Here is a 288,358-nt window from a genome sequence, read left to right as displayed (position 1 = left end):
CACTGTGAAGTTAGCACATATCTCCAGCCAGTGAAGCACACAGACTGTCTATGCACATCCTATTTCGTCTGACTTTAGATCGTCAAGTTAGATATTCAGTCTATGTTAAATCTTTTCAATTGAAGTGGACTTTTGAAAGATATAATCTAATATGGCATATATCGCTGATACTTGATAATATTTATTCATTTTTTTAGCTAATGAAAGTTATGTTTGAAAGAGGCCCTTTTACTTTACCTTAAAAAGTTAGTTCAGATAGGGCACATTTAATTTAATTTTACATTCTATCCCCTATAAAAGACACTTTTTTACAATACTTAACAAGTCAATCAATGTAACTTCCTGTTGGTCTACACTTTGATTTTTTATGATGCCATGTTCATTTTGTTTTTATGTAAAGCTTTTATAAACTCCGTCTGTCTGTCTGTCTAGTACACATTTCGTTATTTCTCCCACTTCCCATTCAGGGATCATGTTGAAACTTTGCATTACAATTTATTGCCCCTTTTTACCTTTACCTATCCCTTAGTCTGTTGGACCGTTGGGGCACCACGCAAGACTCGTCGACCGTCTTTCTCCATTCCTCCCTGTACTTTTCCATTGTCGCCCAGGGTGCCCCGTGCCATACTCGATCGAAAGCTTTCTTGAAATCAATAAAGACATGGAAAGGATTCTCTTGGTGTTGGAGTCGGTTAAGTTCCCGTGTGAGCTCTTCAACTTTGTCTTCGTCTCTTGGTGATCTCACGTTCCATGTTCCTATCGTGATTTTATTTCTGGTATTTATTTTATTTTTGCATGGACCAAATACGTAACCAATTTTGTTTGATATACAAAAAGGGAAATATACCTTTTAGTATTGAGATATATATATATATATATATATATATATATATATATATATAGTGCTTTTTTTGTAAAGGAATAAGGGCCGGTACTCAGTAATGACTACTAATGAATTAACTCTTTCTCTCCTAACTGACGATACCAACGTTGATTCCACCAGAATGTGGTAAATAATTACGGAGAGAAAGAGTTAAAAATAAAGTTAAAATACAAGAAAAGTCATAATTTTCCCCATATTGAAAAAGGTGCCGGTGCCTATCGTCACAAAAAAGCACTGCATATATTTATTATATATATATGGTTCGTCCATCGTTGATTGATGGTGACCACTTTTGTCTGAGGACCTTGCACTGGGCTTTTGTGCCTACTCCTGTGGCTGGTGGTACTCGTGTGGGCCCGGAGTGTTTTGCAGGACAATGGTTACTGATACTTGATATCGAATGTTTATTCTTTCTTAGATTTTTTAGGATACCTCAGCTTTTTAGTACATTTGACACCAGTTGTCGAGCTATTCTTATCCTAGAAATCCCAAGGCCTTTGACTCTTTTCGGACTCCTCCTAATTTCAGAAATATTGACTTTTTTAAAGTTATAATTTGGAATGTAACATATGTGATCAATAACAAGATTTATAATAATTTTTATATAAATATTTTTTTTTCACGTTTTAAATTTGGTAAGTAAATCTTTCAATTATTTGATAAGTTTTGTTCGTTTACAACTCTAAATCCTTAATTTTATTTCACCTTCACTTTCACCTTTATTGTGCGGCTTAACGTTTTCTTTAGTCTGTTTAACCGCCGAGGCACCACACAGGATCTGTCGACAGTCACTCTCCATTCATCTCTGTCATTCGTTTTGAATGGAATCTCTTTCAATGGCATGCCAGTTCTTTATTTTATGTTGTCTTCCCATCGCTTTCTCCTTCTGCCTCCTCTTCTTTCTCCTGGGGCTGTTCCTTGAAGGAAGGACTTTTTTTTTTTAAATTGTTGAAATAGCCATTGACTATGATGGTTTACAAGGCTTCAAGCACAAGTGAAATATTTGGCTGCATTTTTTACAAACGACAAGCATAAATAGTCAAGCTTAGTATGACTATTATTTTCTTTTAAAAATTTTCTTTTGTATTTTTGAAAGTCTGTGCAGAACTGTCTAATCTGATCGCTGTTTTTCTTAGACATAAGAGACTAGTTAACTGGAGTTCTCTCACCGCGAAATTCGCAGCTGTTTTTTAAATCTAGGTTACTTAACCAAGCAGTTAGATAGTGATAGTGACCCCCCAGAACACCCTAATTAGATTGTGGTTTGTAATTTGTAGGTTATGTGGTTGTTACGTGCGCATCTTAGTGTGAATGTGAAATGGTGCGATTGCGTGTTGAAAGTAGGAAGAAGAACCGAAATGGAGGACTATGAACAAGAAAGTGTTTTCAGTGTTAATAAAGATTAAAGTATTTATAAACTGTGATTTGTCGTTTACATGTCTAAAGAGTCTCATCCAATATGAAAACGTAACAAGTGGCGCCCAACGCAAAGGTAAAACCTACGTAGTCCTTTATACAGAAGGGGGGTGTTACGTGCGCATCTTAGTGTGAATGTGAAATGGTGCGATTGCGTGTTGAAAATAGGAAGAAGAACCGAAATGGAGGACTATGAACAAGAAAGTGTTTACAGTGTTAATAAAGATTAAAGTATTTATAAACTGTGATTTGTCGTTTACATGTCTAAAGAGTCTCATCCAATATGAAAACGTAACAGTGGTCTTCTGTCTTCTGTCTTGAAGTATCTCAAATTTAGTGATCGCCAAGCTTATATCAACTCACTCTGTCTGTCTGTCTGTCCGGATGGAATCTTGTACACGTTTTTTTTCTCGGATCAAGTTGAAAATGCGGACAGTTATTCGTTACCCCGAACAAAACATAAATCAATCGATAATATTGACCAATTGTTTTATCAACTAGTCATAATGTAGTCCACCCAGCTCTAAATGGTACCTGACATTAGTCTGAAATAGTAAAGGTGGTTGGTCGTTGTGCAGGCCACATGACACCCTAGTTAACCGCGGGTCACAGAAACAGATGACCTTTACATCATCTGCGCAATAGATCTCAAGGTCTGAAAGGGGAAATATACTTTTTTTTATTATCTAGTTTATTTCCTTTTGTGTAGAGGCAGTACTAGCTAATGGGAGATAAGCTTTGTGTAGAGACAGTACTTGCTAATGTAGATAAGTTTTGTGTAGAGACAGTACTTGCTAATGTAGATAAGTTTTGTGTAGAGACAGTACTTGCTAATGGGAGATAAGCTTTGTGTAGAGACAGTACTGGCTAATGGGAGATAAGCTGTGAGTAGAGACAGTACTGGCTAATGGGAGATAAGCTGTGAGTAGAGACAGTACTGGCTAATGGGAGATAAGCTGTGAGTAGAGACAGTTCTGGCTAATGGGAGATAAGCTGTGAGTAGAGACAGTACCGGCTAATGGGAGATAAGCTGTGAGTAGAGACAGTACCGGCTAATGGGAGATAAGCTGTGAGTAGAGACAGTACCGGCTAATGGGAGATAAGCTGTGAGTAGAGACAGTACCGGCTAATGGGAGATAAGCTGTGAGTAGAGACAGTACTGGCTAATGGGAGATAAGCTGTGAGTAGAGACAGTACCGGCTAATGGGAGATAAGCTGTGAGTAGAGACAGTACCGGCTAATGGGAGATAAGCTGTGAGTAGAGACAGTACCGGCTAATGGGAGATAAGCTGTGAGTAGAGACAGTACCGGCTAATGGGAGATAAGATGTGAGTAAAGACAGTACAGGCTAATGGGAGATAAGCTTTGTGTAGAGACAGTACAGGCTAATGGGAGATAAGCTTTGTGTAGAGACAGTACCGGCTAATGGGAGATAAGCTGTGAGTAGAGACAGTACCGGCTAATGGGAGATAAGCTGTGAGTAGAGACAGTACCGGCTAATGGGAGATAAGCTGTGAGTAGAGACAGTACCGGCTAATGGGAGATAAGCTGTGAGTAGAGACAGTACCGGCTAATGGGAGATAAGCTGTGAGTAGAGACAGTACCGGCTAATGGGAGATAAGCTGTGAGTAGAGACAGTACCGGCTAATGGGAGATAAGCTGTGAGTAGAGACAGTACCGGCTAATGGGAGATAAGCTGTGAGTAGAGACAGTACTGGCTAATGGGAGATAAGCTGTGAGTAGAGACAGTACTGGCTAATGGGAGATAAGCTGTGAGTAGAGACAGTACTGGCTAATGGGAGATAAGCTGTGAGTAGAGACAGTACTGGCTAATGGGAGATAAGCTGTGAGTAGAGACAGTACTGGCTAATGGGAGATAAGCTGTGAGTAGAGACAGTACTGGCTAATGGGAGATAAGCTGTGAGTAGAGACAGTACCGGCTAATGGGAGATAAGCTGTGAGTAGAGACAGTACTGGCTAATGGGAGATAAGCTGTGAGTAGAGACAGTACCGGCTAATGGGAGATAAGCTGTGAGTAGAGACAGTACTGGCTAATGGGAGATAAGATGTGAGTAAAGACAGTACAGGCTAATGGGAGATAAGCTTTGTGTAGAGACAGTACCGGCTAATGGGAGATAAGCTGTGAGTAGAGACAGTACCGGCTAATGGGAGATAAGCTGTGAGTAGAGACAGTACCGGCTAATGGGAGATAAGCTGTGAGTAGAGACAGTACCGGCTAATGGGAGATAAGCTGTGAGTAGAGACAGTACCGGCTAATGGGAGATAAGCTGTGAGTAGAGACAGTACCGGCTAATGGGAGATAAGCTGTGAGTAGAGACAGTACCGGCTAATGGGAGATAAGATGTGAGTAAAGACAGTACAGGCTAATGGGAGATAAGCTTTGTGTAGAGACAGTACCGGCTAATGGGAGATAAGCTGTGAGTAGAGACAGTACCGGCTAATGGGAGATAAGCTGTGAGTAGAGACAGTACCGGCTAATGGGAGATAAGCTGTGAGTAGAGACAGTACCGGCTAATGGGAGATAAGCTGTGAGTAGAGACAGTACCGGCTAATGGGAGATAAGCTGTGAGTAGAGACAGTACCGGCTAATGGGAGATAAGCTGTGAGTAGAGACAGTACCGGCTAATGGGAGATAAGCTGTGAGTAGAGACAGTACCGGCTAATGGGAGATAAGATGTGAGTAAAGACAGTACAGGCTAATGGGAGATAAGCTTTGTGTAGAGACAGTACCGGCTAATGGGAGATAAGCTGTGAGTAGAGACAGTACCGGCTAATGGGAGATAAGCTGTGAGTAGAGACAGTACCGGCTAATGGGAGATAAGCTGTGAGTAGAGACAGTACCGGCTAATGGGAGATAAGCTGTGAGTAGAGACAGTACCGGCTAATGGGAGATAAGCTGTGAGTAGAGACAGTACCGGCTAATGGGAGATAAGCTGTGAGTAGAGACAGTACCGGCTAATGGGAGATACGTTTTTTTGTAGAGAATTAGTCTGTTGTCTAAACATTTTAAAGATTACTATAAAACGTTCTTTTTTCATAAGCACTTGACTATCTCACATGTGAAAGTCTAACCTTGAAATTCAAATTAAAATCGAATATTTTTTTGGGAGGGGGGGGGATAACTTTTAATAAGCCATCACGTAAACCTTCCCCCCCCCCCCACCAGCTAGTCCACACACGTGATTGGACGATTGAGCAAGTTAAAATCATGAAATAGCAAAACAAAAACAATGGATTAAAAACATTTCCAATCACACAGATTCATCATCGTCTCTCTAGATCTATTTCAAATAATTACATAATTGATTCAAAATAATTCATACAATAACTATTATACGCTTTGTTTAAGAATTTTTTTTATTTTTTTTTGTAAAGACATAGTTTATTAGTCTTTTGTCCTCTAAAATGTCTCAAATTTAGTAATTTTACTAAAGGTATTGTAATTATCAAATTTGAATATTCGTTTGTTATAAATCTGAAAGGCAAGCTCAAAATCTATGGCCATATTACAAGATCTTCGGGGCTCGCAAAGACCTTCCTTCAGGGAACAGTACCAGGAAAAAGAAGAAGAGGCAGACAGAGAAAGCGATGGGAGGACAACATAAAAGAATGGACGGGCCTGCCATTGAAAGAGGTTCTAAACAAGTCAAAAGACAGGGAGGAATGGAGAAAGACGGTCGACAAATCCTGCTTGGTGCCTCATCGGTCCAATAGACTAAGGGCTAGGTAAAGGTAAAAAAAAATGTTTGCTTGTAAAATGTTTTACATGTTTCGGATGTTCCTTCAGAGTTGAAGATAGTTTACTTCCTAGTCCAAACCTCCCGCAGGACGACGGGGGATGGAAGCGGGCAGGGTTTGAACCCGGGACCATCGATAAATCCAAACGACAGTCCAGCGCGCAAACCGCACGACCAGGCATATGACGGCATCTGTTCTAGTTTCTTTGTGTTTTCTTGAGTTGAGGGTTCCCAAACAGAGAAAACATATTCTAATATTGGTCTAACTAAGGTTAACTAGCATTTTAGTTTTAAATTCTTGTTTATTTGTAAACATTTCTTTAAAAATAACTTACAACTTATTTTATTGTACAACAGCATTTTCTAAAAATAACTTGAGGATTTAGTAAATGTTAAGGGGGTTGTGTAACACAGGGATTCTCAAAACTTTTTTTGACCCCTCTATATAGCCAAAACCACAGTTTGAAAACGACTGCTCTAGCGAACCCCCCTGGAGTCGGCGTACCACAGTTTGAGAACCACTAGTGTTTGAAGATGTCATGGATTGAGGGTAAAAATTGGAATGCCATTGTGTCTTGATTCTGCGGTGTAGGAAGTGAAACAACCTGCAGAAAGTTTGGGATCGAGTCACCAAGTTGAAGGAATAGAACTATGCCGCTGTATTCAAATTTTTTTATGTACAGAGACAAACAATTGTCAAAAGCTAAACACAAGATCCTGTCATTATAACCTGCAGAAAGTTTGGGATAGAGTCACCAACTTGAAGGAATAGAGCTATGCCGCTGTATTCAAATTTGTATGTACAGAGACAAACAATTGTCAAAAGCTAAACACAAGATCCTGTCATTATAACCTGCAGAAAGTTTGGGATAGAGTCACCAACTTGAAGGAATAGAGCTATGCCGCTGTATTCAAATTTGTATGTACAGAGACAAACAATTGTCAAAAGCTAAACACAAGATCCTGTCATTATAACCTGCAGAAAGTTTGGGATAGAGTCACCAACTTGAAGGAATAGAGCTATGCCGCTGTATTCAAATTTGTATGTACAGAGACAAACAATTGTCAAAAGCTAAACACAAGATCCTGTCATTATAACCTGCAGAAAGTTTGGGATAGAGTCACCAACTTGAAGGAATAGAGCTATGCCGCTGTATTCAAATTTGTATGTACAGAGACAAACAATTGTCAAAAGCTAAACACAAGATCCTGTCATTATAACCTGCAGAAAGTTTGGGATAGAGTCACCAACTTGAAGGAATAGAGCTATGCCGCTGTATTCAAATTTGTATGTACAGAGACAAACAATTGTCAAAAGCTAAAAACAAGATCCTGTCATTATAACCTGCAGAAAGTTTGGGATCGAGTCACCAACTTGAAGGAATAGAGCTATGCCGCTGTATTCAAATTTTGTATGTACAGAGACAAACAATTGTCAAAAGCTAAAAACAAGATCCTGTCATTATAACCTGCAGAAAGTTTGGGATCGAGTCACCAACTTGAAGGAATAGAGCTATGCCGCTGTATTCAAATTTGTATGTACAGAGACAAACAATTGTCAAAAGCTAAAAACAAGATCCTGTCATTTTAGTTGAACATAAATATTGAAGCGACGCGTAACCTAACCCCCAGGGGCTATTGGCAAGTGACAGTGAATGGCAAAAGGGGGTGAGGGGGAGCGGGTACATACAGGTAAACAATGAACACTATGTCTTAGCCTACCTGTGTTGATTGTTTTGTAAGTTTATTTTGTAAGACTTTTTTTTAAAGTACGTCACTCGGCTGAATAGTACAAGTGACAAATTTCATATTGAGATCCTGGAAGTGAGGAGAGATTGCTTCCCTTTTCAGATCGTCTGCATTTCCATGTCGGACTGGCCACGTAATGTTTCTGTGTCTGGACTGCGGTGGAACATGAATAGAAGTATAAGAATTACTTGCTAGATCGTGTAATAGTTGGATTGAGTGAATAGCGTGACTTTGTCTTTAAATTAAATACGCCTTTGATTATCTATCTTCAGTAAAGGAAAGTTCTTGTTTTGTGTCTTTTATTTGTGTATTCATTTACTATCTTCTATCATTCTCTCTATAACTCTCTCTATATTTCTTTTTTTCCTTTCTCTCTTTCTCTCTCTCTTTCTCTCTCGCTTTTGCTCTCTCTCTCTCTCTCACTCTCTATCTTTCTCTCTCTTTCTCCATCCTTCTATCTCTCTCTCTCTCTTTCTATCACCCCGTCTCTCTTGCTTCGGCAGTAGGTCAAGGCATTAATAATTCATAAAGGCCTAAGTGAAATCGCAATATAGGAGATGTGTACAGGTCTTGTACATTGACTGCGCAGTCAATTATATTCGTGTCTATATTTAACTGATGCCCATGCAGTCACGTCCCAGGCTAAACCCGTGACAAGAAGTCTGCATAACAGAATTCTGAAACGGTTCATTACACCAAACTGAATCAGAATAGAATGGGCATCTGTATTCACGCGAAGTGATAACTAGAATATAAGTAATACATTTTTTAATCCAATAAATACTTGTATGTTACTTGTGTTTATAAGCACATCATTGGCTTATATAGTTTAAATGTTATGAGCACAAGATAAAAGTTTATTTAAAATATTTCCTTAAGAATAACAACACAATATTGAGATAGTATAACATAGACTACAGGCTAGCATGCGTTGTTAGTACATTGAAAGTTAAAAGCCAAAGATACAACCTAGGATCTTTATAGTTGTACAGATTTAGCCGTTCAATTGGTTCAAAGCTGAGGATACGTTTGGGTTTCGAAGGCATTCTGGGAAGGATATATTGGACACAAATTCTGGTTTGTCTTCTTGACATCGTGAATTAAATTCTATGGCCCGGTGTTCCCGCAAATAGACAAAGTGGCCAGGTATTTTGTCAATCTTTAACCTTGATCAAATATTTCTATCAAGTCACAGCCTAATAACCCGTGATTAAAAAACAAAACAAGGAAAGGAAACCTGTCAATTCATTTCGATTGTAGTAAAACAAATCTGCTGATTCAAGTCAATTTATTGGATAAAAGGAGACAGTATAATCAGGGGAAGAAGCCATGGCCGGTGGTGATAGTTATAAGGAGTTTGATACAGCTTCAGTAATTCCATCAGAGGATTCTGTAGTGCTTCTTGGCAAATACAAATTCAGGTAAGATGATTTAAATAAATGATTTGTTCCTTAGTTCATCCAGGGTAAAGGTCTGTTCAATCAGTGGTTCTCAACCACTGTTGGGGGCGGAATAGGTTTTTTCTTTCGGTTCTCAATGTAATGAGGTTGCGATTTTTCTTTTTGCATTAGAGATTTCAATTTATGTCGGAATTCTATAAATAGTTAGCGTTTCTGTGTGTGTATGCGGTGTACAGAATAAAGAAAGCGTTAATAAGCTGTGTATCACGTGATAAGTCACGTACCCATTAGAGTTGGGTGGAGTCAGGGGCGCCATAGAAATCCCAAAGCTCAAAATCCCAGTCTTCACCGAGATTCGAGCCCAGTACCCCTCAGCCACCGCGCCCGCCACTCTGACAATGGCTGGTACAAAATGTTTTAAAACTCTACATTTTTATTTCGAATTTAATAATAAAATGTTTTGTCTGTTCGAACTGGAGCTACTGCTGCTGAGTGGTCAAGCCCTTGGCTTCCATACCTGGGGTCCTGGGTTTGAATCTTGGCGAAGACTTGGATTTTTTTAAATTCAGGGATTTTTAGGGCGCCCCTGAGTGCACCCAGCTCTAATGGGTACCTGACTTTAGTTGGGGAAAGTAATGGCGGTTGGTCGTTGTGCTGGCCACGTGACACCCTGCTCGTTAACTGACGGCCAAAAAAACGGATGACCTTTACATTTTGCCAAGAGAAACATGTTTTGCTTGTTTCAAACACAATGCATAAACATCTTGACCATTTCTATGTTAAACTCATCAATTAGTACATTGTAAACCCCTCTGAGTTGAACAACACGCAGCTGTTGATGGTGATGGCCCCACTCCCCTAGGGTGATTATAATACTAACAATTTAATTTAATAGAGCTCTGTTAACAAACAAAATGTAGGCTCAAGGCGCTGTGATAACATTACAAACATTATTACGAGAGCTAAAGTGACAAACTAATCTTAAAAAAGTTTTAAACAGATAGATCTTAATGTTCTTCTTGAAAGTAGTGTAGCATGTTGTCTGAGATCAATGGGGAGTGAGTTCTAAACCTTTGGTCCGTGTACTGGAAAAGCCCCGCAGACCGTAGCTTTTAAGGGAGAAACGTGGCACCATTAGAAGCAATACCCGCCAGTGAAATGAACAAAGCTCTTGAGTTTTGTTTTTCTCCCCAATCGACCTAGCGATCTCCTATAACGGCTATTTCCACCGTGGCACCCCTTTGTGGTTCGAAAGTTTAGCAACAGCATAGAGCCATCAGCCTAACTGCATGTAGCCACCAGCCTAACTGCACTTAGCCATCAGCCTAACTGCATGTAGCCACCAGTCTAACTCCAGCCTAACTGCATATAGCCATCAGCCTAACTGCATGTAGCCACCAGCCTAACTGCATGTACCCACCAGCCTAACTGCATGTACCCACCAGCCTAACTGCATGTACCCACCAGCCTAACTGCATATAACCACCAGCCTAACTGCATATACCCACCAGCCTAACTGCATGTACCCACCAGCCTAACTGCATGTACCCACCAGCCTAACTGCATGTACCCACCAGCCTAACTGCATGTACCCACCAGCCTAACTGCATTTAGAAACACAGTATGTAACGTAAAGCCGCGGCTGCATGCGTTCAATATCCCCTTCATTTTCAAACTTTGCATATATAAGAACAGTTACAAAAGGATGCCAATAAATAGGTTTGCAATCAATCGGCTGGATGGTATACCAAGGTCAAGGTAAAACTCAATACCCAGCCCTCGCTCGTCATATTAGAGATTTTCATGAATGGCAGAAAAAGCTTTAAATTGCTTGCTATTCTTGGTATTTCCGTTGTACGAAATTAAAGAAGTGCGGATAAGATGTTTGTCTTTAAAAGTATTTGATAATGTGAATGCAATATTTGACTTTGATCAATTAAAATCTCTAAGCGCTCGTGTTAGTAGCAGTGGCTCGGTGGCTGAGCGGTAAAACTCTTGGCTTCCGAAACTGGCGTCCCGGGTTTGAATCCTGTTGAAGACTAGGATTTTAAATTTTCGGGATCTTTGAGCACTTTTCAATCCTTCCAGTTCTAATGGGTACCTGAAATAGTTGGGGAAAAAGTAAAGTTGATCGTTGTGCTGGCCACATGACACCCTCGTTAACCGTGGGCAAGACACAGTTGACCTTTACATCATCTGCGCTATAGATCGCAAGGTCTGAAAGGGGAACTTTACTTTGTGTTAGTAGCAAAAAAAAACTCCAATATGAAGGAAACATGAGATTTTTATTCCATGACTTTCAAATTTTTAAAAAAACGAATGGGCGACTAACTAGCGGTAATAATGGAGACTCGAGATGAAGACCAACCACTAGTTACATTCTAGCTTAATTCTTTTTTCATTTAGTACGCAACAGTGACGTTGTATTGTTTCTACTTTGCATTTTTATAGTCTATTGTGAAAATCTCTTATAAAAATACATACTGCAATATTATTGGATACGTGACAGTGTTAAGTCAGATGTGGTGTAGGCAACAGACATGTTAAAGAGTTATGTACATAAGTATAATGCTTATTCATTTCCACCAAAATTTTAATTAGAATTTTCAATTTAATATCCATTAAAGGTATCATCTTTTTTAGTCTGAATTCCTTTGGATCCCGTTCTAACCACTCACTTATACTCCCAAATTTGCTAAGACCAATTTATAACCTGACGAGCCGAGTTGGGTATATTACAATGAATAGTGTAAATCATGGTCGTAGCCAGCGGGGTTCTTGGGGTTCAAACCCCCCGAAATGAAATGGGGGGGGGGATTTAATGACTGATTTTTTGCTTTGATTTTGTTTATTTTATGTGAGATTTTAATATTAAACCATTACTTGCCCCAGCGCAGCCAAAGGGGGGGGGTTGAGTTCCTCTTCCAGGGAGTTTCGCGGTTAAACCCCTCTCTTTTTAAAACAAAAATAAAATAATATAAACGACAATCCGCAAATTCTAGCAGCATCGCTAAGGGGGATTTTGATTTTAAAGCCCCCTCTGAAACTTTTTAACGATAAAAACCCCTCTTCATATTATTATTATAACTTTTATATAGCGCTACATTCATGCTTATAGCATGCTCAGAGCGCTTTGGTCCAATCTCATTTGTGGACCAGTTGGGGGGGGGGGTATCTAAGAGTTGGTTTTCCGTACTGCCTTTAGGCGCTAAGTAAACACAACTCTGCCCGAGTCGGGTGTCGCACCTCGAGCCAAGCCAAGCCAATTTCAAGCGCACTTGGCCTCTCGACCACGCTTCCCACATACAGAATACAGCACACATCAGTCACCAGATTCTATGAGCTTAGCCAAGAAGGGTTTTGAGTTTGAAACCCCCCTCCAGCGGGGTTTGAACCTAAAAACCACATCTTAAATATTAAAAAAAAAGCAAATTACACACTAAAATTCCTTTGAGCATAGCCAAGGGGTTTTTGAGTTTAAACCACCTCCAGTGGAGTTTGAAGCTAAAAACCACATCTTCAATTTTTTTAAAAGCCAATTACACACTCAAAATTCTATGAGGATAGCGAAGGGGGAGGGTTGAGTTTAAACCCCCTCCTGTGGGATTTGAAGCTAAAAACCACCTCTTCAATATAAATAAAAGCAAATTACACCTTCAAAATTCTATGAGCGTAGCCAAAAAGTGGGGGGGGTTGAGTTTAAAATCCCTCTACAGATAGTTTTGAGTTTGAGTTTGAAATCCCTCTACAGATAATTTTGAGGCTTAAAACCCCTCTTCAATATTATTCTTAAGCAAACTACAGTCAACAAATTCTATAGGCGTAGCTAAACGGGTTTTAATTTTGTTAAAAAAACAAAACAAAAAAAACTCCAATATTTTTTTTTTAAAACCCACCAGCAGATGGTTTTGGCGATAAAACGTCCCTTTTCGATTTAAATTCTAAAGCAAACTACAGTCACCAAATTCCAAGAGCGTAGCCAAGAGAGGTTACACATTTTTATCAGTCATTAATAAAGTGCAGTGAAAAGTATGTAAGCCATCTGCCGAAATAAAGTTTTTAAAAGCCTAAATGTTGCTCAACAAAGATGGCTAAGACGGATTTTAAGAGTCTCAATCAAGGAAATTCTATGCCGAACTGGGAGTCGACCACGGGGTATCTACAATTTTTCCACTAACTCCACGAAGAACCTATTCTAGGGTACAATAAACGTCTGCCGAAAGAATGAAGGTTCATAATGTAATTAAGATTAATTTTATACACACACACACACACACACACATATATATATATATATATATATATATATATATATATATATATATATATATATATATATATATATATATATATATATATATATATATATATCCTCCCCCTCCCCCCACGAAAAAAATCCTGGCTACGCCCATGGTGTAATGATCATGAACTATTAGAAAAACATGTGGGCACTGAGCTGCTGTGACTAAGTAACTCTTGTCTCCAGTGAGGTAGGAGATTGCAGACATTCAGTCAGAACGAGGGCAACGCCGGAAGTCTCTAGCGCACTGTTTGTTGACCTCAGTTGCCAGTATCAGCATCAAATCGTTACAGAAGGCCTAAACTTTGACCTGAAACATCACAACATGTGGGCGGTTTACGCCAATAGCTCGTTGGTATGTTCGACGTGGCAACGAGCTGTCGGACTAAACTAACCACAATTTGTGACGTTATAGGTCAATTTTGAGGCCTTTATTTACTAATGGTTTCGGTTTAACAGGTTTTTGTGGTGGCACCCATCTCCTTAACTGGACCAATTATTCCTTGTCGGTTTCTCCCTAAGTTGAACATTTCTTACTATTACTTAAACTATTTTCAATAAAAAATGCAAATTTAGAAAACTTAGAAAACATCTTCGCAACTATAAAAATTCTCGCATTTAGGCTATACTAAGGATTATACACTCTAGAAATAAACAGAGGTTTTATTTATTAGTTTTACAAACCTATTTTAGTTCAATGATCAGTAACATACATATGGAGAAATAATAAAGAATCTATTAGCTCAATTAGGATTTCTACTTATGCATTAGTATTTAGCCCACTAGTTAGTAGGTGTTAATTTTTAACATTTATAATCACTTTTTTGGTGACACGTTTACTATGTGTGGTCAACCGTGACACACGGTCAAGTGTTGGGTACCTGGGAGTTAAGGGACTTGCGGGAAGTGACGAGTGTGTTGTAAACAAGAAGGAGGAAGTCATCTAGTGGAGTTGTTCTGTAGATAATGTTAGCCTTGTATATATGTTATGTTGAAATGCTTCACAATTAAAAGGCACCTTATACTTAAGAGCCTTGTTTCTTCACACATTTATGTGTACACAGCAATTAGGTCTGATACCTACATCACAAATTCAATGATAATCCTTAAAACATTCTTTTTGATTGTTGTGACCCGAAGTCCGAATATTGTATTTTTAATTTCCGCTTCGCGCGCTCACGTCACCCAGGCTGCCAGAACTGCGTCGCAGAAGGAGTCTGTAATTTCAATAACACGCCATACTTTACATGACGAAAAAAAAAGTGCAGCAAGTTCAGGTCATCTTGACATGAGAGCAATCTTTGTATTTTCAAGTAAGGCCTTATAGGTGGTGTGTATATTGAAGTAAGGTCCTATACCTGGTCTGTTTAATCAAGTTAGGTCTTATACCTGGTCTGTATTTTGAAATAAGGTCTTGTATCTATCTCGTGGGTATATTGATTGGAGGTCCTATACCTGGTCTTTATTTTCTGAAGAAAAGCCGCATACCTGGTGTGTACATTGATGTAAGGTTTTATATCTGGTCTTTATTCTTTGACGTAAAGTCGCATATATGGTGTGTACATCGATGTAAGGTTTTATATCTGGTCTGTATTCCTTGAGGTAAAGTCGCATACCTGGTGTGTACATTGATTGAAGGGTATTATACCTGGCCTGTATTTACGTCAATGAGGTCTGTCTAAATCGTCTGCTACTATGGCATTGGAAATAAATCATCCATTTTTATAAGTACTTGATATATAGATCTACATTCTTAGGTGTTTGTATCGTTGTATGCTATCCTTTAGTCTGCTGGACTGTTGGGGCGCCACACAAGATTAGTCGATCTTTTTTCTCCATTTCTCTGTCTTTTGCCTTTGATATAACCTCTTTCAATGCCAGGCTTAAGTTTAGAATAAGCTCAGACATATTTCCGAATAACAAAAGGAAAGTTCCCATTTCAGACCTTGTGATCTCAGGGGCAGATGATGTCAATTTCATCTGTTTCTGTGGCCAACGGTTAACAAGTGTGTGGCCAGCACAACGAGCGATCCGCCTTTACTTTCCCCAAATTAGGTCAGGTACCCATTAGATGTGTGTGGACTAGATTATAACTAATTGAAAAAGAATTGGTCAATATTTCGATTGGTTCATGTTGTGTTTTGGGCAATGAATAATTGTGTAAAGTTTCAACTTGATCCGAGAACTGGAAGTGGGGGAAATAACGTGTACAAGATGACAGACAGACTGACAGAGTGAGTTGATATAAGCTAGTAAAAAAAATAATGTTCCCCTTTCAGACCTTGTGGTCTATAGAGCGATCACTAAATTTGAGACTTTTAAGGAGAGAAGACTAAAAACGTAAAGAAGCAGTAATACGTAACAAACGGAACTTTTACCTATCCCTTAGTCTGTTGGGCCGTTGAATCACGGAGGTCACGGTTGAATTCGGCCTTTTTTTTTGGCAGTGTTGTGGAGAAAATGAAAGGATTTCTACCAGGGTCAGAACTGAGATATTGTCTCTTCACTGACAAGATCACTTAGCAACATTCGCTTTGCCAGGTCACGACTCCATGAGCCACATCCGTTTCCCTCATAGTGTACGTAACAATATCGCCACATTTACCAAATAATAAATGGGAATGTCTTCGATTCCGAAGATTAAGGAAGATTAAGGATGAATGCGGTGTGTCACATGACTACGCAAACCCAGTTGCGACCTGCATATTTTTGCCGCGTTTAGTGCAGACAAAGCCGTTGTCCGCCAGAGGACTTTTTAAGTTTTCTTTCCGTCTTCTGCGCCTGTCTTCAATAATAGCTTTCCTTTGGGTCTCAAATATGTGTCTCGCGGCCTTCGTGAGAGCTCACCAACTGTATCTTTCAGAGACCATCTGCTGTTAGCTACTTTCCTGTATGCCAGTGAAGGGAAAATGTCGCCTGGGTTGATCTTTATTAGCGCTTACGGTGGGCACCTCTGTTACGGCGTGGACTATATAGGAGCACTAAATTGGTATAGCAGGCACTGTGAAAACAACAACAGCAGCACATGCGCTTAGAATCAGGCTAAAGTATAGGGTTATACTATTGCTATACTATTTTCAAGAGTATTTTTCACACGTGATAATTGGATCAGGCATTCTGTCTACGGTCCGCGGACCATATCCGGCTGGTGATGCGGTGCGAACAAGCCTCACGATACTTTAACAGAGGCTCAGTTGCACTGGACTCGATGCTGTTTTGCAGTGATGGACACCTTTTATTATTACAAAGCTTATCTCACCGCACTCTGTCTGTCTGTCTGTCTAGTTCAAATGTTGAACACGTTATTTCTTCTAATTCCCATTCTCTGATCAAGTAGAAACTGTCAATAATGGTTCAATATATGTATGGCTGTAAATGTGGGGCTCTTCCCCTTATATAATCTTTGTTTTTTATTTGCTATTAAGTACTTTTTTTTTAATTTTGCTTGTTTGTAAAATGTTTTGTTTTACATGTTTCGGATGTTCCTTCAGAGTTGAAGATAGTTTACTTCCTAGTCCAAACCTCCCGCAGGACGACGGGGGATGGGAGCGGGCAGGGTTTGAACCCTCGACCGTCGATAAATCCGAACAACAGTCCAGCGCACAAACCGCACGACCAGGCAGCCATCCGCTGTTTTCCTAGTTTGACTCAAAGATTTTTATGACCTAATTTTTCTTTTCTTTTTTATAAAACAGGAAAAGAGACTTGCTGTTTGGCGGTATTACTGCTTTGGCTCTTCTCACGTGCTTGATCCTGGCCATCGCTCTTGGCGTGGTTGCTAACCAGAGGCATGATGGCGCGGCGTCCGTGGCAGCTAGCAACGCACTCACTGGTGACAACTGCTCAGGTACGATCTAGATTTGAATGCTACATATAATGGTAATTTAGAGAACAAGATGTACAAAACATGGTGAAACATTCCACGGATATACATAGAGCAATCTTTTATAGATGGATTATTGTAGATGTTCATGTTTTTATAGTTGTAAATGTGGGTTAGGTTTTTCTGAGAAGTTTAGACAACTCTTTCTAAAATACTTGGCGTCTGAAAAAAACGTCTGGCATAACTGTAACTTAGATCGTTGATATATATATTATTTTTTCTTGAAATTTTTGCATTATCATTGTTGGACATAAGTAGATATGTGGGAAAGCCAAATTATCGTATATTATAGGTGTTGTGACACGGTTACTGTGTGTGGTCAACCGTGACACACGGTCAAGTGTTGGGTATCGGAGAGTTAGGGGACTTGCGGGAAGTGACGAGTGTGTAAACAAGAAGAGAGGAAGTCATCTAGTGGAGTTGTTCTGTATATAATGTTAAAGATGCAGAAGCAAGTCAGCTAGTGGAGTTGGTTATCTGTAGATAATGTTAGTCTTGTAAATATGTTAGGTTTGAAAGCCTCGCGATAAAAGGCAGTTTATACTTCAAAAGGACTTGTTTCTTCACAATAGGCAACCTACATATGGGGGCGAGGTATTCGAATAGTTAAGCGCTTGGCTTCCGAACCTGGGGTTCTGGGTTCGAATCTCGGTGAAGACAAGGATTTGAATTTCGGATTTTTAGGGCGCCCCTGAGTCCACCCAACACTAATGGGTACCTGACTTTAGTTGGGAAAAGTAAAGGCAGTTGATCGATGTGCTGGCCACATAAAACCCTGCTCGTTAACCAAAGAAACAGATGACCTTAACATCATCTGCCCACATAGATCGCAAGGTCTGAAAGGGGAAACTTTACTTACTTACTGTACTAATATAGATATTACCAACCTGCTAATTCCTTCCAAATTAATTCATAGAAATTGCAATAATTGCCATAAACTTTCATTAGATTATTACACTCAAAGACACAAAAAATGAGTTTTAAGCTTTTGATTTTATTGAACTGAACAAATACAAAAATGCATACAATAATTATTTAATAGAATAGAAAATTCTACAATTTTGACCACATTTACTTTTATAACTGGAGAGTTTGATAATCTTCTAAAAAACAAACATAGACTATGGTACCATATCCTTTGAAAAGTAAACACCAGTGATTTCCATTTTATTCATTCAACTGATGAATGTTTGTACTATTGTAGTCCTAATGGAATATGGTCCAATCTGTTATATGACTCGTAAAGGTGACAGAGTTCTTGCTACTTTTCCACCCTACATAATTACCTCCCCATCCTCAATGCCCCCTCCCCCTCTGAAAGCGAGTTTATCTGTGACCATATAAACTAACCAGTAATGCAAATAATAATCTAAATCATATTATGAATCATAACCCAAACCATATACAAATCATAATCTAAAACATTATTTAGACTAGTGATTCGTATAGTGGTCTATACAGGCCATCAAAAGTATCATAATATCACTTTCAATCACTTTTCGCTTTTCAACTCACTACAGATAGAAATTAGTTTAAATAAAATGTTGACGAATTTACAAAAATTTGCAAGTAAAGCAGGGGGTCTACTGAAAGCCAGAAAACATGGCAAGGGGTCTACGAGACAAAAAAGCTTGGGAACCACTGATCTAGACAGTATTTTTCCAAACTGATAGTAAGGGCAGAGTATACCACGTAATTAAAAGGCGAAAGTATACCAGGTATTTAAAACCAAACTCGAAATTTAATCGAACTGTTGGACAATAACCTAACCCTTATACAATTTAACTCCATTCAAATCTATTAGAGCATGGAATGGGTTGCCTGAGCTAGCCAGGAAAACCAGTGACTTGGCAGAGTTTAAGTCATTGGTTAATATGCATGACTAAATGCATGACGCGTATGACGTAATCATCTTCTTTTTTGAAGTAACGTCTGTATCATATAAGATGAGATAAGATATCTTGAACGTCGCAAAAAAATTTGACATAATGTTTTACTTAACACAATCGAGGACTGATGATGTTAAATGTGTTTCCGTGAAGAAAAAAAAAAGATAGGCTTAATTCCAACTTCACTTGTACATGTCTCCAGAGACAGCTGGGACATCGAGCCCCCAGGTTACACCAGCTCCTAGTACAGACAAAAGGACGCAGACGACCACTTCCAAACAGGAGCAGCCGACAACTGGCAGGCCTGCACAGCCGTGCACAACTTTGCCGCCCAAACCTGTCCAGCCGTGTACAAGTACGTTACCAGCAGAATTCTGCGAGACCGCCCCATGCCTCCAGGCCTCCACCTACGCCCTGACCAACATGAACGAATCTGTTGACCCCTGTGAGGATTTTTACTCCTTCGCCTGCGGCAAGTTCCATGAAGCCTCTCCACCAGTCATGTATACGGTAAATAGGAACTTCTCTCTGTACATAATCGTTTAATAATAATATCACTTTCGTTGGAGAGTTTCGCACTAAAGTTTATTCCCAATAATTGACTCTTTTGTTTTTTATCTGATTCTAGAGCAGCGGTTCTCAACCTTTTATGCTCGACGACCCCTTTTTACGATCCCCCACTCTACGGCGACACCCCCCTCCCACACACACACATACAACAATAGAAGAATAGACAATAACAATCCATATTTTGAGTGGTCTTAGGAGACCCCTGGAAAATCGTCAATCGACCCCCAAGGGGGGGGGGGGTCGCGATCCACAGGTTGAGAACCCCTGTTCTAGAGTGTCAACAAAAAGGGCACAAAATTATACGGTTTCCAAAAATGTCAAGTTTAGCAATATTTTCGTATTCTGTATGTTAAAACTAACCCCATGGTTGCTGTTTGTTATTTGTTTCCCCTTATTTGAAATTCTCTTATGTCTAAAAATCGATTTTTACGAGTATTTGTTAAAATGGTGGAAACATTTATTTCTAGAGTTATGATGTCCCAAACAAAATTGGGTAACTCTTTTAATATTGTTGTAACCCTATTGGCGGCGCGAAAGGGTTAACTGTAGGCTCACTTGACACACGTGAACTCAGGCGATGGACAAGGGACAGTACTACGATTAAATGCAAAAATGACCAATGTTATGGTCATGTGATCGAAAGCCTGCGTGGACTAGAGACACAGTGTGTAAGAAAGCGGCAGCTCAAGACCGAAGAGCGTTGACACCGGCACTGTTAGTCGGCCATGAAGTCAGTCCTGGTCGAGTCCTCAAGTGTCATGTCCAGGAAAAAATAGAGACAGTAGAGTTCAGTACGGTAATAGTAATTTATGGTGTTGCCAATTGTGTCGTATTGGCTGTTTTATTTGACCCATTGTTAAAGTACCAGATTATTTGGAGCCTTGTTGTCAAGTTCTTGATGCGTTAGATGTGCTCTGTTGTGTTTAGCAGTGTTTACAGAAGGCCTGATTAGGAGAGAGCGTAGCAATATAATAAAGAACAGGGAATACGATTATTTTTAAAAAATATCAGTTGACATTTTTATATATATATATATATATATATATATATATATATATATTTGTATCGTCCCAATTCTCATGTTATAGGGATCAGATTATAATCAGTTCAACACCTGGCAGGACCTAGTTGTACATATAGATGTTCTGAAAGAGTCTTGTAGAGTCTTATAACGAGCTTGAGAAATTAATTCTCCTAACACCTGCAATGGGAAGCGCTGTGGCTGAGCGGTAGAGCGTTTGGCTTCTAAGCCGCGGGTCCCGGGTTCAAATCCTGGTTAAGACTGGGTTTTTTTAATTTCGGGATCCTTGGGCGCCTGTGGGTACACCCAGGGTACCTGACATTAGTCTGGGAAAAGTAAAGGCGGTTGGACGTTGTGCTTGCCTCGTGACACCCTCATTAACCGTGGGCCACAGAAACAGGAGTAACCTGCCCTCGCAAGGTCTGAGAGTGGAACTTCACTTGTTTGACCACTATTCTATTCGTGTCTCTTTGAGCGATGTAGTCAGTATTCTCTGGTGAGTTTCTACAAGGACAGGCTTCCCTAGTTCAGATTGAATGTTCTGGAACATTTATTGTCTTATGATTTTTGGCATGTTAACAATATCACAGGTTGATCTTGTTGGGAAAATTTTTATAATAAGCGTAATATTTCCTAAACTTTGGTACACAAAGGTGCTTTTTTCGAATTATGTTACTCTATAATTTTTTTTATCCATTCCAGATAGAATGATATTTCTGTTTATTCTTTTTTTGTTGTTGTTATAAGACCGTTACGTCAGATTTATTCACTCTGTCTGGTACAAATTGTATTTCAGCTCACTCTGTCTGGTACAAATTTTATATCAGCTCACTCTGTCTGGTACGAATTTTATATCAGCTCACTCTGTCTGGTACAAATTGTATATCAGCTCACTCTGTCTGGTACAAATTTTATATCAGCTCACTCTGGTCCTGGTACACATTTTATATCAGCTCACTCTGCCTGGTACACATTTTATATCTGCTCACTCTGTCTGGTACGAATTGTATATCAGCTCACTCTGTCTGGTACACATTTTATATCAGCTTACTCTGGTACACATTTTATATCAGCTCACTCTGTCTGGTACACATTTTATATCAGCTCACTCTGTCTGGTACACATTTTATATCAGCTCACTCTGGTACACATTTTATATCAGCTCACTCTGGTACACATTTTATATCAGCTCACTCTGTCTGGTACACATTTTATATCAGCTCACTCTGTCTGGTACACATTTTATATCAGCTCACTCTGTCTGGTACACATTTTATATCAGCTCACTCTGTCTGGTACACATTTTATATCAGCCTTGGATAGAACCTCTTTTAATGGCAGGCCCGTTCATTCATTTTATGTTGTAGTCCCATCGCTTTCTTTGTCTGCCTCTTCTTCTTTTTCCTGGTACTGTTCCCTGAAGGAAGGTCTATGCGAGCCCCGAGACCTTGTAATGTGGCCATAGAATTTTAGTTAGCGTTGTTTTTTTTAAACAATAGTTAGCAGGTCATCGTGGGGTCCAATCGCTGCAGTAACCCTGTCTCTAATCTCTTCGTTTGTGATGCGGTCTTTAAATGACAACTTTCCAAAAATAATTCATCAAACACTCTAAGGGAAGTAAGTATCTAATTTGTATTGTGTTTGATACACAGAGTGATATTACTCCCAAGAACATCATCCATGACCAGAACGCCATTCGGCTTCTGAGGTCACTGTTGGAGTCCGTTGAAGAAGGCCACGAGCTCTCCTATGAGCGGAAACTGAAACAGTTCCTACAGTCCTGCACGGATCATTTTAACAAGGTAACAGTACATATTACAATGTAACAACATTTTAACAAGGTAAAAGTACATATTACAATGTTATAACATTTTAACAAGGTAAAAGTACATGTTACAATGTAACAACATTTTAACAAGGTAACAGTACATGTTACAATGTAACAACATTTTAACAAGGTAACAGTACATGTTACAATGTAACAAGCTAATTGTCCATTTTTTACAAGACACTGAAGACAGGTCTAATCTATTCTAACAAGACAGTCTTGCTAGTATATTCTTATCTTATCTTATATAGTACAGACGTTACTTCAAAGAAGAAGATGATTATGTCCTACGCGTCATGCATTTAGTCATGCATATTAACCAATGACTTAAATTCTGCCAAGTCACTGGTTTTCCTGGCTATCTCAGGTAACCCATTCCATGCTCTAATAGTACTAGGGAAGAAGGAGTATTTGTACAAATTTGTCCTAGCATATGGGACGAGAAATGTGCCTTTATCTTTGTGTCTCTCTGAGTATTTTATTAAATTTTGTTTCAAAGATATAGCGTGCTCCGTCATATTTAACCATAAAGTTAATACTGAATGATATATTTCCTTTGTTGTTATCCAACTAAACAATTAATAGCCAGTAATTAATTAACTGATTATTTGTTTAAATTGATTCCTGTATTGTCTACGCCGATGAATAATTGTGCAAATTTTCAACTTTATCCGAGAAAGGGTGTGTGAGAAATAACGAGTAAAACATTTTTACCAGACAAACAGAAAGACAGACAGAGTGAGTTGATATAATGAATGATATATTTCCTTTGTTGTTATCCAACAAAAAATTAATAACCAGTAATTAATTAATTGATTATTTGTTTTTTTTTTCGGGTCCTAATGCTTTTCTAGAGTGTGTCGTGCAGCACTTGGTCAATTAATATGTCAATTAATATAATTAATATGTCAATTAATATGTCAATTAATATGTCAATTAATATATGTCAATTAATATGTCAATTAATATGTCCATGAGTTTTTATTTGTGTGGCTTAAATTCAAACTCAAGTTGGGTGTGTTTTGTATCATGTGTTGATGTGTGTGTGTGTGTGTTGTCTTTTAATGCAGTTGGTCATGCCCTGTGTTCAACGAATTAGGCCCGCCAGTGTCATCACAATCACTGTGTCATATCAGTTTGAACTATTTTATGGCAGCGTTTCTCAAACTTATTCTTCTTCTTCTTGCCAGCTTTATTGCTGCTGAGCTGTGAGCTCTTTTGCAGACTGTGCCAAGGAAAAATTGTGTGCTGTTTTCTTCAGTTGTTCAGCACTGCCGTACATGGTGTTGGTTATGTGTTGGGCTGTAGTGGAAGTAGGGTCTGCATAAGGTGGATTAGGAAAGGGCATTCAAAGAGGATATGGTTTATGGTTTCATAAGGGTAGGCTCAAACGTATAAAAAGACCCACCTCTCTTTTAGGTAAAAAATAAAAGATGGGAGAGTCATTTATTTATTTTTTTCAACATCGGCTTGTTCCACCACGTTTTACTTAAATATTTGTTTGTTTGTTTGTTTGTTTGTTTGTTGTTGTTGTTTTTTTCGCCCTTGTAACTCTGAGAGAATGTGCCTTGTAGACTCCGGGAGAATTCATTCCTGAAGCTCGTTACGCAGGGAAAATTGTTTTGCTTTATTAGTAAAATGTTTGACATGTTTCGGATGTTCCTTCAGAGTTGAAGCTAATCTACTTCCTAGTCCAAACCTCCCGCAGGACGACGGGAGTGGTGGCGTGGAGGGTAAGAACACGACCGAACGACTGTCCAGCGCGCATGCCGCTCCACCAGGCAGCTTCTGAGAACCCGCTTCCGTTCAACTACGAATTCCAGTAATGATAGAAAAAAAAAAGATCTATTGTACAAAACACCCTAAAGCAGCGGTTCTCAACCTTTTATGCTCGACGACCCCCTTTTTTACAATCCCCCCACTCTGCCGCGACCCCTCCCCCCACACACACACATACAGCAATAGAAGAGTAGACAATTTTCGATGGTCTTAGGCGACCCTTGGCGAATCGTCATTCGACCCTCAAGGGGGTCGCGACCCACAGGTTGAGAGCCCCTGCCCTAAAGGTAAAAACTCCCATGAACCTTCATTACGTAAATGATCCCAAACATTGTAATTATTTATGCAGAGAACCTGTTAAAATGTCTTGATGTTTCTTTTCTTTTTACAAAGCTTATATCTCACTCTGTCTGTCTGTCTGTCTGTCTGTCTGGTATAAAGTATATACACGTTATTTCACCCACCCCTATTCTCTGATCAATCTGTAACCTTGAACAATTATTCTTTTACATAGACAAGACTCGAATCAATTAGAAAAAAAGTAACCAATTAGACAATTAATTACTGATGATTCATTATTTTTGTGCAATAGCAACAAGGGAAACTAATATTTCAGTATTCAGTATTTGTTAGGTTTAGTCCCCTTGAATAATTATTAACGCTATTTCTCCCTTCACGCATTCTCCGATCAAGTTGACACTTTAAACAATTATTCATTGTACCTAACAAAATATGAATCAATAAACAAAAATACTCAATTAGTCCATGAATTATTGGTAATTAATTATTTTCTTTGACAATGGAAATAAGGGACATAGCTTGCACAGTATTGGTAGATATAGTTTTAAGTCCGAGTTCTTCCCCTTTAGATAAGCCCTGTTTTTAAGGATTTTTAAATATTAAATTTTGCTTGGTCATCATAATGTTAAAAACTCTCCCACTGTGTGGCAGCTTACAGAACTATCCCGTCCAGGGGAGGTAAACGAAGATTTGTTTTCTGTCTTAGGAAGCGTTGCAGTCAAAGTTTTGAAAGACCATTGCTTTGGGGTTGATAGATTTCATGTTACCACAAGACTAAGTAGTCAGTGACTACGAATTATAAAATACTAAACTTAAGAATGCCTTTGTCTACAGGCTGAGCTTGATTGATAACGTTATTGTAGTCCTTAATCTCCCAGGCTCTAGAATACTTACACAACCAATCTTCCATGTTTTTTTTTTAATTCTTTTTCAAACTGAGACGTATGCAATGGGTCTATTTGTATGTACAACGCTATGTCAATGGATCGGTTGACAGCCAAAATTTTATTTGGCGAAACAAAAAAAAAAAGATTTGGCTGTCTGCCAACTCTGAGCTGTTCAGTTATTGGCTAACTAGGGGGCCAAAATGTGCCAAATGTTGCAGTGCTTACATCGGAGCTCGAACCCCCAAAAAAAAATTCATGGCAAGAATTAATTGCCAACTTTTCGGCAAAGTGTGAAAGATTTCGTTGCTTCCCCACCGCCCCCCCCCTCCTCCCCAAGGCAGTCATCGGGACTTACGTCGATCTTTATCTAGGGCCGACATCTTAAACCGGGTCTCTCTCTTGTCGTGACCTCTTCATTGAAACATCAAAGACAGTCAATTCTCTTCCCATCCACAGCTTGGGGCTAGAATAAAATAAGCGTTTTTCAGTTCAACAGTGGGTCCAAAACCTTTGGCGGTCTGGGAGGCCATAACGATTTCTGACGTCAAAACGTCTTCGAGACCAAAGGAGCCGAGACTCTGTGGCCTCTGCAAGTCCTTAGGAACTTTGGGCATAGGTATGGAGGGGGGGGGGGGTTTGGAGTGCTCCAAGTCACGTGACGGAGATGAAAAAAAAACAACAATTTTATTGCAATGACAAGACGTGTGTTACTATAGCTGGTTTCTCTTTTAAAGGCACGTCGTGGGGGAGGGGACGTATGTAGGAGAAGGTTTTCGTTCTGCTTGTAGGAGCTCGGGGAGGCGCGGTGGCTGAGCGGTACAGCGCTTGGCTTCCAAACCGGACGTCCCGGGTTTGAATGCTGGTGAAGACTGTGATTTTTAATTTCGGGATTTCTAGGCACCTCCGAGTCCACTCTGCTCTAATGGATACCTAACATTAGTTGGGGGAAAGTAAAGGAGGCTGTCACACATCCTTCACGCTTTAAACAAAAGGGAACCCCATTTAGAATTCGCCCAATATTGGGTTATATTTAGAAATAAACGTCATAGTTTTCTGTGTACTTTATGCCCCATGTTTGTGTTTCTAGATTCTTTAAAACACTTGTGTTGTAGTAGGGGAGAGAACCATTAATACGACCACACGCACACGCGCGCGCGCGCGCACACACACAACAAGGTTTCTCATTGTCTTGTTGATATGTCCTGGTCTATCAATGTACTTATAATATTTTGTTGTCTTAAGTTACATGTTCCGAACCATTGTCCAAGACATAGAGACAACAATAGCACAACACAGCGTCTCATGTTTCAGACTACCGAAAAACAGTGTCAGGTTTCGAACAGTAAAATATCAGGCTTCAGAGTCTTTTGAAAACAGACAAATTGTACTATTGCAGGGGTTCTGTACTTGTGTCTCGCGACCCCCTAGGGGGTCGATTGACGATTTTCCTGGGGTCTCCTAAGACCACTCAAAATATGGATTTTTTGTCTATTCTAACGTATAAGACTTGATACCAGGGGCGGACTGGAGGTCAAAATCAGCCCTGGCATTTCTTAACAATCCGGCCCATATATTGTATATCATAATGGGAAAGGCTTCGGGAGTCAACCCTGAGGAAAAATCAGGAGCTGGCGACCCTAAGTCAGATTGCAGCATTCAGTGCTACACTCTGGTAGAACCTGCGTCGCCGCTGACCCCAAACTGTATAGGCACTGCCATAGAATAAGTTAATATAGGATAGATCAACTGCCTTCACGTATCCCTCAACCAATGTCAGGTACCCATTAAAGCAAGGTGGATCCCGAAATTAAAAACCACAGGATCACTTCAATTAGTATTACACTGTCAAAGATTTTCTGAACACCAAGCTCAAAAATGACTTTATTATAAAACCTCGATTTAGTGAGTGTCATAATGACATCCTTGAGATTCTTTAGGTGCCCTACCGGCCCAATTGGGTACCGGCCCACCGAATGCCCATATAGCCAGTCCGCCCCTGCTTGATACTGTACAAAAGTTGCTGTTTTTTTCATTAGAAGCTGTTTTTTTTCTTGTGATTATAGGATCGATGTTTTGGACAACTAAAACAGAACGTTCTCAAACATTTTAATCGTCACAGTGTAACTATTTTAACAGTTTACATTACCGCAGCCTTACATTGTTTGTGGAATCATTGATATTATTTCAATGGTGACGTCGTGACGAAATTGAAAAGCAATTCCGTTTCAGTTAATAATACTCATTCGTTGACTAGTACATGTTATTGAAGGAAGCGTGGTCGAGAAGCTAAGTGCGCTTGAACTTGGCTTGGCTACCTAGAAGGGGGCTCGAGGTTCGACACCCGACTCGGGCAGAGTTGTGTTTACTGAGCGCCTAAAGGCAGCACGGAAAACCAACTCCTAGATACCCCCTCCCCGCCACTGGTCCACAAAATGAGATTGGACCAAAGTGCTATGAGCATGCTATAAGCATGAAAGTAGCGCTATTTAAAAGCTATATATATATATATATATATATATATATATATATATATATATATATAATGTTTGCGTTATGGGTCACTTCTTGACGAACTCGCACATAAGAATGTTAAGACAAGAAACTATAATGTCGATATGGTTAGACTTCAATAGTTCAAGCGGAAATTGAAAAAAAAAACCCAGTGCGTTATTTGTAATAAAGTTCTTTGTGCCGAATCTATGTAGCCGAAATAAATGCAAAGTCATTTTGATACTCAAAATTCGAGCTTTTTTCGACTAAATACCCAGTACTTCAAAGTAAAGATGTGTATTTAAAAAGATGGCGCTTTTAAAAACGAGTTTCTCTTTTGCAAACCACAAGGGAAAGGTTACAAAAGCATGTGATTTAAAAAAAATCTTTTTGAAAAATATTGAAATTCCAAACACAGATGGTTCTTCAAGTATCAAAGCATCTAGGTCTGCCTTTCAAAGTTTGGTACAGAATGAGTCCTCAAAAGTTATTGGGACTCACTGAGTGATTCATCGACAAAAATTAGTAATAAAGACACCGCCACAAGAATCGCAAGTAATTAAAAGCGTAACTGCATTAATCAAATGTAACATGGCTCGATTTGTCTGAAACACTCTGATCCTTCCAAATGAAAGTTTAAATTTGCAAAAACAAATAGATAAAAATAATGTTTACATGTTGCCAATCTTATCTGCTCACTATGACAGAAATGACAATGAACTTGATAAAATAATAATTTCTGTGAAAGAACATTTGCGCATGCTTAGGGAAGAAATTTCTTCCTACTTTCCATAATTTTTGCACTAGCCAGAAGTCAAACTTGAAGATGTTCCGGAGAGAGAGAGTTAATTGAACTCATTATTTTTATATGCGTGTGAGTCTTGGACGCTGACTGCAGAGCTAGAGAGGAGGATCCTAGCAATGGAATTGAGAAGCTACAGAAGGATCCTTGGTATCACATTCAAAGACCGCATCACAAACCAAGAGATTAGAGACAGGTTACTGCAGCGATTGGACCCCATGATGACCTACTAACTATAGTGAAAAAACGCAAGCTAAATCTATGGCCATATTACAAGATTTTCGGGGCTCGCAAAGACCTTCCTTCAGGGAACAGTACCAGGAAAAAGAAGAAGAGGCAGACAGAGAAAGCGATGGGAGGACAACATAAAAGAATGGACGGGCCTTCCATTGAAAGAGGTTCTAACTAAGGCAAAAGACAGGGAGGAATGGAGAAAGACGGTCGACGAGTCTTGCTTGGTGCCCCAACAGACTAATGGATAGGTAAAGGTAATAGAGATGTAGCTAAAAATGATTTCTCTTTAAAGTCAATTTCAATTTCTCTTTATCGCGATGTTTTCTCCATTTCCAAATAATAATTTTTTTTTACGAAATTTGATTTTTCAGCTTTTAAGTCATGAAGTCTAAATAAAGTAGACTTGATACAGAAGATGAGAGTAGTTGTGATCTTACCAAAATTGTCCCGAGAATCCCTAATCTGGTACAAAAAGAACAGACTCACAGTCGCAGTACTATTGTAGCGATATAGTTTGTTATAGACCCGATCACTGCCCGCGCTAAGCTTTTCATAGGAATATGTAACATGGATATGGCGAATAAGAAATAGAAAAGTAAATAAATGGAAGTAATCTAATATATAAAGCAGAAAGTAAGGCGTATGTATGTATGTATGTATGTATGTATGTATGTATGTATGTGTGTATGTGTGTATGTATGTATGTATGTATGTGTGTATGTGTGTACGTATGTGTGTATGTGTGTATGTATGTATGTATGTATGTGTGTATGTGTGTATGTATGTATGTGTGTACGTATGTGTGTATGTGTGTATGTATGTATGTATGTATGTGTGTATGTGTGTATGTATGTATGTATGTATGTATGTATGTATGTATGTATGTATGTGTGTATGTATGTATGTATGTATGTATGTATGTGTGTATGTATGTATGTATGTATGTGTGTATGTATGTGTGTATGTATGTATGTGTGTATGTATGTGTGTATGTGTGTATGTATGTATGTATGTATGTATGTATGTATGTCCCCGGATAGAAATCAAAACCGTTACTTATGTTTATGAACGAAAATAGTTTGGCGGTTGGGGGGGGGTATCTGCAGAGTGAGGTATTGTAAAATGGGGTCTCCGAGCTAAAAAAAAAAGGCTGAGAACCGCTGCACTATAGGATTCAAAAGGTCGGCGTCCTTCTTTATTTATTAATTATTTATTGTATTTTATTTTTTTATTTTCATGAACACACGTTATTCGTTATAGTCAGTTGAACTTCTTTGCACTCAGTACATCAAGTATGGCAGTACATGCTGTAATGGTACTTTTGAGTGCTATCATCGTCGAAATAGGTTTTTTTTTTTTTTTGTTGTTTTTATTTGTACGGAAAAGATAGAAAGGGGGACAATGGGGGGTAAATAATTCGAAGAATAGCATTTTTTATTTGTTTAATCAGGGGGACGCTGTGTCTGAGCTGTAAAGCGCTTGGCTTCCGAACTGAAGGTCCCTGGTTTGAATCCTGGTGAAGACTGGGATTTTTAATCTTGGCATCTTTGGCGCCTTTGAGTCCACCTAGCTCTAATGGGTACCTGACAATAGTTGGGGGAAAAGTAAAGGCTGTTGGTCGTTGTGCTGGCCACATGACATCCCTTGTTAACCCTGGGGCACAGAAGCAGATGACCTTTACATCATCTGCCCTATAGATAACATAGGGCCCCGCCATTGTTAGAGCCGGCCCTGGTGGTAAGCAAATATAAATATGATAGAAGAGTAATATCGTATTTTTTGTTGTTGTTTTCAGTTGGGAAGGCGGGGCTTGCCCTTCGTTGAGAGCATTGTGAAACCTCTGGGAGGATGGTACCTACTGGACACCTGGTCTGTCAGTGACTTCAACCTCCAGACCATACTGACCAAGGCCAACATCGACTTCATGGCCAACATCTTCTTTAGAGTCAGTGTGACCTACACGAGCCACAACTGGAATCAGCCCATTATAGAGGTAGGTCGTGTCTAGCTCTGAGTGGCCGAGTGGCAAAGCGCTTAGCTTCCTGACCGAGGATCTCGAGGTCGAATCCAAGTGAGGACTGAAATGTTGGGTATTTTAATTCTTCGGTGTCAAGAGCCTTAATAATATTATTCAATTTTATTTAGGACGTCTAAAGTTTGTCCCTTAAAAATGACTTTAAAAAAAAATAACGCAGTGTGACGCTATTTAGAGCAAGAGAATGTGAGAGAATTTGACTCTAAAGTATGATGATAAAGCTAAAACAGAATAGCGCAAATTCTGAGGTTTCCTTTAAAAAAAAAAAATTAAAAATAAAAAAAAAAATAAAAAAAAATAAAAAAATAAAAAATATTTGTGAAATGTGAAAACTTATAATAAAAAAAAAAGAAAAACGCCCAAAAAGAGGCATATAAAGCGCAAAAAAAGAGGCAAAGAAAAGGAGACCAAAGGCCCAAGGATTCCTATGATGACAAAGCTGAAATTGAATAGCGCAAATTTTGAGGTTTCCTTTAAAAAAAAATTGATTATTTGTTAATGATAGATTTTTGACATGATTATTTTTTACTGATTTTTATTCTTTTCTGTTTTTTTTCTCCAGTTGCATGAGTCATCGTCTAGATACACCTGGCTTTACTATCTTGTAAGTCATTGTGTATATACACATTTTATCCTAGAACTGTTAGGCCATATTACCAGCGATCTGCCACATAGAGCTTTACAAAAATAAAACACTTTCATGATAATCTTTTCATATTATCAGAAGTTTTACAGCAATAGCTATGTTAATTTTAAGCATCTTTCCTGTTCATGTTATTTACTGTAATACTTCTTATATAAAATGTATTGCAGGGAAAGCTGAATGAATACATAGGAGGTCTGTGCAGCCTTATCCAGAGGGACTCCAATCCCCCGGTCAACAATACCATAAGGTTGAATCAGGTTATCGATGACGTCGTAGAGGTTGGACTCAGGCTGGACATGGTAACAAGATGTCTATGTAGCACTGGGCTACCACACCTGACATATAGTTATTATATGTAACACTGGGCTACCACACCTGACATATAGTTATCATATGTAGCACTGGGCTACCACACCTGACATACAGTTATCATATGTAGCGCTGGGCTACCACACCTGACATATAGTTATCATATGTAGCACTGGGCTACCACACCTGACATACAGTTATCATATGTAGCGCTGGGCTACCACACCTGACATATAGTTATCATATGTAGCACTGGGCTACCACACCTGACATACAGTTATCATATGTAGCACTGGGCTACCACACCTGACATACAGTTATCATATGTAGCACTGGGCTACCACACCTGACATACAGTTATCATATGTAGTGCTGGGCTACCACACCTGACATACAGTTATCATATGTAGCGCTGGGCTACCACACCTGACATACAGTTATCATATGTAGCACTGGGCTACCACACCTGACATATAGTTTATCATCTGTAACACCGAGTGACATATAATAAATATATGTAGCACCGAGTTACTGTACCTGAAATATAGTTATCATAAGTAGCACTGGGCTACCACTCCTGACATACAGTTATCATCTGTAGCACCTAGTTACCGTACCTGCCAGAGTTACCATATCTAGCATAGAGCTAATATAGGTAAAAAAAAAATTTACCGTATTTGGTAAATATCTACTATATCTGAAAGAGTTACTGTATCTAGCGCAGAGCTAATGTACCTGACACATAGTTTTTCCGTGTCTAGCACAGAGTTACCTTGCCTGACAAGATCTACTATATCTAGCATATATCTACTAAGTTACTAAACAATGATAGAGTACCATAGCTCTTTGCATCTACTGTACCTTATAGAGAATTACTATATCATAAGTACCATATGTATGTATTGGGTGACCGGTCACTTCATCCCTGGTCACTTCATCCCCGGTCATTTCATCCCCGGTCACTTCATCCCCGGTCACTTCATCCCCGGTCACTTCATCCCCTGGTCATTTCATCCCCCGGTCACTTCATCCCCCGGCTCTCCAAGTGGTTCATATTGTCCCATGTCTTTCAGATCGCAACTTATATTCCGGAGAGTGAAGCCCATCTCCCTGAGAAACTATACACTCTGTCTCAGCTAAACAACAATGTCAGCAATAAGGTAAGGTACTATCAAAAAAAAGCAGAGATTTTTGATGTCATTAAATATACCCCGAGTTCCAACAAAACTCTTAAATAATTTATTCCCCCACCAACCCAGAGCAAACGTAACTTAAAAGACGAAGCAAGACGTAAAAATTTCTAAATAGAGAACAGGGGCTAGTGAGGTTTGCCTTTGGGGAGCATCACCACCTGAGAGTGAGATGAACTCCAATGGGTAACAAGGCAGGGAGACCTAGGTCTCCCGTAGTGCCCTGGTAAGGAACTCTGCTGTTTGGCGTAGTGCCTCATAGCTTCCATACAAACATAGTGAACCACTGGATACGTCTTCCCGCAGCTTGCGGAGCTGCGGACACTCTTGCAAGACGTGCGCCACCGTCTCTTCTGATTCCCCCACAGTGTCGGCAACGGGCATCAAAATTTGGCCGGAACCGGGCGAAGTACGCACCTATGGGGCAGTGTCCCGTACGCCACTGCGCTATTGTTGTTTGTTCCGACCTTTTTAGCCTCCACCACGGGTCCTCTCGATTTGGGCGGCGCATGTGCTGCCAGACTCCCCCCTGGAGCATCACCACAGAATGGCCGACTATGTCCTTCGATGCTGCATTCTCTATCCAGAGGTCCGAACAAGACTCTGGCCCTAAAGCACACTTAAGGGATGAAAAAAATATGATTTTTAGGACGCCCCTGAGTCCACCCAACTCTATTGGGTACCTGGTATCGGGAAAACAAATGTACATGACATCATTAATAACTGTCGGGCTTGGAAACAGATGAGCCTTTACCCGATCTGAAACATTATTTCATTTATTCAAGAAGATGGCCGGGCATTTGGTCTGTGCTCAGATAACTGGCACTTTATATGGCAAAAGAGAGGTAGATAAAAAGAAATACTATTGACAATGAGCCAAAGGGGAGAAAGAAAGGGTGAGAGAGGGAGAGAGAAAGAGGGGGGAGGGAGAGAGAGGGGGAGAGAAAGAGAGAGGTTGAGAGAGAGAGGGGGAGAGAGAGGGGAGAGAGAGGGGGGGAAAGAGAGAGGGGAGAGAGAGGGGAGAGAGGGGGAGAGAAAGAGGGTGAGAGAGAGAGAGAGGAGGGGAGAGAGAGAGGGTGAGAGAGAGAGAGAGAGGGGGGAGAGAGAGGGGGAGAGAGAAAGAGGGAGAGAGAGGGTGAGAGGGAGAGAGAGAGGGGGGGAGAAAGAGAGAGAGGAGGGGAGAGAGACGGGGAGAGAGGGGGGAGAGAGAGGGTGAGAGAGAGAGAGGGGGGTGAGAGAGAGAGAGTGTGAGAGAGAGAGAGAGAGGGTAAGAGAGAGAGAGAGAGGAGGGGAGAGAGGGTGGAATGAGAAAAGCGGAGGGGAGAGAGGGTGGAATGAGAAAAGCGGAGAATAAAAAAAAGAGAAAAAGAGAGAAATTAGGATAGACATGAGAGACAGACAGAAAGGCATAGTGAGAAATACAGAAAGAGAGCAAGTGAGAGAGAGATTGGAGAGAAATTAAGAAAGAAATAAGAGAGAAAGACAGAAAGAAATACAGAACGAGACTAAGAGAGACAGAGAGAGAAATAGAGAGAACAAAAGAGAGAAGAAAAAAAGAAGGGGGAGAGAGAGAGAACAAAAGAGAGAAAAAAAGAGAGAGAGAAAGGCAGAGAGATGAAAATACAATTTACTTTTTTTCTTCTCAATTTTCTTGCAGTTTGACTTCGTAGATTTCATGAACAAACTATTGAACGACTCTGGCCGTACTTTCACAGCAGATACAAAGATCGCTGTCATACACCCTGCCTACTTTTCCGAGCTGGGATCTTTCCTGTCTGATTTTTTGTCAAATGAACAAAATAAAAGGTGAACATGAACGCAATGACCAATCTATTAAGTCAATTATTATGTACATTCATTAACGACCGGACACAAGGACAGTGTTTAGATAATGTCCTAAGTCAGGGGTTCTCAACCCCTTGGGGGTCGATTGACCATTTGACAGGGGTCGCATAAGACCATGGAAACAATGGATTGTTATTGTCTATTCTTCTATTGCTGTATGTGTATGTGGGGGGGGGGGGGGGTCGCGGCAGAGTGGGGGATTGTAAAAAGGGGTCGCTGAGCTTAAAAGATTGAGAACCGCTGTCCTAAGTAATAGGAAATATGGGGACCCTAGTAATCAGCATAACCATTTTTTGTCCTTTCCTCTTCTTTCAAGATTAATAATAGTTCTAGAACTACTTTAGATATATATATGAAGCTAGTCTCAGTCAAAGCTTCTTCAACCTTTTTACTAACATAAATATTGTCACAGCAGTTCCCAATTTATTTGAATGAAAAAGAAATTTAGATAACCCATTTTCCTTGTATTTTTGTGACGTAAAGCTGAGTAGCTTCCCTTCGTAAACTATAATCACTTATTGTTATGTGACTAATTTAATTTCATTGTAACTTTAACAAATCTGACTTAGTGCCGATTTCTGATTCCAATTTCAAACAACTCTTAAGTCTATAGATGGTAAAAGATGTACACTCCGTGTTACAATGCGATAGGTCAAAGGTCTGAAAGGGAGACTTTACTTTTTACTTTTTTTTTAGTCAAACAGTCATTTCAGATCTAAGTCATAATGTGATCAAAGTCATTGTGATTTACTTTTGATTTGATCCAAGTCATGGTATGACCAAAGTCAAGGTGTGATCTAAGTCGTATTGTGTTCTAGGTCATTATGTGATCTAAGTCATCATGTGATCTATGTCAAGGTTTGATCTAAGTCAAATAGTGATCTAAGTCATCGTGTAATCTAAGTCATCACATGATATAAATCGTTATGTGATCTAAGTCATTATTTCATCTAACTCATACTGTGATCTAAGTAATGAAGTGATTAAAGTCATTATGTGATCTAAGTCATTATGTGATCTAAGTCATTATGTGATCTAAGTCATTATGTGATCTAAGTAATCATGTGATCTAAGTCATCATATGATCTAACTCGTATTGTGTGATCTAAGTCATCATGTGATCTAAGTCATTATGTGATCTAAGTCAGCATGTGATATAAATCATCATGTGATCTAAGTCATTATGTGATCTAAGTCATCATGTGATCTAAGTCATCATGTGATCTAAGTCATTATGTGATCTAAGTCATTATGTGATCTAAGTCATTGTGTGATCTAAGTCATTGTGTGATCTAAGTCATGTGATCTAAGTCATCATGTGATCAAAGTCATTATATGATCCAAGTCATTGTGTGATCTAAGTCATGATGTGATTAAAGTCATTATGTGATCTAACTCATCATGTGATCTAAGTCATTATGTGATCTAAGTCAGCATGTGATATAAATCATCATGTGATCTAAGTCATTATGTGATCTAAGTCAGCATGTGATATAAATCATCATGTGATCTAAGTCATTATGTGATCTAAGTCATTGTGTGATCTAAGTCATTGTGTGATCTAAGTCATGACGTGATTAAAGTCATTATGTGATCTAAGTCATCATGTGATCTAAGTCATTATGTGACCTAAGTCATCTTGCGATCTAAGTCATCTTGTGACCTAAGTCATCTTGCGATCTAACTCATCTTGTGATCTAAGCCACGATGTGCTCTGCTCCACAGAAAGCTCCACAACTATATCCTGTTCACCATCTTGGAAGTTTACCACAAGGAGCTGAGCTGGGAGTATGTAAAGGTCCTTGAACAGGTCATGTCGTTTGGCGATGACGACGAGTCGACCTCTTCACCAAACTCCAACTGCATGACTGTGGTGCGTAACAAAACTAACCTTTTAAAAGATTTAAAAATAAATAATAATGTAAAAGTAAGATAACATTTCGGTGACAAGAAACATCTAATATGAGCTGTAATGTTGTGTAGCACCTAATTTAGAATCTTCACCTCTTTAAAAGACAAACAAATTCATTCACGATAAACAAAACCTGACCTTGACATCACTCTCTTTTTTCTGCAACTTCTCGGACGTAATTTTTCTTTTGTTGATCATAGAAAATATTCACAACGTCCTAAACCATATTAACAACAGTAAATAAACATTAAGGGGCTCAAATCAGAGGCTGAAAATAATACAGTAAGCTATATATAGAAATTCACAAAACTTACACTGTTGCAAGCTCTCTACGAATCTCTAAGAATAAGGCGGCCCTATCTTTGATTTCATCTTCCTGTCTTCCCTTTTGTTTTCTTCAACGTCATCCAACTAGCAGTGGCGCAGCTAGAGAACAGGGGAGGAGGGTCCAAATTAAAAAAATGTCCCTGGCCCCCACGAGGAGGGCCCAAAATGAGTGTCCAAAATTTGCTGTTGCATTAAATATTATCGCCATTATCTCATTACATGATCCGAATATTTTTTTAAACTCACATTTAATGAATTTTGTTTTGTTTGAATGTTCCTTATGCTATCTGTACACAGCTGCAGCTCTACATGCAAGACGCTTTGAACGCTTTGTTTGTCAAAAAATTTGTCGACGTGAGAAACAAAAATGAAGTAAGTTCATATATATAGGTCAGTGTCCTTAATCTCAGCTAGTTGATTTAACATTATATATAGGCCAGTGTCCTTAATCTCAGCTAGTTGATTTAACATTATATATAGGTCAGTGTCCTTAATCTCAGCTAGTTGATTTAACATTATATATAGGTCAGTGTCCTTAATCTCAGCTAGTTGATTTAACATTATATATAGGTCAGTGTCCTTAATCTCAGCTAGTTACGAACAACATTCACTCACGAAACACATACACATTCACAACCAGCGCTTTATGAATTAGACTTCTATGAACTTCTCGATGTTGACAGATGATCTTGTAACACTGTGACCGATAGTGGGATGAAGGAGTTTTAAAATCTTTCTGTTTTAGTCCAAATTGAAAGGAGACGACCACGTCGTTCAGATCTGATGTAACAGTGGTTTAATGGGTGCAGGTTGTCTTTAAGAATCGTGAGTGTTTTGGAAAGACAAGGCTTCGTTAAATTTATGACAAACAAGGAGTCAGTACGCTACTATAACCCTGGATTCAGTAAATTTACCCAGGTATCGGTAAGTTGACAACAACCAAGGATTCAGTACGCTTACGACCATCAAGGAGTCCGTACGTTTTGAAGTCAACCAAGGATTCTGTAAGTCTTTGACAACCCAGGATTCAGACAGTACCATATTCTTCACTATTTTGCTATAGGCTGATTTAGAGTGTTGGAATTGGTTTTCATTATCGATGGTGTAGATGCAAGTTGCCTGTCTTTGGACATGTATTGTAGAAGCGTAATAGATATTGTTGAATGTGGTGTTTTCTTGAAAATGTAGATCTAGATATTGTATGTAAATCACTAAATGGAGTTCGATTCAAGCCACAAAACATATATTAAGGTCTATGAATAACTTGATAAGACTTTATAAACTTTATAGAAATATTATTTAATACACAATAATGGTGCAGAGTCCTAATGTCAATGTTCTAAAACAAAACTAACATCTTGCTTGCTAAAAGAGTGAGTTCGTTACTTAACCGTCATCTTCCCATAATTCTTTATTTTGTTAATATCCCATCATTCCCTAGTTCCGTCTAAGATAGTCTATTTATAGTCTCGTAACTCCAATGAAATTCCCGATCACCTTACCCGTCTTCTAAACCTATAATACTATAGAGATGACTGTCGATTTTTTTTTAAATTTAGGAATAGTTCAGCGTATATATAGAGCAACTGAAAGATAGGTTTACTTTTATTTCTATACATTTAAATGGTCAACGGTCACATGACCCACACGGGGAGTCAAGGTGCGTGCTGGGCTGCTGGCGAAATGCTACCGATCAGAGGGTTTTTTGGGGGGTAATCTCCATGGTCGAGTGGTTTATTCGTCTGGTACTGTGCTGCTGCTGGCTGGACTTGCCATTTTTGCTATATTTAATTTATTATGGATTAGCCTAGCTGCTGCCTTTATCTATGTAGGCCTTATATATATATGCAGATTTGTAGTTTTATTTTTGGTATGTCATTTATTTTAAATAATGACAGACAGAAGATTGATGTTGTTAGGAGGATGAATTTCATCCATGTTAATAACTTGATGATCATAGATTCAACAACACATTTAGTGGAACAAACAACTAAGAGTAGTTTAATAGTAAAACACTGCATTCAAGGCAGCCGCCATTTGGCATGGAATCAAAACGAACATAAAACTCAAGGGAGACTACTCCAACAAATACATAATATGTTTTAACTATTAGACTTAATGTTCTTAACCTAATAACAAATTCACTTTCTGAAACGTATATTTGTGTTCATTCTTTTAGGGAGACGCAATATCGACTAAAATTGTTGATCAGATGAAAGAAAGCTTAGACAAAGCCACGTGGCTGACACCGGAAGACAAACAGGCATCTAAAACGAAAGTAAGTTAATGTCATCCATTTTGATTGTATATTACAGCTATCGTTTGGATTTTGAAAAATTAGAATTAAGATCTAGTACAATGGCATTCTTTGCGTATTTTAATGAATTTAGGTTTTTTAAAAAATAAATGTTAAAATTACAGACCTATAAATATCTACACTGGACATCGAGATCTTTACTCCATAGCAGAAATTATTTTTATGTAGTTTGCTAATTTTTCATGCAAACTGTTTTTAAGTCATTAATTGTGAGGATGAAAGACAACTGAACCAATATCATAAGATGGAGCCAGAAATCTCACATGTTGGCCAGTTATAATACAGTACAGTACTTACGCAAAGTACTACTCTTTTGTAACAGTGATAAGGCCCCCAGCTTTAGAGATGGACGAGCCCACGCACCTGCGTATGACACTCGCACTGCCCCGCGTACCGCTAAGGCCGCCTCTGTGTGGTTGCACAGTCTGACACTGTCCTAAATCCGGACCTGATTTGAAAGCATACGTGTTATTGGTTGAACACCACAGATTTGCGCCCTAGTATTCAAACTTCGTTTTAAACAAAATTATCGCCACCACTAATGCCCCCTCTCTTCAATTATCAGTTTCTAAAGACGAGTTCAGAGATAACTGTTCAATAAAGGTTAATAATTTTATGTTTTTTGTTGTTTTTTTCTGAATAATAATAATAAATTAAATTAGATTCTTGTGTTTTTCTGTCCTCCTATAGATTGAGAACAGCCTATACAAGATAGGGTTTAGCAATCTGCTTCTGAATACGACCTACATTGAATCGATTTATGGCAAGGTATGAGAACACTAGTTGGCCAATTTTGTACTTTTTCATGTTTTCACACAGCGAAACAAATGACAACTATGGTATTCCATACATTGACTCCTATTTCAAGTTTCTTTGTTTGTTTTCAAAGGGATATAATTCTGGGGAAAAAAAGTTCAACGAGTTTGTCAGTTAAGGCTCAAGCCTCTTCCAAGGGGACTAAATCAACTTATACCACAACAGCTGTCAAGTTTGATTTCTTTCCCTTGTTCGATATCAAACACAATAATTAATGACCAATAGTTAATTAACTAGTTTATGGTTCTTGTGTTTGTCAGGTACATGAAATAATTGTTGAAAATGTCAGCTTGATCCGAGATTGGGTGTCAGAGAAATAATGTGTAAAACCTTTTTACCTGACAGACAGAGTGAGTTGATATAAGCTTTGTAAAAAAAAAATACCTCTATTCTGAGTAGTATCACGTGATTAGGTGTACTATGTTTGTGTCAGGTCAACATCACATGATTAGGTGTACTATGTTTGTGTCAGGTCAACATCACGTGATTAGGTGTACTATGTTTGTGTCAGGTCAACATCACGTGATTAGATGTACTATGTTTGTGTCAGGTCAACATCACATGATTAGATGTACTATGTTTGTGTCAGGTCAACATCACATGATTAGGTGTACTATGTTTGTCTCAGGTCAACATCACATGATTAGGTGTACTGTGTTTGTGTCAGGTCAACATCACATGATTAGGTGTACTATGTTTGTGTCAGGTCAACATCACATGATTAGGTGTACTATGTTTGTCTCAGGTCAACATCACATGATTAGGTGTACTATGTTTGTCTCAGGTCAACATAACATGATTAGGTGTACTATGTTTGTCTCAGGTCAACATCACATGATTAGGTGTACTGTGTTTGTGTCAGGTCAACATAACATGATTAGATGTACTATGTTTGTGTCAGGTCAACATCACATGATTAGATGTACTATGTTTGTCTCAGGTCAACATCACATGATTAGGTGTACTATGTTTGTGTCAGGTCAACATCACATGATTAGGTGTACTATGTTTGTGTCAGGTCAACATCACATGATTAGGTGTACTATGTTTGTCTCAGGTCAACATCACATGATTAGGTGTACTGTGTTTGTGTCAGGTCAACATAACATGATTAGGTGTACTATGTTTGTCTCAGGTCAACATCACATGATTAGGTGTACTGAGTTTGTCTCAGGTCAACATCACATGATTAGGTGTACTATGTTTGTCTCAGGTCAACATCACGTGATTAGGTGTACTGTGTTTGTCTCAGGTCAACATCACATGATTAGGTGTACTGAGTTTGTCTCAGGTCAACATCACATGATTAGGTGTACTATGTTTGTCTCAGGTCAACATCACGTGATTAGGTGTACTGTGTTTTTATCTCAGGTCAACATCACATGATTAGGTGTACTATGTTTGTGTCAGGTCAACATCACATGATTAGGTGTACTATGCCTTTGTCAGGTCAACATCACATGATTAGGTGTACTGTGTTTGTGTCAGGTCAACATCACGTGATTAGGTGTACTGTGTTTGTCTCAGGTCAACATCACATGATTAGGTGTACTGTGTTTGTCTCAGGTCAACATCACATGATTAGGTGTACTGTGTTTGTCTCAGGTCAACATCACCAGTAACCGTTACTTTGAAAACGTGATCAGTCTTCACGCAATAACCAGGAAATCAATGAGTGACCAGCTGAAGTTCCCAGGTGACCGATCTCTTTGGTTCTACAGCGTCTATTTCCCAGTAGTTGAGTACTACAACCCCTGGAGTGAGCTTATGGCTACAGCGGCTGTATTGCAGGTGAGTGTGTGAGTCTTTGTCCCAGTCACTAGCTTCCTTTGGTCACTATGTTCAAGTCTAATTCCGTAAGGCTAGCTTCCTTTGGTCACTATTTCCGTCTAATTCCGTAAGGCTAGCTTCCTTTGGTCACTATGTCCAAGTCTTATTCCATAAGGCTAGCTTCCATTGGTCACTATGTCCAAGTCTAATTCCGTAAGGCTAGCTTCCTTTGGTCACTATGTCCAAGTCTAATTCCGTAAGGCTAGCTTCCATTGGTCACTATATCCGAGTCTAATTCCGTAAGGCTAGCTTCCATTGCTCACTATGTCCAAGTCTAATTCCTTAAGATAGCTTCCATCGGTCACTATGTCCAAGTCTAATTCCGTAAGATAGCTTCCATTGGTCACTATGTCCAAGTCTAATTCCGTAAGGCTAGCTTCCATTGGTCACTATATCCGAGTCTAATTCCGTAAGGCTAGCTTCCATTGCTCACTATGTCCAAGTCTAATTCCTTAAGATAGCTTCCATCGGTCACTATGTCCAAGTCTAATTCCGTAAGATAGCTTCCATTGGTCACTATGTCCAAGTCTAATTCCTTAAGATAGCTTCCATCGGTCACTATGTCCAAGTCTAATTCCGTAAGATAGCTTCCATTGGTCACTATGTCCGAGTCTAATTCCGTAAGATAGCTTCCATCGGTCACTATGTCCAAGTCTAATATTAGAGTGCTAAATGGATTTGTGAATGGATCAAGTCCAAATGGTACAAAAGCTGGGACCTTTGTAGCACGGGACGGGAAGTCTGGAAAGTTCTCAAACGCCCAAACAGAAAAGACGAATGGTGGCAACTAGACAGAAAGGAGCAAGCAATCTTGGCACGATTCCGCACTGGACACTGTCCAATAGAAGCCTACTTCACCAAGTTCCGAGAGAAACACGATCCCAGATGTCGATACTGTCACGCTGAAGACGAGACCGAGGAACACATCCTCTACGACTGCTGGGTGGCCAGAAACACATTCAAGGATACGACGAGTCTTGAAACAGAACTGGTGCATGCGAGGATCTCGCTCTGTAGGGAGACAGAACTGGTGCATGCGGGGGTCTTGCTCTGTACGGAGATAGTACTGGTGCATGCGGGGGTCTTGCTCTGTAGGGAGACAGAACTGGTGCATGTGGGGATCTCGCTCTGTATTGAGACAGAACTGGTGCATGTGGGGATCTCGCTCTGTATTGAGACAGAACTGGTGCATGTGGGGGTCTCGCGAAGACAGAAAGACCCTACAGAACACTGTCAGAGACCTGGACCGTGCTGTAAGGGATTAATCCCAGTACGGAGTCTTAGTGCATGCAGGCTTACAAATTCGTAAGGCTAGCTTCCAATGGTCTGTATGTCCAAGTCTAATTCGTTAAGGCTAGTTTTTATTGGCCACTATGTCCAAGTCTATTTCAGTTAGGCTAGCTTTTATTGGCCACTATGTCCAAGTTTATTTCAGTTGGGCTAGCTTTAATTAGTTACTTCGCTCAGTTAGTTTTGATGCAATATGAGTTTTTTTTTTCTTTAGCCAACGGTTAACGAGCAGGGTGTTATGTGGCCAGCACGACGAACAGCCGCCTTTATTTTCCACAACTAAAGTCAGGTACCCATTAGAGTTGGGTGGACTCAGGGGCGCCCTAAAAAAATCTAAAATTCAAAATCCCAGTCTTCCCAGGAGCCCTGGTTTGGAAGCCAAGCGCTTAACCACTCAGCCACCGCGTTCCCGAGTTAGTTTTTAACACAATAATAATAATGATAACTATTCGACCCGCAGCGTAGCATACCCCGCTATTTTGCAGGGCCTGCCATAGTCCACTGCAACCTATGCGAACGCAGTGGGCCCCGCACTTTCACAGGACCCGCACTTTCATAGGACCCGCACTTTCATAGGACCCGCACTTTCATAGGACCCGCACTTTCATAGGACCCGCACTTTCATAGGATCCCACGCTAATCCTAGGTGTAAATTATTGAATTAAACCATTTTATTACTTATAAAAGATTTTTCGCGGTTCCTGATTTACGTAGAATAAAGAATGAATAAAATGCAAAAACGAATTTATAATACAAACTCTTAATTTTCACTTATAATCCGTATCCCTACCCAAACTGGTCCCTGCGCAATCAGTTTCGCATAGGGCGCCCCGCTATGGTTAAGTCCGGTCCTGCTATTTAGTGATGAATGAATACAGAGAAAATTACTTGTTATCCCCCCATCCCTTTTTTTTTTCCGCCGCAAAAGTTACGTGGGGTAACTCTAGCCCGACTTGCAGAAATAAAAGAGTTATCTTTCCATGACTTTTGGTGGTGTCAGGCATGGTTGGGCCATGAAGAGAATTATATATATACATAGATAATAATAATAATAATAATTGACTATGGAAGTTGACAGAAATTCAATATGATGAATATAACTTGTTGTTTATAATAATTTTGTCTCAAATTTTTTTTTTATTTCGATTGTATGCCCTTGATCCCCCACAGAGTCCTCTGTTTGACCATAAAGGCCCTGTATACTATAACTTTGGATCCCTTGGCACTATGCTTGCCTCAGAGCTGGTCAACGCAATTAACGAATATGGTAAGTCATTACATCAGGGGTTCTCAACCTGTGGTTCGCGACCCCTTTTGGGTCGATTGACGTTCTGCCAGGGGTCGCCTAAGACCATCGAAAAAAAAATGAATTGTTTTTGTCTATTGTTCTATTGCTGTATGTATGTGTACGGGGGGGGGGGGGGGGGGTAACGGCAGAGTGGGAGATTGTAAAAAGGGGTCGCCGAGCCTAAAATGTTGAGAACCGCTTACATGATAGAATTAAATTTAACCCTTAAAATGCGTGTGTTAGTTTAGCCTCTAAACATCAGAATTGTAATTCCATTTTGTATGCACTCATTCTAAAACAGCTCAGGACTTTAAGGGTTAAAGAGATGGCTAAGTCTGTATCTATATAGGCCTATCACGAGACTAGAATCTGTCTTTTAATGTTGTCTTAGTACGTGCAAAAGTAAACGCTCTAACAAAAACGTCATCAGCTTCGTATTGTGTTTCAAAAATTATTTTCCTTAAAAATTTTACTTGTTTAAAGTTGGCATCATTTTTCAAGCTTTATTCCAGTTCATTGTGTTCAATTACTTGTTCACTTCAGACATCAATCAATGCTGCCACACTGCCGTTTTTTTTTTAAACTTTGTTTTTGTTATTCTCACCCACATTAACATTCCTTAAAGTCTCTGAGCTATATTGCATTAGTTGAAACAAACGGAAATTGTGTGAAGACGCCCCGCCTGCGCCCACTCCGAGCTACACCCGACGTTGGGCGAGAGAGGACTCCGAGGCTCATAATGAGTCAGTCAGACACTATTAAGCCCGCCCAAGACTTAGCGGGATAAATGATTTCTATTTGGATCACCCTAGCTGGTTAGTTGGCAGAAGATTGACTTGGGGGACAGACTTTGGTTGGTTTATTTTATTTTTGTTTTCTTGTTTGGCACGACTTGGATGGCTGCCTGGTCGTGCGGTTTGCGTGCTGGACTGTCGTTCAGATTTATCGATGGTCCAGGGTTCAAACCCTGCCCGCTCCCATCCCCCGTCGTCCTGCGGGAGGTTTGGACTAGGAAGTAATTATCTTCAACTCTGAAGGAACATCCGAAACATGTAAAACAAACAAACAAACAAAAGTAGCCTATATGCCAAGTGACCAATTGTGACCAACAGGAATGTGTACCAAAAATGGATGCATTTATTTGACAAATAAGTGTGGACCCAAGATTAAGACGAAAACATAATAAAACATTCGAAATTAAGTTTTTCCTGGTTTTTTTTTTTTTTACTTAAGCATTTTTCTATTCTTTTCATATACCCCTGCATGACAAGTTTTTATAATTGGTATTCCCTGGGTATTTTTTTTCTGAGAAGAGTATGGAAGTATTCATCAAGCCCGCCACCAAAGATATTTAGGTCCCAGGTAACTGGGTACGTATGGGTCACGTTGCCCCCCCTCCCACACACACACATTCCAGAAACCTTAAGATACCTTATTTTAGAAGGTATGTTTTTTTTAATAAAGTATTTTAATTTTTTTTTTTTTTTTTTTATTTTCAAAATCTCTAATTGTCTTTTTCTTGTTAGTTTTTTTTTCTGAAACTTTAAACTTTAACCCCCTTCTTTTTTTTTTCTGGTCTAAATATCTGTTGATATTTAAACAGAGACTACACACATACATGGCCTCTGTATATTTTTATTTCCATTTTCCTTGTGTTTCTCTCGGTCTCACGCCGTCCTGCATGCTAACTTGCACCGCTCCATCAACATCTACAGCCCAAGAGATGACCAGCAATGGCGGCTAATAAAAGAGGCTCTGTAATTTTCTCGCGTTTCTTGACCAGATCCCCTCCAACTGAGATCAGCTGTCATTGAGTGATCATACTTGGACATGAGTGGGAAGTCGCCGAATATTTTTGTTTCGTTGTGTGGTATTCCAAATTTTATGTTAGAAAAGTTCGTCCATATTTTTCACTAACTCAAAATGTTGAGATTAAATCAAGCCTACACTAGAAGCATGTTACTTATCTTATCTTATATAATACAGACGTTACTTAAAAAAAAAAGGGAATAATAACGTCCTACGCGTCATGCATTCAGACATCATCATGGTGACAGATATTAATAATAAGGTTTGTCTTCAAGTCCGAAGATTAGTGAGGAATGCAGTATTTCCCGTGGCTGTGAAGCCCCAGCTGTGACCTACATATTTTGCCACATCCAGGGCATGCATAACCATTGTCTGCAGGTGGTCGATTCAGATTTTCTTTTCTCCATTTGCGTCTGTCCTCGGCAGCAGATTTTCTTTTGGTCTCAAATATGTATGGCTGCGGCCTTTGTAAGTGACCTCCAGCTGTCTCGTTCTGAGGCCGCATGCAACCAGGTGCTCTCTTCTATGTCAGCTAAGGAAGGTTGACGCCTAAGCTGGAATTGAAGCATTTCCGTGGGGCGCCTCTGTTACGTCGACCACCTTTTAGCTCTTATCTTATCTTATATAATACAGACGTTACTTCAAAAAAGATGATTACGTCCTACGCGTCATGCATTCAGTCATGCATGTTAACCAATGACTTAAATTCTGCCAAGTCACTGGTTTTTCTGGCTAGCTCAGGCAACCCATTCCATGCTCTAATAGCACTTGGGAAGAAGAAGTATTTGTAAAAATTTGTCCTAGCATATGGAACGAGAAAATTACTGTCATCTTGTGTCTTTCTGAGTATTTTATTAAACTTGGTTTTTGTATTTGAAGTTTATGGTTCAGTGTTTTATGTATAGTTGCTACTTTACTTTTTAGTCTTCTATCTTTAAGGCTTTCTAAATTTTGTGATTTTACTTAAAGAGTTACACTAGTCAAATGTGAATATTCGTTTGTTATGAATCTCACTGCTCCATTTTGTGTCTGTTCCAGTTTCTTAATGTTTTCTTGACTTGCGGAGTCCCAAACAGATGATGCATATTCTATTATTGGCCTAACTAAGTGTCACCGTGTTATTTTATATGTTATGAATGTGGCTGTGGCTATCCATGTAGGCGTGGTGGTGACATTGGGTTCTTGTTACAAATCACAGAATAATGAAATGACGCTGGGTGTAGCAGACACAATAAGTTTAATATAACACCACATAGTGAATACACCATACAATTCGACCCAGGAATGGTCAGTATTAATCCAACAGTAATATACGAATATCACAACTTAGTACTTATTCTATAACCAACTACTTTAAACATCTAACTCTACTGCTTATATATATTAAGTGACTCAATACAAGTGCTTGCTACAAGATCTCTATGTGGACTGACTGCCTTTAACTCTCTGGTTCACCTAAGGTCAAAAGTGTTCACCTTAGTGCAACATGGGTTGTGAATAAGATTCACAATATGGAATTAACATACACAATACAGAATTAGGGTTTCTACTCTATGGCACCAACTTTGAGGTGGTGACACTAAGGTTAAATAACATTTTAGTTTTTTGTTCTTCTTTGACTACTGTAATGACAGTATAGATTAAATTCATAAGCTACAATTTCAGACGCATTAACATGAGCCCCTGTAATGTGCGCTATTGACTAACAAAGTTGTGCTTATCAATGATTCAAAAAACATCAGGGATTGATTAAGAACAGAAAGTATTGAATAAGATAATCAAAGTGAACTGTAAGGAACACATCAGCAAAACAATCACAGGCTAAATTAGCATCTCTTAAGATAAGATAATTTTTATTGGTCCGATCAAATGGATATTCAGTTTGACTACATTTTCGACCACCGCAGCATAATTAATGTAACAATAACAATATAGATACAAATACGAACAATATTCACACCTGAAACACATACACACTCACAACCAGCGCTTTATGAATTGGACTTCTATGAACTTCTCGTTGAAAACAAATAAACATACAAGTCTGCCTCTCTGACAACCCAGACTTTATCAACCAACAAACCACAGTTCTACGTAAAATATAATCATCAGATATACACACAGCCTACTTTATTAAATATAAAATAGACATGATCAGCACATTTTATAAATGTTATTTTAAAATTTAATTTTGAATTCACGGTGTTTTCAATCAAACATAGCCAGCAACTAACTTACCCATGCCACGCTTTTTAAAGTGAGGATTACGGTGTTTTAAATCAAACATAGCCAGCAACTAACTTACCCATGCCACGCTTTTTAAAGAGAGGATTACGGTGTTTTAAATCAAACATAGCCAGCAACTAACTTACCCATGCCACATATGCGGCTGGCTTTTTAAAGCGATGATTGGACTTTGCAGCCATCTTCGAGTCCATAGGATTTGAGAAATGTGCTTATAACTTCGATCACGAAGGATGACCTATATAACATTTATAAACCTTCCATGAAATCTTTCTTGTAACAAAACTAAATTCTTGTCTCCATCTCGCAAGAAAAACTTCTAGTCTCTGTTTTAACTCTTTGAACACTGGTTCAACTTGCTTTGAATCTGGCCTCTGTTTTAACTCTTTGAACGCTGGTTCAACTTGCTTTGAATCTAGTCTCTGTTTTAACTCTTTGAACACTGGTTCAACTTGCTTTGAATCTGGTCTCTGTTTTAACTCTTTAAACGCTGGTTCAACTTGCTTTGAATTTGGCCTCTGCCTATCCTACGTCACGTGCAATTTGCAATTCAAGTCACAGCAAGTAATCGCTACTCTCATTAATTGAAATGCCCTTTTTTTTTTAAAGGTAACCAGTACAAACTGGACGGTAGCCACTACGGGAGCTGGTGGTCAAACGAAACCACACAGCGATACAACCAAATCAAGGACTGCGCTGATGAAGCCCAAAGGAATGAGATTTTAGGCCCATTTAACTTAGGAAATATCAGCCCTACGGTATGTAAAAATTATTAATAAAAATTTTAATAAAATTGACATACATTCTGTCAAGTTCTTCTTTTGGCTTATTAAGGGGTATAATAAAATTAATAATCTCCTATTAACCCTTAAAACGCGTGTGGTGGTTTAGCCTCTAAACATCAGAATTGTAATTCCATTTTGTATGCACTTTATTGTAAAACAGCTCAGCACTTTAAGGGTTAATGATCTCAAATTAGTTCTACCTCTGTAGATCGACAACGTGTGAACTTGTAAGTAATAATAGTTAAAATACTTCTCTTTATGACTATTTAGTAATAACTATGAAAATATACTTCAAAACAGCATCAGTTCCAAGAAAACAATAATTCTAATACCAGAAACAATCTCCGTAACTACAAAAAAACACTTGTTCAATCAAACACTCAGCAAAGCAGCTAGCCTATCATATTTTATGATTTGTTTATTCTAAATTCATGCTACGAGGCCTAAGGGAAATCTAAATACCACATCACAAACCTAGAGATTAGAGACAGGGTTACTGCAGCGATTGGACCCCATGATGACCTGCTAACTATCGTAAAAAAAACGCAAGATAAAAATCTATTGCCGTATTACAAAGTCTTCGGGGCTCGCAAAGACCTTCCTTCAGGGAACAGAACCAGAAAAAAGAAGAGGAGGCAGACAGAGAAAGCGATGGGAGGACAACATAAAAGAATGGACGGGACTGCCATTGAAAGAGGTTCTAACTAAGGCAAAAGACAGGGAGGAATGGAGAAAGACGGTCGACAAATCTTGCCTGGTACCCCAACGGTCCAACAGACTAAGGAATAGGTGAATGTAAAAAAATACCGATGACGAATAGAGACAAAAATATTATCTGCACTGATTTTGGCAAAATATTGAGGTCACAGATGGTGCATTGCAGCCACATGAAATACTGCACTCTACGTGGGGTCTAACGGAGGCAGCCTAGTAAGGATAGGTGTTTACTTGCAGAACATCACAAACATAGAACATAAGAATGTCTGCCTTAAGCAGTTTCTTCATAAGCTCCTAGACTTAGGCGGAACTCCTTTGCTTCTGTCTAATGTCCAACATTTCTTCTAGGTCTCTCTCTCTCTCAGTGCACAAGCTAGAGGGCGCCTCTGCACTAACTAGAATGGCGGAGTGCAAGACAGGTTTATACAAATAAAAAATAAAAAAAAGTTCCCCTTTCAGACCCTGTGATCTACAGGGCAGATAATGTAAACGGTTTCTGTGGCCAACGGTTAACGAGGGCGTCATGTGACTAACACAACGACCCACCTTTACTTTTCCCCAACTAATGTCAGGTACCCCTTAGAGTTGAATGGACTCAGAGGCGCTCAAAGATCCAGAAATTAGTAATCCCAGTCTTCAGCAGGATTCGAACCAGGGACCCCCGGTTCAGATTCAGAAGCCACCCCACCTCCATTAAATATTATGGAAATGAATTAATTTTCATTTTCTGGCTCTGCCAAGGTTGAGCTACGTTAAAAGGGAAACTAAATTCATTGTAGTCTCCCCTTAACAGAGTCCAGGGAGAGATTTTCTGAGGATTCAGCAGGTCTGCTAGGGCGGCGCCTTCGACGTCACGAAGGCCTTGGAGTTTCCCTACCCTCCCTTTTTTCTGTAACCTTTTTCTGTAACCTTTTTTCTGTAACCGTTAACAGTAACAGTTAACTTTACGATTTAGTGTTAAGACCAACTAACTGGTTGAATCTTTGTACCCCTAGGTCAACATAAGCAGATATTCAAAGTATTATGCTACCATACTATTGTCACGAGCTGCTGGTCTGAGGTTATCTTATTTGGTAAGTTGAATAGTGAAATATCATAACTGATAGCTGCTATTTCTTTGGATCAAATTGCCAAGAGAACCCAACTTATATACAGACGGGGAACAAAACAAAAAACAACAACAAATGAGACAAAAGGAAATAGGCTTTTTGTTACTGGTCGTAACCGGTGGGTGAAAGCAAACATTATCAATGTCTGGAGTTCGAGGCTCTATTCGTAAACATTGTAAAGCTTCTTTTATATTTGATTTATATTGACTTATGTTGACGTCTTATGTTGACGTCTTAGGTTGACTTGGCTTATGTTGAGTTGGCATATGTTGGCTTATGTAAACTTGACTTATGTAAACTTGACTTATGTTGACGACTTATGTTGACTTGGCTTATGTTGACTTATGTAAACTTGACTTAAGTAAACTTTACTTTTGTAAACTTGACTTATGTAAACTTGACTTGTGTAAACTTGACTTATGTAAACTTGTTTTATGTAAACTTGACTTATGTTGACTTGGCTTATGTTGACTTATGTAAACTTGACTTATGTAAACTTGACTTATGTAAACTTGTTTTATGTAAACTTGACTTATGTAAACTTGACTTATGTAAACTTGACTTATGTTGACTTGACTTATGTGGGTAAAATGAAAGGTTGTCTAGGTCCGTTCTTCACAACACCAGATAATGCGCCATCAGACTGATGCAATGGGTGTTAAGGTGTAAATGGGGAGCACCTCCCGCACCGTTGCACCGCTATCCAACTTAAGCCAGGCATCCAAACATTGGGTTGGACCCCCTAAACTTTACTAACACCATCCACATAGCCCTAACAATCGTAGACGGAGGAGGTCCCAGTTAGCCTCCGCTAGAGACGTTCCAGGCGTTACCATGACTCGCCAATATAAGCCACTACCATCTGTGAGCCACCTTGACTTATGTTGACAGCTTATGTTGACTTGACTTAAGTTGACTTGACTTAAGTTGACAGGACTCATGCTGACTTGAATCATTGAATCAAATTTAATCACTCCGATGCGATATGCTAAATGGCCAATACGACATGCCTGATGTCATGTATCCATTATGACATGCCTGATGTCATGTATCCATTATGACATGCCTGATGTCATGTATCCATTATGACATGCCTGATGTCATTTACCAATTATGGTATGTCCGATGTCATTTGTCTAATATGAGACGCATGATGTCATTTATCCAATATGAAATGTCTGATGTCATTCATCCAAAATTACATGGCAAATGTAATCTATCTAATGTGACAAGTGCCACTGAATGATAAAATTTGAATGTTATTCATAAAATCTAACATGTCAAATGTCACGATCTTTTGTGACATATCAATCCTGTCACTTTTGTGTCTACAGGCTTACAAGAAATACGAGAGCCTAGTGGGCAAGGAGAAGATGCCTGCTGGTATACACAGATACACCGCTGATCAGATGTTCTTTGTGGCTCACGCCCAGGTAAGTGTTATCTATTATAGCTCACTGTTCCGGATAACTGTTACAACTAAGTAGACTCCGTTCCGGTTCACTGTTACACCTCTGAAGACTCTGTTCCAGGTAAAAGTTACAATTCTTCAGTCTCCGTTACGGGTAACTGTTTCAATTATTCAGACTCCGATCCTGGTAAATGTTACTCTTCTACTAGGTAGGAAACCTTCAGAATATATTTGTGGAGCTCAAATGACTATATTTTCATTGAATTTATTAAATCTAAACACGTGCATGAAATATTCAATAGAAGTAATTCAATTCAATCCATGGTCTTATGATATAAAAATAACAGGTTTTCTTTAATGCCTGCCAGAGGCGGCTAATTGAGGGTGGCGAATAGTGGTGACCATCTAAAGGCCCGATTACTGCCACCTATGTACCTAAGTACCTTAGTGACGAACTACTTAGTAATGCTGTAGAGGCTCGGTGGCTGAGTGGTAAAGCGCTTAATTTCCTAATCGAGATTTCCGGGTTCGAATCCTGGTGAAGATTGAGATTCTGAATTTCGGAATTTTCTTGCTATTCTGAGTCTACCCTGCTCGATTGGGGATTTGACATAAGTTTGGGAAAAAGTAAGGGCGGTTGGTCGTTGTGCTGGCCCCATAACACCCTCGTTAACCGTCGGCCACAAAAACAGATGACCCTTACCTCATCTGCCCCATAGATCGCAAGTTCTGAAATGGTTTCCCTTTACTTTTTTTAAATAGTGCAGTGTTTCCCAAACTGTGTTCCACCAGGCCTAAATGAGTGTCCCACCAGGCCTGAATGAGTGTTCCACCAGGCCTAAAAGAGTGTCCCACCAGGCCTGAATGAGTGTTCCACCAGGCCTGAATGAGTGTTATTCCAGGCCTAAATGAGTGTCCCACCAGGCCTGAATGAGTGTTCCACCAGGCCTGAATGAGTGTTCCACCAGGCCTGAATGAGTGTTATTCCAGGCCTAAATGAGTGTTCCACCAGGCCTAAATGAGTGTCCCACCAGGCCTGAATGAGTGTTCCACCAGGCCTGAATGAGTGTTCCACCAGGCCTGAATGAGTGTTCCACCAGGCCTGAATGAGTGTTCCACCAGGCCTGAATGAGTGTCCCACCAGGCCTGAATGATTGTTCCACCAGGCCTGAATGAGTGTTCCACCAGGCCTGTATGAGTGTTCCACCAGGCCTGAATAAGTGCACCACCAGGCCTGAATAAGTGTTCCACCAGGCCTGTATGAGTGTTCCACCAGGCCTGAATAAGTGCACCACCAGGCCTGAATAAGTGTTCCACCAGGCCTGAATGAGTGTTCCACCAGGCCTGAATGAGTGTTCCACCAGGCCTGAATGAGTGTTCCACCAGGCCTGAATGAGTGTTCCACCAGGCCTGAATGAGTGTTCCACCAGGCCTGAATGAGTGTTCCACCAGGCCTGAATGAGTGTTCCACCAGGCCTGAATGATTGTTCCACCAGGCCTGAATGAGTGTTCCACCAGGCCTGTATGAGTGTTCCACCAGGCCTGAATAAGTGCACCACCAGGCCTGAATAAGTGTTCCACCAGGCCTGAATGAGTGTTCCACCAGGCCTGAATAAGTGTTCCACCAGGCCTGAATGAGTGTTCCACCAGGCCTGAATGAGTGTTCCACCAGGCCTGAATGAGTGTTCCACCAGGCCTGAATGAGTGTTCCACCAGGCCTGAATGAGTGTTCCACCAGGCCTGAATGAGTGTTCCACCAGGCCTGAATGAGTGTTCCACCAGGCCTGAATAAGTGTTCCACCAGACCTGAATGAGTGTTCCACCAGGCCTGAATGAGTGTTCCACCAGGCCTGAATGAGTGTTCCACCAGACCTGAATGAGTGTTCCACCAGGCCTGAATGAGTGTTCCACCAGGCCTGAATGAGTGTTCCACCAGGCCTGAATAAGTGTTCCACCAGGCCTGAATGAGTGTTCCACCAGGCCTGAATAAGTGTTCCACCAGGCCTGAATGAGTGTTCCACCAGGCCTGAATGAGTGTTCCACCAGACCTGAATGAGTGTTCCACCAGACCTGAATAAGTGTTCCACCAGGCCTGAATGAGTGTTCCACCAGACCTGAATGAGTGTTCCACCAGGCCTGAATGAGTGTTCCACCAGGCCTGAATAAGTGTTCCACCAGACCTGAATGAGTGTTCCACCAGGCCTGAATAAGTGTTCCACCAGGCCTGAATGAGTGTTCCTTGAGCTACTAGAATAATTAATTAGTAGGTCACCACGTGAATTAATCTCTATGAAAAAAAATAAGCAAAGTGTTCCGCTAAATACTCAGAACATTGCGGAGTGTTCCGTTAAAGAAAAAGTTTCGTAAACATTGTAATAGAGACTGCTCAACTAGTATTTATCAACTTTTCTACAGGCCAACTGTGAGGACAAGCCAGATCTATTAAAGTATATACATCTGCTGCGCGGACAGTACCCCAGTAAAAATAGGTAACGAAGCAAATTGTACCTCCTGTTCTGTCACAATATGTTTATTACAAGATTCTAATTAGGAAGATACGACAATTAAATAATAAAGTTCTGGCCATAGCTATAAATAAATATAGACTGGAAAAAGGAAATAACTTCATGTAACTTGAAAACATGTCTATCTATTGTTGTCGGATTTCCGAATTCTGAAAAGTTGCATGATCTTCAGTATTAGAGATTAAACAAAACTACACTGCTCATAAATGCTGTATAATTAAATACACAAAATTGCAAGTCAAAAATGTTCGCTTCATAAAACTCTTTTATCGGCCAGTCTATATTTATTTATGTCTATGGTTCCGGCATAATTTAATCTTAGATATTGGTTCAAAGAGAACAAACTCGCACGTACAATATGTTTAATTGATATAAAGTGTTAAATTTTTTTTAAATAAAATCAAGTGTATTAGGAAATGTATCAGTGATTCAAAATTGTGTTTTCCCTGAGAGAAATTGGACAATAATTGTCTTACGCAATATAAACAAAACTTTTTCGACATAAGGTTGTTATTTGCTGGAATCGGTAATGGGTGTAAGCATTCCGCTACATAGTCACTACATACAGAGGCGTAGTGAGGAAGGGGGTAAAGGGGGGGGGCACGATGCCCCGGGCGCTGCCCCCAGGTGCGTCAAAAAAAAAAAGATTTATTGTAGATATTTTAGTTAGGTAATACAATCTAAGGCTATTAGTATTGTATTATTTTTAATACTTTGTATTTATATTTTTTGTATGTGGTGTTTATGGAAAATGAAAGAGGGGGGGGGGGCGCCAATAAAGTTTTTTAGCCCCGGGCGAATGTTTCGCCCACTACGCTTCTGATTACATATAAAAATGCTTCCAACGGCTTGTTGTCTCACTTATGACAACCAGTTCAACTCCTGGCCTTCTTGTCTGGCATTGATATCGCTTCAGTGTAACAGTTAGGCAATAAAACTGGTACCTAAACCAATAACTTTCTGGAAGATGGGCTCGTGAGCCTTGGCTGGCTACCCACCTTGGAAAGGTTAAACTATGAATTCAAACCTCTGCTCTCCGTGTGGCTATACTAAAAAAAAACAAACAAGCAAAATACATGTATAAGTAATCTTTTTCCTTAGAACTATCAATAATGTACAACCCATTTCCCTTATTCGATATCAAACAAAATAATTCAATTACCAATAATTAATTGACGAATTGAGTATTTTTGTTTATGGATTCATGTTTTTTTTTAGGTACAATAAATAATTGTTTATCGTATCAACTTTAATGCGTGAGGGAGAAATAGCGTTCACAATTTTAAATTGCTAAATATCTCTTTTTTTGTCTTTCAGTGTCAACCTGGAGTTATCACAGCTTCCGGAATTTAGAAGAGCCTTTAACTGCCAGTTAGGACAACGCATGTTTGTTGAAAAAACTTGCTCACTCTTGTAAACCAGTTTCAAGTTTAATGACAGGACATCATGAGGATAAAGGGTATCAAGGCATTAGTATCGAGCCCCTATGCACTGAGAGGACATGTAAACAATGACAGAATAGACAAACAATGGCAGGACAGACAAACCATGAAAAGGACAATCAAAAGGACATCAAAACATTAACAGAAGAGCCAAAACACCAAAATATGACTAAAACTAAAAAAATGTGTAAAATGTTTTGAAATAAACAATTTGAAAAAGGGAAGATACAAATACAAACACTCGACTCATTGCTGAATTCTTCAATTACTTCCTATTTGTTTTCTTTTGCAAAGATTTAAATTAATTTCGAGTTTCATACATAACACATTTGTAAAAGCATCTGATACTGACGGGGGATATCTAATTTGATTAAGAAATACGAATGGCCCTTTGACTCTTTTAAGTCTATATTTTTTTAAAAATCCAGTGCCTGTACTTTGTAGATCTAGACCAGTTTTTTAATAATCCCATGACCATTTAAGTCTTTGGAATTGCGTGTTTACATGTGTTTGTGTGTGTGTGTGTGTGTGTGTGTGTGTGTGAACAGGGCCGGATTTACTACAGTGTAGATATTGCAGCTTCTAAGGCTCTCACTCTCTAAGAAAGGGGTGAGGGTCAAACTTTAAAAAAAACTTAGAAAATGTGCAAATTATATTTTTTTAAAAAGGAAGGGAAACTGATTAAATGTATTACTCAAACGATTTTCATTCCATCTCTGCCTGTGGTCTCCTCTGGGGCATGGGGCCACCGATCAGCTTTCTCCAGACGTCTAGGGTTCTGGGCGAGTCTCTCCAATTGCTTGTCTGCTTGACATCTGCTTCACAATCTCAGCACTATGTGTTTCTGCTACGTTCCTTCATAATGTGCAATTACCCTTGCATTAATTAAGTTCTTTTTCATCAGGCTGGGGGCCTCCATAACATGCCTCCCCTGCGCCTCCACTGACTTGAATTCGCCCCTGTGCCTCTATTGACTTGAATCCTCCCCAGAGCCTCCACTGACCCCCACCCCTGTGCCTCCACTGACATGATTCTGCCCCTGTGCTTCCACTGACTTGAATCTGCGCCTGTGCCCCCACTGACTTGAATCCGCCCCTGTGTGTGTGTTTATAGAAAAAATAAATGTATTAGCATATACGAGTTATTAAACTTCCATTCTACTTCGTATCAATTTTGACTGATTCAAGCGAAAATCTAAATCTAAAAGCTCTCAAGTCTAAAGCTAAATTAGCAAAGCACTAAGATCATGACACAACTGATACCAAGACGCCATCTCCATACCTTCATTCAGTCTTCATTAGAATCATGTTCACCAGAAATACGTTCTTATTGCACGTGTGTTGAGGTATTGTTCGTATTACACAATTACATTCACTGTGTCTTTTTTTGTGTGTAATATTTTAGCAGATCATTTACAGATTTCTTAGTAAATAATGTTTTTGCATTGAGTTTTTTTTATTTTTTAGCTTGTTCTTGTAATTAGTTAGGGTTTATATTTAGTGGCCCATTGCTGTTCATTTTATAAAGTATATTGTTGTATCCGTTACTTATCAGCTGTAGCAACTTTTAGAACTATTACAAAGCTTATATCAACCTACTCTGTCTGTCTTGTTAAAAGTTTGCACACGTTATTTCTCCCTGACGCATTCGCCGATCAAGTTGAAACTTTGCACAAATATTCATTGGCATAGACAAAAAATGACACAATACAAAAATTAATCAGTTAGTCAACCACTGGTTAAATAATTAATTTGTTTGATACCAAAAAGGGAAATTAATCCTTCAGTTATTCACAGACATGGCTAAATGTGTGGAGTTTTGTCCCCTTAGATAAATAAACTCGCTGTGTACTTATTCTCAGATCAAGTTCAAACTGTAAATAATTATTTATTGTACGTAACAAAACACGACTTAAGAACTTAACAAATTAGTCCATTATTATTGGTAATTAATTATTGTGTTAGATATCGAAACATTATTGATAGATGTAGCTGTAAGTGCGGAGTTCTTTCCCTTAGATAAGCTTTGTTTCATTTTTTTTGTAAGATTTTATTTTTCATATTTTGTTTCTTATAAACATTTTGTAAACAAACATTTTTTTATGTTCTAAAAACTCGTCTCCTCTGTAGAGGATGGAGACGAGTACTGTACTCTATTGCATGCTCATTCTTTTCTATATAAATATAAATGTATTTGTATAAATTATAAATAAATCTATGTATACGTATATATATATATATATACCGTGCTTTTTTGTTGTTGTTGTTGTTGTAAAAACAATAGCTGCCGGTACTCAGTGATGGATCGCCAAACTTTTAACTACTAAAAATTAATAATAAACGTCGTTAAAATGTAAGAAAAGTAATTTTTTCCCCAGATTAGAAAAAGGTGCCGGTACGCCGTACCGGTGTGTACCGTCACAAAAAAGCACTGTAAATATATATATATATATATATCACCGATAGCTAGCCAAATAAAAAAGAACAGATTACTTTGTTAATCTTATATCCATAATGCTACAATATTATTTTATATCCATTACATTTATAATCAGACTTGTTAACGCATAACTATGTTGTAGAATTGTATAATATATATTTTGTTTTTATAAATAAACTATGATATATATATATAACTGTAGTTGGTGATTTGTACCTACAAGAACCAAGTTCTTCTTACTTTTATATCAAATAGCTCATTGTCCACATGTAGACAATCAGGTTGTGTTCACGTTGCTCCTGTTCACACATTCGACATTTGGGTGTAAGCAGGACCAATAGCTAGGCCTCAACACAGACCTGTGACGTGGCAACCTGTGGGCAGTGGAGGCTGGTCGTTTCTGAGCTGATCTTCGAAACACATTTTTTATTTCAAACGGACCCTAATGAACTCTGAGTACGAAAATCAATACGCATGGGGGTAAACATACGAATACCGCTCTTTAAGAAGAATGTCAACAAAAAAAAGAGGGGGGGGGGGGGCGCAGGGCCGGTCTTAAGGCACTGCAACCTATGCGGTCGCAGTGGGCCCCGCGCCTTCATAGGCCCCGCGCTAATTGTAAGTGTAAATTATTAAATTAAACCATTATAACTTATATATAATAACAGGGTTTCCACGGCCTCCTAATTTTAAGGAAATCTCCTAAAAAGGCAAAATGTACGAAAAAGTCCTAAAAATCTCCAAAAATTATTAAAATCTCATGAAAAATGGACGCTATTGTCATTTTTGGGGTGCCAGTAAATAAAAACAGCATTGTGAGCTTTCATTTAATAAAAATTTATTGCAAAAACGAAAGTATTTTCTAACTAAAATAATCTTAAATTTGACATTATGCTTATCCCTACCCAGACTGGGCCCCGCGCAATCCGTTTCGCATAGGGCCCCGCAATTGCTAGGGCCGGCCCTGGGGGGGGGGGATTCGCACAGATTTATTTAAATGATACCTTACTGGTAAACCTTTGGACAAAGAAACAGGTGAACTTAACATCATCTGCCCTATACATCGCATGGTCTGAAAGGGGGACTTTTTTCTTTTTACTGGTCCTCTTTATGAAATGAAACAGTTTAATTCCTCGCGTAGATTTTATAAACAGATTGAACTCACGGCATAATAATAGTAAGGCTTCTCTTCGAGTCCGAAGATTGATGAAGAATGCAGTATTGCCCGTGACGACGCAGCCCCAGCTGTGACCTACATATCTTGCCACATCCAGCGCAAGCATAAACATTCTCCGCCGGTGGTCGATTTGGATTTTCTTTTCGCCGTCTACGTCTGGTCCTCGGCAGCGGATTTTCTTTTGGTCTCAAATGTGTATCCTGTGTATGGACACAGTGTATATCAAGCACTAATACACATTATAATCCAAATTCAACAAGAAGCTCACATTATTACAACAAAACATGAAGCCTGACTTTTGCAAATTGTACAGACTGATTTGTGAACCCAATTGAATAGGTAGTCTCCCTTATTTATAGATTTACAAAGCGAAACCTAATCCGTCACAGCTTTTGATTACTAATGAATCCCCTTTACATGTTTACTATTCTATGTAGAATCTCCAATCTTCGGGAAGGTCATGTGTAGATAAACATAATGTTTGCACTTCTCGAGAGACAAATAAGCGTTCATCACGTTTAATACTTTTTATACATCTGCATTGCTACCAAGATAAAAACCAATAAACATAAATATACATACTTTTGTTTTTTTTTTCTCATTTTGGAAATGCAGAAGATATAATTTATAACTCTGGATACTATTAAAAATATAGAACCGGTGGTATTAAAAAAAAAAATTCATAATGTCTGTGTTCGGCCACTAATGAACCTTAAGATAAGTTAAAATTTAATTTAAAAAAAATAATTCTGTATTACATTTATTGAGCATTTATTTTAATCTTAGTTCTCTCCCCTTCCACTTTTTAATAACTTTTACCAAGAGAAAAAAACATACAGCAGTTGTAGATCTTTGCTGTCGTATAGATGTAGTGAAGAGTTTCGGACTATCGCCACGTTTGTCACGGGTTCAAACCCTGCCACTTTTCATCCTCGGTCCTCATGCTGGACGTCATAATCTACATTTCTAATACCTATAAAACAAACAAAGCAGGTGGGTTGATTTAATTAATATATTAATATTAATATGCTTTTTATATAGCGCTACTTTCATGCTTATAGCATGCTCAGAGCGCTTTTGGTCCAATCTCATTTGTTTATACAGTTGGGGGGTGGGGGAGAGGGGGTATCTAGGAGTTGGTTTTCCGTGCTGTCTTTAGGCGCTGAGTAAACGCAACTCTGCCCGAGTCGGGTGTCGAACCTCGAGCCCTGTAGAATATTCGTGTTACACAAATAACAACCTAGTGTTTAAGAGGGAAGACATATTAGCAGGGCCGGTCTTAGGCCACTGCAACCTATGCGGCCGCAGTGGGCCCCGCGCTTTCATAAGCCCCGCGCGATGCTAATTCTAGGGGTAAATTATTATATTACACCATTTTAACTTAATATTAAAGGGTTCTTGGAATTCTCCTGAAACTATCAAATATAAGAAAAAGTCATGAAAATCTCCTGAAATTATTAAAATTTTCTGAAAACTGATGCAAATCTCCTTAAAACAGACAAAATTGTCATTTCGGGGTGTCATTCAATATGGAAAACGCCAGTCCTACACATGATTAAAAAAAACGGCATTGTCACCTTTCGTTTAATAAAAATGTAATAATAAGCCGAATTTTAACCAAAACAAGAAGTTCTAATACTTAATTTACTTTAATAGTCACTGGCATACAAATATAGATTTTTATCTATCTCGACCTCTTAGAAAAAAAAGCGATATTTTGTTAGTCGATAGTAAATCTAAAAGGCAGATCTGAATGTTTATCGGCTTTTTGTTGGAAAACTACTATCTACTGTTGATGGCTCGTAAAGTTAATTTTTGACAGTGATTTTGTACTTAGTAAAATAAAATGCAAAGACGAATTTATTTTCTAATACAAAGTCTTAATTTTCACTTATTTATCCTTATCACAACCCAAATTAGGCCCCGCAAAATCCGTTTCGCATAGGGCCCCGCAACCTGTAGGACCGGCCCTGCATATAAGGAACTCCATTTATTACGTAAACACAAGCGGTGTTGCACTGACGCGCTAGTGTGCAAATGTACATATAATACCAATATGTTACATCTCTCTTCTTTAATTCAGAAAATCTATTTATCAGAATAACTAACAAACTAGTCAACTAAAAAGTCAATTCACAAAAATCAAGTTCACAAATCAAGTCTCTTGGGTTTGTTAACTATTCTGCCTGAGCGTGTTACGTAAGGTTCATGTGGTCTAGATGTGTTAGAAGAAGCAGTGTGTAGTGGCGGCTCTATCTCTAGAGTAGTTTGTAATCTTGGACTCTCTAGACCTAGTGGTTCTGGCTGATCTGAGATGTTATCTGAAAGTCATAATTATTGTCAAATCTGTTTGCTTTCTCAGAAAACTTTCTGATGTGTTTCCTGCTTCTTCCGTAGACCTGATTTCCACTTTTGACATTATATGATCTAGGCTTACAATGTTTCGAAATCTATCCCCCGACGTCCTGCGGGAGGTTTGGGCTAGGGTGTCATTATCTTCAGCAATGGAGAAACATCCGAAACGTCTAAAATTTTTACAGGCATTTGAATCTTTGAATTTGTTTTGTGGTTAATTGATTTATGAGTGTGTGTCATAATTAGGATAAAGAATGCTTTCAAATGGATCATCACAACTGAATGGAGCAGTGGGAATAGACCCAACCAGATCAAATACAACTTGACAAACTAGTTCAAGTATGTTTAAAGAACTTTCTGTTTAAACTATGTTTAATGAACTATGATTGATGAGCTATCTGGTTAAACTTAACTCGCTTATATGGATATTTGTAAATATCCGTAAGTATTAAGAACCAAATCACGAATATCAACAAACAAAACGTGTGACTTTGTTACGTCAGAGGTCTAAACACATCCGATCATATAGTTCAACCCTTAAAGAACAAACCGGAAGTCAGGCAAGGAGGAAAACCGGAAGCATACGCCGGCATTTAACTGTGTAATTAGAACAGGGGGAAAAAAACTTTTAAGGACATGGTTCAACGCTTCGGATATCTCTTTCCATCTGGCTATGAACATTTGACGATCACGTGGGTGGAGCGATTGATACCGACTGTAAGAACTAGAGTCATAATATATCAGTGAGGCCTGGCTAGCAATAAATGGATAATAAAGGACCGGGGGGGGGAGGGGGGTCTCTTGTTGTCATTATTATAAGGGAAGGGGGGAGCGTATGATGACTCTGTACTATGCGCCCCTTGGTTCGTATCAGGTTGAATCGATAACTGGGTTCCATTTTTTTTTTCTCTATTTGATGCGGCCCCAGTCTTGGTAGCACGCCATGTATGATATTAAGATGGTGTCATTCAACTCGGACTTCGCTTGTAAACATGAAGGATAATGAGATCATTAGATACTTTCATCTTTCTATTTGACCTTTGACCCTCGCCCCCTCCCACACAAACACCAGCTCCTAGCCCAGGAACACAAGCCTTAAGTCTTCTGACTTCGCGTGTTTGACTTTTGTTTTCACAAGTTTCTTCCTATTTAGTTTGAGGAGTGGCAGGAGTGGATGTTGTTTTATAGCTTGTGGGATTTGCGCTTTAGACTGGCGTCCATCTTTACGTGTGGACCAGAATCTTCTGCTTTCCACTTGACATCACATAGATTACGTCATACTGAGCTTGTATCTATCTATCTATCTATCTATCTATCTATCTATCTATCTATCTATCTATCTATCTATCTATCTATCTATCTATCTATCTGTCAGTCTGTCTGTCTATCTATCTATCTATCTATCTATCTATCTATCTATCTATCTATCTATCTATCTATCTATCTATCTATCTATCTGTCAGTCTATCTATCTATCTATCTATCTATCTATCTATCTATCTATCTATCTATCTATATATCTATCTGTATGTCTATCTATCTATCTATCTATCTATCTATCTATCTATCTATCTATCTATCTATCTATCTATCTATCTATCTATCTATTTATCTATCTATCTATCTATCTATCTATCTATCTATCTATCTATCTATCTATCTATCTATATATCTATTTATCTATCTATCTATTTATCTATCTATCTATCTATCTATCTATCTATCTATCTATCCATATATCTATCCGTCTCTATATATCTCTCTGTTATTTTATCTATCTTTCTATTTCAAGGTTAAGTAAAAAAAAAGTAAAGTTCCCCTTTCAGACCTTGTGATCTATAGGGCAGAGGATGTAAAGGTCACAGTTTCTGTGACCTACGGTTAACAAGGGTGCCAGGTGGACAGCACAACGACTGAACGACCAACCGCCTTTTCCCCAACTAATGTCTGGTACCAATTAGAGCTGGGTGGACTCAGAGGCGCCTAAAGATCCCGGAATTAAAAATCCCAGTTTCACAAGGATTCGAACCCAGGATCCCCGATTCGGCAGCAAAGAGCTTTACAGCTCGGCCACCTCGCCTCAAGGCTTAAAGCAATGAAATCTTTCTGAAAGGACTAAAACTACGACAACTATTTGTACTTAAAGTCTAGGCTACAGAAATCAAGATTCTATATAAAACCATTGTACTTAACAATAAGGTTAACAAAATGAACATCATCACTTTGTCCTTCATATAAACTCAAATACTCCTTCTTCCCCAGTGCTATTAGAGCATGGAATGGGTCGCCTGAGCCAGCCAGGAAAACCAGCGACTTATCAGAATTTTAGTCATTAGTTAACATCCAGGACTAGATGCATGACGCGTAGGACGTAATCATCTTTTTTGAAGTAACGTCTGTAGACGATAAGAAGAAGAAGATACCAGTTTATTGAACATTGAAGTAACAAAGTGTACCTTGCGCCTCAAATGAAAGTGGCGCGTAACTTTGATTTCAACTGATCTGCATCTGACAAATTTATGTCTGCAAGAATATTGAAGATAAACGAATTAGCAAAAGAAGAAAAAATATTAAAAATCTTTAAACAAAATTAAGATTATATAAGGGTAAGAACTATGCACACCCACATATTTCTCTCAATAATGTAGCCGTTATTTCCCTTATTTGATGTCTATATATACTAATTGGTTAATTTTCAAGTTATTGATTCATGTTCTGTTAGGTACAGTAAATAATTATTTAAATTTTCAACTTGATTCCGAGAATGGGTGTGGGAGAAATAACGTGTACATTTATTTAAAGGGACCAAACCCTGCATATTTAACCATAACTGTGAATACTGAATGCTTAATTTCCATTGTTGGTATCAAAGAAAATAATTAATGCATTAATGTTTTTATTGATTCACGCCTTGTCTATGCCAATGAATATTAGTGCAAGGTTTCTGCTTGATACGAAAATGGGTGTGAGTTAGATAGGGTTTACACACGTTTAACCAGACAGAGTTGATATAAACTTTGTAATAATATTTTGTTTTTACATATATTACATTATTCAGTACTTTTTGTTTGTCAATGTATGAGCGATGCGTAGTTTGTAATGAAAATCTCGGATGAGCCTCAGAAGAACAGGAACGTTAATACAAACTGGGGAGGAGTTTGATGCCCCTTATCACTTGAAGCCCCCCCCCCCCTACGGCCCGCACCACCCGCGCATCGCTACGCCTCCGGTATGTTCTTAGCTTCATTTTTTTGTTTTACCTAGAGTAGAAAGAAAATAAGGATGTAAATAAAGATTATATTTGACCGCACCAGGTGACGATAACAACGAAGACGCCATTTCAGAAAAAAGGCGCCCTCAAATTTGATCTCTATTTTCCATAAACATGAAAAAAATTGAAACAATGGAGGGGGCGGGGGGGCATATATTTAATTTATTGGCTACGTCAATACACCCTCTTGCAAGAATCAACCAATCAGATCCAGGAATAGCTTTCTCGGCGTCATAACCTCCTGCCGTCATCACCCAATCAAAGACTATAAAACAGCTCAGCCGTTAGATTCATCGGCCTTTCTTAGTATTTATACATGTCAGGGATAAATAAAAAGTAGAATTCGGTTTTTTTGTTTAGAAAGAAAAGAAATTTAAACAGATCAAATCGTAATTTCGTTTCGTAAAATTAATTTAATAGTTCAATATACACAAAACAGTACCTTTTAAAAGAAATTTGAGATCAACATAGAACAAGAATGTTGCAGAGAGTTCTAGAAATGTGTTTGTGTTTAAGCGTCATCTTCATTGTGTCAGGTAGGATCTCACTCTGATAGATATTGGCAGACTACGGTTTGACACTTATATTAACTCTTTCTCTCCGTAATTATTTTACTTTAATGAATTCAAATCAGCGTTGGTATCGTACATTAGAAGAGAAAGAGTTAATGATTTGGTTTTGAATGTAATGTTTACATTGAGCAAAGTGGCTGGTTGGTCTAAGAGCTTGAGTTGAATTCTGGGATCTCGATTTCAAAGTTTGAAAATTATAGGAAGCCCATGAGTTGACCCGGTTGGTTGGATGTATTTGCAGTAGCAATAGTTGAGTGATAGGAGGTTGCTAGCCTTACGATAAGCCCTCCTCCTTTTCCCGGGCTTGGTACCGGCAAAATACCCATATAAGGTCTAAACAAGGGGAAGCTGAGTATACTGGAATGAAATTAAAGCTCAAAATGGTGTGCAGTAGGGAGGTGTGGTTGCAGCTCTAACCCTAACCCTTTCCTGGGGGGTTCACAGGATTAAGTCAAGTAAGTCAGTGAGTCAGCCAATTCTAGGAACCCGATATATAGTAGGGGGGGGGGGGGAGTTGCTGGCCACAAGACATGACCGTCGGTCATAAGCTTAGATGAGCTTTTTATCGTTTGCCCCACAGATAGCCAGATCTTGATGGAACTTTTTAATTTACACAATATGTTGGCCTACTTAATAATTTTCTCATCTGTAAATCTTCTTTGCCTAAGAACCCTGACAATGGCTTTCAGCCTCTATGTGATGCTCAGCCTCTATGTGGTGCTCAGCCTCTATGTGGTGCTCAGCCTCTATGTGGTGCTCAGGTGGAAACGGTCGTTAGAGAAGACAATCCGGCCAAGAGGGAAGCGAATAAGCAAAAGTTGATGGATCTGGAAGGATCAGACCTGAGGAACTATGTTCAAGAAAGGCTGATGAAGAGAAAGAGGCTACAAATAGACAGTAATATTAGCCATGGAAAGAGAAAAAGAAAAAGGGGAGATTAGCCATGGAAAGAGAAAAGGAAAAAGGGGAGATTATCCATCGAAAGAGCGGCTTATTTAAAAAAAAGAAATAAAATATAAAATACTTTTCTTTAAAAAAAAACTTAATTTAAATGAAATCATATCAGTTATTTTGAATTAATCATGAAATTAATTTTAATAGATCGGGGTGAGGGTAAGGGTGGACTATTAGTCTGTATAAGATTTCCGTACTGCCTTTTGAAAAGCTTATTAAATCTAATTTCAAACTTAATCCCCCATAATAAAAGACCAACGTATTAGCCACTGAGCACGTGCGTTATCATAGAAGAATTAACGAGGGTGTCATGTGGCCAGCACAACAACCAACCGCCTTTACCTTTCCCCAACTAATGTCAGGTACACATTAGAGCTGGGTGGACCCTGAGGTCCCCAAAGTTCCCGAAATTAAAAAAACCCAGTCTTCACCTAGATTCGAACCGGGAACCCCCCGGTTGGGAAGCCCAGCACCTAACCTCTCAGCCATCGCGCTTCCATAAATAATTATAATTATTAATAACGACTAATTGATCTACTATTTTGTTAATTTTTGATTGATTCATATGTTGTAATCAACAATGAATGATTGAGCCATGTTTCAACATGATTAGAGAGTGAATAGTGTAAAAAAAAATGCCGTGTACAATTACTATTTTAACTGTGAATAGACCATGCTTTTAATTATTTAACTGTATAGAAGTTAGCCCTTGTTATGTGAAGGGAAAGTGATCCTTAAAGGATTACGGGCACGACATGGCCTAAATTGTGCCGATGTGCCTAAACTCAAAACTCAAACTCAAACTCAAACCATTTCAATCTATAAACACAAGCCGACTCACAGAGTGTGTCAGTATAAGCTTTGTAAATACGATAAAAGGTAGACAAACTTTCAATAAAAATTTGGACTCAGGTTAGTTTGTAGAAAAAAAACAATTTAAATTTAAACATTGTATTTAATTATTTTTCTTTATATTTATTAATTTATTTATGACATTTATTAATGATAGCATTGTAAACTAATGCTTTGATTGGTTAAAAATATTGTATTGTCCAATAAAATAATATTCTATATTCAAATCTTTCAGTGACTATTCTAAAACTTGTTAACCTAAAGAAAACAGCTAACTATGTTATATAAAAATCAAAAATAATGGCCCTTTTAGTTCATCAAAAATTCTAGCCAATCATTACTATTATTACTGTCTTGTACGTTGCGAAAGCGATAACTTTGCAAACCTACTTAAATACTACAATACACTAGCGATCTTTTAACATTCTCGCCCAATCCTGGCCTATCAACGCTATATTTACCTCGAAATGTTTTTTGCAGTGTCATTGACCTGGGACTGCCTCCTTTTTAATTAAATATGCTTGACCTGCATTTAGCTCCATCTTACCCTATATACAATACCTCTACTCTAGCTTCACATTCGGAGTTGGGCCAAACCTGGTGCCTCATGGGTGGACTCTGCTCTCAAAAAAACGGCTTTAACGATTTTCCTAGAAATTCTATTTAAATCCGCAAAAGTAAAAATAAAAGGGAAATTACCCGTTCATACCTTGTGATATAAGGGGCAGACGATGTTAAGGTTATCGGTTTCATTGGCCAACCTTAAACGAGCAGGGTGTTATGTGGCCAGCACAACGACCATCCGTCTTTACTTTTCTCAACCCATTTAAAGCTGGGTGGATTCAGGGGCGCCCTCAAAATCTCGAATTTTGAATTCGCACTCTTTACCGAGATTCGTACCAAGGACCCCAGGTTCAGAAGCTTAGCGCTTAACCACTCAGCACCGCCCCCCCCCCCCAAAAAAAAAAAACCCACAAAATGGGATTGCATTATTTCTAAACTTTGAAGACTAAAGATCATTATTTTTTTTAAACAAAAAGAGTGATTTTCCTAGATACAAGGCGACTTCCCATACAGATTGAAAGAGAGTTACGTACAAAACGATCGGATAAGTTTCCGTTTTCCAATGTAGGTTTAATATATATATATATAGGTCTGTGAACTTAATGCTCAGGTACATATTGGGTCTCGATTATACAAATCTAGGTTTAATATATATATATATAGGTCTGTGAACTTAATGCTCAGGTACATATTGGGTCTCGATTATACAAATCTAGGTTTAATATATATATATATGTCTGTGAACTTAATGCTCAGGTACATATTGGGTCTCGATTATACAAATCTAGGTTTAATATATATATATAGGTCTGTGAACTTAATGCTCAGGTACATATTGGGTCTCGATTATACAAATCTAGGTTTAATATATATATATAGGTCTGTGAACTTAATGCTCAGGTACATATTGGGTCTCGATTATACAAATCTAGGTTTAATATATATATATAGGTCTGTGAACTTAATGCTCAGGTACATATTGGGTCTCGATTATACAAATCTAGGTTTAATATATATATATAGGTCTGTGAACTTAATGCTCAGGTACATATTGGGTCTCGATTATACAAATCTAGGTTTAATATATATATATAGGTCTGTGAACTTAATGCTCAGGTACATATTGGGTCTCGATTATACAAATCTAGGTTTAATATATATATAGGTCTGTGAACTTAATGCTCAGGTACATATTGGGTCTCGATTATACAAATCTAGGTTTAATATATATATAGGTCTGTGAAATTAATGCTCAGGTACATATTGGGTCTCGATTATACAAATCTAGGTTTAATATATATATAGGTCTGTGAACTTAATGCTCAGGTACATATTGGGTCTCGATTATACAAATCTAGGTTTAATATATATATATAGGTCTGTGAACTTAATGCTCAGGTACATATTGGGTCTCGATTATACAAATCTAGGTTTAATATATATATAGGTCTGTGAACTTAATGCTCAGGTACATATTGGGTCTCGATTATACAAATCTAGGTTTAATATATATATAGGTCTGTGAAATTAATGCTCAGGTACATATTGGGTCTCGATTATACAAATCTAGGTTTAATATATATATAGGTCTGTGAAATTAATGCTCAGGTACATATTGGGTCTCGATTATACAAAATCTAGGTTTAATATATATATAGGTCTGTGAAATTAATGCTCAGGTACATATTGGGTCTCGATTATACAAATCTAGGTTTAATATATATATAGGTCTGTGAACTTAATGCTCAGGTACATATTGGGTCTCGATTATACAAATCTAGGTTTAATATATATATATAGGTCTGTGAAATTAATGCTCAGGTACATATTGGGTCTCGATTATACAAATCTAGGTTTAATATATATATAGGTCTGTGAAATTAATGCTCAGGTACATATTGGGTCTCGATTATACAAATCTAGGTTTAATATATATATAGGTCTGTGAACTTAATGCTCAGGTACATATTGGGTCTCGATTATACAAATCTAGGTTTAATATATATAGGTCTGTGAACTTAATGCTCAGGTACATATTGCGCCCCGACTATAGATCTAAAGGCCTATCATTAGAATATTGTAAAGTCTAGTAGATTTGTACATCCACTAACCAGGATTTTTTTTCTCGTCGGGGCAGGGCCGGCCTTAGGTAATTGAAGGCCCTAGGCAAAGTGAATAAATACTGAGACAATATGAGCCAAATGAAATAGAAAAGCGCAATAAATTATAAACCATCCTCTATCTATATTTAAACAAAAGTCTTTAAACATATGTAGTCTAACAAATAGATCTAAACATTTGCGAATAAACCGTGAGTCTAGTAGAGACTTATAACTAGGCTAGAAGACATAGAGCCATAGATTTCTGTTATGTCTGTATTTTCTACCCTTGGCAGTTTACGTCTCGAGAGATCATATTCACCCTTTGCAAACTTCTTGTGTGACTAAAGAGGCCAATCCTTGATACACAGATGCGGTCACAGGTTGGGCATATGTAATCACCAGGCGCCGTTGCATTTTCACCCTTCTTTCTACTACTTTGATGTGTATGGTATTTTAAAAGACAAGATGTCTGAGATTGGATCCTTGTTTCGCAATTTTTTCTCTAAAAAAAATTCCCATACCAATCGGAGGCCCTAGGCGGCTGCCTAGTTTGACTATGCCTAAGTCCGGCCCTGGTATTGCCCGGGGGGGGGGGGAAGATAGGGCGAAGTAAAAAAAAAAGTTCCATTTCTTTTAAATTTAACACTCATTAGTAATTAAGAGCAAAATAATCGCTCTTAAGATGTATAAAATATTTCATTACAATAAAATTCGGTGTTTCCCGTTCAAACGTGTTATACCCCAGTCTATCTTTATGTTTTTTTTGTTTTTTGTTGGGGTTTTTTTGTCCATATACATTCTGGCTCTCTCGTGAGACCGGTCCTATTGTAGGGCCTCCATCAGTCGTAGAACGACTATGGTTCATCTCGAACACTTTTTCATGTGACTGTGGAGCTCTATTTTGGAGAGATACTCCCGTCCAGATATATTGCAGGTTCAGGTGGCCCTATAATGTCACATCAACAGGAATCAACACCTTGATCAAAACAGTTTTTTTTTTTTTTGCAGCAGGCATGCAGGACAATATTTTTTAATTGGCCTCGTCCTCGCGTGATATTAGTTGCGTGCGGCGGTGCAGGTGTTGTTTACCAGATGTAACCATGGGTTGTTTACACAATGGGGAAAAGGGTCACTAAAATGCGATCCGCGGGTCGGATGTTGCCCGAAAAATTAAATTGTATGAACTTCAGTACCAGTACAACGAGTGAACTTATATCGTGGTCTCGAATGAAGGAATTACTGTAAAAAGTGATTCTAATCTTATCTTATCTTTTTACAGACGTTACTTTAAAAAGAAGAAGTAATTCTAATCTTATCTTATCTTTTTACTGACGTTACTTTAAAAAGAAGAAGTGATTCTAATCTTATCTTATCTTTTTACAGATGTTACTTTAAAAAGAAGAAGATAATTACGTCCTACGCATTTCAAATGTCAATCTAGTCATCTTATCTAATTTTTAAAACATGTTTTTTTTTTTGCTGTTTTTATTTTAGCCGGGAAAGGAAGGGGGGGGGGCTGAACCTGAATGCCCATCTAGACTTCATTAGATTTTGACCTGAAAAAAAAATTTACGTACTACTCGGGGCACCACACAAGATCTGTCAACCGTCTTTCTCCTTTCCTCTCTGTCCTTTGCCTTGGATACAATTTCTTTTAATGACATGGCCTGTTTCATTCATTGATGTTGTCTTCTTATCGCTTCCTCTGTCATCCTTTTCCTGGTACTGTTCCCTGAAGGAAGGTCTTTGCGAGACCCGAAGAACTTGTAATATGGCCATGGAGTTTTTGTTCGCGTTTTTTTTTTACTCTGTCTTCCTCTTCTTCTTTTTCCTGGTACTGTTCCCTTAAGGAAGGTCAAGCCCCGAGGACCTTGTGATGTGGCTAGATAAAAAAAAAAGAAATTTTCTACTGTATATTTTATTTCATTAGAATTTTATTAGAGATGTTCACTAAACATTGTCAAGGCTACTACATTGAACTTTAAACGTGACAACGAAATGAAAGTTACAAACAGAAGAGGTGGAACAGAAGAGACTAAACACGAGAGGTTGAACAGAAGAGGTTGAACAGAAGAGGTTGAACAGAAGAGGTTGAACAGAAGAGGGTGAACAGAAGAGACTAAACACGAGAGGTTGAACACAAGAGGTTGAACACAAGAAGTTGAACACAAGAGATTGAACACAAGAGGTTGAACACAAGAGGTTGAACAGAAGAAACTAAACAGAAGAGGTTGAACAGAAGATACTAAACACGAGAGGTTGAACACAAGAGGTTGAACACAAGAGGTTGAACACAAGAGGTTGAACACAAGAGGTTGAACAGAAGAGACTAAACACTAGAGATTGAACACAAGAGGTTGAACACAAGAGGTTGAACACAAGAGGTTGAACACAAGAGGTTGAACACAAGAGGTTGAACAGAAGAAACTAAACAGAAGAGGTTGAACAGAAGAGACTAAACACGAGAGGTTGAACACAAGAGGTTGAACACAAGAGGTTGAACACAAGAGGTTGAACAGAAGAAACTAAACAGAAGAGGTTGAACAGAAGAGACTAAACACGAGAGGTTGAACACAAGAGACTAAACACGAGAGGTTGAACACAAGAGGTTGAACACAAGAGGCTGAACTCAAGAGGTTGAACAGAAGAGACTGAACAGAAGAGGTTGAACAGACGTGGTTGAACATTTCTGTCCTGCAGTGCTAAAAAGGCATACAGGATCAACATATCACTTTTTTAACAACACTTCAATTATCTTGGAATCTTGTGCACAGGAAATACCAAAACGCTTGCTATTTATAGAGTTTCTGCTTTCCGCCATGTATGAAAATCTTCACTAGGGCAACACTTAAAGTTCCTCTTTCAGACCTTGTGGTCTATAGGACAGATGATGTAAAGTTCATCTGTTTGTGGCCTACGGTTAACGAGGGTGTCGTGTGGCCAGCACTACGACCAACCGCCTTCACTTATCCCCAACTAATCTCAGGTACCCATTAGAGTTGGGTGGACTCAGAGGCGCCCAAATATCCAGAAGTTTAAAATCCCAGTCTTCACCAGGATTCGAACACGGGATTTCGGTTCGGAAGCCAAGCGCTTTACTGCTCAGCCACCACACCTCCTTTCTTTTACTAATTAATCAATAGAGTTTAGTTGACAGAAAGATTTGTATTCAATTATATATACTTTTTTTTTTGGTTAATTCTCAGGCCGGACAGCTGGTCAGACAGAGCCCTTTCTTGAAGATGACACAATAGACGATACCAACTTTATGGAGCTGAACAAGAGGGGGTGGGGCTTGCTTCGACTTGGGCGTGGTCTTCAGATGCTAAGGTTAGGCAAGCGGTGAGTTTCTCGCACAGTGGTTTTTATTTAAATCGAATTGGTATTTATTCGTCTAATGTATAAATCAAAATGTAAGGAGTATGTATGTTTGTATGTCATTGTATGTATGTATGTATGTTTGTTTGTTTGTACATTTGTATGTTTGTTAGTACGTATATATGTATGTATGCTACTTATAGAAAACAAAACCTTTTGGTCAATCTTGATAAAATTTGGCATAAATGTTCCTTAAATCACGGCAGAGACTGTATGTATGTTAAGCTGAGTTGTTTCCCATAGTTTGTAGTTTGAGATTTTAGTTTGCCACCTGACACCAATTGTATGTCGCTAGGATTTGTCCCAAAAAGCCCATGGAGTCTGGGAGCGCATGAGGCGCCCTGACCGCACTTCCCCGTGGTGGAGGCTGTCCAGGCCTGAGCAAGCTATTATAGCACAGTGCAGGACAGGCCATTTTCCTGTTGGCTCATATTTCTCACGGCTATGGCCAAATTTCGATTCACGGTGTCCCCGCTGCGGGGAAGAAGAGGAAACCGTGTCTCATATTCTGTTTGACTGCCCCAGACTTGCTGATCTCCGTCTCGACTGGTCTGGGAAACCCAAAATTCTCGACCTGTATGGCGACATTTATGCACTACTCAAGACAGCAGGGTTTCTGTCCAGGGCTTTTGCAAGAGAGGATTTGAGCCTATCAAGCCCTCACTCTAATGGAGTTTGATGTGGTGATGAGGAGGAGGAGGATTTGTTAGTGAATGCCTGGAGCTTGTCTGTAAAAGTTAGTTGTTACTCTAGACGTCACTAAAGCCATATACGTAAACTGCATTCACCACAGATTCAAAGTCAAACCACGTAAAATTGTCTCCCTTTTTTTCGCAGCACATTTTGAGTGATTGTCAAAGAGAGATAATAAAGAGATACTTTAGTAAGAGGCAATGCGTTAAGTTTTTTTAATAAACAAAGGCATAAAAACAATTTTTGAAAAAAAATCTACGCGGAATGTAAATATAAACCTATACTTATAAACATGGAGAGATTGTATGCTAATAATTGTACACTTTCAATTGTCTTCTCTTGAAATTGAGCTATGCCCTTAAATAGTTTGGCAGTAAATAGTCCTGTGTGCCCTAAATAAAACAAAAACTCACGTAGAATCAAACCTTTTCCCCTGCAGTGCTAACACCAGATTGCCAGCGGGCTTGAAGCTAGATCACATTCTAGGTGACCACGAGGAAGTAAAGCAGCTGACCTCAAGCCAAGTCAAAGATCTCGTCAACTACCTTTTCGACGACGATGACGCTCGGGATGACGTCAGGAGACAACCGCCACTCCCCAGATATGGCCGTGAAAGCAGGAGGTAGGTGCCCGCCATCTGCACAATTTAATTTCAGATCGAGGCCAAGAGACTCAATCAAATCGTTTCATATACATGCAAAAAACAGTAAAAGTAGTAGATCCTCAAAAATCAGATAGATAGATAGATAGATAGATAGATAGATAGATAGATAGATAGATAGATAGATAGATAGATAGATAGATTAGATAGATAGATAGATAGATAGATTAGATAGATAGATAGATAGATAGAAGATAGATAGATAGATAGATAGATAGATAGATAGATAGATAGATAGATAGATAGATAGATAGATAGATAGATAGATAGATAGATAGATAGATAGATAGATAGATAGATAGATAAACAGACAGACAGACAGATAGATAGATAGATAGATAGATAGATAGATAGATAGATAGATAGATAGATAGATAGATAGATGCACCTTCCCAAATCTGCTTTCAAGGCAATCTTCTTATTCTATTTGGTTAACGACTGGAAAGGGGGGGGGGGTCTAAAAATCCGACACCGCTCATCCCCTAACAATTCAGTGAGCATTTATAGTTTTATTTGTGGATACTTCTGATTTGTGATGGGGGGCGGGGGGGGGGGGGTCGTAACATTTGAATAAGTTCAATAAAACTATAAACAACTTACTATAATAATGAAATTATCAATGACATATTCAAATCAATTGTGTTACCTCCAAACGCAAGAAAAAAACGAAGTCCACCCTGAAGCGGTCGATCATCCAAGCAACCATTTCCTATATCTACCAATGACACAATTTAAAAGCTGCTTTTTTTTTTTAGTCGTTTAAAATGAATTTGATAATTAAAGATCTTTAGAAATGGTTCTTTTTTAACAGGATGCGTGGCTGCCAGGTCGTGCGGTATTCACACTGGACTGTCTTTCGGACTTTTCGGTGGTCCCTGGTTGATATCCTGCACTCTGCCATCCCCCCGAAACATGTAAAATAGTTTACAAACATTTGGCGCGTTTGCCAGTTAGGTGCCTACGGGTTGATCACTAGAGCACTAGTTAACCAGCTTAAAAAGTATCGCATGATAAATCAATAGGGTCGATACATTTGATATTACTCGGCAGCTAGAGTTGTAAAGGTCGGCGTTACTTCCATCACACGGGGTCCAGTGATAGAATCTTTCATTTTTCTTTCAGCATGATACAAACTCAGCGGAATAAGGGGGGAAAAATGGCGGGTGTGCTGCCAAAGTTGTCGTTTTTTTCCTACCACAAACAAAACTCTCGTACTCATGATGCAGCATGCCGGTGACCATCTTCGACTTTTTAGTGGCCTATTTTTATCCTATTTGAGACTTTAGAGCAGCGTTTCTCAAACTGTGGTACGCACTCTCGGGGGGGGGGGGGGGGGGGGGGGGGGGAGCGCGTTAAGTCCTATCAATGTGGCGCAACGAGCTGACAAAAAAAAAGGGGGTGGACGAAGCCGGCTAATATATTTTTAAGGAAAAAAATACCTTCATTTTAGATCTAAATCCATGTTAAAATATAAACTAACTAAAATAAAAAAAAAATGACAGGTTTTTCAACATTTAATAGTGGAAGTATAAGACGTGTCCCTCTTCCTACTTATTAAATGTAACAGCGTTTTCACGAAAGGTGCATGAAAATATTTTGGAACGTCATGTTGTTATGACGTCTTGCGAGACGAAAGAAAGGTCCGCGACAAGACGTGACAAGACGTGACAAGACGTGCTCACGCAGATAAATTTACGAAGATCACGCCAATTTACAAAAGTACATACGCTTTATGCGCCTCGCCTCATACTATTGGCCAGCCCTGCATCCTTCTTTATTAGACTTGATTTGACATGCGTTTCATTGTCTTCTTAAAACCCTCACGGACCACATTGTCTGAGCTTATTCCTAGTGCTTCACCAGACCACTAGTTGGCTATTTTTTTTTTTATTTTTTTTTTTCAATCTTTAGCTCTATAAAATTTAAATTTCTTAGCTCAATTTACAAAGCTTATATTAACTCACTCTGTCTGTCTGTCTGTCTGTCTAGGAAAAAAACGTCTACACGTTATGAAGACATAAATCAAAAAAAAAAAGTAACCAATTAGACAATCAATTAATTGCTGGTAGTTCATTATGTTGTTTAATAGCAACAAGGAAACTAATCCTTCGGTACTCACAAAGACGGCTAAATGTATAGAGTTTTGTCCCTTTGACTAGAATTTGCTAAATTTGTTGGGTTAAGTCCCCTTAAATAACTTTTAACGCTATTTCTCAATCACGCTTTCTCCGATCAAGCTGATATTTCAAACAATTATTTATAGTACCTAACGAAATATGAATTAATAAATTAAAATACTCAAGAAGTCAATTGGTAATCAATTATTTTAATTTGTTATGGAATTGAGGAAATAACTTATAAATTATTGTTAGATATAGATTTAAAGACAGAATTCTTCCCCCCTGAGAAAAACTTATTTTCTTTTAAGGATTTTTTAAAAATGTTGCTTGTTGTTGTGGCATAAAGTGCTATTCACCATTTAGATGGCGACAACAGCTCGGCACCGTTTACTTTGATTAGGCCTATTTATATCATACTATGGTCCATTTTTTCCCTTTTTATTTGTATTAATTTTTTTTAAGGCTACCATGTAATCCCACTACATTTTCCCACACCGCTAACCCTTCTTTCTTGAAACATTTCTGTATTTCATTACCTAGTAAATGTAATTTAAAAACAACTAAAAATACCCATTTTTAGACCTTGCAATCTAATAGTGCAGGTGATGTAAAAGTCATCTTTTTCTATGGTTGTTATACAGAGTGTCATGTGACCAGCCCAGTGGCATTTACTTTCCCCAAAGTAATTTCAGGGAAAGATTATTAAAATATAATAGTTTATTATTGAGTTGTTTTTTTGTTTTTTTTTAAATTTTCCTTTGCAGCCGAGCAGACGATTCAGCCGACCTTGAACTCTATCGTCAACTCTTAAGCAAGCTGCCCACGAGACAGATCAAGCCGACCCCACGAGGAGGCCGCTACAGAAGATCCCTGTCTGATGACTACTTACTGCCTCTCTGGGCGAACTACCGCCACCTGGGCAGCAACGAAGTGCAAGCTAAAGCTGCTCTCCTGTCTCGATTTGGACGACCCAAAGCAGACAAGAATGACGTCGCGGTGAACGACCAATCAAAAAATTCCGTAGTTTGAACATTTGAATTTAAGATTAATGAAGTACAGCAAATTTTTTTTTGTTTTATTAATAAATAAAGATAATTAACAAAACTATTGTTTGTTTTCAAATAACAAGAAATATATTTAAACAGTTTTTTTTTAAAGACGACTTCTCTGTTTCTAAGAAGATGACCTTTTGTAAGTACGATTAATTTGCTCTAACTAACTAATAAAATGACAGATTAAAACAGAAACGAAGGAATATTTATTCCGCTCCAATTACTCATTCCCTTCCCAATAAAACACACTGGTTAGGCGCATGTATAAATCTACTCAAAGACTCAAGAGTTTGGTGATACAGCTACAGAAGAGGTAACACAGAGGCGCGGCTAGTCATGTGCGGTGGTGCGGGCAGCATGAAACATTAAGTGGTGAGGGTAGAGGCGGCCTTAGCAGTGCGCGGGGCCCTGGGCGAGTGTCATTTATGGGGCCTTGAGCCGTAAGGGTATAGAATATACTGTTCCACATCACGCTAATGGGCTCGTCCGACCTAACGCTTATTTTCGTTACAAGCAAAGTGCCTAACATAAGTACTGTGTACTATTGGCCGATTGACTACATTGCTTACGCCTATTTTGTATATTGTAAATATTCTGCATGAAAGACTTGACCTTAAAGGTTAGTGAACGTAATTAATGATTCAGAAACGATTTGCATAAAGAGAATTCAACAAACTAGATACGAATAATTTCCCCCCAAACCCGCTGAAGTCGTAAAGTACCTGTAAATCACAAAGTAGAGCCATGACACTTGCAATAAAACTTTTATCAAGTTTAACAAATCCTAATTCATACGAACTAGTTGGTTTTCGAAGCTAATTGTGATAGGGAATCTCCTATCGCTGGGGCAGTTATCCCACTTGCCACCCTTTAAGGTCGCTAATGGGTGATGGGCATCAAACTAAAGATAAACTTTCTCAGGAAAGACAACATATTGTACATGCACGAACAATCACAGGCTGCTGTATTTGAAATATCTCCTATAAATGTAATTATTTTTCTCATTTGTTAATCTTCTTATGTTCTTTATTAAATTTAAGCTGAAGACCAGGGTAAATAAAATGTACTAGATTTGTTTTAAATTTATCAAGGCCACGCACACGCACACTTTCCTATGGGGCACGTGGTACACGTTGAGACCTGTTCAGTACGCTAGTTGTATCTAGCAGGGCCGGTCCTAGCAATTGCGGGGCCTTGTGCGAAACGGATTGCGCGGGGCCTAGTCTGTGTAGGGATAAGCATAATGTCAACATTAAGATTTTGTATTAGTAAATACATTAGTCTTTACAATTAATTTTTATTAAATGAAAGCAGACTTTTTTTTTTATCGCGCGTAGGATTGGCACCCCAAAATGACAATTTTGTCTATTTTTCAGGAGATTTGTATGAGTTTTCAGGAGATTTGTATGAGTTTTCAGGAGATTTGTATGAGTTTTCAGGAGATTTGTATGAGTTTTCAGGAGATTTGTATGAGTTTTCAGGAGATTTGTATGAGTTTTCAGGAGATTTGTATGAGTTTTCAGGAGATTTGTATGAGTTTTCAGGAGATTTGTATGAGTTTTCAGGAGATTTCCATAACTTTTTGGTATATTTTGAAATTAAGAGATTTCCAGTAGCCCTTGAATAATCAGGAAGCCGCGCAAAATCTGTTATCATATATAAGTTACAATGTTTAAATTTAATAATTTACACCTACAATTAGCGCATGGGCCTATGAAAGTGCGGGGCCCACTGCGACCGCATAGGCTGCAGTTTCCTAAGTCTGGGCCTGGTATCTAGATTCTAGACCTTATAAATATATGCAAACCTCTAGACTGTAAATCTAGTTAATGGTCGTACTTATTTTCATTTCACCATGATTCTTTTTAGTTTCATTTATTCTAAAAAGAATTCAATGCTTCTTGTAAATTGTAATGACCACTGACCAATGAAAGTGATATCAATATTTTTATTCAAATTATCTTTTGTGTGTGTGTGTGTTTTAGCACTCACTTGTTGATTGTAGTAATGTATTATGCCGTTGCTCAAAACTGAAAATTCCGGTTGACGCGCATAGTGCTAGCTTAGAAGGAGAAATTATCATCTCAGGTTGAAATGGTTGACAGCAGGAATCAAAGGGTCCAAAGGGTACCTGAAAAGAATCTTAGACATAATTTATTTCTTTTCTCTCAAAGCAGAATCTGACACTCAATGGGCATCGCGAACAAGAAAAATTGCCAAGACACAAACTAGGTCATGTTTATAAAGCTTAGATCAGCTCACTCCGTGTGTCTTCTGACCGTTCAAAAGTTTGTACACGATATTTCTCCCACACCCAAGCTCGGATAAGGAGGCGCTGTGGCTGGGCGGTACGGCGCTTGGCTTCTGAACCGGGGGTCCCGGGTTCGAATCCTGGTGAAGACTGGGATTTTTATTTCGGGATCGTTGGGCGCCTCTGAGTCCACCCAGCTCTAATGGGTACCTGACATTAGTTGGGCCACATGACACCCTCGTTAACCGTAGGCCGCAGAATCAGATGACATCATCTGCCCTATAGACCACAAGGTCTGAAAGTTTCAGGGGAACTTTACTTTACTACTTTTACAAGCTCGGATGAAGCTGAAATTATTGACAATTATTCCTTTTACCTGACAACACAAGGATCAGTACAAAATTAACCAATTAGTCAATAAACTATTGGTAATTGATTATTTTATTTGATATCTCGAACAAGAGAAAGAAGTTTGTACTTGACTGAAGTGGGGTGGTATAAACTGAATAATATAGGTCGTTGTCTGAGGCTTAGTGAACACAAACAATAGAGAACTATACAATCTTCCATGTTCATACGCTATTTGCTAGCATAGTGGTTACCGTTTTGGCTTGAGAGGCCCGAGAAGTCTTAAGCCCACGAGTTTAAATTTAGATCGTACACTTTTTTTTTATAAATACATTTAAAAAGCGATCACCCAGATGCCCCGTTATTTCTACCCCAACCGTTTCCAACAGGTCCAGACAAGTGATAGGATCATAGCATATTGAGACAAGTGATAGGATCATAGCGTATTGAGACAAGTGATAGGATCATAGCGTACTGAGACAAGTGATATGATCATAGCGTATTGAGACAAGTGATATGATCATAGCATATTGAGACAAGTGATAGGATCATAGCGTACTGAGACAAGTGATATGATCATAGCGTATTGAGACAAGTGATATGATCATAGCATATTGAGACAAGTGATAGGATCATAGCGTACTGAGACAAGTGATATGATCATAGCGTATTGAGACAAGTGATAGGATCATAGCATATTGAGACAAGTGATAGGATCATAGCATATTGAGACAAGTGATAGGATCATAGCATATTGAGACAAGTGATAGGATCATAGCATATTGAGACAAGTGATAGGATCATAGCATATTGAGACAAGTGATAGGATCATAGCATATTGAGACAAGTGATAGGATCATAGCATATTGAGACAAGTGATAGGATCATAGCATATTGAGACAAGTGATAGGATCATAGCGTACTGAGACAAGTGATAGGATCATAGCATATTGAGACAAGTGATAGGATCATAGCATATTGAGACAAGTGATAGGATCATAGCGTACTGAGACAAGTGATAGGATCATAGCATATTGAGACAAGTGATAGGATCATAGCATATTGAGACAAGTGATAGGATCATAGCATATTGAGACAAGTGATAGGATCATAGCGTAGTGAGACAAGTGATAGGATCATAGCGTTTTGAGAAAGTGATAGGATCATAGCGTATTGATGAAGCTAAAAGCATGAAATTACGCTAAACCAAAACAATTGGTAAAAATATTTTAATGGCACACATTTATAATTGTTAGTCTAGATCTATTACAAATTTAAATACATGACTAATCCAAACTAATTGAAACACATTAATATAAGCTTTGTTCTTTTCAAAAGTATTTTTGTTGGGTTTTTTTTTTTTTTTTGGTATTTTGTGTGTTTTGTGGCCATAGAGTTTTAGGGTTTATTTTTTTTTTAAAGTTAGCAGCTCGTTGTGGGGTCCAATTGCTGCAGTAACCCTGTCTCAAATCTCTTTGTTTGTGATGCGGTCTTTAAATGAGATGCGATACTGGGTAAACTCGTTCTGCCAAGATCTGCAGCCCATTCAGTATTACTCTGGCGTAAGCCTTCCCAACAATGCTTAGAAGTGAATTGCTCTATAACTGTTACAATCGGAGCGGTCGCCCTTATTTTTGTAAATTGTTACTATGTTGGCATCCTTTAATTCCTGTGGGACTATTCCTTGCTCCCAGCACAAACTAAGCAGCTCATGGAGTGGCTTGATTTTGAAAAAAAAAAAAAAACACAACAATGTATTGCCTTTAAAAAACGAAATTAGGATTACACTTAGTTCTTTGAAGACACTTTCCATACCAGGTCAATCGACACTATTCACCACTAGTTGTTCAGTCAATGGTCACGGTTGATTGAATCTTCAACCTCAGATCCTATGTCCATATGTCAACAATGTCCACCACTCCGCACCCAGGCTTGACCAAGTCCCTAGCGCTAAATAAACATTGACTCTGGTAAGCCACAATAAATCGCCGATAGATTGCTGATGTAAGTTTTCACTGACCGTGTCAATCCTGTGTCCGAGTCTGAGTCTTGTAACAACACACAATGTCAATACACAATATTCAGTCAATGGTCACGGTTGATTGAATCTTCAACCTCAGATCCTATGTCCATATGTCAACAATATCCACCACTCCGCACCCAGGCTTGACCAATTCTCTAGCGCTAAATAAACATTGACTCTGGTATGCCACAATAAATCGCCGATAGATTGCTGATGTAAGTTTTCACTGACGTGTCAATCCTGTGTCCGAGTCTTGTAACAACACACACTGAAAAAACTCTTAGAAGTAACACAGGTGACTCTAAGTGGGGCATGATAGATTTCTACCTGGTCTTATAAACGGAAAAGTTTAATTGAGCGTGCTACTTTTATTCAATGAATTAAACATTACATAAATCGTATTTCAAAATTTTTTAAACATCTGGAAATAATTGCAGCCAATTGATACAATTTTTGATACGAGGTTTTCATTAACAAAAATTACGAGAATGTTAATCATTGTAAAAGTCAGGTTTATTATATCAATCGATTGCTGACAACTTAACTATTAATTTGATTCTCAACATTTTCCTATCCCAGTTTTTGTGTTGACTTTGTGGCCTGGTTAAAAAATGTTTAATGTCACAGTTACAAAATAAAATGAAATTTAAGACATAAGAAATTCTCATAAAAAAAATTTATTAAACAAGAAATTCGATTTAAATGGCAAACAAAAAATAATGCAATCAATGATTTTTTAAAAATGGGGAAAAGTTAAAAAAAAAAAACAACAAAAGAGTAACAAGAGAATGGAGAAGAAGAGACACAGACAGAGACACAGACAGAAAATAAATCTAAGAGAAAAAACAGGAAATGAAGGTAAGAAATTTACAAGAAGAAAAATATGCAAACAGACAGAGAGAAAGTGGAGATGGGTTGGTTACTTCCTAATAAAGAGGCCCTAAAGAGACAGGTCTTAGAGTGGAACTCCAAGGGCACAAGACGTAGAGGAAGACCAAAAAGAACATGGCGACGCAGTAAACTAGATGAAGCTGAGAGGACCGGAAGGAGTTGGGAAGCCATTAAAAAAATAGCAAAGGACTGTGAAGAGTGACGTGCTTTTACTGAGGCCCTAAAAGTTAATTAAGAAACACAAAGAACAGTTGATGATGATGATCTAGCAGACAGCCGGAAGAAAGACAGACAAAAAATAAAATACATTGTGGAGGAAATTGACATAAAATGAAGTTACAGTTCCACATCGTTTATCTACAGACAAAAATTGGGAAAGAATATTTAAAAGTAATTAAAACAATGAAAGATTTTTAAAATGGCATTAAATTAACATAACTGAAACTGTTCTGTGACATCAAACATTTTGAGATTTTCTTTATTTTCATTTTTAAAACATATTAATATTACATTGGTTCATAACAAAAATTAATACATATTTTTTCTCTCTCTCTGATATTCTCTCTCTCTCTTTCTCCCTATTTCTTAGTCTCAAGTCCTTCTCACCCCTACTTTCTTTCATATCAACTCTCTTTCTCTCTCTGTCTATCATCACTGTTTGTTCCCCAATTATTAGCCTCAACTTACTGTCTTCCATCTTAGTTTAGTTCAGATTTCGGTAAGTAAACAGTTTCGTTCCAGTCAGCAATTTTTTTTTGGTCTTTAACTTTTTATTTTATATCCATGTAAACAACGGAAATGGCTTGAGAAGGCGCTGATGTAATAGATGAAGACTCTTGCGTGTTGCCCCTTCTGATGGAAATATCTGGTCCTTGGAGAATGTTGGTGAGTTTCTTTTGTTCTCGATTCAGTTTCACCATGAAATAAACAAGAAAGTCAATTTTTTAGAAATTTAAAAAGTTTAATTCAAAATTAAAATAATTTTATAAGACATAAATAAAATCAAACTAAAGTTATTTTCATGTTTAAATTATTAATAATGTAAACATTTTTTAATTAGTTTCTAAGTTTAAATTTTTTTTTTAATTCTATATATATAGTGTTATCAAAAAAAAAACAGAGTTCTTTCGTTTAAAAGATGAGACTTACATTACTGTAGTTCAGTGGATAAAACAAACTGGTTGATTTCATTTCTACTGGACCATAGACACAGTGGTCAAACGATGACGTCATGTGCCTACCTGTGGACTAAACTTAAATTCTTCTTTAGAAAACGAAATAATTTATCTTTATAATTCCATATTGTTTCATATTAAAATCACACAAAAAAATATCATTTTTCAGTTAACTAACTATACACCTTTATTTACATAATACCTGTGTTAAAATTTACATAGCATAATATTACTTTTCTTAGAAAACGAAAGTCAAAATGTATCTAAAAATAAAGCCCCCCCCCCCCTTTTCAGACCTTGCCGAGGTTCATCTGTTTCTTTCCAGATGGACATGTGCCCTTCACAGAGACCTAACTAAAATCAGTTACTTTTTACAGTTGGGTGGACTCAGGGGTGACCTAAAAAAATCCCGAAATTCAAAATTCGAATACAGGACTCTAGGTTGGGAATCCAAGCGCATAATCACAGCAATCGTGCTTTAGCGCTATATTGACTATGAATCAATATTTAACAGTTTGCATCAATTTTAAAGTAGACAATAAGATAAAGACTCTCAGAACTGTATTTTGACTTTTTAAAGTTAGTCTGTGAAGTTTCACCTTATGAGTCAATCCATTAAGATATTTACCATTTCACATAAACTCAAATTGCTTTGTTATAATCAAATTTTGTTTTGAAATTCAAAGTAAAGACACATTCACTACAAGACCGACCTTTTTAAGTCCTGTTTTAGGATTGCCTTACACTCCAATATCACCTGGATATGTGTCAGTTACATTTGTTCAATCATCTCCAGGACCTTGTTTGCGGTTGGTCTGCAGACTGGGTCTCTAACCAACAGAGAGGTCACCATTCTCCTAGTGAAAGAAAAAATGTAGACACTGTAAAGTGATACTGTACATGGTGAAAAAAACTGCTCTTATGTTATAAAGGAAAGTAACAATTGAATTGATTCACATCTCATGATAAATAGCTTACTTGTAAACAAATGGAACATTTAAGTCAGCATTAATGATATCTACAAAGTTAACTCTGGCAGGTCTCCTCTTTAACAATATAGACCAGCAAGTGATACCATAGGCATACATGTCAACCTAAAGTCAAATTATTACATTATATAGAGTCATAAGCACATGAAACTATCTAATAAAGCTATCATAGTACTTCTATGTGATAATATACCTTAAAAGGATTGACTCTTTCGTCAGAGTAGGTTTCTGGTGCTCGATACAGCAGAGTTCCAAAGTACTGAAAAATCTCTACATTCGGGTTGGGCAATGCCCGAGAAAGTCCAAAGTCTGAGAGAATCAAGTTAGAATCATCATTAAGAAGAATGTTACTCAGCTTTATGTCACAGTGGACAATACACTTCTGATGCAGATACTGGATTGCTTGGCACAACTAAAGACAAAACGTGAAATAAAGAAATTGAGCGATAGGATAAGAAATAATGAGAAATAAATTGTACATTTTAACTATGTCCTATAGATAATACTTAGTTTATAGACGCATTCAAAAATAATAATTCTCCAGCCCATAATTACTAAATTACAAAGCATGATAATAATTCGAGAATCAATTTGATAGTGAAGACATGAGAGACTTGTGTATCTATCAATACATCTGAAACAAGCATTGCACATTGTCAAAGTCTTCTATGTTAACTTTTAAGTTGTTTGAATTGATTGGCTAATTTAAGTTCGACCGCAAAAGATTTCTTAATAGTATATGTTTGGGTAAATTTTACATATTTAAAAAAAGCAATTTATTTATTTATTATAGTGTGAATTAAATAGTGTTACCTTAGAACAATATTAGGCTAATATTTTGCAAATATATGATTTAAATTGTAATATTTTTAGGGTTTACAAATTGTATGTAGACTACTTCGGTTAGTCATTTAACGTGATAATTTAAACAAATATAATAATATTCTTAATTTAGGCACATTTATAAAATCATCACAAAACAATGTAAAACATACCTGTTTAATGTATTTGTTCTGTTGGTCAAGAGATAAGTGTTTTATTGACTCCCTCAGATTTCCTCGACCACAGAGTGGCAAGAACAGTGCCAAGGTAGATGGTGTCTGAACAGCAGACAGAAGTGGCATGATGTTAGCATGTTTAAGTCGCTTCATCAGTTTTGTTTCTTTAATAAACATGTTGGTGGCCTCTTCGTTGCGTTTCTTTCCTTTTTCTCCTGCTTCAGGTCCATGCATGTAAAACATTTTGACCGCCATCTTAGCATTAGGTAACTCATTTGATGTAGCAAGAAGCACTTTTCCGTAGGTTCCAGTACCCAGTACCGGGCCTTCAGTCAAATGAAATTCGGTAAACACATCTGTGTGAATGACTTGATCAAAAACTGAATCTTGATTGCTAGCCATCGTAAAGATGTGAACGAAATCAATGAAATTGATATCAAGAAATTAAGAAATTGTACTACTCACAGATCCAGCTTAGAATTAAACACAAAAATGTCAACACTATTAATACTATCTAGAACAAATGTAAGTTAATTCAGAAAATATTAAACTCAAGTCCAACAGAAACTCGACACAGCAAGTGCAAGAGAAGTTTGACAACTGAGAAAGTTTCAGCAACTGGTAAGTATTTATAAGCACACTACACATAATGACGTCAAATAAAATGGACAATGGACACCCATGTCCGCGGTGAGTCTATAAAAACACGCGCCCATCCCTGGTCACTATTCAATACTGGTCACTATTCACTCGTCAGTCACGGCTGATTGAATCTCGGACCTCAGTTTCTGCGCCGATAGATAAACAATGCCCCCCTTCCCCACCCCACTCAATGTTGACCAAGTGTCTTTAGAGCCAAACAAAATATTGAAGTAAGTATAAAACAAACAAATCCCCGATGGATAAAGTTGTTGACACAAGTCTCAATGAACACGCCTATCTTATGTCCGAGTAGGAGTCTTGAGTTAGTGAACAAGGGAACTCTTTTAAGTAAGTAACTCGGCTCTAGAAATTGATTGAATTACACATTTAATTTTTTTTAAAGGCAATTTCTTCTTTATAAAGTTGATAAGGAATTAGTGATTAATAAAAAAAAATTCTTTACGCCGCTCCAATCCCCCCCAAAATAATTCTTGTTACGCCCATGTATTAATCTACTTAGATTTGTAACACTCTAGTCTAACGATACAGATGCAGACATGGCAACATTAAAGACAGTAGTCTAGAGCAGAATACTGGATCTAGATATATGATATAGAAGATTCTAATTTGGTGATAGGCATGTAGATCCAGATTTAGCGCGCCCAATTTTCCTTAAGTCTATTTATTTACTTAACTATGTATCTTATGTCCGAGTAGGAGTCTTGAGTTAGTGAACAAGGGAACTCTTTTAAGTAAGTAACTCGGCTCTAGAAATTGATTGAATTACACATTTAATTTTTTTTACAGGCAATTTCTTCTTTATAAAGTTGATAAGGAATTAATGATTAATTAAAAAAATCAATTCTTTACGCCGCTCCAATCCCCCCACACACACACACACAAATCCTTGTTACGCCCATGTATTAATCTACTTAGATTACGTAACACTCTAGTCTAACGATACAGATGCAGACATGGCAACATTAAAGACAGTAATCTAGAGTAAAATACTGCATCTAGATATTATGATATAGAAGATTTTGGTTTGGAGATAGGCATGTAGATCCAGATTTAGCACGCCCAATTTTCCCAAAGTCTATTTATTTACTTAACTATTTAATGAAAACACACTACACACTATAAAGAGTCAAGTTCCCCTTTTAAACCTTGTGATCTCTAGGGCAGATGATGTATGACTATGACGTCAAATAAAATGGACACCCAGGGTGAGTCCATAAAAACACGCGCCCATACCAGATTACTTTTCATGCTATTCACACATCGGTTGCGGTTAGGACTGCATTTTATTATTTTCATTTTGTATAAATTTATATAAAACAAATATTAGAAATCTAGATTATCTAACTGTATATAAAACATAAATAGTTGAGGTCAGTCATGTCCCTGTTGGATCCTAAAGTCGAGCCTCTTCTATATAATGTTGAAAGCCTGGACGTAGCGTTGAATTGTGTGGTCAAGACTTTTGTCGTCAGTTTTTTATTTATCCATCGGCAATTTATTGTTTAGTATTGGTTTGTTTGAATCGAGAAGGCAAATGTAGCAACTGATCAGACGTCATTTGATTGAGAAGGACGGGGCTTTAATTATTTAAAGAACCTAACCATAAATTCTAAACGGGAAAGTTTGTGCATATGTGCATTGAATATCAAAGTAAAGTAAAGTTCCTTTTTTCAGGTGGTCTATATGCCAAATGCTGTAAAGATCATCTGTTACTGTGGCCTACAGTTAACTAGGGTGTCATGTGGCCAGCACAACGACCAACCCATTAGAGCTGTGTGGACTCACGGCGCCCGAAGATCCCGAAAAATTAAAAATCAGTCTTCACCAGGATTCGAACCCCGGTCTCCGGTTCGGAAGCCAAGCGCTTTACCACTCAGCCACAGCACCTCCATTGAATATCAAGCATATTATTAATCCAATTATCTCAGTAATCAAACTTAATAGAACTATATAGGTCTTAACCAAGAAGTACTTGATGATTTTGAAACAAAATATTCAGATTTTCGGTAACACAGTAGTATTCGATTCCGATGGCTTAGCATGGGCAAGGTATTGAGAAGAATATAGAATCTCAGGGAAAAAAAACGTTATATCACTTGAAGAACATTTACAGTGACTTTGCTAATAATATTTCTATTGAAGTAAATGGAAAACATGTTTTTCATTGAAAACATTACAATGGGGTTGTTTGCACATTAAATGTAATTGCATGTTAAATCTTTTAAATTAAAGCTTTCCAATTTCTCCAGGCAAGCAAGCGAAAACAAGTTTTGTCATTTTCCTTTGCTGGTGAAAATATTCCTAGTGAAATGCTTGAAAAGGACAAGATTTATTTGAATTCTTTGATTGTGAATTTGAAAACAAATTTTAAATTTTAAAGCTGTATTTACACAAGTTCAAAAAATTTGCTGGTAAACGTTCACAATCAGGGGCGGACTGGATATCAAAATCGGCCCAGGCATTTCTAACAGTACAGCCCTATCTGTTCTCAAAATCACTGTTATTTTTATAATGTATTGATAACAGTATTCACGCTCTATATTTTTAAAATAAATATAAGCCTAATTTTGCTTTTTAATCGCTTTGTTTGTAGGCCCTAAAAGGATGAAGCCTACTAATATCACTGTCTATACGGGTGTAGGCTATTACATTATTTTTGAAAATGTGTTAGATTTAATTAGTATTACACTGTAGTCTGTAAAAGATGTTTTAGCATGACGCACATATAACCCCTTATATATAAGAATATCATAAGACCTTTAACGATTTAATACGTGCCACTCATGAGGCCCTTTTGGTCCATTTGAGTACCGGCCCACCGGGCATTTGCCCAAACGCCCATATAGCCAGTCTGCCCCTGTTCACAATATTTGCGTCCAAATACATCTGTAAACAGTTTTTTTAAATAAAAAAGATGATATTCTTACTGGCTGTAACTTGACACCAGCCACAATGTTGTTTGTTTGTTTTACAGTGATTCGGATGTTCCTTCAGAGTTGAAGATTACTTCCTAGTCTAAACCTCCCACAGGACGACAAGGGATGGTCACGGGCAGGCTTTGAACCCGGGACAATCGATAAGTCCGAACGACAGTCCTGCGCGCAAACCGACCAGGCAGCCATCCTGCTAACAACTAGTAAGCTAGTGGTGACCTGTTGCATGTAATTATCTAATGTAAAAAGACAATATCAAATTTTAAAATCTTTATTCGCAAAATTAGTTGTAGAAATTGTAAACTGTTGTCGTAATTCCTCAATTGAGAGTGTACACAAATGTGAAATTTAAATATACAATACAGTATAAATGTTAATTAAGAAGACATCATGCACAGCTAGCGTATTTTTCTAAGTTGTAAAGTACAAATTTTATATGTATATATATATATATATATATATACACACACAAATTCCAATTTTTTTTTTGTTAAATGCAGCCCTCGATAGAAAAAAAAAATTGCCCACCCCTGTTCTAGACTCTAGATTACATTCTTTTAAATTTGATAACTCTGAATCTGTATTATAAGACTACAATTTTATGTAACCTGAGTAGATTTCTACATGGGCGAAACTAGGATTTTTTTCCGGGGGGGGGGGGGGCAAATGGAAAGGGGAAGAAAAGATTCTTTTTTTTTTTAAATCATTTAGTCATTACTTATCAACTTGATAAAGGAGCAGTTGACTTTTTTTTTTTTTAAATCATAAAGTCCAATAGCCGCGTCTTACTTAGAGTTTCTTTGTTCTGTGTATGTGTTATCGCAAGACTCATACTCCGACATAGGATAGGCGTGTTCATTGAGACTTGTGTCAACAACTTTATCCATCGGGGATTTGTTTGTTTTTATACTTACTTCAATATTTTGTTTAGCTCTATGGACACTTGGTCAACATTGAGTGGGGTGGGGTGGGGGGCATTGTTTATCTATCGGCGCTGAGGTCCGAGATTCAATCAGCCGTGACTGACGAGTGAATAGTAAGTATTGAATAGTGACCAGGAATGGGCGCTTGTTTTTATGGACTCACCGCGGACATGGGTGTCCATTTTATTTGACGTGATAGTGTGTAGTGTGCTTATAAATACTTACCAGTTGCTGAAACTTTCTCAGTTGTCAAACTTCTCTTGCACTTGCTGTGTCGAGTTTCGGTTGGACTTGAGTTTAATAATTTCTGAGTTAACTTACATTTGCTCTAGATAGTATTAATAGTGTTGACATTTTTGTGTTTAATTCTAAGCTGGATCTGTGAGTAGTACAACTTCTTAATTTCTTGATATCAAATTCATTGATTTCGTTCACATCTTTACGATGGCTAGCAATCAAGATTCAGTTTTTGATCAAGTCATTCACACAGATGTGTTTACCGAATTTCATTTGACTGAAGGCCCGGTACTGGGTACTGGAACCTACGGGAAAGTGCTTCTTGCTACATCAAATGTGTACCCTAATGCTAAGATGGCGGTCAAAATGTTTTACATGCATGGACCTGAAGCAGGAGAAAAAGGAAAGAAACGCAACGAAGAGGCCACCAACATGTTTATTAAAGAAACAAAACTGATGAAGCGACTTAAACATGCTAACATCATGCCACTTCTGTCTGCTGTTCAGACACCATCTACCTTGGCACTGTTCTTGCCACTCTGTGGTCGAGGAAATCTGAGGGAGTCAATAAAACACTTAACTCTTGACCAACAGAACAAATACATTAAACAGGTATGTTTTACATTGTTTTATTAAACGTTTATAAATGTGTCTAAATTTATAACATTATTATATTTATTTACATTATCATATTAAATGACTAAACGAAGTAGTTTACATACAATTTGTAAACTCTAAAAATATTACAATTAAAATCATATATTTGCAAAATATTAGCCTAATATTGTTCTAAGGTAACACTATTTAATTCACACTATAATAAAATTAATAAATTGCTCTATTTAAATATGTAGAAGTTACCCAAACATATACTATTAAGAAATCTTTTATGGTCGCACTTAAATTAGCCTATTTCATGTCCAATCAATTCAAACAACTTAAAAGTTAACATGGGGAGACATTTGAAAATGTGCAATGTTTGTTTTAGATGTACTGATAGATACACAAGTCTCTCATGTCTTCACTATCTAATTGCTTCTCAAATTATCATGCTTTGTAATTTAGTAATTATGGGCTGGAGAATTATTATTTTTGAATATGTCTAAACTAAGTATTATCTATAGGACATAGTTAAAATGTTGTACAATTTATTTCTCACTATTTCTTATCCTATCGCTCAATGTCTTTATTTCACGTTTTGTCTTTAGTTGTGCCAAGCAATCCAGTATCTGCATCAGAAGTATATTGTCCACTGTGACATCAAGCTGAGTAACATTCTTCTTGATGATGCTTCTAACTTGATTCTCTCAGACTTTGGACTTTCTCGGGCATTGCCCAATCCGAATGTAGAGATTTTTCAGTACTTTGGAACTCTGCTGTATCGAGCACCAGAAACCTACTCTGATGAAAGAGTCAATCCATTTAAGGTATATTATCACATAGAAGTATTATGATAGCTTTATTAGATAGTTTAATGTGTTTATGACTCTATATAATGTCATAATTTGACTTTAGGTTGATATGTATGCCTATGGTATCACTTGCTGGTCTATATTGTTAAAGAGGAGACCTGCCAGAGTTAACTTTGTAGATATCATTAATGCTGACTTAAATGTTCCATTTGTTTACAAGTAAGCTATTTATCATGAGATGTGAATCTATTCTATTGTTACTTTCCTTTATAACAAGAGAGCAGTTTTTCACCATGTACAGTATCACTTTATAGTGTCTACATTTTTGCTTTCACTAGGAGAATGGTGACCTCTCTGTTGGTTAGAGACCCAGTCTGCAGACCAACCGCAAACAAGGTCCTGGAGATGATTGAACAAATGTAACTGACACATATCCAGGTGATATTGGAGTGTAAGACAATCCTAAAACAGGACTTAAAAAGGTCGGTCTGGTAGTGAATGTGCCTTTACTTTGAATTTTAAAACAAAACTTGATTATAACAAAGCAATTTTAGTTTATTTGAAATGGTAAATATCTTAATGGATTGACTCATAAGGTGAAACTTCACAGACTAACTTTATGGTCAAAGTCAAAATACAGTTCTGAGAGTCTTTATCTTAGTGTCTACTTTAAAATTGATGTAAACTGTTAAATATTGATTCATAGTCGCTATAGCGCTAAAGCACGATTGCTGTGGTTAAGCGCTTGGATTCCAAACCTAGAGTCCTGTGTTCGAATCTTAGTGGAGACTTTGATTTCGAATTTTGGGATTTTTAGGTCACCCCTGAGTCCACCCAACTCTAAAAAGTAACTGAATTTAGTTTGGTCTCTGTGTTGGGTACATGTCAATCTGGAAAGAAACAGATGAACCTCGGCAAGGTCTGAAAGGGGGGCTTTATTTTTAGATACATTTTTACTTTCGTTTTCTAAGAAAACTAATATTATGCCATGCAAATTTTAACACAGGTATTATGTAAATAAAGTTGTATAGTTAGTTAACTGAAAAATGATAATTTTTTTGTGATTTTAATATGAAACAACATGGAATGGTTTAGATAAAGATAAATTATTTCATTTTTCTAAATAAGGTTTTAAGTTTAGTCCACAGGTAGGCATATGACGTCATCGTTTGACCACTGACAGGAAAGGAAGAAAATGTACTGTGTCTATGGTCCAGTAGAAATGAAATCAACCAGTTTCTTTATATCGACTGAACTACAGTAATGTAAGTCTCGTCTTTTAAAGGAAAGAACTCTGATTTTTGTAATAACACTAGAGTGACTAAATAGAAGTCAAGAACTTTTTAAACTTAGAAATGAATAAAAAAATTAATTTACATTATTAATAATTTAAACATGAAAATAACTTTAGTTTGATTTCATTTATGGGACGCGTGGTCGAGAGGCCAAGTGCGCTTGAACTTGGCTTGGCTTGGCTACCTAGAAGGGGGCTCGAGGTTCGTGTTTACTGAGCTGTCTAAAGGCAGCACGGAAAACCAACTCCTAGATACTGGTCCACAAATGAGATTGGACCAAAAGCGCTCTGAGCATGCTATAAGCATGAAAGTAGCGCTATATAAAAGTTATAATAATAATAATAATAATATCTTTAAAAATATTTTAATTTTGAATTAATCTTTTTAAATTTCTTGTTTATTTCATGGTGAAACTGAATCGAGAACAAAAGAACCTCACCAACATTCTCCATGGACCAGGTATTTCCGTCAGAAGGGGCAACACGCAAGAGTCTTCATCTATTACATCAGCGCCTTCTCAAGCCATTTCTTTGGTTTACATGGATATAAAAAAAAGTTAAAGACAAAAAAAAATTGCTGACTGGAAAGAAAATGTTTACTTACTGAAATCTTAAATAAACTAAAATGGAAGACTATGTTGAGGCTAATAATTGGGGAACAAACAGTGATGATAGACAGAGAGAGAGAGAGAGAGTTGATATGAAAGAAAGTAGGGTCGAGAAAGGACTTGAGACTAAGAAATAGGGAGGAAGAGAGAGAATATCAGAGAGAGAAAAAATATGTATTAATTTTTCTTATGAACCAATGTAATATTAATATGTTTTTAAAAATGAAAATAAAGAAAATATTAAAATGTTTGATGTCACAGAACAGTTTCAGTTATGTTAATTTAATGCCATTTTTTAAATCTTTCATCGTTTTAATTACTTGTAAATATTCTTTCCCAATTTTTGTCTGTAGATAAACTATGTGGAACTGTAACGTCATTTTATGTCAATTTCCTCAACGATGTATTTTATTTTTTGTCTGTCTTTCTTCCGGCTGTCTGCTAGATCATCATCATCAACTGTTCTTTGTGTTTCTTAATTAACTTTTAGGGCCTCAGTAGAAGCACGTCACTCTTCACAGTCCCTTGCTATTTTTTTAATGGCTTCCCAGCTCTTTCCTGTCCTCTCAGCTTCATCTAGTACACTGCGTCGCCATGTTCTTTTTGGTCTTCCTCTACGTCTTGCGCCCTTGGAGTTCAACTCTAAGACCTGTCTTGCTCTCTTCAGGAACTCTTTAGTAAAAAGAGACCAATCAATCTCCACTTCCTCTCTGTCTGTTTGTGTATTTTTCTTCTTATAAATTTATTACCTTCATTTCCTGTTTTTTTCTTTTTTTTTTTTTTTGTTTATTTTTCTTCTTATAAATTTATTACCTTCATTTCCTGTTTTTTCTTTTTTTTTTGTGTATTTTTCTTCTTGTAAATTTATTACCTTCATTTCCTGTTTTTTCTTTTTTTTTTTTTGTGTATTTTTCTTCTTGTAAATTTATTACCTTCATTTCCTGTTTTTTTTCTTTTTTTTTTGTTTATTTTTCTTCTTGTAAATTTATTACCTTCATTTCCTGTTTTTTCTTTTTTTTTTTTTTGTATTTTTCTTCTTGTAAATGTATTACCTTCATTTCCTGTTTTTTCACTAAGATTTATTTTCTGTCTCTGTCTGTGTCTCTTCTTCTCCATTCTCTTGCTACCCTTTTTTTTTTTTTGTTTCTTAAAACTTTTCCCCCATTTTTAAAAAATCATTGATTGCATTATTTTTGCTTTCCATTTTTATTGAATTTCTTGTTTAATAAATTTTTTATGAAAATTTTTTATGTCTTAAATTTTATTTTATTTTGTAACTGTGGCATTAAACTTTTTTTAACCAGGCCACAAAGTCAACACAAAAACTTTGTGACGGTCTCAAGCCCGTGCAAACTGGGAGAGGACAATGTTGAGAATCAAATTAATAGTTAAGTTGTCAGCCATCGATTGATATAATAAACCTGACTTTTATAATGATTAACATTCTCGAAATTTTTAAAATGAAAAGCTTGCATCAAAAATTGTATCAATTGGCTGCAATTATTTCCAGATGTTTAAAAAATCTTGAAATACGAATTATGTAATGTTTAATTCATTGAGTAAAAGTAGCACTCTCAATTAAACTTTTCCGTTTATAAGACCAGGTAGAAATCTATCATGCCCCAATTAGAGTCACCTGTGTCACTTCTAAGAGTTTTGTCAGTGTGTGTTGTTACAAGACTCGGACACAGGATTGACATGGTCAGTGAAAACTTACATCAGCAATCTATCGGCGATTTATTGTTTCATACAAGAGTCAATGTTTATTTAGCGCTAGGGACTTGGTCAAGCCTGGGTGCGGAGTGGTGGATATTGTTGACATATGGACATAGGATCTGAGGAAGATTCAATCAACCGTGACCATTGACTGAACTACCAGTGATGAAAAGTGTCGATTGACCTGGTATGGAAAGTGTCTTCAAAGAACTAAGTGCAATCCTAATTTCGTTTTTTTTAAAGGCAATACATTGTTGTGTTGTTGTTTTTTTTCAAAATCAAGCCACTCCATGAACTGCTTAGCTTGTGCTGGGAGCAAGGAATAGTCCCCCAGGAACAATTTACAAAAATAATGGGGAACGCTCCGATTGTAACAGTTATAGAGGCGTTTCACATCTTAGCATATACATATATCATTTCATTTCTCAAAAAGTATGAAGATAGCGGGGGGGGGGGGCACTATATTAACATGCCAAAATATAAAAAACGCATTCTAAATAAACATATATTTAGGCCTATAGATCTATATTACATTAAATGAGGGTTTAAAGACACGTTTTAACAAGACAAGTACTCAACAACAAAGAAAAAATAATTAGGGATGATAAAAGTGACCTATCACCCTCAAATCAAAGACGGCCTTAGGCCGATTGCTCCAAACTGGGCCCCGCGATTGGCTCGGGCCCCCCGTAGTTTACATGTAACATATCACTATCAGCCATAACTCTTGTCACATGCTTTTAAAGATGTAGGACTCACAAGCATACATTAATTAAATTGGCTCCACAATTTTTTAAGTCGGCCCTGACTCAAATAACCAAATCAAATGACACAGGTGCAAGGCCAACAATGCAGAAAATACTCCACGCTGATGAACGAGGTCAAATCATGTGTTTCAGACGAAAGAATGAAACTGTCGAATGTCGCTAAGTTAAAAACTCAAACCTTTGATGAAACAAATAACGTTTCGCGCCAAATTCCAAACTGTGTCCTAACAATTTAATACTTAGGGTTATTGTGCAATGTGTAGAGCTGTTGAGATGAAAGTTCAATTCACTAAGATAGAAAGATTAGAGATAGACAGAAGGTTAGGTTAAGAGAACATTCAAAACTTCTGTGAAGGGGCGAACATTTTCTGGGTATTACTGTAGCATTTTACGTTTAAGTTAAGAGACGATCATTTCCCTTTGCAATTTTGAACTGGACTGAACCCAACCATCAGGGCCGGCCTTTTAGGCATAGGCAAACAAAGCAGCTGCCTTGGGCCTCTGATTGGCGGGGACCTTGCAATGGACTCTATAAACATTTTTTTAGAGAAAAAAAATAGCGAAACTTGCGTTCATTGTTATTGTTGAAGTACACTATATGTTTTAAATTAATTGCATAATTTTATTTTTTTTGCTGTTTTTTTTTTGTGCTATTATTCTATTTCATTTGGGGCAATTAAATTCACTATATCAGGGCCTCCAGCTTTCTAAGGCCGGCCCTGCAACCACCCCCATTGCTGGGGAAAGTTTGAGCCGTAAATTTGTACCTGGCAGCTCAAATTCACTCACCTCTTTTTCATACTGATCAGATCCGAAGGAATGGACACCATTGCAATTAAGGCCCTAAGGTAGATGGAGAATTTAGCCAGAGAGTGCACGTCGTGGTCTTAGAATCACTGTCCTTTCGTCTACGGGGCTCCAAAACCAGGTTTACTCCCTTAGCCTAGACCTGACAGAGACACACACACACTCAAGGCAGAGCGGACGAAGACTAAGGTAATTCTTAGTAAATACATTTTATATTTTCATTCCTATCAGTGGCGTAGCAAGGTACCCGTGGGCCCGGGTTCAAGAATATCTATGTCCCCTCCCCTCCCCAATTGGACGGATTCTGTGTGTGACAAAACAATTGAGTAATCTAAATGTATCGATACCAAAAGACATTCGAATACAATAGGCGTACCTTTTTAAAAATAAGTAATAAATATTAATAAGGCTTTCTTTCCCGTGGCTGCACAGCCCCAGCTGTGACCTACATATCCAGGGCAAGCATAACCATTGGCCGCAGGTGGTCAATTTAGATTTTCTTTTCGAGGTCTGCGTTTGTCCTCGGCAGCAGATTTTCTTTTGGTCTTTTGGGACGCCGCATGCAGCCAGGTGCTAAGTAATAGCATAATGTCATTAGGTACATTTAATTCAGGGATAGTGTCTTAAAATTCGATGTTTCTACAACTTCTTACTTACTTACTTAGGTCCTCCCGCGCCGTTCGGCGCATTGGGCAGCAAGCTCCATAAAGATCTGTCACTGGCAATGTCTGAAGCCTCCTCCCACCTGGTGTTCACTGTTCTGAGGTCCTCCATGAAGGTGTGGCGCCAAGTAATACGGGGACGTCCCTGTTTGCGCTTTCCTCGTATTGACCTCCATGTCATCGCAACTCTTGGTGTGCGTAGTTCATTTTGTCGTAGAACATGTCCCGCAAACCTCATGCGACGCTCTGTCACAACCTCACTAAGTGTTCGACTCCCAGTTCGGCATAGGATTTCCTTGTTTGAGACCTGATCTGTGTAACTGACTCCCGAAATCCGTCTCAGCCATTTTTGTTGAGCCACATTTAACCTTTTCTCAATTTTGACATATGTTTGTAAAAATGTTTTGTTTGTAAAATGTTTTACATGCTTCGGATGTTCCTTCAGAGTTGAAGATAGTTTACTTCCTAGTCCAAACCTCCCGCAGGACGACGGGGGATGGGAGCGGGCAGGATTTGAAGCCTCGACCATCGATAAATCCGAAAGACAGTCCAGCGCGCAAACCTCACGACCAGGCAGCCATCCATGGAAGATGACTTCCATGTCTCACATATGTTGCAGTTGGAATGACGATTGTGTTGAGAAGGTGTATTTTTGTCTCGAGCCCAATGGCTTGGCTTCTCCAAATAGGCTGCAGCCTTTGGAAAATGCTCCCTGCCTTTCCCATTCGGCACGCTACATCATGGTAGGCACTCCCATCATTTGTTATGATGCTGCCAAGGTAAGTGAACTTGTCCAGCTCTTCAAGCTTTGACTCGCCAAGTCTGACAACTTCTTAACAGAATTAAACGATTTCAATGTGTTTCAAATGAACAACCAAATGTTTTATATGTTCTATTTTTCATTATACACATTAAATTACACAAATACTTCTAGTTGTTAAACTATTAATCTTACATTTATTTACACAATTTTTCTGGCCTTTTAAAAAGCAAAGTTAGAAACTAATGGAACTGTTTCTCAACTTCTGGCTGTTTCCCATTCAATTGAAAAACACCAAAATGAGGCCAATTTGCTTTCTGTGTTAGAAATTCTTAACCCTTAAAGTGCTGAGTATTTTAACAAGAGTGCATATAAAATGGAATTTTCTAGTGTTTAGAGGCTAAACTACCACACGCGTCTAAAGGGTTAAATAAATTTTTAATCAATCGAAACTTCGAGAATGACCTCTATGCTGCACAAAATGAGATGACGCTATAACGTGACAATGTTTGGAAAACTTGAAAATCAAAGAAACAGACTGAGCCTTGAGAAAGTTGGCATGTCATCAAACTAATTCTCTACTTTGAGTTACTCAAGCCGACCTTACTCTAGGGCAGGGGTCGGCAACCTTTTGAGTCGGAAGAGCCAAAAATTACAAATTTACTAAATTTCAAAGGTTTTAAAGAGCCACAAATTTTTTTCTTGCCAACTATAAATTGTACTCGGATAAATAAAGTTCTTTGATGAACAAAAAGGAATCTATTTATTCATACGAAAAAAAATATACTTATGTATATTTGACTATTGTTTTACACAACAAATTAGATAATATATATATATGGGATTATTAGATAATTACTTATTATAAATTTAAATAAATTAAAAGAATTAAACATTTACATACAACACTAACTTGTACTTCAATAACAAAACAATTAAGCAAACAAATTCAATGGGAGCTCTGGCTTTGGTTCTAGAAAGTTTGGATACATTTGGCTAATAACTTGTTTTTAGTTTCAAACACGACTCTAAATTTTCAAATGTTAGTTGGCTATTTATGCAAGAGAACGCTTGCTCGCATGAATATGTCGATCCGAATATAGTTAATACTCCAATTGCCAACCTTTTCACTTCACTGTAGCAATCTGAAAGACAATTCCATGCGTCGAATATAAGTGCCTCATCTCGCGGCATTTCTTTGAAAGCTGTCCACTTTTGTTACGTTACGTACATACATTTCTGGACCTCCAACTCTTCCAACTTACTTTTCAAATATGTAAATTATCCACTCCAGAAAGCTTTACTTTTTAAAGTCCAGTATCAATTCTAAATGGCTCAATATGGATTTCGTTACTATTTGTGTTGAGGGTATTTACTATGAATGCTAGAATGATTTTGTTGGTTTTGAAATGCTCAAATCTCTCAGCAAATCCATCTGTAATTTTTTAAAATAACTGTGCTGTCAACAGTTGCACAGGTTTTGTCGCGATATTGCATTAGAAAGTGAAAATGAAGTCATTTATCGCTCTGATTAAGTAAAGTTCCGCTTTCAGACTTTGCGATCTTTAGGGTAGATGATGTAGAGGCCATCTCTTTCTGTGAACCACGGCTAACGAGGGTGTCAGTACAACGACGAACCACATTTACTTTCCCCAAATAATGCCAGATAATTATTAAAGCTGGGTGGATTTAGAAGCGCTAAAAATATCAAGAGATTAAAAATCCCAGTCTTCACCACAATCCTAACTCGGAGCCCGGTTCGGAAGCCAAGCTCTTTACTGCTCAGCCAACGCTCTTATCTTCTACCAAAATATCGGTTGGGTTTTCATTTTCTTGTAGTTTTAGATTCATCTTATTTACGTTTCCTGATATATCCATCATAAAGTAACATTATTGCAACCATTTGTCGCTCTCTAATTCAGGGTGTTTAATGCCATCCTCATATAGGAATGTATTTATATCATTCAAGCACAAAGCTAGACGCTTTAACAGCATACCTATAGAAAGCCATCGCACTTTGTTGGGAAGAAGAAGTTCGGAATACTGAGTCTCCATTTCGTTTAAGAATTCTGTAAACTGACGATGGTAGAGTGTTATTGACCAGCACTTATTGCTGGAGTAGGCAGTGAAACGTAAGACATGCGTGGAGACTCGCAGATTCTCTTTTATTTTTTCCTGTCATACTTCTGGCTCCATCAGTTGTTATTGAAATGGGTTTATTTAAATTGATCTTATTGTCTTTAAGGCATTTTTGCACGGCATTCGTTAAATCTTCTCCCTAGTTTGTCACGAGAGCGCCAGCATGCCTGCCAGAAAGCCAACTTGTGCCGTGTCTTTTATGTCGCAAGACGTATCTATATCATTGATAAGGCAGAAGAAAGTTGAGTTCTTCCACCAGTAAATATGTTACATTTGAAGACATGGGGATGGGTGCGATGAAAAGCAGTATTATTGGCTAAGAGACTGAATCGGTGACTAAAAATCGATTAAATTTTTTTTATAAAATAAATATTTGAGTATGGAACTAAAGAGCCGCAGCTTAACATCCAAAGAGCCGCATGTGGCTCGCGAGCCGCAGGTTGCCGACCCCTGCTCTAGGGCTGCCAAAAGTCTTCTGTGTTTACTTCCCAAATCCTAGTTTTGGGTTTTTAATTTGTCGCGTCAATGTCTCGAAGTCTAAGTCAAAACTTTCGCTTTTTATGAAACAATTACATTTTCCCGCTAAATTCCTAATCGTCCCACAACAGCAGACAGAAAAAAATAATAGAATATGGGACGATCTGGCAACAATGGACCTCATTCACCAATCGTAAACAAACAACATTTAGTCACGTGATTTTATATATCTTCTATACAAATTATGTCATCCATAAAGGCTGTCACGTGATACGTATTTTTCATTGTTTTATCAATATTATGACGTGGCTAAATGTGTTTATTTACGATTGGTGAATGAGGTCCATTGTCACGAAAACGCATAATTAGTCACAATTACAATAAGGGAGGCGCGGGGGTAATGCGCCTTGCATCCAAACCGAGGGGTCCAGGGGTCGAATCCTGGTGAAAACTGGGATTTTTTAGGACGCTTAATGTTAGTCCACCCAATTCTAATGTGTACCGGTACCCGACATTAGTTGGGGAAAAGTAAAGGGGTTTGGTCGTTGTGCTGGCCACATGTCATCCTCGTTAAGCCATAGAAAAAATCGACCGTTACATTCCCTGCCCCATAGATCGAAAGATAAGAACTTTTTATCTACACAACCCACTAAGAGAAACCGGATGAAAATATAATAACTTAAAACCTAAAGAAATCCAAGCCGTTAATGTGTCTCTCACAACTGAAGTTCAATGTTTTGAATTGAATTTAAACTTTTATGTAACGTTTTCAACGTTTTGATGTCGCTTTTTAGTCAACTTTTAAATGTGCAATTTTTTTTTGGTTCACTTTGATATCACCCCCCCATTATAAGTTCTTATGTGGGCCCCAACTGGTCGTGAGTTATGGACCCAAGAGCAATGAATCCCTTTGTGTCCTTATCTTTATCTTCTTATCTTATATAATACAGACGTTACTTCAGAACAGACTATGATTACGTCCTACGCGTCATGCATTCAGTCATGCATATTAACCAATGACTTAAATTCTGCCAAGTCACTGGTTTTCCTGGCTAGTTCAGGCAATCCATTCCATGCTCTAATAGCACTAGGGAAGAAGGAGTATTTGTAGCCTACAAATTTTTCCTAGCATATGGGATGAGGAATGTGTTTTTTGTTGCCTTTTATTAAATTTTGTTCATGTATTTGTTCAGTGTTTTATGTATAATTGCTACTTTACTTGTCGCAAAGTCAGCGGCTGTGGGCCCCTAATGGTCGTGGGCCCGGGTTCATTGAACCCCATTCGCGCCATGGATGCTACGCCACTGAATTCCTGTAGAAGTTGAGAGCTACTATAATGAATATAAGCTTAAGCGCTAGGCAGTTTAGTGAAAATGCAAAAGAAAAAAAGGCGGGGGGGGGGGGGGGGGGAGTACGGTCAAAGTAGGCCTACTTTTATTATTATGTGAGCAGAAGAGTCATATAGGCCTAGTGTTTTAAGAAATGGGGGGGGGGGAGGTGAGTAATTTAGTAACAAATGTAGGCCTACTCGAATTCTAATGGTAAATTCTACGTAACAGATAGGCAGCGATAGGCCTACTAGAATTCACTGGCCAGGGGAATGATGGCCTTAATAGTATTATTGTTATAAGCAAGAAAAAAGGAATGGGGCCGGCCGATGTCAAAATGAACAATATATAGCCTGGGAACAATTTAAATCAACGAGCGTAGTTGTTGGATAATGTTAGTTAATAATAGATTTTTGTTCTCGTTTCGTTTCTTTTGCTCCAATTTTTATAACGTGAGGGTGCACAATTCAAAAATGCGAATGTGAAAGTGAAGCCATGATCTTTTGTACTTATTTTGTTACTTTATCAAAGACTCACAGAAGATAGATCTAGGTCTAGAATAGTCTAGATCTACTAACATTCTGATTGTCTTTTAACATAATCTAGATATCACTATGTAAAGGAAGACATGCCCTTTTACTACTGATCTAGACTCAGACTAGTCTAAGATCACAACATAATTATAGATCTAGATAATTAATTAATAATAAATAAATAATCATGCTTGTAAGTTTCATTTTCATAGTTAGTCATAGTTTTGTTAGTTTCAGTTTGATCAGTTTACTCTAGTCTAGAAATCAAATTATCATTATAGGGAAACTCCGATGGTTTTGACAATTTTTGATATAATATGTGTTTTGATTTACAGATAATGAATATAATATATATTATTTGATTATTATTTTGTTTTTATTTGCAGTAATAACTTAGTGTTACTTAGTAATTGATATTTTTCTGACGTTATTTTCCTGCGCATCCAAAACGGTCAGACTTTCACCGGGTTTCTATGTGACATCACGCATGCCTATTAATTTAATCTATTGACTTATTGTATAACGGAAGACCATACAGTAACGTTTACATTCTCGTAAAAGAAATATATCTTCGTCTAGAGTCTAGATGCAGTTAGATCCATCCAGATCTTGTAAGTAAAGAAAAAAAATGCGTGTTAAAGGAGATTTACATGCTTGACTAACCACGGCAGTGTGTATCTTCTCGCCTGACCACTCAACACACAACAAACACTATTGCTTGGTTGTCTTGTTATGACTGACTACACTTAATCTCGACTAGCCTTACACTGACCAGTTTGTTCAAATCAGTCAGACCTGCGATCTATTACTTCTTGGGACAGAGAGGGGCTTAGATGAAAATATTACTTTTTTTCTCGAGTTGGTTGTCCTAATGCTTTTAAATCTATCTATAACTGTACCATAGAACTTGACTCTAGAGGCCGTCACTAAGCCTAACAGCTACTGTAAGAATGAAGCGATACGATTGGTCAAATCTAGTTTCTCTTTCAGTATTGTTGAGGGAAGTGACGTATGCCTAACCTAAAAACAAAATATATATCAAAGAACCCCGCTTTTTTGGAGATGACAAGAATTTACTGACTAATTTATTAAATATTTATTTATAAATGTTTTTAAGCATTTAAATAAAAAATGGTAATATGTTTACTATTACAACTTTTTAAGCAGAATTTAAATATATGTCAATAACTCAAATTTGAAAAACCATCGGAGTTTCCCTTTTTAATAATATCATTTCATATGATGATATGTGTCTATACAATACTAGTCTACTATAACTATAGAACTATAGATCTAGTATTAGTATTATATTATTATACATAAAAATAAAATATTATATTAATATTATATAATATAATATCTATAAATATCATTTAAATATATATATATGCGTTTCCCCTAAGTAAAGAAAAAAGAAAAGAAAAAAAAGTTCTTGATAATGCTAATTATAATATATATTTAAATCAAAGTGCATCACCTTGTAACTTCTTCTTATTAGATCTACCACAAGTGACAAGATAGTTTATATATTTTATATTATAATATCGCTTTTTTTTTTTTGCAGTGCGAAGTTTTAAATTTTAAATGCTTGTTTTTACTCATCTCTAGATCTTACTGATCTAAATTACGACTAAGTCTACTACACTAGGCTGAATCTATACCTAGAGATATTTATTTTACGATGTCAGGCACCAGTAATAGAATTTATGTAATCTAGAATCTAGATTTACATGATTTAGCATTAAGATCTAAATTTAGTATAAATCTATAAATCTAGATTTAGATCTATATAGGCCTATATGATTTTTTATAATATATATATCTAGATCTAAATCTAATTCTTGTCTAGATTTTAGATGCAGATGTGACCAGGTGTGCACTAGACTTAGATTTAGAACTTATCTACTCTAAAACTCTTTGATGAATAGGGCCTACATGTGGAAATAACCAGAGACGTGTATAGTTTGTTCAAGAAAAATATTTTCTAATCCACTCTAGAGCAAAATTTAAATATTTTTTATTTATTAAGTTATAATTTGACAAATTTGAAGTGAAACTATTTTCCCAGTGTGGCCAAATGGCTTGTAAATATTTTCCCCAAAATATACATCAACTGTGAAAGTTTTTAGGAAAATATTTAGCTTTTTTTTTTACATTGGTGTCCATGTTCCATTTGGTTTCATCTGTTTTTGCAGTAATGTGCAACATGAATCGAGATAGTTTAAAAAATGTGAATGAATCATCCTAATTATCTTATTCTTTTTTTCAGCCACCCACTGCTGAAGATTTCACACTTGTTAAACCAATAAGCCGAGGTGCTTTTGGGTAAGTTCTTTAAAATGTGGATTAGTCAGGTGACTAGCACAAAAACTTGTGCTACAAGTATTAAATAGAGCTGCAGGTAATAAAATCCTGTGATATTTAAGGTCTAAAAAATTAGATTTGAGACTTCACAGCCCTGGTTTAGATGGAGTTTGTTATAAAATTCATTTATTATCTTGTGCTTAAATATTGGAAATGGTGGTTGAGTGGTAAAGTGCTTGGCTTCCGAACCAAGTGGTCTCAAGTTTGAATCTTGGTGAAGACAGGATCTTAGGATCTGACATTAGTTGGGGAATGTAAAGGACAATAATTGTTGTGCTGGCCCCATGACACCTTCATTAACCGTCGCCCATAGAAACAGATTACCTTTAGATTGCAAGGGTACTTTATCTTCACTTATTTTCAAGACACGTTTGAGAAGTTTGGTACATTAAAAAAAAATTTATAGTTTTATTTCTAACAAGCATTGATGACATTAATTCATTAACTTTAATGTAAAAAAAAAACATTTAAATATTTATTAAATGTCTCAATCAAGCCAGTGTAATGGAATAGGACAGAGTTGCTGTTTTTAAATTTGTCCATTTTTAGCTAACATTAAACATTCACAACTAGTTTTATCCAAGCCATTATAAATCTTTAGATAATTGAAGTAAAAATGAGAAAATATTGTATAAATTTATAAATATGTTTTTAGCTGCTTATGTGATATTAAGTTTCCACATTGCTCTATATTTCAGTAAAGTTTGGCTCGGTCACAAGAAGAATAACCCTGAGAAATTGTATGCCATAAAAGTGATGAAAAAGATAGACCTTATCAATAAGAATCTTATCGCTCAAGGTCAGTTGACATATAGATCTAGTTTCCATGGGCACAAATGTACAAATAACTTATTAGTTAGTGTCTTCCTTTCAAAAAAATATTTTGTTACATTTTAAACTGAGCTAGATTAACTTATAAGTTAGCGTCTTCCTTTCGAAAAAATATTTTGTTACATTTTACACTAAACTAGATTAACCTAAATATAATTAACATGGTAGACCAGACTAATGGGGAGTATTGTTTAAACTTAAAGTCTTTGGGTTTCCTTGCTTTTACAGTAGTGCAGTAATAATGAATAAAACACAGATCCATAATTTACAAAAACAAAACTTAATATAAATACTCAGAAAGTCACAAAGATAAAGGGACATTTCTTATTCCTAGCACTAGGACTAATTTTTACAAGTGCTTTTTTTTTCATTAGAGTATGCAATGGGCTGCCTGAGTCAGTCAGGAAAACAAATAACTAGTTATTGCAGACTTTAAGTCATTGATTAACATGCATGACTAGATTGACACATGGCTCTTTTGAAGTAACGTCTGCAATTTATAAGATAAGATAAAATGGTTCTGGGCACTCATTTCCCTGCTGAGGTGGCACTTGGAAAGTAAAAAAAATGCTTTTTATCTTGAGCTATATTCAAGTTTTATTTGGTTGATAAGTTTTAATTTAAAATTTTATTTTTTGTAAGCTGAAAGATTCATTAATTCTTGGTTCCTTGCAGTGTAACACTAAGACATGTCAATAATTGAACATTTTGTTTTGTTTCTAGTGACTGCTGAAAGAGATGCACAGGCCAGGTCACAAAGTCCCTTCATTGTCCAGCTGTATTATTCCATACAAACACACTCCAACATATTTTTGGTAATTTTTTGTTCTTTAACCATAATAAATTTGAGCCTAAACATAGATAATATAATTAAAGCTATTTTAGTTACATCCCTAAATCAGGGCTAGCCAATCTTTTGTTTAACCATAATTATTTTGAACCTAAACAAAGATTATAATTTAAAAGATTTTAGTTATGTCCCTAAATCAGGGGTAGCCAACCTTTTGTTTAGCCATAATTAATTTGAACCTAAACATAGATTATAATTAAAGCTATCTAAGTTATGTCCCTACATCAGGGGTAGCCAACCTTTTGTTTCCATGCACCATTTCTAATTCAGACGCCCCCACACAAACTTTAACTCCCTTTTATTCCTATGAAATGTTTTTATTTGGACATGTTTGCCAGTTATACTTACCCTGCATTATTTAGAAATCCAAAATCTTCTGACTTGCTATAGAATGTGCAGCGTTCATGCCAGCACTGTCTCTTGTCCATTGACACAATTGGCTGCTAAATAGCATGATTACCTGTCTGATTTTCCTGAGTCATGTGTGTCAGTAGGTTGAACACAAATTTCACAAATATCACACATTCCACTAGTTACAACAATTTGTATATATATTTGTGTATGACAAAGCAACTTATATACACAAAGAAAATGTCTGTACTTCTAGACATCCTCCTGTAAATAAAGAATGGTTTAATAAGACAGAGACAGGAGATATTTAAAGCCAGCTTTTTAAAACCTGATGCTTGATTGTTTGTTTTTTTAAAGAAAATGCGACTGCATGCCAATCATGTTTGCTATTGTTGAACTTGATGTCTTTCTAGATTTTGTTTAAACTATTGTCAGTCATCAATGACTTTTAAGAATTCATTAGCCATGGCCATTGTTGTTGCCTAAGTGATCAAATCAAACCAACATTACGCACTGCATTTCATTAAATATCCAGTGGCTTTAGCATTAATTTTAAATGATATATCATGGCATACTTAGTATTGTTTATGTAATAAAGTAATTCATATTTGTTTCAAAAATTTAATTAAAAATTTAAATAATTCTTTGCAGATAGCTGCAATCCTCTAATGATATTTTATTCTTAGTCTAACTGAATGCTGTTGTACATCAAATGTTTTATAATGTTGTATTAAATAATTGTTTTTCTTTTTAAATTTGTGTTTCAATGTTAAAATTGTGCAACTATTTTGTTTCTGAATCAGATTATGGAGTACCTCATTGGTGGAGATGTGAAATCTCTGTTGATAATGTGTGGGTACTTTAATGAAGAGATGTCCTGCATGTATGCAGCGGAGGTAACCCTTGCTCTTGAATATCTACATAAAAGAGGCATTGTTCACAGGTGAGGTGAATCAAGTGTCTTCATTTAAGAGGGTTTACTTCTGTTATTTTATAACTTTATGTTTCTCAGGCTAATCATTGGAAATTTAAGAAAGAGTTTGGTAGGAAATCCATGAACTTAAAAAAGAAAGCAATCTCTGGCATTTTAGTTAAAACAATTAGCAACTGATTCTTGATAAGGATTTCACAAACCACCTCTATATCGGCTGCTTTGGGTGCTAAAACAGGCAAGTCTAGGGGTTCGATTGCTAGCATATTAACTTACAAACTGCAGTCTAGTCACTTGCCTTGTTTGCACAAGCGAGTCTAGGGGTTTGGCTGCTGGCATATTATCTTACTAATCTCAGTCTAGTCCATCGCCTTGTTTGAAGGAGGCCTACTCAACTCAAAGTGTGGTTTAAGGAGATACATGATGGAAAGATTGGCAGTTCAGGTTGAAGAGGAGATATTAATTTGTTGTGTTTGAGCACATTCTGACTTGGGATTGTCCTACTTCCAGAAACGTCTTTGAAATGTCCACCAAATCCTTGCTTTAAAAACTGTCTAATTGTTATTTTGTCTGCAGGGATCTCAAGCCAGACAACATGCTCATCTCTGACAAAGGCCACATCAAGCTGACAGACTTTGGTTTGTCTAAAATTGCCTTTGAAAGTAAGTTTATTCATTTTTGGTGTTTGGAGACACAGTACATGTCTCATGTGCAGTATCATGTCTTCAACAAACAGATTTAAAGGAGCTTTACATTTGGTAGTTATCTAGTGAAACATTATAATAATTTGTATTTAAATTGAATATAATAAAATCTTTCACATCTCTTCTGTGAAGTTGTGTGTGTAACACAAATTCATCTATATCATCTGTTGTACAGCAAATATCAATAAGTTAATGCAGTATAAAGTTTGTAACATAATGCCAACAAACTATTTTTTAAAATTTAAACTTTCTTCATTAGATAGCAGTCCAATGTCTGGAAGCATGACCCCGTTCAATCATCGTTACCCTGGGAAAATGGATCTTAGAACACCTGGTCAGATTCTTAGCCTCTCTTCTTCTTTGGACTTTGTAAGTAGAATTTTACTGTCGGTTGAATTTATTATGATTCTTTTGCAATTACCCTCAAATTATAATGTTGGGGGTAAAGGCTTTAGCGGAAGCAATTTTAATTTGACTGGGGTTAACATTTTTTAACAATCTTATGAGGCATCAATTGCTAATAGTTTTAGGTGTAAATATTTAAACTCCAATTTGATTCAGTAATCAGTAAAATATAAGAAATGCTTTTTGTAAAAACCAAGATTGTATAGAGTGAAATAGCACCGATTATTTCGAATGAATCAATTTTTAATAGATCTAGACTAACAATAAAAAATTTTCACGATTGGAAATATTTTTATTCATTTTCTTTATTTAGCGCAACCTTCATTCTTTTAGAGTGCTTAGTGCGCTATGGTCCAATAGCTATTTAGTAATGACATGTGGGATTGCATTGGCTTAAGATTGGTTTTGGTTTGATTAGTTCTAGTTTGATTGGCCCTAGTATTATGTTATAGGATATATATTTCAATTTAGGTTGTATTTAGTTACAATGCTATTCAGGTATAAAAGATTTCTTACAATTAGTTTCTGATGCTGTAAAGTGACAATTACAAATGTGTTTAATCTTTCTCCTAAATCTTATTATTATTTTTTTCCTCAAGAAATATTGTCTTAAAATAAGTGAAATTACATTTGTAATTTAGGCTGGTAGCTCATCACAGAAAAAATTTCCCCATGAAAGAGATAAGACTGTCCTTGACGCAGACAAGACTCCCATTTTTAACTGCCCCAGCCCCTTGCCTGCGCACCCTCCAACACCGTCTGACAAGTGTCACAAGCAGTCACTTATACGACGTATGTTGACACCCGTCAAGATGAGGTCATCTTTCCAGGTCAGTGCAAGTGTGAAAATAAGTCATGGCCATTTTTGTTTACCCTCTGATCTTATCTTATCTTATATAATACAGACGTTACTTCAAAAAAGAAGATGATTATGTCCTACGCGTCATGCATTTAGTCATGCATATTAACCAATGACTTAAATTCTGCCAAGTCACTGGTTTTCCTGGCTAGCTCAGGCAACCCATTCCATGCTCTAATAGCACTAGGGAAGAAGGAGTATTTGTACCAATTTGTCCTAGCATATGGGACGAGGAATGTGCCTTTATCTTTGTGTCTTTCAGAGTATTTTATTAAATTTTGATTCCAAGGACTAGTTGTATAAACTGATCATTGGGAATGTTATTCTTTATATCCAATTCATTTATCTTAGACATTTCTCTTTCATCACTAATAAGTCGATTGATATTCCAAATATTTTTCCTGAATGTCGGAAAGAATAAATCTAGTCTAACTTTTTCATGCTATAACTTCATATCACATAACTTTTGATTCTGTGTAAAATAAAAAAGCATGTTGCTAATAAAAATATAAATTTTTTATTGCAGTCTAAAATTATGAAGCTATAGAATTATTTGACTTTAAAGACAGACATTTCACAAATTCAAAACCAAACTTAAGGATAACTAGAAAATATTTATTTTTTTTATTAGTAAAAAACAAACAATGTTAATCCAGTGAAAAATATTACAAATACTACTAACTGAAATGCCTTTAAGCTCTATGACTGTTTCTGTGGCCTTTTACGTCTCATGAGATTAAATTTTCCCTTTGCATACGACTAAAGAGGCTAATCGATTTTGAAGAGCTTCAAGTCGGATTTGCATTAAATATATCAGTATATCTTTAAAGTGGGTGACCTGTGGTTCTCGTGCCTTCTATTAGAGATCACCATATAGATTATCTTGTGGGAGTTGACCTTGTGGCCTCATGTGAACATGGCCAACCAGCCTTAGTGACTGTGAAGCGTTCTAATCTAAATAAAAAAAAAACTTTTAAATTATGGACAATAAGTGAATGGTTTTCATTTAATGATTTCTATTTATGGGAACTTTCTATTTTGACAGACCAGTACACAGCACAGTAGCCTCCTTTCCACTCCACCGGTCAAAAGTTTGACCCCTACCTTGCAGGATTCACTCGGCTGGAGGAGCTCCTCGGCCAGTGACTCTGTGTCCAGGAATGCTTGCAGCCTGATTCAGCTTTCCATGATGTCCAGTAAGTGTTGTTTTTTTTTATCTGCGCTGGTTGTGAATGTGTATGTGTTTCGTGTGTGAATTTTTCATCTATACTGTTATTGTACAGTCGTTACGCTGATATTGTCAATTGTAGTCAAACTGAATTTCCATTTGATTGGATCAATAAAATTATCTTATCTTATTATTTACAATAAAAAAAAAAAACTTGTGTGCTACAAGCTGCCTGCAGTTTCCCAGCTCCTGATTTAACCCCCAACCTTGTTTGGGTTTAGCCAAAGGCTGTAGAGGTTTGGGTTCGGAGTTATCCTTCTTCTGCCTAGGTTGGGTAGCCAACCAAGTTTAATGGGCCCATCCTAGCCAAAGCTTTCTGGTTCAGGGGCCTGAGACCTTTGCCCTTCTTCTGTCATGACTTTATTCTTTAAGTGTCTTTGGACTGAATTCATATTCAATTAACTTTTCACACTGCTGTGTTCATAAAAAAAAGATTAAGACTTGTATGTAAATATTTTTCTTTCTGTTTATTACTTTAATTAATCCTGACATGTTGGTGCAAGATGTTTGAAACCTATTTTATTAAAAAAAAAAATATTGATATTCATTTGCTTTCATTTATTAAAAAAATTGATAAGAAATAGTTTTTGATCTAGTTTTCTTTCACTAATTCATTCATAGGAAACAATGCTGATAATACTTCAGTTTTTATGGAAGATTATACACCAGAGCATCCATCCAAATTGAATGGGCTTCCTCCAATAGCCTCTAGTGCTGCTTGCACAGAGGCATCTGCTTCTTCCAGTGGGAATCACCTCTCCGCCCAGGCCAGTACTTCTGATGGGCATCCACTAAGCTGTGAGAGCCATGTCATGCCGCTGCTCAGGGTGGAAGGGGCTGAAGATGAGACACCATTGCTCCATCGGACTCACGACGCCGTCTGGAAAAGCTATTCAGCATGCAGCCTCAAATCCATGAGAGGTGGAGACTTCAGCCTGAGCGCCTTTGCTGGGGATACTAATGATACAAGTGTATCGCCAATCGTCGACAATTCTAAACCAAATGTGGACCTGATGAGCCCTGCAGCCAATGTTTCATCAGAACCAGATTTACCCTTGCACAGGCTTGACAACAAAGTTGCAAGCTTTCCATCTTTGACTCAAAGTTTGACTGCTGATTCCAATACTTCTGTGGAGATGGAACGTGGCATGATCAGCTCCCCTGACGAGTCCCTGAGTGGTATCCATGGCTACACAAAAATCAAGCTACTCTCAACGGCTGGGTCCACTGATCTTGAACTCTCTAGGGACTTCTCGAGCCACTTGCAGCAGGGTGACCAGTATTTCAACAGTACCAGACTCTCCTTGGATTTTGGCGCCTCTGGGCAGTTGAGCTTAGACTCTGGCCCTGAGATCAAAGAAATGAGCCAGATCCAGGGTTTAGGGCGCCTTCCCTTAAAACCAATCTCTGGGAACATTTTACCCAATTTTAAAGTAGTGCCCAGTAAGAGAACAGAACTGTTAGTTACAAAAGATGAGGGAACTGGCAGTGCCCCGAGAGAGTGTAGAAAGCTAAGTAAACCAGGACTTCGGCGTGTCTTATCTGACACTTTTGACAAGTGTATAACCAGCAGTCCGCTGACAGATGCAGCCAAAAGCTTGATGTGTATAAAAAGCAGATCTTACGAAATAGGCAAAGAAAATTTTCGCAGAAGTAGTGTCCCCAGGAGCATAAACTTTGACCGCAAGCGACCCTTTGAGGCCATGGATAGCCAGGATCAAGCAAATGGATTGTACCAGAATACATCTATTTCCCACGGCCACACTGGTTTGTCACCAGATGTTAGCAGGCTGTGTTTGGACAACAGTGATGTTGCCCCTCGCAAAAAAAGGCAACTCTACGCTCACAACTTGTTTAACACTAAACTGGAGAGCAGCATGTGTGATAATAACCAACTGGAGACAGATGCTAAAAAAGCTGAGTTTTGCGACAGGCCGGTTGGCCAGCACTACTGCATACCACAGCATCCAAAAGTAGCCATGCTCAAACTTGGGGGTCACACCAGTAGCACTGGGCTGACGGGACAGCTCAGCGCCTTGGCATTAAAAGAGTTGGTTTCTGGAATGCAGATGAAATCACAAGATGCCAAGATTGATTGTGCCGCCAAGCAAACACCTTCATCTCTCCCAGAGCTATCAAAAGAATATGGCGCAGAGAATTCTCTCCAGCCAAACAGTCTTCACAGGGTGTCTGCTTTGCATAACTTGGCACATCTCTACAACAGTCCCAGCAGCTCTCCATCAAGCCAAAGCTTCAGCCAGGACACAGATGCCAAAATAGATTTCTTCATAGCCTCTCCATCTCCTGGGCCATCCATGCACTCATCCCCGTCCGCTGGCAACAGCTGCCTGAAGCCTTTAATCTTCAAAAAAGGAATCTCCACCCTGGACAACACTATTGGCACAGACGTCAGCAACCTGAATAACACAATTGAATTTGAAGATGCTCCTCCACAGGAAATCCTGCTGACTGTACCCATACAGGGAAGATCTAGGAGTTCTTCCTCATCATCCTTGTCTGACATTGGCTACGTTGATCCCTTATTTCCTTCAGAGTCTCTGGCTCATGCCCTGCCCTCCCCACCCATTACAAGACATACCAGTCCTGGACAAGAATCCAGGTCAAGCAGCCTTTCCCCCGAGGACTGTTTCTCCAAGAAGAGGCAGATGAAAACGGATGCTTTGTCTCAAAGCAAGCAGCTGAGGCTGTTATCCCACCATGATCCCATGCCCAGCATTGCGGAAAATATGAGCAGCAAGGATTTGGACGACTCAGTTTCTTTTGTAAAACCTTTGAGTGTTATCGATGAAGTAAGTCCCTTGATACTTTGTATTATTAAAGTCATTAAATGTTCATTCATGTTAGGTGATTATATCTCTCCAATCTGATCATCATCATCAAACTCCATCAGAGTGAGGGCTTGAGAGGCTCAAATCCTCTCTTGCAAAATCCCTGGACAGAAACCCTGCTGTCTTGTGTAGTGCATAAATGTCGCCATACAGGTCGAGAATTTTGGGTTTCCCAGACCTGTCGAGACGGAGATCAGCAAGTCTGGGGCAGTCCAATCTGATAATCATTTCACTCTACCTGGTGTGGTTAGTCTCATGTGGTTCTTAAATAATATATTATCACTATCCCTTAACAGAAAACAGTTCTTTTTAAATATATAATATATCTTTAATACCTCCACAAAATAAGAATACATATCTTATGTCTGGAATAATGTAAAAGTACGTCCAGATTCTTTTTTTTTTTCTAAAAAAATAAGTTTTTATTTAAAATCTTAAAATTTTCTTCATATGAAGGAGGCAAACTAGAACCTAAGATCCAGTTACAAGGAAAATGTAATGGCATGATAAAAAAAAAACTTCATTGAAAAAGAAGAGGAAAGCTCATTAAACAAATATAAATATTACCATTTCAGCATCTATGAAATTGTATGTATACATGCACAGTTTCATACAATGTAAATCTGTAGCTCCCCTCTCATGTCTTTGAGATTTTCAAATGCTGTTTCTGTAGATCAAACATCATTATGACATGCTGTAGAATGAAGGGACCTCAGTGGGCCCTTTGGTTACAATGTTTACATTTACTTACATGTCTAGAATCTAAATTGTAAAGCAAGTTCATTTTTCATTCGCTAGGATACAAGCTTATTGCAAGCTGCTCTTTTCAAAAATGATTGTTTTTCAGATATATAAGAACATTTATCATTTTACCTTCTGTGGGTCACCAGCTATTTGTTCTTCAAGCCCCCAGTTCATTTATGAAATGTGCAACTTTTTTTTTTGTCTTCATACATTGAATAGAAAATATATTGTTTACTCCTTCTGTCATCATCCAGAGAGCAGACAAAAACCAGCAGACGTCTCACATCTCACCACCAAAAGATCAAAAACTACTGGTAATGTTTGTTTATTATTCAAGACACTTGAATAGCTGGTGCATTTATTTATTGAAATGTTTTGTGACCAAATCTCTTTCTCCTTTTTAATGGCTACCCCTTGTCAGGGCATCACTACTATAGCACACACACACACATATATATATATATATATATTATATAATAACTGATATATATTTTATATATATATATATATATATATATATATATATATATATATCTATATCTTTAACCTGGATAGTAAATGTTTATTTTGCTGAATCATAAATATTAGATTTAAACAAACATACAGTGGATACTATTCTCGCTTTCCCTTATTTGCATATTCATGTTTCTTTATGTTTGTTAGCAATATAAATAGATCTATGATAAGAATGCAGAATTCAAGAGTTCATTTTAAACATTACACTCTAATGATTCATCAACAATTCTTCTGTACTTTATCACATACAGTAGCTTGCTTATTAACTATGTGTAAGTACTCTTGTATAAACCCAATGATTAATTAGGAAACTAAAAATACAACAGGGTGGATTGGTTCAAGCAGCATTGCCACTCAAGGACTCGCTGTTCAAAACACCATTAAAAACGCCAGCGGCCAGGCTGCAAACTCCACTGCGTACACCAAAGAGTGTTAGAAGAGGCGGCCCTGAAGCTCAACCTGCTGAAGAGAGGATTCTGGGAACCCCCGACTACCTGGCTCCTGAGATCTTGTTGCAGAGACCACACGGTGAGTTGATATTTATAGTTCGTCATCATCTGTCACTTGACTTTTGTCGGAGGGGTGCTCTGATAGTTTGCGTAACAAACTCCCTCCATTTTTACCCGATTAGTAGCTGTTTATAGTATGCTATCAAGAGAATGGACATTGTCCAGCCAGCTTTTCTTTGTATGACCCTGCCTTCATGCCCCCTCCCTCTGTGCTTTGAAGGAGGACTTTATAGGGAACTATTTCATTGAAGACTTCTTGGTCCATTAAGTATGTGAAAAAAAGTTCACTCAAGTGGCCAATAGTTTCTAGTGTTATTTATGGACAATGCAAAATGCAACTGACAATGTCAGGTAGAGAACTTGTGTGTGTCTTAAATCCTGATCCTCGCATGTTTTCATGACTCAAACCTCAACTCTGCTGTCACACTCTGCCAACAGTTTTTTTTTAAAAAGTCTCTATAAATTTCTAAACTTTTAAATTTATTTTTTTTGTTTGTATTGTTTTGGGTTAGGGGTTAGAAATCGTGTTTGAAATCTAATCAGCTCACATGGATATTACTGAAGTTATCATGAATCAAACTATTTGTTTTTAAGAAGTGGGTAGAGCAATGAACACTTTTTCTAACAGCAATCTTTTCATTGCTAATATATTCATTCTTCCTATAGAAAGGATTCATTCTGTCTTGATGATGTCCTTATGTTTGTTTTTGAAAGTGAAGCTTTTTTTTTTGTGCTAATTAAACAATTATCATCAAGTTTGGAACAAAGAAGTTGGTAATTTCTGAAAATTTTTTAAAGACTTTTTTTTAATATAAATTAAAAAAAACAAACTTTAATTTTTACAATTATTTCAATGTTGTCTTGCTCTTAGATAGAACTTCTCCTTGACACTAGATCAGCAGCTCTCCAGAATTCTAAAAAGTTAAAATTTAAAATAATTTCTGATACATCATAAGAAATGAAAATTTCAGGCCAATGCATTTATTGCTAAAGAGAGAGGGGCTGGGAGTGGTCAGTCACATTCTCTACTGTTAACACATGGATCTGGGATTTCAGTCCTGGGAATTGTTACCAATTTTATTATCAATTTTCTTCTTCTTTTTTTTTAATTTTAGCTAATGAAATCCTGTCTTAAGACTGTCATCTTTACCTTATGTGTGTTTCAGGTTTTGCTGTTGACTGGTGGGCTCTTGGTGTATGTCTGTATGAGTTTCTGACTGGGGTGCCTCCATTCAATGATGAGACCCATGAAGCTGTCTTTGAAAATATCCTGAACAGAAGTAAGTTCATCACTAGGAACAAAACGTATCCAAAATAAATCCAGCAAGTTAAGCACAAATCAATGCATTTGTAACATCATTGATAAAATCACTACTTTGAGAAGCCCAGCAGGGCCAGGCAAGGCACACTAGGCCTGTATTTGCATTGGGCTAAAAAACATTTTTTTAGAGAAACAAAAGGGAAACGTTGATTAAATCTCAAAACATAAAAAGCTCTATTGCTCAATGTCTGCTAGACAAGCTCTAAGTTTTACCATGACTCAAGGGTTATTAATGAAAGTTTAGATTGACTTGTTAGACTGCCAATGTTTGAAGACCTTCTGGTGAAAATTTGGAGTTGTTAGTTCATCAAAAGGCTAATGAAAAGCAGATGGCTTTAGAAGTTGTCAATGAATCAGCTAATTTGCAGGGAAAAGTCATGAACACGGTCACAAAAGATGAAGGTTCAAGTGATACAGAGGAAAGTCAGCATATGGGCTTTGATTGGAGAGATCTAGACTTATGGTCATCTTAAATAAACAATAAAGAACCTGCAGATATAATAGATACAGATATGCTTTTAATTAATCATTGTAATTTTTTGTTTTCACTGTTTATTTTTTGGCTGGAAAATTCATTTCCCTAGCATCTCCAATTACCTAAGGCCAGCCTGACTCCAGGACAGAAAACTAATCAGTAAAGCAGAAATAATGCATAAAGCACTAAACCATAACTTACTACAAATGTAACCCAATTTTGTGAACTAGCAAAAAAATAAAGTTTTAATTGTAACCTTAAAAAAAAAAAGATTATTTTTGAAACAATGTCCTCAACTACTGTATATTGTCTGCAGATATTACATGGCCAGTTGGGGAAGAAGCTCTCAGTGACCAGGCCAGAGCTGCTGTTGACGCTCTTCTTACAACTGACCCAGAGAAACGTCCAGCAGCGAAAGGTCATTTTTTTTTATTTATTTAATGCAAGAATTTAATTTGCATAAAAACCTGAAGGTAAAATAAAAATAGTTTACTTGATGCAGTGGCGGAGTGGGAAAGCACTTTGCTTCTTAACTAAGGGGTCCCTAATTTGAATCCTGGTCAAGGCTGGGAATTTTAGGGCGCCTCTGAGTCCACTCAGCTCTAATGGGTACCTGACAATAGTTGGGGAAAAGTAAAGGCAGTTGGTCATTGTGCTGGCCACATGACATTTTCATGAGCTGTTAACAGGAACAGATGACGTTTATGTTTAGATCACAAGGTCTGAAAGGGGAACTTTTTTTTTATAATACTTGTCACTTTGACTAAATGGAATCAGATTGATCAAATTATCCTTCAACAGGTGTGACAGCAGTAGAGCCTAAAAGGAAGTTCATTATTGCAACTGTTAAATGAAGTACACCAATACTGGTGACTTTCCCAAATAGTTTGATCAACAAGTTCATTAACAAACTGCTTTTCATCCGTTCAGAATTTTTTAATTTTTTTTTTTTAATAAGAACTAAGTTGTTGTTACATTTTCAATTTCTGAGGAGGATAAAAGTTTCTGTAGTCAAAGATAAAGGCTGGTACCGTTCATGTCAGTGTATTGCTGTAAACTTAAGGGAGGCAACTCAACAAGGGGAAGTCAGAAAGGAAAGGACGATGATGTTATTTTAAAGATGATGTGAAAACAGTGCAAACATAGAGGCTCTCATACCCCAGTGTTGTTTACTCCACACTGTTGGCAGACCACACACACAATAAGTTTTTAGGTTCACGAGTCCCTTCTGCTGATCCACATCCCAGGCACCACCACCCATACAGCACCTATAACACCCCCCCACCCCCCCCCCCCCCCCCAGTGTTATTCCAGGTTCACAGGGAAAGCTTCCTAAAAGTTCCAAAGTCTGTCATTTGCTTCTTATTCTTATCTAAAAACAATTCTGTTTTCGTCCAGTTCTGAGTGGTGCGCAGGGGCAGAGTTTTAAGAGTATATTCTCATCTATCCCCTGACTTTCGACCTAAGGGGGCTCTGTGACAGTTCATGTGACCAAATCCTTCCACTTTTCCCAGTCAGCAGCTGTTCTTAGCAAGATGTAGTTACGCTGAGGTGGTCAATTGTAGTCAAACTGAATTTCCATTTGATTGGACCAATAAAAGTTATCTCATCTTTAAGATATCAAGAGAGATGCCGGTCCATTCTTTTACATTGTCCTGCCAACTTTTCTTCAGATGACCCTTTCTTTATGACCTAACCAGCTCAACTCACAATATTGAAGAGTTCCACCTTTTTGCCAGAAAGAGTGTTGATTTGTACAAGTACAAACTCTTTTGATTTTTTGTTCACGTTATCTGATACTCCAAAAAAATGCTAAATGACATTAACATGGTCAAGCTTTGCTATGTTTAGGCAATAATAGAAAGATAACATTTAGTTGTGATACAAATTGACTATGACATAAACAGGAAAGGCAGCTGCATTGCAATGCTAGTTATTGAGAAAATAAATCAAATGGCCAGTTCTCAGCTGCCTTTATTTCATACATTTTCTTCTTTCATTAGGTAGGTTTCTACAGAGAAGTCTCATTTTTTATGCATCAAACATGATGGATGTATTTTAAGTATTACTAACAAACTTGTTTTGAATTATTTTTTTTTCTTTGTATGTTTAAAATGTAAATGTTTCTATGACTTGGACTTGTATTTCAGAGGTGAAGCTAATGCCTTTCTTCTCCGCCATGGACTGGTCTAACTTGTTGAACATGGAACCTCCCTTTGTACCCCAGCCAGACAATGAAATGGACACTGGCTATTTTGATCGTAAGTTTAGAGATAAGCTTAGTGTTTGGGATTTAAAAACATGGTTTCTCAGTGTGCTCGTCACACTCGATATAATAGCAGCAGCCGGAGCTATCTTACTTTATATATTACTTTCATAGTGGCTGAAGTATAGTGTACCTTTAGGAATATGACAATCATACTACAGGAGAGGAAAATTGTAAGCAAAGCTTTAATTTTACTTTTATTTTTAATTTGTTTGGACTTCAGGGCAGTTAAGTGTTTTGCCTTCAAGATTGTTCTGCTGTCTAAAAGGTGTTTGTAATGAGATCAAGTTAAACAGGAAAACATTATGAGGGGTTTTCTACTTCCTTTTTTTTTACTTGGAGGAGCGGTGGCTGAGTGGTAAAGCGGGGGTCCTGGGTTTGAATCCTGGTGAAGGCTGGGATTTTTAATTTCAGGATCTTTGGTTGGTTGTTTAGCTAATTTATTATTGCTGGTTGTTTAACCAGTTCATTAAAGCTGCTTGTGTATTAATGACAGTTTTTGTAAGGTCTAATTATAAGTTGAAATTCTTAACTGTCTGTTTCACAGCTAAAAATTCTGTCAGGGGCATCGTCTTGTCAGCTGTCGACATGTGATTAGCCGGGAAAAAGTGTACATCCAGGTCAGATGACTTCCAAAGATTTCAGAGAGTGGAGACTTCAACTATCCTGGTTGTTCTGCATGTATAGACTCTGTGTGGCTCTAACAGATTGGCTGCCAACAAAAGATTTGTCTCCCATGTTGCTAGACAGTGCTGACAATATACATGTTTTCTCTCTCATTCTTTATCCTGACAACTTTAACATCAGACAAATAGAACGACCTTTGTTATTCAAGATAGTTGGAAGTTTTAACATTGCATAGAAAATTGACATAAAGCTATTTGAGCGTAATGTGTAAATCTGGTCATAAGTTCGATGATGTCTGCTAAGTGAGCCTGCTGATGAAAAGTTGTTATATCTCTTTTTAAAGAGCAGTGTACATTTTGTAAATATGTGTGTGTACATAAATGGAGAAGCAAAACCAATATTTATTCACCTGTGCCAATATTTTAAAACTGCATTTTACTGATAACATGACACTTCACTGACATATGTAAATGTTGGACCGTTCATTTTTCCACTTGTTCATGTTTTTAAACTTTTTTATTTATTTGTCAGCAAATTTTGTTTTTTTTACAAGTTTTTGAGATATAAAAAAACCCATAACTTTTTGAGTTGATCTACTTAATTTTTAACATTTTTAAACATTATATTGACTGGTTTATTTTTCAAAATATATTCAGAGCATAAGAACAAATTTTTGTCTCAGGTTAAAAGACATTTGGCTGTCTTTTGTTCTCAATGCGTCCATCACTTAAAACATTTCTCTCTACAAGTTTTTCAGGGCACATTTCTATTTTATATAATTTTAGTCTTATAATTTTTGGATCTGAATTTGATTTTTTTTTTGCCTTAAATGAGAAAGAAAAATAACAAAATAATATGCAGTGTCTCCTCCTCAACTAGCACTTCAGCTTTCGTGGCTTCTCTATGTTGCTGGGGCTTTATTTAGAGAAAAAAGCATAGTAATAATTTACAGTGTCTCCTTGCCAACTTGCACTTCAGCTTTCGTGGCTTCTCTTTTTTTCGCCAGTTTTTATAAGAAAAAAAATTAAAAATGGGAAAAATAATGTCTGATCTTTGCTTGCTTTTTTTTTTTTTTGTGTGGATTTTAGTTGAAATTTGACCCTTGGGAAATATAAAATGAATTTCTAAATGGAAAAAAAAATCCCTAAATATAAAAAATAGATTCCTAATATTAATTTTAAAAAAGAGACACTTTTTGGGCTCCTCACAAATGTGCCAACAACACATAATTATTTGTTTGTATTGTATCCCACCCAGCACTTGTTGGTTCAGTACAGTGGCAGGCGCAAGAGAGAAAGACTTTATTTTTACTGTATTTTGTCTACTGTATGTATGTTCCTACTTATGTACACTACAGTACTCAGACTCAATGAAGCATAAAGGCAATGTCTTGATTCCAAAGATTAAGGATGTGTGCAGTGTTTCACATGGCCACAAACCTAATGGCGACCTGAATATTTTTCTTACACCCGATGCAGACAAAGCCGCTGGTGGGTCTAATTAAGTTCTTTACGTCTCTTGTTCCCTGCCTTCTACAAGGGCTTTCTTTGGGGCATAATAGCCAAAGAAAGGTAGGAGTGTAAAGTCTTCATATAGTGTATAAATCCTTCACTAGGTAAGCCATTTCCACTTCAATTATCTCTGGTCAAAGTAATTTTCCAAACACACCAAATGAGAAAACATTAAATTGTACTTGAAAGTCTGAAGTGTGTTGTTGTATATTGTCTATTTTAGTTGTTCAACATTTAAATTTTTCCCTGAGCCTCATACCAGTGTTATTTCCTGCATCAGCAAATTCTGTAACATTTGCTTAGATCATATAGGACTTCTGTTGAATATAATCATACAATATAGAAAATACTAAAGCATTATACCTGCTAGCTATAACATAGCTCCACTTTGTAATTTATAAGAGTGAATGTATTGATTCACACTAGCTGTCAAAATGTTACTATATCATCACAGCTTTTATACTGTAATTACCAGACATTCTCTATCGATATGTTTATATATATATAAAAGCTTTGCTATAAATTACACTTCTATTTTTGTCCTGGACATTTGCTATAAGTCAGACATGTTGAAAATGTGCTGTAGCTTCATTTTTACTTAGGAGTTCATGAAATGTTTGCAGAAAGATGAAATTAATATATTTTTCAAATGTCAAACTTTTACTGTCCAGGAATGAAGTCTAATGTTACAACTAGTTGCTGTCAGATTCCAGACTTTTTGTAATCCAAATAATTGTTTCTATAGTTTTAACTTGAAAAGATCCAGAACAAATAAAAATATAATCAACTAGTAAACATGACTGGTGTTCAGTGTATTAAATACTTGTGTAGTTTCATATATTGTTGGAACAACCATTGGCCATCTCATAGAAAGGCATTAGCTATGGTCAGAATAATATTGCTGTCATAGCAGCCCCCCCCCCCTCCAACTTATGTGTCCAAATTCATGGCAGTTGCTCTACAATTTAGCACTGTTTTGCAGGCTGGCTTAAGGTTATCATGCTCCTGATTTTTTCTCAAGGTTGATACCAGAAACCTTTCCCATGTTTGGGTTTTATTAGCCCCAAGGCAGCATTGCGACCTTTTGGATTCAGTTTTCTTTCCAGGAGGGTAGCCAGTCAAGGCTAATGACCCCTCCAACCTGAACTTGGCAAGGTGAAGGACAGGAGCTGGACTGGTTTCTAGAAGCCATGTGAGATGCATGATGCCATTGGAAGCATTTTAGAGGTGCTTATATAAATCCATTACCATTTCCAGCAATAACAACCTTAATGAATTTTGGTTTTGTAAGATTTATTTCACACAAAACATTATTTGATATTTTACAGCTACAATAATAAAACTAAAATACAGTGGCATAGCTAGGGATTGGGGGGGAGGGGGCCGCATTTTGACATGAGACAATGGTGTAATATTTAATGTAAAAACAAATTTCAGACACTCATTTAGAGGCCCCCCTCAAGTGGAAGCATGGTGGGAACCCCCCTCTCTTCCATCGATACTCTAATGCTAAACTATCTAAAAAAGTGAATGAAATGAATAGTGAAGTCATGTAACTAGAACTTGAGATGGAGTTTGAACTTAATGAGGAAAGGTGGCAGCAGAGGAGTGGCTTTACAAATGGCAGTACCTTTTTTTTTAAAGCAGATTACCTTACATGTTTTCTCAATAAAACATAGAGGAAACTTTGCTTTTTATTTGTAACCATAGGAAATGATAATGTCTCCAACTTTGTTACACTAGCAATGAGATTAACTTCCCTTGTAAAAAGAGCTTCAATGCATTTCATCATCCTGACTTTTGTGTTCCTTATGGAACAAGGGGCCTCAGTAAAAATATGTCACTCTCCTCAGTCTCTCGCTAGACTTTTAATGTCTTCCCAGCTAACCCTAGCCTGATCTCTCATCTTCATCTAGTACACTAAACACTGCATCCCAACATTCTTTTAGGTCTTCCTGAATGCATTTACAGATGACCTTATTTAGTTGACAGCCAATCAAATTATTTTCTAATAGTGTAGTACGGTTTAAAAAATGTGTAAGTCTCAAAGAAGCAGACTTTGTTCTACATATCAATGTATTCTTGTACCAATAATACCCTAACTTCTTGACATCTGGACTGGGAAGCTATGATACTCAAAACATTTCTTGGATTTTTAACTCTTTCTCCCCGTAATTATTTTCTCGTTTCGATAGTATTATTTATTTGGCTCATTTGTATTTCACTATCCTGGTAGGATTAAACTTTTAAAACTTTTTTGTTTGTTATATTTTTGGTATTGAATTATAGGAGAATGCTTGCTCTTTTTTACACAACACAAATTTAAGTTTATAATATAAATCCAAAAATCCATTTAGTTTAATGGATTGAAATCAACGTTGGTATTGTTGATTAGGAATGAAAGAGTTAATATTTGATGAATTGAAACACTTTAAGAAAAGGTTGGGATAAAAGTTGTTAGAAAAATTCATACAAAAATTGTTCATATAATATTGCTACCATGTTTTCAACCTAATCCTTTCCTTTCAAAGCCAAACACTGAAGAAAAGACAATAAGATTGTGTTTTTAAGAACAGATTGATTTATTCTTTCAAAAGAACTCTGGAAGACATCAGGACATAATCGGATACAAGACAAGGCAAACAGTGTTGCTGCTTTGACCTGCACGCTGGATGTAACAGCAGTATTTGATGGGGGCTATACTACCATCTGATCAATTAGACATTCACCCTAATAGCTGTTCTGCGGCTAGGGATGATTAACCCACCTAGTGATATTAAATACTCTTTATAGGTAACAAAAACATTTTCAAAAATTTAAGTCTTATAACATCCAAGTGAAGTCTGGTCTGAAGTGAAGTCACACAAAATTCAAATAATTGTTAAGGGTGTGTGAACCCTTCAAAAAATCTCTAAGTTTCTCCAGCCGCTGGTTGACATTAGACAACTCAACTGACGAGTCATGTGTCTTCACTCTCAATGGATTATATTTTATAAGACTAATCTACTTAACTCAAACCAGTCTTTATAAAAATAACAGTGAAGCATGTCATCGTCATCAACTTTCTACTGTCCTGTAGAACTATTTCTTGACCAGTCAAACACTGGTTTTACAGTAAGCCACACAAACACACACTGATACACAGGGCAAGTCAAGAGCAACACTCCATTCACAAAGTGCACAGAAATCCAAGATCTAAGCGCTCAAAACTATCTAATTTGTCCGCTACATATGGAGTCCACTTTCAACTTCTACAGTTTAGAAAAAAAAAGAATGAAAAATATTGTAAAAAGTATAAAAAAAACAATCAGTTTAAAGGCAAAATGGTTAAAGTCATTTTTGTGTTTTCTTTTTGAACAGAAGGAATACCTTGTGAATGAAGTTCAAGAAGTACAGTGAAATACTATCATCAAGTAAAGTTCCCCTTTCAGACCTTGTGATCTATAGGGCCGAGGTCATCTGTTTCTTTGGCCAATGGTTAACGAGCAGGGCATCATGTGGCCAGCACAACAACCAACCGCCTTTACTTTCCCCAACTTAAGTCAGGTACCCATTAGAGTTGGGTGGACTCTGGGACGCCCTAAAACTCCTGTAATTCAAAATCCCAGACTTCACTGAGATTCGAACCTAGGAACTCCAGGTTCGGAAGCCGAGCGCTTAACAACTCAGCCACCATGCCCCCCTTATAATAACTATCATAGATCAGATAGAAACAAATACATGTAGAACTTTTAGAAACAAGAAATATTTTTTTTATGTCTTTTTTTTATGTATTAAAAAATTCTTTAAAAGTATATGTATATAAATATTTTATACACATAAAGAAACCAAGTACAATAGAAACATTCACTAAAAGAATTCATTTTTTAATTCCACAAACAATGATAAAGTTAAAAAAAAAAAAAAGTCCTGACTTAACACTCTGATATAGTGTACAGTTTCACACCAAAGGCACAGTAGTCTAGTCAAAGTCATGACAAACAAACATTTGAATGTACAGACCAAAATGGAATACATGAAACTAAAAAAAAAAAATGTTTTAAAAACAGAAATAAAAGACGCACTGTCACATGAATGACCAGATACAAGAAATCACATGGTTACGCACTGAACCTGATGTGCACAGGCGACAACTCACAGACACAATGTTCATCTTGCACCAAGACTTTCATTCATCATTCATCAGCCACATGACCCAACATTAACCAATGGATGAAAACAACAGAACAAAACTTGTGTACATCTGTACAGAGACTTGACAAACTATATTTAAAACATAAAAAAAATATTTATATTCCTTCAACATTGAGTTGATTACATCCCGGCCCAAACCTCCAGCAGGAAGGCTAGGGATGGTGGCGGCAAGGTTTGAACCTGAGACCATCGAGACAACAGTCCAGAGTGCATGCCACAGACCAGGAAGCCATCCGTTGTGACTAAGACCCATAAAGCCACAATGCACTGAAAATTATACTTGAATAATATCCAAATAATTCCATACAAATATTTTAAAATAAGTCTTAGATCACTAGCTGCATTTTCTCAAATTTGTCAAATATATGGGTAGCAATATAGCATCTTTTGTTTTCTCTTCAATGCCCATTTTTGAATGCTACCTCTGGTGTGTACATAGTCTCAGGGAGTCCTCTTCTGTTGTCTGAAATCAATGTATAAAGACATCCACACTAGTGCCTCGCACACTCAACACTGTTTCTCCTCTCCCCCATGCCCCTGACATACTTTGCATAAGTTAAAAAAAAAACCCAAACAAAACATATACATATATAAATACATATCATAAAGCACTTCAATTAGTTTTATATCAAGGAATATGTTCAAACAACAATTCCATTAGGGTTTAATATGCTCTAAGTATTCAAGTGATTACAATGTTACACTAGACATTCTCCAGCCATGGAAACAAAACTTTTATTAAAGCTGATGTGCTATTTCATGATCAGGAATCCAAGACTAAATGTATATAGAACAGCTCTAGTATATACAAACAGCTTTAATACTTCCATATAAAACTAACTAGATATTCTTTCAAAACAAAAAAAATAGACAACAAAACACACTTTTAGGATCAAACAGAAACTTATATTCATTAAAGATTTTTGGAGGAAAAAAAAAAAAAAAAAGACCAAGAAAAAAAACCCCAGATGCACTAAAACTGAAAACCCAGATGTACTTAAACAGAAGGCACAAACTTGGACACAATATCTCAAAAAAAAATTAAAAAAGGAATTCAAACACACACACACAAAAGCCATTAGCCAAATTCCATTTGTTCATCCAACCAGACTGTAGATTTGATACAGGCAGAGGGTAAAAAAAAAAGTCATAAAAAAAAAATCCCCTTATATATCAGGTAAAAACACAAAGTAGGAATCTTTCATTCAGACTAAGCTGCCATGTCTTGTGTCTTATCTCCATGACACACACATTGCAATCAGCAGCTGCAAGATGACAGCCATGACAATAGAAACTCCGTGCCTTGAGGAAGCATCCTCAGCATCCTTTGATTGACCTACAGAAAGAAATGCGTAAATGTTTATTTCAAACTGGAAAAGATTTTTGGTCTATGACGAAGACGAGTTGAAGTAGACATAAAGGGCATTCCAACATCAAAGAATAAGGCAATGTTGTTTAACAATTCACATAAGGACAATGAAGGATCACTCCTCTAAGTAAAAGGTTAATCGGAAAAGGTTACTTGCTGAACACTTCACTGCAGCTATGCCGCCTATGCTGGCCAACTGGTGACTGTGTTCAAATATATCATTGTAGATTAGTGAATTCTCTACTGGACTTACAGACTAGAGTGTATCTCAGGGTAAATGATTCCTGTAACTTATTCCTGCACTCATGTGGTGCAGCTCTATGATTTCTATAGAAACACTTCACTAGATCTGACTAACAATATATCTCTACTATACATCTAGAAAAAAAGGTTAAAGAAACAAATCATACATTTATCTTTTGGGAGGAGGATAAAATTAGCTCTTACTTATGGACTAAACAACAGGGCAAGTATGTTTCATTATGAACCAAACAAGGAATAATATATAGCAGAATGATATATGAACATAAATGATGCTATTCTTGAATAGCAATAGACCTGACATTAGAACCTACCAATGTATCAAACAGAATAGTTCATTTCTCTTACAAAACCCAGTCATGTTGATTATCAAAGGAGTTATAGAAATAAAAACAAACATTTTGATTTCATAAGCATTTTGTTTGGGCAAGTTGATAAAATGACTGGAGATTCTTAAAGTTTAAATGCAGTCATCTCTTAGTGCAGTTCCAGTTTGCAAGAGAAAACAATATGGGGAAATGGAGAGGTGGTATAAGGAAACCTAAATTAAAGGGAATAAAAAAGAACATTGGGGGAGATTTTGAAATAAATGGACAAATTAAACAATGTCAAGGACGCCATATTGAAAGGTCACTGTCACCAACTTAATAATAAGAATTAATTTGTGATCTAAGCGAAAGAGCTAATAGAAACATGATTTTACATGGCTTTAAAGTGTACACAAATATGTGCTTTAACATTTTAAAATCCATAGATTATCAGCACTTCCTCTATTCTATACAATGGATACACCAAGCTAGCTCTATTTATAGCTACCCACCATGAAAATTTCCTGCGCCTGGGGGGAAAATATGTTATGAACTAAATCTTCTAGTCCATTCATTAATTTAACCAAAACAAATAACCACAGTGCTTATTAAAAAGACCTTACTGCCAAATCTAATTAAGTTCTAGTAAAGCATCAATAAACTTATATAGGTCAGAACTCATCGTCTTCATTGATCCTAAGCAAAACTTTCATATGGAATTTAACACAATGATTTCTTTATTAGCTTCTATTGAGATGTGACAAATAAATAAATAAAACCTAATAAAATACCCAGAAAGACACAATGGAAATAGCACATTCCTTGTTCCATATACTAGGACAGATTTGTACAAATACTCCTTCTTCCCTAGTGCTATTCCAGCATGGAATGGGTTGCCTGAGCCAGCCAGGAAAACCAATGACTTGGCAGAATTTAATTAATTGATTAACATGCATGACATCATTGACATAGGAACTAGCATAGGATGTAATCCTCTTTTTTGAAGTAACGTCTGTATCTCATAAGATAAGTAAACTCATTAAATTTAGAAACCTTTCAGGATAGAAGTAAACTAATAAATATACATATAAAACACAGACGGTCCTTCTTTAAAGAATGTTTCTAGTAAGGCAACCCAGAAATCCAAGCGGACATGTTCTCCAACACAACAAATTGCACGACCCCAAGGAAAGTGCAAACAGGGACATCCTCGTATAACATGGCCCCCAGCTTAACGGAAGATCTCGGGGCAGTGGACACCGGTTTGGAAGAGGCTGCAAACATTGCCGGTGGACTGATTTCTTTGGAGACAGCTTGCAGCTCAATGTGACGAACGACACGGAAAATCTAAGTCTAGCAATCCCAGCGTAGTTACAGGCTGGAACAACAAACAGCAATGCACTGATAGTTTAGAGTGTACCTGATCACTAATAGCTAAGAATACCAAATCCAATGTCAAGAAAGCATGCAGGAAGAGAGAATTGAAACCGCTGATTAAACACTCTGAAAGAATGGGACTGGACTGGTCAATGTCAAGAAGTTTCTTTCTATCCATCAGTTAAAAGGCAAGGTTCCAATAACTAAGTCACAAAAATATCATTACACATTGAACTCTTTAGTCTGGAGAGTAAGGGAAGTAATTAAAGAACAAGCATAGAGTTAAGACAGGTCATACATGAGGGAGTAAAGTTGAAGGGAGTTAATTCTTAGATGTGAAAGTCAGGTCAAGAGATTTCATTAAAATATACAAGGGTTTCACAGGAAATACATATATTATATAAATATAGATCCGTTCCATACCATTATGCTATACATTATGAGTTGGATTTTTGTAAAGAAATTGCCAGCAATGTTAAACTATGGTAATAATAGTAAATGTATATATATTTATTTATGTATATGGTATTCATTAATATGTTATGATATTAATACTTACAGTGATGAAAGACAAAGTCATGTTATTGAATGATTAAGTTAGCTACACATATGAAAGATTATCAAAGTTAAGTCTCCATATAATTAATATGTTACAATAGTGGATGCATCCAGGATGGAAATATCAGCAAGCTATATACAACATAGACTGAACAGAACAACACTGACACAAGCGCCTGGTGACACATGCAGTTATAACATTGGTTTAAGATGCTCCAAGCTGAACCTTAAAGAGCACCCCCCCCCCACTCCCCCTATGTTTATTCTTGACCAAAAGTTTGGCAAGACAGGAGCTGGCTGCTTAGAGGCCCTAGAGTGGCCATGGAGGATAAAATGATACACATTGGCTGTGTTCAAAAATTGTGGGTGCTTTATGGCTGTGTTCAAACATTATGGATGCCTTACAAACTAGTCACAGTAGAAGCTATGAAAATTTGCCAACTTGTTTTTGTAACTCAAAAACAAAGATATACTGCTGCAGGGGTGAACGACTGTATAGAAAATACAATAAATGTGCATATACGTAACCCTGCCGGACCAAGTAAAACAAAGGACGTTTGGGCCACGAGGCCTTCATCAGCTACAAAACAAACTAAAAAATGACAAACAATAAACACAAAATAGTCTAAAGTTAACTTATCTGTCTGATGTTGTTCTCTATCAAGGCAGAAAAGAAATGAGCTACGCTGGTGTAAAAGCGCGGGAAATCGGAATGGGGCGGTGATGTCAGGCAAAGAAAAATGGGGTAATGTTAGTGCCCTTTTCATTTTAAATAAAAGTGTGTTGGTCGTTGATCCTTTGTTTTACATGGTCCCGTGAGGTACACATATATGCATGTTTACTGTATTTTCTATACAGTTGTTTTATTAAAATACAAAACTATTCCTAATCAAGGTTGAATAATCTTGACAGAATGGCTATTGATGGAACTTTAAAGAGCATCATAGTTTTTTTGATCTTGTCATGTATCTGATTGTTCAACCAGATTTCAGAACCTACCCTTAAGATGACGACCGCTCAAATGTTTCTGACATAACTTGGTCAGTCATAAGAAGATACCTATGCCTTAAATGACTGCTCAATACTAACTGCATACTTGTGTGTACTAGCCCTGGTCTAGTTTTTTTTAAAAATAAGCTTTGACTAAAATATCCTCCCTTTAGCAGTACAAGTGTTGCAAAGTCTGATTATCAAAGGCAAGCAAAGTAAGAACCAAACACTAACTTCTGTTTTGACTATACCATATCTATTATGAACATACTGTAGTAGTAATTTTATCACAATATGATTTCTGAAAGCAATGTAGCTGTTTTTTCTTATTAACATTAGTTATTATTCATATTCTAACTACAACAATAATATCTCCCTATCCCCCCCCCCCCCAACAATTAGTTCAGTACTGGTACTTATTTTCTCCAGATCCTGCAACATATTCTTCCCTTTCTTTTTTAGTACTACTACTACTAATTAGTCTTTGACCCTATACTGAGCCAACAATCAGGAGTCATTCTCTCCAGGTAGAATCAGCCCCAGAACATGGAAACAATACCAAATAAATAACAATGCAACAAGATTACTGCAAGCAAACAAAAGGCAACATGAGGGAGGAGTAATAAAGAGCCAGCAAACCAAAAGTGAGTTGGAACAGCCCTTAACCACTTTAGGTCAGGAACAAAGCACAATCTTCGGCTTGACATTTGACTTTAACAAGCAAATAAAAATGAAACAGAAAAGAAAGCTTTGAAACAAAATGTGGGAGGCAACAGTTCACCCCCCCACCCTAATGTGTCTGAAGCCCACAAGGTCTGGTTACATACAACATTGAGTTGGCGATGCGTCTGGTTACAGGCCCCTTATAATTGTGTAAAGTTGATTCAAACTGGAATGGTTGATTTAAGATGACCAAAAAAAAAAAAAAAGGGATTAAAACAAAGAAATGAAATGTACGGGGTGGGAGGGGGGTGGTGGTGTTGGGGAGATAATCTTGGGAGCCAGGTTTGGTTTAGTCTTTACACATTCATATAGGAGGTGGCAGGGTTAGAGGCTGGCATACATTGGTTGGAAGGGTCTCACCTTCGCCTGGACTATCTTCATTTGCTGATGGCTCAGGTTTACCATCTTCTTCATTTTTTTCATCTTTATTTGCTGACTGATCCTCCTCATTATCATCGTCATCATCATCTGGTCCTGTTTCTGGGTTAGCGCTTTCCTCTGTATTGTCAACCTCATTTTGGCTCATGTCTTTCTTGACACTGTTTTTGTCATCCTCTGAGCCACTGGGCTTCGACGCAGACTGATCCTCCTCACTCTCCTCACTCTCTGACCCTATTGGCATGGGAGTGGTCCTGGCCGTATCCTCCTCCTCCTCATCTTCGTTACCCATATCCTTGCTGGTGGTAGCTTCAGGGAGACTACTCTCAACAGTCTTACCATCTTCACCATCTTCATCATCTTCTCTTGTAGTCTTACCTTCTGTTGGCTCTACAGTAGGTTCTGGCTCTCCCTCTGGCTGAGGTTCACTTCCAGGTTCACCTGGTTTTGCGGTATCAGTCTCCAATCCTGGGGTTGATGAAGCGACAGCTGAACACACAAAATGAAAGAAAATTAGATATAAAACACACACAAAAATGAATTACAGTCACTCTTTTATAAATGTGAAGTCATTACACTCAAATGTTCAGTCTTACTCATTCCTAAATTCAGTTTAATAATCAATCAAATATTGATATTGTCTAGCCTCCATGACCAACCTTGTTGACAGGCATCATTTATCTGAGCTAATGCAGCTTTTTTAATTTCACTGTCAGCAATCTGGCATTCTTCTAGGGCCTTAGCGTAACACTGGTTGATAAACATTGTTAAACTGAAAAAAAAAAAGGAATAGTAATAAAATAATAAATACAAAAAAAAAAGCAAAATACTCAATACACAATACAAAATACTGGTTCAAATAAGTAACAAAAAAAATGAGCTAGAGAATGACAGTATTAAAATTATATTAAACTGGCTAAAACCGATAGCAGACAAAATTATATCAGAAGAACAAGCGGGTTTTAGACAAAGTTGCAGCGCAACAGAACAAATCCTAAACCTCAGAATACTCTGTGAAAAATACCTCCAACACCAAGAGAATCTTTTCCATGTCTTTATTGATTTCAAGAAAGCTTTCAATCGAGTATGGCATGGGACCCTCTGGGCGACAATGGAAATGCACAACATAAATAAAAATATAAAGTTATCCAGAACCTCTACAAGGATGCCACCAGTGCGGTGTACTTCAACAATAATATTGGGGACTAGTTCAAAACCACAGTTGGAGTAAGACAAGGCTGCCTACTTTCACCGACACTCTTCAATATCTTCCTTGAAAGGATAATGGAAGATGCCCTCAAGGGTTATGAAGGTACTGTAAGCATTGGAGGAAGAAGAATTACTAGCTTGGGCTTCGCAGATGACATTGATGGCCCAGCAGGGACAGAAGAAGAACTAGCTGACCTGGTGATGTGCATTGACAAGACTACCACATCAAAAATGCGGTAAAAAAACAAATTATGACCAATAGCCAACAATGCTTTAAAAGGGGCATCACTATTGGAGGTGAAAAGCTGGCTAGTGTTAGCAGCTTCAAATACCTAGGAGCTATTGTCTCAGATGAGGGAACAAAACCTGAACTACTGACTCAAATTGCTAAGTCCACAGTAGCCTTTCAAAACTTGAAATAATATGGAAAGACAAAGGCTCAGCCCTGGGCACCAAAATCAGACTGATGCGCTCCCTTGTCATGGCCACATTTTTATATGCTTGTGAGTCTTGGATGCTGACTGCAGAGCTAGAGAGGAGGATCGTAGCAATGGAATTGAGATGCTACAGAAGGATCCTTGGTATTCCATTTAAAGGCCGCATCACAAACCAAGAGATTAGATACAGGGTTACTGCAGCGATCGGACCCCATAATGACCTGCTAATTATCGTAAAAAAAGGAAGCTAAAAATCTATGGCCATATTACAAGAATTTTGGGGCTCGCAAAGACCTTCCTTAAGGGAACAGTACCAGGACAAAGAAGAAGAGGCAGACAGAGAAAGCTATGGGAAGACAACATAAAAGAATGGAAGCGCCTGCCATTGAAAGAGGTTCTAACTAAGGCAAAAGACAGGAATGGAGAAAGATGGGCAACGAATCTTGCATGGTGCCCCAAAGGTCCAACAGACTAAGGGATAGGTTAGGGGAAAAATAGCACTGAAAGTATTGTTACATAGGAAAATAAACACTAGGACTTAAAGTAGCAGTTTGGATAGATCAGACAACAAGACAGCATTGCTTTCGGTCCATGGAATCATTAGCCTTTATGAAGATTGAGGTGTATAACAACAGCAAATGAAATGAGATTGATAACAATACATAAACTCCATGATGTGAAGATTGACCAATGTGTACATTTAGGTGTGCTGCAAGCTACTTAAGAGTAACTGTCAGAATCTGTGATGTATAATAATAATAATAATAATCTTTATTGTTCGTATGGAAATTTGTCTTACAATTGGTGCATTACACCAAATAAAAAAACATTATAACTATAAGAAACCAAAGTGTACATTCACACCAGACTCACTCATAATTTACATGTGACAAAGTTTATACCAGATTGTTCTTATTTAATGATTTGATTGCCAGGGGAACAAAAGAGTGTTTGTGTCTGTTTGTCTTTGCTATCCGTGTCTTGTATCTCTTTTGTGATGGTAAAATCACAAAATCCTGACACAAAGGGTGATTCTTTATTTCGAGGATCTTGTTAGCTTTTTTTATAGATGTTTGTCTCAAACAACTGCCCAAATGGGGTTTGTTTTTTGCCAATGATTTTACCAGCAGCATTTAGGATTCTATAAAGTTTATTTTTAGGCAACTGTTGTTCTTTTAAACACATCATCTGCAAGAAGAGGGGGAAATGCTGTTTGGGTAACATCCTCCTGACCCTAGCTACTATCATTTCTATGAGATAATCCATAGTCTCTTCATGACTGGAGGAAGCCACATTTAGTTTATTTCATCAGCTAGTTGGTTCTACGGGTTTTCCTTGAGAAATTAAGACTGTTTGTCCAAGTCCTAATCCTTTGCAGGATGGCATGGTTCAAACTTGGGATTACTGGACAAAAGTCTAAAGTACATACCACTTGACCAGGTAAAGTACAAATTAATCTTATTATATTTTTATGGCCCAGTAAAACAAAATTACAATGAGCTAATATGCTTTTTGAAAATAAAATGATAATAAAATTGAAAAGGATACGTAATTAAATTGTAATAGTTCTAGTCCAACAACAATAAATCTGTAAGATTAAAAATATTTTTACCAATTGTTTTTGGTTAGGGCTATTTAGCTTTCTCACTACGCTAAGATCCTATCACTTATCTGGACCAGTTAAGAAAATTGGGGAGTAAGAAAATTGGGGCGAAAGAAAAGGAGATCTGGGTGAATTTTACCATAATCAGTTTTTAAAAGTATTTACAAAAAAGGGGGAAGAACGACCTGAATTCAAACTCATGGCTTATGCCTCCTCAAGCCGACATACTAACCACTCTGCTAATGTGGTGCTTATAATTATAAAAAATAGTTTAGTTATGTATTGTTTGTTTTAAACTTACTTAAAAGCAGTGACCTATAAAGGAGACTAATTCAGCTTATATCACCACTTCAGAGAAGTACTATTTCTTTCCTTTGTTCAAGACACCATTCAAATAATTAATTACCAATACGTTATTTACTAATTGGTTATATTTTTTCAATTGATTCTTGTGTTTTCAGGTAAAGAAATAATTGTGCAAAATTTCAGCTTGATCAGAGATTGGATGTCAGAGAAATAACGTGTACAAACTTTTTACCAGACAGACAGACAAAAGTGAGTTGATATAAGCTTTGTAAAAAAAAAAAAAAGGTTCTATCTTGGTGTCGTCTTAACAGACAAACATTTTTGATAAGAGGAAAATTGCTAAGCTAAAATCAAGTAAACATAGACTCACTGACCTGCACCACTGGACTTTTGTATTTGGAGAGTTTGATGGCTTTATCATACACTGTCTAAGACTTTGACAATTCTCCACAGACTCCACTCCAAAGTCCACTGCATAGGAGGAGAATAAACAGTTGAATTGAACCGAGAATATAGTTTAACTAATATACTAAAGCAAAAAGTTATTGCTCATGCTACACTGGTTTATGGTTTACCGAGTTGTTTTGTCAGAAATATTTGAACTTTTTTCTTTGAAATTAAAAACTAAATATTTAGTTCAGTATTTAGTACCCACCTTCATAAATGTTTTCAAGCATTAGATTTATCTAACTATTAAAGGCAAACATGAAAAAAATAAAAAAATGTTTTCCTGCAGCTTATGTAGTTAAAATATATTTATGAAAGGCTTTAAGATAAAGGCACATTTCTTATTCCATATGCTAGAACAAATTTGTATGAGTGCTTCTTTTTCTCTAGTGCTATCATAGCAAAGAAAAGGGGGGGCCTGAATCAGCCAGGAAAAAGACAGGCAAGAAAAATCACATGTATAGTTTACAGAAGAGATAAGCAAAGAGAATGTCTAGGATATCATTCTCTTCTGTTTAGATGGAATGTCTACAAATGGGTCTTCCCAGCATTTTTACAGTCCTGAGACAATGCTGCCTGGGATGGCTAGGTCATCTATGTCGGATGGAAGAAAATTGCATCCCAAAAGTCATTCTTTACGGGCATCTTGCGTCTGGCTCAAGAAAAAAACTGTTCGCCCCCACCTCCGTTACATGGATGTAATCAAACAGGACCTCAAAACAGTAAACAATGATAATGACCATTAGGAAGACATAGCCCTAGACCGCACTACAAGGAGAGAGATGGCGACCAAGAAAGCTACTGATAGTGGAAAAGCATGGGCCTCAGCTCTGGAAGAAAAGCGCGCCATACAAAAAATGGCCAGCTCTTCTACCACCAAACTAATAACCACCTTAACCTGCACAATATATGTGGACGGATTGTCTCTCCAAAACAGGGCTCCAGAATCACATTAAAAAGTGTCCTAGAGATGAACCACAGTCATTACGACTGAAGGAGGCCAACAATTTAAAAAGATAAGATAAATATGTGGATGGGAGTGTCTCTCCAAAACAGGGCTCCAGAATCACATTAAAAAGTGTCCTAGAGATGAACCACAGTCATTACAACTGAAGGAGGCCAACAATTTAAAAATAATAAGATAAATTACATGAGAAAACACTATAAATGAATGAAGCAAGACCACAGGCCCAAGAAATAAAATACTGCAAAGGGACATAAGAGCCCTAGGCATGCAGATGACAATCTCTTGCTTTGACTCACCAACCTTTTTTATTTGTTAAAGAATGAAATCTTAAACTAACACTGACCAGAAGAGCAGTATTGGTTCATTAGTGACAAAGGCGTTTGGAGATCGGTGTTATTTTCTACACCACAAATGTCCATCTCTCTGTTCACACAGTCCACAAAGTCCTCTATGTTCCTGTCAAGACAAATAAAAAGACACTCTATTAGAGTTTCAAAAGTCATACATTATTTTCCTTGGCTATGGTAGTCAGGAGGCTTTTTAAGCCCAGCCCTATGTACAATATTTAATTTCTGTTAAGCTTCCTTACTGGCAAGCATATTTCAAGTCCAAAATATCTGAGCTCTGATCTGTCTCTGGCTGATTGGAGGAGATTCCTTTACACTTATTAATTGTAGCACAACCAGCTGAAAAAAAAAGAACAATTTTTAAAAATCCAATTCACTGAAGCAAAGACCAGAACATACATCAACTCTAAAAGTAAAGTATAGTTCCCCTTTCAGACCTTGCAATCTATAAGGCAGAAGTTGTAAAGGTCATCTATTTCTATGGCCCATGGTTAACAAGAGTGTCATGTGGCCAGCACAATGACCAACTGCCTTTCCTTTCCCAAACTAATATCAGGTACCTTATTAGAGCAGGGTGGACTCAGAGGCACCCGAATCAAAATCCAATAGTATTAGCTGATAAATATTTGGTTAGTAGAAGTAAAAACCAATATGATGAAGGTCATCTATTTCTATGGCCCATGGTTAACAAGAGTGTCATGTGGCCAGCACAATGACCAACTGCCTTTCCTTTCCCAAACTAATATCAGGTACCTTATTAGAGCAGGGTGGACTCAGAGGCACCCGAATCAAAATCCAATAGTATTAGCTGATAAATATTTGGTTAGTAGAAGTAAAAACCAATATGATGAAGGTCATCTATTTCTATGGCCCATGGTTAACAAGAGTGTCATGTGGCCAGCACAATGACCAACTGCCTTTCCTTTCCCAAACTAATATCAGGTACCTTATTAGAGCAGGGTGGACTCAGAGGCACCCCGAATCAAAATCCAATAGTATTAGCTGATAAATATTTGGTTAGTAGAAGTAAAAACCAATATGATGTTGTTACCTATATCATGGTGTTGTTGTTTTGTTGTTACGTTTTTACTTACTGAAGCTAACTTCTGTGCCACTTCTAGAGCTCTAAAGAGCAACACAAGATGAAGTTGAAAAAGACAAGCTAACATACCCAACAAAAATGTATCCCACTTAAGTAAATTTCCAATTTAGAACTTACAATCTATAAGGCTGATGGTGTTAAAGGTCATCTGTTTCTTTGGCCCACAGTAAATGAGGGTGTCATGTGGCCAGCACAACAACAAACAACTCATACTTTTCATCAGGAACCCATTAGAACCAAAAATCCCAGTTTTGACCAGGATTCTAACCAAGGAACCAAGCGCTTTACCACTCAGCCACTGCACCTCTGTATCACACTAGCATGTGTCTTTTATTTCAGATTACATTCCTACCATCCTTTCACTTGTCTACCCTTCTCTGCTACCTCCTCATTTAGTACACACTGTATTGAATGAAATACCTTTAGTACATTAGGCAAGCATTTCAAATACTTCGATCTGAGTTCTAATGTACAAGACATTTGTGTTTACTTGTTTCAAATAAAATAATGATGGCATCACTACTTGAGACAATGTCCCCATGAAATAGAGAGCAACAACAAAATAAGACAGCTAACTTATCCACACCTACAAGACTTCAAGGCCTAATCTTGCAACTAGAAACAAGTCCCCGGCTACCAAAGCTGCCGAAGAAGCCAATAAAGGATTGCATAGGAGAATGGTGGTACTGTGGTAGCCGAGGCGTGCTCTGCTTACACGAACAAAAAGGTCACAAATTCAAATCTCAACGAAGACTGGTATTTGAGCTTTCAAATTATCTGGACCCCCACTAGTCTACACACAGTGGCGTAGCTATGGTGGGGGGGGAGGGGGGGAATTGGAAAATCTCCCCGGGCCCCCCAAATGAGTGGGGTTTTTTTACATTAAAAATTAAATATTACGCAAAATGTGGGGGCCCCTAAAGAGGTCACCCCCCCTCCCGAACAATAGGAAATTCCTAGCTACACCCCTGTCTACACACCTCAGTATCTGAAAATATCTGGAGGGTAAAAACAGATGCTCAATGTGGTCATTAAGTGGCACCCTCGTTAACTGTTTACCAAAGAAGCAGATGAGCCAAGGTTTGAAAGAGGTTTTTCAACTTATTGCTTTACATATCAAAGTAACAGTAAGAACTTACCAGCAGCACAATCTTCACGCTTTTGGGCTTGTTTGCTTTGAATTTCTGATTGAAGTTCCTCTGTTAGTGTGCACAAATCTGTGTAGGACTTAATACAGTTCTCAAACAGTTCTTGTTCACTGAAATACATCCATAGATATTCAAGGGCATTGTTCTTATATACTAGAACTATTCACAGGTTAATCATACACTTTTCAAAAATCGCATGTCTGATTTATGAACACTTAATTTTAGCATCCAAACATTCTACTTATTAATATACAATGAACGGCAGTTTTATCCTGAACAATTGTTTGGTTTTCTCAAGCTTGAGACCTTCCTCAACGACATAAAAAATGAGTGCATGTTCTCAGGACCATCATTATTTTTGAAGCACATTATACAACTATTCAATCCATACAATTTATTTTGTGGCACATAGAATATATGAAATACTAATGTGTGTGTTGTTTAATTAAACTGCAGACGCTATTCCCCCAGCGTCAAATACTCTGCTAGACCCCCCTGAGAAATGAGGCTGTATTTACAAATCAATAGTGAGGGATTTACTTTTTACAGAGGGGAAGGGGATTGCACAGAAAATAAAAAAAGGTTAAGAGACTTGTTCCATTCTGTCATTACTGGAGACCTGATTCAATTGCCCTGCTACCCTGCAGGCATCATTTTAAGGCAGTGATTCCCAAAGTGGGGTACGCATACCCCCAGGGCTACAGAAGATTTCGTTGCACCTCATTAACTATGCTGATTTTTGTTAAAAACCCATTTATTATGTTCTGTTAATAAATTGAAGTGTGGCTGGGGGTGGGGAAGGGTGAATGGTACTCAACATTACAAACATTATAAAAAGGGGTACACATAGGTCAAAAGTTTGGGGAAACACTGTATTAAGGTAAGGTATTTTGAAGCTAAGAAAAACACATTTTTAGTTATAGTTTTATTAATAACAGTCTCACCTGCATCCAGTAAGTTCAAAACACCTATGAAGTTCCACAGCACAGTTTACTTCTAGGGGATAAAACAAACATTTGAATTTACCATTATATGAACAGGGAAATTCTCAAATGAAAATGACAAATTTCCAAGTAACATGACAAATATCAAGGAACATGAAAAAAAAAAAATATATAAAAGAATCTGACTATTAAGAAATATGACACATCAAAGGAACCTGACAAATATCAAAGGAACATGACAAACATCAAAGGTACATGACAAATATCAAAGGAACAAGGCAAATATAACAGGAACATTGAAAATATCACAGGAAAATGACAAATATCAAAGGGTCATGGCAAATACCAAAGGATTATGACAAATATTAAATAAACATTAACAAATACCAAAGGAACATTGCAAATATCAAAGGAATATGACAAATACCAAAGAAACATTACAAAAATTAAAGAAACAAGTGTTGTAATAATTTTGAATTCAATAACAACTAGTCTCCCATCAAGGCAAGTTAGATCCCCCTTTAAATATGACATATATATGTAGTCTATACATCCATCTAGCATGTAGCCTTTTGGGTTTTGTATTTATCTCTACAATAACTTCACCATAGAAAGTCTAAGCTTTCAAGTTAAGACTAAGACTAAGACTAAGACTAAGACTAAGACTGCTTTATAGATCCTTATGGAAATTTGTTGTTCTACTAAAGTCACTTCCACTAATGTACTAGCGTCAAAACTAGGCCATGTAACTGGCACACCACAGACAGTGGTAGAAAATGATCAGTATCAAGCACTGCTAAAAATGGAAGCCTATTCTTAATGACTTGGTGGGTTTTGCTTGGGAAGAGTTCAACTCAAAATCTCCCAACACTGTCAGATGAGAGTTTGAAGATTGAACCAACACTTTCAGTTCATAGATTGAACCACCACTTTCAGATGAGAGTTTATAGATTGAACCAACACTTTCAGATGAGAGTTTATAGATTGAACCAACACTTTCAGATGAGAGTTTATAGATTGAACCAACACTTTCAGATGAGAGTTTATAGATAGAACCAACACTTTCAGATGAGAGTTTATAGATTGAACCAACATGTTCAGATAAGAGTTTATAGATTGAACAGAGACTAGATGATGGTAAATACGTATTGCTATATTTACTTTGATCAGGTACAGACTCTGTCACCTGAGCAGTTGTCTCTTCCTCAGTTGGCTTCCCTGCAAAAAGACAAAAACTTTAGCTGAAACATACTTTTTACTAGCTTGACAAAACTTTACATTTTTAGTATTCAAAACTTTAGTTTCTTTTATTTTCTTAGAGTTGCTTTAATCTGTGACTAGAAAATATCCATGCTTATAGAACTGGAGGTATAACTGACCTAGATAGTGATTATGTAATGTCATCTATACAGTTCTTATAAAGGCATATTGTGAAGTTTAAAGGTGCCCTTTCCATATGGGGGCAGATGATGTAAAGCTCATCTGGTTTGTTTTGCCGAATGTTGACAAGGGTGTCATGTGGCCAGCACAACGACAAACAGAACTTACTTACCAATGTATTTTAGATACCCATTAGAGTTGGACTCAGTAGTGTCCTAAAAATCATCCCAATATTCAAAATACCAGTCTTCACAGGCAATTGAATTCAAGTCCTACAGGCATGAAGCCAAGAGGTTTACTACTCAGCCATCAAGCATCAGACTGGGAATGAACAATAAAGTGAACATCGGCTTACCCTGGACTGTGACTCTGGCGGGCTTGCTGCTACGTTTTCCTGCAACGTTTTCTGCATGGCACACATACTCGCCCTCGTCATTAGTGCTGACTTCTTGGATGATAAGGCTTCCGTCTGGACCAATGACGGCACCATCAAGTCTATCTCCATTCCTTGTCCAAGTGACCTTTTAAGTGGAAGGAATCTTACATTGTACAACTGACCATGAGAACAGACTAAATCCTCTACAGTATCTTTGAAGCTAATACTTTTATCTTATCTTATAAAATGCAGACATTACTTCAGAAAAGAAGATGATTAAGTCCTAAGCCTGTCCCTAGATCAATTTAGTCATGCATGTTAATCAATGACTTAAATTCTGCCAAGTCATTGGCTGTCTCAGGCAACCCGTTCCATGCTCTAATAGCACTAGGGAAAGAAGGAGCATTTTTAGAAATTTGTCTTAGCATATGGAACAAGGAATGTGCCTTTATCTTTGTGTCTTTCTGAGTATTTTATTGGGTTTAGTTTTGTGATCTAATTTTGTAAAAAGACTGAACTACAGGGCAGTCTACAATGTTGACAAATGGGAGGAAAGATGAAAGAAAAGACTAATTTATCTTTCCCAAACTAACTGAATACAATACAGAATCAAGTTATGGCATAAGATTGTGTAATGATCAATTCTATTTCACCTAGCATCAGAGCTAGCATGGAAGAGCTAAGTCTACATAACCTTAAGCTACTCATTGTTGTAGTGGAAATACAAAAAAAAAGTAAAGTTCCCCTATGGTCTATAGGGCAGAGGATGTAAAGGTCATCTGTTTCTGTGGCCTACGGTTAACAAGGGTGTCATGTGGTCAGCACAATGACCAACCGCCTTTACTTTTCCCTAACTAATGTCAGGTACCCATTAGAGCTGGGTGGATCCCGAAATTAAAAATCCCAGTCTTCACCAGGATTCGAACCCAGGTCCCCGGTTCAGCAAGATTCATCTCCCTAAAGACAGACCTATCAAAGAGACACACATACACGCTTCAACTTACTGTTGGAGCAGGGTTTCCAATGGGAGGGACACAAGCCAAAGAAAGAAAGTCTCCCACAGACTTGCTTTGATCTTCAGGATCATTCTGAAAATTCTTTTTCAAGACTGAAAAAAAAAAAAAAAAGACATTATTTTTGGGTAGTTTGTATTGAACATTACTGAAAGTTGGTCTTGGTACTTTAGGCAGGGTCACATAATTATTATATAGTGTCCCATCACATGACTCATTACTGAAATGTTAATGTGCTATTGGGTTTAACCTACAAGGGACCAAAGTAGGTTCTGTCTTTATGTGCAATTAGGTTTAACCTCCTTGTTTTCTTTTAAATTACGAAATAATCATCTAAAATGAAGGTAGATGAGTCTTAAGCATTCTCCAATTTACTAAAGTTATGTTGATTAGATAATTAAAATCAACTGAGAAATTTGTGTTCGGGGCTAAGTCAGGTAACCTGTTCATACTTGCTTAGTGTTGGATAAGTATTTTATTAAAAAGTTTGAATGGTGTGCGATGGAGCATTTGAAATAGATATATTTTGTAAACCACAATAGTTAGGTGTAAAATGTCACTCTTGCTGTGAATCAGACTTTGTGGTGATTTTGTTTCATCTTGATGTATTTGGTCATGCTAAGGTTTTTGTCTTGTTGTGGTGTGTGGTCTTTAGAAACTGCACTCAGCAGCTTCAATGGTCACGACACAAGGTCTTTGCTTACTAACAAGACCCTTTTCAAGCCAAATAAAAGCTGGAACCTTACCCGTTTTCTGATTGAACGACTGGGATAATTAACTAGTAGGCCACCATGGGAATAAAGATCCCTAAAACATTAAGCAAAAGTGTTCTGCTAAATACTCTGAATGTGTCAAGTGTTCCGTGAAGGAAAATGTTTGGGAACCGCTGAGATAGACTAATGAAGTTAAAAGAGAAAAAAAAACACACTTACAGGCATGTTTGACCATTCCAGGATGACTTTTCAGGACCTTTTCCTCCGCGGTCACTTCATCCATGTAGGGGGCAAAGCAGTAACAGACAAAGTCATCATCCCCCTCAGGCCTGGTCACCTCTATGAAGCTGGCCACAACCACGGTGGACACAATCATGCCTTCCTCGTCTGTGCTCTGCAGGGCCCGCTGGGTCTCTGTATCCTGAACTTCCTGCCCATCACACTCAAAGTAGATGCTCTTCACATTTACAGCCTCGCAGGTTAATGTGACTGGCTTGTTTCTAACACTATAGTACTCTGAGTGCAAATCCTGGGGGGAAAAAAATAGAAGTGCTCATAAAAGCGCAAACAAATAAATGCCAAAAAGAATTATGGCTTATGGTCGTGCCCAGTTTTATAGTATTGTAATTTAACCAAGTCATCTCAAATCTACATTGCTACCAAGATGAAGCAATGCTTATCTATCATTTCTCTAAATAAGAACTCAGAGCCACTAACACAAAAGACAATTTTTACCTTATCTTCTTATCTTATAAAATGCAGACATTACTTCAGAAAAAAGAAAATTCTGCCAAGTAATTAGTTTTCCTGGCTGGCTAAGGCAACCCATTCCATACTCTAATAGCACTAGGGAAGAAGGAGCATTTATAGAAATTCCTATTAATAAACCCTAATGCTTTGTTTGATTTTTAAAATAGTTTCATCAATATGGGGATATCATGACAGTTTTTTAGTTATTATAACACCTAGGTATTTTGCGATTTTAGTCTGTGTTACTGGTTTACCATGAATAAGATAAGTGAAATTAATTTGTTTTAGTTTTTTTGTTACTTTTAATAACTGACATTTTTCTGGGTGGAAAGACATGCTCCAATTTGATTCCCATTTCTGTAACTCATCTAATTCTCTTTGTAAAATTTCAGTATCTTGTCTTGTTTTTATTATTCTATATAGTATACAATTGTCTGCAAATAATCTGACTATTGTTCCTGAACCAATGCAATTTGGTAAATCATTTATATAAATTAAAAATATGTTTAGGTCAGTACAGCCAAGTGGTTGAATCAACTTGACAATATACTGGAGAGTCCCTAAAGTGCTGGCAGAAGAAAAGCATCAGAGAAAAAAAGCAAGGCGAATGACACTAGCTCCAGCTGGAATAAAAATGTTGTAAAATGTTTTACATGTTTTGGATGTTCCTTCAGAGTTGAAGATAGTTTACTTCCTAGTCCAAACCTCCCTCAGCATGACAAAGGATGGGAACAGGCAGGGTGTGAACCCAGAAACAATAGATAAATCCAAACGACAGTCCAGCACGCAAACCGAACGACCAACCTGCCCAGTGTGCAGCCGAACATTACGGGCTCAAATAGGTCTCACCAGCAATATGAGGAGGCACAAAACCCCAGTGTAAAGTCCTCAGCCCCCTGGATGACAAAAGTGGTAATCATCGGACCATGATGGATGAACTATATATAAATAAAATACTGGACAGTCATACCAGTCATACAAAGTCACAAGTATAATTAGGATCATCTGGTGTTATTAGCCCAGAGGAATTCCAGCTACCCGTCGCCTCAGCATGGCCCTAAGGTGGAAACGTCTAGTGGGTGGAAACTAGATAGGGCTAAGTACGAGTAGCGAACCAGGCCCGGCGGGGCTTCCCTGGGTGAGCTTTTGTTGTTTTTTTCTCTCACTCGGGGTTGGGATGGAAAGAATGCCTGGAACCCAGTCCAAAAAGTCCGCCACGCCGTTCCACAAGGGGGCCGTCATCAGACCCGTGGCTGGAGTGGCGGTCCTTGCACGGAATCGTGGCGGTTACAGTATAGGAATATGAGACAAGCTCCCCGCAGTTAGCACTGTTCTCGGCCACTTATAGCGAGTGGGACCCAGGAACGGGGAAGGTGCGCTGTGTACACGGCATGGCCCGGTCTGGCCCAGTCAACTGATATGACCGTCTACCGTTATGAGCCCTCAGACAGGACAGGGGTGAAGAGCCCCATGTCCAGGCCTGGTGATTGGATAAAAGCCTTTCTAACCATCAATGGGATAATGGCGCCTACGGCGCCGACGCCCTACTGGACTTCACTGAAGGTGTTATTAGCTGCTTTAAATTAAGTATCTACCTTAGCAATGAAAGGTTTAGGGGATGTGGCCTCTCCTTCTGGCGTAATTTCAGCCCCGGGTAAAGAAGTTACTGTTTCAGTAGAAATTTCCCTTTCCCCACCTGTGAAAAAAAAAAAATGAACACAACATTAAGTTAGACAATTCTCTTTCCTTCATTAGTGTTGAACCTTACTCACAATATGCTGTTGTTTTTTATATTACAAATTTGATTAATGTACAGAAAAAAATGAAGTAAAATTACCGCCAAGACCAAATTGAATGAGAATCTGTGAGTATATTTAAATTTCATTTCAGGCAATAACAAAGACATTGTCAAGGAGACTTTACTGAGCACTACAAACCTTGTCAAATGTGTGCTATCCAGCACATACAATCTAATTTGTATTGATCTGTTACAAAGTATTAATTTGTTCTAAATCTACCCTGCATGACAATTATTAGTGCTGGTAAAGAAACTCACTTTGGAAAGTGATGACAGTGGAATTCCCATCAATGTACTGGGTAGAACCTGATGGCATGTAGTAGGCTCTGCATCTGCACGTGTACTCGCTGCCGTCTGGGAATCGTTCAAGCTGGAACATAAACAGAGACATGCTACTCCATCAGACTCAAACAAATGGACCAAAACATTAATGGTAAAATGAGAGAAAGAATACAACAGGACTTCACACACCCTCATCTAAATCAATAGGACTGAAGCATGTTATAATAACATAGAGAACTGTTGTCAAACTTTTCTTCTTCTTCCTAGTTCTCAATTTTATGTTGGAGCGTTCAGATGACTAGACCATTATGTGAGATGAACTGCGCAGTGGTTTCCAAATCAGGCAGCTCTACATATAGTTTTCTTTCTATTGGTGTTTTGGGGGCCAGTGTCGTGTCTTGTTCGGGTCTCTTGGTAGATAGTGCAGTCCTGAAGTACATGGTCAGCATTTTCTGGTGATACTCCACATGGGCAGATTTCCCTGGTTCCAATTTTGAGCTTCCAGTACTTATGTTGTCTCATTCTGTTGTGTCCAGTCTTGAGTAGAAAGATTAGACGTTGGTTTTGTTGGCATAGCTTATAATAGGCATCATCTTTCTTGTGATTCGGATGAGAGCTTGTCCATTTGTCATTTATTTTATTCACTATTAGTTTCTTCATTTTGTCTGGATAGAGTGCAATGTTTAATTGTGAGTTTGTTTATTGTCAAACTATTAATAATTAAATACATCATCATCATTCCTTTGGGTTCCTTGTGGAACATAGGGCCTCGACAAAAATGACTCCACGGTCTCTTGCTAGTTTTTTTATGGTTTCCCAGCTCTTCCCGGTCCTATTGGCTTCTTCTAGTACACTGCATCGCCATGTTCTTTTTGGTCTTCCTCTGCATCTTGTTCCCTGGGGGTTCCACTCCAAAGCCTGCCTAGCTCTGTTGCTGGTATCTTTTCTAAGGGTGTGACCAATCCATCTCCACTTCCTCTCTAAGATCTGCACTTCTAGTAAATAAATACTAGCCAAATATGATCCGCAAGGTTACAAGATTTGTTGAAAAAGTTTCACTCTTAAATAGAGATAAAATTTGGTATTTCTTTTATTTTTTAGGGCCTCCAGATGTGAGGGGACATTAAACATAAACTATGATTTCCGCCATGATCTAAGGAACATTTATGCTAAGTTTTATCAGGATTGATCAAACGGTTTTTCATTCTATGCGGGACATACAAACGTACATATACCTTACATTTTACTTTATATATTTAATTAAACAGCTATCACCATCAGCTCACCTGATCTTTACTGATCTCCAAGTTATTCTCTCTGATGTTTTCATTTTCGACAGTCATTGTCTGCATGTTGAGGTGGGACTCAGGGACCAAATTGTCATTGCACTGGAGATGTACATATGTAAGTAGTCAGGAAATGCACATAAAAGAGTTGGGCTTGCAAGAGAACAAACAGGGGGTGGCCTTTTAGTTATTACTCTTAAATTAATTCATTTTTTAACAAAACATTAATTTAAGCAAAAGCATACTGGCCTCTACCACAGTCATTTAAAATTATGACTGGTTGAGATAGACTTATATTTTTCATCTGATATAGAATATTGAGACTCACAACAAAGACAAGAAGGGCTGTATTTGAAGCTAGACAAGTCAGTTTAGCTGGCATCTCTTCTGTTGCAAAAGATTGTTCTGGCAGATCAAGTATAAAAATTGGTTCACTGTGAACAGAATTCAAAGAGAACAAATCAATGTCATTCTTTTGTTTTGTTACCATGAAAGGCAATTTTAATTCACCAAGGCCAACTATAGCATAACAGGCAGACCGAATGTTCTAAGACTTCTTTATTGATGCTAATTGAAAATTTCTTCTGATTACAAGAACTCTTTTTATATCAACTCACTCTATCTGTTTGTCTATCTGTCCGGTAAAAAGTTGGAACATGTTTTTTCTCCCATTTCCCATATAGCAAAAAGGGAGCTAAACCCTGCCATTTTATGATAAAGAGCAGCAATTAGTGGTTCTTACCCTTAGATAAGCTTTTGTTTTTTTTATTAAAAGTAATATTTTTTCTATTGCTTGTTTCTATTACAAACAACAACACTTCACAAAAGAGAACAGACACGACTAAGACTTCTTTATTGATCCTAATTGGACATTTCTTATGATTACAAGAATGATACACAGAGAAGTTTATCATTTGTATTTTTTTCCCTAAATGAGTACTGCTGATCTATTCTGACAGAAAAAGAGTGTTTTATATGTTTGGCTCTAACCTTAATGTTTATGGCACATTCTGCAATCAATATTCCAGCATTGAATTTTAATTTAAGTTTATGCATCAGTCAAAAAGTATGTGTCAGTCGTAGTTTAGGTCAGAAAGAACTTAATCAAGACTTAAATCAACACACAAACAAAACTTTCTCAGACACACAAACAAAGCTTTCTTCCACACACAAAGAAAGCTTTCTTCCACACACAAACAAAGCTTTCTTCCACACACAAACACAAATTTCTTCCACACACAAACTTCTTCCACATACAAACAAAACTGTTCCACACACACACAAAGCTTTCTTACACACACAAACAAAAAACTCACGCAAGAGCTTCAGCAGTATCAGGCAATTCTGTTGTAGTGGTAGTTGTTGTGGTAGTTGTAGTGGTAGTTGTGGTCCTCACTGTGGTCTTCCTAGTGGCTGCGTGGGAAATTAAAATGAAAACTGGTGTTTGATATCAGAGTACAAATTACTAGCCTTTGTACACAAAAAAATACCAAGAAAATGTTTGTAAGTGTGTATGTGTGTGTGTGTGTGTGGGGGGGGTGCCATTTCTTATTTAACCAGGTAAAAAGAAACTTAAATTTGTCAGATTACACAAATGTATATTTTAATAAAATTTGTTCCACTTGTTAAGACAACCTTTTTGAGCACATTTAAAACGTGACTTAAATATAGGAAACATATAATAAATAATTTCATCAGCTATTTGAAATAAATAGAGCTCCCCCCCCCCACACACACAATTCATTTAGAATTGATAAAGAAACAACTGAAGAAATTAAAGGTAAAAGAAAAAGTGATTTCACATTTGTTTTTCAAATTGTTAAATTTGTGCCCTATTTCTAATGTTTATTATCTTAAGCTCTCTTTCAACGCATTGGAAAACAAAAAAAAAACACAGAACATTTCCTTGTTTTTAGAGCACTGTCCATCTGTTAATAAAAAATCAGTGCTGATAAAAAAAAATATATAAATTCATGCAAACAAAATGTTTAAATTTAATGTCTCCAGCAGTATAACAGCGTCAAAATTTCCTGAACCAGAAGCGTAGGGTTAGCATGGCAGCAACATTTTTTATGTACCTCTTGGAAGATAAATTACTTTAATCTATAGTTGTTTTTTTTCAACTCTATAGGTATCTATCATCTTTTGAGAACAGTTGAACAGTACTGGGGAAAATGGACTTGAGATTACACAATTCTTCTTCATCATCATTCTATTAAAGTTTTGGCTGCAGAGCTGTAGGCTTTGTTTGCACAGCACCCTATATTTATGGCCTCCTTTAGTGGCAAAGTGACTAATGAATTATCACATATTGCACGGAAATAAGGTGAATGCCTGGGCATTCATCACCATTATCTAACTCCATTTGAGTGAAGGCTTGAGAGGTTCATATCCTCTCTTGCAAAAGCCCTTGACAGAAACCCTGCTGTTTAGCATAGTGCAGGTCAAGAATACATGCTTTCCCAGACTTGTCGAGATGGAGATCAGCCTGTTTGGGGCTGTCAAAAAGAATATGAGACACCTTTTTTTTTCTTCCCCACAGTGGGGGCACAGAGTCAACACAGCTGTGCAAAATATCCCTGGGCATTAGCTAGGACCAGAAAGATGTCTACCACAGTGCAGTTCTTCAGGCAGCTGATGTATCTAAAGCAACGGCAAGTGCTGATACAGTTTGAGATCAGCATTGCAGTCTCTGCCCGGGTGTAGCACTGTGTAGTGCAGAATGCCTTAAGATCACCAGCTCCTGATTTGTTACCCCAAAAGCCTTTCCCGTGTTCGGGTATATCTGCAGGCAGCAGAGGTTTGAATTCAGAGTTTTCATTTTTACTAGGTGGGTAGTCAGCTAAAGCTAATGAGCCCCTTCAGCTCAAAGCTTATGAAGTTAGGGTGTAAATTACTTGCCAGTGCCACCAGAAACAATGTCTGAGCCACAATATGAAGGCCAGGAGTTTTGTAATGTTGTTACTACATGAAGTGGTATTGGACATAAGCACTCCAATAGATAACTAATGCTTCCAACGGCATGCATCTCAAATAGCCTGGCCACCTTACACTTGGTCACTGTCGTTACCACAGTACAAGACACAAGGAGTCTACCTACTACTTAACATGTGATGTCATTCATTAAGAATATTAATAAAACAATATAAAAAGTGCTAGTGTGACCATGAACTTGTATGAATGGATCTAAACTTAAATCTAGTAGAAAAAGGACAGTTAGTCAGTTTAATGAAAAGTTTGGCTTAAAAAAACAACTTTTTTTTATAATTCTACACTGTGGTTTAAAGTTTATTTATTTATATAAGTATCGTTGCTAGGTTACTTCTGTGCTACACTCATTTGAAAGTCAAGTTGGCTGCCAATTCATGAGGTAAGCACTTCATACTGTCATCTGGATAGTCCTAGGTTCAAACCCTACCAGCTTACATCTAATGCCATCCTGTTGGTGATTTGGACAAGGGCGTTTCGTTTGTGAAGGAATATTTAAAACTTGTAAACAAAAAAAAAAACCCAAATAAAAGAAGTTTCATGTGAGGACAAGGAATCGGATCAATTTTTTCTTTACAACTGAAGATACACCCAATCAAGAGAAATTAACACATTAAACAGTCACATATAAAGAAAATATGTTTATATTGAAGCAAAAAAAAAAAAAAAACGATACCTAATACAAGTCTTACTGCCCTTGTGCGTTTCATGCCCACTTCATTTCTGGCAAAACACTGGTAGGCTCCCTGGTCCTTCTCACGCACCTCTTCAATTACCAGACTGCCGTCATTTTCCCGACGGTAGTTAGTATCCTCACTGTCTATGGGGCTGTTATCTTTATACCAAGAGACCTAGACAGCAAGATGTAATAAAAAAGAAAAATATCATTTGTGTTAACCCAATGCTTCCAAACGTGATGATGGAAACCAGTAGGTCAATGCAGATGATTGAGGACATAAATTTACCTATCATTTATGCATGGTTAATATTTATATTTACTGCAAAAAATACACATTTTAATGCAAAAATTAGCTACTTATACTATACACAAAGACCATTATACTTCTTTGTTTTTAAATCTTTGAAAATGGCCATGTGGTATGCGCTCTGTATTGTTGCCTCGATGATCCCAGGTTCAAACCGCTCCCTGCGGGAAGTTTTGGCTACAATGTAATAATCCTCAATTTTGAAGGGACATACGAAAAATGTAAAACAAATCTACGTTGGTCATTCTTTCCCAATGACTATTTACAGTGTTGCCATCTGTAATAAAATATATTAAGTAAATAAATTGGATCATCAATAAAATGAACAGGATATAATGTTATCTTAAAATTTACCTCTGGTTCCGGATATCCTTTAGGAGGCTTACAGTAAAATACATGGCGTTCTCCTAATTCTACTTTGGCTTGAGTGGGCGACAATTCAAATTTACTATCTAAAACTGAATTCAAACAAAAATTTATTGCAAAAGTTAAATATGTACTTTTTTTGTTTTGTTTTATATTAAATAGAGAAAACATGAACACATTGAAAACTTGACCTTAAAAATATTGAAAAAAAAAAAAGACTGTCAAAAAGTAGCAAATGGTTTAGTTGACTGACAATCTGCAAGGGGGAATTTTGAGTTAAAGCCCTCAAATATAACATCTTTGAATACATTGATTTTTTTTTTTCAAAACTAACACACTTGTAATTTTTTTTAACCCTATTCAAGTCATAAATATATTCTCTTATATGATAGTCTTTACTTTTCTTAAAAAAAATCGTTTCCACCAGCCTTCAAAGCTGACAGGTGTGTTAGGCTGATTTCTTCCACATTGTGATAGATCTAAACTAAAAAAATAATGTAGAAATAATTTTTAATTCATAAAATGCTTACATGATTTGACTATTGGTTGATCAGACTTGACACTGATAACAAAGCTTTGCCCTGTCAAAGTTGTCCAGCTCTTATTGCGTAGAAACCAGCCCATGCACTGGCAACTGTATCCAACCTTTGTCACCTGGTTTGCTGTCACTGAGAACTTGCCAGAGACGACTTTCTGATCTTGAATGAGAAGTTAAACATAGAATTGTTTTTGATTCAATACAAAATCTGGCTAGTAGCAAGTTGTTTTTACAGTTATCAGTTTTCAAATATTGTTTTTGCTTCATTCAACTGTACTCGCAGCTAAGCTTCAAATACAGTTTTTTAAATTTTTACCAGAATGTCTGAAGAGAATGTCTTAAGAGAATGTCTTAAGAGAATGTCTTAAGAGAATGTCTTAAGAGAATGTTTTAAGAGAATGTCTTAAGAGAATGTCTTAAGAGAATGTCTTAAGAGAATGTTTTAAGAGAATGTCTTAAGAGAATGTTTTAAGAGAATGTCTGAAGAGAATGTCTTAAGAGAATGTTTTAAGAGAATGTCTTAAGAGAATGTCTTAAGAGAATGTCTGAAGAGAATGTCTTAAGAGAATGTTTTAAGAGAATGTCTTAAGAGAATGTCTTAAGAGAATGTCTTAAGAGAATGTCTTAAGAAAAAAATGTCAAGTTCCCTTTACAGACTTTGCAATCTATAGGCAAATCATGTAAAGGACTGTTTCTATGGCTGATAGTTAACAAGTGTGTCTTTGGCCAGTACAATGATCAACCACTTTTACTTTCCCCAACTAATGTCAGTTGTGTTTGCTCTAAAAATCCTGAAAAACAAAATCTCAGTCTACACCTAGTTTAATACCCGAGAATCCTTGGTTTAGAAGCCATGCAAGTGCTTTGCCACCACGTCCTCTGGATGTCTATAAAAGGCTACACTTCAAATGATGGTCAGATGAATCAGGTTAAAAATCAAGATTATTTAGTCTTACTAATTAAATGTTCAAGTAAATCACAATATTCGAAACTCATTCCGCAAAATGTATTTTAATTATTGACATAGAATGAATTATTAAGTTAAGTTAATTTATTTTTTGTATTTTGTTTTCAAAAAAATAATAAAAAAACAAAACAAAAGAGCATGAATGCATAAGAAACAAAATTTTTAAAAACTTACTCCTGGCGGCAGGGTTGGAAACTGTGACAGACTTGACCTGATCAGGCTTGTACCTGACATTATCACATGATACCATCATACGCTCCACTAGAACAGCTTCACAAGTCAAGGTGACACTGCCTCCAGCTTCAATCTCTATTGAACTGTCTGGATATTTGGTGAATTTCGGTTCAACCGGGGGCTCAGCTGGGAAGGTTACCACCTCTGGAGCTTCTTGCACCGATTTTTGGGTGGTAGGAGCTTCAGCTGATGCTAAATTCAGAATGTTTAGTATTAGTCAAGTGTTTTGTTACAAAAAAAAAAAAAAAGTGTCATCCATCTAAAGCAGCGGTTCTCAACCTTTTAAGCTCGGCGACCCTTTTTTACAATCCCCCATTCTGACGCGACCCCCCCCACACACACACACATACAGCAATAGAAGAGTAGACAATAACAATCCATATTTTCGATGGTCTTAGGCGAATCCTGGCAAATCATCAATCCATAGGTTAAGAACCCCTGATCTAAAGGATAGCTATGAATATAGATTTTTTTAAAAATCCTAAGTTGCATCAAGAAAATAGCATGCCTTGATTGGAGATTCCCATACATGGCAGAAAACCTGTAAATAGATAGCTTTTTTTTTTGGAGAAAATAAAAGAAGAAGTAGGTATATCCAAGGTGTATGTAGTGACCTAATAAAATACTACATGAAGACATGTCTTGATGCTAGGTTTTATTGAACAAGAATGACAAAACTGTTCACAATAACACAGTACACACACACACACAAGCTGACCTAGACACCATGACATTTTGACACACTAGAACAGATCAGTTCACAACACACAACAAGAAATATAAATACACAACAGTGTATCCAAGGTGTATCCAGTACACAAACTAAAGGAAGTGTTATGTTAATAAGATATGTTTTTTTTAAAAGGTCTATGATCTGATCTTTGTGTGCGTCTGCAGATTCAAATGTTCTAAGCTCTTCTTTTAGAAGTACAAAATAATTTCAATAGAACAGAATCACACTTTGATTTCAAAATGACCTTCAAACAAATGGACAACTAAGTCGTGGTAATAAAGGAGCTTTGATCAAACTAAGAGCTCACTTCTCTTTTAATTCACTTGCCAAAGTGACGTTCCATGAAGCGTTCTTGACATTGTTTAGTTCATCATGAAAATAATATTGAGCTCCAAATAAAAATAAATCCTTTTTTTTTTAAATTAAACTTTTCAACCTCTGGTGATTCTAGTCCTCAACTCACCATCTACTCTGAGCTGTGCCGGCCTACTCCTAACAGTTCCCGCAGAACTCTCTGCCACACATTCATACTTTCCAGAATCTTCAGCTGCAGCCCGAGCTATCTGTAGGTGACCTTTCTCATTCACACTGTATTTGTTGCTGGAGCGAACTTCAATCTTGTTCCCATCCTTGTACCATGAGATCTAAATAAGACAAGACAACGGTAACTACTTATGGAAAAAGACCATATTCAGGGTAAGTAATCCATTTTTTTCCCACACAAATTAACCATTCCATTAGAAATTATCTTGCAATGCAGTACTAGGGACGAAAAACTGGGAAACACTTCTCTTTTATAAATATCAAAGGGCAGATAAGAAAGATGCTGTGAAAATACCTAACATTTCATTTAGTGTTCTACAAAAACTAAATGATATTAAGAGAAGATAATTAGGTATAAAATAATTCTTTTGTAAAGAAAAAATTGCAAAAATAAAAAAATTATTTCGAAAAACAAAAATGTAACCAAATGGGCTGTAACTAATCATGATTTTAAATAGACATCTTTAGGACATTAGCTCATGACTGTTTTAAATAGTAAGGAACTAGTATCTCAATATGATAGATATTTACACTTTAAATGTAAGGTTACAGTTTCATGGTGAATATTTATGAAATTCAAAAGAAACAATATCTATTTCATAATTCACTTAGACTTGGTAAAAGAAATTAGTACATTAATATGCTGAAATAAATTAGTTCCTAGAAAAGGAATACATCTATTATACTTAGAGAAAGAAATGATTAAACCACTACTATTCTAAAGAATGTCAATTTATTACTAACCCAAGGTGCAGGAGCTCCATTTGGTGGCTCACACTTTAAGACAGCAACTGCGTTTACAGCCACAACTGTATCCGAGGGCTGAACCTTGAATTCATCATCAAGGACTAAAGTTCAAATAAGAAAACAAATCAAATCTTTAGAATCCACTAAATAGAGACATCATTCTGTTGGAAAACCTAGCTTACATATAGGTTCTACTCTGCAAATGAATTCTTAAGAAGCCACTAAATAAAAACATCATTCTGCTTTAAGAAGACTTCATCACCCCAAGAAAACCTACCTCACATATAGGTTCTACTCTGCAAATGAATTCTTAAGAAGCCACTAAATAAAAACATCATTCTGCTTTAAGAAGACTTCATCACCCCAAGAAAACCTACCTCACATATAGGTTCTACTCTGCAAATGAATTCTTAAGAAGCCACTAAATAAAAACATCATTCTGCTTTAGTAACCTAGCTAACCAATAAGTTCTTCTCAACTCACTCTTTAATTTAGCAAGACAGAAATCATTGTTCTAACAGCATACAAAATGAGACATGAATAAGACAGGTGATGTAAAATTCACCAGTTACTGTAGCTATTTATAATAATAGTGAGATCCTGTTGTCAGCATAGTGATCCAACACTTTTTATTTCCCCAGAACCTGGTCTACCACAAGGAATAATAAAATCCAAAGAAAACTAGGCCATTAGTTGATACTCAGTCATAGGTTTATAGCTCCAAACAGCTAGAACAACTAAACCTGTGTAGGCCTATTAAAAGTCTTATTGTTGATCTTGAAATAAACTTTGAGAAAAAAATATTTTTTTTAACAAAACTGAAAAAAAATTCATCTGAAAATATACACAGCTTTCAGCTTCAATGTAGTAACACAAGTTGAAAATGATTTGAACAATTGTAAACAAAGTATCCCTCACTCCAAAAAGGACATGTCCCTCGTCTCCTGTTTTTTTCTCCTCCTATTTCCAGTTCAAACCCCTGTTTATTAGCTGAAATATGGCAGACCACCCTGTGGATTCATGAGAATCTATTCAACCTACACAACCTAAAACATCTGCCCACCTTTATTTAATCTTGCATCAGAAACACATACATATACCCCAGAACACCATCATGCCCCCATTGTTAAAAGCAAACACTGGCAAAGGCTATATTAAAAACTGTTATACTTACAAGCAATAAAAACTTGACTAATTTCTGAATCCACAAACAACCAGGACTTGCGCTGGGCTTGATCCAGGTAGTAGCCAGTACACTTACAAATAACTGGATCTTCTCTCTTAGAATCTAAACCCTTCTTGGGACTAATCAAATTGTAGGTCAGGTTCAACTGTCCCTGTCAATATATTGAAAAACTTATATATTTGAACTACTAGGAGTTTCTTTAAAGAAAGGGAACAAATTTTTTTTTTTTTAACTGATGGATGGCCAATACCTAAATGATAGCAAAATTTTCTGCTACGTTCAGTTTCTCAGGAATTTTCCTACAGTGTTTTTCTTACAGTGACTGCTAGAAATAGCTTTAAATTGACAGACCTAGATATCTATCTAGATCCAGACTCTAATATTGCTACTGCTTAAGTTAGTTTAACAGAAATTACATTTAGTTAGAATGAAAATTTTTTTTTTTAAAAAGGCATATTGAGGCTGGTTAATGTCAGAAAATTATCATGTAATAAAACATGTCAAGATTATCCAACATGTTCATCTTCAGATTAGTTTTAAGAGCTACTATAAAGCTACAAAGAGTTCATTTAATCCAACTAAACAATAACTGGAATTGAGACTAATGAAATAGGTATTGTTAGATCTTTACTACCTAAGAAATAAAAATAGTAGATTTTGGGGTCCATAATTGTTAAGCTTGATGTCAATCTTGATCTGTGGATTTGTTATTGAAATTAATTTTGTATTGTGTATTCTACCTTGGAATATTGTGTTTATTTTACCTAGGAATATTGTGTTTATTCTACCTAATAATGTTGTGTTTATTCTATCTTGGAATATTGTGTGTGCTTATTCATTTTATGACTATAATTAGGACTATTCAAATATTGAATTCTTTATAAAGAGGTTTACTTTTCATTCTTCACCAGTTCAAATATTCCTGGCCCAGCTTTGTGTAATAATTTCACATTTCATGTCTGTACAGAATTGTGCAAACCACCAAAACCAGCATCACATTGATATTATTATCACTTTGTATCAGCGTAATACTAAAGAGCTTACTATGGCATAATTGTATTTCAAAGCATTTGGCAAGCTGGTTATTTCATCATGTTTTTGTAAGTGGCACACAATTCTGTGTTGTTCTTAAGCTGTAGCTTTATGTGGTCAAATTTTGTGGAATTTTCCTACGGTGTTTTTCTTACAGTGACTGCTAGAAATAGTTTTAAATTGACAGACCTAGATATCTATCTAGATCTAGACTCTAATATTGCTACTGCTTAAGTTAGTTTATAACAGTAACTACATTTAGTTAGAATGAAAAAAAAATTTTTTTTTAAAAAGGCATGTTGAGGCTGGTTCTAGCAGTCAGTGTCAGAATGATAGAATGCGATATTATGTAGCCTACAATAATTAATAATTGTACCTGAATAAGGTTTATGCCATCAGCATTCTGTCCCTTTTTCACTGATAAAAATTCTTTTTTAATTCTTTCCCCTCCACAGCTGGGAAACAAAACACAGGAAAGACAAATGATATAGAAATAAGAAGAATCATTTACTTGATACTATGGCTTAATTCAGGGGCGGACTGGCTATGTGGGCAACCGGGCAAATGCCAGGTGGGCTGGTACCCAAATGGGCTGGCAGGGTCTTCTTCTTCTTCTTCTAGCCAGCTTTATTGCTGCTGAGCTGTGAGCTCTTTTGCAGACTGTGCCAAGGAAAAAAAAGTGTGCTGTTTTCTTCAGCACTGCCATACAGGGTGTTGGTTATGTTGGGCTGTAATGGAAGTAGGGTCTGCCTAAGGTGGCCGGTGGGGTCTCAGAATGGTGGGGTCACAGAATGGGTTACTTCGAATGATTATAAGTAGTGCAAATGTGACTGGCATTCTTTTACCTTTCATAAAAGAACTTTAGAGATTTGACTGTCTAACACTAAACACATACTACTGGAATAATGCTACTGGTGACTTATAACCTCTATATACACTAAACGATTTTAATAAACAACATAAGGTTTATACTTTATATAGTGCTGTAGAAACTGCATAAATGTGGCATATTCGTGTGAATTTATAAGACACTGAGCTTAAAAATTACTAACAAATTTCCGGTTATAATGAGGGTATTAAAGTATACAGTAATCTATAAATTTACTGTAACCAAAATGAAACATTGTGTGCAAAAATCAAGAAGAATACAAAACCTCCAAGGAAAGAAAGATTCTATAGTATTTAATATAATATGCCATGTTCTAAAGACATTGGGTTCAAAGGTGCCCACACATAAAATTGCACTTAATAACATGAAATAACCCATTCCTAGGTGGCTGAATGATTATGAACGAACACATTTCTAGTGAGAATATTAGCATAAAATATGAAAAATAGTACTGACGTAAAGACTAAAGTATCTATTCCAACAGTGCCACAGTCCATAATGGCTGGAGCGTCTGGTGTTAAGTAGTATTGTTTGTTGGGCTGGACGTTGAACATGGGAGCACTTGACTGTCTTGGGACGCGGAGTTTTCCATTTTCGGCCTGCGAATCTTGGTCAAGTTCCATCACTGATCCAGCAGTATCTAAATGTATGAGACAGATTTAGTTGCAATAGACCATGCATTGTCACAAAGTTATTTTCACTGATATTAAATTAAACAAGAGAGACCATTCATTTTTTCTGATGTGGATAAAATGAGGTTAAGAAATCAATTTACATAAAGAATTATGCCTTTTTACAATAAAGCATTTACAATTGGCAGTATTTTACTGCATTTCTCATTTATCTTTGGGCTCGGAGACACACTTTATTACTATTATTATTTACAATTGGCTATTACATCTTCCAAGAGTAACCTATCTGTCCCCTTACATCTTCCAAAGATTAACCTATCTGTCTCCTAAGGTAGCTAATGTGAATAAATATGTAATAGCTCCATATGACTGATGGTGTTTATTTTTCCATTAGAAATAAATATTGATATAAAAATTTGGTCAAGATAGGAATTTTGATAAACAGTGCCCTTATACTCAAGGAATGTGTGATTCTTGTAGAGAAGCGTGGCAATCATATGTCTTATAAGCTTACTAAAATTATCAATAATTATTTTCCCTTATACATTAGCACATACAAGACAACTTTGACAAAATTTGAACAAAATAAATACCAGCATATAGGCCTACAAGAATGGTGTCCTCTATAGAAAATTATCGTGTAATAAAACATGTCAAGATTATCCAATATGTTCATCTTCAGATTAGTTTTAAGAGCTACTATAAAGCTACAAAGAGTTTAGGGGAAATAATAATTTAATCCGACTAAACAATAGTTGGAATTGAGACTAATGAAATAGGTATTGTTAGATCTTTACTACCTAAGAAATAAAAATAGTAGATTTTGGGGTCCATAATTGTTAAGCTTGATGTCAATCTTGATCTGTGGATTTGTTATTGAAATTAATTTTGTATTGTCTATTCTACCTTGGAATATTGTGTTTATTTTACCTTGGAATATTGTGTTTATTCTACCTTAGAATATTGTGTTTATTCTACCTAATAATGTTATGTTTATTCATTTTATGACTATAATTAGGACTATTCAAATATTGAATTCTTTATAAAGAGGTTTACTTTTCAATCTTCACCAGTTCAAATATTCCTGGCCCAGCTTTGTGTAATAATTTCACATTTCATGTCTGTACAGAATTGTGCAAACCACCAAAACCAGCATCACATTGATATTATTATCACTTTGTATCAGCGTAATACTAAAGAGCTTACTATGGCATAATTGTATTTCAAAGCATTTGGCAAGCTGGTTATTACATCATGTTTTTGTAAGCGGCACACAATTCTGTGTTGTTCTTAAGCTGTAGCTTTATGTGGTCAAATTTTGGGGGAAAATTGTTCACTCTGTCTTAAACAAGAATTTTCCATTTTCTTGACATCTTCATATAGATATATTTAATACTTCTTGCAAAGCATCTTTTACCCTTTTCAGTTGATAAAATATGCACATTTTTAATTAAAATTCATATCTACCTGACATGTAACTTTATTGTAAAAATAATTTTCAAGATTGAGAAATGTATCTTGCCAAATTTACTTGCCATTCTAATAAAGACTGATTTTTAAACATGTCCTTACAAACTATAATTTATTTTGGGAATGATAATTAACAATATTAACATTCCAGCCCAAAAAAAACATTTTTGTTGTCTATAATATTGTGTGTGAGTACGTCATCCTTAGTTCCCGCAGTAGAGAGAGCCTTTTTTTAGCTGGTTAGTTGCAGTTTTCTGTTTTCCACGTTTTAAACAGTATGTAAGTACATAGTTTTAGTAAGTAGGCTAATCTTTTGGTACGGGTGTTGCTAATGAAAAGTTCTTTGTTGTAGCGACACTGCTAGATCTAGGTTTTTCTGTCATTTCAGGGCTAGATCCAGGTTTTCTGTCATTTCAGGGTGTTAGGCTTGAGGCTATGGGAAAGAGTGTAGCTTTCTTGCCCTCGGAGCCATGTCTTTAGTTAGCGTTGTTTGATGTGTATGAAGCTGCTTATCTGTAGGGTGTCGAGATGGAGTGTGTGTGTGGAAGGTGTGTTATTTGAATAATTATGACCGTACTGTTCACCACTATGAAATTGATACATATGGAAATATCTTGTTCGTTCACAATTATGTATTATTAACATTGTTCATGTTGAACACTTGTTGTTCATTCCGTATCGGCTCAGTTAAATGTCATTTATTTGTTGTTCATTTAAGTCTGTAGTTTATATGCTAGTACTTTTTGTTTTGGTTTACACTGTTCAGTTGGGGCGAACCCGGGACAGCAATGAACTTATGTCTACCCCTATGGCAACACAACACTGAACCACCACCTGACATGTACTAATGGTCTTTATTCAAGTATAGTTATATAACATTTACCTATGACCTATGTAGTGTACTAGATGTTCTCTATTCAAGTATAGTTATATAACATTTACCTATGACCTATGTAGTGTACTAAATGTTCTCTATTCAAGTATAGCAATATAACATTTACCTATGACCCTATGTAGTGTACTAAATGTTCTCTATTCAAGTATAGCTATATAACATTTACCTATGATCCTATGTAGTGTACTAAATGTTCTCTATTCAAGTATAGCAATATAACATTTACATATGACCCTATGTAGTGTACTAAATGTTCTCTATTCAAGTATAGTTATATAACATTTACCAATGACCTATGTAGTGTACTAAATGTTCGCTATTCAAGTATAGTTATATAACATTTACCTATGACCCTATGTAGTGTACTAAATGTTCTCTATTCAAGTATAGTGTCACATATCAACTTAAATTAAACTTAGTATAATTTTTTCCCAGTAGGGAAAGTCCCTATGTGCCAGAAATACCCATGACGTAATCTGTCCATCATGACATCTGACAGGGAATGATTTGATTGGCTAAAGCAAAGTTTCTAAGAAGAGGCTAGAAAACGCACGATCTAGAATGTTCAGTCATAGAGACATTTTAATAGAGATAAGACGTATTTTAGTTTTGAGTTTTAACTTGCAGTGACAAGTCTTGTATTTTATTAGATCTAATATTAATCTGAAAATATTTTATTATTGAGCTTTGAAAGAAGATATTTATTTAATATAGTCTATTCTGTATATTCTGTACAGACGGTGATTCTTAGTTGTTGAATTTAAGTTCTGTATTTGAATTAAAAAGGATCTTGGTTTATTGAATCTCTAAGACAGCATTTCAATCTAGAGATACACATCCATTTCACTTCTTGATTATATTTTTATATCAAATTATCTTGTGTAAACTTTTAGTCATTAAATCATTTTAATTTATAAACTTTATTGGTCTGTTCTTACTGTTAGTTCACGTATAGCAATAAAACATTTACCTATGACACTCAGTGTTGCAATTTTACTGTCATACCGCCTGACACTATTGACAGCGACACACTGGTAGTTTCCAGCATCCTCTGATGTCACATTGCGGATTATCAAGCTTCCACTCTCGGCAAGTTCCAGATTACCTTCAGGTGTGAATTTAATTCTTTTGGAGTTCTTTCTCCAAATTATCTGCAGAAACCAAAAAGAAATTAATTAAAAACATTTAAAACAGAATGCATCCTAATCCTGACAGTTTAATTGACATTTTATTGCTTATGGTAGAAATGAATCTATAAGTAAATGTACCAGAAAAGTAGAAATGAATATATGTCTGTGTGACTAGAAACATGGACATTGAAAAATACTTACAGGCTGTTAATATTATCTTTGTAGAGACAGTAGAATTTTAATATTGTTTGTGTAGAGACAGACTGTTAATATTTTTTTCTTAGGTATAGACTGTTAATATTGTCTTTGTAGAGACAGTAGAATTTTAATATTGTTTGTGTAAAGACAAACTGTTAATATTTTTTTCGTAGGTACAGACTGTTAATAATGTTTTTGTAGAGACAGTAGAATTTTAATATTGTTTGTGTAGAGACAAACTGTTAATATTTTTTTCGTAGGTACAGACTATTAATATTGTCTTTGTAGAGACAGTAGAATTTTAATTTTGTTTGTGTAGAGACAAACTGTTAATATTTTTTTGTAGGTACAGACTGTTAATAATGTTTTTGGAATGAGTTGTGTACAATTGTATTACGCAATCTATTGGAATAGAGTGATATAAATTACCTCTGGAATTATATAACTTTGTAGAGTTTGTTTGAACAATTACTAGCACTAAAAGTTGGTCCAATCTTACAGACATTTAGCTTTGAGACTGCCTAATAACTAACTGGACACCACTTTAGTGCCCCTAGTTCACCACTTTAGTGCCCTTAGTTCACCACTTTAGTGTCCCTAGTTCACCACTTTAGTTCACTACTTTAGTGTCCATAGTTCATCATCTCCTGTTTTGTTGGCCGCCTATAGCCTACTCTAGTTCACTACTATAGTCCCCCTATTTCACTACTTTAGTGCCCCTAGTTCACCACTTTAGTGTCCCTAGTTCACTTCTTTAGTGTCCCTAGTCCATCACTTTAGTGTCCCTAGTTCACAACTTTAGTGCCCCTAGTTCACCACTTTAGTGTCCCTAGTTCATCACTTTAGTGTCCCTAGTTCACAACTTTAGTGCCCCTAGTTCACCACTTTAGTGTCCCTAGTTCATCACTTTAGTGTCCCTAGTTCACAACTTTAGTGCCCCTAGTTCACCACTTTAGTGTCCCTAGTTCACCACTTTAGTTCACTACTTTAGTGTCCATAGTTCATCATCTCCTGTTTTGTTGGCCGCCTATAGCCTACTCTAGTTCAATACTTAAGTGCCTCTAGTTCACTACTATAGTCCCCCTATTTCACTACTTTAGTGCCCCTGGTTCACCACTTTAGTGTCCCTAATTCACTACTATAGTGCCCCTGGTTGCCTAGTGTCCCAAGTTCACTACTTTAGTGCCCCTAGTTTACTGCTATAGTGCCCCTATTTCACCATTCATCTCCTATTTTGGTGGCCTCCTATAGAACGGTTACAGTTCATCTCGAAGAGCATGTTTCCATGTGATTGTAGAGTCCAGGAGAGACAATGCCCTCAACATTCAATGGAGGTAAAAGTGATATTTGTTGAAGTGGTAGAGGAGCCAGACATTATTCAATTGGCTTGCTTATCTTCCAGAACTGAGGCCTACGACTTTTTTCAGTCTATAACTTTCTTTGTCCCCCGTCACTCTCTTGGGATATGTCTTTAAAGTAGTCATCGATGTCAACTACTTTGTAGTCCCGTTTGATTACATTCATTTATCAAAGGTGGGGACAACCAGTTCTTCTTGGGCCATACTTGACTATCCTTAAAGGATGACTTTTAGGATACATTCATCCTTCTTTTTAACCCAAGTCAACCCTCATATAGAAGAAAAACTATAATGAGAACTGTCTGATCTGGAAACCTCTGCGCAGTTAATCATATAGGATTACTAATCTGAACCCTGTAACATGAAAAATGAGAATGAAGAAGAAGAAACACATTGGGCATTACCTGAGGTCAGTGAAGATGCTGGGAAGACCTATTCAAACGAGTATCTCAGTGTTACGCACACTTTCTTGCCAAGTCATTTTCAGTTCATTTTACTATCATATTTACTGGCTTATAAGTTTTAGCCCTTGGATTCAATCTGGCATTAACCAATTCAAAGTACCTCATTATAATGTCAGAAATTAGTCTTTAATCTTACCTCAGGCTTGGGATATCCACTAGGAGCACCACATTGTATCTCAGCTGTATCACCTTCAAGAACCACAGCATTTGCAGGTTGAATTTCAAATTTTGAATTTATATCTGAAATGGTAACAAGTCGAGCATATAAATTAATTAAAACAAATATGATAATAATAGTTATTAATTTATTTCATATACTGGTCAATAAAAAAAATAACAGACAACCAAAGCTATTCACTTTTAAATATCTAACTTCATTTAAAAATAATAATCCAAGAATCTGGCACAACTATTCACATTGGCAACACAAATTCAAAAGTATAATCCAAGAATAATAATCCAGGTTTGAATATAATATCCGTAGAGTTATCCAGCAAATGTATCCTCTGAACTACAATGTGAATTCAAATATGTATCCAATAATAAGAATGAATGCTATATGTAGGTCGACTACTGTGCAATATGCATTATTGAAATGTATAAAATAGGCCTTATAAACACAATTGAAATGTCAGTAAATATTTTACAACACAAATAGATATCATTTAATTATAATCAATATCTAGATATATGATTGTGTCCAATAATCTAATAAAAAGAGTACCAATTTAAAGAAAAAATTAATGTTAAAGGAATGATCAAGTGGTTGATCAACATCTAACATTTTTATCTACTTATCAAATCAATTTAGACCTTCACTTTTGTCACTTTGAAATTTAATCTAGATAGATAGATCTAGATTAAATTAGACCTATATAGATATATAATATATAGAGAGAGATCTATAAATCTATAATGGATGGCTGCCTGGTCGTGCGATTTGCGCGCTTGACTGTCGTTCGGATTTATCGATGGTCCCGGGTTCAAACACTGCCCTCTCCCATCCCCCGTCGTCCTGCGGGAGGTTTGGACTAGGAAGTAAACTATCTTCAACTCTGAAGGAACATCCGAAACATGTAAAACATTTTATCATTTTATAAAATGTATTCTAGAGTCAATATCTAGTCAAGATCAAGAAGATTCAGACTTTGTATCTGGACTGCCTTTCTAGGTTTAGAAACTTTAGATCTATTCTGAATTCTACTTGTTTATTTGTAAAATGATAATGTTTTTGATCTACATTCATGTCAGCATTGACAACATGTTTGTAATTGTAACACTAACAGTTTGATGAGTTTGTTGTTTCGGATGTTCCTTCAAAGTTGGAAGATAATTGAGATAGAATCTAGCTAGATCTAGATCTATATATAGACATTCTATGATTCTTTCTTCTAGATCTATATATATAGATGTTAGATTTAATACTTCCTTTCCCAGATTCTAGATCTAGATATGGTACTAAATGATGATGATGTGAGTAAATCTCAGTAAATCCTAGTGCCTAGTCCAGGCAACCCTGCCCAAACCTCCCGCAGGGGCATGAGGACGGGGGATGGCATCATGGCAGTGGGCAGGGTATGAACCATGGACCATAGAGAAGTCCATACCGCACGACCAGGCATCTATGCTTTCTAGATTCTAAGATCTGGATCATAACTAAATCTAAATAAGTGAATAGTCAGAACATAATTTGACGTAAGTGGTGCTTTACTTACAATTAACTATTATCTCCCCTTTCCTGCTCTCCGCTTTGATTAGGCCACTTTCATCCAGAGCTTTGCACTGGCACCAATATGGCTCGTTGGGCTTCTGTTTATGGAAGTTGATGACATCGCTCTTTTCTATCGTTAATTTGGCTTCAAAAATATCTCTCTCATCTTGGGACGTCTCAAACTCCACAGACGATGGTGGAATCTGTGTACCCGCGCATGTGAATGTGATATCATTAGCATTTCTAGCCTTACACACAATGGTTACAGAGTCTTTCGTCAAATTGTAGTTTGCGTCTGGTTCCTGTACAAACGTGATCTCTGAATCTTGAAGACTATTGGCTGACGTGAATGGGCTGCATGTCAAAAGGAATGCTACTGCAGAATAAAAATTTATGAAACGATTATATCTAGAGTTATAATTTAGATATCAGCTTGAAATATAGATCTAGATCTATGTCCTATGATAATTGATTTTTTTTTAAATTATTTTTAGGCTAGAAGCTAGATAGTAACTTTCGCACAATAATAGAATATGCATCTTTTGTTTGGGGCCCTCAACTAAAGAAAATTTTAAGAAACTAGAACAGACATAAAGTCATAAAGTAGAGAAGTGAGATTTATAACAAACGAATATTCACATTAGATTAGAGCATCATCTTTAGTAAAATCGTTGCATTTAGAAACCCTTCATATATATATATATATATATATATATATATATATATATATATATATATATATATATATATATATATATATATATATATATATATATATATATTCAGAGCTTTTTTAATGACGGTACGGCACCTTTTTGAATGTGGGGAAAAATATTACTTTTCTTGAATACGTAGGCCTTTATTATTAATTTATTAGTAGTTAAAAGTTACGCAATCAATCACTGAGTACCGGCACATAATCACTGAGTACCGGCACCTTAAGTTTAAGTTTCTAATTAAAATACACTATTAGATGGATATGCGTAGGACGCAACTATGCTTTTTTTCAAGAAACGTCTTTAATTTATAAGATAAGGTAAGATAGAAATCTAAATAAACATCTCCCCACAAACACCATTCAAACCCAAGATCAAGCCATGAGTTGCCCACCAGTATGACCAGCACAAGTTTTATCCAGTTCAGAGTTTCCAAACATATAATTAGTAAATCAAGCTGAAAGTTCAGGCTGTTTTTATTTAATGGAGGGGAGGTAACCCTGTAGACCTATATACTTACATAATAACAAAAACAAGACGGAATATTTCGGCGCCATGTTGTCACGACACCGAGTTGATGCTACAGCCGTGTCAGTTTAGTTCTTGTTTATATTCAGTTCTTCGTCAGTGATGCCTAGCGCCAAAACGATGCTGAAATTTAAAAAAAAAATAATACGTTAGATGTTTTATTTAAATGTCTAATTTAAGTTTAATAATAATCTAAAAAGGCAAATAAAAATAACACAGTTTTGACAACTTCCGGTGTTAGGGATACCCTAAAACAGTGATGCCCAACCTTATACAGCTTGCGGGCCATTTTAATTTCCGACACTCGTGTCGCGGGCCACATTAATGAAAAGATACAGAAAAATGAAATAGAGACCAAACCATTTTAAATAGTTTTATCACAATCCCATGGATGCAGTAGATCTACTTAAAGTCATAAGTCAATTATGTAACATTTATGTAACAAGGGTTTCATGCGTCTTATAAATGAACAAGTTTTCCTACTAAATTAAGGGCTTGTAAACATTGTAATACTACAAAGCAAATAATTTTCAGAAATGTGCAATGTTGATGCAGACAACACGGCGTAGAAATGCTATTGTCTGCATTGCTCGAAATTTCTCAAGCAGAGAAGTCTGATTTGTAAGTCAATCAGTTCCAGTTGGTGTCACTCATAAGGGCAATAGAAAACTTTTCGAAATCTGCTGCTCTGTCATTTAGTTTTAAATGGAGATTTTCACCAACATCGTTTACTCCACTCGTTTTGCAGTTGTCATGCCTCCAAGTAGCCTCCAATACAGCCGACTCATTTTCTTGACTTCATGGCAAACATTTTCTTCACTCGATTAACTCTAGACGTAACTTAGCGACTCTTTTCTTAGCGGCTCAAGCCGACAGTACCTCCATATCGTTTCTTCGACACTCCCATTTCATAAACGTACAAATGTTACATGGAATGGCACCTATCATGTTGATGTCAGAAGTACCCAAACCAAAATGATGCAAAAATGATGCGCTGTTACACACATGAGATTTTAAGGACACAGCTCAAAACAGCCGCAGAATCGTCCAAGACTCTAAAATGAATGTCAATTCTTGTCGCCGAAAAAAACCACAACTTGTGTTCTTATAGAAAAACAAAATGAACACGAATAACTAACAAGACAATAGATTACTTTGAAATACATCAAAGTGTGAGAGTCCTAACATAGAGAAAATACATTTTTCAACCTTTTTGTTTGTATATTTTTTTTATTTTCTACATTATGTGCCGATGTTTTTGCGGGCCGGTCAGAACTACGTCACAGCTTAATTTTTTTTTTTGAAATGCCCTGCTATGATAAATGGCCATCTCCTTCAAGCGCGAAGTGACTATGGATTATCACATAGGCAAGTGATGAATGCCTGGGAAATAAACTATGGTCGGAACGATGTCGCCTTTACAACATTTATCCCCCCCCCTTTTCTGCAGGTAGCTGATGCAATTGCCGATACAGTTTGGGATCAGCGGCGTCACAGGCTCTGACAAAGTGCCCCTTAATTAGCTGTTTAATAATTGATTAATACATTTGTGACAAAGTAGTTAAACAGAGGCTTTATAAAAGTAAGTTTCTAATCTTAACGAGAGTGCAGTAGTTAAACTTAAAAAAGGCCCTAAGCTTTTTGAGTTATGGGCCCTCTATACATGTGAGTGCTAAACATTTCTTAGGGGCCTTTAGGTAGCCTATATCTCGTGTTGGCTATAGGTAAGTAAGGACCTTAGTGTCCTTGTAAACTGGCTGCAAAAGTTAGTAAACTTTATACCTCATGACCTATATACTTGCAATGAGCAATTATATATAGATTAGTGCTGATATAGGTAATAAGAGTAGTAAAAGGTCTTGAGACGCGTAGACTCGACTTTATAATAATACAAAATTAATAATAATGATAATCTCTTTTATTCTGAAGAAAATGTGTCTTACAATAGTGCATTACACAATAAAAATAATAAAAAAAAACATTACAGGATAACAAAGACCTTCTTTCATGGATCAGCACCAGGAAAAAAAGAGAGAGGCAGACAAAGAAAGCAATGGGAAGACGACCCTTTCATTGAAAGTAAAAGACAGAGGGGAATGAAGAAAGACGGTAAAAGATCATGTGTGGTTCCCCAACGGTTCAACATGCTAGGGATAGGTGAAGGTCAAGATAGCAGACGAACTATACACTAGCACAAAAGATATACGTTCAAACCACAATTTTACTAAAGCATTACAGGACTGGGTAGTTAAGCGCTTGACTACCGAACCTGAGGTCCTGAGTTCGAATCTCGGTGAAGACAAGGAATTGGAATTTCGGGATTTTTCGGTCTCAGATCTAGATCTAGAGTGCACCTTGAGGATACCTGACTTTAGTTGGAGAAAGTAAAGGCGGTTGGTCGTATTGCTGGCCACCTGACACCTTGCTCGTTAACCGTTGGCCAAAGAAGCATCTTCTGCCCAATAGATAACCGTTGGCCAAAGAAACATCTTCTGCCCAATAGATAGCATGATCTAAAAGGGTTACTTTGCTTACGACATCTGAAGTTTACATCAGAAAGTTAGATTTTATTTAAATTGCGTAGGAAACGAGTTCTTGGTGTCTTGTATCTATTCTGTTCTAGTAAACCAGACCTACATATTTAAACTAATATTTTGTTTCCAATGGGACATATTAAGGTTGCATTCGTAGGCCTGTGTTGGGTGGGATTACAAAATCACGGAACTGAATTCATTAAAATCATTTTCTAGTCGCCAGAAGGAAAAAAAAAGAGATACAAAAAATATTTTTTGTGAACTTCATACGTATCAGATATGCAATAGCTATCCGTGTATATATCTAATCACACTGTAAATCTGGTGCCTGAACCATGACTCAAAGCGAACCAAATTCGAAGTTTGGTTTTTATTTCCGAATGGGGTCATTGCGTGTTCATCTTTTTAGCAGAACATGCTACAGTAAATTAACTAATTTAATTAAATCCACTGTGGTCCCATGACGTTGTTTCCCGCTAAAAAAAAGTTTAATCGATACAAGTTTGAGTCCAAAATGATTAGACAAAGAATTTTAAATATGAAAGGGAGTGTATCTACGAGTCAATTCTAAATATGAAAGGGAGTGTATCTACTAGTCAATTCTAAATATGAAAGGGAGTGTATCTGCGAGTCAATTCTAAATATGAAAGGGAGTGTATCTGCGAGTCAATTCTAAATGTGAAAGGGAGTGTATCTGCGAGTCAATTCTAAATATGAAAGGGAGTGTATCTGCGAGTCAATTCTAAACATGAAAGGGAGTGTATCTACGAGTCAATTCTAAATATGAAAGGGAGTGTATCTGCGAGTCAATTCTAAATATGAAAGGGAGTGTATCTGCGAGTCAATTCTAAATATGAAAGGGAGTGTATCTGCGAGTCAATTCTAAATATGAAAGGGAGTGTATCTGCGAGTCAATTCTAAATATGAAAGGGAGTGTATCTACTAGTCAATTCTAAATATGAAAGGGAGTGTATCTGCGAGTCAATTCTAAATATGAAAGGGAGTGTATCTGCGAGTCAATTCTAAATGTGAAAGGGAGTGTATCTGCGAGTCAATTCTAAATGTGAAAGGGAGTGTATCTGCGAGTCAATTCTAAATATGAAAGGGAGTGTATCTGCGAGTCAATTCTAAATATGAAAGGGAGTGTATCTGCGAGTCAATTCTAAATATGAAAGGGAGTGTATCTACTAGTCAATTCTAAATATGAAAGGGAGTGTATCTGCGAGTCAATTCTAAATATGAAAGGGAGTGTATCTGCGAGTCAATTCTAAATGTGAAAGGGAGTGTATCTGCGAGTCAATTCTAAATGTGAAAGGGAGTGTATCTGCGAGTCAATTCTAAATATGAAAGGGAGTGTATCTACGAGTCAATTTCGCAGCAACAATAATTGTTTGAGAAAGAAAGGAAGTAACTGCGTTTGACGTACTCGTACCGCCTATTCTACTTTTAGATCTAGATCCTAAGTAAATAAAAAAAAAAAATTTCCCTTTTCAGACTATGCGATATATGGGGCATATATGTAAAGGTTCTTTGATTCTGCGGCCCACGCTTAACGAGGGTGTCCTGTGGCCAGCACAACGACCTACCACCCTTACTTTTCCCCAACTAATGTCAGGTACCCATTAGAGCTGGGTGGACTCATAGGCGCCCGAAGATCCCGAAATTTAAAATCCCAGTATTCACCAAGATTCTAACCCGGGACCCCCGGAAACCAGGCGCTTTACTACTCAGCCACCGCCTAGATCCTAGGCACCTAGGTCTTGTAAATATGTTTGTTTGTTTGTAAAATGTTTTGCATTTTTCGGATGTTCCTTCAGAGTGGAAGATAATCTACATCCTAATCCAGGCACGACATGAACGCTGGTCGCTGGACCACTGAGATAACCGGACTATGGTCCAGCGAGCATACCGCACGACCAAGCCTTACATGCACGCCTGACTGTACTGTGCACAAATGTATGACAAATGCGAGCGTTTTGCTGGGCTGTGCAGGAATATCATGGCATGATGTTTCTACGCACAAGACTTAACGGGAGAGTAGGTGGCTTTCACACAGCGAGGTAGCTTCTGGATCTATTTTTAACTTCTGCTAAAATGCCAAAACAACTCAAAAGATGTCTGAAAACAACAGCGCCTCCCGTAAAGTTAGTTCAGCGTATTAAATCTGCCAGTGAAACTGGGATGTCTAGCATTCATTATCTTTATTAGAATATACCTACTAAACATGAATACTCCTTCTAGGGGTCAACCTAAGAGTCGGGATGAATCTATAGCCTAATTGTAAAACTTTTGATTTGATTGTACTTAATTTCAAACAATGAAAAATTTATTCTTTTTTCGCGATCTTTTATATTATAAGGATCTAGCTTGTTTTTTTTTTTATATTGGTATATCTTTGTCAAAGAAAAATCGGCGTCAAAGTTTGTTCCGACAAAGTCAAGTAATTAAACTGCCGACTACAATAATAACAAATAAAAACACAATAGTAGGCCTATATTTATTAATCATTCTGGCGAAAGATTTGATCTTTAATTGTGTAGAGTTTGCTCTATTAATCAATCCTTCAGATAGGAGCTTCTTCTTCTTCGTTCTCATTTTCCATGTCCAAGGATTCAGATCAGTAATCCTATATCTGAGATGAACCGCGAAGTGGTTTCCAGATCAGGCAGTTCTCCATATAGTTTTTCCCTATTAGGGGGTTTTGGGGCCAGAGTCTTGTTTGGGCCTCTTGATATAGTGATTTAATGGTTTGAATTCTGTAGTTATTGTTCTATTTATCAGTCCTTCAGATAGGAGCGAATATGATTATTTTTTATTTTTATTGTATTTACTTTTGTAATAGTGTATCTTCCATGCTCAGTACGTTATGGTCCAATCTCTTTATGTGACCTTGTTTGGGAACAGGGGGTGAGGAAGGTGTCTGTGGGACGTTTTCGTGTTGCCTTTGTGCGTTCAGCAACACAACGCAGCTCAAGTCAGGATTCGAACTAGAGCCCCGTTGATTGGCAGCTATGTAGGTTTATGCCACTCAAACACATAAGTAAAAAAGTAAAGATCCCCTTTCAGACCTTGCGATCTGTTGGGAAGATGATGTAAAGATGATCAGTTTTGGTGGCCCACAGTTAACGAGGGTGTCGTGTGGCCAACACAACGACAATTCGCCTTTACGTTTCCTCTAATATCAGGTACCCATTAGAGCTGGGTGGACTCAGAGGCCCCCTAAAGACCCCGAAATCACCAGGATTCTAACCTCAGATCTCCAGTTCAGAAGCCAAGCTTAACCACCGCGCCTCCACTTATATGCTGAACAAAAATTGAACTAACTCGGCCCATCCCTTTTCTCCCGTGTTAGGCTCACGCTTGGATCTGTACTCGTTGGTGATAGGTAGATATACGTGTATCGGTGTATATATTTACCTGCATTGACCTACACGCCGTGGCAGTAACTCCCAGACAGAAGATTTTAAAGGGAGGTAGAGCGATACACACTGAATGCTTCCAAGATCACTCCCCCCCCCCCAATCTAAAACACACACGCGTGTTTGTTGTTTGCAAACTACCATGCAAAGTGCTCATCAGCTCTGTGAGTAAATGGGCGTTAACACTGAGTGATGAGCAATCAGTTATACACGTAGACATACGTTCTAAGCTTTGAAAAAATAATTATAAATAAATAAAATAAAATAAGAAAGACAGAAAGAGGGCTACAGTCCCGTGAGGATGAAAAAAAAATGACATATTTCTTATTCCATATGTTAGACAGCTGAGCTGGTTTAGTCATACTGTAAGACATGACTCACTGTCAAAAGTCATTCTTCAAAGTACAGTGGAGGGAGTATGAAGAAAGGGTTGACCAAAGAAAAGCTGGACAACATAAAATAATGGACCGGCCTCTCTCTTGATGTCCTAAAGTTGTGGGATGTCGTTACGCGAACTGTCACAGCGCCCCCTACGACGAAAGTCAAGGGATAGATGAGGTGATGAGAACAAATTCGTACTAGTGCTCTTTCTTCTATGATACCATTAAAGCATGCAACGGGTTGCCTGAATCAGCCAGTGACTTAGTTATGTATGAAATTAGTCTGCAAGACTGGATTGACACATGGATGCGTAAAAAAATTGAAGTAGCGTTTGTAATATATATGTCTTTGTGTGTTTATTTTCTATCATTGCTTCGTATCTGCATATAAAAGTTCCCCTTTCAGACCTTGTAATTCAGGGCATATGATGTAAAGGTCATCTGTTTCTATGGTCTAGGCTTAACGAGGGTGCCTTTTGGCCAGCACAACGATCAACCGCCTTTACTTTTCCACAACTAATGTCAGGTACCCATTAGAGCTGGGTGGACTCAGAGGCGCCCAAAGGTCCTGAAATTTAAAATCCCAGTCTTCACCAGGATTCTAACCCGGGACCCCTGGCTCGGAAGCCAAGCGCTTTACCACTCAGCCACCGCGCCTCCGTATCTGCATATGATGTAGCTGATTTCTTCTGACTTTGATTTTGTAGATTATAAACAACGCTCGTTCGTCTATACTCTATAATGATTATGGGAGTGGACCTAGCTATCTGTTCAGAACACACAAAATACCAGTATGGGTTATTAGCATTGACCATATTTTGATTTATCAATTGAAATTTATTTTCTTTAAAGTCAGTTTTTAATGAAACAAGCAGACATCCAATGGACCTCATTCACCAACCGTAAACAAACAACATTTGGCCAGGTGGTGCTCTATCTCTTCTATATTATTTACGATCTCATGTTTAATTCATGATGGTTGTCACGTGACAGTTTTTTTTCGTTGTTTTATCAATATGATCACGTGACTAAATGTTGTTTGTTTACGATTGGTGAATGAGGTCCATTAAAAGACTTTAAAACAAAACATGTCAAATGTTCACCTTATCTTAATGTTGACATACGAAGTGTCACGTGTAAAGAGACATATTGTTTTCAAATAGTGATATGACTCGCTGTCGGGCTTGGACCACTTTCGTTGTGATATTAATTGCTTAAGATTAAAAAGTAACACTCCCGACTCATAATTATCTGGGGGTGTCCTTCTGTTTGGTAGTACCTTAAGTGGGGTTGTAATCTCACCCTACCTCCACCCCCCCCCCCACCCAAAAAAAAAAAAAGAATAGCTAGAGGTCAGAGTGACATAAGCAGGCTCAACATTCATTAAAAAGTATTTCACCATTAATTATATCTGTTTGTCTCTCTGTGCCTGTATTTCTCTTTGTCAGTCTTTCTCTCACTGTCTCTGTCTCTCTGCCAGTCTGTCTCTCTCTCCATCTTTCTCTCACCTCTCTTTTTCTCTGTCGCTTCGTCTCTCTATTTTTTCTTGCTCTGTCTTTCTTTCCTTTCTGTCTGTCTATCTGTTTCTCTCTGTCTGTCTGTCCTTTTGTAAATGATGCTTAACTACCCAGCTAATACCTATAGCCTTGGATATGTTTTGTTTTTAAATTTAATTAATTAAATGTGGACACACATCTGGACAAAAGATTTTTTTTTAAATTGGTTTTGTATAGCGCATCTATCAATAAATTCGCATGCATAGTGTATTATGGTCCAATTTCTCTTTTGGACCCGTGAGGCGAGAGGGTATCTGGGAGGTTTCCTAGTTATCAAAATTCTAGGAATATCGTGAGAGCCGTTTTTTAAGATCCCTGTCCGCTCAGGTTTTTTGATGTTTTTGCCGATGAGTTTGCAAGCTAAATAGAGGAATAGTAAAAATAGAAGCGCGCATAGAAATGAGATGCTGAAAACCGTTTAAATAAGTTTGGTCCAAAAAGGTCCTCAGATACATAAATGTTCTTATTTTGGAATATTGATTTCAGTGTAATTGTGTTGCATAAGATATTAGATGTATCGAAGATAATGGGCTTCAAGCTGAGAGCAATGGTAGGTAAAGGGTGTGTGTGTGTATGTAATGTATAATGTCACTTAAGGGACATAATAACGTATTGATCAAACTCAGGCTTATCTCTCTTGTCTCTCTCTCTCTCTCCTTCCCTTCCTATCTCCCCCATCTCTATTTCCTTCGATTTCTCCCTCTCCCCCCTTTACTCTTTCCCTCTCTACCTCTCTATCTGTCTGTCTCTCTCTGTCTCTCTCTCTGTCTCTATCTCTCTCTGTCTCTCTCTATCTGTATCTCTCTATCTGTCTCTCTCTGTCTCTCACTCTCTCTGTCTCTCTCTGCCTCTCTCTCTCTCTCTGTCTCTTTCTCTGTCTCTCTCTCTCCTTCCCTTCCTATCTCCTCCATCTCTTTCCTTCTCTTTACCTCTCTCTCTATCTTCTTCCCTCCCTCTCTGTCTAAATCTCTCTCTCCCTCTCTCATTTTCTATCCAACTTCCTGCATCCATCTTTCCCCCCCCCCCCACCCCCTGCTGTCACTTTTAACGTCCTTGGATCGTACACCCTGGTAAATAACTCTAAGCCAAGTCGTCTGCTGGGAACTGGATGATTGGACGGCAACAAATTGGCAGTGAAGGGGGGGGGGTGGAGGGGTTGGAGACGTAGGCGATAGCTATTCGTCTCGGACCGTCCAGCCCAAACTCACAGTCAAGACTTGCCGTTAGCGTCTGTAGAGACGATTGTAACACTGGCGTACAGGGGCAATAACCGAGGGTCGATTGTGTAAGCTGGTAACGTAGCTAACCGAAATATTAATTACAGATATATTTATGACTTGTGAGTTGGCTGGTGTGAGCAACACGTCAGGTTATCGATCAAACGCCAAAGAACAGGAAAGTGTCGGCTTTGGGCTCTAAAAGACATATGTAGAGCCCATATAGAAATAGATTCATACGGGAAGTTTATAGGGATATGTCTATATAGGACATATTTGTTATAGATCAATGTGGGTATAAATGGTATCAACGTAAGGCTTATATGTATACAAGTCATTGCAGGGCCTTTGCGATCAAATAAATATAGGACCCTTACAATTGTGATAAGAACGTCATGGTATGTTCAGAAGTTAAATACGATGATTTAAAGATGTATTGATGTTACGATGACATTGTGTTGATCAGATAATGCATTTTTAATGCTATAGTTATATGTGAATATCACTCTACTAAGCATCTGAATTCTCCAACAGTATCGTGATGCAAAAGATACTACTTCAAAGTATAAACTCAAAATTGAAATATTCTTTTACATAAATACAAAGCTTTGATTCTGGAACTAGGCATCACTTTAATAATATACACACTACACAACTGTACAATACAATTTGGTTTAAACTCTTTTACTCAAGTCGTCACTCTCTCTCTCTCAACTAAATATATATATCTGTTCTTTACATAGGCCTACTACCAATTGCCCATTTTCTAGTAACCACCAAACTACTTTTCCATAAGCTGCAGAAATACACTTTAAAAATAAACTTAATGTAATAGCTGCTGTAAGCTATGTGACAGAATGTCTAGAGAAAAAAAACAACACCAGAATTCCTCAGTACGAAATAAATATAGGCTATGTCAAATATTTTAATTCTTAAAGTAGAAATCAGGAATGTCAGGCAATAATTCCCTTTATAATTCATATTCAATAGTACATCATGGATTAGCTTGCTAGCTTGCTTTAAAAATTTCAGAACCCCAAATAAAGCGTCCTTGACGACCATGTTGTATTTACTATTATACCAGTTAATCATCTGGATAAGTGATTCCCAAGTTAATCCTTTAAATATGTATCCTGCTATTCAGACGAAAATTGTTGTATTTAATTTCAATAATTATTCTAAAAAGCTTAATTTTGTCTGCATGTAACTAATGTTTAACAAAAAGAAATGTAGATTGTACAGCGTTGTTTATTTAAAATTGAGATTAATTCCTTCCTTGTCAAACAAGAGGTTGTCTGCCTTTTTATGACGATATGAAATTAATTACACCGGAGGATCATGTGAGACGATGTCACCCTGATAAAAAGATAAAGGTTTGAACAACTTTCAAACTCTCAAAGGTAAAGTTCAGAATAGATGTAGAGAAGATGGTAGTTTGTGAGCGTCTTACAAGGTCTCTTTACTTATAGACTAAAATAGAAAACAATATAGATAAAACTTTGATTTTATCAGCCGTTGAAGTATTTTAAAATACTGTTTTACAGAAACCTTCACCAACCGACGATATTATTAAAAGAATTTCTTTAAGCAACACTACAGTTCAAGGGCACATCGGTAGCATGAGTTATCAAGTTAAAAGCTTCTTCTTATGTAATTTTTTTGCAAACGATCAGCGGCGTCACAGGCTCTGACATGGTGTAGCGCAGTATGCTGCAAATTGCCTTAGGGTCGCACGAAACCTTTCCCATGTTTGGGTATAGCTACAACGCAGCAGAGGTTTGAATTCAGCTTTCCTTCTGCTAGGTGGGTTTCAAGCCAGGGCTATTGAGTCCCATCTGCCCAAAGCTTACTGGTTTAGACGCCAGTTACTTGACTTCGCCCCTTTTAATGAAAACAGTTCCGCGGGCCCAATATTTGAGCCACACGTGAAAGTTCAAGAAATACACGAGAAACTGTTCATTGCGCAAACATTTACATTAAGGAAAAATTAATAAATTAATTAATATTTAATGTTTGAAGGACAACTTCATAGAACAAAAAATCCCTTTATGAAACAATATCCGTAGAAACGGATGATGAACCTGCAAAAGACACATATCCAGTGTGTTTGGTGATTTCTGTAATATATATTAATTGTTATTTTAATTGGTTTAAATTTTGAATTTTATCAATAAAAAAGATATTTCTCTGTAACTTAAAATGTAGCTTTAAATTATTTTTTCTCTATTCCACTCACTACTGTTAGAAATAAGTTTTTAAAAAATTGAATTGATGAATTTGCAAATTAGTAATATAAGTTAACAGGGGGTCTACCTAAAACCACAAAACATGGCAAGGGGTCTACGAGACAAAAAATATGGGAACCATTGATCTGAATGAATGATATCAGAAGCGGCCAGTATGTCATCGCCTGCCAACTCTTGTATAAGCGCAGTAGTGTAGAGTTATTAAAATAACTTGTAACATAAGAGTGCCATGTGAGCTCTAGCATTATCCGGGCGATGCCAACCCTAACCAACGTGAAGGGCTGCCAACTTAGTTGATTTATATGTCAAATAGGTCTAATTAGCGAAAGAGTAAATTCCGCAGAATCTTCAGTTGTCGTAAAAATGTTGAGATTTAGTGCCAACTTAGCAGTTTTTTTTTATAGCATGTTGAAGTACTTGTTCTAACTGAAGGGACACATGGTGCAAATTTAGCTAGCAACAGAACAACTGGAAATATTAAGTTAAATTTTTTTTTGTTTTAATTGTTCGTCAGGGTGTGGCCTGTAGAGCTACCTGTACTCTTAAAAGATAACGCTAGCTACCAAAACAATCCTAATATTTGTACGCTGTTCTGACGATGATAAATATTCTCTTAATCACGAGGTCCCCTCTAAGGTGCAGGGCCTGGGGCGGTTGCCCAACTCGCCACCCCAAAAAAAAAACGCCACTGACTCACACATTTACCTTTTTCCCCCAAGTTTCTTTATGACCATTTAGATATTTTAAACTAACGTCTGTAATATATAAGATAAGATAAGGATGAGTGCGCAAACCCAGATGCGACATAGATATTTTGCTACACTTGATGCAGACAAAGTCGTATGCGTTGTCCGCTGGGGGTCTCCTTCAGTTTTCTATTCGTCTTCTGAGCCTGTCTCCGGCAAAGGCCTTTTTTTTTAAATTTTGGCCTCGGCCTTCGGAATAGAAGACTTTGTCATTATATAGATATTCTTTAGTCCAATCATATATTCTGAGGGATGTGTATGTGACAATTCGGTGGCAGTGGTGTAGCTAGGTTGGGGAGAGTGGGGAGACTTTGAAAATCCTCCCGGGCCCCCACTTGAAGGCCCCCCCTCCCCAAATGAGTGTTTTTTACGATAAAAAATAAATATTAAGCAAATTGCACAGCTCTCAAAGAGTTTAAGCCCCCCGAGCCCCCAAACGAAGGAAAATTCCTAGCTATGCGGGATGTGTGTGTGTGTGTGTGTCAAGATTAGTGAGTGTGTTGTGTGTGCGTTTGAAAGTGTGAATGTGCCTGTGTGCCTGTGAGAGTATGGGTGTAGCTTTTTTTGTAACGTTTCTGTATACAGTGAAGCCAGAACGAGGCTGAAACACAATGCTATCTACTGTAGCACACAAAAACAGTGTTTCAACACGGTGATACCCCAACAGGCATTACGACTTTGATTTAAACTTCGCAAATGGTTGAAGATCTCAACACATTTTAACACTTTCAAAACCATAATTTAATTACACTTTTCGCTTGCTACAAGGGGACGCAACTAAAAGTTCTTTTCCAAAAATAAAAAGGTTCCGGAAATTGTAAGACGCTTGTAGAGGGAGACAAACAACTTGGAAAGGGAAAGATAACCGCGAGAGTAAAGAAGAGGGGAAAGTTAATGAACTCTAACCTTTAATCCCGAACTTCCTCCCCCTTTTTTAATAGATTTTTTCCACTCTATGGCTTCACATAGAACCCGATCGGCCATGTTTTAATCAATCAGCAATGCCCGGAAATCAAAGAGGTGATTGATGCTTGGAGCACAGGGTAATACACAGTTCTATACATGAAGGGATTTATACACAGGAATTGTTATATAACGGCAGTATAAATGTGGGGAAATACTAATGGGATTGACAGTCACTGTGTTCTGTTAGCGTGGAGCCACCAGCCGCGTGGAGCCACCAGCCACTTTCTTCTTTAATGACCATGCAAGCTGTCTCGTTCCTCTAATGCTCTGAGAATGGAATCCCAGTCCACTCCTTGACGTCACGCATCTATCCAGCTTTTCTTCTTCTTCCCTCACCTTTTTGCGCCTGGAACCGTGTCTTGTAGGATTGTCTTTAAGAGGACGTTTCATTTTTTTTTACCCAACTAATCTATTTGGCTTTTCAAAAGTTGAATAGATCGAGAAAGAAGCTTATTGTCTTCAACAAATACTCCTTCTTCCCTAGTACTAGTAGAGCATGGAATGGGTTGCCTGATTCAGCCAGGAAAACCAGTGACTTGGCAGAATTTAAGTCCTTGGTTAACATGCATGACTAGATGCATGACGCGTAGGACGTAATCATCTTCTTTTTTGAAGTAACGTCTGTATTGTGTAAGATGAGAGAAGATAACGCTATTCAATTGGTATATTAAAGTTAGATGCCCTGTGTACGAAATGTTAATACGTTTACAGAAGCATTTCTAAGCCCAGGCCTTTACAGAATTATCGTAATAATACGCCCTTCAAAAAGTTCCATCGCCTGCATCAAACCGTCTACTAACCAGTATTCTTCTCCATTAGTCTAACTGTGTAATTATCCCATAGCTTTAAGCTGTTTTTCCCCTAATCTTATTAGTCCCAGCAGTACTGCTAAAAACAAAAGCCCAAGAGGCTCTATGTCTGGTATATCGGAAAACACATCATCTAATTGTCTGTCTAATGTTATGTATAAGTATAAGCTATAGATTCGGGCAGGGCATTCTAACACACTGTCTTTCTCTATCTGATTAATAGAGGGAGACAAACATATACACGTTTCTCACACACATTCACACACACATTCACACACACACACACACATTCTCACACACACATTCTCACATACATTCACAAACACAATCACACACACCGTTTTCCCGAAAAGTTTGAAGAAGTTGTTCATTAATTTATCATTTTTAATGGGACTTCCTGTCACATCATTGTTTGATTGTCAGTGACATGTGTTAATTGTAAAGCACGAGATACACTTGTTTATGGAGAGTATGATGTTGCATTGTGGGTAAGAAATCTCGTTCTGAGAGTTAACCACATGGTTAGAAAAGCAGCAGTAGCCATGTTCTTAAAGTGTGCGGATGTCTAATGTAGTTGGTTCTATGAGTACTAACCAGAAGTTAATTTGGAAACTTAATATGTATTTCTTTATGGCTGGATTTGCCAGTTGTATTTCACTTTTATGGTCTAATAAATGTTCTTATCTGCTGATCAGAGACTTGATTGATTAATATTAATATCTGTTGTGCTGTGCTAGTGGAAGTAGACATGCGAGATAAAAAGTAGTTCGACAGTTCAAGAGAACAAGGCATCTTTCATTATTTGAATACATACAATCAAATGTCACTCAGTAAGGAGCTGACACCTCCTCTACAAATGACCTTGACAGCAAGAATGTTCATTTGCTTACTGGGTATTCAAATTCTAAACGCATCCTGATATATATATATATATATATATATATATATATATATATATATATATATATATATATATATATATATATATATATATATATATTTATATATTATATCAGGGCCGGTCTTAAGCCACTGCAACCTATGCGGCCGCAGTGGGCCCCGCACTTTCATAGTTTGCTCGATGCAAATTCTAGGTGTAAATTATTAAAATAAACCATTTTAACTGATTATTAAAGGGTTCCTAGAATTGTCCTGAAATTATAAAATATAAGAAAAAGTCATGAAAATCTCCAGAAATTATTAAAATCTTCCGAAAACTGATGCAAATCTCCTTAAAGCAGATAAAATTTGTCATTCAATATGGAAAACGCCAATCCAGCCTGCATTTAATAAAAATGTAATAATAAGCCGATTTTTAACCAAAACAAGAAGTTTGAATACTTAATTTACTGTAATAGTCACTGGATTGCAAATATCTAAATCTTTCTTAAAAAACACCAAAAGCGATATTTTGCTAGTCGATAGTAAGTCTAAAAGGCAGATCTGAATGTTTATAGTCTTTTTGTTGGAAAACTACTATCTACTGTAGATGGCTAGTAAAGTTAGTAAAGTTAAAGTTAAAGTGATTTTGTACTTAGTAAAGTATCAATAAAATGCAAAGACGAATTTATTTTCTAATGCTAAATCATAAGTTTCACTTATTATCTTTATCACAACCCAAATTAGGCCCCACGCAATCAGTTTCGCATAGGGCCCCGCAATCTGTATGACCGGCCCTGTATTATATATATATAAATTAGTTACAGATATTTCATGAATTATCAAATCCGCTACTGTTACTGAAGATATTATCTTTAAAGTTGAATTGTTTTTTCGGTAACTCTCTTTCTCACTCTCTCTCTCTGTGGATTACTCGCTTGCTTCTCCATTGAAGTAAAATAAAATGAATACTTCTATTTATAATCCTACCCAAGGTCTTAGAGTCTTAGTCTATCAATCAACCATTGCACATGTCGGCTTCACACAGGAACGCGCTCTAGCGACGGGACAATTCCATTCATCCTATAGCAACACAAGAACGATAATTCTGATTGCACAAAATTATTACTGCTTGCCTCCCTTGAATTGAATAACTTCTAACAATAGACCCCTGCCAAATCGAACATGCGCTAATGAAAATATATTGACCAGTGTTTTAATCAAAAGAAATACAATTTAATATTTGTATGAAATTTTTTTTTCTTTAAATATTTGCGCTTTGTTTAAATAGTAGCACAAATCCCTGGCTTGTCGTGAGAATATGGAAGCAGAAATCAAGAGTAACCATGAAATTAAATCTCTCATGTAAAAATGTATAGACTGTAACGAAGATTTTAAATTTCAGTGTTATAAAGACTTCTCGGTCAACTAAACTAAATGGACAGCAAATATGTAAACATATTAACATATAATATAATATATAAAGTAAAAGCTGTTTACCGTTATACATAGCACCTTCGTTAACCGTCGGCCATATAGAAACATATAAGCCTTACAATTGTCGCCTGCCCTATGTATCGCAAGGTCTGAAATGGGCGATTTACTTTCCTTTTTTGTGACCTTATACGTTTTTACAATTCCTCTATTAAGCTTACAAATTCATGGACACCGGGTGGGTGGGTGGACGCGGTTCTCGAAAACGGCTCTAGCTATTTTCCTTGAACTTTGACAGTTGATGTATATCTTTAAAAATAAGAATTTCTTTGCTTTTTGTTCACACTGGGGAAAAATTAGTTTGACTCTTTAAATTTTTCAAAGTATAAAAAAAAAAAATTTTGTATAAATGACTTGATAAAACGGTATATACCTTGATAAATGATATTTAATCCTAAACGAAGGGGCACAGTCCAAATGTCAACAGTTCTGCTAAAGTTGATGTCTCGCCATTAAAGAGGAGTGAGTCGTTCTTGTGTCTGTAACCGTCAAAATTTTCCCATCATTCATTATTCAGTTAATATCCCATAATTTTTTCAAAGTATAAAAAAAAATAAATTTAAATTTGGCTCGAGAACTAGAAATTCTGTTTCTCCTCGAAAAAGTGAAAATAGCACAACCGCATCTCCTTGGAAATGTTTTCTTTTTATATAATGGTCAAGAGACGAAAATGCTTTATCACAATAGCAAATTCAGGGATAGCTCAAAACGAACGCCCCCCCCCCTCTTTCCCTTTTACTTTTTGTCAGGAGGATTGACTTTCTGACCTCCTAATTAATTAAAGAATGTTAATCTGCAAATATATATATATATTTATTTTTCTGACTTAAATGACTTAGTTATTTTTGAATCCCAAGGGAGAATGGGCGCAATAGTAATTCACCATCAGACCCTGTTCTTGGCTTATCCCTTTTTTGTTTTATTAGGCTATTATATAGGCCTGGTCGTGCGGTTTGCGCGCTGGACTGTCGTTTGAATTTATCGATGGTCCAGGGTTCAAACCCTGCCCGCTCCCATCCCCCGTCGTCCTGCGGGAGGTTTGGACTAGGAAGTAAACTATCTTCAACTCTGAAGGAACATCCGAAACATGTAAAACATTTTACAAAACATAGGCCTATAGGGCTTAACTGATTAGTTTTATATAAAAAAAAAAAAAAAAACACACCCTCCACCTCAATTCTCTCCCTCTCTTCTTCAAAGCTTGACATCCACAATGGAGTGCCACCAGCTACATGAGATTTACATGGAACGCACACTGAGAAACTAGATCTACTAAGCGAAATATAAATATACGTGGGCGCCGTCCAATTTATAGCATCACCAAACGTGTGCTCTAGAGATTGTGTTTTCACACAGAAAGAACAGGAAATACAGCCACAAAATGATTAACAAATGTTTGGGTAGTTATGGACGTTTAGCTTGATTAAATCTAGGTTTTTTCTATTCATTTCTAAGCTTTTTTTTTACTTCATTAAAAACCCAGTCATTTTTTTTGGTACAGGACTCGCAATGTTATATCCTGGGCCACACATTTAACATACCGACTGTATAAGACTTTAAACAGACTGGAGAGAGTCTATACTACAGTCTACAGTGAAGCTAGTCAGAAAGTACAAGTCCGTGATAGCTCTCTGGAGTTTCCCGATACTTAGTTGTAGCCTTAGCATTTAACAGTCTTAATTGCATCACAATTAACTGCAATTTTCCTACTGTATCGTCCGCAACGTTCGTAAATCGATGGAAAGTGACATATTGCGTGCCAGGCCTGGCTTCAGACCGTGACGTCCCCACCTCCTGTGTTTAAATTTCTCTGCCTTATTGCCGATGACCTTTTGTACCCACCCCCTTTCCAATTGTACCAAAACATTTCCTTTTTTTCTAGTGTTGCGTGTATTGTAGCCGTAACGTTTAAAGCTCAGTTCAAAATATGTATTACATACAATGTGGTGAGGAGTAAAAAGACGAATTAATAATAAGATAAGCATTATATTTTGCACACCGGTGTTAAGTGTTTGATTTTGTTTTCCCTTCCCCATTCCAACAGCTCTGGTCTCGCCTATATAGACTGAATGATTGAATAAATGATTGAATGAATGGGCTGAATTATTGAATGAATTGACTGAATGATTGAATGAATGATTGAATGAATTGACTAAATGGTTGACTGAATTGACTGAATGGTTGACTAAATGGTTGACTGAATTGACTGAATGATTGACTGAATTGACTGAATGATTGACTAAATTGACTGGATTGTTAACTGAATTTACTGAATGATTCACTGAATGATTGACTGAATTGACTGAATGATTGTTTGTTTGTAAAATGTTTTATGTTTGTTTGACTGAATTGACTGAATGTTTGACTGAATTGACTGAATAATTGACTGAATTGACTGAATGATTAACTGAATGATTGACTGAATTGACTGAGTGATTGACTGAATTGACTGAATGGTTGACCGAATTGACTGAATGATTGACTGAATTGGCTGAATGTTTGACTGAATTATTGACTGAATTGACTGAATGATTGACTGAATTGACTGAATGGTTGACTGAATTGACTAAATGGTTGACTGAATTGACTAAATGGTTGACTGAATGATTCACTGAATGATTGACTAAATTGAATGAATGATTGACTGAATTGACTGAATGAATGACTGAATTGACTGAATGATTGACTGAATGATTGACTGAATGATTGACTGAATGATTGACTGAATGATTGATATTAGCCGCAGCAGTGTTTGGTAAAGGGGTCGGGTGGAGAAATTATCAGTAGCATCATCAATAAAGATCACACAAAAACAACAGGCTCCCCTCCCTGCCACATCACCAGAAAATTTCTCAGTGGAAACATAAAGGAGCTACAGTGAATTTTGTTTCTCTTTAACGAAACTCTAATTTGGCAGTGCCAGAGAATGAAGATTTCTTCATAATAGTAAACATTTCTACATAATAATAGTCTACTTTAAAAAAAAAAGGTTTCATTAATTTCTTCGCAATGTCATTGACTAGAAGTATAATAATAATAATAATAATAATATCAATCTTTATTGTCCGTATGGAAATTTGTCTTACAATTTGTGCATTACACCAAACAAAAAACACAATAATGAATAATGACAGCACCAATTGCATGTCGCCAATGCGATAGTGTCCACTGGCAAGTACGGAGTACTCTTGAATAGATCAAAGCTGAGTCTGGGAAAAGTCTCGAAGAATCAATGGCAGAAATGACATTAGAAAAAAAAAGTTTAATAATCGAATGAGATAATAAATACTGAAACGTGATTGACGTGGCTTAGTAGTCATCATTCTTCAGTGTCTTCAGTGGTGAACGGTATATTCAAATTATTTACCTCGAGAAGAACATTTATATATGTGTTTATACCTTGTGGCAGTTAATTGGGAGATCAAAACATCTAATACTCTGTTTTTTCCTGTTATAGATCAGGTGTAAGGAGCAATGCATTGAGATACTTTATATTTCATCTTATAGAAATGGTCTTGCTGAAATGTGTTAAAAGCATAATGTAAAACAGATTAAGAATGCGTGTGGTGAAGGATAGAGGCTGTTTTTTCGTGGCCTCTAAGTAGGCACTCCAATAGTCTCTAACCCAGTGTTTCCCAAATTTTTACATTAACGGAACACTTCGCACATTCTGAATAATTAACGGAACAGTTTTTAGAGAGATTAAGTCACGTGGTGGCCAACTAGTTAATTATTCCAATAGTTCGTGGAACACCTATTGAGGCCTCGAGGAACACTAGGGAAACGCTGCTCTGACTAATGGATATGTAACGCTTATAAAACTAAAAATAGCTCAAGGGAGCTAAAACGTTAATGAAGGTGCTTCCGTTGTTTTTACTAGTTTTTTTTTTCTAAGCGAGCTGAGAAACTGATTTTAGAAAGAGTACAAATACAAAGTGGGACAGTGTTTGTTATTCTCATTTTATTTAAAAGCTGGATATGAAATAAATTTTGTGGATTTCGGTTTGAAATTGAGTTCTATTGTGTGTGCATATAATTTAAAATAGATCGCAAGCTTTGAAAAGGGAATTGTACTTTACTTACTATATTAATTCTAACATTTCAAATTCGAATGATTACATTATTTAATTATTGAAAGAGGATTTCTATGACATATTTAAGTTTCATAAACTAATAAATCACCTACCCCTACTCTTAGTCGTAGAGTTACACATGTAACAATTGAATTGATTTATTAATATTACATCATTTCCAACTGTATCTCATTTTTTCTATGCCTTTAACAATTCAATTCCCCCTGCCCCCAGAGAACATACACTGTGTGTGAGCCCCGGTGTCTCGTCTGCTAATAAGCAGGTGTCATAATGGATGCATTCAGGTTTTTAATTAGCCCAAGTCATTGCCTGGCCGTTGGTGAAGGTGACAGGCGTTGACCTCTCAATAAATAGCTCGTGGTAGAACTGCCCACCAGCTAACCATTCATCGTTAGCAGCTTGACAGAGACATCTGGGTCAATGGCGTTGTGATATTGAGCAGAAGGCTGTAATTATATCACTTACAGGATGATACCGGACATTGAGCAATGGTCAAGTAGTTAGATGAGAAGGGAGATTACTTTCGCAATAAGGAGCATATACGTTACATTTAAAGATCTAGTAACAATATCGTTCGGCAAAAACACAGTGATCTCCCCTTTGTTAAGTATTCTATTTTTAGAATCCACTTTCTCAGCTTGCAAATTCTTCATGGGTAGAAAATGGTGGGTGGACACGGATCTCGAAAACGGCTGTAACGATTTTTCTTAGAAATTTGACAGTTTATGTATATCTTTGTTTTAAAAAAAATTACTTAATTGGCCACACAAGGAAAACTCTGGTTTAACTTTTATAATTTTTAAAAATATTGTTTTGTAAAATTAAATTAGGTCTTGAGGTCTAGATAATCTTTAGCTAGGGCGCACATACATCAGCGGGTATTCCCGAATGTCATTAATTAACCCTTAAAGTGCTGAGCTGTTTTACAATGAGTTCATATAAAATGGAATAACAATTCTGATGTTTAGAGGCTAAACTACCACACGCGTTTTAAGGGTAAAAGAGCTAAACTTTTTTTCTGTACCTCCGTTACGTTGTTGGGATAAAAAGGGATTTAAAGTCAGTGAACATTGTTACTGACCATTGGGAAGACATAGCCTTAGACCGCACTAGTGGGAGAGAGACGGTGACCTACAAAGCTATGGACAGCGAGAAAATATGGGCCTCAGCTCTTGCTATACGAAAAGTGGCCGGCTTCTCTACCATCAAGCGAAAGCCACCTTGACCTGTAAACATATGTGGACTGGGAGTGTCTCTCCAAAATAGGGCACCACATTCATATGAAAAAGCGTTCGAGATGAACCATAGTCGTTCTACGACTGAAGGAAGCAAATACTATTCATTAACTCTTTCCCTCCGTAATTATTTTCCTCGTTCCAATCGTATTATTCATTTTGCTCATTTGTATTTCTCTGTCCTGTTCTGATTAAATTTCAATAAAAAAAAATTTTGTTATCAGAAAATGTTATATTCGGTATCGAATTATAGGCGAATGCATGCTCTTTTTACACAACACAAATTAAAGTTTATAAATAAAAAAAAAATAAAAAAAAAATTATTATAATGGGTTCAAATGTACGTTGGCATCGTCAAGTAGGAGAAAAAGAGTTAAAGAGCTAACTAAATCAAGAGTATTTCGAACATGTGTAGATCTATAGGCCTATCACCAATCTAGACTCTTCTATGCCATAATTAAAAGCAGAACATAATTATGTTCGAAACGTATCCACGTGTTAATCTGGTTATGCATGTTTAATTAGAGCAGTGGTTCTCAAATTTTTAGGCTCGGCGACCCCTTTTTACAACCCCCCCCCCCCCAGCTCTGACGCGACCCCCCCCCTCCGGATACACACACAGCAATACAAGAATGGACAAAAACAATTCATTTTTTTCGATGGTCTTAGGCGACCCCTGGCAAATCGTCAATCGACCCTCCAAAGTGGTCGCGACCCACAGGTTGAGAACCCCTGAATTAAGGGTTGCAGCGACATGGTTGATTAGGGCTTTGTGCTAAATCGACATAAAGGAAAAAGGAGCACTTGTACGATTGGTCCTAGCATTTGTGCATATGAACTTATATGATCATTTACATGTATAAGAATTCGAATATTTAAACATTTATAACACTGACGACTTGGAATTATGAAAATTTTCGCGAGATTAATCATTTAACAGGGAGATGAAATTGCAGTCCAAACAGATTATCAGAGTCGTGTGGTATGCGCTCTGGACTGACTTCTCGATGGACCGGGGTTTTATCTTATTTTATAAAATACAGACGTTACTTCAAAAAAAGAAGATGATTACGTCCTACGCCTGCCCCTAGGTCAATCTAGTCATGCATGTTAATCAATTATTTAAATTCTGCCTTCCTGCCAGAGGTTTGTGCTAGGATGCAATAATCTTCAATTCTAAAAAAATACAACACCCAAGACATGTCAAACAAAACAAACAAACCAATTAAGTTACAATCTTTGCATGCATTTAATCAATGATCATATACAACGTTTAGATAGGATAATGAGTGGAAAACTATAAGGTAGACATCATTTGCCTATAACTCATCTCATGCAAGCTCTTGAAACATTTCGTGATTTTTCTCTAAAGAGGCCATTCTTTCGTTATTGTAATAATTAGGATGGTTGCCTGGTCCTGCGGTTTGCGCGCTGGACTGTCGTTCGGACTTATCGATGGTCCCAGGTTCAAACCCTGCCCGCTCCCGTCGTCCTGCGGGAGGCTTGGACTAGGAAGTAATTATCTTCAACTCTAAAGGAACATCCGAAATAAGTAAAACATTTTACAATAATTACTCAACCATTTCCACACAAGATGTTGCTATAGTGACCCTTGGCTGTGACAAATGATATTTAGCGACTCAGACATATGGGAAATGTCAGGCAGATCGTATATCGAAGTCACCATGCCGGCCATCTTGTCACACCCGCTACTCCAACGTGATTACGACCTTCTACCACATGAATGATTGAAGTAATACTTATAGAGCATGGAGGCATGCCGTGCCCTGATTCTTAAAGCTACGGTCCAAATGGCAAGAAGTGAATTACAGGACGTTTAACCCTGATTACCAAATGGTTGGTATGTGTGCGCTTTGACCTCTACCCGTCTATATTCTGAGTTCGAACACGGCTAGCTTGTCTACATTGTCTGTGAGAATGGGTCAAATGTAATTATCTTCTTTTTTTGAAGGTAATTACGAAAATAGTTAAGTTATAAATAGTATAGCTTTTAAACTTTAAAAAGCAAATCTTTTCTTAAATGAAAACGGAAGACATACATCAGGGGTTCTCAACCTGTGGGTCGCGACCCCCTTGGGGGTCGATTGATGATTTGTCAGTGGTCCCCAAAGACCATTGAAAAAAAAAAGGATTGTTTTTGTCTACTCTTCTATTGGGGGGATTGTAAAAAGGGGTCGCCGAGCATAAAAGGTTGAGAACCGCTGCTCTAGGGGATATTCCTGATTAGAAAAAAATCTATTAATAGCTAACATTTTGGTGCATCCGGTGTGCAGAACGAAAGTACCGCAGAAACAAAAGTCTAAGTTCTTCCGCTTGGGGCACAAAGTTATTTTTAGTATAGATTTTGGCGACAGGGATCTTTCAATAGAGCGTCCTTGACATTGTTGATGTTTTCTATTTATTTCGAAATCTTTTCCGCGTTTCCTATTTTCATTTTCTAAAGTTCCCTTACATGGCTCTCACATTTGTACATATCGCTTTATTTTTTAATCATATCTTATATTATTTTATTATTGAAATGTCTTTAAAAATCACTATACAAACAAATACGAAACTACTGGTGCCAACCTTTTGATGTGAAAATCCTCAATAATTTTGACGAAAACATACTTTTATGCAGTGACGTAGCAAGGTTTTGAGGGCCCGGGGGGGGGGGTGATGGTTTGGCTTCTTTAGGAGCCCTTGCATTTTGACATTCGACATCAGGACATGAGATAATGTACTTAATAAATATACAAGTCTAATGTATGGAATACATGCAACATGGTCACCAATTTACTTAACAACTTGAATAGCAAGATAGGGTGGCACTGGCTTAACATTTAAAGTAAAAAAATAAATAAATTCGGACACTCATTTTGGGGACCCCTTAAGTGGTGGCTTGGGGGATTTTCAAATTTGGACCACCCTAACAACGCCACTGCTTTTATAATTAATTTTTTTTTAATAAGTATTTGTTGCTAAACCAAGAACCAGTAATTATTATACAAAGTACTGCTTTGGAATATATTTAACTTTCGTTTAATGTCTACCGTTCGTCACCACATTTCACAGTTTAGGTAAATCCTCCACTCTTCCTGTACCGCTTTTTCTCTGGGTCATCCTACACATTTCTCTCCCAGTGATCTCCCGTGTTGTTGGAGGCTTGTAAGTTGAATCCAGGAGAGATAACTCTCTGTTTAACTATGCCCAGCCGTAGCAGACTTCTATGTTTCTTTATACCAAACACGTGTGCCTCTCAGGGGCGAAGTTCAAAGAGGCGCCAAAAAAAAAAAAAAAAGAAAGGAAGAAAAAAAAATGAATTTGGAAACGGAAACAGACGAAGGTGTTAACTACTTACGACGAATTCCATTCTCGCGTTCTGACAATTTGTCTCCCCTCTTCCATCGCACCCCTCTCCCAGTGGCGTAGCTAAGGATTAGGTGGCCAGGGGAGCTTGACCTCTTTAGGGGGCCTGTGCCTTTTGACATTCGACATCGTGACATGAGATCACGGAGTAATATTGAATGTAAAAACAAATTTCGGACACTCAGTTGGCCCACCCTCAAGGTGGGGGGACCGGCGGATTTTCAAATTTGGACCCCCCCCCTCCCCCATCTGCCCTCTCCCTACCCACTCTTATAAAGGGAAACATCATCCGTATCCATTTTTTTGTTCAAATAGCAAGTTTTTTGGTGTTTCCGGCGTACAGAATACGGAAGTATTGATAAGGGTAGTATTTTAACTCTTTTCTCTTCGTAATTATTTACCAAATTCTGGTGGAATCAACGTTGGTATCGTCAGTTAGGAGAGAAAGAGTTAATGTAGTCTATATTTGGGTGCAGTTTGCAGCAGTGTAAAAAAAAATGTCTTAACTCTTTCTCTCCGTAATTATTCACCAAATTCTGGTGGAATCAACGTTGGTATCGTCAGTTAGGAGAGAAAGAGTTTATGAAGTCTATATTTGGGTGCAGTTTGCAGCAGTGTAAAATAAAATGTCTAAACTCTTTCGCTCGTCGCACAATATACTTGAATTATTTAGTTGGCAACAGTGACCTTTCAATATGACATCCTTGACATTGTTTAGTTTGTTTATTATTTTTAAATCTCTCCCCATCTTTTTTTTTTTTTTCGTACTTTTTTTTCTGTAGGTTCCATTATAACGACAAAACGTTTCTTCATATTGGGATCCTTCTTTTTCTAGTACTCTGTTTTATTGATTAGATTATTGTTGTTACCGGTCGTTGACTTGTAGCACCAAGCTGCTGGTAGACAACGAAACCTGTTGTAGGGGTTATATATCTAAATTAACAAGCCTTCAAATAACTTGAATAACTTCCTTTTGTGAACAAAACTAAATAGAACTTTATTTATAATATCAACAAAATCAAGTTGAAATGAGATCAAATAACTGTAGCAGACTTTAGTAATAATATGCTTTTGTTACAAAAATCGAACGCACTACAATAACACAAATTCGGTCTCACGTTCTGGAGGCGTCTCCTCCCTAACTTAGACCAAGTGACGACAATGCCCCATATGTTGCATCATTCACAACCAATCGCTACCCTCTTCCCACTGTCACGAAAATAAACACATACACACTCCACAACAATCGTTATTTTATTGAAATTGAATTTTTGAATCCTGAATATAAATATGCATTCCTCTCATATTAAGCGTAATTGTTCAATTAGCTTTAATTGGTTTGCAGGTTCTTTGGCCAACACATAATAAATCTACGTGATTACACATATTTTTTACCAATTGTTTTTGTTTAGCTTTTAGCTTTCTGAATGCGATATGATCCTATCACTTGTGTGCACTAGTTGTGAAAGGGGAAGGGAAGACGGTGGTATCTTGGTGAATGTTTACGTGGTCGTTGTTTAAATGCATAAAAAAATGTTCACTTAGGGTTCAAGGGTCCTCAAGGGGACTAATTCAACTTATACCATTACATCTGTCAAGTATGATTTCTTTCCCTTGTTGAAGATACCAAACACAATAATAAACTACCATTGTTTTTTTTTTTTGGTTGTTGTTGTTGTTGTTGTTTTTTCAGTGATTCTTGTGTTTGAGGTAAAATAAATAATTGTGCAAAATTTCAGCTTAATCCGAGTTTGTGTGTGAGAAATAACGTGTATAAACTTTTTTGCAAACAAAGTGAGGGTTAGATTTTGTAAAAAAAAAAAATATTACTTTTCCTGCTCTAATGATGCTGAGTTAAGGGAAAAAAAAAGAAACGCCCCTGCCCCAGGCAGAAATAATTAAAAGCCGTTGAAAAGGGAAACACAGATTTAGGCGTGGACGGTTTGAGGGGTTGAGCGTTTCAAACAACAGATTTACCTCCCCTTGCCTAGAGTGCACGACCGCCAGAATCAAGAGTTAACAAAGGGGGGGGGGAAGGAACACAAACTTGGATGTAGACCTCGAATAAGAAAAGATAACTATTGCCCTTGCTAGACCATAACGGTGGTGTCCATCTATTAATACCCTTGTTTTCTAAGCTTGAAACGGTAGAAAACGAGTAATCTTTATTTGCATAATTACCTCATTAAAAAAAATAATAGTAATAAGAGAAGAAGAAAGAGGGATACATATTAATTATAAATCCTTAAACAAGCCTTGATATTGATTTGTATTATTCTCACAGGAAGATACTGATGCAGCAATACTAGATCGTGCATGCATTGGAGGGTGCACATTGCTAATTATCCCCCTTTATAAACCTTGATCCTTCCGGAAAAAACTTTTTTCCCGAATCGAAGAATAATTCTAGAATATTTTTTTTAAGGAATGCGAATAAATGATAAAAACTACATATGTATGTGTTATATAGTTATATGTATGTGCATATGTATGATACTGTGCATCGGTGCATATGTATATTGTTTCTGGCATAATTTTCTATTATCATCAAATAAATAACTAATAGCCAGTTTGTTAGAAAGATAGGATACATTTTACTATGTGAATATGTTTATATTAACATGACTGTATGCGTATACATGTACACCTACCTTACAACCGTACTTTCCGCCCGCACTAAACTTTCCTAAACAGTATTCTCTGAAAAATACAAATAAAATATCCAAATGGAACACTCAAAGAGATTCAGAAATCCAAATAAATAATCTAAACCAAGTTTTCAGAAATACGAGAAAAAAAAAAGATCGAAAAAGGTTTCAGAATCCACTAGAGTGATATCGACTTAGACTGTTATTTTTTTTTTAATTATTTAATTATAATTTCTCTAAATAAAGTCTTTCAACTAAGAAATTCCAGAAATCCGTATCCCTGAAAGGAAATATTAAGGCCGCAAGAGAGAGCACTCACTCTTAGAAGCTCGCCCCGGATGAAAAGGCGATGTGCCGTTAGCTCACGTACGAGCTTCACTGTTGCAGGAGGCAAAGAAAAAGGGGAGGGGAAGAGAGAGAGGGGGGGGGCGCGAGAAATGATGAGTTAGTGAGATGGGGGGCGCGGCGGGCGGGAGGGTGGGTGGTGGAGAGAGAGGGGGGGGTGCATAGATGAAGTAAATAAAAGTTTAGCGCGTGTGTGTGAGTAGATGCGCGTGCATGACTACGCCCTTCTTCTGGTGAGCGCCTGTAACGCAAGAGAAAAAAAGAGAGAGAGAAGGTGCTGGGGGGGGGGGGTTGCAAGTAAGGTAAAGAGGGTTGGAGGGTGTAGGAAAGATGTAAGGAGGAGAGAAGATAGCTGAGTCAAGAGAGAAAGGGGGGGGAATCCAAGAGCATTAAAGAAAAAAGAAGGATCTATAGCCTACTAGACAATTAAAGATATACTGGGTTACAGAACAAGAGCGTTATATAGAATTTCTTGACTGGATTCAAGATGGATATAAAGCATATCCTCAATAAAGTCTTTTCTCCATAAGTAGATATACAAAGACAAAAACATATCCTCAACAAAGTCTTTTCTCCATAAGTAGATATACAAATACAAAAACCTATCCTCAACAAAGTCTTTTCTCCATAAGTAGATATACAAAGACAAAACATATCCTCAACAAAGTCTTTTTTCCATAAGTAGATATACAAAGACAAAACATATCCTCAACAAAGTCTTTTATCCATAAGTAGATATACAAAGACAAAACATATCCTCAACAAAGTCTTCTTTCCATAAGTATATATAGAAAGACAAAAACATATCCTCAACAAAGTCTTTTATCCATAAGTAGATATACAAAGACAAAACATATCCTCAATAAAGTCTTTTTTCCATAAGTAGATATACAAAGACAAAGCATATCCTCAACAAAGTCTTTTATCCATAAGTAGATATACAAAGACAAAAACATATCCTCAACAAAGTCTTTTCTCCATAAGTAGTTATACAAAGACAAAAGCATATCCTCAACAAAGTCTTTTCTCCATAAGTAGATATACAAAGACAAAAACATATCTTCAACAAAGTCTTTTCTCCATAAGTAGATATACAAAGACAAAAACATATCCTCAACAAAGTCTTTTCTCCATAAGTAGATGTACAATGACAAAAACATATCCTCAACAAAGTCTTTTCTCCATAAGTAGATATACAAAGACAAAACCTATCCTCAACAAAGTCTTTTTCCCATAAGTAGATATACAAAGACAAAAACATTTCCTCAACAAAGTCTTTTCTCCATAAGAAGTTATACAAAGACAAAAACATATCCTCAACAAAGTCTTTTCTCCATAAGTAGATATACAAAGACAAAAACCTATCCTCAACAAAGTCTTTTTTCCATAAGTAGATATACAAAGACAAAAACATTTCCTCAACAAAGTCTTTTCTCCATAAGTAGATATACAAAGACAAAAACATTTCCTCAACAAAGTCTTTTTTCCATAAGTAGATATACAAAGACAAAAACCTATCCTCAACAAAGTCTTTTCTCCATAAGTAGATATACAAAGACAAAAACCTATCCTCAACAAAGTCTTTTTTCCATAAGTAGATATACAAAGACAAAAACATTTCCTCAACAAAGTCTTTGCTCCATAAGTAGATATACAAAGACAAAAACATATCCTCAACAAAGTCTTTTCTCCATAAGTAGATATACAAAGACAAAAACATTTCCTCAACAAAGTCTTTTTTACATAAGTAGATTTACAAAGACAAAAACATTTCCTCAACAAAGTCTTTGCTCCATAAGTAGATTTACAAAGACAAAAACCTATCCTCAACAAAGTCTTTGCTCCATAAGTAGATTTACAAAGACAAAAACCTATCCTCAAGAAAGTCTTCTTTCCATAAGTAGATATACAAAGACAAAACATATCCTCAACAAAGTCTTTGCTCCATAAGTAGATTTACAAAGACAAAAACCTATCCTCAACAAAGTCTTTGCTCCATAAGTAGATTTACAAAGACAAAAACCTATCCTCAAGAAAGTCTTCTTTCCATAAGTAGATATACAAAGACAAAACATATCCTCAACAAAGTCTTCTTTCCATAAGTAGATATACAATGACAAAAACATATCCTCAACAAAGTCTTGTTTCCATGAGTAGTTATACAGACTAAGACAAAAAATATCCTCAACAAAGTCTTTTTCCCATAAGTAGATATACAGACTAAGACAAAACATATCCTCAACAAAGTCTTCTTCCCATAAGTAGATATACAGACTAAGACAAAAAATATCCTCAACAAAGTCTTCTTCCCATAAGTAGATATACAGACTAAGACAAAAAATATCCTCAACAAAGTCTTCTTCCCATAAGTAGATATACAGACTAAGACAAAACATATCCTCAACAAAGTCTTTTTCCCATAAGTAGATATACAGACTAACACAAAACATATCCTCAACAAAGTCTTTTTCCCATAAGTAGATATACAGACTAAGACAAAACATATCCTCAACAAAGTCTTTTTCCCATAAGTAGATATACAGACTAAGACAAAACATATCCTCAACAAAGTCTTCTTCCCATAAGTAGATATACAGACTAAGACAAAAAATATCCTCAACAAAGTCTTTTTCCCATAAGTAGATATACAGACTAAGACAAAACATATCCTCAACAAAGTCTTTTTCCCATAAGTAGATATACAGACTAAGACAAAACATATCCAGGTCAGCCAGGATAACCAATGATTATGCAGAACATGCATGGCTAGATTGACCTAGAAACACGCGTAGGACATAATCATCTTCTTTTTTGAAGCAATGTCTATATTTCATAAGATAAGATATCCTCCACAAAGTCACAGACTGAGAAAAAAACAACATATCCTCAACAAAGCATTTTTTCCATACGTAGATATACAGTGTTCTTTGTAATATATAGTCTATGTTACAGACTAATTCAAATTGGTTACTTTAAAATCTCTAATACATATATATATATATCTAAAATAAAATATTTTTACAGATTTCTCAATTAATTTCGAAATTCATCGTTTTGTTTGTTTGTTTTTTTTTTGTTTTTTTTTGGCGCCTGGTGGCAGAGAAGCCAAGCGCTTCACCTCGAGGTACATGTAACCTAAGTATTTATTTATTTAGCATATTAATTGAATTCAAAAAGGTTGAACACGACCTATTGAAGTCAAAAGTTGGCCTAGATTATTATTTTTTAATTAAAAAAAAAAAGAGAGCATTATGAATGTCAAGCGGTCGTTACGCCCTGTTGTAGGAGGAAATGAACCACTGACTTCACATTTAAACTGCTCCATGTATTTACATGGAGGTGCGGTGGCTGAGCGGTAAAGCGCTTGGCTTCCGAACAGGGGACCGGGGTTCACATCCTGGTGAAGACTGGGATTTTTAATTTCGGGATCTTCGGGCGCCTCTGAGTCCACCCAGCTCTAATGGGTAGCCTACCTGACGTTAGTTGGGGAAAAAAGTAAAGGCGGTTGGTCGCAGTGCTGGCCACATGACACCCTCGTTAAACCGTAGGCTAAAAAAACAGATGGCCTTTACATCATCTGCCCTACAGATCACAAGGTCTGAAAGGAGAACTTTACTACTTTACTTTAATATGTATTTACATAAGTCAATGTATGTGTTGTGTAACATTGAAATATGGACATCATTCACCAAAACTAACGGTCACGTGATGTCGATGGCTAAAACAAAGTAGGATCACGTGATATCCTTATTTGATTCGAATTAGGTAGTAAGTAGTACAGAAAAGATGGGAAAGCATGTAACTTAAAGCGTGTTTGTTTACGATTGGTGAATGGGGTCCATTGATTTCTTTGCATATACTCAAACTACATTAATATATTTTAATATCTTCAATTTTAAACCTTATACTTTTTACTGAAATTATGAAAAAAAGATGAGACAAGCTGCCACCCCCTTCGCTTCTACCTAGTTACGTTACTGCTGTGGAGTTAACCCGTTGTAAGTCGCGAGTAACAACGCAGGCTACTCTTTTTTGTTCCTTCCATAGCGAGGGGGGAGAAGGGGGGGCTGGGGTAGACGGCATGTACAGAATACGAATGCTTTTGTGCCGTGCATGTGTGTGTGTGTGTGCGCGCGCACTGCTATGTGTAATAGTGTTTGTGTTCGCACGTGCATGGCGAGAGATGTATGCCATGGGTCTGGTTCGAGGCTCCTGTTGAAGGGGTGAGCGAGAGGGGAGGGAAGGGGGGGTGATACGATGGCTTGTAATGAGGGCGCGACTCAAAATAGGGAGTCTTTGGTTTGCGGGGCCAGGAGAGGTAAAGAGGGGAGAGGCTAGGGTGTATATGATTTGCTTTATTACGCTAAGCGAGGTGGGGGGGGGGTAGAGAGAGAGACTAAAAAAGAGATTTATGTAGACACTGAAGAATTCTAAAAACTGATGTTGTTAATAATAGATTCTTGTTAAAACTTGCTGGTTAAGTGACTATGTAGCTAAGGCTAAAGCATCGCGAAGGCATTTGCCAGGTCAATTATAGCTGCACATACATATATAAGTAGGTCAATTATAGCTGCGTATACATATATAAATATGTCAATTATAACTCAAGAAAGTGGGACAGACACAAAATAGAGCAGTGAGATTAATAACAAACAAATATTCACATTTGACTAGAGTAACACCTTTAGTAAAATCACTAAATTTAGAAAGCCTTCAGGAATCAGGATAAAAGTTTTAAAAGTAAAGTAGCAATCATACATAAAACACTGAACCATAAGCTTCAAATACAAAAAAAACAAAATTTAATAAAATACTCAGAAAGACACAAAGATAAAGGCACATTCCTCGTCCCATATGCTAGGACAAATTTGTACAAATACTCCTTCTTCCCTAGTGCTATTAGAGCATGGATTGGGTTGCCTGAGCTAGCAAGGAAAACCAGTGACTTGGCAGAATGTAGGTCAGTGGTTAATATGCATGACTGAATGCATGACGCGTAGGACGTAATCATCTTCTTTTTTTTTGAAGTAACGTCTGTATTATATAAGAAGATAAGATACCAATGATTTTACAGTAAGTTAAGACCTTTGAAAAGCTTTAGTCACAGAAAATAAGGCACTTTTTTCTTTTCAATCGTTAGTAGGGTACTAAACCTTCCAGGTCTTAAAGAGGTTGGAGAATACTTGAACGGGCTAATTACAGAGCAGTTGATCGACATGTGAATTACTGGACAGCAAACAGTGGTGTAGTTAGGGTGGGGAGGGGGGAGAATCTGAAAATCCCCCAAGGCCCCCACTTGAGCAGGGCCCCCAAATGAGTGGGTTTTTTTTTACATTATATAATAAGTATTACTCAAAATGCAGGGCCCCTCAAAAATGTCAAGCTCCCCCCACCCCCGGGCCCACAAATTATGGTAAATTCCTAGCTATGCCCCTGATAGCAAACAGACCACAAAATAAAACACAAGAAGAAAAACATAAAAAATACTTTTAAATAAAAAGCAAAGCTTATACGAAGTGTAATTGTATCAATTAGTTTGGCTCAGTCATGCAAATTAAATGTGTAATAGATCTAGAACAATAAAAATAAATCTGTGCGGTTAATAATAGTTGTAACAATTGTTTTTGTTTAGGGCTATGTCATGCTTTTAGCTTTCTCAATACGCTATGATTCTATCACTTATCTGGACTCGTTGGGACTAGTTGGGAAACACGGGGGTGGGGTGATGAAAGAAATGGATATCTGGCAGGATTTTTATTGCAATTGGTTTTTAAAAGTATGTAAAAAAAAAAAAAAGAGGTAAAGACCTGAAAGACGCTTCAACGGGCCGACTTGCTAACCACTCAGCTAGTGAGGTACATATTATTAGAGAAGATTGCATAGCTAAATATTGTTTGTTTCAATTTAAAGCGGCGACCTATAAAGGGGACTAATTCAGCTTATATCACCACTTCTTCGAATACCATTTCTTTCCCTCGTTCGAGATACCAAACAAAAAAAAATTAATTACGCATAGCTAATTAACTAATTCTTCAATTTTCTTATTGTCAGGTAAAATAAATAATTGTGCAAAATTTTCAGCTTGATCCGAGATTGGGTGAGGGAGAAATTACGTTTACAAACTTTTTACCAGACAGACAGAAAAAACAGACAGAGTGGGTTGATATAAGATTAGTAACAAGACAAAAAATGCATATTTTCATGTAGTCAGTTCACACCCTGCAATCTATCAAGTTCTCTGTCTCTATAAATTTGTTGACCCCATGATGGCCTTCATCTAACAGACTACTATATTATTTATTTTCTCAAGTCCTAAAGTATGTCATTTTAAATGGCGCATTCACAGTCTATTCTTTGTAGTGCGCTAAACTACTTCTAACGCATCATGCGACTTTCCAGAATTAATAAATGCCATTGCGTCAGATGTACCTGTTTTCAAGTTACAAGAAAATTATTTCCCTTTTGCCAGTCTATATATTTTATGTCAATGATCTCAATACTTTTGAAATTCGGATTTTCCCGTAAGTATTTTAATTCTCATTCCAATCTGTCCATCTCCTCCCTTCTCTCTATTGTCTACTCCATCTTAGTTAGCACTTAAAACTAGTTAGCCAGATAGGTAGCCCTCTTAAAAGCCATTCATCTTCTGTCTTCCGATTCTAGAAGGCACTGACTATTATCTGTTTCCGCCACTCACTCATGATGTATATCACGCCCTCCGGCGCCCACCCTCTTCCGCTTGCCCCTTCACGTCACTACGACTCTCAGAGGGGAATACCTTTCTGGCAGGGCGCAGCAGCTGACCGAGAACTGTCCGGTGGTGGTCAGCCGCTGCTAACGCGGTGCCTAGATTGATATCACACAAAGTAAACTGACCCACTGGTCAAAAGGTCAAAGGTCGCACCTGTTTACTTTGCTTTCATGACAAGCTAAGAACTAATTATAATTAAACCAATATAGAATACGGTGTATCTCGTAAATACAGCCAATGGGATCAGGGCCGGCCTTAAAAATTGCGGGGCGCAGTTTAATGGATGCTTGTGAGGGTCCTCTTCTATTTTATTTTATTACAACAACTATTACTATTAATTAGATCATTATACCAACATCTATTATACAACATGCATAGGAAGCAACTCAAACGCAATAGGTGACAATGGGTTAATTAAAGTTACGCCCATCGTACAATAACACTAAATATGTTAACCCTCTAAACTCTAAGTCCTACATCTTTAATTTACTTTAAAAGACAGTGACAAAAGCGATGACTGATACTGATATGCTAAATGTAAATTGCGGGGCCCCTGCCAGGCGAGGTCCCAATTTGGAGCAATCGGTCAAATCGGCTTAAGGCCCAATATTCTAGCTAGACTCAAATTAAAAAAAAAAACAGATAAGAGAACAAATATTTAAAAAAATGGACAAAACATCAAAGAAAAAAAATGAGATAACGTATTGTCTACTTCGGCATAAGGCAAATTATGTAGGTCACAACTGGGTCTACAAAGCAATGTAACCCACTCACTATTTCTTAATTATTGGACTCGCATGAATTGTATTTATACAGAAAAACTTTTTAAAAAGAGTTAAACCGTTGGAAATAAACTTAAATATGTAGAATAAAAAACGTATGATATAAGAAATTCATACTTAACTAATCAAAAATCAAACAATATTAATATTTGGTTATGATAGAGATTCTCGCGTCAGGCATAATTTTCAAGGCTAAAAAAAAACAAACACACTTTGAGTAGTTCATCAATATGATAGACGCCCTTAGATCGACAATGAGATCTCTTCTAAAAGGTGTAGGCCATGGGGCCTAAGGCCTACACCATGGCAGTCACAGAAGTTTAAGGGATATGTCCAGAGAAAAAAACAACTTGTATGTCTCTAAAAGTAAAAAAAGTTTGGTAAAGAGAAAGTCTGTAGTTTAAAAAAAATGGTAAAGAGAAAAGTCCCTAGTTTGAAAAGTTTGGTAAAGAGAAAGTCTGTAGTTTTAAAAAATTTGGTAAAGAAAAAGTCCCTAGTTTTAAAAAAAAATTGGTAAAGAGAAAGCCTGTAGTTTTAAACAAATTTGGTTAAGAGAAAGTCTCTAGTTTTAAATAAATTTGGTAAAGAGAAAGCCTGTAGTTTTAAACAAATTTGGTTAAGAGAAAGTCTATAGTTTTAAATAAATTTGGTAAAGAGAAAGCCTGTAGTTTTAAACAAATTTGGTTAAGCGAAAGTCTGTAGTTTTAACAAATTTGGTAAAGAGAAAGTCTGTAGTTTTAACAAATTTGGTAAAGAGAAAGTCTGTAGTTTTAACAAATTTGGTAAAGAAAAAGTCTGTAGTTTTAACAAATTTGGTAAAGAGAAAGTCTGTAGTTTTAACAAATTTGGTAAAGAGAAAGTCTGTAGTTTTAACAAATTTGGTAAAGAGAAAGTCTGTAGTTTTAACAAATTTGGTAAAGAGAAAGTCTGTAGTTTTAACAAATTTGGTAAAGAGAAAGTCTGTAGTTTTAACAAATTTGGTAAAGAGAAAGTCTGTAGTTTTAACAAATTTGGTAAAGAGAAAGCCTGTAGTTTTAACAAATTTGGTAAAGAGAAAGCCTGTAGTTTTAACAAATTTGGTAAAGAGAAAGCCTGTAGTAACAAGACCGTGAAAATAAATGATTATATAAAGATAATGATAATTTAGAATGTTAAAAAAAAGGGTCTGAGTGCCTTAATGGAAGCTAAGAAATTTAGGCACTGGAAACTTATGCACCCGGTAAATTAGGCACCCGGAAGTTTAAGCACCTGTAAATTTGGCACTTTTTGACTAGGCGGAAAGTAAGGCACCGGAAAATTAGGCACTTTTTAATAGCGACCTTAATTTTGAACATAATTAAAACATAGATACATTTTACCGTATATTTTATCCATAACCTTTGACATTCTGTTGACGTTATCAATGATACCAACTACAACAATTTCTAACTGCATTTTCATGATACAAAAGAAAAGCTGAAAAAAAAAAACCTGAAAAAAAAAGATAATCATGAGAATGCGGGGGAAAAAATAGCGCTTAAAGTTGCCCAGTTGCCAGGTCGTCAGTTCGTCTCATATTTCTGTGTTTTCAGCTTGGGTCTAAAATTTAAATCACATTTTCTGCGCTCACACACACACATTTATATGTTCATTGACCGGGAGTCATGTATCGACGTGGAAGAAGCCCTGCAATACCACATGTGTCCAGACTGCGAAACACCCGCGAGGAATGCTGGCCGCGAGACCTGGTCAGACCATTAACGTGTCTATAGAGAGAGAGAAGCATAGACGTTCGGACACTGTGTAGGTGCAGGGGTGGTCAGAGCGAGCCGGTACGGAAACAGAAAGTAGGGCAGAGGGACCAAGAGAACAGTAAACAGATGTTTGAAACATTACACTTTAACTGGAAGACAAACACATACACACACACAATGATTGGCATACACACATACACAATCACACTCACACAATCAAATTTCGTATTTTACCGGAAGTAGTCTTTTTGTTAGAATCCTACGTAAAGCAACGAAAAGGTCCCAATAAACGAACGTCCTCTTCCAGTCTATATGCCCCTAACGAACTAGATAATAGAGCGACATTGACGAGCTTCTTAATGACGTGACCTTGACGAGCTAGATGTTAAGGTGACCTTAACTGGTTGGTTAAAAAATAGACCTGGCTACCTCTTGCTGAATTGGTCTTGACTTACTGATTGATAAAGTGAGCTTGACTGATTGGTTAATCCAGTAACTTAACTTAACCAACTAATTAATTAAGTGACCTTGACGAAATAGTGAAGCTACCTTGATGAGCTAGATGTTAATGAGAACTTGACCATTTTTTTTTTACCTTGACAACTTCTCGTTCATTTGACCTTGATACTGATTGGTCAAGTTAGCTTGACTGGTTAATCCATCAAGTGAGTTTATAGAAGTAGTTACTTAAGTGACTTTGACAATATAGTTAATGAAATTGACCTTGACGAGCTAGATGGCAAATGACCTTGACTCGTTATTTTAAAAATTAACATTGACGACCTCTGGTGAAATTGATATTGACTGACTGATTGATTAAGTGAGCTTGACGAGCTAGGCAATGAAATTGACCTTGAGGAACTTGATGTTTTAATAAAGAGAAATTCAAAACTAGTAATAGAGCAAGGTTGCAGTCGTGACATGAAGTTGTTTCAGATGAAGGCCCAATACATTTAAACGTATGTCTTTTTCATTCATAACAAGTCTAGGCTTTTTGTGTCTCTGTTCCTTTAAAGGACTACGTTTATAAAGGGCTACCATTTTTTATAAAGGGCCATTACTTTTAGAAAAGGCCACTAATTTTTTAAAGGGCTACTACTTTTTTAAAGGTCACTGCTTTTCATAAAGGCACAAAGATAAAGGCAAAGTTCTTATTTCATATGCAAGGACAAAATCGTACAAGTGCTCCATTAGAACATGGAATGTGTTGCCTGAATCAACCAATTCTTCTTCTTTGTTCTCATTTTTATCTTGGAGTGTTCAGATGACTAGACCAATATATGAGATGAACTGCTCAGTGATTTCCAAATCAGGGAGCTCTCCATATAGTTTTCTTTCTATTGGGGTGTTTTGGGGCCAGAGTCTTGTACGGGCCTCTTGGTAAAGAGAGCAGTTTTGGATGACATAGTCAGCATTCTCCGGTGATACTACATGTGGACAGATTTCAATGGTTCCAATTTTGAGCTTCCAGTACATATGTTGTCTCATTCTGTTGTGTCCGGTCCTGAGTCGAAAGATTAGACGTTGATCTTGTCGGGATAGCTTATAATAGACATCATCTTTCTAGTGATTTGGATGAGAGCTTGTCCATTTCTCTATTTATTTTATTTATTATTAGTTTCTTCATTTCTTCTGGATAGAGTGCAATGGTTTTTTATGAGTTAGTTCTTTCACTCTTGGCGAGTGTGTCAGCCTTCTCATTTCCTTCTAGTTCTATATGAGCTGGTATCCATTGAATAACAGTTTTTACGCTGTTGTTGTTGAGCTTTGTAAGTGTAAGGAAAGCAATGACTTTGCAGAGTTTTAAGTCTCTAATTAACTAGATTGACACTAGTCGGACGTAATTATCTTATCTTTTGAAGGAACGTCTGGAATTTATAAGAAAAGATAATTGCTAGGTCTCGATACAACTGTTGTAGTTTGTAACTCATGTGACTGTCTGTCCGTCTCTTTTATTTTTCGCTTTCTTCATATTTCGTGTTGTTTGAGGTTGGTGTATTCACCCCGCACGGACAGAACTCAGAGGAATAACGATACCAACACTGAGATTAAAATGTCTAATGACCGCGATATCCAAAATGACCATCAAGAGAACTAAACGTCAAGTCACTGCGATCGTCAGTGATACCGAAGTGAGATGGTGGTCGTACTTATCAGAATCATTCAGTAGCCCCATTAGTTCATGAGAAGATAGTGGAAGGGATGTAAGAGATGTCTAGCAGACGACCAAACGTCGGACATTTTTAAAGGAAATAAACAAAACTTTTTTTTTAATATGTTGATATATCGAAGATCTTATTTAATATAGATTTTTAAAAATATCAATGAAAAGCAATAAGTAAATTAAAGTAAAGTTTCCCCTTTCAGACCTTGAGATCTATTGGACAGATGTTTTACAGGTCATCTGTTTCTGTGGCCAACGAGGGTGTCATGTGGCCAGCACAACGACGAACCGCCTTTACTTTACCCCTACTAACGCCACGTACCCAATTTAGCTGGGTGGACTCGAAGATACCGAAATTTAAAATTCCAGTCTTCACGAGGATTTGAACCCGAAACCCCTGGTTTACCGCTCAGTCAGAGCGCCTCTACAGGGTCTAAGTGGCTGCTTTTGTTTACTTTGTCTTGACAGATATATTAAAACTTAATATTGACAAAAACAATTACTATCGTATAGCGCATTTTTCATAATCAGAACGTTTTGATCCAATGTCATGTGACGTAATGGGGAATATGGGAGAAGGTTTCCGTGCTGCCATTAGGCGGTCAGCTAACACACATCAGCTCGAGTCGGGATTCGAACTCATATCTCCTTGATAGTTAGTCCAGCGGTTTTTACTATTCAGCTATAGATCCTACATTGTGAGGTGTTTATGTATCTGATGATAATATGGGACATAATAAAATGAAAAGCCCTTATAAATATTTTTATGGTAAAAGTATAGGTCATTAATTTATAATAAAAAAAATTATAAAAATAAATAAAGGACCAATTCGTACAAGTGCTCTTTCTGCCCTAGTAGTGCCTAGTACCTAGTACATGCCATAAAATAAAAGAGACTCTAATCCAGGTCAAAGGCAAGAAGTGAATGGAGAGAATGTTGACAGATCATGAGTGGTACCCCAAAGACCAACAGACTAAGGGCAGTAAGGGACAGGTAAAGGTATTCTTGTGAATATCAATTTAAAAAAAAAAGCACACATTTCGCTTTACTAGTGGATCTACAAAACGAATTGTAATCTTTAATGATGACAATGAAGATTTAATTCAAAATATCTCGTCACTAACTTTTCAGTTTTTTTTCTCTATCGTCACAAATAAAAACTCATCGCGATTCAGAAATCAGATCTCGATCCAGATTTGTCCTGTTAAAAATCCCGAGATCTACTTGTCGGCTGCCTGTTTCTCGTCTGCAAGAAAGAACGTGTCTGAATTCTGTTAAATTATCTGGCATGCCCGTGTGTCTGCCAGCTTGTTTTTTGTGAGCTCTGAGTAAATACATAAACAAAAGTCTGGCCGCCACAAGATTGCTCTCAGTAATAAGTTCCTTTTGTTAGGTTGGCAGAGCAGACTACAAGAACTCAGAGGGAAAAAAGTTTGAATCAACGATATTGAAAAAATATTTTTTTGATCGCATGTTCCCCATAGTAGTATAATATTTACAGATCAATTCTTTTAATTTCAAGAATATCAGAGAATGGTCATCTTAGACCTACTACAGTTTGTGAAATTTGTAGTCGACATTTCGAATATGATTATTTAAATTTACGACTTCTTATCTTATCTTATCTTATCTTATATAATACAGACGTTACTTCTGCTTGCCATTACAATGAAACAATTCTTTACAGAAATGGTCGTTCATAGATTGAACTCTAAAATTGATGTATAGATGATGCCATTAATAATATCTTCATTATTTCCTGGACTCGATGTTGGGGGGCAGAAAAATTACCTGATGATTGTTACAATATTAACTCTTTCTCTCCGTAATTATTTACCACATTCTGGTGGAATCAACGCTGGTATCGTCAGTTAGGAGAGAAGGAGTTAAACATGATCGAGCTTTATCTGTGATAGCAAAGCTGCAAGATGTATTAGCAAAACAAGCAAAACTAAAAATACTTTTAAAAAGCTTATCTTAAATGTACTTGTATCAATTAGTTTGGATCAGTCATGTCATTAATTAAACTTTTACCAGATCTAGACTAACAATTTAAAAAAAGCATTTATAAAAATATAAAAAAAGGGGGAACGACCTGAATTTGAACTCATGACTCAAGCCAACACACTAAGCGCTCTACTTATGGAGAGCTTATGAAAAGTGGAAGATTGTTTAGTTATCTATTGTTTCTATGGTCTCTTAATATTTTTGAGGTTTGTGTTTATTTAGACTCAGACGATGACCTATAAAGGGGACTAATTCATCTTATACCACCACAAGTCAAGTACAACTTCTTGGTTAATTTTTAAAATGATTCCTGTGTTGTGAAGGTAAAATTAATAATCGTGCACAATTTCAGCTTGATCCGAGATTGGGTGTGGGAGAAATCACGTGTACAAACTTTTTACATGACAGACAGACATTCAGACAGACAGAGTTGATATAAGCTTCGTATAAAGTTAACTGTACGAGATTACGAATTTTTTGCGCACATCTCCAGAATAGCTGGTCAGATGCTGGTCACTGTGTTGTCCACACAGCACCCTCGTGTTCCGTTTTGCTTAACATCTGTCTTAGGTCAAGAAGTACACAATAATACAAGAAAATCATTTTAATGTATTTTGAATAACAATAGTAATAATAATAATAATAATAATCTAAAGGAAGAGCGGTCTATTAAGCCAATGATATAATGGTCATTTATTTCTGTGACACCATGTGGTCAGCACAAATACAAACTGCCTTTATTTATTTCCCCAACTTATGTCTAGTACTTATCAGAGCTTAGAAAATTTGATTCTGCAGTGCTAAAAATATATTTAAAAATTTGCATATAACATTTTAAAAAGATGATTTATCAACATTGCCTTTATTCTCTTCAGTACATAGAACAAAACGATATATTTGTATAGTATTTCGACATAGATTTATTGTAAGTACCATTACATTGCAACATATTGCACAAATTTGTACAATACATCTATTTCTCAATCAAACCTTCTTCCATTTTCTTACCATGAACGGAATGCAATCGTTTTGACCAGCAAGATGTAGCAGGTTATGAATATTCATTAGGCCAGTTATGACGCCCGGATTCTGACGTATCAGACCGTCATATATTCAACAGGGGAAATTTGGTAGAAGTGAAGCAGACGGCAGAGAGAGATCGTTTGCTTAGCTGCAAATTGCGCGTCATCTTTGATTGGTTGATCCAACCAATAAAACTCCGTTCACGTGACTGGAATAGACAATCAAATGTTTTTGTTTTCTAAGCTTGCACTGCCCAACACACACTCAATCACGGAGACATGCTTCGTGCCCACACAAAAAAAAAAGAAGAATGTCAGAGTGAATGCGAATTTTTCCCTTCGATAGACACGCCTCTGAAACTGAGTTTGACCAGGGGAGCAGCCTATTACAGAGGTGGGGTGGGGGATCATCGGTATAGATATCAACAGTAGTTTCATCAATTTATGTTAGAAAATCATTTAAGCTGGTCGGTCAAACGTTTTATGCTTCGTAGCAGGATTAGAGACATCAGGGACTCCACAAAGAAGCACTCTGAAAATCGCAAGCCGTCTGATGGGGGAAGTAGTGACGGTATTGTGCTGGTCTCATGATACTCTTGTTAAATACAGGGCGTGGAGCATAGATACAGATGAGGTTCTCATAATCTGCATATTGGGTCTGAACTAAGGGATTTCTGTACCGCATGCCCCATTGAGTCTGGAAGCTAGAGAACCATTGAGTCTGGAAGCTAGAGAACCATTGAGTCTGGAAGCTAGAGAACCATTGAGTCTCGAAGCTAGAGAATCATTGAGTCTTGAAGCTAAAGAACCATTAAGTCTGGAAGCTAGAGAACCATTGAGTCTGGAAGCTAAAGAACCATTGAGTCTGGAAGCTAGAGAACCATTGAGTCTGGAAGCTAGAGAACCATTGAGTCTGGAAGCTAGAGAACCATTGAGTCTCGAAGCTAGAGAATCATTGAGTCTTGAAGCTAAAGAACCATTAAGTCTGGAAGCTAGAGAACCATTGAGTCTGGAAGCTAAAGAACCATTGAGTCTGGAAGCTAAAGAACCATTTGGTCTGGAAGCTAAAGAACCATTGAGTCTGGAAGCTAAAGAACCATTGAGTCTGGAAGCTAAAGAACCATTTGGTCTGGAAGCTAAAGAACCATTGAGTCTGGAAGCTAGAGAACCATTGAATCTGGAAGCTAAAGAACCATTTGGTCTGGAAGCTGGAGAATCATTGAGTCTGGAAGCTAAAGAACCATTGAGTCTGGAAGCTAAAGAACCATTAAGTCTGGAAGCTAGAGAACCATTGAGTCTGGAAGCTAAAGAACCATTTGGTCTGGAAGCTAGAGAACTATTGAGTCTGGAAGCTAAAGAACCATTGAGTCTGGAAGCTAAAGAACCATTTGGTCTGGAAGCTAGAGAACCATTAAGTCTGAAAGATAGAGAACCATTGAGTCTGGAAGCTTGAAAACCTTTGAGTCTTGAAGCTAGAGAACCATTGAGTCTTGAATCTTGAAAACCTTTGAGTCTTGACGGTAGTTACTCTTTGACGATGTTATTTGAAACACATACAACAGTAATAATACGCTGCTGATTACACCATGCATGCGCTAAACAGACTTATATGTGGTAAAATGTGCAGTGTTACAGTGTAGGTAGGCTGTGCGGTATCCGATAAGTCTCCTAAGATTTATGATATTAAACAGGTCGTCTTGGCAATGACTAAGATGATTAGGTGGACGTATACTGATACATACTAATAGTGTATTTAGTTTCATGTAATACTAATAGGTCATTGTTTTATGTTGTTGTTTTTTTAAATATAGTTTTATATACAGTGTGGAATTAAAATTAATTAACTTTTTTTTTTCGATTTGTTGTTTTCTAGCCTTCTAGAATTTAATGAGAAATAAAGTTGCATTCATAGACATATATATATAGACTGGACGACAAAGAACAAATTATTATCGGAAATATTTGGGAAAAGATAAGTTTGTAGATCCACATCACAAACCTATATATATTTGCCTATGTCTATGATTATGAAACAAAGACAAAATATTGGGAATATGGCAGTTTTGCACTTTTCAAAACGTAAGATCAAAGGTATATATTGGCTGAAATGTTAGTCCTAGAATTTATAGCTCAATCGCCGCCATTTTTTTTTCACTTAGATATAGTACATAAAACATATTGACTCCCCCCAAATAAAAATAACTTCCTACTTCCAGTCTATATTTATTTATGTCTATGGTTGCATTACAAAGAGTAGATTACTCCGAATACTATTTCGTATGGAAATCGATACAATGAGTAGCTCGTGGCTTGGTTATCCACCTTATTATTATGATATCTTTTGAACTATGGATTTGATAAAAGTGAATAGAATTGTCATTGAACCAAGTCTTTAAAAGAAAAAAACACAAGTTCCGTTTCACTGGGTGAATCACAGCTTTAAAGTGCACATACTTCAGGATTTACCTAGAATGCACAATGGGGAAGGGGGAAGGAGAGAGAAAGGTAAACCAAGAAAGGTGGATTCAATCAACCCAGATTTAGTTTCTCGACTGTTCAGCGCAATGTCATAGAAGTTTTAACGCCTGGAGACTAGAAAGAACATATTTCTGGCTTTAAAAAACCCCCATAAACTCAGTCAATATTTTGTTCCATGATAAAACAATAACAGATTGTGTTTATGTTTGTTTGTTTGTTTCAGGGGAGGAAGGAGATATAGGAGTGGGTGGGGTGGGGGGATAAGTTATACCTTTTTTAACACGTTTTCTTTGCTATGAGTCACGTGATTAGAAAATGCGTTGCTGCAGCACTTATCTATTTCATCTGGTGCCACACCCCTCTGGCTGCCAACAACAAACACATGCAGTGTGCCAGCAACACATCTATACACCGAGCCTACACATACACAGACTCATCTGCAAACCACATCTATACACACCGAGCCTACACATACACAGACTCATCTGCAAACCACATCTATACACACCGAGCCTACACATACACAGACTCATCTGCACACCACATCTCCACACACCGCGTTTACACATACACACTTATCAGCACACTTCGTCTACACACAACAACAACAACACACCTACACAAGACATCTGTATACACACATACAACTGCACACCACATCGAGTCCCACACACAGACACGCACAAAGTGTGCAGGGTTCATCGATAGGTGCAATACAGACTTGCATCCTATACGTCTGCGCCTTCTTGATCCCAGGCCTGTGTTCACCCCCAGTTCCTCATTTCTCTGGCAATCAAATCATTAAATAAGAACAATCTGGTATAAACTTTGTCACATGTAAATTATGAGTGAGTCTGGTGTGAATGTACACTTTGGTTTCTTATAGTTATAATGTTTTTTGTTTGGTGTAATGCACAAATTGTAAGACAAATTTCCTTACGGATAATAAAGATTATTATTATTATTATTATTATCATGGGCGTAGCCAGGATTTTTTTTCGGGGAGGGTTTTGGGGGGGGGGGATTCCCCGACCTCCACCCCCCCCCCCCCCGGTGAAAAAAAAAATATATATGTGTGTGTGTACATAATTAATCTTTATTACATTCTGACCCTTTCGGAAGACGTTTATTGTTTATTGTAGACTCCCCGCCCTTGACAGCAAGGGGGTCTGGGGGAGTTTGCAGCGCTCCCCCACCGCGGGGCGAAGCCCAGCCGCCGAGCACTATTTCTGGTATTGAAAGCCAACAAAATGCATATTCTGAGGTATGTACAGTGCATTATCTTGCTATTAAAAAGTTTTATTTCAAAAACCTAATGTGCTATTCTTACTGACTTTAAACCCTCTCGCGCCGTTCGGCGCATTTTCCGGCAAGCTGTTTCCGCAACTCTTATTTTGCGTAATTCATTTTGTCGGAAAACATGTCCCGCAAAACCTCATGCGACGCTCTGTCACAACCTTACTAAGGATTCGATTCCCAGTTCGACATATGATTTCTTTGATTTAGACCCGATCTCTATGACTGACTCCTAAAATCTGTCTTAGCCATCTTTGTTGAGACACATTTAATGATTTTCAATTTCGGCAGAAGACTATTCACACTTAATTAATGGAGCCCAAGCCAGTGGTAGAAATTTGTAACATTTCTTAACTACGCTCTTGGAATTATATGCCTGTATTTCGCTTTAGATTTTATATCGAAAAAGAAAGTTTTTTCGTCAAATCATCTGTTGAGGGGTTTTAAACTAAAATAATTTTTTTGTTTTGTTTTTAATTCAAAACCCCATTTAGCTACGATCATAGAATTTGGTGACTGTAGTTTGCTTTAAAATAATATTGAAGAGAGAGGTTTTCAACTCTAAACGCTCTGTACGGGAATTTTAAACTCAAAACCATCTGGAGGGGTTTTAAACTTTAAAGAAAAAGCCATCTGGAGGAGGGGGATTTAAACTCAAAACCCCTTTGGCTACGTTCATAGATTTTATAGTGTGTAATTTGCTTTTTTTTATATTGAAGAGGTACTTTTTAGCTTCAAACCCCAACTGGAAGGGGGAGGGGGGTTAAACTCAAAACCCCTTTGGCTACGCTCATAGAATTTTGAGTGTGTAATTTGCTTTTTTTATATTGAAGATGGGGTTATCGTAAATTTTGGATGGGGTTTTAAAATCAAAATCTTCCTCAACTGTGCTGTTGGAATTTGGGGATTGTTGTTTGCATTTTTTTTGTTTTGTTTTATAGAAGAGGGGAATTTAACTGCAAAAACCTCTGGTAGGGGGTTTAAAATTCAAAACCCCCTGTAGGGGGTTTTAAACTCAAAGCCACCTGATAGAGGGATTTGTATCTCAAAACCCCCTGATAGGTGTTTTTAAAATCTCAAAACCCCCTGGTAGGGGGATTTAAACTCAAAACCCCCTGGTAGAGGGTTTTTAACTCATAACTGCCTCGGCTGTGCTGTGGTAAGTGATGATTTAGTATTAAAATCTCACCTAAAATAAACAAAATGAAAGCAAAAATCAGTCACTTAATTCCGCAGGGGGGGGATTTCATTTCGGGGGGGGGGGGTTTGAACCCCAAGAACCCCCCCCTGGCTACGCCCATGATTATTATTATTATTATCTTATCTTATTATTTATTTGTACAAAAGAGAGATAAGAGAATACAATGTATTTGGAAACGAGAATTCAAATTCTTATCATATTCATGTCTTTTTATTTTTCTGGACAGGAGAGTTACACTGGCACTTTGAACAAAAAAAAACAACAACAAAACAACAACTTCATTGAGTATTTTGTTTGGCGGGTAGAGAACTGAACACTGCATCTTGAAATGACGCAAACGAGACCTAGACTTACAAGTAGATAGACTTGGAACAGTGCCCTCAGCGAGACATTTTTAAAGACCTGTTTCCCCTTTTTTTTGAAGACTTGAACGATTAAAGTTAGGGTAATGTCCATTTAATGTAATTTTAACCATTTTTTTTAATATTTAGTATTCAAATGTTTAACTCTTTCTCTCCTAATTTACGATGCCAACGTTGATTTGACCACATTAAACAAAATTGTTTTTTTTTTATTCATAAACTTAAATTTGTGTTGTGTTAAAAGAGCTTGCATTCTCCTATAATTCGAAACCAAATATAACATTTTCTAATTACAAACAAAGGAGTTATTGAAGTTTAACCCTAACAGGATAGAGATAAACACAAATGAGCAAAATGAATAATTCTATCGGAACGATGAAAATAATTACGGAGACAAAGAGTTAATTTATAAAATAATGTTGTTGTTTTTTTCTTGAGTGGAATCTGTTGCAATTTCTGCATTGGCGTAAATCTGGCTCTAAGATGACTTCAAGAATCAAGAAAACTGTTCGAAAAGTATATGTTTCAAAGAATGTGTGCTCTAGAGATGCTGTCTGTAATCACGTGACTCACTACACATCCAAACTCACCCCCTCACTTTCTTACAAACGTCTGGACAAACAACCGAAAGAAAAACTGCTGGCCGGTGCACTGGGAGGAGGACAAGCTGATCTTTGAGTACACTGAGCGAGGCGTACGATTCTTATCACTGACCGTAGAAAGATCATGCTCTTGTTCGTTCTTGGGTCAAAAGAGTTCAGACTGAAGCGAAAAACATCAACGAAGCCAGGACGTGTCATTTTGGAACACGGGCAAAACTGACGTCTGCTAAATCTACTTTACATAATATTTAAACTTAACTGGCACAAAGGCAAAACTGACGTTTGAAAACGCTAAATTACGTAATATTTAAATGTAACTGGCACACAGGCAAAACTAACGTCTGCAAACTCTACATAACAAAATATTTAAACGTTCAAAACTGACGTCTGCAAACTATTTAAACTTAACTGGCACAAAGGCAAAACTGACGTCTGCAAACTCTACATAACAAACTATTTAAACGTTAAAAACTGACGTCTGCAAACTCTACATAACAAAATATTTAAACGTTAAAAACTGACGTCTGCAAACTTTATATTACTAAATATTTAAACTTAACTGGCACAAAGGCAAAACTGGCGTCTGCAAACTCTACATAACAAAATATTTAAACGTTAAAAACTGACGTCTGCAAACTCTACATTATATAATATTTAAACGTAAAATACAAAGTTAAAACAATAGCGCTTTTTATAAAGAATTACTGCCAACTTTTACCTTCTGGCTACGCTTAGTTTATTGATCTTTAATGTATACAACTCTATAATATTTGTAAAAATTATATCCTGTCAAAAAACGCAAGCTAATGCTGTAGGCATTTCTTAAGCTCCTCGGGTCTCGCAAAGACATTCCTACAGGGAACAGTTCCAGGCTAAATAATTCGAAGCGATGGTAAGACAACATCAATCAATGGATAAGACCTATCAGAGACTCTAAGCCTGTTCGAAGACAGAAAAAAATGAAGAAAGATGGTCAACAAGTAGTATGTGGTGTCCTAACGGTAGAAAAAAGACAGGATGAATGGATATTAAGTCATCAACATTTTATTCCGTCAAGACACATAGCTTTCTAAAAGCGTTTTTTTTTTAAACTTTGTGCTAAGTATTTTATCTTTACATATTCGTTACCATATAACACACGCCCACGTGGTATTTTGTTTTCAAGCATAATTTACAATTTGAAAGGATTTCGGATATCCTAGACTAGAGTAACACCTTTAGTAAAATCAGTAAATTTAGAAAGCCTTCAGGAATAAGGATAGAAGTTTTAATAGTAAAGTAGCAATTATACATAAAACACTGAACCATAATCTTCAAATACAAAAAACAAAATTTAATAAAATACTCTGAAAGACACAAAGATAAAGGCACATTCCGCGTTCCATATGCTAGGACAAATTTGTACAAATACTCCTTCTTCCCTAGTGCTATTAGAGCATGGAATGGGTTGCCTGAGCTAGCCAGGAAAACCAGTGACTTGGCAGGGTTTAAGTCATTGGTTAATATGCATGACTAAATGCATGACGCGTAGAACGTAATCATCTTCTTTTTTGAAGTAACGTCTGTTAAGATAAGATAAGAAGATCCTACTGGACCAAATAATCCATCCCTTAATTGTGATACTCCGGGTTAGAAACAATTCAGAATCAATGGATTAAATAAAAATGAGATTTAACAAAACTATAAACACAAGAATATGCGGCAAAAGATGCTAACAACTTAACGAACTCAAGCAGAAGTTTACCAGCAGTATAAAATGTAGACACCAACCGTTTTCATAACTTCATTATTTCGTTTTTAAAATGGAAAGAAACTGAAGGAATTCATTACCCCAGAGCGCCAAAGTTCCCCAGGTCTGTCTACAGAGATGGAGAAAGAAAAAAAATTCCAAGGTAAATAACTCTCCCCACAAGTCACTGTCAGTCAAGTGGAACGTCCTGAAATTTCTGTTTTCCTCATTCGCGCTTGAATTTCTCTCTGCTGCTCTGGTCGAAGGTCAAAGAAAAATAATGGAGCAGGGTCAAAGGGCATGCGTGTAGTATGCTTGGGGGGAAATTGCTGGAACCTCACAGAGAATGTTTGAATCTAATTATTTTTGTTTCAAAGACATATACAGTGTTGAAATTCCTTTATGGATTTCCTTTTAAAATTTAAAATTGTCATTTTGTAAAATGATTTATAGTTTAATCAGTGGCGTAGCTAGGGTGGGTGAGAGGGGTCCAAATTTGAAAGTATACAGCATTAAATTTTATGATTAAGTCCGGGATAAAGGGGCATAATACAGCGACTGTTCTCAGTTTACTTTTTAATCTAAGGGACACAAATTATTTTCTGATATTCTTTTCATTGGAATTAATTTTACAGAAAGTAAATATTTTACTTTAAAATATATTATTTGAAATTATACATTTATTATGTCACTAAATATTCCAATTTCAAAATTATTCCTCTTTAGGCATTCATGTGTGCAGTTTTCTTAATAACCCTATTAATCTGCAAAAATATTCATTCCACTGGCCGTATAAATATCACAACAAATGCACACATACAAGAGGTCTACATATATTAATTCTCACATCCTCATATGCTACGTACCGCTGCGGTAATCATGTCACTCAATTATTTTATATTAAATAATTTTAAAATCAAACCAGAATTTGCAACATACTAGGAATAATTATGTTTGCTTTTCTTGTTAATTACTAATTTTGAATAGTCCACAATAATTGGTTCTGGAGAGTTTCTATAGCTCATGTCATGTCCAAATAGACAAACTAGTTATACAAGAACTTTTTTATGTCTCTTCAAAACGAAGCCAATGTCTAACAACCGAGGGAAAAAAAATTAAAATATAGAGATAAAAAAGAAAAAAAAAAGGCAGCAGCAAGAGTTGTGTCTCTTGTGACCCCAGAGGGCGCTGCTGTGGGAAGCGAAGACGCAGACGATAAATACATAGAAAAAAATGCAAAATGGATGGAGGGGAAGATGAAACATTGGCGCTGAAAGAAACAGATGGAGGGAACTACTGGAACACTGTTTCCCAAACTGTGTTCCCCGGAACCAAAGTGTTCGTCGAGGGCTACGTAGGTGTTCCACGAACTACTGGAATAATTAATTAACTAGAAGCCACAACGTTTTTTAATCTCTCTTTAAAAAAAAAATAAGCAGTGTTCCGCTAAATACTCGGAATGTGTGAAATGATCCGTTAAGGAAAAAGTTTGAGAAACACTGGACTAGAATAGGAAATAAAAAAAAAAAGGTACGACATGTCGGTACGTAACGTAAAACATGCCAAGAGTTTATATATAGAAACTTGATTGTACATAGACTTACAGATAGACCAACCATTATGAATTTCACTGTGCGCGTCCCGTCTGGACGTCAAACAAATGAGAACACAAGAAGAAATAAAACAGACAAAATATGAAAAAGAAAATTTAATAAAAAAGCTTATTTAAGGTAAAGAACTCCGCACTTACTACAATATATCTCAATAATGTAGAAGATATTTCCCTTATTCAATATAAAACAAAATAATTAATTACCAATAATTAATCGACTAACTGGTTAGCTTTTTTAAAATTGATCGATGTTTTGTTAGGTACAAAAAATTTTTTTTTAAAATTACTGTAACTATATAAGGAGACAAAATCCTACATATTTAGCCGTATTTGTGAATACTGAAGCATTAGCTCCCTTTCTTGGTATCAAACCAATTAAATAATTGATTACCATTTATTAATTGGCTAATTGGTTAATTTTTTTTAATTGTCATGAAACTTCTCTATTTCCATAAAAAATTGTGCCACAATGGATGTGAGAGAAATAACTTGTACACACTTTTTACCAGACAGACAGAATGAGCTGATATATAAAGCTGTGTAACAATCTTGTTCAGTTAATAAAGTGAGGACCTTGATTCTTTTAGACTTTGTATTTAATTATAAAAAGAAATATACTAATGGAGCATTGAATTAGCTTCATATTGAAGCAGTAGCTTAGCGAGCTCCCCGTGGGCCCGGTTTAAGACTATGACGGTGGGTTCATATTATAGCAGTGGCGTAGCTAGGATATTTGCCATCATTTGGGGGGGGGGGGGTCCTGGGGGCTTGACCTCTTTTGGGGTCCTTGCATTTTGCGTGATATTTAAGATTTAATGAAAAAAATAATTTCGAACACTCATTTGTGGGCTCCCCTTAGGGTGGAGGCCAGGGGGGATTTTCAAATCCTCCCCTTCCCCCCCCCCCCCCACCTTAGCTACGCCACTGTGTTACAATGTAGGCGTAATCAGGATGAATACTTTTACGTTGAGACAGCTGTCATGATCTGAGGAAATAACACTTGATATAGCAGACACAAAGAATACGTTTAAGACTACTTTAAGATATGCAATATCTTGAATCACCACATAGAATGAGATACACAACATATTCCAAGTATACTTTGTAACAATCTTTCATAGAAATATGTTAGACTGATATTGTAATAACATAGTAACTGGTACAAGTCTCTACAAACTCTTTATACTAACTATCGTCTATTAAGTTTCTCAAGTGTCCACTTTCAATGACTGCGTTCTACTGACTGCCTGCCTATAATGACTGTTCCTTACTGACTGCTATCAAGTATCCGGATAGCTCCAGGTTAAAAGTGTTCACCATTAGAAACATAAGTGTTTCATTCCAATATCAAAATAGGGTGCCCTACTCTATGGCACCGACTTTGAGGTGGCGACAAAGACAAAGACCAAAGAACTAAATGATCGGAGTCTTTCCGTATTGTCATAAAATTTCTTCCAGCGGCATCGCTATAGATGTCACCTAAAGAAAGATCCAAGAGAGCATAATCGCAGTGCAGACGATGTTAAATTACCCGTTTCTATGATGACATTTAACGAGGGTGTGATGTAGATACCACAATGACCAACCGCTTTGACTTTCCCCCAGAGACGAGGCTTGGTCACAAATGGTAATCTGGAGAAATTAAGAACTTTAATTTAGGCTTGACACCGCAAAATAAATGTCCCGAGCTTTCCCTGGCCTGAACCCGTGGCATTCAGTTCATCAGTTAACCCCATGACTCTCCCATTACATGACTCTTCCATTACATGACTCTCTTTAAAAAAAAAATTACTATCTGATGACGTGTTAGGAGAATATGAATCCCCCCCCCCCCATGTGCAAACATTGATATAAGTCAACTATACACAGTAACTCACAAGGATTGGTTCACAACTTGATGTTGCTTTTGATTCACGAAACTTCCGGTTTCTATCATAAGCCTTGATTAATCACCATAATGTTTACTCGTTTAGAGTTGAATAAAAACAGGGACTTCATACCAGACCTGTAACACTTTTTGGTAGTAATAACTTAAAACTTTTAACATTAATTAATGTTTCATTATTTTATAAATAAAAAGAGTAAGTCATAATTAAACTAATCATACTGTAAATTCGTACGTATCAAAAGTGCTTCAGCTCTTCAACAGAGGGACAAACGTATCCCATTTCATTAAATCAAGAGGCAAACAAAATGGCTTTAAAGTTATTTTTTTTTCCTAGCATGCTTAAAACTTCTGCCAAAATAACTCAAGTTTTCTTTCTCTCCCCTTTGGTCTCGTCTGCTTGCTATTGTAAGTTACAGAAATCCTGACATACTTTTATTTAGTTGTGTGTATTTTCTGTGTTTATTTTCCGGTGTGTATTTTATCTGTTGCCCAGTGCCACAGACGGAACTTGGAATTCGGAATTTCGCTTCGCTAAGATTTCTCCTTTTTGCTGAGCGTGTCTCTGAGACTGGCAGATAAGGTTGATGATTAGGTTGATAGCAGGAGGCGGGAAAACAAAAATCTGGATTTGTTTTTCTTACGAAGAAAACATTAGGAAAAAAAAAAGCATCTTAAAAGATTTAGCACACTGCATTTAAGAGAAGTTATAAAACGAAAGCGTGTTTTCAAACTATATCCCACACACCTCTATATGTTTTAAAACTAGATTTTACTTGAAATCCAGGATAAACTTTCAGATTGATCTTTTAACATGAATAAAGAATGTTTACAGTTACATGTACTTACAACATGACATCTAAGTATTTAAGGTTTGCGAATTTTTTTTTTTTGTTGCAATATTTTTGCTGTAAGACTCCTACTTTTTGTACACATAAGTAAATAAAGCATAATATATAGCAGTGTTCCAAAACTGTGTTTCGCAGAACACTAGGGCTCCGCGAGACCAGAATAGATGTTCCACAAACTAAGGTATTAAATTCACTAGATTATGAATCCATATGAATTAATCTATCCCCAAAAAACAAGCAACAAGAAAATTGTTCCTCTGAATACTTAGAATGTTTAAAGTGTTTCGCGAAGACAAAGGTTTGGGAAACATTGCTATATAGCATACTATAAAAACGATGAGACGTCTACTCAAGACCTGTGTAGTCCGAAAAAACTCCAGTGGGCCATATCTGGACCCAGGCTTGAGACCCCTGTCCACAGTGCATAATGAATAACTTAGTGGCAAACACGTCAAACTTCCACCATAGAGGCTCAAGTTCGAATCTAAGTTATGAAGAACTTCATATTATTTTTTATTTTTTTCAATCACTTTTGTAAAAGGCAGCACGGAAACCTTCTTCCAAATCTCCCCCCCCCCCCCCACACACACACACACTCACAGAACTGTTCCATAAAAGTGATTGGTACATCACACTTGAGAATTCCTTGCGATAGCACTGAGGCACGTTTGCTGGAAATGTAGGCTTATATGGCTCTAGGCCAAACACAAGCGCCGCTGCTCTAGACTCACTTGATTCACATGAAGCATTAAAGATAAGTTGAGTGATTCGAATCTTTGAAGTTCCCGAGTTCAACTACAGATCGCCATATCTGACGGGGGGAACACTACTTTAAACTTATTGCTGAAAGCAAATGGGTCCTCCATAGGGGCGGACTGGCTATATGGGCTCTCGGGCCAATGCCCGGTGGGCCGGTACTCAAATGGGCCTGTAGGACCAAATATATCTTCTTTTTTTAAATCACGTCTGTATTTTATAAGATAAGGGCCGCATAGATGTTACTAAGGCAGCTATTAAATTGTTTAAGGTTTTATAGTATTCTCTTACAAAAGGGGCTATCTGACCCACGTATATTCACAGTATGCATGTGTACAGCTATCGATACATTATCAAACTGGCATAATGATTTTGAGGACAGGTATGCCAAGAATGGATGTCCATCATATAATATACAATTTATGGGCCGGTTGAAATAGAAATGCCCGGGCCGATTGTGACACCCAGTCCGACCCTCCAGATTTAAATTTATTTTGTGCTACATCCGGGAGAGCCCTAACCAGTGGCGTAGCTAGGGTGTAGGTAGGAGGGGGGGGGGAGAATTTGAAAATCCTCCGGGGCTCCCACTTGAGGGGGGGGCCCAAATAAGAGTTTTTTTACATTAAAAATGAAATTTTAACCAAAATGCTGGGGCCCCCCAAAGAGGTCAAGCCCCCGGGTCCCCGCACGATGGAAAATTCCTAGCTACGCCCCTGGCTCTAACCCTAACCCTAAGAACATTTGATTCCACAGCGCTAAAAAGGTGCACAGAATTATCGCAGACCCTTTAAAAAAGACAGAGCGTTTTAAACGCTTCTTTTATTTCAACAACGGATGCACCAAATCAAGCTGGCTTATTTTTTTTCCCGCCATGTATGAAAATGTCCACTAAATCCAAACAGAAACGTCACGTGACTCTTAACCACGTGCTGGTAAACATCTCCCCCTCGGCAGAAGAATGCAGGCAATCTATACACGCCTACAACAAATCTACTACACACATAGTACACACATGCTAGACACATACTTCACACGGACATGCTACACACCTACTACACACATGGTACATGCATTGATGCATACTACACATCTACTACAAGTTCACACATTCTATATAGATAATACATATTTACTACACTCATGCTACACACTGGCTGCCTGGTCGTGCGGTTTGCGCGCTGGACTGTCGTTCGGATTTATCGACGGTCGAGCGTCCTGCGGGAGGTTTGGACTAGGAAGTAAACTATCTTCAACTCTGAAGGAACATCCGAAATATGTAAAACATTTTACAAACAACATTTTACTTACTCCAATACTTATTGCAGGGCCGGCCTTAGGTAACTGGAGGCCCTAGGCGAAATGAATAAGGTGGCCCCCAAATGAAATACAAAAATAATAAGACCGAAAAATTAAATTACGCAATAAATTAAAAACTTTCCTGCATCTATACCTAAATCAACAAATAAAATACATTCATGTAGTGCGATTCTGTAGCGTTCCGTAGGGCATGTTGAACCACAGCAGAGACTTAGAGCTAGGCTAGCAGACGAGTCATACAGGTCTGCTATGTTTGACATTTGCTCCAAGTTTCGCAATTTTGTCTAAATTTTTTTTTGAGCCCTTTCGAGGAGCCAACCAATCGGAGGCCCTAGGCGGCTGCTTAGTTTGCCTATGCCTAAGGTCGGCCCTGCTTACTCGAAGCCTTTCGTTATAGAAGGCATGAACACTGAAATGCAACGTCACAACCTGTGGGCAGTTTAGACCAATAGCTCGTTACCACTACAGACCCTTGCTAGCTTCACCATCGACTCATTTTCTTGTCTCTTTTTGGTGGATATTCTCATTGAGACTCCGATCTCTAGGCGTAGTTTAACAATCTTTTTTTTTCGCGGCTAAAACCAAAAATTCCGACATATTTGTTTTATACTGTCGTTTATATGTTGTTGTTTTTTTAAGCAGCCACATTTTCTTTACAAGTCAAACATGTCGGCTTACTTATGATGTTCCACAAAAAAATAAAGATCCTTTTACTTTTCCTGATAAATTCTAAATTCAGATTCCACTTGTAGTTTCTTTGGCTCTCCCATTTCATAAACGTACCAATGTTAAAGGGTCATAATACCAGTCCATCAGAGAAAAAATTGAGGGCCCTAACATAGGGAAGATACATTTTTAATCTTTTTTTTTTTTGGAAAAGGAGAGGGGAATTCTCTACACTTTGTGCCACGGTTTTTGCGGGCGGATAAAACCGCGTCTGGGGCCGGATCTGGTTCGCGGACCGTATTTTGGGCATCACTGATTTAACTCATTTTGAAATTTGACTATATGTAAATTTAAATAAGGCATGGCGGCCCTCGTGCGTGCACACTATTTTACACCTTGTTGTAGCCTACCATTTGTCTTTTGTATCACTAAGATGTGTACTTCTATGGAAAACAAGAGGTGCTATTTTTGGTTCGGCATGATTTCGGAGGAGACAACTCACAGCTCTGGATAGCTAGGAACGTTTATCTGGTTTCCTTTATCAACTTCCCAAGGCTTCTGTTCCTCAATTCAATTGGTAGGGGATAAATGTGGTATATTTCTTGGGAATAGTAACTAGCCTGTTGGAAGACCGCTGACCTCCTGACCAGGGGTTATCTGTTGAATCAGTTATGTTATACTCCTGACGTTCTTTTATACCTTTATAAGATATCGTGTCAACCAAACTCAAATTTTCCAATGAACATACAGATACATACAATCTCATTTCTGGTGTACCCTCATATGAATAGAATATCATTTCTTGTGTACACGCATAACTATACATTCTCATTTCTTGTGCACAATCATATGAGTACATCAAGATTGGTGCATCTCATTTCCTGTGTGCACACATACGAATACAATCTCATACCCAGTGTACACACACATGAATACATGAAGGTTGGTGCATCTCATTTCGTGTGTTTCAGCGCTGACATAGGTCTAGTCACGTGGTTCCCTGCCAGTAATCTTATTAAATTTGATACCATAGCAATCTCTTCCCCTAAACAACACCTTAGGAAAAAATCTTTATTATTATTATTATTATTATTAGGGGGGGAAAGGGCGGGGTAAAAATGTTTTAAAATCTAACAATAATTAATTTTGAAGAGAAAATCAATTTCTCAATAAGTTAGGTTACAGTTGAAAAAAAAAATGACTATACTTCTTTTAACTACTTTACAAAACAACGCCTTGTTCCAGCTTTCTAAAAAAAATTTTTCACATTTTTTGTAGTGTTAAAAAATCTCCATGTCCAGTCTAGATATAGTATATATATAAGTCTACGAAACAAACATGGCTGCCTTTGTTTTGTACACCGGATACTCCAATGCTGGCTATTTATAGTACATCTGATACACCAATGCTGGCTATTTATAGTGTTTCCGCTGTGTATGAAAATCTCTCTAATATAAAACATAGCAGGATTAATGGTATGGTCGTTATTGGCCTAAACACTGTGGCGGAATTTCCAGTTTCCAATTATTTTCCCCACTCATTAGAGAGTGTGGTTATTGTTTAAGATACCTGCCTGTTCAGCTAATAACAAGGGTTGTGTACGGTCGGGTCATAACATAAATTCATGAATCATAACACGTGAACAAGTATTGTAATATTATACCAAAACTAAAAAAAAATACAAAAAAAATACAGACCTTCATCAACAGATGCCTGAGAAATATCCTAAAAATACACTGGTATGACAAAGTAGAAAACACCAAACTGTGGGAGATGAGTGGACAGAAAAATATAGAAGTGCAGATCTTAGAGAGAAAGTGGAGATGGATTGGTCACACCCTTAGAAAAGATACCAGCAACAGAGCTAGGCAGGCCTTAGAGTGGAGCTCCCAGGGAACAAGACGCAGAGGAAGACCAAAAAGAACATGGCGACGCAGTGTACTTGAAGAAGCAGAGAGGACCGGGAAGAGCTGGGAAACCATCAAAAAGCTAGCAAGAGACTGTGGAGAGTGGCGTGTTTTTGTCGAGGCCCTATGTTCCATGAGGAACTCAAAGGAGTGATGATAATGATGATGTTACCAAAACTATACAATGATCTAGAAACAAACAATATAAGTGTATATAATTGAGTAATTTTTAAATTGTTGAATTGCTATTTTTATAATTGATAATTTTCATTTGTATTATTTCAAAGTCAAAAATGTTATAATTTGGTTAAAATCCGTTCAACATTGTTTGTAGTGACCTTACCTTTGTATATTTCATACTTTAGTAATTGAAGATTGAAGAATCTAGCTCCTTAGTGTCTCCGGTGAACAGGATATATATATGACCAGGGGATGAAATGACCGGGGGATGAAGTGACAGGTAGATGAAATGATCAGGGGATGAAATGACCGGGGATGAAGTGACCGGAACCCGTTTTTCTTAAGCTTTTTTTTTTTTTTAGATCCACATTTCTCCATATAGAATTGTTTGTTTGGTTTTTGTTACCGTATTTCATTTCTGAAAGCGGGGGCGGGGCTAACAATGTCACAGTTAAGCTCCAAATTTCTAGGAAAATTTTTAGAGCCGTTTTCGGGAACCCACCTTTTTTGACCGGATGAAGAATTGCAAGATGAAAAGAAGAATTGTAAACAAAATATTTACATACAGGCAAAATAAAGAGGACCAGCTGGAATAAGATCTTTGCTAGTACAAAATATGTACTACATTGTCCTCTCTGTCTCTCTGCCTATCTCTCTCTGTCTTTCTCTCTCTGTCTCTCTGTCTCCGTCTCTCTCTGTCTCCCTCTCTGTCTTTCTCTCTCTGTCTCCGTCTCTCTCTGTCTCCCGCCCTGTCTTTCTCTCTCTGGCTCCGTCTCTCTTTGTCTCCCTCTCTGTCTTTCTCTCTCTGTCTCTCTCTGTCTCCCTCTCTGTCTTTCTCTCTCTGTCTCTCTCTGTCTTTCTCTCTGTCTCTCTCTATATCTATCTCTGTCTTTCTCTCTCTGTCTCTCTCTGTCTCTGTCTCTCTCTGTCTCTCTCTGTCCCCCTCTCTGTCTTTCTCTCTCTGTCTCTCTGTCTCCGTCTCTCTCTTTCTTTCTCTCTGTCTCTCTCTATATATATCTATCTCTGTCTTTCTCTCTCTGTCTCTCTGTCTCCGTCTCTCTCTTTCTTTCTCTCTGTCTCTCTCTCTATATATATATATATCTGTCTCTCTCTCTCTCTCTCTCTCTTTCTCTTGCTGGTCGAATTCTTATGTTTTGGGACTGACCAACATGTCTAGATATCCTCCTTTCGGCAAAGTGATTTTTTTTTTGTTCTCACGTCTGGTCTTTTGATGAAGTAGATTGAAATCGAGGCTGACAGAGGCCTGGTCTACAGTTTAAAACATTTTCTAAGCAGAGTGAACTCATTGCTTCAATGGTACGTCTTGTGTACAGATCAAGTAGCAGTACGTGTCGGGATGACTTTCACCAATGACTATCTTATCTTATCTTATAATAATAATAATAATAATAATAATAATAGCGTCTATGGAAATTGTCCAAAATAACAATATACCCCATTGTTATATCAACCGAGGGGATAATAACAACTGACCTCACGGACACCTTCAAGGCCCTTAACATTCCTAGGAACATCTTCGTTGCCTGTCAGAGGGCGGTACTGCTGCAGACCTGCCACATCACCAGAAAATTCCTCAGTGGAAACTGTTAAAGGGACTACGATGAATTTTGTTTCTCTTTAGCGAAACTCGACCCTGGCAGCGCCAGAGAATGACTACTCGTTCATTTCTAACATAATAATAATATGTATTATCCGTAAGGAAATTTGTCTTACAATTTGTGCATTACACCAAACAAAAAACATTATAACTATAAGAAACCAAAGTGTACATTCACACCAGACTCACTCATAATTTACATGTGACAAAGTTTATACCAGATTGTTCTTATTTAATGATTATCAATTACACTCTTTTGATAGAAAATAGAATTAAATACCTCTATTAACCCTATTATAGATCCCTATTAGTCCTATTATAGAACCTATTATAGACCCCTATTAGCCCTATTTAAAAGCCCTATTAGCCCTATTATAGACCCCTATTAGCCCTATTATAGACCCCTATTAGCCCTATTATAGACCCCTATTAGCCCTATTATAGACCCCTATTAGCCCTATTATAGAGCCCATTAGCCCTATTATAGACCCCTATTAGCCCTATTAAAGAGCACCATTTGCCCTATTATAGACCCCTATTAGCCCTATTATAGAGCACATTTGCCATATTATAGACCCCTATTAGCCCTATTATAGAGCCCTATTATAAAGTCCTATTATAGAGCCCTATTAGCCCTATTATAGAGCCCTATTATAAAGTCCTATTATAGAGCCCTATTAGCCCTATTATAGAGCCCTATTAGCCCTATTATAGAGCCCTATTATAAAGTCCTATTATAGAACCTATTAGCCCTATTATAGAGCCCTATTATAAAGTCCTATTATAGAGCCCTATTAGCCCTATTATAGAGCCCTATTAGCCCTATTATAGAGCCCTATTATAAAGCCCTATTATAGAACCTATTAGCCCTATTATAGAACCTATTAGCCCTATTATAGAGCCCTATTATAAAGCCCTATTATAGAACCTATTAGCCCTATTATAGAGCCCTATTAGCCCTATTATAGAGCCCTATTATAAAGCCCTATTATAGAACCTATTAGCCCTATTATAGAACCTATTAGCCCTATTATAGAGCCCTATTATAAAGCCCTATTATAGAACCTATTAGCCCTATTATAGAACCTATTAGCCCTATTATAGAGCCCTATTATAAAGCCCTATTATAGAACCTATTAGCCCTATTATAGAGCCCTATTAGCCCTATTATAGAGCCCTATTATAAAGCCCTATTATAGAACCTATTAGCCCTATTATAGAACCTATTAGCCCTATTATAGAGCCCTATTATAAAGCCCTATTATAGAACCTATTAGCCCTATTATAGAACCTATTAGCCCTATTATAGAGCCCTATTATAAAGCCCTATTATAGAACCTATTCGCCCTATTATAGAGCCTATTCGCCCTATTATAGAGCCCTATTATAAAGCCCTATTATAGAACCTATTCGCCCTATTATAGAGCCTATTCGCCCTATTATAGAGCCCTATTATAAAGCCCTATTATAGAACCTATTCGCCCTATTATAGAACCTATTCGCCCTATTATAGAGCCTATTCGCCCTATTATAGACCCCTATTAGCCCTATTCGTGAAAGACATATTAGAGCGTTAGTCCAATAATTGAAAAAAAAGAAGATCGTATATAATCTAACAAAATTTTAACTAACAGATTTTACGAGAAGTTCCTAAAATGGACTACATGAGTTATCTTGTATTATTACAAGCTTCCATCAAGCTGCGCCCAGTCAATATCTAGATTTACGCATTTGGGATGGAGGATCATTTTTAATTATTCAATAAACTTCACGTGCAGGAATCTTGATGCATTTCTTCGGTTGTTTATGCTGTTAGATTAGAATGAATGATATGGTCGTGCTTCGCCAATAATAATATCTATATCTATCTATCTATCTATCTATCTATCTATCTATCTATCTATCTATCTATCTATCTATCTATCTATCTATCTATCTATCTATCTATCTATCTATATATCTATCTATCTATCTATCTATCTATCTATCTATCTATCTATCTATCTATCTATATATCTATATATATCTGGAGCAGTCGAACTAGAAAATACAGGCTGTTCCATTTATCACTAGCTACTAGCTGATGGGTCTGTTATTTGGATACTGTGTTTAGATGCACAATTTATATGGTAACTGCCCTGATGGGTCTGTTATTTGGAGACCGTGTTTAGAAGTACAATTTATATGGTAACTGCTCTGATGGGTCTGTTATTTGAACACCGTTTTTAGAAGTACAATTTATATGATAACTGCCCTGATGGGTCTTTTATTTGGAGACCGTGTTTAGAAGTACAATTTATATGGTAACTGCTCTGATGGGTCTGTTAATTGGACACTGTGTTTAGATGCACAATTTATATGGTAACTGCCCTGATGGGTCTGTTATTTGGAGACCGTGTTTAGAAGTACAATTTATATGGTAACTGCTCTGATGGGTCTGTTATTTGAACACCGTTTTTAGAAGTACAATTTATATGGTAACTGCCCTGATGGGTCTTTTATTTCGAGACCGTGTTTAGAAGTACAATTTATATGGTAACTGCTCTGATGGGTCTGTTATTTGGATACTGTTTTTAGATGTACAATTTATATGGTAACTGCTCTGATGGGTCTGTTATTTGGATACTGTGTTTAGATGCACAATTTATATGGTAACTGCTCTGATGGGTCTGTTATTTGAACACCGTTTTTAGAAGTACAATTTATATGGTAACTGCTCTGATGGGTCTGTTATTTGAACACCGTCTTTAAAAGTACAATTTATATGGTAACTGCTCTGATGGGTCTGTTATTTGAACACCGTTTTTAGAAGTACAATTTATATGGTAACTGCTCTGATGGGTCTGTTATTTGGATACTGTGTTTAGATGTACAATTTATGTGGTAACTGCTCTGATGGGTCTGTTATTTGGATACTGTGTTTAGATGTACAATTTATGTGGTAACTGCTCTGATGGGTCTGTTATTTGGATACTGTGTTTAGATGCACAATTTATATGGTAACTGCTCTGATGGGTCTGTTATTTGAACACCGTTTTTAGAAGTACAATTTATATGGAAACTGCTCTGATGGGTCTGTTATTTGAACACCGTTTTTAGAAGTACAATTTATATGGTAACTGCTATGATGGGTCTGTTATTTGAACACCGTTTTTAGAAGTACATTTTATATGGTAACTGCTCTGATGGGTCTGTTATTTGAACACCGTTTTTAGAAGTACATTTTATATGGTAACTGCTCTGATGGGTCTGTTATTTGAACACCGTTTTTACAAGTACAATTTATATGGTAACTGCTCTGATGGGTCTGTTATTTGAACACCGTTTTTAAAAGTACAATTTATATGGTAACTGCTCTGATGGGTCTGTTATTTGGATACTGTGTTCAGAAGTACAATTTATATGGTAACTGCTCTGATGGGTCTGTTATTTGGATACTGTGTTTAGATGTACAATTTATGTGGTAACTGCTCTGATGGGTCTGTTATTTGGATACTGTGTTTAGATGCACAATTTATATGGTAACTGCTCTGATGGGTCTGTTATTTGAACACCGTTTTTAGAAGTACAATTTATATGATAACTGCTCTGATGGGTCTGTTATTTGAACACCGTTTTCAGATGTACAATTTATATGGTAACTGCTCTGATGGGTCTGTTATTTGAACACCGTTTTAAGAAGTACATTTTATATGGTAACTGCTCTGATGGGTCTGTTATTTGAACACCGTTTTTAGAAGTACACTTTATATGGTAACTGCTCTGATGGGTCTGTTATTTGGATACTGTGTTTAGAAGTACAATTTATATGGTAACTGCTCTGATGGGTCTGTTATTTGGATACTGTGTTTAGATGTACAATTTATATGGTAACTGCTCTGATGGGTCTGTTATTTGGATACTGTGTTTAGATGTACAATTTATATGGTAACTGCTCTGATGGGTCTGTTATTTGGACACTGTGTTTAGATGCACAATTTATATGGTAACTGCTCTGATGGGTCTGTTATTTGGATACTGTGTTTAGATGTATAATTTATATGGTAACTGCTCTGATGGGTCTGTTATTTGGACACTGTGTTTAGATGCACAATTTATATGGTAACTGCTCTGATGGGTCTGTTATTTGAACACCGTGTTTAGATGTACAATTTATATGGTAACTGCTCTGATGGGTCTGTTATTTTGGACACTGTGTTTAGATGCACAATTTATAAGGAAACTGTTCTGATGGGTCTGTTATTTGGATATTGTGTTGAGATGCACAATTTTTACGGGAATTGTAAATGGATCAGCAATTTGGATAATATGGTTAGATGTACAATCTATGTGGGAATAGCAAATGGATCTATTATTTGGACACATAGTCTACACACACAATTAATGTGGTAATAGTATATGGATGTGTTATTTGAACACTGTGTTTAGATGCACAATTTATATGGTAACTGCTCTGATGGGTCTGTTATTTGGACACTGTGTTTAGATGCACAATTTATATGGTAACTGCTCTGATGGGTCTGTTATTTGGATACTGTGTTTAGATGTATAATTTATATGGTAACTGCTCTGATGGGTCTGTTATTTGGACACTGTGTTTAGATGCACAATTTATATGGTAACTGCTCTGATGGGTCTGTTATTTGAACACCGTGTTTAGATGTACAATTTATATGGTAACTGCTCTGATGGGTCTGTTATTTTGGACACTGTGTTTAGATGCACAATTTATAAGGAAACTGTTCTGATGGGTCTGTTATTTGGATATTGTGTTGAGATGCACAATTTTTACGGGAATTGTAAATGGATCAGCAATTTGGATAATATGGTTAGATGTACAATCTATGTGGGAATAGCAAATGGATCTATTATTTGGACACATAGTCTACACACACAATTAATGTGGTAATAGTATATGGATGTGTTATTTGAACACTGTGTTTAGATGCACAATTTATATGGTAACTGCTCTGATGGGTCTGTTATTTGGAGACTGTGTTTAGATGCACAATTTATATGGTAACTGCTCTGATGGGTCTGTTATTTTGGACACTGTGTTTAGATGTACAATTTATATGGTTACTGCTCTGATGGGTCTGTTATTTGGAGACTGTTTAGATGCACAATTTATATGGTAACTGCTCTGATGGGTTTGTTATTTTGGACACTGTGTTTAGATGCACAATTTTTATGGGAATAGCAAATGGATCTGCAATTTGGATAATATGGTTAGATGTACAATCTATAAGAGAATAGCAAATCGATCTGTTATTTGGACACTTTGTCTACACACACAATTAATGTGGTAATAGTATATGGATGTGTTATTTGGACACTGTGTTTAGATGCACAATTTAAATTGGAATAGTACAAAGATAAGCTAACGACAGACAGAGAGAGAGAAAAGACAAAGAGACACACCGAAAGTTTATTAGAGAATGCCGAAGAGAAATCGAGGAGGAAATACAGAGAGTCTAACAAATATTTTTTCATTTAGCTACAAGAAAATCGTTCCATAAAGATAATTAGCTGCACGCTAATTGTGTAAATTATAGAAACACTTTAGTCGCGCGCTCCCAAGCCTTGCTGCCCCGTTCAATGAATGTCTGAGCAAACAATTTACTTTCAGTACATCTCCAAGTGTTTCCTCGTGAGCTGGGGATGCAAGGTGATAATTGAAGGGCAATTAGAATCAGTTGTTAAGTTGTAAGCGCTCTGGGTTGGTAAGACCGTGTGTGTGTGTTTTCAAATTTAAAGCGACAGTAATGGTCGGTGTCGATAGTCAATGGCAGAGAATGGGAAGCAATTAGAGTGTGATAGAGAAAGAGAAGGGGGGAATAGAAGAGAAACCAGAGGAATGAAAAGAAGAAATATAGAGAGAGACGAAACGAGAAAAATGAAAATGAAGAGAACGATGAAGTGAAGATAAAAGAAAGAAGGAGAGGAAGACAAAAAGAAAGAAAAAGAGAGAAAGAAAAGAGAGAAAGAAAAGAAAGAACTAGAAGAGAGAAAGAAAGAGGAAAAGAAAGAGAGAAGGAAAAGAAAGAGAGAAGGAAAAGAAAGAGAGAAGGAAAAGAGAGAGAAAGAGAAGAAGTAAAAAAAGAGAGAAAAAAGAGAGTGAGAGAGAGAGAGAAGAAAAAGAAAGAGGGAGAATGATAAAAACAGAGAGGGAAAAAAAGGAAAAAAAGAGAGAAAGAAAGAGAAAGAGATGCAGAGAGCGAAAGAGAGAGAAGGGGTGTCGAGAAGAATGAGTAGGGGAGAGAGAGTGAGAGAGAAAGAGAGGGAGAGACAAATGGGTTTTAAAAAAAAAAGTATAATAGAAAGACGGAAGAGCAGAGATTTGTTGTGATGGTTGGTAAAACAAACCCAAACATTATAATTAATTGTTCCGTTAATTGAAGATGGTTCACAAAATGTGTTACTTCGTCTACGTATGAGCTGAAGAGAGAGAGGGCAGTCATTAGTTTCTAGGGAGACATTTGTATCGTACTCTATAAGGAAAAGCAGATATTGGTTCTGAGCAGACATTCCATCTTTCACATCTCTTTATGTCATTGTCTCTCTCTCTCTCTCTCTCTCTCTCTCTGTTTCTTTCTCTTTTACTTTCTTTTTCTCTCTTTGCTCTCTCTCTCTCTCTTTCTCTCTCTCTCCTCTTTCTCTTTCTCGCTCTTTTTTCTTATTTCCTCTAGTACTCGTTTTCTCTTTCCTTTCTGTCTTTACCTTCCTCTCTCTTTCTCTCATTCTTTTTTTATTTTCTCTTTATCAATTATTGCTTCTTTTCCTCATTCTTATCCCTTTCCATCTCCTCTCTCTCTCTCTCTTTCTCTTTCTTAGATTTACGAATATAGTAAGCTAGTACTGAAGCGCAAAGTAGGTCAAACACCTATGATTCTTGACTATTTCATTTCCGGGTCATTCAATCCTCGTTCCAATTCTCGCCTAGATATTTATATATCTTGTTAGTACTATTTCTCCTCCCTTCTTTTTTTTTTTTTTCCGACCTCATTGTTTGACTATCACGTGATGTAGTTTGAGCAGACGAAAAAGGGGAGCAACCCAAAAGCCCGCACCTGAGAATTATCAAAGTGACCTGGTGACATTTCGGGTTGCCTCGTCAATTACCTGGAACGTGGGGATCCAATCTACCCATCTACGTCACCAGGGGCGGCACCGCATTGAGAATGAACGGTACTGAAGAAATAAGGTTTTCATTCTTTTCTAGGCTAATAGTTAAAAAAAATTACTGTCAATAGTATCAACATTTTGTGACTGATTTTTCGATCGACTAAAATAGTTTGTAAATTGGTTTAGATGATCCTAGCCCAAACCTCCCGAAGGAAGACAGGGAATGGCTGCTGGCAGGATTCGAATCTGGGACATTCGAGACCATCGAACAACAATCTAGAGCAGGGGTTCTCAACCTGTGGATCGCGACCCCCTTGGGGGTCGATTGACAATTTGCCAGGGGTCGCCTAAGACCATCGAAAATATGGATTGTTGTTGTCTATTCTTCTTTTGCTGTATGTGTGTGTGGGGGGGGGTGTCGCGGCAGAGTGGGGGATAGTAAAAGGGGTCGCCGAGCATAAAAGTTTGAGAACCGCTGATCTAGAGCGTATACCGCCGAGACCTAATCGTCATAGAAGGCCTAAACACTGACCTGCAAAGTCGCAACATTTTTGGGCAGTGGAGACAATAACTAGATGCTAGCTAATAAGAGGAGTTTTTAAAAATAACAATAAAAAACAAATAACAGTAAATAGATTAAAAAACACACCGTTAAATATTGTAAAAATACTAGTCTGAAATAATAACAGACTTTAGTCTTGATCTGTTTGTCTGTTGTTGTTTTTTTAAATCCACATTTAAAAGTATAAATTCAATTTTTTTCTAAATTCTAATAATCAAATACTAATGTTATACTATATCATAAGAATAATGAACCATAATCTATGTGCAAGAGAGAGAGAGAGAGAGAGATAGAGAGAGCAGTATTTTAGGAGTTTACGATGACACATATGTAGCAATGTTATAGTTAGTCTTAAAATAACGATCTACTATCACTCTCTCTCTCTTTCTCTCACTCTCTCTAACACACACACACAATGGTTTTAGCACACGTATCCTGCAAATGTTAACTATATGACATATCTTTCCTCTTCCTAGTTTGCCTATGACTAAAGCCGGCCCTGGCCCTGGCAGTACTTCTCACAACATATGAAAAACTTAATGTGGAAAAAAAAAAAAGAAAACCTAAGCTTAGAAATTAAACGGCTATGGAACTTAACTAAAATAACAAGCAATCTACCCTGACACCCTGCTGTTATCGGCCGAGGGGGGATAGTGAAAACTGACTTCGCATTTCACATTTAAGCCCCAAAAAACATCCCTAAGAAGATTCTCGTTGTCAGTCAGAAGGCGGTACTGCTGCAGACCTGCCACATCACAAGAAAGCTCCTCAGTGGACACTATTGAGGAGACTACACTGAATTTTGTTATCATTGAACGACGCTCGACCCTGGCAGTGCCAGAGAATGAAAACTTTATTTCTAAAAAAAAAATTAATTATAATATAAGAAGAAATAGAGAAAAGACTAAATGTGGCTCAACAGAGATGGCTGAGACGGATTTTGGGAGTCAGTTACACAGATCGGGTCTCAAACAAGGAAATCCTATGCCGAACTGGGAGTCGAACACTTAGTGATGTTGTGACTTAGCGTCGCATGAGGTTTGCGGGACATGTTCTACGACAAAATGAATTACCGGCACACCAAGAGTTGCGATAACATGGAAGCCAAAACGAGGAAAGCGCAAAAAGCGACGTCCTCGTATAACTTGGCGACACACCTTCATGGAGGACCTCAGAAAAGTGGACACCAGGTGGGAGGAGGCTTCTGACATTGCCAGTGACAGATCTTTATGGAGACAGCTTGCCGCCCAATGTGCCGAACGTCGCGGGAGGACCTAAGTCTAAGTAAGTCTAAGAAGAAATAGAAGAAAAAAGAAGAAGAACATCTTTATCATCACGATTGTTGTTGTTTTTTCTTTCTGCGTTAAACAAGAATGCGTTATGCATAACACTTGCAAAGATGTAAACTGTAAACGAACTGTAAGTCAAGAAACAGTCCAACAGAAACATGTCACGTGAAGTTTACATCAACAAGTTGGCTTGCATTCAATCATTTTATTTGCTAAAGGAAACAAGAGGTTTTTTGTTTTTTTTTTTGGGGGGGGGGGGGGATTGCTTTAAGAGTAGCAAAAAAGACTAGAGCCTGGATTTTCTGAAAGTCACATAGTTATCTTGGCTGGTTCGAATCCCTGACCCCACCAGGATTAGAGCCCTAAACTATTGTCTTAAAAGCTATCACCCAGTCTGTAGGTCCTTTTTTAAAACTTTTGGTTAATGCAGGGTTGCACTACTCAGCTCTTACATGCTCCTCATCGCTTACCTCCCTTCGCCACCCCCCCCCCTTTTTTTCCCTGTCTGTTCAGGTAATTTTTATTCCACTACCCCCGCCCCCTTTTTCCAACTCACTCCAGTAACCATGTTTTGTTTTCGTTTTTTACTGACCTATCTAGATAATGGCCATCACACATGCTTCCTATTTTGTGACTATCCTGTGGAATGTGAGGTGGCCTGGGGGATGGCCACTTAGGCGACAGGTGCTGTTGGTTAGCGGTTCGTATCTCTTCGAGTCATTCTCACTTTATCTCAAGTCGTACAATCTTATGCCTCTCTTTCTCTCTCTCTCTCTCTCTCTAAGTGTGGGTGCATCTATCTATGTTTGCAAATGTGTGTGTGTGTTTATGTGTTAGAGAACTCTTTCTAGAGTTGTATTTGATGGCAAGTCGGACTTACTATTATATATTACCTACGATTGCGTGCCGTTCCCTGCCCTGAATGAGCCGTAAGTTGTAGTATTAAGCTTTTAGTTTATGTTTTAGGCTTGGTGTTCGTTTCAAAGAATATTTGGAAATGTCAACATGTTGATGTTTACACAATTAAAACAAAATTGACTTCTTTGTACGTGACAAGAAAAAAAAAATAAAACCCTAGATTCCGGCAATCTAATTAAAAGATGGCGTAATGTTAAGGCTGAGCCTCAGAGGCTTAAACCACTACGATAAGAGTTCAAACCTCGACTCGAGCAGAGTTGTGTTTGCTGAGCGCCTAAAGGCAGCACGATACCACCATCTCCCCCTTCACCAACCTGGCAACCAGAACTGGTCCACAAAAGAGATTGGACCATAACACACGTATCATGCTTACACAATAAATGTCTCACTATGATACGGCGTACCGGAATCTCTTTCAATGTGTGTAAAGCATTATTACTTTTCTTGTATTTTAACGTCTATTATTAATTTATTAGTAGTTTAAAGTTAGGCAACCCATCACCGGCACCTATTTTTTTTTACAAAACAAAAGCACTGTATATATATATATATATATATATATATATATATATCAATTCCATTGCTAGGATCGTCCTTTCTAGCTCTGCAGTCAGCGTCCAAGGCTCACGAGCTGAATGATCCTAGGCATCACATTTAAAGCCCGCATCACAAACCAAGAGATTAGAAACAGGGTCACTGCAGCCATTGGACCCCATGATGACCTGCTTACTGCAGCCATTGGACCCCCATGATGACCTGCTTACTGCAGCCATTGGACCCCATGATGACCTGCTTACTGCAGCCATTGGACCCCATGATGACCTGCTTACTGCAGCCATTGGACCCCACGATGACCTGCTTACTGCAGCCATTGGACCCCATGATGACCTGCTTACTGCAGCCATTGGACCCCATGATGACCTGCTTACTGCAGCCATTGGACCCCACGATGACCTGCTTACTGCAGCCATTGGACCCCATGATGACCTGCTTACTGCAGCCATTGGACCCCATGATGACCTGCTTACTGCAGCCATTGGACCCCATGATGACCTACTAGCTGTCGTAAAAAAACGCGCAAGCTGAAAATCTATGGGCATATTACAAGATCTTCGGGGCTCTCAAAGACCTTCCTTCAGGGAACAGTACCAGGAAAAAAGAAGAAGAGGCAGTCAAAGAAAGCGATGGGAGGACAACATAAAAGAATGGACGGGCCTGTCATTGAAAGAGGCTCTAACTAAGGCAAAAGACAGGGAGGAATGGAGAAAGACGGTCGACAAAACTTGCCTGGTGCCCCAACGGTCCAAAAGACTAAGGAATAGGTAAAGGTAATATATCTATGAGTTATTCGCGCAAGTGGAGCTTTAAAATTGTACATGCGCCTCTGTTTAATAGAAATGAGATACTGAGTGAGACGCATGATTATGTACAACCCAAAACTAGTATTTTGGATTTTCGATTACTCTTAAAATACTTTCCCTTCATTTCTGCTCTGTAACATAATGTAACTTTGGCTAAAAGGCATAAAAACAAAAAAAAAATAAAAACAAAAATTATTGTAGCTATGTTAGTTAGATAATACATTGTAAGGTTATTTGTATTAGGTTATTATTAAATCCTTTATATTTATAAGTCTATATATCTATGTGATGGTCATGGAATATTGGGGGGGGGGGGGGGCGCACGTTTTGCATACTACGCCCCTGGATGCATAGACCTGTAGTCCACTTGCTTGGTCTTCATTTTCTTTGAATCTCGATGTTCCCTATTCACATCGCGCTAAGTATTCCTGTAATTCAGGGTTGTCGAGCCGGAGATAAGTGGTTCGTGCCCTTCTCAAGACCTGCCTCTACCTCGCAATCTAGTTAATTCATCATTTCTCATTTAAATAGATGTTATCCTAGCTCTGCTATCATAGTAATTTGTAATTTGTATTTAAAAATGTAAGGAAGGGGATGGCCTTGTGATAAAGCTCTTGGTTTCTGAATACATTACGCCAACAACGGTCAAGCTTTCTACCAGGAGTTTGGTGCTACAAGTCAACGACCGGTAACAACAGTCACCACACAAGAGTTGTCGACCGTCTTTCTCCATTCCTCTCTATCGCCTTGAGTAGCAGGTCGTCCATTCTTTTATGTTGTTTCCCCATCACTTTCTCTGTCTGCCTCTTCTTTTTTTTTGCCCTGGTTCTATGCCCTGAAGGAAGGTCTTTGCAAGCCCTGAAAATCTTACAATATGGTCATAGTTTGCATTTTTTTAACAGTTGTTAGCATGTCGTCATGGGGTCCAATCGCTGTAATGCAGGGCCGGCATTAGGCCACTGCAACCTATGTGGTCGCAGTGGGCCCAGCACTTTCATAGGCCCAACGCTAATTTTAAGGGTAAATTATTAAATAAAACCATTTAACTTATATATAATAACATGATTTCCGCGGCCTCCTGAATTTCAAGGGCTCCTGAAAATCTCCTGAAAAGGCAAAATATACGAAAAGTCCTGGAAATCTCTTGAAATTATTAAAATCTCCTAAAAATTGGTCAAGATTGACATTTTTGGGCCCCCAAAGACAATCTTTAGCCTCTTCCCAGCGTCACCATAGAAACACACACGCACACACACACACATAACATGGTCACTGCGTGCAGAGGATTCGAGGGGTCAGAACGCGATGCATCACCTGCCGGATATGGCCCGCGGGCCGTAGTTTGGGCATCACAGCGTTAGACCAACACGTTAGTCTACACATATAAATGTGGTAGACACTTCTGTTTTCTGTTCGAAATTTAAAATTGTGTGAATCTTTTTTCCTTGGGGATCAACATTGATATCAACTTCAACGTCACCAGCGACATGTGGAAATCATGAGTATAGAATAACGCACAAAAACATTGTCGCTATTAATGATACCAAAAATTTAGCTTATTTCCAACAACATACCCACCTACTTTATGTTGAATGAGTGTTGTTTATCAGTAGGCAGGGGAGGTAATAATTTTTTTAGCATGCATGAATTTTTTTTTTTTTTTGAGACTCTGGTCTGCGGTTTTGTACCGTTAAAATTCCACGCTGTGGTGGAAGTTTTCTTGACCTTGAGATTGAAACAGCGAAACGTCTGCAGACAAAATGGTGAGATGGTTTTTGTGCGCGTGAGTGTGTTGTCATGGACTGCACTCATAGGTTTTGTTGAGGTGGGGGGGGGGGGGGGAGAGAGAGAAAGGGGAGTTCAGAACGAGACTAAAGGAAGAAATAACAAGGGAGGTAATGGAAGGATTAAGAGAGAGAGAGAGATAGGAGACAGAACAAAGCGAGAAGGACAGGGGAGAGAGAAAGACAGAGACAGACATGGAGAGAGAGAGAGACATGGAGAGAGAGTCAGACAAACATGGAGAGAGAGAGAGAGAGACAAGGAGAGAGAGTCAGACAAACATGGAGAGAGAGAGAGACATGGAGAGAGAGTCAGACAAACATGGATAGAGAGAGAAAGAGAAAGAGAGAGAAAGAGAGATAGATTGGAGAGAGACACATGCCAAAACAACTTTTTGAGAAGAAAGAAACGCGATGTATTTGTATATCTGGCAGATCTACTTCTGATTCAGAGAATCGCGCTTATCAGTTGTTGTTTTTTTTAAATACTTTAGTTGGCATATCCATCCGTATCAACAGGTCTGCTATCTTAAGACTCGGCTCCAATTACCACAGCCCAGACAAGCAGACTCATTCAAAACATATAGATCTAGATCTACACATATCTAACACCATGGGCGTAGCCGTCGTGGGTTTTCGGGATTCAACCCTCCCTTACCCGAACTAAAATCCCCCCCATCTCAGAAAAAAATATTACACACATATCTAAATAAAATGCAGTGAATAGCAGTTTTCAGATTTGACATGCCCATTGTTTGCTAGAAGAGTTACAAGATATCTGCAGTATAGACACTGGAAAATGAAAAAATCGGAATACAAAACAATTCTAGGGAACAAAAGACCTCCAAAATAAAATAAAAATAAAGTATATATCATAGACTTAAATATATTATATCTTGACTGGAAATCGGAAACAAATTCTTATCCGAGATTGATCGATTCACAGACCTATATAAATAGATTTTTATGTACGTAACTCTTTTTCAAGCTCTAAGGGAAGTCGCTCAATCAATCTTTTCTGTCTTAGAAAAGTAATGATCTTCATTTTTCAAAGTTTAGAAATAAGGCAAAATTATTTCTCGGATTTTCTTTAGAATGGGCTATTAATCACAGAACTATATATTCACGCAAATATATGAAACAAAGCCATTTTCTTTCTTTATTGAGATAATGTTTAAAAATTCTAAATCGAAATAATTCATGTCTATTGATTTAAATAGATTGATTACCTAGATCTTTCTAGATTATGTATCTAAAAATTGCAAAATAATAATTATGAGACGAGAGTACTTATTTTTTTTTATGTTCAATTACTAGATCTAGATATAAAAATTAAATTATATGTTACATAGGTTAGGGTTGAAAAAAAGCCTTTACTTCTTATAACTACTTTACAAAACAACGCCTTCTTTCAATTTTTAAAAATTTTTTCACATTTTTTCTAGTGTTAAAAGATTTCCATGTCCAGTCTAGATATAATATAATAATATATATATAAAGTCTATGGTATGTAAATTTAACGTATATACATATAAAGTAGCTGGAAGCAGATGGCCTTTGAGAGAGACAGTTGGAGAGATCTCACAAAGGCTGCGGGACAAACATTTGAGACTCCAAGAAAAGCCATTATTGAAGACAGTCGCATAAAACGGAAATAAAACTTATATTGACCGCCAGCGGACAACGACAGAAGACGGAAATAAAACTTATATTGACCGCCAGCGGACAACGGCAAAAAACGGAAATAAAACTTATATTGACCGCCAGCGGACAACGACAGAAAACGGAAATAAAAGTTATATTGACCACCAGCGGACAACGACAGAAAACGGAAATAAAAGTTATATTGACCACCAGCGGACAACGACAGAAAACGGGAATAAAACTTTTATTGACCGCCAGCGGACAACGACAGAAAACGGGAATAAAACTTATATTGACCGCCAGCGGACAACTGCTTTGTCGGCAGGAAATGCGGGAAAATATCCAGGTCGCAACTGGGTTTGCGCAGTCATGTGAAACAATGCACTCATCCTTAACTTTCGGAATCGAAGACATTGCCGTCATTGTTACATACACATGTATGTGTAACATGGGCGTAGCCAGGATTTTTTTCGGGGGGGGGGGGGGTTGTATTTTTGAACCCCCCCTCCTGGCTACGCCCATGATGTGTAAGCATGTGAACAACAAAAATAGCGAAAAAATCCTAGTTTCGCTCATGTATAAGACAGTAAAACTTGGTTCTACTCTACAATGTAAAAAATTCCAATTAATCAGATGTTGTTGTTTTTATCGAGCTTAATTAATGATATTCAATAAATAAATTTTAAAAAAACCTGTTACGTCGTGAGAAGATGTATCTGCAAATGTTTGGCTTCAATCTGATTTGAAATTTTACCTGCGAGTTTAACATTTTTTAGAGAAACCTAAAACATGGAATTCGGACATACCTTAAAAAAAACAAAACAATAACAAATAACAATCAAAATATAAAAAATTATTTTTTAAATGCAACGTTTGTATAAGGGGAAGAGACCCACTTTTACTGCCAATGCTGCATGATTTATCATCCTTTTTTCTATATGAAACAAAATTAATTTATTAGCACTAATTAATTGGTTAATTGGTTATTGTTTTTATTGATTCGGGTGTTATCAATGACAATTAATAATTGTGCAAAGATTCAACTTCATCCGAGAATGGGAAGTGGAAGATATTAATGATCTAATTAATTGTACCTAACAGACATACTGAGTTGATATAAGTTTTGTAATTGTCAATACCTTAAAAAAAATTAACAACAAATCAGCAGAAATCCCAACATTACACAGAATATAGATCTAGAGATCATGAGACGGCCTAATCAGTGCGTGGGGCCCCGGGAGAGTATCAGGGCCACGAATATTAGTAAGATGAGCTGAGGAGTGAAGGTGGCAAAATATTCTTTTTATCACGGGGCCCAACTTAAGCGCGGGGGCTGAGGCACAAGCTGCAAAGGCCGCCTCTGTTGAGATACATATCAAAGTGTTGTTTTTTCAGCAAGCAGTTTCCTTAACAAGATTTTATTGTATCCTTCAGTTGAGCGTTAGGAAGATGACCTAAGTTTGATATAGAGGTGCGGACTCAAGTTGAAGAATACTTGGTCCGGGTGTTTCCACAATGAAGCCTTGTGTTTAAGACTGCTCGGAGAGGAATCAGGCCCTGCTTCATGGCGTGTGTGTCTGTGAGAAAGTTGTGTGTGTCAAAGAATGTATGTGACTGTGTGTTTAAGTTTGTGTGTGCGTGTTGTCCCGGAGTGTGTTTAAGTGTTGCTCCGAGTTTTAAAAGATTGTATCTGTATATCTGAATATGTACATCACTATTTGAGAGAGACAGACAGACAGACAGAAAGACAGAGAGAGAAAGAGATAGAGACATGGATATAGAAATAGAAAGAGACTTAGACAGAGAAAGGCAGAGAGAAAGAGAGGCTGAGAGAAGGGAGAAAGAGACAGAAAAACAGAGAGAAAGACAGACAGAAGAGTGAAAGAGAGAGAGAGTGAGTCAGAGAGAGAGAGAGAGAAAAAGAGAGAGAAAGAAAGACAGAATAGTGAAAGAGAGATAGAGTGAGTCAGAGAGAGAGAGAGAGAGAGAAAGAAAGACAGCAGAGTGAAAAAGAGAGAGAGTGTGAGTCAGAGAGAGAGAGAGAGAGAGAGAGAAAGAGAAAGAAAGACAGAAGAGTGAAAGAGAGAGACAGATCAAGACAGAGAGAGACTGAGAAAAAGACAGATAGAAAAAGAGAGACACAGAAAATGAGAGACAAAAAGAAAGAAGAGTGAAAGAGAGAGAGACAGAGTCAGAGAGACACACACAGAGACAGAGAGAAAGAGACACAGAGAAAAAAGAGCTAGACATATTCTTTGATCCTATGTTTGTAAGTACGTGAACGGGCGTGTGTGTGTGTGTTTGCCTTGCCGTTGCTGCAGTCGTGTGTTACGTTAGCTGCTCTGGCTGCACGTGAGAAACTCCGCCTCTGTTTATCACGTCAGGAGGAATAAAACGTCTCCTCATGCCTGGCACCTCCGTCTCAGTACACACACACACACACACAGAGACATGCATTGCCGTACAGATCATCTGTTTCCTATTGCTACAATGACTCTCAAATTTCATTTTTACGTCTGTCCCTTCATTGACAAACCTTAGCACTGAACTCTACACTTTTAGGGACAACCTGGATCTACCTTGAACAGAAACCCCCCCACCCGCCCCCTTTCCTTGCCTCAAAGTTACATCCCACATACTTCGCCTTATGCCCTTTGCCAAAAATATAGACCATGACAACCATGGCGACAACAGTCACAGGGAGCCAAAACCCTAACCCCCCACAAGCCAAAAGCAATCTCCAGAGGCACCAAAAACATGGATGCGTCGTACGCCCCTCAGGGCGCCATTACACTTACTTTCAACGCTGCCCAACATATCTGAGATAATTGGGAGCTTACGTTGCCTTCGCGTCGCATTAGCTCAGTAATAAGTGTATTTAAATGTATGTATAGAGAGTTCAACAGTCAACAAATATTTCTCTTTTTTTTTAACAGCTGGACGGGCCTGCCATTGAAAGAGGTTCTATCCAAGGCCAAAGACAGAGAGGAAAGGAGAAAGACGGTCGACAAATCTTGTATGGTGCCCCAACGGTCTAACAGACTAAGGGATAAAGTGAAGGTGTCTTTTATAATGTCAAACAGAGACAGTACTTAACGGATACGCATTTTATGAACATATTTCTACTTTCACTATTGTTGTTGATATCTCTAACACGTGTAGAAGTTATTGCCGCGCTGTGCTCTTCGGGATCATTAGATCTTATTGATACAATCTTGACTTGCCTATATATAACAATAGTTATATGAAAAGTACGAAACCAGTGTCGCATCGCTAAGGTTAAGGTTGCCCAAAACGAGGTCAGATATGCCCAAAACGAGATCAGATATGCCCAATATGAGGTCAGATATGCCCAAAACGAGGTCAGATATGCCCGAAACGAGGTCAGATATGCCCTAAACGAGATCAGATATGCCCAATACGAGGTCAGATATGCCCAAAACGAGATCAGATATGCCCGAAACGAGGTCAGAGATGCCCAAAACGAGGTTAGATTTGCCCAAAACGAGTTCAGAAAAAGAGGTGAAAGCCTCCCAAAAAAAATAGAACAAAAAAAAAGCTTACAATAATTTTTTTTTCAATTGCTTTTGTATACCCAAATTTCAAGCTTATAGCATGCTCAGTGAGTTATGGTCCAATCTCATTTGTGGACCAGTGGGGGTAGGGGGTATCTGGGAGTAGTTTTCCGTGCTGCCTTTAGGCGCTCAGTAAACTCATCTATGCTCGTATCGGGATTCAAATTCAAACCCGCTTGATAACTAGTCAATCGTTGTTTTTTTATAAACAAATAAAGGTTATATTTTTTTTAGTTTGCGGATGGCAAGAGTCTTGATAGCACACTTTCGCTATTACAACATCGAATAAGATTCCATATGGAATTTTAAAGAAATAAAACCAGTGTTTTTATTTATAAGTCACTTATTTTGGCCACTATCCCCCGATACAACAATGGCGTCTATGACAGTACATGTACTCACAAACCCACAGAGCGAAAAGTGACGTAGCTGATCGTCTGATCATCCGATGGCACAAAATGATTTTCATTGGTTGAGCAGTGCAAACAAAAAATCTGGCAAGATGTAGCGCATTAAATTATGCCTTTTCAACCTTCTTCTGGAATGTCTCGCGCCTTGAGAAAACCGTGGGAAACACATTTTGTCTGTGTGTGTTACCTATAGGCCTAACTTTATCGTCTGCTAGCAGAAGAGTTACAACGACATCGTGTCTCGTGGTAAGTTTCAAGACAGCAAGAAAAGGGGAAATTTTGAAAGAAGACGTTTGCATGAGTGGGAAAATCCGATAAGCTATTTTTAGTTGATGTGTTCTGGAGCTTGCAAAAGATGGGTGTATTTTGAAAAAAAAGGGGGAAGAAAGGTTGGGTTGCTTTGAAAAATATATGGGTTTTTTTTTTCTGAAGCCGTTCAGAAGAGAAGTAGGCTATTGTTCTAACAGGGTGGGGCGCCTCTATGGCAGCGATGACACACAGATAGAATTGTGTAAACAACTGAGAAAGGTGGGCTTAGATCAGTTATGTCTTGCTAGAGGAGATGGGAGCCTCATTGACAGGGGCAGGGGCGTAGCTAGGAATTTCCCATCATTTTGGGGCCCCGGGGTGGGGGGGGTGGGGGCTTAACCTCTTTGGGGGCCCCTGCATTTTGCGTAATATTTAATATTTAATGTCAATAAAACTCAAGTGCCCCCCCTCCCACTAGTGGGGAGCCTGGAGGATTTTCAAATTCCCACCTTCCTCCCCCCAGCCTAGCTACGCCACTGGACAGGGGCGTATCACAAGAGGGTTTTGGGCTTTTTCTTTGCAATGTCCAAATGTCGAAGCGCTCCTAGCGTATATTTTTGAAAAGCTAGAAATATGGACTAAAATAAGGAAGACTTGCACCTTCCCCGCTGACTAAATTTAAACTTCCTCATCACCCACCTCCGCCCAGAAAAATACTCCGCCAAGAAAAAAAAAAGCTTCATTTGTCTTTTAGGCGACGGAGGGAATGTTGATGCTACACCACACTTAGGCCTTGAGCGATGTCGAATGTAGATCTACTGAGGCCTGAATGCAAACTAGAGTAACGGGGGGTGAGCACAGATAACAGATGAGTGATCAGATTAGTTTTTATGTCAGAGTGAAATTAGAATTTCCTCAAATGAGTCAGCATGCAACTGTACAGCACTGAACATTTTAACAAAGCTTATATCAATTCACTCTGTCAGTTAAAAAGTTTGTACACGTTATTTCTCCCGTATCCAATCTCGGATTAAGTTGAAACTTTGCTCAATTTGTTCACTGGCGTAGACAATACATTAAACAATTTTTTTTAATTAACCAATAAGTCAATTAATTACTGCTTACTTCGACATTTGAACAACCTACCAGGGAAATTAATCCTTTATTTATTCACAGATTTAGTTAAATATTTCGGGTTTTGACTCCCTTAAATAATTGTACGCATTATTTTTTTCACATTTCTCGAATCTAGTTGAAACATTAAACTATGATTTGTATGAATCAATAAAAAAAAAATACCAATTAGTTAATTAATTATTGGTAATTTATTATTTTGTTTGAGATCTAAAAAAGGAAATAACCTCTACATTCTTGAGTGTTATACCTGTAAGTGCAGAGTTCTTCCCCTTAGATACGCTTTTGTTTTAAAAAATAAATGTGTTTGATCCTGTCTGTTGTTTGAGATGGATTTTATTCACAATAATCTTCAGCTTGAGCTTGAACAATGTACATTGGAGGCTGAGTGATAAGGTGCTTGGCCTCTGAACCGAGGGTTCATGGGTTCGAATCCTGGTGAAGATTTTTAAATTTCGGGATCTTTAGTGCGACTAGGAGTCCATCCAGCTCTAATGGGTACCTGCTGCCTTACATTAGTTAGGAAAAGGTAAAGGTGGTAGGTCAAAAGTAAAGGTGGTAGGTCTTTGTAATGGCCATATTACACCCTCGTTGGCCTTCGGTCATAGGAACAGATGACCTTGACATTATTTGCCCTACAGATTGCAAGTTCTGAAAGTGGAACTTAACTTTTCTACAATGTCCACAATGAATGATTAACATTGGATATTCGCAATCACCGAATTGCTATCTGTCAATGTTATCACTAAGATTAATTAACGCAAAGCTTCTTTATTAGATCTTTATAAGTTGGCAGACGATCTCTCTCTCTCTCTCTCTCGTACTCTAATTGTCTGCTTAAAAGTTTAAACAAGTAGTGTCCCTTTTTTATTCTTAGAAGTTTTTCTAAATAGACAGTAAAGACCATGAAAAGCTAACCACTATTTTCGAGTTTTTTTCACTGCAAGACACTTTTTATTGACGCATTTTTTTAAATAAAGAAGTATATTCTTTTTGGTATTGAGCTTTATCCCTGCCTACACACTTTAAATTAATGTTAAAGGTAAAGTTCCCCTTTCAGACCTGTCCTCTGTTTATGTAGCCTACGGTTAACGAGGGTGTTATGTAGCCAGCACAACGACCAACCGCCTTTACTTTGTCGTGTACCCACTGGGGCTGGGTGGACTCAGATCCCGAAATAAAAAAAATCACAGTCTTCACCAGGACTGGAACCCCGGTTCGGAAGCCAAGCGCTATGCCGCTCAGCCACCGCGCCCTTAATGTACCGATATATTTATCTGTATAACCCTAAGGCGCTTTAGCCTACATTACGCCTTAGCTTAGTGATCAGCCTGTAGACCTATTAAATCAATTGTTATCAATAATTTAAATTATGTTCTTTAATTGGTTAGGCTATTTTGCAACCAATTTATATCGAGTTTTATTTTTTTAAGCGCACCACTCACTAAAATGGAAAAAAAAATATATATATATATCTATTTCACTGAACCAGAGGTGTAGCAGAAGTCAATGTTGCCCCGAAAATAGTCATTTTAAAATATCCAGTTCTACGGGGTGTAAGATTGGGGTTAGTTTTTAACCTTTTAATATACCCTCAATATACTTCATCTACTCCACACCCCCCTCCCCTACCATGTACCAGGCTACAGGTACAACCAAAATAACAAAAGCTATTTGTGAGCTCTCCCTGCCACATTATGGCAAGCCCCCTGGCCACTCCCCTCCCTCCTCCTCCTGTCTTCTCTGCACGTGTGTAGCGCTTCTGTTTCGTCTTGCACTAGGTCTGTGTTACGTAACTCTGGCGTGGGTCCATCACTAAACAGATCTACCTTCTTCCTCAGCGGCATCGCCTGGAGGCTTTAACAAATATGGGAAAAGAAAAAAAAATGTGCGGGGTGGGGTAAATCGGTAGGGAAAAAAAAAAGGGGGGGAAGCAATCCAAAATACAATCAGAGTGTCATTCTCGTTCTCTCCCCCTTGCACCCGGCTATTTATAAATAAGAAAAATTGGCGGGAACTATGTTTCCAAACGAGACTTCGACAACTGAAGAATGGGAGAGGGGTAGGTTTGACCTAAATACCACAGCTTTCGGACTGAAACCTGTTGCAGTTATTAGAAAATATGTTTCGTACGGCTACCTCCTTCCGATGAATCACGTCTGCTTGGTAAATTAAAATGAAACGAAAATGTGTAGATATATAGGTCAGTGTCTGCACACATAAATATTGTAATTTATTTCAACTGTTTATTCAACATTTAGAAATTAATGTGATTAACGAAACTGCTTGCAGACCTACATGGCATCCTACAATAAATGAAGATCTTTATGGTGGAACAACGCTTGGGCGTTCCTGACGTGGGTCTGTCTCTGCACCTAAGTCTGCTACTAACCAACAAAAGAGCTCATAAATGTACTTTTATCTTCCGTATTTACTTACAGCCTGCCACGCCCTGGGAGCATAGGGCGGCAAGCTCTCTCCACAGAGATCAGTCATAGACGACTCACAGTGTCTTTCCACAGATTTAAGGTCTTCTAAGAAGCTGCCACGCCATGTTAGTCCTGGAGACGATTTTCGCAGCCTCTTTCAACACATTCCAGGTCTTCTAGGAAGCTGTAACGCCATGATAGACCTGGAGGCGTCTTTCACAGCCTTTTTCCAGAAAATTTCAGGTCTTCCAAGAAGATGCGACGCCATGTTAGACCTGGAGGCGTCTTTCACAGCCTCTTTCCACAGATTTAACGCCATGCTAAACCTGGAGGTGACATTCACAGCCTCTTTCCACAGATTTAAAGTCTTCTAAGAAGCTGTTAGACGTGAATGGCCTTTTTTTTTTTTTTTTGCTTTTCTGTTATCATGTTATGGCTGACTTTGTGTCACAGTCTTAGTGGACATTGCATGATCTAAAGTTCACGTCATGTTAATAGTTTAAAAGACACGTGGAATTCCTGATGTAGAAAACAGGAAGTAGAGTGAATAGAGTTGACTTGGAGTTCAGTCAAGTCAGTAAGGTCTTGCTCCCGGTACAGGAAGGTTGGACGTTTCTTCCTGGACTGGTGTATATATGTATATAGCATGAAAGTCGATGGACTAATGATTGTTGCTCAATAATATTTGAGAGTTGATTTCATTATGTGCTTATTGGATATTAAGGTATTATTCGTATTTCAATGGATATCTATAGTTGAAGCTCCAGTGTCACTAGTAGTAATTGTTCTTATTGTTACCCGCTGAGATGCGGACGTGATTGATACTTTTGATACCGCTGTTATGCGGATAGGATTATTATTTCTTGACTTGTAGCACTAACAAGGAGTGCAGTATATTATTATTATGTTGTAAATAAACTTCATGTTGTCTGCTGAACGGACTTGAGTCAGTCGTATAGTGTTTGTCTCGTCACGTGTCTAGAGTACTTTAGGAAGTAAGAACCCAGTATTACACCATTCAATCAGTCTCTAATATTCAACGTTCATTGACATTCAACCTGTCATTTACACTTTGTTCAACATATTCGTCTTCTATTAGGAAATGTCGTTGGACGTTGACTATCCTTAGGCCAAACGATATATCCTCTATAATTCTCTGTATGTCTATAGGATAATCCTCTTTCGTCCATTTACGACATCATTATACAATCTGTTTGGATAGGCAGAGAAAAAGAAGAAAACATTGTAAAATGTTTGTAAAATGTTTTACATGTTTCGGATGTTCCTTCAGAGTTGAAGATAATTACTTCCTAGTCTAAACCTCCCGCAGGACGACGGGGGATGGGAGCGGGCAGGGTTTGAACCCGGGACCCTTGATAAATCTGAACGACAGTCCAGGGCGCAAACCACACGACCAAGGCAGCCGTCCTTCATCCAGTCATCTCTTCAATTATTTCTTGACGACTAAAGTAAGTAAAAAAAGTTCCCCTTCCAGACATTGCGACTTGATGGATTATAATGGCGCCACTTTTAAAGTCCTTCTCATGACATCATGCAATGATGTGAACAGACCTTGTACTATCCCCTGACACGGAAACCGGAAGTAAGCAGAGCAGACACACACAAATTCCCCTCCCCCTTTTCCCCCCCTCAACGTCTTCCATCTTGATGCTGGGGAGTTAATTTGAAAAGAAAACCAATGCACTGCTCTATAATTAGTTCCCTTTGTTTGGCATGCAAAATAAACAGTTTTCTCCCTTTGGTTTCGTGAGGGCCAAGAAATGTTGGAGAGCGTCCGGGATGCCTGGCTGTTGTTGTCTTTCGATCCTTTCAGCACCGCGAGCAAGGGAAGTCTTTATGACTTAGTAATCGGTACACATACGGTACCAAAACGTTTTTAGAAATTGGTTTGTATGTAACAAACTGAGACAGCATTCGTTGGGGGAGGGGTTCAATCCTTCTTAATAATAATAATTTTATTTATAAAGCACTGTTAACAAACAAAATGTAGGCTCAAGGCGCTGTAATAACATTACGAACACAAGCACGACAGTTGGAATGACAGTTAATCTAAAAAAAGTTTTAAACAGATAGGTGTTAATGTTCTTCTTAAAAGTGGTGTAGCATGTTGTCTGTCTGGGATCAATGGGGAGTGAGTTCCAAGCCTTTGGTCGAAATAGTGTCATTTTGGTTACACAATATTTGGTTTACCCCTGTGTTTTTTTTAATAAATATTTTACTTTATTATCTCTGACACTTAACCTCTCTATTTCTCCCTCTCTCTCTCTTACTTCCCCCTCTTTCTCTCTCTCTCTCTCTCTCTCTCTCTCTTTCTCTGACCTTCCTTTTGTCCCGTCTCTCTTTCCTTTTGTCACTTTATCATTTTTCTCCCATCTTTTTCTCTTGCTATATTTCTCTCCTACTGTTCCTCTATTTTTTCCTCCTTTCTCTCTTTCTTCTATTTTATTCTCTTTCTCTCTATCTCACTCTTTCTCACGTTCTCTTCATTTATGTGTCTATTTATCGCTCAATTTTTTCATTCTTTCTGTCCTATATATACAGTGCTTGTTTTGTAAACACATAGATGCCGGTACTCAGTGATGTATTGATGTACAGGCACCTTTTTTCAATGTGGGGAAAAAATATTATTTTTCTTGTATTGTAACCTTCATTATTAATTTATTAGTAGTTAAAAGTTAGGCAATACATCACTGAGTACCGGCACCTATTTGTTTAAAAAAAAAAGCACTGTATATGCTGTTAGCTGTTTGTTAGCTGTTAGGTCCTCCCGCGCAGTTCGGCGCATTGGGCGGCAAGCTGTCTCCATAAAGATTTGTCATTGGCAATGTCTGAGGCCTCCTCCCACCTGGTGTCAACTGCTCTGAGGTCCTCCATGAAGGTATGTCGCCAAGTTATACGAGGACGACCCTGTTTGCGCTTTCCTCTTATTGGCTTCCATGTTATCGCAACTCTTGGTGTGCGTAATTCATTTTGACGTAGAACATGTCACGCAAACCTCATGCGACGCTCTGTCACAGCCTCACTAAGGGTTCGACTCCCAGTTCGGCAAAGGATTTCCTTGTTTGAGACCCGATCTGTGTAACTGACTCCCAACATCCGTCTCAGCTATTTTTGTTTTTTGAACTATATATATATATACACATATATAATATAAACTCTTTTAAACTCAGCTATCAGGTAGCTTTCTCCATTATTTCAAATTTAATTTCACTATATCGATCTAGTCTATATCAGGATTTATAATCTTCCTCTTCCATAGATGAGACTGTACATTAGCCTACAATTTGCTAGTAGGCCTACAATTACTGTTTATTTAGTCATCCTCATCTGGCATAGTATTTTTTTGTTTGTTATTTTGTCCTTTTCTTGAATATGCAATCATCTCTACCAAACTGTTTGTTATTTTCACATTGTCTTTCAAATCAACATCTGTCTCCAAGTGACGCTTCTCAGTGACGTCTGCCCGTCAACATGCGGCAGACATATTGAAACATGGGGAGATAAGTCAAAACTCTTGGCACAACATTTCACTTCTGCAACATACGACATGTGCCACATTCCAGAACTTTTTTTTTTTTATTCTGTTCACAGTGTTCCTTCGGAATAATATAAAGATGAAGTATATGAATATATATTTATAGACGTGAAGTGATTTATAAGATAAGAAACACAAAACATTCCCTCGAATAGTAGAGTGCTCGGGTGCCAGGATGAATGTCGCAGGTTCAAGTCCTAGTGAAGGCTCTGAGGGCTTCATGATTGGAGGTCTGGGCTGAGGTCATTGAATGTAATCATCTCCAAGCAGATGAAAGCCGAATTAAGTAAAGAACGGGTCGTAGTGCTGGTTGACATACCATCCTGGTTAGCCTTGGCTACCTGCTCTGTGGACAGCTACTACTCATACATTAGTTGACCCAAAAAAGAAAGCCGAGAGAGATTTTAAAAGATTTTCTTTTTCTCTCCCCCCCCCTTTTCTGTTAGATAGATGCTATCTATCTATCTATCTATCTATCTATCTATCTATCTATCTATCTATCTATCTATCTATCTATCTATCTATCTATCTGTCTGTCTGTCTGTCTGTCTGTCTATCTATCTATCTATCTATCTATCTATCTATCTATCTATCTATCTATCTGTCTGTCTGTCTGTCTGTCTATCTATCTATCAGTCTGTCTGTCTGTCTGTCTGTCTGTGTGTTTATCTATCTATCTATCTATCTATCTATCTATCTATCTATCTATCTATCTATCTATCTATCTATCTATCTATCTGTCTGTCTGTCTGTCTGTCTGTCTATCTATCTATCTATCTATCTATCTATCTATCTATCTATCTATCTATCTATCTATCTATCTGTCTGTCTGTCTGTCTATCTATCTATCTATCTATCAGTCTGTCTGTCTGTCTGTCTGTCTGTGTGTTTATCTATCTATCTATCTATCTATCTATCTATCTATCTATCTATCTATCTATCTATCTATCTGTCTGTCTGTCTGTCTGTCTGTCTGTCTATCTATCTATCTATCTATCTATCTATCTATCTATCTATCTATCTATCTATCTATCTGTCTATCTATCTATCTATCTATCTATCTATCTATCTATCTATCTATCTGTCTATCTGTCTGTCTGTCTGTCTGTCTGTCTATCTATCTATCTATCTATCTATCTATCTGTCTGTCTGTCTGTCTGTCTATCTATCAGTCTGTCTGTCTGTCTGTATCTATCTATCTATCTATCTATCTATCTATCTATCTATCTATCTATCTATCTGTCTGTCTGTCTGTCTATCTATCAGTCTGTCTGTCTGTCTGTTTATCTATCTATCTATCTATCTATCTATCTATCTATCCGCCTGCATGCCAACCTGTTTATCTCTTTCTCATTATGCATATCTGTTTCTCTTTTTTAACCAGTCTGTCAGTCCCTCTCTCTCTCTCTCTCTCTCTTTCTGTCTCTCGCTCTCTTTCTTCTTTCGAAATTTCTTAAAAAGTCTTCCGGTTGTCTGGTTATTTTTCTTTTTTTATTCTTTCAATCAACCTCCTTGCTTTAGTGTTTCTTTACATCTCTCTCTCTCTCTATCCCACTACCCTCTCCTTCTCTCTCTCTCTCTATCCCACTACCCTCTCCTTCTCTCTCTCTCTCTATCCCACTACCCTCTCCTTCTCTCTCTCTCTCTATCCCACTACCCTCTCCTTCTCTCTCTATCCCACTACCCTCTCCTTCTCTCTCTCTCTCTCTATCCCACTACCCTCTCCTTCTCTCTCTCTCTCTATCCCACTACCCTCTCCTTCTCTCTCTCTCTCTCTATCCCACTACCCTCTCCTTCTCTCTCTCTCTCTATCCCACTACCCTCTCCTTCTCTCTCTCTCTATCCCACTACCCTCTCCTTCTCTCTCTCTCTCTATCCCACTACCCTCTCCTTCTCTCTCTCTCTATCCCACTACCCTCTCCTTCTCTCTCTCTCTCTATCCCACTACCCTCTCCTTCTCTCTCTCTCTATCCCACTACCCTCTCCTTCTCTCTCTCTCTCTATCCCACTACCCTGTCCTTCATCTCTCACTCACGTTCCCCCTCTCTCTCTCTACCGCCTTAATTCACTTGCTCCCTCTCCTTCTCTCTATCTCTCTGCCTCCCCCCCCCTCTCTCTCTCTCATTTTCACCCACACTCATTGTTTTATTTTGTCTCCTTGGCTCTGTCCATGCTAACAACCCTTACACTATTGGCTCATGTTGCCTCTGCCTCACATTCCAAGTGATTCCTACGTGTCTGAGTTCAATCCTCTCCCCACCACGGGTGTCCCAGCATGTCCAGATGTTACTCAGTAAGCGGTTTAACTTTTCTCTCTGGACCTCACCCCCAAAAAAAAAAAAAGAAAGTCCATTTTCTAGCACTGCCTCCATACCACTTGTCCCCCCCCCCCCCCCCCAATTTACTTTCCATTTTCTCAAAGACCTCTTCTGTTGCACACGGTGCCAGACATTGATAATCTGTGATAGAAGCAGACGGCAGATTCAGGAATAACATATCCTGTTACACGAGATTTGCTTTGCTGTGTTTTTTTTTTTATAATCCTAAGCTGTGTAAATATTTTCAAATAAAAACATTTTATAACTCAAACAATGAATGATATTGAAACACACCAGGTGGGGAGGGGTGGGGGTGATGGGTTGGGGGCGGCTGGTTGGCAATGTTTACACGTTAGGGTCATGAACTGCTTCCTAATGTTGACGTCAGGAAGTGGTCAGACGAGAGATGCGGAATGCAAGTGGGGTATATTCTACAGCATAATGAGAAAGTTTATTTTATTTTTTAGTCTAGTTTTGGTTTTTAAAAAATACATAAACTAGAAAGATCTGTTAATGCAGAATAAAAGGGGAGGTAATATAAGTGGTATAAACACATATCTAAGTGACATAGTACGTCACTGGACGCGCTGATCTCATAATATTACACAACTGTGTCCTGAAACAGGGTGTTGGTTTGTTAAGTAGGCCTAATTATACGAAGAGAAGTCTGTTCTTTGAAACCTAATCTATATTAATAAATGATATCTTAGATATGCATGATATAAATCTAAGCTATAATGTTCCATTTTTAGATCCAGAATCTAGTTATCTAGAAAAATCTTTTTAAATGTACAATCCAAAATTAGTAGATGATGAAGGTCGGTAGACTTAACAAATTTAGACCTAGGATTGACGAAACGCGCTAAATTTTACTATTTCCATGGAAGTCAAATGTAAATAATCTTTATGACATAGATTTGCGCAAACATATAGTTTTGTGAGTCTCTTCTATTTAAAATCTATTTAACTATTACATCAGGTTAGTTACTAGTTAGTTACTAGTTAGTTACTAGTGTTGTTGGTTCTTGGTTGGTGCTGCGTACTTTACTGGTGTGTGGGTCTCTCCAGCGGAATGTCTCGTACTAATGTTCTTCTTTTACTCTCGTCGTCTGCCAAGATTCTGCTCATTCTTTCGGTTTCTTCTACCCGTGTCTAACTATCTCAATGTCTCAAGCAGATTACTCAAGCAGATGTCTCAAGTTGATGTCTCAAGCAGATGTATCTAGTTCATGCCTCACGTTGATGCCTCAAGTTGAAGTCTCAAGCAAATGTCTCAAGTTGATGTCTCAAGCAGATATCTCAAGTTGATGTCTCAAGAAGATGTCTAGATTTGAGGTTTAAAGTTGATGTCTCAAGCAAATAGCTCAAGTTGATGTTTCAAGAAGATGTCTTATGCAGATGATTCAAGTTGATGTCTCTAGTTGATGTCTTAAGCTGATGTCTCCATCAAATGTTTTTAGTTGATGTCTCAAAGCAGATGTCTCAAGTTGATGTCTCAAGCAGATGTACCTAGTTCATGTCTCACGTTGATGCCTCAAGTTGAAGTCTCAAGCAGATGTCTCAAGTTGATTTCTCAAGCAGATGTCTCAAGTTGATGTCTCAAGCAGATGTCTCAAGCAGATGTCTCAAGCAGATGTCTCAAGCAGATGTCTCAAGCAGATGTCTCAAGCAGATGTTTCAAGTTGAAGTCTCAAGCAGATGTCTCAAGCAGATGTCTCAAGCAGATGTCTCAAGCAGATGTCTCAAGCAGATGTCTCAAGTTGATGTCTCAAGTTGATGTCTCAAGCAGATGTCTCAAGTTGATGTCTCAAGCAGATGTCTCAAGTTGATGTCTCAAGCAGATGTCTCAAGTTGATGTCTCAAGTTGATGTCTCAAGCAGATGTTTCAAGTTGAAGTCTCAAGCAGATGTCTCAAGCAGATGTCTCAAGCAGATGTATCAAGCAGATGTCTCAAGTTGATGTTTCAAGTTGATGTCTCAAGCAGATGTCTCAAGCAGATGTCTCAAGCAGATGTCTCTAGTTGATGTCTCTAGTTGATGTCTCAAGCAGATGTCTCAAGTTGATGTCTCAAGCAGATGTCTCAAGCAGATGTCTCAAGCAGATGTCTCAAGCAGATGTCTCAAGTTGATGTCTCAAGCAGATGTTTCAAGTTGAAGTCTCAAGCAGATGTCTCAAGCAGATGTCTCAAGCAGATGTCTCAAGCAGATGTCTCAAGCAGATGTCTCAAGCAGATGTCTCAAGTTGATGTCTCAAGTTGATGTCTCAAGCAGATGTCTCAAGTTGATGTCTCAAGCAGATGTCTCAAGTTGATGTCTCAAGTTGATGTCTCAAGCAGATGTTTCAAGTTGAAGTCTCAAGCAGATGTCTCAAGCAGATGTCTCAAGCAGATGTATCAAGTTGATGTCTCAAGTTGATGTCTCAAGTTGATGTCTCAAGTTGATGTCTCAAGCAGATGTCTCAAGCAGATGTCTCAAGCAGATGTCTCTAGTTGATGTCTCTAGTTGATGTCTCAAGCAGATGTCTCAAGTTGATGTCTCAAGCAGATGTCTCAAGCAGATGTCTCAAGCAGATGTCTCAAGCAGATGTCTCAAGCAGATGTCTTAAGTTGATGTCTCTAGTTGATGTCTCAAGCAGATGTCTCAAGCAGATGTTCGAAGTTGATGTCTCGGATATTGCCCCGACATTGTTACACCCAAAAATTCGTGAAAAGCCTTGCTAGTTCGCCGTCTATTAGTAAAACATTTGGGGCGTGGTATGGAAGTGGAATGGTGAAACTTAATCTCACCCCCCTAGAGTGAAGCGTACTAGATCAACGCTTCTCAAACATTTACTTTTGACGCCATCTAGACGAAACAAACTCACTTGCACCCACCCCGCCCTTTTTTTTTTACGCTTAGGCAAATAGTGGGTCTGGGGAGCCGCTGGGAGCCCCACTCCAATCCTTTTTTTCTGCTTTCCAAGCTTCAGAAATTCATTCTCCTGGCGTTCACAGCGTATTGGCTCTTGTAAATAGAAAAAGCGCAGGTCAAATAAAGTTCAATAAAGAAGGTGGGAGACAAAGTCGGCTTGATCTTCTCGAGTTCAGCTTCATGTTCAGCAACACGTCTTCTAGCGGGCCTTTTTAGTTTACGTAAAACAAAGACATGAACAGAATGAAGGTACGTCACTTGGATGAAACTGGACCTCTCCGACCTAAGAAGGAGGCTGAACTTTTAAACTGGACCGCTCCGACCTAAAAAGGAGGCTGAACTTTTAAACTGGACCGCTCCGACCTAAGAAGAAGGGTGAATTTTTAAACGTTGGAGAGGACATATTGAAAGTCTTTTTGAAATATTTTTTTAATCGATCTTAATTAATTGGAGATGTTTCTCACGAAAAACTGTATAAAAAAAGAATACTGGGGTGGGAAAATTATATATATATATATATACCGGTATGTAAATTTATATATATATATATATAAATGTGAAGGGAACATTCTCCATGTTTAACATAGATTTAAATTCAAACCAGCAAATCAGTAATAGCCAAAACTAAAGCCCGCAGGCCACGGGTCATATCTGGCTAGTATATATATGTATACTATAATATATATAATACTTAATATCAAAAACAGATTTTGTGCGGCCCTCCTTACAAACCAGTTGCCCACCCCTGACTTAGAAGAACAAACGACAACGTTTGATTATATCATATAATTGTTTTTAACATCGTAATATATTGACTATAGTAGTATATTGACTATAGTAGGATATTGACTATAGTAGGATATTGACTATAGTAGGATATTAACTATTGTAGGATATTGTTGTTTTAACTTGACCAATAATCAAACATTGTTTTATAGCTATCCAAATGAAAACCAAAAATAGATTGTTTCCACCCACTCCCAGAACACACATTTTGTCAATAACTTCTCAAGTTTTGGCTTGTCGCTGGAGTCATACATGTAATGCTTCCTAGCGCCCTGGCAGACACGTTGAGTTCCTGGTAGTCCCACTCCTGACCAAATACTTTTCAAACACTGAATTTTTGAAATTTGTTTCGTAAGAAAGCGCCTCGCACTTTTTCCGAAAAAAAAAAGAAAGAACTCTCACCTACCCAGAAAATGATTGATGTGATAATATGGTTGATTGTTTCTGGAATAGAATGAACGATTGTATCAGTTTGTTGAGATTGATCAGAACTAAGCTTAAACGTCATAAACAGAAGTGTATTCGTTTCAGAAGGGTTGGGTTACTCGAGACTACGGCATTGCGGAAGCAAGTCTAGCACTTTCAGATACACTGACTAGACTCTCACTAGACTATTAAACCCTTTAGCGTTTTAGATGACGCTTTATCCTGAGACTGGTAGATTGCTATACTTTAAACACGTATCATCTTTCTTTTCTGGTTTCTGGGATCAACAATCTACTAAAACCAAGCCAGTCCTATCTATCTATCTATCTATCTATCTATCTATCTATCTATCTATCTATCTATCTATCTATCTATCTATCTGTCTGTCTGTCTGTCTGTCTGTCTGTCTGTCTGTCTGTCAGTCAGTCAGTCAGTCTGTCTGTCTGTCTGTCTGTCTGTCTGTCCGTCCGTCCGTCCGTCCGTCCGTCCGTCCGTCCATCCATCCATCCATCCATCCATCTATCCATCTATCTGTCTGTCTGTCTATCTATCTATCTATATCTATCTATCTATCTATCTATCTATCTATCTATCTATCTATCTATCTATCTATCTATCTATCTATCCTATCATATACTATACTATATTATACTATATCTATATATACTATATATCTGTCTTACATTTCAAAGCATCTATAAATGTCAGGAAATATTTTACGACTGCCTGGCCTTGTTATTAATTCATAACACCTAACGATCAAATATCTACATCAACTATTTTGTTGATAGTTTTGTATTGCCATCATTATTGTATCCATTTTGACCCTCCCCCACGAAATTATTAACGAGGTAAGATCATAGAGTAACATAACAGCACGACCTGAGAGAACACGTGAAGGTGTTGAATGTAGATGGTGGCCTGGGTGACGCTAGGTGCCAATCCATCATCTCCCTGGTAGGTCAAACCGCCTTGTTCTGATTTCTAGCCATACTGCTAGCATCATGAGAATTGTCTGGAAGCATTGGTTTTAAGTTGTTTACCTTCGTGAAATGTAATTGTTTGTTTACTCTAAAGCAGCGGTTCTCAACCTTTTAAGCTCGGCGACCCCTTTTTACAATCCCACACTTTGCCTCGACCCCCCCCCCCCCACACACACATACAACAATAGAAGAGTAGTCAATACCAATCTATATTTTCGATGATCTTAGGCGACCCCTGGCAAATGGTCAATCGACACCCAAGGGGGTCGCGACCCACAGGTTGAGAACCCCTGCTCTAAAGTAAAGGCGTCTGGTGATTGTTAGATGCAAGATAAACGGCAATGTCGTCATCGACCTTAGATAGGACAGACGACTTCAGAACACCAGAATAAAAAGACATGTTTAAGTGGTGAGTTAGATTTCCTTTAAAATGCCATTTTATAACGTCTACTTCATTAATATTTTTTTTTATTTGAAGTTAAATTCGTCAATATAGTAATTGACTTGTAGCACCAAACAACTAAACCGCTGTAGGCTTAATATATCTTGACTAATAAAACTTCCAAAAAAACTTGAATAACTTCCTTTTGTGAACAGAACTAAATAAAGCTTTTTTTTATAATACAGACAAAAATCAGGTTCCTATAACATAAATGTAGTAGACTTTAGAAATACTATTCTTTAACAAAAACGAACTCACTACAATAACACCAACTTTCAGTCTCACGTTCTGGAGTCGTCTCCCCCCTAACTAAGACCAAATGACGACAATGCTACCTATGTTGCACCATTCACAACCAATCGCTAACCTCTTCCCACCGTCACCATAGAAACACACACACACATTCTCTCAATAACAGCCTTCCGGCCAGAAAATTTGAATATACACTTTATTAACAACATAATAGGGAAATGGGTTTTCCATATAATCAATGCAACCTGACAATAATTAAACCAATACAGTTTGACAGTAATGAAAACAATGCAACCTCACAGTAATGAAATCAATCCGACTTCACCAAGTCATCTAATCTTCTAATAGCGTTACATGAATATAGATTTTAAAAATCTTATCAATATTATCTTTCTACCCACTATCTAGAAAAGTGTGTATGTCAGTGTTAAGCGTCCAGTTTTATGATAAAAGAACAAACCTCTACTAAGCTTAGCGGGGGCTGAATGTGTATGTGTGTGCGTCCGTCAATTCTGTTGGTGTCAAGCATACATTTTGATAGACCGTCCCTGGGCGATTGTCCAGACAAATACAGAGCAAACCAATCAATTATAAACATTTCAAATCAACAGAGGAAAAAATGTTTGAAAATAGCCCCAGTGTGGTGTTCCTGGTGTTCCTATACCTTCCCCTACCCTGCCCATTACGGAAACAGAAATAAACAGTAGAAGTACAGATATTTATAGTTCAGTGCGCATGCCAAAAGTTCAAGGCTGCAGACTAATGGAAACTATATTTTTTACATTGAAAAATATACAAATAATTTATGAAATTTTTAAAAACCTAGGTCTAGTGGTTTTCTAAGTTTTCCCTTGGTATCTTGATTGTTTTATTATGAAATACTGTATTGTTATGCTTTAAAAATGTGTTATAATATGTCTGTTTCATGAAGAATGTTATACAGAATAAATATTTAATGAAATCATTCGAATCAATCAACAAATACATTCTACTAAATGATCAATTTTTTCTTCTTACTGCTGGCAAGAGCAATAATTTTTACCTCTCTCTCAGATTTATCCAAACACACACATACTAATCCACTTTCTATTAGATCTACACATTTTATTCATATAACACACACACACACACACACACACATAGACACCCCATCCCCCTTTTCCTGTACAAGAAAAGCGTTTACAAAATCTGTAAAAAAAATCGATTCTCAGTTTTTTTTTGTGTTTTTTTTTAAATTGTATTTTGAGTTTACTTTCTAAGCTACTTCTGCTAATCCTCGAGGTTAAAAGAAAAAGAGGACTGCGAAACTGTCAGTTGAGTTTATTGATTGAAAAGACATTTAGACTGAAAGACGCAATACAAATAATTTTCTTAGTTTTTCGTAGAACTGCAAAGTTTAAAATAATCAAGAACAGAAATTTACTACAGGAACAAAAGTATAAAATTGCGGATTCCAGCAATTCCAACGAGTGCCTGCACTTACACGAATTTCATACTCTCGGGCACAGTTAGTCACTTGCCCTATTATACTTGCCCTATTCATCTGCATTGTGGTACTACAATTCCTAGTTTAAAAACTCTGGGCACTCCAGACTCCACACCAAATTTCATTTTAAGAACATTATATTTTGAGAAATTAAATCGATCAAATCAGAGTTTTCCGTGTGTGGCCGATTAGCTAGTATTTTTTTCCCCAAACAGTCAATGTTCCAAGAAAATCACTACGCTCGTTTTTTAGATCCGTGTCCACCAACCCGTTCAGTGTCCAGCAACCCATGCAGTGTCCACCAACCCACTCAGTGTCCAGCAACCCATTCAGTGTCCACCAACCCACTCAGGGTCCACCAACCCACTCAGTGTCCACCAACCCACTCAGTGTCCAGCAACCCATGCAGTGTCCACCAACCCACTCAGTGTCCACCAACCCACTCAGTGTCCAGCAACCCATGCAGTGTCCACCAACCCACTCAGGGTCCACCAACCCACTCAGTGTCCACCAACCAACTCGGTGTCCACCAACCCACTCAGTGTCCACCAACCCAACCAGTCTCCACCAACCCACTCAGTGTCCACTACCCACTCAGTGTGCACCAACCCACTCAGTGTCCACCCACGTTTTTTAACTCAATAAGAGATTGCATGTTAGTGAACCCAATAAGAGTTTGCATGTTAGTGAACCCAATAAGAGTTTGCACGTTAGTGAACCTAATAAGAGTTTGCACGTTAGTGAACCTAATAAGAGTTCGCATGTTATTGAACCCAATAAGAGTTTGCACGTTAGTGAACCTAATAAGAGTTTGCATGTTAGTGAACCCAATAAGAGTTTGCATAGTAGTGAACCCAATAAGAGTTTGCATGTTAGTGAATCCAATAAAAGTTTGCATGCTAACATGAATTGTACAAAAATTATATCGAAAAGAATTAAGTTTGTTTCAAAATGTCTTAGATAATATTTTTAGAGGCCCCTATAAGAAGAAGTCGTCATTACATAACATGTAGTTTTGTTTTGTCTGTCTGTCTGTCACGTCGAGATATAAAAAAAACTAACAGCGCTTTTGAAAACGAATGTAAAAAAAGAAAAAAAAAAGTTTAATGATTTAATGACCTATGACCTATGGTACAACGAAACACGGAACTTTATAGATATGCTTACAGATATGTTTGGTTGTATTTGTCGGGTTATTAAAAAAATATGGTGGGATAGAATGAATTAAAAAAAACAAACAGATCGGACTACATCTGACCAGGTTTTGGACATCGTAAGGGAAAAAACAACAACAACAACAACAACAACAAAAATAATAATAAACTCTCTAAAACAAAACAAGAAAATACCACACGTCACACACTAACACACAAATTTGATTTAACAACATATATAGATTTTTAAAAACATTGGCTTGGACTTAGGAACGTAGAGTCCCTGTCACGTCTTTACAACTCTATATCTGGGCAGACGCTTAATTCTGAATGGCATGCAATGTTTTAGTCTCAATTTTAAGCTAGTGTATTAGACTCAATACCATGTGGCGAATTTCGTGTCCACCTGTATTGTATTCACCTGTATGTGCGTGTGTGCGTGTGTGTATAAGAAAAATAAAATAAAAAGGTGAACTCACAGTTTATTTCTTGAAAGCGCCGGTCGACAAGTCTGAAGTAAATCCAATAACAAGATTGTTATTATAAATAATCTTGAAATTTGGGTCTCCTAGAGGTACTCTCCCTTAAAACCTGTTTGAAGAAACAGAGTCACTGTAATCCCCCTGTAATATCCAGGTAAAATTAATGGGGGGTGGGGTGGGGGTATGGAAATAAAGACCGTTAGACGTAGTGGGGACGCGTGTGTATGTGTGTGTGGGTGCTGTGTGAGTAGAGGTGTTCGCGTGCAGCGTCTGTCAACAGCTTGGGTGCCTATTGTGTAAGGGCGGCGGAGGTGGGGAGCGTGATCGCCTCGCGCGACACAAAGAAAGCGGTACTCACGCTGGCTGTACCACTGGGGACATTTAAACAAAGCGCAGTGAAGCGAGACGAAATGTACACTGAACAGAAAAAAAAACGACCCAATGGCCCAGACTAGACTTGCAGGGAGGAAGTTCAATGAGAAGGGGGGGAACAGGCTTGGGGAGGGGTGGCTATAGAAAGAAATGTTCAATATTACTTTCCTCCCTCCTGTGAGTTAATGTTTTCAGAAAAGACCCCTCGTGGCCACGTGTGGCAGATTTTCGTGTCGCGCAGAGAACGCTGTAGCACGTGGTTATGAAGACAAACACTGTGGTCTTTCTTAATTCTGAAATATTTCTTTGCCCTAGATCTAATGAACTCAAAGTTTTCATAGAATCCTCATGTTGACAAGATTATTTTTTGTTTAAATTAAAGTATTAGGTCCTATTAAATGAATTGTTTACAAATCAAACCAGAACATAAAACTAAATTGCTATTTAATCTTCGTTAAGCCAATGTTAGAATATGTGTTCTTTGTTTGTGACTCCTCAACTAAAAAAAAACAACTTTACAAAACTACAACAGGTGCAAAATAGAGCTATGAAAATTTATACCTAACGAATATAGCTAATTTTGACAAGAGTTATAACATAAGTAACATCTCTAAATTTAATAATAATAATAATAATCTTTATTGTCCGTATGGAAATTTAGAGACACCATCAGGGCGAAAAGAATAATATAACGATACACTGATCCATAACCAACAAATATAAAAACACGACATACAAATAATTAGAAAGACACAAAGATAAAGGCACATTTCTCATTCCAGATGCTAGGACAAATTCGTACAAGTGCTTCTTCTTCCCTAGTGGCATTAGAACACGGAAGGGGTTGCCTGAATCAGCCAGGAAAACCAATGACTTAGCAGAGTTTACGTTTATATAATTAACATGCATGACTAGGTGTACAAGCAGTGCCGCTCCTAGCCATTGCGGGGCCTTATGCGAAATGGATTGCGCGGGGCCTAGTCTGGGTAGGGAAAACCATAATGTCAACATTAAGATTTTGTATTACAAGATACATTCGTCTTAAATTTCATTCAGTGAACTCTGACAATGCCGTTTTTTTTTTTATCGCACAAAGGATTGGCAACATTAAATGACAATGCGGTCTATTTTTCAGGAGATTTTTATGACTTCAGGAAATTTTTAATTTCAGAATATCTCCAGAACGTTTTCGTATATTTTGCGATTACATGAGATTTCCACTAACCCCTAGAAAATCAGGAAGTTGCGAAAAAACCTGTTACTATATATAAGTAATAATGTTTTAATTCGATAATTTACACCTGGAATTAGCGCGGGGCATATGAAAGTGCGGGGCCCACTGCGACCGCATAGGTTGCAATGGCCTAAGTCCGGCCCTGTGTACAAGCATGAGTGCCGGATATGTAGATAAAGTTTTCATTAAAAATGTATATTTTACGTCGTACTAGACATAATGTAATTTGGAACTATTAAAATGAGTTCGAGTTTTCTTGGCTGTTTAAGAAATGTTTTGTTTGTTTGTAAAATGTTTTGCATGTTTCGGATGTTCCTTCAGAGTTGAAAATAATTACTTCCTAGTCCAAACCTCCCGCAGGACGACGGGGGATGGGAGCGGGCAGGGTTTGAACCCTCGACTATCGATAAATCTGAACGACAGTCCAGCGCGCAAACCGCACGACCAGGCAGCCATCCTAGTACATGGCAGTAGGACAATATATGATTTAGACAAGAAGGGTCAAGCCAAGAAGATAAAAGAGTCAGGTTTCTATATTTGAATATCAAAACGATCACATTGGGGATGGCTGCCTGGTCGTGCGGCATGCGCGCTTGATTGTCGTTCGGTCGTATTGACCCTGCCCGCTGCCATCCCCCGTCGTCCTGCGGTAGGTGTGGACTAGGAAATCAATTATCTTCAACTGTGAAGGAATATCCTAAACATGTAAAACATCCGGAACATGTGAAACATCCGAAACATGTGAAACATCCGAAACATGTAAAACGTCCGAAACATGTAAAACATCCGGAACATGTGAAACATCCAAAACATGTGAAACATCCGAAACATGTAAAACGTCCGAAACATGTGAAACATCCGGAACATGTAAAACGTCCGAAACATGTAAAACGTCCGAAACATGTGAAACATCCGGAACATGTAAAACGTCCGAAACATGTAAAACGTCCGAAACATGTGAAACATCCGGAACATGTAAAACGTCCGAAACATGTAAAACGTCCGAAACATGTGAAACATCCGAAACATGTAAAACATCCGGAACATGTAAAACGTCCGAAACATGTAAAACATCCGAAACATGTAAAACATCCGGAACATGTAAAACATCCGGAACATGTAAAACGTCCGAAACATGTGAAACATCCGAAACATGTAAAACATCCAGAACATGTAGGAGGAAAGTGTTGCCTATATGAATGTGTTGTTAGGTCAGTTGAATGCATGAAGCCGCATGATACGAGCACATATTCAGTATTCAATGAACTGATTGTTATGAACTTGAGAAGGTCTGGTTATACCGAATCATAGTTTATCCTCATTGTTACAAGTATCTTATCCTATAAAATATAAAATCCTATAAAATACAGACGTCACTTCATAAAGAAGATGATTAAATGATTAAATGATTACGTCCTACACGTGCCCTTAGGTCAATCTAGTCAAGCTTATGTACATCAAATCAACTCACAAGTTTTCATAACTCAAGTCTTCTCGTTTTCTCCAGGCTGTACACATCGTTTTGACGACTTTTGCGTACAAAAAAACATGAAGGCCAAACTTAATACGAATTTCACGACGATTTAGGTCATTACAGACGTATGTAGGTCATAAGTACCTAAAATGTCTCTCGCCTAAGATTGACCAGTGAGCACGACCCTGGCGGAAGAAAAGCGTGCCATACGAAAAATGAAGTGCTGATTACAGTGCCTCTCCTCCCCCCTCCCCCCCCCCCCATTAGCTGGCATGAGGGAAAATCTGCTTTCTGTCTAGTACTATTTCTAGTAAGAACCTTTTCTTTAGCATATAAAAACTTTAAATTTATCAACGAAACTTTTTTCCCCCCCAAAATAAAAAATAATAATAAACGGAACAATTTTAATAGATATGTGTTACACGTGACTTTGCATATTGTAACTATATAGGAGGACAGCATAAAGGAATGGACGGGTCTGCCATTGAAAGAGGTTCTACTTTGGCAAAAGACAGAGAGGAATGGAGAAAGGCTGTCGACAAATCTTGCATGGTGCCCCAACGGCCCAACAAACTAGAGGATAGGTGAAGGTGAAGGCTACCTCTATAGACCTATACAAAGAAAAACTGGGATGATTGTGTTATAATTATGTCTGTAATTTTTTTTTTATTATTATTATTTTTCATTACATTCTAAAAGCATTCCCGAACCGCACTGTGAAAGCCTACATCTCTCCCATAAGATCCCTCATTAGCTAAAACAAAGGGTGGGGGGGGGGGGGGGGGGAAAGGCTCAAAAGTATACAACTTTTTTTATGGACAGGGACAATGTGTTTGAAAGTGCTCTCAAGGAGATAACACAAGGGATATAAGGAAGATATATTATCAATAGCTCCTTCAAAAGATGCTATTTTTATACTAAACATACACACATACATATATATATATATATATATATATATATATATATATATTTAATCTGCATGCATATTATGTTGGGCAGTGCAGCTTGTTTAATGTTAACTTTTAAGTTTAGAGTGTTGAAGAGCTATATACGCCAAAAAAAAAAAAAAAAAAAGGTCGTCACTGATTATTGTTTTGAGTAAGAGTTTTCCTCCCAAGTATTGCCATAGTTTCACTTCCGCTAGAGTTCTCTGCTCACCTCTGTTCCATGACTAAGCAATCATTCATCAACTAAATTAAATTTATTTTTTAAGGAAATAATTCTTTGAGTTACTTCCCCTGACTATATCTTACTTCCCCTGACTATTTCAGTTACCTCCCCAGACAATTTCAATTACTTCCCCCCTGAGTATTTCAGTTACTTCCCCTGACTATCTCCCGACCTCAATGTTTTCGCCACTACCACATCGGGGGCAAATATTCCTACATCATCTCTGGGGGCAGGAGGGGAGTTTCAATGTAAATCTTCCGAGAGCGAGGTCGATTTAAAGGAATTAAAAAAAAAAGTTATGGCTGTTTGGGGGAGGAACAAGGGTGCCCCCCCCCTCTACTTCCAAGCACCCCTGACACCATTTACCCGTTATTGTCTTTTCCCTCCATTATCGATAAGAAACCTCCGCCTTCCCACAGGCGGTGAGACTGCCTGGTGTTTGTGCAACCCCATGGCTAACACTCCCAGTTCACGCGCACACAGCCTTCTGTATGTATGCATTTTTTTTAGTGAGTGTGTGTGTGTGTTTTTTCCTTTAAACTCTAGGATGAGTGCTGTTCTGTGACTCACGTAGTCACGTGATTTCACTTGAAAGTTAGGGAAGAAAAATAGAATAGATTTGAAAGAAATGTGGTGTCATAAGTGACATCTCTCATGTTCAGGGATGTATGCTCATTTAACATGAAATAGATGAATAAATGTATTATGGTGTGTTTGACAGGAATAACACCTATAAGGCATATTTTCGGTCTGCGTGTGTGTGTGTGTGTGTGTGTGTGACATAAAATACATATGTATTTTACATGTTTGTGTTTGTGTAACATGAATTAGATGTTTGGGATATAGTTTGGTCTACATGAAATAAGCAATAATCTAGAAAGATCTAGGTAATCAGTTATGATAGTGGTAATCAGTGGTAGTAGGATGATGATAGTGGTAATCAGTGGTAGTAGGATGATGATAGTGGTAATCAGTGGTAGTAGGATGATGATAGTGGTAATCAGTGGTAGTAGGATGATGATATGGTAATCAGTGGTAGTAGGATGATGATAGTGGTAATCAGTGGTAGTAGGATGATGATAGTGGTAATCAGTGGTAGTAGGATGATGATAGTGGTAATCAGTGGTAGTAGGATGATTAAAATGAACATACTTTAATTATTTCGATCTAGGATTTTTCAAACATTAGCTTAATGGAAACTAAAGGAAATGACTTTTTTTTTTCATGAATTTGTGTAAAAATATAGTTCTGTGATTAATAGCTCATTCTGTTTAAAATCCGCAAAATGGTATAGCATTATTTCTTAACTTTGAAAACTAAAGATCATTACTTTTATAAGTCAGAAAAGATTGTTTTCCTAGATTCCTATTGTCCGTAAGGAATTTGTCTTATAATTTGTGGTAAATATATTTTGACGTTTGACTATGCCATGCTTAAAAATGCATACAAGAATGAAGCTCGTCAATGTCATCAGTGTAAACAGTGCCTGTGGCTTTACGCAAAAACAAATAGTGCAACATTTTTATTCGATTTTTTTTTTCGATATTTATACATTATTATTTTTTTATTCGAGATGTTCACAATAAACTCAACAAGGTCAAGGACGCTAAATAAAACTACAAAACTTGCCAACTAAAAAAGACGTTGGAAATAGAAGAGTTTAAAAAATTAATGTCGCTGTGCTAAAATGTGCACTATTGCTATCATGCGGTAGCTCTGATGAGTTCTGACGATTTCACTTTAGAAACTGGAACAGACACAAAAATAGAGCAGTGAGATCCATAACAAACGAATAATCACATTTGACTAGAGTAACACCTTTAGAAAAATCACTAAATTTAGAAAGCCTTCAGGATAGAAGACTTTAAAGTAAAGTAGCCATTGTACATAAAATATTGAACTATAATCTTCAAATACAAAAATAAAATCGAATAAAATACTCAGAAAGACACAAAAGATAAAGGAACATTCCTAGTTCCATATGCTAGAACAAATTTGTACAAATGCTCCTTCTTCTATAGTGCTATTAGAGCATGGAATGGGTTGCCTGAGCCAGCCATGAAAACCAATGACTTGGCAGAGTTTAAGTCATTGGTTAATATGCATGACTAAATGCATGACACGTAGGACGTAATCATCTTCTTTTTTTAAGTAACGTCTGTATTTTATAAGATAAGATAAGTCGTAGCAGCGAGATCTAGGTTTAAATACTGCATTCCTACTTGTGCTAGCGCTGGAGAGTGTCAGGTTTAGTTGGAATCGCTATAAGTTAACAAAAATTTAGGCTAGAAATCCATATGATCTAAACATAAACAAATTTTTCTCATCCGATCGGGAGACTTAACTTCTGCGGAGAGCTCCGTAGAGAAAAGTCTTTTATTTGCACCTTCAAAAAAAACAAAAAAAAAAACAACTTCGGCGTATATATCTATATCTTCATTTTGCATTGCTTTTACGATCTAAATCATCTAACCCTTGCTTAGTGTGACGATCACACTTGCCGGGGATTATATCATCAAACTTGACAATTCAATGAAATGAAGAAAGAAACATCTCTCTGTATTTTCTTAAAACTTCTTTAATAATACTTCTTCAACTTTCACATAAAATTAACTTCTCAATTCAATAACAACTTGACTTGATACTTCATAAATAAAACTTAAAGATACATGAAACTTCACTTAGTATAACATTCAACTTCAACTAATAAAACTTTAATTAATGGACCCGTTAATATCACAAACCTTATAACCATTACTAATCGAGGACTGAGCGAGGACCATCGCTCTACAAGAACTACTACTATGCGAGGACCCCGTCTAACTGACTTTCCCCTAATTTATACTTTCATTGATCGTACGTTCTAGAATCATGGAAACTTCTCCCCTAATTATTTTAGTAACTTTGACCTTCTAGAAGCTGACGTGTGCTATTTTTTCCCCTTAACCTGTTTCTTTGATTGGATACCTAAAATTAACTTGTTTACGCTGGACACTTGCACTGGTTTGACCTCAAGCTTCTGGAAACTGGTCGAAATAGGTCACAGACTCGACTCGTGACACTCAGTAAGATGTAACATAGTTCCTCAGTTTGTGCTACAATTCCATTGAAATTGGGACTGCCATTCAAGGCACGCGGTTCCTATGATCATGTTCCCTTGTTGTTCCCACAAAAGAACATCAAAAACACACTCACACCAGAAAGATAAACACACACACGCGCGCGCGCAGAGAGACACAAATACTAACGCAACTAGGTTTCAAGGTCGCGCTTGTGAGGTTCGACCTATGACGTCAGTGCTGACGTCAGCGCGATGGAGGCGTGTGAATCTGCAGACGGCTGATAGGTGTATCCTAACAATACGACTGTCATGGCGGCAAGTCCATGCGCGCAGTCACACATACACATCCCTCCACGGTCCCTCCTTTCTCCTGGCTAAAAAAAAAAAATAAGGGAGTAAACTGGTCCTAGGTGAGTAGGTCCTAGGTGAGTAGGTCCTAGGTGAGTAGGTCCTAGGTGAGGTAGGTCCTAGGTAAGGTAGGTCCTAGGTGAGGTAGGTCCTAGGTGAGTAGGTCCTAGGTGAGTAGGTCCTAGGTGAGTAGGTCCTAGGTAAGGTAGGTCCTAGGTGAGTAGGTCCTAGGTGAGTAGGTCCTAGGTAAGGTAGGTCCTAGGTGAGGTAGGTCCTAGGTGAGTAGGTCCTAGGTGAGTAGGTCCTAGGTGAGTAGGTCCTAGGTAAGTAGGTCCTAGGTGAGTAGGTCCTAGGTGAGTAGGTCCTAGGTAAGTAGGTCCTAGGTGAGTAGGTCCTAGGTGAGTAGGTCCTAGGTGAGTAGGTCCTAGGCGAGTAGGTCCTAGGTGAGTAGGTCCTAGGCGAGTAGGTCCTATGTGAGTAGGTCCTAGGTGAGTTAGGTCCTAGGTGAGTAGGTCCTAGGTGAGTAGGTCCTAGGTGAGTAGGTCCTAGGTGAGTAGGTCCTAGGTAAGTAGGTCCTAGGTGAGTAGGTCCTAGGTGAGTAGGTCCTAGGTGAGTAGGTCCTAGGCGAGTAGGTCCTAGGTGAGTTAGGTCCTAGGCGAGTAGGTCCTAGGTGAGTTAGGTCCTAGGTGAGTAGGTCCTAGGTGAGTTAGGTCCTAGGTGAGTAGGTCCTAGGTGAGTAGGTCCTAGGTGAGTAGGTCCTAGGTGAGTAGGTCCTATGTGAGTAGGTCCTCGGCGAGTAGGTCCTAGGTGAGTTAGGTCCTAGGTGAGTAGGTCCTAGGTGAGTTAGGTCCTAGGTGAGTAGGTCCTAGGTGAGTAGGTCCTAGGTGAGTAGGTCCTAGGCGAGTAGGTCCTAGGTGAGTAGGTCCTAGGTGAGTAGGTCCTAGGTGAGTAGGTCCTAGGTGAGTAGGTCCTAGGTGAGTAGGTCCTAGGTGAGTAGGTCCTAGGTGAGTAGGTCCTAGGCGAGTAGGTCCTAGGCGAGTAGGTCCTAGGCGAGTAGGTCCTAGGTGAGTAGGTCCTAGGCGAGTAGGTCCTAGGTGAGTTAGGTCCTAGGTGAGTAGGTCCTAGGTGAGTAGGTCCTAGGTGAGTAGGTCCTAGGTGAGTAGGTCCTAGGTGAGTAGGTCCTAGGTGAGTAGGTCCTAGGTGAGTTAGGTCCTATGTGAGTAGGTCCTAGGTGAGTAGGTCCTAGGTGAGTAGGTCCTAGGTGAGTAGGTCCTAGGTGAGAAACAAGATGCGATGAATAGTGAGGCTCAGGGCTGATAGGCTAGGAAAATATATTTAGGCCAGGTGGAAGCAAAGGGAAACAATCAAATATAAAAATACTCTTTTTTTGAAAAAACAAAGCTTATAATAAAAACAATTCCGCATTTGCAGCATTATCTCTCAATAATGTATAATTACGATCCCTTTTTAGGTAAAAAAAAGTAGTCATGAATTAATAATAATTTAGTTATTGGTTAATTATTTTAAAATTGATTTATGTTTCGATAAGTACACCAAACAATGTGTACAATTTTATCTTGTACAGTGGTTGTGGAAGGAATATACAGTAGCAGAAAAGCAACTCCAGTGTATTATTTTTACATGCAATTCGGTTTTGGACAATGCTAGAAAAAATTTAGGATAGAAATTTCGATTTTTAAAAAAGTTGTAATCAATGCCTAAGAATCGAAAAATTCGTTCGAGTCACTTTCTCAAACTGTGGAGCGCGCCTAGCGCGATGTCCTCTCGGAGTGTGAGTGGAGACGTCCTTAAGGACAATTTTCTTTTTCTAGGGGCATAAAAGGACCCCTTTTTTTCACTGTTATTATCGAGTCATGTTTAAATATTCATTGAGTAAAATTATATTATTACATTTAATTTAATCATTAAAATATTTTTATAACCTTGATCACCGCCATTCAAGGTGCAGAAGGTGTGAACTAAGTTGTGCACTGTAGGTGCCCTCTAAGTCGTGCACTGTAGGTGCCCTCTTAGTTGTGCACTGTTAGAAACTAGACTGGACAGGAATGTTGACATTGTAGAGATACAATTGAGTTCTCCCAAGGTCTAGTTGAGATTTATTACATTGGTGTCAAAAGTTAGATTGTTGACGACTCAACGAGATGGGGTAGGATTAGATTTCAAATGTTTGAGGCTGTTGGATATATTATTAATTAAAGAATGGTCGAAATTCTCCTGACTAGTGGACAACGTTTTGATGATGACTATTCTGTGACAAAAAAGAAAAAAAGTGTGCGACAAGACATCTTTATTGACACTTCTTCTTAATGATTGTAGACCTTACTTCAAACGAGATTTTACGCCGTACGCGTTTTATGTGTTAATCTTGTCATGTCTGTTAATCATTGATTTAAACTCTGTCTTTGTTGGCTCATTTTAATGGCACTTAGTATATGGACTAAGAAATGTGCCTCTATCTTGGTGTCTTTCTGAGTATTTCATTAGGTTTTGTTTTTCTATTTGTTAGTTATGGTTTAGTGTTTTATGTATTATAGCTACTTTACTTTATATTTTTCTGACCTGATGTACCTCTAAATTAGTGATGCTACTAATGGTGTTACTCTAATCCAGGGGTTCTCAACCTGTGGGTCGCGACCCCCTTGGGGGTCGATTGACTATTTGCCAGGGGTCGCCAAAGACCATCGAAAAACTAGATTGTTTTGTCTATTCTTCTATTCCTGTGTGTGTGTGTGCAAAAAGGGGGGGGGGGGTCGCGTCAGAGTTGGCAAATGTAAAAAGGGGTCGCCGAGCTGAAAACGTTGAGAACCGCTGCAGTCTAATCAAATGTGAGTATTCGTCTGTAATAAACTTCACTTTTCGGTTGTGTTTTTTTTTTTAATTTCTGGATGCAAGAGTGATTGTTCTTGGTTTCTATTTTAAATTAGGTGCCAAACATGCAAGTCTTATTGTTACAACTTTTAAAAAAAATGTTTCATCAATTTTTTTTATGATGTCGAATGTCAAAATGCAGGGGCCTCTAAAGGGGCCAACCCACCTCGACCCCCAAATTCCTTCGCCACGTGTATGCATATTATAATATTGGGCCTTACTTACTCAAACGTAGGTCCTCCCGCGCCGTTCGGCGCATTGGGCGGCAAGATTGTCTCCACAAAGATCTGTTACTGACAACGTCTGAAGCCTCCTGATGTCCACTGCTCTGAGGTCCTCCATGAAGGGTGTGATAGTAAGTGTATGTGTTTTGAGTGGCTGGTAGTGCAGTGTGTGTGTGCCTGTGTAGGAAATGACCAGTGGACCTTGAGTGTACATGGTTGAGTGAACTGCAGTGTGCCAGGACTGTGTGTAAAAGGAGGTCAGTTTTAGAGAACAAGTGGCTGGAGTAAAGAACATAAATAGAGACTAATAAAAATCATTGGGTTTATTGAAGCTAAATTTGTTTTAGTGTGGCTCCAAGTTGTCCATGTTTGCGTTATTCTCGTATTGGCCTCCATGTCATCGCAACTTTTAGTAGTTCATATTGGGCCTAACTAGCTTTAAATAGCATTTCAGTTATAGACACAAGGATGCTATTACGACAATCATACATATTATAGGCTTTATAGCAATGTAGTATGGACCTCGAATATCTCTCGCATGGAGTATTGACCATTATAGACTTACATGCAAAGTATGGACCTCGAATATCTCTCGCATGGAGTATTGACCATTATAGACTTACATGCAAAGTATGGACCTCGAATATCTCTCGCATGGAGTATTGACCATTATAGACTTACATGCAATGTATGGACCTCGAATATCTCTCGCATGGAGTATTGACCATTATAGACTTACATGCAAAGTATGGACCTCGAATATCTCTCGCATGGAGTATTGACCATTATAGACTTACATGCAAAGTATGGACCTCGAATATCTCTCGCATGGAGTATTGACCATTATAGACTTACATGCAATGTATGGACCTCGAATATCTCTCGCATGGAGTATTGACCATTATAGACTTACATGCAAAGTATGGACCTCGAATATCTCTCGCATGGAGTATTGACCATTATAGACTTACATGCAAAGTATGGACCTCGAATATCTCTCGCATGGAATATTGACCATTATAGACTTACATGCAAAGTATGGACCTCGAATATCTCTCGCATGGAATATTGACCATTATAGACTTACATGCAAAGTATGGACCTCGAATATCTCTCGCATGGAGTATTGACCATTATAGACTTACATGCAAAGTATGGACCTCGAATATCTCTCGCATGGAGTATTGACCATTATAGACTTACATGCAAAGTATGGACCTCGAATATCTCTCGCATGGAGTATTGACCATTATAGACTTACATGCAAAGTATGGACCTCGAATATCTCTCGCATGGAGTATTGACCATTATAGACTTACATGCAAAGTATGGACCTCGAATATCTCTCGCATGAAGTATTGACCATTATAGACTTACATGCAAAGTATGGACCTCGAATATCTCTCGCATGGAATATTGACCATTATAGACTTACATGCAAAGTATGGACCTCGAATATCTCTCGCATGGAGTATTGACCATTGCTGTAGTCTGGTAGAGTTAGTAGGAACGTTGAAAAAAACGAAAAAAAACAACCCAAAGATAAAATTCGTACTTTACCCCCCCCCCCACACACACACACTGAACACCTTGCTCACCCCTCAAGGAATATTATTTAAAAACAATTATAATTAATTATTGTTTTCATTTTTTTTTTTTTTAATATCATTTTTTCTGTGCTCCTTGAAGTGTGTGCTGTACAGCCTGCTGTTTTGTACTCAGATCACTTTACGATCAGAATCTCTCTCACTGGTTGACACTCTACTCACCAGGAACCCAGTTTGTGATGTTTTTAAAACACAGAATGTGGCTGGTATCTTGGGGGAACATGGATGGTGTACGCGTCGGGTCGAGGTCTTGTGACTAGCAGTCTCTCTGGGAACTTAAATATACTATCCGGATAAATAAACAGACCAACCCGGAATGGAAAGAAAGCCTATTCGGAGTCAGTAGGAGAGAGAAATATTAAATGTAATTTTTAAAAATCTCCTTCTCTGATTTCAAGGGACCGTTACATAATAAATGGCGTGTCCCGCACAGTTAGCCTGGTATAGAAAAGAAAAATGGCTGGGGTCTTAGTAGATCTATACGCGGCCTCTTGCCGCGAGTCTGACCCACCCTCCAGACAAAACAGTGTACACTGTTTTCATACAGGCCGGTGAGAGGGAGCTCTTGTTCACTTTTGCTGGCCTAGAGTTCCAAGAGCCGAAGGCTCAACTCTGACAGTTTCAAGAAGAAGTAGATACAATCTTGACTCTAGCACCCATTAATGCGTTATGCATGCTACTATTGTCAGGTTAATCTGGACACGTGATCTCGCTGTGACATCACGATGACAGAAATGTCATTAGCTTGGATGTGAATGTCATATTTGTCTGATTGGTGTCTTCTAAAATATGTCTTTGTGTCCTGGACAAGTGTCTACTAACAAAACTTTTATAATATATTTTGATTTGAAAGTATAGTTACAGAAAACGTAATACTTAATGTGTCTATCTATCTATCTATCTATTTATCTATCTATCTATCTATCTATCTATCTATCTATCTATCTATCTACATATCTATCTCTCTCTATCTATCTATCTATGTATCTATCTATGTATCTATCTATCTATCTATCTATCTATCTATCTATCTATCTATCTATCTATCTATCTATCTATCTATCTATCTATTTCTCTCTATCTCTCTAACTATCTATCTCTCTCTCTCTCTCTCTCTATCTATCTATCTATCTATCTATCTATCTATCTATCTATCTATCTATCTATCTATCTATTTATCTATCTAGCTAGCTATTTTATCTCTCTCTCTACCTTCTCTCTCTCTCTCTATCTATCTCTATCTATCTACCAATCTATCTATCTATCTATCTCTATCTATCTATCTATCTATCTATCTATCTATCTATCTATCTATCTCTATCTATCTACCAATCTATCTATTAGTGACTGTATTCCCTGTGTACATTGTCCAGGCACCAGTCGATGAAAGACACAATTCTATGTACCAACCCACCAAATGACTTACTAATGACCGGCCGACTGGAAACATCTGCTGCCAACATCACCCCCACCCAACCCCCCTACTTTTAACTACTCGCTTACTTCCATTCACACACTCGCACACACACACACATACACACACTGTCTCTCACACACACACACAAGTTACTCATCCATATCTCAGGGCGATTTATTTTATACAGACATTTCAAACTCGAAACAAATAAGAAAGAACTATTAAACTGTATTCTGTTCTGACACAAGATGGTCAGATCATCTCAACGTACAAACGAGGCTACAACCAGTTCTAGGAACGAATTGAAAAACAGGACCTTGATTGAGTGTCAGACTGCAGGCTGACTTAACCATACCCAGTTACTTAACCATACCCAGTTACATTTATTACTTTGTAATGAGATATAATCTCGATATGCATATATAAGATCTTTGAAACATAAGAAACCAGCCTAACAGACAAGGCTTTAACCTCATCACTTAGAAAATGCAAGACCCCGATCACAAAAAACATACACAAGAATTCTTTTGTTCCCTTGGCAATGAACCTGACGAGGCTGTGGTGTGAATGTATGAAGAATGTGTAGCGTTAGATCGTATTGTTTCCCATAATGCACTATTGTGAAACACATTCACGTTACGATAATCATCCTCATCATTAATCATTACCCGTCCCTTGACTTTCGTTGTAGGGGGCGCTGTGACAGTTCGAGTAACCAAATCCCTCCACTTTTCCCGGTCAGCAGCTGCTCTGGTAGGATATTAAGAGAGGGGCCGGTCCATTCTTGTACATTGTCCAGCCAGCTTTTCTTTGGATGACCCTTTCTTCCACCTCCCTCCACTGCACTTTTTTCTTCCAAAACCCTGGGATTTTGAATTTTGAGATGTTTAGGACGCCCTTGAGTCCACCCAGCTCTTATGAGTAATGACATTAGTTTGGCAAGGTAAAAGCGGCTGGTCGTTGTGCTGGCCACACGACACTCCTGCTACCCTGGGACCACAGACAAAGATAAGCTAATGTTAGATCCTTATTAAAGTTGGGGCTTCCTAAGAATCCCGAAATTTAAAATCCCCCCAGTCTTTACTGAGACTTGAACCCGAGACCCCTCGCTTCTGAAAACAAGTGCTGTACCACGTGGCTGCCACGCCCACGTGCGTCACGGATTGATAATCGATGCATTTTTAAAAGACGTACATATACTATCAAGATCTGATTACTAGATTGAATGTAAAGACACTATTACTTGTAAAAATTTACTAAATGGAGTGTTAAGAGACATTTACTTGTAAAAAGTTAGTACATACACATTGACTCAATAGTTGTTTTTTTTTGTTTTTTTTTTGGTCACATTCAATCTTCTAGTTTTTTTTCGAAAGGAGTAAGCCCCATCATTATGTTCTTGTCCCACAGATAACTTGGAGCGCCACTAGTCATTGCTTATAATGGTTGGAGCAGAGCGATCCACAGAATCATCATCTCTGCCCCAACTGTTTTCCATCAGGGGAGCCATTACCCGAGACGGTTGCCACAAAACATTACAACTAGAGTAAACATCTCCCTCTCTCCGCTCGCTCATTTTTTTCTTCAAACTGTAGTCTAACACAGTGGCTTAATTACGAAACTAGAAAAAGAAGTAACCCCCCTCCCCTTTTTTTCCTGTTATGGAAGCTATAGTTAAATCTAATTGATGTAGCCTTGACTGGTAAAGTATCTTTTTTTTTCTTCAGTATTTTCAACACTAATATAAAAAAAAACACTTTAAAATATATATATTGTTGTAACCCTGCCTTGCACCAGTGCTTGAGGTGCGCACTAGCGCACTAGTGAACGTAAACAGGAAGACACTAGGAGAGAGAGAATAACAGTGCATCAGGGATTGTGAAGAGTCTGAATGTTTGGAAACTAAGAAGCCAGCTTTTGGTGCTGCCTGAAGGTTGTAGAAGGGACCTGGAGCGAAGCGGGGAAGGCTGTCGTTGGTCCACATTTGGGTTGCTGTCTAAAGGACTGGTAAATTAGTAGAAAGACTCTGAGGAAGCTGAAGGATGCTATGTGTTTGTCCTAGTGAATAAACACCTGTATTTATTTCCTGTTACACTGTGTTGAGTTGCATGCCTATTCGTTGAGTGCCTAACCAAGAGTTACAACAATATATATAAGGGAAAGAACTGCAAATTCACAGTTAAATATCTCAACACTGTAATATGTATTTCCCTTTTATAAATAGAGCAGTGAGATTCATAACAAACGAATATTCACATTTGACTAGACTAACACCTTTAATAAAATCACTAAATTTAGAAAGCCTTCAGGACAGAAGACTCAAAAGTAAAGTAGCAATTATACATAAAACACTGAACCATAATCTTCAAATACAAAATTTAATAAAATACTCAGAAAGACAGACACATAGATGACGACAAATTTCTTGTTCCATATGCTAGGACAAATTTGTACAAATGCTCCTTCTTCCCTAGTGCTATTAGAGCATGGAATGGGTTGCGTGAGCCAGCCAGGAAAACCAGTGACTTAGCAGAATTTAGGTCATTGGTTAATATGCATGACTAAATGCATGACGCGTAATTGAGATTTTGGTGTACAAAGAGAGGGTTTTAAATTACAATAATTTTTAAGCTAGAGAAAGTTTCTGGTAGGGCCGGCCTTAAGTATAGGCAAACTAGACAGCTGCTTAGGGCCTCCGATTGTTGGGGGCCTCGCACAGGACTGAAAACATCTCAAAACTTGTATCAAATCTCAAATGTAGCAGAGCAGAGCACCAGGGGGGTAGCGTCTGCTAGCCTAGCTCTCTACTATGACTCTAGGTTTATTGACAAATGATTAACTCTTTCTTTCCTAACTGACGATACCAACGTTGATTCCACCAGAACGTGGTAAATAATTACGGAAAGAAAGAGTTAAATCCCATAACAAAACGTTTTAGTTTACTTTTGTTAGAAGACTCTTATTGTTTTTTATGAATTGCGTATTTTTTTTTTTTTTGGTGTTTATTTTTATTTTGTTATTTCATTTGGGGGGCCAACCAAATTCACTTCGCCTAGGGCCTCCAAGTACATAAGGCTGGCCTTGCTTCTGGTACGGGGCCAGAAAACGGTTACTATGTGTTATGCTATTATAAAGTTAAATTTAATATATGTATATATTTATTGTATTACAGCTGTGTGTTACCGTCGATGAATTATAGTTCATGAGTATTTCATTTATATATATGTATTTTGTATAGTCTGGTAGAATAAAAAAAGGATATTTTATAATTATATTTAAACATTATTCAATTTGTTTAAGGGTACTAGCAAAATTTAATATTGATCAAGATTACAGCAAAAAAAAAAATGTATTGTTTTGTTTCAAAGTAATGTCTAGTGTGAACGCAATGGCTCTAACACCAGACGGCACAGACACAACAAACATGGCCGTCATACGTCTGCTCAATGTCGTCGCCACGTGCTCACTCTGATTGTGCTAGCTGGGGGGTCGCGCATGATGGGTGCCATTTCTTTGTTGTTCTCCCAGAGTTTTCGAGTTGATAATTATTTGAAAAGCACATTAATCATTGTTCACATGTGCAGATTTATGGCGTACGTATTATTATTATTCTAGCCAGCCGTCACCCCGGTAGCCAAGCTGTTTCAAAACATGAAGACTATTACGTATGCGCTCCGTGATGTTGGTTGGTCGTTGACTTGTAGCACCAGATCGCTAGTAGGCTACAACTAAACCGATGTATTATATTTTTTAAAAAGTAGAACTTGGAATAACTTGCATTAATTTCTTTCGTGTTGCGGGCTTACAGCAACGTTTATGACCATATAGGCAAATTAAATTAAGATTAAATGAAATAAATCTGGTAGTAATAATAATAAATATATATATATATATATATATATATATATATATATATATATATATATATATATATATATATATATAGATAGATAGATAGATAGATAGATATATTTAATAATATAAAATAGTTCTTTCAACATAATATATAACTCACTACAAAAAATGTCCTTACACTAATATATATAAATCCTTTTACGAAAAAAAAACGTATCTAAGGGAAAGAACTCCACACTTACAACTATATCTCTCAAGAAGTTATTTCCCTTATTCGATATAAAAATATTATTTGACTAATTGTTGTTGTTTTTTTAAAATTGATTCATGTTTTGTTAAGGAAATAAATAATTGTTTTAAAGTTTCAACTTGATTCGAGAAAGGATGTGGGAGAAATGACGTGTTCAATTATCTCAGGGGACGAAACCCTACATTTGTAACCGTATCTGTGAATACTGAAGGATTATTTCCCCTTGAAGGTATCAAACGAAATAATTAATTACCAGTAATTAATTTACTACTTAATTAATTTTTCTATTGATTCATGTCATGTCACCCCATTGCATCTGCGTGCGGGCGTCCAAGACTACGATACATCAGAATCTATTCAGCCAATAGAATCAAATTATTTGCCATGCATCTCAATCTTTTCTACGTCAGAAACACTTCGCCTGAATCAGCCAGTGGGTTGATGGAAGCTTGTTAAGTCGCTATAAGTAGTTTCTAAATATTCTTATTATTTAAAACAAATTGTCGGACCCAGCTTCGCTTTCATCTCTTTATCGTCTGGACACCGTTTTTTAACTTCCGTAAACAAGAGCCAGTCATCGCGACTTAAAAAGTATTGCCAACTTTTGAGCTCAAAGAGAATCAGAAATCTTAGCGCGCAAACGTAGGCTTTGGACTTGTTTATCCCACGTACCCTCATAACTTGAAGTGCTTTAAACTGAGGTAAAATGGGAAAGTTAACAGTATAATGCAGTTTGCAGATTCGAAATTTTAACGGAACTTAAAATATGACTTGGTAACTTGATGTCTAAGTGGTAGTACCAGACTCGAATATTCTTGGCTGAAAATTAAAATAAAATGGATCAATTGCAAACAAATTTCAGGCTTATATACATCATGAAATAAAAAAATTATTATTGTTGTTGACTTGGATCAATTACAAATTTAATTTCATGACTGATACAAATTAATTGATACAATTACATTCCTGTTGTTTTTTTTTTTGCAAAGTATTTTTTAAAATGTTTTTCTTATTAACTATTGTTTTTTAGTACAATTTCATGCTTTTAGTTTTCTCAATACGCTATAATCCTATCACTTATCTGGACCAGTTGGAATGGAAATCAGAATGAATTTCAGCGTAATCGTTTTTTTTTTAAAGTATTTATTTTTTTTAAAAAGTAGGGGGGGGGGGAACGACCTGAATTCGAACTACCGACTTAATTAAGCCACCTCAAGCCGACATTCTAACAACTCTGCTAGTAAGATG

At 37.4% G+C, this 288,358-nt stretch overlaps 8 protein-coding genes across 14 annotated transcripts; 6 read left to right on the top strand and 2 right to left on the bottom strand.

The window, feature by feature from the left end:
- Window positions 1-7,825: 7,825 nt before the first annotated feature.
- Window positions 7,826-59,671, top strand: LOC106071916 (endothelin-converting enzyme 2-like). 3 transcript variants are annotated; one of them, XM_056044274.1, is made up of 21 exons: window positions 7,826-7,981; window positions 8,791-9,227; window positions 17,202-17,353; window positions 19,481-19,788; window positions 22,522-22,671; window positions 30,985-31,182; window positions 31,787-31,828; window positions 32,038-32,169; window positions 33,253-33,339; window positions 35,027-35,175; window positions 36,940-37,087; window positions 37,751-37,825; window positions 39,633-39,731; window positions 40,461-40,538; window positions 42,192-42,377; window positions 44,877-44,973; window positions 49,657-49,805; window positions 51,545-51,622; window positions 52,993-53,091; window positions 55,485-55,558; window positions 56,912-59,671. In XM_056044274.1, the coding sequence occupies exons 2-21, from the start codon at window positions 9,136-9,138 to the stop codon at window positions 57,009-57,011; spliced, it is 2,493 nt and encodes an 830-aa protein (XP_055900249.1). In that variant the 5' UTR covers window positions 7,826-7,981; window positions 8,791-9,135; the 3' UTR covers window positions 57,012-59,671. The 3 variants fall into 3 exon arrangements, with proteins under 3 accessions (XP_055900249.1, XP_055900251.1, XP_055900250.1); XM_056044276.1 differs by having other exon boundaries at window positions 7,837-7,981; window positions 8,996-9,227; XM_056044275.1 differs by having other exon boundaries at window positions 7,837-7,981; window positions 8,686-9,227.
- Window positions 59,672-66,569: 6,898 nt separating this feature from the next.
- On the top strand, window positions 66,570-79,278 carry LOC129928850 (myomodulin neuropeptides 2-like). Its single transcript, XM_056045244.1, has 4 exons — window positions 66,570-66,814; window positions 74,529-74,664; window positions 75,833-76,015; window positions 78,939-79,278. Exons 1-4 carry the CDS (start codon window positions 66,757-66,759, stop codon window positions 79,201-79,203), a joined length of 642 nt encoding a protein of 213 aa, XP_055901219.1. The 5' UTR covers window positions 66,570-66,756; the 3' UTR covers window positions 79,204-79,278.
- Window positions 79,279-86,686: 7,408 nt separating this feature from the next.
- On the bottom strand, window positions 86,687-88,303 carry LOC106079639 (uncharacterized). The gene is made up of 4 exons (XM_056043236.1): window positions 87,899-88,303; window positions 87,097-87,315; window positions 86,893-87,008; window positions 86,687-86,771 (listed from the first exon to the last, which is right to left on the bottom strand). Exons 1-4 carry the CDS (start codon window positions 88,301-88,303, stop codon window positions 86,687-86,689), a joined length of 825 nt encoding a protein of 274 aa, XP_055899211.1.
- Window positions 88,304-92,864: 4,561 nt separating this feature from the next.
- On the top strand, window positions 92,865-94,492 carry LOC129928577 (uncharacterized). Its single transcript, XM_056043235.1, has 4 exons — window positions 92,865-93,269; window positions 93,866-94,084; window positions 94,173-94,288; window positions 94,408-94,492. The coding sequence occupies exons 1-4, from the start codon at window positions 92,865-92,867 to the stop codon at window positions 94,490-94,492; spliced, it is 825 nt and encodes a 274-aa protein (XP_055899210.1).
- A 10,601-nt stretch (window positions 94,493-105,093) lies between these two features.
- LOC106079640 (uncharacterized) lies at window positions 105,094-125,296 on the top strand. Its single transcript, XM_056045034.1, has 16 exons — window positions 105,094-105,353; window positions 107,430-107,485; window positions 108,223-108,323; window positions 109,079-109,170; window positions 110,360-110,499; window positions 111,064-111,149; window positions 111,451-111,560; window positions 112,238-112,426; window positions 113,501-113,651; window positions 114,305-116,493; window positions 117,531-117,590; window positions 118,119-118,320; window positions 119,468-119,581; window positions 120,414-120,515; window positions 122,248-122,358; window positions 122,911-125,296. The coding sequence occupies exons 1-16, from the start codon at window positions 105,348-105,350 to the stop codon at window positions 122,955-122,957; spliced, it is 3,756 nt and encodes a 1,251-aa protein (XP_055901009.1). The 5' UTR covers window positions 105,094-105,347; the 3' UTR covers window positions 122,958-125,296.
- A 1,763-nt stretch (window positions 125,297-127,059) lies between these two features.
- Window positions 127,060-269,289, bottom strand: LOC106079641 (hemicentin-2-like). 5 transcript variants are annotated; one of them, XM_056043534.1, is made up of 32 exons: window positions 269,204-269,289; window positions 198,674-198,722; window positions 171,071-171,201; window positions 169,839-170,210; window positions 168,260-168,363; window positions 165,944-166,124; window positions 162,433-162,616; window positions 161,464-161,542; window positions 160,044-160,206; window positions 158,867-158,970; window positions 158,043-158,223; window positions 156,787-157,038; window positions 155,638-155,805; window positions 155,096-155,199; window positions 154,432-154,606; window positions 152,084-152,180; window positions 151,096-151,201; window positions 150,768-150,869; window positions 149,458-149,569; window positions 148,997-149,097; window positions 146,871-147,180; window positions 145,930-146,033; window positions 144,905-145,070; window positions 144,331-144,387; window positions 143,170-143,221; window positions 142,217-142,335; window positions 140,218-140,314; window positions 139,972-140,084; window positions 138,589-138,685; window positions 135,319-135,431; window positions 134,642-135,148; window positions 127,060-130,031 (listed from the first exon to the last, which is right to left on the bottom strand). In XM_056043534.1, the coding sequence occupies exons 3-32, from the start codon at window positions 171,105-171,107 to the stop codon at window positions 129,928-129,930; spliced, it is 4,461 nt and encodes a 1,486-aa protein (XP_055899509.1). In that variant the 5' UTR covers window positions 171,108-171,201; window positions 198,674-198,722; window positions 269,204-269,289; the 3' UTR covers window positions 127,060-129,927. The 5 variants fall into 5 exon arrangements, with proteins under 5 accessions (XP_055899509.1, XP_055899508.1, XP_055899510.1 ...); XM_056043533.1 differs by lacking the exon at window positions 269,204-269,289 and adding an exon at window positions 198,990-199,069; XM_056043535.1 differs by lacking the exon at window positions 269,204-269,289 and having other exon boundaries at window positions 143,170-143,218; window positions 198,674-198,876.
- LOC129928576 (variable charge X-linked protein 3B-like) lies at window positions 213,959-214,928 on the top strand. Its single transcript, XM_056043234.1, has 2 exons — window positions 213,959-214,046; window positions 214,144-214,928. The coding sequence occupies exons 1-2, from the start codon at window positions 213,959-213,961 to the stop codon at window positions 214,926-214,928; spliced, it is 873 nt and encodes a 290-aa protein (XP_055899209.1).
- Window positions 267,860-268,207, top strand: LOC129928575 (uncharacterized). Its single transcript, XM_056043233.1, has one exon. The coding sequence runs from the start codon at window positions 267,860-267,862 to the stop codon at window positions 268,205-268,207; it is 348 nt and encodes a 115-aa protein (XP_055899208.1).
- Window positions 269,290-288,358: the final 19,069 nt, after the last annotated feature.

This window comes from Biomphalaria glabrata, chromosome 10 (assembly GCF_947242115.1).
Source record: "Biomphalaria glabrata chromosome 10, xgBioGlab47.1, whole genome shotgun sequence".
NCBI classification, from domain to species: Eukaryota; Metazoa; Mollusca; class Gastropoda; family Planorbidae; genus Biomphalaria; species Biomphalaria glabrata.
Note: the sequence above shows the minus strand (reverse complement) of the source record. Positions and strands in the feature narration are given on the sequence as shown.

What these genes read in the sequence shown, in the direction of transcription:
- LOC106079639 (XM_056043236.1), bottom strand. Translation starts at nt 88,303, where the DNA reads ATGGCTAGCAATCAAGATTCAGTTTTTGATCAAGTCATTCACACAGAT. An exon ending in AGAACAAATACATTAAACAG is followed by an intron (nt 87,316 to 87,898) that starts GTATGTTTTACA and finishes TTTTGTCTTTAG; the next exon opens with TTGTGCCAAGCAATCCAGTA. An exon ending in AAAGAGTCAATCCTTTTAAG is followed by an intron (nt 87,009 to 87,096) that starts GTATATTATCAC and finishes ATTTGACTTTAG; the next exon opens with GTTGACATGTATGCCTATGG.
- LOC106079641 (XM_056043534.1), bottom strand. Translation starts at nt 171,107, where the DNA reads ATGGCGCCGAAATATTCCGTCTTGTTTTTGTTATTAT. An exon ending in CAGCCCTTCTTGTCTTTGTT is followed by an intron (nt 150,870 to 151,095) that starts GTGAGTCTCAAT and finishes GTACATCTCCAG; the next exon opens with TGCAATGACAATTTGGTCCC. An exon ending in TTGGAAACCCTGCTCCAACA is followed by an intron (nt 145,071 to 145,929) that starts GTAAGTTGAAGC and finishes TCCACTTAAAAG; the next exon opens with GTCACTTGGACAAGGAATGG.
- LOC129928850 (XM_056045244.1), top strand. Translation starts at nt 66,757, where the DNA reads ATGTTGCAGAGAGTTCTAGAAATGTGTTTGTGTTTAAGCGTCATCTTC. An exon ending in CGTCATCTTCATTGTGTCAG is followed by an intron (nt 66,815 to 74,528) that starts GTAGGATCTCAC and finishes GTTAATTCTCAG; the next exon opens with GCCGGACAGCTGGTCAGACA. An exon ending in ATGCTAAGGTTAGGCAAGCG is followed by an intron (nt 74,665 to 75,832) that starts GTGAGTTTCTCG and finishes TTTCCCCTGCAG; the next exon opens with TGCTAACACCAGATTGCCAG.
- LOC106079640 (XM_056045034.1), top strand. An exon ending in AGATGAGGTCATCTTTCCAG is followed by an intron (nt 112,427 to 113,500) that starts GTCAGTGCAAGT and finishes CTATTTTGACAG; the next exon opens with ACCAGTACACAGCACAGTAG. An exon ending in GGACACTGGCTATTTTGATC is followed by an intron (nt 122,359 to 122,910) that starts GTAAGTTTAGAG and finishes TCTGTTTCACAG; the next exon opens with CTAAAAATTCTGTCAGGGGC.
- LOC129928575 (XM_056043233.1), top strand. Translation starts at nt 267,860, where the DNA reads ATGCAGTGTCCACCAACCCACTCAGTGTCCAGCAACCCATTCAGTGTC.
- LOC106071916 (XM_056044274.1), top strand. Translation starts at nt 9,136, where the DNA reads ATGGCCGGTGGTGATAGTTATAAGGAGTTTGATACAGCTTCAGTAATT. An exon ending in GCACGGATCATTTTAACAAG is followed by an intron (nt 22,672 to 30,984) that starts GTAACAGTACAT and finishes TGTTGTTTTCAG; the next exon opens with TTGGGAAGGCGGGGCTTGCC. An exon ending in ACGTGAGAAACAAAAATGAA is followed by an intron (nt 37,826 to 39,632) that starts GTAAGTTCATAT and finishes TCATTCTTTTAG; the next exon opens with GGAGACGCAATATCGACTAA.
- LOC129928576 (XM_056043234.1), top strand. Translation starts at nt 213,959, where the DNA reads ATGCTTCGTAGCAGGATTAGAGACATCAGGGACTCCACAAAGAAGCAC. An exon ending in TGATGGGGGAAGTAGTGACG is followed by an intron (nt 214,047 to 214,143) that starts GTATTGTGCTGG and finishes GTCTGAACTAAG; the next exon opens with GGATTTCTGTACCGCATGCC.
- LOC129928577 (XM_056043235.1), top strand. Translation starts at nt 92,865, where the DNA reads ATGGCTAGCAATCAAGATTCAGTTTTTGATCAAGTCATTCACACAGAT. An exon ending in AAAGAGTCAATCCATTTAAG is followed by an intron (nt 94,085 to 94,172) that starts GTATATTATCAC and finishes ATTTGACTTTAG; the next exon opens with GTTGATATGTATGCCTATGG. An exon ending in AATGTTCCATTTGTTTACAA is followed by an intron (nt 94,289 to 94,407) that starts GTAAGCTATTTA and finishes TGCTTTCACTAG; the next exon opens with GAGAATGGTGACCTCTCTGT.